We start from the raw sequence: 285,217 nt of genomic DNA on the forward strand, positions 1-285,217 counted from the left end.
GGCTGAGAAGGGACTAATATTCAATGAACACATATTATGTGCCAGTTATCTGTGTCAAGTAGTTTACATCAGTGATTCTCAATTGGCAGCTGTTCTGCCCCTGAGAGACAGGTGGCCACGTCTGGAGGCATGTTTGGATGTCACAGTTGGGAAGGGAGCGCTACTGGTCTCGTGTATGCTAAAGGTCCTACGTGTGGGATGATCTCCTACATGAATTATCTGACCCCAAATGTCAAGAAAATCTGCTTGACATACAATTTTCTTTTACAAAAATTCCCATTATACTGAGTGGCAACTGTGGCTCAGTGACGTGAATTGTCTCGGTCAAGGTCATCCAGACAGTTCAGCTGGGTTAGGGAAGACATGCAAGCCCGTTTCCTCCCACAGACATGCTGCCCCTCCTATCTCTACTCTGCTCTCCCCTTGTGATACATTTAAAGAAGAGGCAAAAGAGGCTCAGAGAGGTGTTGTGACTGGTCTAAGGTCACACAGCTGAGCTACCTCAGGAACTGTTACTGACAACCACAGGAACCTGTCATCTTTTGGACACAAATAGCTGCACTACTGAAACCTGGCAGGCTCACATATCCCACTCTTTTCTCTTCGCCCAGGGGAACCTCACTCACCCCAGGCCAAATGCCACCCTGCCCGTGATCCCCAAGGAACAGAGCTCCAAGAATGCAGAATCCACTTCCCTGTGTATTTAAACACTGGCAGTGTTTACCCAGAGGTCACCAACCTGGGTACTGGCAACAGATAACAGAAAAATAAGCAATAATGTTCCAGCCTAAAGGACGACTACAGTCTAGAGGGCAATATTGTACGAACCAGCCAATCCACTCAACAACGAAGACCTTCCTGGTTGCCCAGCTCTGTTCCAAGTATTTCCTGTGGATTAACACATAACCGTGTGCAGGACTCCAAGAACTAGGGACCATCATTATTCCCACTGTACTGATGAGAGCTCAGAGGCTCTTGAGGCAAGGAGCGCAGTCCAGGGCCACCCAGCCAGCAAGTGAGGGAGCTGGGATTTGAACCCTGGGCAGCTGACCCCGAAGTCTCAAACCTCCAGGTGTTGCCATACCTTCCTCTGAGGGCGATGAGGACATTTGTTAAGCAGTTAACTGACTATCAAGGTCACAGAGAGCAGCCTGGACCGAGAAGCTGGGGTTCCCCAAGGCCTTATCCTCAGTGGCGGGTGGCTGCCAGAGGGGTGCTGGCAGAGCAGCAGGCACCTGGTTAGAATCTGCAGGGCGGATAATAAGAGACAGACAGACAGAGAGACGGACAGCGAGCCGCGCGCGTCTTCCAAGGTCGTGGCAGCGCCCGAGGGCACCTAAAGGTTGGGCGCCCCAGAGGCGGCACAGCCCGGGACAGGGGCCGCCCCTCTGCCTCGGGGGGCCGGCGGGGGCGCGCGAGGCCGGGCGGGCCGGGTCCCGAGCGGCTTCGCCACGAGCCTCCCCGCCTGGTGTTTACTCGGCGGGGCCGGGCCGCGCGCGTGTGCCCGGCGCGGCGGGAGTCGCGCGTGGGGCGCCGGGGGCGCAGCCGCGGGGGGCGGGCGCCGGGCGGGTGCTCCGGCCCTCCGGGCGCGCCGAGCCCCCTCCCGAGGCTCCCGCCGGAGCGCCCCGGCCGCGTAGAGCCTCCGACGCCGCCTCCAGCGCGGCGGCGCCTCTCCCGGGGCCCCGAGCGCGCGCCGAGCGCCTCTGCGGCCGGGGCGCGGCGCGGCACTTGGCAGACGCTCCCTTGGCGCGGGGCGGCGGGGGGCGGTGGCGGGGGTGGGGGCGCCGTCTGGGAGCCCCGAGGGCCGCCCCGCCCGCCCCTCGTCCAGCCCCCGCGCGCTGCCTCCGCCCCCGGCGGGACGCCCGCCCCCAGGCCCGCCCGCCCGCGCGCCCGGGTCCACTGGCTGAGCGCGGCCGCCCGCGCGCCGGTCCGGGATGGGGAGCCTGGACGCCTGAGCCGCGCTCGGCGCGAGCTCCGCGCGGGGAAGGAGCCGGCGCGCGCGGCCCGTGGCGATGGAGGCACCCGGCGGCGGCGGCCGCGAGCCCGGCGGCGGCGGGGCGGGGGACAGCGCGCCCCCGGACCCCCGCGCGCCCGGCGCCGCGGCGCCCAGCTCCGGCCCCGGCCCCGGCCCCGGCCCGTGCGCGGCCGCCCGGGACTCGGAGCGCCAGCTGCGCCTCCGCCTCTGCGTCCTCAACGAGATCCTGGGCACCGAGCGGGACTACGTGGGCACCTTGCGCTTCCTGCAGTCGGTGAGTGCCCGGAGCCCGGCCGCGTCCTCGTCCCCGCGGCGGGGCGCAGGGGACTCCGCGCGCGGCGCACCCCAACCTGTGGCCGCAGCCGCCGGGGTCGCAGGAGTCGCCCTAGGGGTGCTCCGCGGGGCGCGCGGGCGCGGGGGGGACCCGGGCTCCCCCGGAGCCGTGCGGCCGCCTCCCCGGCCGGCCCGAGGGCCAGCGCGGACCCCGCGTCCCCCCGGCGCGCTGCCCTTTTGTCTCCCCCGCCCTCCCGGCCTTTCGGATAGTTTTAAAATTAGTTACATCCGCGAGCAGGAGCGCTGGTTCCCGGGGAGGCGCCGCCGTGCTCGCCTGGGTGCGCTCTGGGAACCCCGCGCCCCGCGCCCCAACACGCCGGCAGGAGTAGGAGAAACCCCAGAGCCGGAGGAAGGCAAAGGGGGACAGACCCCGGGGCGGAGCCTCTCCCCCGCGAACATGTTGGTGAAGCTTCAGGAAAATGACTTTTGAATTCATCGCTGCAGGGTCCAGCCGCGCCCCCGCGGGGGTTTCTCCGTGTCAGACTCTGGGGCCCCCCGCGAGCCCCCCTCGCGCCCGGCGCTTGCGTGTGTGGGGAAGGGTTCGCCTTCACGAGTGGCCCATGGATAGGGACGGATTTTTTTCCTTCGTTCTTTTGGAAGGTTGAGATTTGCTCCAGAGAGGTTGAGTAACTCGCCCAGAATCACACAGCGGGTCAGCGGGGGAGCCTGGCTTCGAACCAGCAGCGCGCTGTGCTCGCGGCCCTTCCCTCGGGGCCACATTTCTTTCTCCTTTTTTCTGGGAGAGGAAGGAGCCACTTCCCTACTCTCCTGGGAAGTGAGAAAAGCGGGGTGTGTGTATGTAAGCGGCTGGGTGTGCGTGTGCGTGTGAGTGTGCATGTGAGTGTGTGTGTGTGTGTGTGTGTGTGCAGGGGTGGGACTGGGGCCAAGCTTCGCCTGCAAGTTAGGAGACTCCCGGGGCTTTCATCTCCGTGCCTCCTGCTGGGACCTCATTTACTCCCTTCTTAGCGCTAGGAAGTCTTTTAATCCTGGTTCAGGAAGGGCTGGCGGGGCGGTGGGGGTTCCTTTAGAGACCCCAGAGGCGGGCTGTGCAGCTCTCAGTCTCTGGGGGATTGAGGAGGACTCTGGCATCCTCTGAGGCCTCTTGGCTTGGGGGTTTGGTGGAGGCTGTGTGAGGTCGGAGCCCCTGTGCCGAGTGCCCTGCGTGTGAGTGTGTGTGTGTGTGAGTGTGTGTGGGGTGGGGGGCGGGCAGAGGAGGGGGGTCCTGCAGAGGCATTGAAGCCATTTGGCTAAAGGTCCCTGCTAGAAAGACCTTTGAGACCTGGTTGCCGTTTCTTTCCCATCTCTTTCACAGTTTAAAAAAAAGGAATCTGCTCCATTTGAGGCCGGCGGTTTCTGAATTAAAGATGTAGACAGCTCTGGTTTTGTCAAATTCTAGGGAACTCCTCACTTCCCCTTCTGAGCCACTCCCTGCTCATCAGGCTGGAAGGGGAAGGGGAAAGACAAACTAATTTTTGTATTAATGGGAAGGAAAATCTTCTTCTTTCTCCCTTGGCCGTGGATGGTGTGGTTTCAGAACAGGTAGAGACTGTGTTTGCATTAACTGTGGTTTTAAATTGTCCGTGTGCCGAGCGCGAGGAGGCTGGAATAATGGAAATTGATTGGAATCAGCCATTCTTTTTAGTCAAGAAACTTGACTACTTCCTCATTATCTTTTTGACACTTTTAATTGGCTGAGTTCATAACAAATTTTGTTTTGGTTGACCTCTCGGTTCTGAGACGAGCTGGTTCTGATGCTGACATCTCAGATCAACCTTGCCACCTCTGTCTCGTCCTCTGTGTCTGTCCTGAGTCATCGTACTTGGTTTGGGAGCAGCAGGAGGGATGTCTCTCTCGTTGGGCTCTGTCAGTAGTGGCCCCTAATAACCCAAGGCTGCTGCTTCTTGAAAACCTGGGGCTGAGAGCTTTCGGAACTGCTAATTACTGAGGCTTTCCACAGCAGCGAGGCTGGCAGCCTGCAGGCTGTGATTCTCTGTCTTCCCTCACGGTCCTCCCAGGCTTTATACTTGCTAAGGGCTGTCCCCCTGCCTCCTGGCTGGAAGGAATGCTTGGTAATCCCTCCCTGCTTTTAATTCCATGTGGTGAGGTAGGCCTTGAAGGTTTGCCCTGGCCTCCTTGTGATCCTGATCTGAAGGTCCTGTTGCCCGTAGGAACGAAGACTTTGTTGTAGACTTCAGTGCTGTGGGACAGGCCAGAGAACCAGGTTCCTGCCCTCAAGGAGAGGACGTTTGAATTGAGGGTGGCAAAAATGGGTGTTTACAAGAATCCAAGTACAAGGTGGGCATGGAGTCAGACTGTTTGGGGTCAAGTCCTTGGGCTGTGTGACCTTAGGCAAGTGGCTTAGCTTCTCTGAGCCTCACTTTCCTCATCTATAAAATGGTTTACTTTATAGGGTTTTTTAAAAAAGTTTAAGTGAGTTATAACAATATCTATAAAGCACTTAGAACAGTGCCTGGCAGGTAGTAAGGTATTTAAATATCAGTATTGTCATTAATTATTACATTATCTGTTAGCTGAATAAGACTGATGATTAGGGTGATAGAATTCCAGCATCCAGTGAGGTGGTCGTGAAGGTCTGCCTGGAGCAAGTACTATCGGAGTCAGCATTGAAAAGACGATGGTCTCTGAATGAATTTCCTTCTGACCCTCCAAACTCCAGCCACAGGAACCAGTGGTTTGGTTTGGTTCCGGACCTGGGGCTCTGTGGTTCCTCCAGAATCGCCCCATCTCTCCTCACTGCCTTCAAGAACTAAATTGTATATCCCCACCGTCCACATCCAAGGGGGACTGATGACCTTGGTGTCTTTGTGTGGGTCTATTTAAGAGTCAAGGACGGCCCTCTACTAGAGATACTGGATCTTGCTTGGGGACAGCACTGAGGTTCCCCGGGATCCTTGGATTTCACCGGCTCACCTGTGTTGATAATGACTTTTATCCTCGGGGCTGACAATTATTCATCCTTTGCACTCCTGAGCACTTGGAATGCATCAGCTCAATTGATCCTTCCAACAGCATCCCTGTGAAGGGGGTGTGTTGTGACCCCCATTGAGAGATAAGAAAACTGAGGCAAAGATAGTTTCATTGAGCTGCCCTGAGTCATGTTGGCAGGCTTGCCAGCCTTCAGGCTGCTGACCCTAGAACTCAGGTCCCTGCCCACTTCAAAACTTTCTCTGGCGTATAAAGTATGGCTTATGCACATACTTTGTTAAGGTGGCAGAACTGGGTTTGGAACCCAGGTCAGCTGCACCGTGCTGCATTTCCTCTGGCCACTTCCCCTCTGGGGCTCCTGTTGTCTCCTCTGCAGACTGGGCAGACCTGCAGAAGGAGGGGAATGGCAGGCTGCCCAGCCCCTCGTCAGTGCCCCCTGTCTGTTCATGTTTTGAGGGTTGAGCGTGGGGTTCTGGAGCAAGGCTTTTGGTGTTCAAATCCTGACTTTACCCCATACTGACTGTAGACAGCGCTGGTCAGGTCACCAACTTACCCTGCCTGTTTCCCTGTTTGTACAATGGGAATAGTGTCACACGAAGCTCGGATGAACCTGCCGTTCAAGCTCTTTGGACTGTGCCAGGCACGTAGTAGGAGATCAGAATGCTATGCTCTGTGGGTGGACGTGCACCATTGGGAGGCAAATGAGGTTGTCTGTTTGGGGCTCAAAGGTGCCTCCCTTAAGGAGGAGGCACTTCTCTTAGGGAGAAGACTGAGTGAGCCTTGGGCCTACCTGCCTCTTGTTGGCTTGATTTGGGGTCCCTGCACATGAAGGCGAGAGCTGGGTGGGTGCCGTTGTGTGCCGTGATGGATGTGCCACTGAGCAGGGCGAGAAAAGATGGGAGGCCCAAGGGAGATGGGCACAGAGACCCCTGAAGGGGGTCATTCAGCAGTCCCAGGAGCTCCCCTTGGGGACAGAGACCTGTTACTTCAGGCACCGGAGGGCTGGAGTCCATGTGGATCAGGGGGTGTGGATCGTGAACTACGGAAGGATTTCTGTGGTTCTGCTTTTTGGTGGTGTAGGAGACGCAAAGCTTTACTGCTCATTGGACTCTGCTGCCAAAACAAGAAACTCTGGTTTTGTGTTGTCACTACTGTTTTTTTTTGGTGTATTTGTATATGTTTTTCAAGATTCTATACTCCTAGTCTCACACTAGGAAGAAAAGTCAGGGGGTGGAGGTGGGGGGGCTGTCGTTGAAACAGAATCTCCCACCACTCAGCGACTGGGGGGATTTTCATGAAGTCGTGTTGTCAGAAGTAGGATGCTGAGATGTGTATAACACAGTTACACTTTGGGGAGATCCGCGCTCCCCATATGACACGCGCATGTCTGTGGTGTGTGAGCCATTACAGGAACTGGGGGAAAGGCTGGGAAAAAAAGCCAGCAGGAAGATAAAAAAGGGAAAAAGTATACTACATATCCTTTTTATATAAAATTATGCGCATGTATCTTGAGTGCATTTTTAAGAGAACACTGACAGTTGTATTTTCAGCATAGTTATTAGTTGAATGCGCAGCAAAAGTAATAATAATAATAATAATAAAATAATAACTTACTGTAGTGCTATGTATTTTCATTCTGTTTATCAACTCAAAAGCTCCAGGTAGTGTTGGCTTTCTATTTTAGAAATATAACCGAGACCCAGAGAGGCCAAGTCAGTTTCCTAAGATCACACAATCTGATGGAGCTGGGGTTCAAATCCCAGTGGTCCGATTGGAGTCCACTGTATTATCATTATTATTTTTTTAGATTTATTTATTTATTTATACAAGCACTGGGTACAGTCAGAAGCGCGGGAGGGTGAGAGAATTCACCAGAGCCAGAGCAGGGAACAGAACATGCAGACCAACGAGGTACACTGCTGAGGGGAGCAGGGGGCATCAGGAGAGGTCTGTGCGCCATGTGGGACCCTCGCCCGGTGGCCGGGGATCGAACCGGCGCTGCAGAGGCTGCGGGCAGCTTCGCAACCCAGCCCTCAACGCTGCACCACCAGGGAGGCCCCACTGTATTATTTTTAATCAACATCCTGAACTGACCTGACATGATACTATATTTGCAACCAAACTTACTACCTTTCTGAGACCTTCTAAGCTGCCCAAGTGGATAAGAAGTAGAGAAAAGCTACAAATTTTCTAAGCTTTGGGGTGCCAGAGAGCCCGGACCAGGCCATATTGTATTGGGCTGAACATCATCAGGAAGTCAATGAAAATCTTTTGATGATAAAAACTTTAAGTGTCAGCAGGATTTAGATGGGGCCCATCTTTTGTGTAGGGCTGACAGAGCCACGGAAAGGTAAAACTATAAAAAAAAATGAGGCCGTTTCTCTCAGCAGGCAGGGTTCAGGGAACCCCCGCTGTAAGTCCAGGCAGGGCCCTAAGGCCAGATATGGTCCTTGTGTTTATGAGGAGGACCCCAAAAAGATACTAGAATGCATGTGTTTGTTTTTAAGTGGATTTTATTGAGGTAGCATTGGATTACATAAATTTTGATGTACAGCATTGTAATTGGACATCTGTGTTCACTACCCCCTGATCCCCACCAAAAGTCTCAGTTTCCATCCACCACCAGACAACTAGCCCCCTTTACCCATTGCACCGTGCACCCCAACTCTTTTCCTTTCTGGAGACTCTCAATCTGTAGAACTCATGCCTTTGAATGCTTGTGTTCCTTCTAATTAGCATCCAGGACACTCATTCACGATTACAGGATTCTGGTGTTTGCTCTTAGAACCATTTATCTGGCACAAGAAGAGATGGTTGGTGTTGGCTTCTCTGACTTTTGGAGGCTCCAGGGGGACCCTCTCTTAGAGAGTGTCCCCCTTTACCAGCTCCTGGACGGGATGCCACTCCCTCCGATGAGGAAAGCCACATCCTCTTGCCTCATAGCTCCCCACTCCGGGACTTTTGCAATAGTTAGGTCTTTGCAGCGGGCCACTCTGGCTGCAGAACTTGACCTCTGGGATTTCCGTGATGTCTTTTCTTTTTTTCCCCAATAGATACAGGCTCTTGGCTGGACCCCAGTGGGAGGTGGGTGATCAGAATGGGCTGATCCTTCAACTAGGATGTGGTGTCCCACCAGCCTTGTTCTCCAGGCACAAGTCAAGTCAGAGCTAATTCTTGCCCCAGAGTTTCTGAGACATAGAATCTTGGCGGCAGACCAGGGGGTCTGAATTTCCTTGCTTTGCAGGCAAGACCCCCAGAAAGACCCCCTGCAGAACTTGGGACCCTCAGAGGGAGGTGCGCTCTGGTCAAGCTTGGTGGCATCCCAAAATGTCACCAGGGTCGGCATGATGTCAACAGCGACATCCTGCTCTGTGTCGTGGGTGACTGTTCTGCGCATGTTAACACCGTCGCTGGGCTTTACTCATTAGATACCAGGAGCATTCCCTTCACGCCAGCTGAGACAACCAAAAATATCTCCAGACATTGCCACATGGACCTGGGGGACAACATTTCCCCTGGCTGAAACCCCCTGGGCTAAAACCTCCTTTGCCCATCAGAACTGCTTTTGGTCCATTTTGGGGCATTTATGTGCAATTGTCGATGCAGATGGAATCCGCGTGCATGGGTTATGGTTTGCTGTCTTCACCCAGAAGTGTGTCTTGGGGGCACTCTTTCTCATGGCTGATGTTGAAGAATGCGGCCTCTGGAGTCTGGACTTTGATCCTAGAGCCTTGCTTGGAACCCCTGCCCTGCCATGGCACCTCGGTGAGTCCCTTGGCCTCTTTGAGCCTTAGTCTCCCCATCAGCAAATGGAGATGAGGCTAACCTCACGGGGCCGCGTGGAGGAGCGAATGCTGTCACCCGGGTGGCTGTGCCCCTGAGGGCTGAGATGAGGTCAGGGCACCCCTCTACCTGCCACCCCTCTCCTGGCCCCCAGGAGGAAGCCCCAAGAAGGGCCGTGCTCCAACCTCTCAGCCCTGGGTGGATTTTTACGTTTATTTTTATTTTCTCAGCTCCTTGAGGACCAGAAGGGAACCTGCCTGCCCCTCTTTTGTCTTGTGGCTGGACACTCAATCTCTGTTTACCGGCCTGGTTCCTTCCCCAGGGTGGAACTGACAGATGATCCCTTGATTCGGGGCCAGGGGAGACAAGGCTATTTCAGGCTGGTGGAACTAGGGCCACAGAGCCTGGTGGAGGAAGGTGGCCTTTGCCATCAGAATCTGGGTCTTGAACTTTCTCCCTTGTGGGGGAAGGTGGGCAGCATCAGCAAGGAGCTACTCTTGGGAAGAGCCAACCAGGGTCAAATCGGGTATAGGAAGTAAGGCTTCCATTCAAGAATTCACTAATTCCTTCAGTAGGTGGACATTAAGCACCTACTATGTGCCAGACACTTGATTAGCTGCTAGTTTGTGTCTAGAACAAGATGGACAAGGTCCTTATGCTTGTGGAATCTTTAGGTAGTACCGAAAGAGGTTACTTGAGACAGTGACAAAAATCATAATAACATAATTCATGTGGCTCTACCATGTGCCGGGCACTGTGCTAAGTGCTTTGTATGGATTATCTCTTTAAGCCGTTGTAACTGAGATAGGGCTCATCTTTATATTTGTTGTGCAATTGAGGAAACTAAAGCTCAGAGAGGTTGACTAACTTGCTCAAGTCCACAAAATTGGGGAGTAGATGCACTGAAAAGGAAAGATATTTGGGCTTTGTTGGTGACAGGGATGATCAGGAAGCCCTCTCCAGGGTGGTGGTGTCTGGGTTGAGTCCTGTGGCAGGGAAGGAGCTAGCTATGGAAAGGGAGTGTGCTCCAGGTAATGGAAACAGCATGTGCAAAGGCCCTGAGGCATGATCATTCTGGGTCAGGATGGCTGGAGGGGAGAGTGGGGAGATGAGGTTGGCATGGGTGATGGGGCTCATATGTATGGGGAGCAGTTTGGGTTTTATTCTCATTGTGGTGAGGAGCCCCTGGAGGGTGTTCAGCAAGGGGGTGGCATCTTCAAATTGGTCATCTGAAAGTCAGGCCTGCACAGTGGTCTTCCCAGGTGCTCCGCAGCCACCTCCTGCCTCCATCCTGGACCCCCATCCCTCCCCAGGCAGAGCCATCACCTGCTCCCAGACTGCCACTTCTGTCTGGGTTGTGGCCTCCCTGGGGTGGTATGTCTGAGCGACCACACCCAGAGAGCAGTTGGGCCCCATTTGTGGCCTGAACCTGGCTAGACTGTGTAGGTGGCCACGGACTGGGAGGGGCGGGCTGTGTGATGGGTCCCAGCTTCCTGTGAGGGAGGAAGGCACCTTTTGTTTTTTGTTCAGGAAATTAATTTGCGTGTTTTTGTGGCACCTTTTACTCCACCCTCCACTCTCAGCCATCATAACAACACACGACCTCACCGGCTCTCTTCCCTCTGCCCTGTGGGGGGGGGGGGGCGTCTTTTTTCAGACCCATCTCACAGGTGAGGCACAGGAGGACGCACTGTCAGGAGAGGGCCAGTGCTGTGCTGCCAATGTCTGTTGTCCACACGCAGCCAGAGAGACCCGGCTAGGATTTCTTTCTTTTCTTTTCTTTTTTTCTTTTTTTTTGTGGGACCTTCACCGGCGGCCGGGGAACGAACTGGCACTGCAGAGGCTGCAGGCAGCCTCGCAGCCCAGCGCTCAACGGCTGCGCCACCAGGGGAGGCCCCCGGCTAGGATTTCTGCTACTGCTCTCCTTCTGTGGCTCCCATGCCCGAAGGTTCTGCATGATCTGCCCCTGTTGCTTCTTGTATCTCCTCTTCTTGTTTTTTTCTAATACACTTTTAAAAGTTGAGACAGGATCCACACACCTGTAGCCGCACTGTGCAGTGCCCAGTTCAGCGGCTTGGCTACTTTGGAGCAGGGCTGCCATCACTGCTCTCTCATCCCCAGCCTCCCTTCCAGCCATACCTGGACTTTGCAGGTACACCAGGCTTGGTCCCGCTTCAGTACCTTGTCACTTGTTCTTCCTGCCATGTTCTTCCTCAGTATCCCCCTGACTCACTCCATCAGCCTTAGGCCAAACCTCATGTCCTCAGTGAGCTTGTTTCTGAGCTCCTCTCACTCCAGATCCAAAATTGTACTCCACCCTCATCTACCTCTCCTGTTCTCCTTTCCCTTCCCTGTGTGATCTCTCTCCACTTGCTGACACTGTTTATTGTCTGTCTCCCTGATCAGAATGTCAGCTCTACCAGGATGGGGCATTTCTGTGTTTCATTTTTTGTCTTTCAGGCATCCTTGCAAAATCTGGCACATAGTAGGTACTCATTAAATATCTGTTGAATGAAAGAAAAACCCTGTGTTCTCCTCTGTGTATATGCTTCATTTTTTTTTTTTAACATATCACGGTTGTCTTGATTTATACAAACGCTGAATATTTTCATGCAAACGTTGGGAGACCTGGCGCCAAGATAATTGATGTTCTCTAGCATAACCCAAGGCATGTGGTGAGTGTGGGCTGGGATATTTTACAGGAGCATTTTCTGCAGTGTGACTTCATGCTCAGGTGCCCTGGGTCTGTCCTGGACCGTCTGGGTGTGAATTGTGTCTCTACCCCTCAGTGGCTGTGTGACCCTGGACAAGGAGCTTCCCTCTCTGCACCTTGGGTTCCTTATCTAAAACGGCACACAGTCAGGCTCTAGTCAGTGGTAATGGTTCTTTTGAAAAAGTTGTTATTATACTTTAGATTCTTGGTATTTCCCTACTTTTTGTACAAGGACAGTTAGAGGGTCTCATTTTGAGCAGATGGCTTCTGTTCCTTTGTGGGACTTGAGATAAGCAAGTAAATGTGTTTTAATCAAGAGTGCCCTGCTCCAGACTCTTGGTCTCTGCGCCCTGAAGGCAGTTGGGAACAAGGCCTCTCTGGAATGACTGTAATTTGCAGGCAGGAGATAGTCTCTACTTTCTTCCCAAGGAACCCATCCAAAATTGGGATAAAAAAAAGAAAGTTCTGTTTCTCCAGATCTGATTGCTGAACTGAGACTACCAGAGGGGGAGCTGCTTGCTAGGTGGAGAGAAAAGGAGGGCGGGTTCTTTTGAAAAAGTTGTTATATATTTTAAATTCTTGGTATTTCTCTACTTTTGTACAAGGACAGTTATAGGGTCTCATTTGGAGCAAACGGGCTGGGGGAGGCTGTTGGTGCTGTGGTGGTGGGCGTGGTTTGGTGACATACATTTGAAGACATGTGAGCCTATATCCCTGAAACATACAATGTAAACCAGCATGACTTCAATACAGTGATTAAAATAAAAAAAAAAAAAAAAAGGATTTGCATTTTGTGTATTAAAAAAAATAGGAAAAATAATGGTCAAGTTCTCAAAAATACCTTAAAACCCCTCATTCTCCCACTGTGAAATCCCCCCCTGGACCTGAAAAGGCACAAAACAAGCCACTCCCACTTGCTGGGCACAGTGCCATGCCCCACTTTTTTTGTATCCTCACGATTGGGCGGATGAGCAAACTGAGGCCCACTCACCTGCGATCACACGGAGATTACATATCATTTATCTGTGACAGCTTCCCAGGTCACCGCAGAGCTGTGGTCTAAAGGTCACCAGTTTCTTACAGGTGTTTCTCAGTGCGTGAGGCAGAATTCCGAGCATGAGGTAGCTGAGATCTCTGCTCAGGGTCTCGGTGGCTGTCCAGGTGCCGGGCTGGCTGCAATCCCATCTGAGACTCTGGGGCAGCTGCTTAAGGTCTTGGCTGAGTTTGGATCCTGGTGGTTATAGGACTGAGGTCCCCATTCCTTGCTGCCTCTTGGCTGGGATAATTTTCACCTCCAAAAGGCCCCTGTCTGGTTCTAACTACATGGCCTTCTTGAAACATGGCCCCGTAAGGTTCTCTGTGTCTTTGGGAAGGGTCCAGTTTCCCCTCCTCCCTTCTCTAGACCCTTTTTAAGAGCTCGCCTGTTTGGGTCTGGCCCACTCAGAGTGAACTGATGTGAGACCCGACATCTGTGAAACCCTCTGTTTTTGTGAAATGCCATAACCTCACTGCAGAAGTCAATTCATAGGCCCTGCCCAGCCCCTCACGAGGGGGTTGGATCCTCCAGGGTGGGTCAGGGTGTGGGGAGGACTCTTGGGGGCCATCACAGCATTCTCCTGTCCCTTGGAAGGTAGAAGATTTGAACACAGGATGGTCTGGAGCCCATACTGTATGTTACTTACTCCCTCCATGGTCCCTAAGCAAGGTGGGTTGATGGGCTGGTGCAGTCCCGTGGGCTCATTTGAGGTGGAGTACACCGGTGTGGTGATGGTACTTGGTCTCTAGAACTCAGACCCTGGCATGTCTGGGAGTGATTTGCTGATTGGGTTGTTGGACATGAGCCCTGGACCTCTACCCCCCTAATACCACCTCAGCCCCCTTGATCTGGCCTTGAGGCAGATGACTGATGACTTCCTTACTTAGGAAATATTTGTGTCAAATGTTGTTACCCCAGGGCGGGGGGGGGGGGCTGTGAGGAGGCCATCTTGGTTAGTATTGATTTCTACATATTGGGACTTTTCCAGATAACTTATTATTTAGTGATTTCTAATTTAATCCTCAGAGAATATACTCTAGGGGTTTCCAGCCCTTTGAAATGTACCGAGACTTGGTTTGTGACCTGGCATTTGGTTGGCCGTAGCGACCAGCCCTTGTGCATTGGAAGGGAATGTGTCTGTCATTGTTGCCAGTGGAATGTTCTACAAATGTCCTTTGGATCAAGATGGTTGAGTGTGTTGTTCAGAACTTCTGCATCCTTACTGATGCTCTGTGCATTTGTTCTGTCAGTTATTCAGAGAGGGCTGTAGAGTCTCCAGGGAGGAGTGGAGATAGGTGTATCTCTCCCTGGAGTCAGTGTTCACTTTGTGTATTTTAATATCCTTTTGCTGAACATGTGCAGTTATTATTGTCTTCACGAAGAATTGACTACTATTGTTATGAAATACACGTCTTTACCCCTGATAAACCTCTTTGTCTTGAAGTCTCACTAGTCTGAGCCACACTAGCCTCACTAGCCACACCAGCTCTCTGATGCTTGCTGTTTGGCATCTTTTTCCCTTTAACCTCTTTGTGTCCTTGTTTTTCAAGTGCATCTTTTATATGCATCCTATCTGGGTCTTTTTAAATCCAATCAGTCTTTGCCTTTTGATGAGACTTTTAACTCATGTACATTTAATGTAATTTTTGGCATGGGCAGATTTAGGTCCAACATCTTGCCCTTTTGTTCTGGTTTGTTTGGCGTGGTCCTAGCAGTCAACCGGTCTCCTTCCTCTCTCATCCCGCTTCTGTGCTAGCGGTACGGGGGAGCGGAGGATCTTGGTTAGTTGAGTACAAACTCCTTACCAGGATTTACCAGGCCTTATGTGATCCTCACAGTGCTTATAATCAACCTCATCTCCTTCTGTGTTCATTATGCCCTGGCCCCACTGGCCCCTCTCTGTTCTGGGCTGGTTCCAGCCTCTGAGCCTTTTCATTTGCTGTTCCTCTTGCCTGTAGCACCTTGAGCTCTGCCTTGAATCAGGGCCCCCCCCGGTCTTTGGGTGTCACTTCCTCGGGGAACCTGAGTGGCACTTCTCTATATCTCCTGTTTTATTCTTGGTACCTATCACTCCCTGAAATTATTTTGTCTGTTTACTTGTTTAGTGGCTGCCTCCCCTGTTAGAATACGAGCCACCCAGAGTCAGGGTCCTGGTCCTGGCATGTAACAGCATTGTTAGTTTGGTGGAAGGAGCGAGTGAGTGAGAGAAAGGGATTGGATGGGACACTCTCTGTGACCGAGGCCCTCCTGCTTCTGACACTATCTAAGTGGGTTGCCTGGACTTTGGGGAGCATGGGTCCCAGTGTGGGTAGCTGCTGTTTGGTGTCATTGGCCTCTTGCTCTTGGCCTCCTGGCCTCACCACACTGGAAGGGCAGAAGGAACGCTGTGTGGTCCCAGCCTCCAGCTGATGACCGGATTGTGTGGTGTCTCAAGTAATAAGTGTAGTGGGGGAGTGTGTATGAAAATCACTGTCCTTTCTTATCTGCTCATCAACCCAGTATGGCAAAATGATGTTTGTGGATGCACCTGCTGTACGTAGTATGGGTTCTAAGTATGTGTAGGGGTCTGGACTCAAGCCCCCTGCATGCTGTGCTTATGGGAAATGTAAAAATAGTAGGTATTTTCAAAGTTGATATTTTGGTAATGTTATTGTGACATTTCAAGAATGAATACCTGCACCCAGGTACACCAGTTGTTAGCTAGTTGCTATATTTGCTTTGTCAGTCCCCTCTCCCCCTCCGTGCAGGCATACACTATTATTGTTATTGTTATTTATTTTTTTGATTTATTTTTTATTTTTTTTATTTATTTATACAAGCACTGGGTACAGTCAGAAGCGCGGGAAGGTGAGAGAATTCACCAGAGCCAGAGCGGGGAGCAGAGCAGGCAGAAGGACCGAAGTACACTGCTGAGGGGAGCAGCGGGCGGCAGGAGAGGTCTGCGCGCCATGTGGGACCCTCCTCCGGTGGCTGGGGAGCAGCCGGGGATCGAACCGGCGCCGTGGAGGCCACGGGCAGCTTCGCAACCCAGCGCTCAACCGCTGCGCCACCGGGGAGGCCCCTGTTATTGTTATTTTGATCCATTTGAGAGTAATCGCAGACATGATGCCCTGAAATACTTCATGGTGATAGCGCACAGTGCAGTGAGCAAAGTCAGGAAATTTAACATTGATGCTAAATCGTACAATCCACAGCCCATATTCAGATTTCATTTATTTCCCCCCCAGTTGGCCTTTACACATGGCCTCCCCGCTTCATCCCCATCCCCTCTGGGGTCCTCACATCATGTCTCGTTGCCCTTTCTTTTGGATGATTCTGGTGATTTTGACAGTGTGATTTTTACACCTGATGCTGGTCCACCACTTACCCACTCTGTGGCCTTGGGCAGTTGACTTGTGGGTTTCAGTTTACTTAACGAGAAAAAGGGGGGGTTTCTGTTCGTACTTCATGGGATTGCTGTGTTTCCCACACATTTGCTCGCATGCCCACTGTGTGCCTGGTCCTGATGTAGGGAGAGGGCAGCCTCTGGGCTGGCAAACATCCGAGGCCTGGTTGCCTTCCGCCCTGGTGGCTGCTGAGGGGAGAGATTAGGTGAGTAAAGTTGTAACTGCCGGGCGCTCCCTGCTGGGCCCTGGCCTCGTTGCTGTCACTGCCCACGTAGGCCCCTTGGAAAATAAAGATGAGTACAAAGCTCTCACCCTTCCAGACAGCTGTTTCCCCTCCCGTGCGTTTCCTCCTTGTTCGTTGCGTGTTGTTTGAGCCCAGGTGTGATCACACAAGCTCTCCATCTGACTTCTGGCCCCTCTGTGGACTTCCCCCGTCACTGCCAAGAGGTCTGCATCACCAAGCCCAGATGGGCGGGCTCTGGGCCCCTGCTGTCCAGGCTGAATCCTGGCCACGTACCCCGGGGTGATGGTGGGCAAACTGCTTTGCCTGTGTGAGCCTCGGTTTCTTCTTGCTGAAAATAGCGCCTGCCTCTTAGACTGATGGGGGAGTGAAGTGAGTGAAAGTCTACAAAGCTCTCAGAGCAATGCCTGGCATGTGGGCCAGTTATAATTATAATAATTGTTATAATAATAACATAATAGAAAATATTAATAAAATGATAATTATTCTTACTTAGCCATTTCTCTTATATTGGGCATTTGCTGAGTTTTCAGAATTACGGACCACATGCATCTTTGCTTAAGCTGCCACTTCTATGGATTTAGTAACAGAGCTGAAGAAACCTTGGTTTAGGAACTTTGGGTCTTTGCTAGCTCAGATTAATCATTAGTGTCTTAGAGTCAGGTTGTCAGAGCTGGAAGAGACATCATCTGTCTCATTGTTTTTCCAGAAGGGGAATCTGAGGCCCACGGCAGTTCAGTGACTTGGCCCAGAGTTAGCAAGTGAGTTTGTGGCTGAGACAGAACCTGAGTGCAGATTGCCTCTCTCCCCTCTCAAGGTGGTTCTGTTTTTGTCCAACGCTGAGATGTTGGAAGACAGAGAGGGAGGTTTAAGTTTTCTCCAGATGAGTTGGAGGAACACGTGTGCCCAGAGAATGCCTGTGTCTCTGGAAAACTTCTTTTTCAGATTCTTTGACCTCAGTGACCCTGAGTGTGTGTGTGTGTGTGTGTGTATGTATGTGTGTGTGTGTATGTGTGTTATCGTCATTCATGGCTTATGGGTCTTTAGCACTGTGGCTTCCAAACACAGGGTCCTCAGATCAAATCAGGTTCATAAGTAGGTTTTGTCAAGCCTGTATAGGCAAAATATTAATTGCCAAATGAAAAATAAAGAAGTATCATGTATTTTTGCTTTCTTAACTAACCGGAAAGACTTATCTACACCAGGAATGCATTCCAATAGGTGAACACTTCGCTGGAGCTGAATAGCAGCTGTCCTCTTTAGACAGGACTTGCAGTCTTCATTTTGCCACAGTTGCCACGCTTCCCTAATGTCTCTGATGTTGGAACCAAATATTGGTTACTGTATTTTATATTGTGTTTGCTCTGTTGTTTTTTTTTCCTTCTTCTTTGAATAGCAAAGAGGACAATGGGTATTTCTTCTCACCCTTTCTAGCAAGTGGAAAACTGAAAGCCAGGGCCTCCCCTTGTGGCGCAGCGGTTGAGCGCTGGGCTGCGAAGCTGCCCGCAGCCTCTGCAGGGCCAGTTTGATCCCCGGCTGCTGGCGAGGGTCCCACAAAAAAAAAGAAAAGAAAAGAAAAAAGAAAACTGAAAGCCAGGCCAGAGTCATGTGTTCTAAGAAAAATAGGAGGCAGCAAGTTTCTCTTTGGAAGAAAACGTGATTAATAAGCAAAAATGTGTGTAATAAAAATGTGTCTAAGAAGCAAGAAAGTGTTTTTCCCTTTAAAGAACACATCTTTCATTGCTATTATAAAGGTTACCCAGTCAGCCATCCCCCCGCTGTTTACCTGCGTACCTGCATGGGTCCTGTAGGCGCTTGAGTTTGAGATGCACATTTCAGTTTGCGTGTGGTCCTTTGAGTTGTCTCAGGTGAGTGGGAGTGAAGGTGCTTCACCTGTTACCCCAACTTCCACTTTTGTGGCCTGCGGGTAATCAGCCTCTTTTCTTTTTTGCAACATCAGCTACTGAACTGGAGGTTTCCACATCGTCCTTCCTGCTTGTTGAATCCTGTTCTATACTTGTGCCCCTTTGGAAGACCTTGGAGTGCAGACCCTGAGAGGAACCAGTGTGTTCCCGCATGTATGTCAGGGGTCTCAGCTGCTGTCTGGGGTTGCCTCCGAATTTAGGACCCTAGTGCCATTCCAGTTTGACTTAGTGTCTTCCTGTGCTTGTTAGCCCAGTGCCCCCAGCCCCCACCTTGTTTCTCCCAAATCTAAAAAGCATTCCGATGATGATGATGACACCAGCAGCAGCAGCAGGAACAGTTAAATAGACTGTTGTTGTCAAGGTGAGCAAATGCTGGTTGTCAGGATTACTTGGTTGCAAGTGACAGAAAAATAGCTCAGGTTTCCCTTCAGCAAAATCAGGAGTTGCTGGGCTTGTGGGCTCTGGGGCTGACTGTTGCTCCGGGCTGGACTCCATTGGCCGCCTTGAGTCTCATACTTGCCCCTTGGTCAGTCACTGAGACTTTGGTCAGGTCCACACGGCAGTGGGGGATGATGGTTCCCTGAAAGAAGCCCCTAAGAAGTCACATTGGTGGCCTGCAGTGCCTCACGGCTCTCCAGCTCCTGCCTTCAAAGCTTTGTCCATGGGCTGCCTGCTCAGGAGACCTTCCCCGGCAACTCCAGCTTTCCCCACAGGTCTAATATTAACACCAGTTCCGCATGTGTGAGGACGTGTCCCAGGAACCTGATGGTGTTCCCCTGTTGTCTCCTCTGTAGATGAGGAAACAGAGGCTCCGAAAGGCTCACTAACCTGCCCAGGGCCACACAACGTCTCTCCTATTGGTGATTAAGCTTCTCTACGACCACACAGTCTGGGCTTTTCAGGAGGGACACCAGGGTGGCGGAGAGGCGTGAGGCAGGTGAGGGTGAGCTGGAAGTGACGTGGGGAGGGAACAGGTGTCAGGGAACTGGTGGGTGGGTTGTGCAGGGCTTTGATTTTAGTCTGAGGTGGGAGTCTGGGAACTTTGTGGCTGAGGGGGGATGGAATGTGACTTAGTTTTCACAGGATGCCTGTGACTGCTAGTGGAGAATGGACTGTCAGGTGGAAGGGTGGGGAGGCAGAGGGAGGAGGCTCCCATGGGAGCTGGGGTCTGGGGTCTCCTGCGGGAGATCTAGAGAGGTTACTTAATTGCTCCTCTTTTATGCTCTGGTGTTTATTGGCTGTGTGACCTTGGGTGTTAGCTTTATCTCCTTGCACCTCAGTTTTCTCATCTGTAAAATAAGGTTAATGGTGTTGTGTCTCTTATTGGTCTGTGGGGCTGACTTTCATGAGGTGATAGATATAAAGTGCTTTCTGGCATTCTGGACCCATTGTGAGCGCTCAGCAAATATTTGTGGAATGACCCAGCAAGTGGTGGTGGTGGTGGTGGGTTGGGATTTGAGGCTGCTCCAGTTCTGCCCAACGCATCTCTCCCTGAGGTCAGCCCCAGGGTGGGAAGCATCCTGTACCCCCTCCTTCCCCCTCCCCCCTCGAGGATTTCAATGAACAGAACCCAGAATGTTTTGGCAACAGTTGCTCTCTCTTTCCTAGTGACAAAGGCATCTTTGTAATGCCCGGGTGTGAAATCCATTCCAGAATCAAGGATGGTGCAGACTCAGGAGTCAGCTCGTGAGGATGGGGAGGGACTTGGGAGGCATTCATCTCAGGGCCCTGTAGCTAGATGGCTTGTTCTCCCATAATCCTCTGTCCCCATTTGGGTCCAGAATGCCCTGGGATTAGTAGTATTTTGTGGAGGGAGGACTATGTCCAGCCACATTTCTGCTGAGTAAGCTAAGGCAACATCACCTTCTATAGCATTACCTCTATCTCACACATGCTACAAAAAAGCAAAAATACCCACTGCTGGCATGGTTGCTGGGAAGTAGGCAGTCCCGAATGATGTTGGCGACAGTGTTAATGACTGTTTTTTAGGAAAAACAGTCAGGCAATGTTTAACAAAAAAATACTGTACCCCGTGATTCAGTGCTTTTGGGAAACTCGCATAGAACCAAAAAACTCCAAACTAACAAAAGAAAAACAAAAAACAAACTATATAAAGATGTAAGTTACAAAGATGTTTATTCTAGTTTCATTTACAATGGCAAAAAAAAAAAAAAAGGAAAGGAAAGGAAAAGACGTGGGTATTCATTAACAGAGAAAAGTCTAAGATTGTTGTCCATCCACACATTGGGATATCTGGCAGGTCTTTGAAAGAATGAACTTGATCTTTCTGGTGACGCGAAGGACTGTACATGCTGTACTGTTAGTAAGAAGGGCTAAGCTGCCAGTCATCTGTAGAGTGGAGTGTGGGATCCTGATTTTGTAAAAAACAACAGAAAGACTCTTGGTGAGTGTCTGTGAATGTTGAGAAGGGTGCTGTAGGATGTGCCCCAGGATATTAACGTTGGTCACCAATGAGATGGGGAAGGAGGTAGAGAAAGATATTTATTTAGCATTGTATTTTTTGGGCATCGCTTCACTAGTTATTAACACGTTTTTGAAATTAAGATAAATTAAGAGTTGGAAAAAACCCGACAACCCTGCTCACCCCCCCCCCCGCTGTGTAGATATACATAATGTTGGGTCCTGGGAGCCCTCCCTTTGAGAATCAGGATAGCGGGTGGTTGAGCATGATTCTGAAATCAGACCCCGTAGGTGAAATCCAGGCCCCGGTTTTGACAGATGGGCAAAGATCTCCGCCCCGATGGACGTGACATCCTGGGCAGCATAGGACTGTGCCTGGAATAGCGAGTCACAAACCAGGGCAGTTTTTGTCCCCAGGGGAGATTTGGCAAGGTCTGCAGACATTTTGGTTGCCCTCACTGGGGAGGGGCATGCTACTGGCATCTCGTGGGTAGAAGACAGGGGCGCTGCTAAATATCCTGCAGTGCCCAGGACAACTCCCACAACCAAGGATGATCTGGCCTCAGATGTCAGCGGTGCTGAGCCCGAGAGCCCTGAGCTCCGCTGGCATCTGGCACCTGGTAGCGAGGGCTCAGCATCGCTCAGCTGCTGTGATGAGACCATGATGGAGCTGCATCTGTATCTGCTTGTCTTACTGAGGAGGAAATTGAGGCTTGGAATGGTGGGAGCAGGCTGCCTGGCCTTGGGGGAGGGAGGTGGAGCTCTGGGCTCGGGGCTGGCCTGTTGGTTCCCTGATGACGCTGGGCTTCTCTGACACCCAGTCCTGAGCTTGTTGCTGGCTCCCCTCGGGGCTTCCCCAGCTTGGTGCCAGCACTGCGGGCCAGGACACATTCTCAGTCCCCTCCCTGTGTGTCAGGTCTTTTTCACATTCTGCATGTTGGCTGCCACAGAAGATGGGGTGGGGGGCCTCTAATTCCGCGCATGAGAGACTGAGTTTGGCAGCAGCGTGTTTTGTCTGCAGCCGGGGGCCTGGTTTGGGCACTGTCTGCTGAGTGGGCTTCGGGTTGCCTTGCCTCATTCCTCTCTGAGCCTCAGTTTCTCAGCTGGAAGACGGGGGGTGGGGAGTGTTGATTCCTGCTCCGCCTAGGTCTCTAGAGCAGCTGGCTGCAGAGCCAGTTATTCTAGAAGGTCATCCACAGCCAGTTATTCTAGAAGGTCATTGCTGTTCTTTATCATCCCATCTTTCCAGGCACATCGTCGGAAGGCTGGTGGGATTGGGGGCCGGGTGTCCTGTGAAATGATGCCTTCCATCATTTTAATATTGTTTTGCATGGAGCTCATCCCATTCAATCGCTTTAAATGCCATCCCTTTGCTGACATTCCCCAAATGTATGAGTCCTGCGCTGACCTCTGCCCTGACCTCCAGGCAGCTGAGCCCAGGTGCAGCTGGTCCCTGCACTTGGGTATCTGACGGGCATCACCGCCTAGCAAACCCCGCTCTCAGCCTCCTTCCGACTGGTTACAGACCTGTGCACCTCCCAGGTGCCACGTCCCGTGGCCTCTTCTAGCTCACTGTCCAGGCTATCAAGAACGCATGTTCTCTCCCTTCAGGAGCCAAACCTGGCCCTTCTTTGCCCCTCGTGGCTGCCAGTATGGCCTCAACCACCACGGTCTCCTGCTGGGTCTGTGGCAGTTGCCTCCTCCCAGGCCCTTGCTTCTGCCCTCTCTCCGGAGGGGTGGTCTCACGTACATCCTGTGCGAGCCAGCCATGTTCATTCTCTGCTCACACCTCCCACAGCATCTGCTGTGTATCCCGAAGCCGGGATTATGAGCTGGAAGGCCCTTCAATGTCTTGTCTTCCCGCTCCCCAGAGACCCTCTCTGACGTCTGGGTCATCTCCAAACATACCCCACGTGGTCCTGCCTCAGGGCCCTGTGCCTGCTGTCCAGCAGGTGTGGGCGCTGGGGGCTACACCCAGGGGTCCGTGCAGGTCTCTGCTCAGGTGTCTGTCAGGGTAGCCTCCCCGACCTCCCCTCTGAGAACCGCACCTCCTGCCCATGCTCCCTTCTCCCACTTTTTGTTGCATTTGTGTTTTGCTCACTTGTTTGATTGTCTACACTCCCCTCACTGGAATCTAAGCTTCTGGGGGACATGGGTTTTGTCTTTCATGTTCCGTGCAGCGTCCCCCTACCTGGAACAGTGCCTGGTATACTTGGGTGCTCAGTAAGGATCTGTAGAATGAGGGAAGGAGGAGCCATCCACTCATGGTCATGTAGCTCCTGAGACTGAGGCTGTGGCCGGGCTGTTTCTAGACACCAGGGACAGCGCTAAATCAGACAATGACATGTGTCCCCTAGGAGCTTCGGAGGGGAGAACGGGCACACAAGTAATGAAAATACAATGTGGCAAGTGTTTGAACAGATAATCCACACCTTGTGGGTTGTGGATGACAGAAATCTCAACTCAGAAGACTTTTAGGACCTTACTGGGTCCAAATGTAAAGGCTTCAGGCAGAGCTGGATCCAGATGCTCCTCAGCCTGACCCTTGGGTCAGATAACTATTCGCAAACCAAGTATTGCCCATCCACTGAGCCAGCCCAGAACTCTGACTGGCTGGGCCTGGGTCACATGGTCATCTCTGGAGCCCAGGTTGAGGTGTTAGCTTCTTCATAACCCCAGGTACCAAGAACACAAGTCAGGGCTTGACTTTCAGGAGGTCCTATCTTGGGAGCTGCAGCAAGAGGGGATTTAACATGGATTTCTGAGTTGTGTGGGGTCTTCCTTGTTGTAGGTGTTTGGGAGGCAAAGTGGGATGCTGCAGGTTTCCTGGTGACAGGCAGCTCCCCATTCTTTTCCCTCACACCTCCTCTTTGTCCCCCTGCCCCTTGCTTTATAACTACCCCCAGTTCCCCAGCTTCCCGCAGTCCCCCCTTCCCTGTATCACAAAGGGGCTCCAGATGGTGCGATTCTCCGGGAGTCTGCCATACAAATCTGTCGGGTTCATCTCCCCCTTCTCCCTCCCCTCCTGCATATGCTGGCTCCGGTCTCCTCAGATCCTATTTCAGGCCTGAGGGAGGAAGGATGTTTAGGGACCCTGGCTGGTCCTGGCCCTGCGGTGCTGAGAAGCCACTTTTACGGTAGAGTTCCCACAGGCCTGCCATAGGGGCCCCCTGAAGCTCTTTGATATGGGGTCTAAACCAGCATATCTCAAATTTTACTATATATTGGGATGTCCAGGGGATCTAATAATATGCAGATTCTGGATCACCAGGTCCGGGAGAGGGGGGGCGAGGCCTGAGATGCTGTGTTTCTGACAAAATCCCAGGAGATGAGATGCCCCAGACCATGTTCTGAGTGGTGAGGCTCTAAAGCACCTTCTCAGGAAAACCTTCCTTTGTGTCTGCCTTTGTCCCGGCTCCCCAGCCTGGGTCAGGACCCCCCACCCCGCACCTTTACAAGCTCTCAGAACTGCACCTGTCCCGAGGGAATGTTAGATACACTTTAAGCTCCAGGATCTTGTTTCCTGCTGTCTCTGTTGACGAAGGCCCTACTATGTGCCAGGCACTGGGGAAGCAGTGGTGGAAAAGACAGACCCGATCCCCACTCTCCTAAGTCTCACATTTGAATGGGGGGAGGCAGACCATAAACATGTGATAAATAAGAAAAACCCTGCAAGGCCAAGTGTGGGGAATACGACGTTTCAATCAGCAATGACCACCTGTGCCACGGAGGTCCCAGTGGCGTGTGAGGAGGTGTGCAGGAGGTTGTACCATCCAGGTCTGTATAATTATGCCCTGTGATATATGCACAGCGATGGCATTGCCACAAATTTCTCAGGGCATGGGTCGTTAAGTCACGCTTTGCTGGACAGGGGCGTGAATTAGAGAGTGTGGGTGCTGTTTGTTTTTTTTTTTTAAGATTTATTTATTTATTTATACAAGCACTGGATACAGTCAGAAGCGCGGGAGAGTGAGAGAATTCACCAGAGCCAGAGCGGGGAGCAGAACAGGCAGACTGATGAAATACACTGCTGAGGGGAGCAGCGGGAGGCAGGAGAGGTCTGCGCGCCATGAGGGACCCTCGCCCGGTAGCCGGGGATCAAACTGGTGCTGCAGAGGCTGCGGGCAGCTTCGCAACCCAGAGCACAAGCACTGCGCCACCGAGGAGGCCCTGTGGGTGCTGTTTTAGATCTGATGATCAGAGAAGGCCCATCTGATGAGGTAACTTTTGAACTGGGACCTGGATGCTGAGAAACTAGTCCTGAGAAGAAAGACAGGAAGGACTGTGTTCCAGGCTAGGGAACTGCTGTGCAAAGGCCATGAGGCAGGGGTGAGTTTGGGTAGTTTCCTGAATAAGCAAGGAGGTCAGGTGGCTGGAGTGGGTGCTTGAGGGCTGGGTGGATGGGAGAGGAGGCTGGAGCATTGTTGAGGAGGGGCAGGGCAGGGGTGGGGGCTGCAGCCAGGGAGTGACGGTGAATAAGTGTCTTTTTTTTTAATATTCTTTTTTTTTAAGATTTTTTTCTTTATGCGTAGAAGAACTGGGGTATAGGCCAGAGGTGTGGAGGGGTGAGAAGATTCACCAGAGACAGAGTGGGGAGCAGAACAGGCAGACTGAGTGAAATACACTGCGGAGGGGAGCAGCGGACGAGACAGGAGAGGTCTGCTGCACCATGAGGGCCGCCCTCCGGCCAGCCAGGGATCGAACACGTGCTGCAGAGGCCACAGATTGCTTCATAGTGTGGTGCTTAAACCCTTGCACCACCAGGGAGGCCCTGAATGAGTGTCTTGCAGAAGAGGCCCCTCCGCTGCTGTGGGGAAAACAGACTGGTGTGGGGGAAGGAGGAGAGAGGAGGGGCTGGGCTCAGGATGTGGGTGGGTTGCTGCACAAAAAGCCAGTTCCCACGGAGCAGGAGCTGTGGCCTTGGCACGCGCCTACTGCAGGAAGCTGCTCTGGCCAGAATGATCCCATTAAAGATGGTTTTAAGGACCTCTTGGGTGCTGTTGTGCACTGAGTCTGGACATGTGTCTGAGGAGATGGCTGATGCTGAGTGGGTGGGCGGGGGTCTCATCTCTTGGGGGCTTGTCACCGAGCAGGAGAGCCCAGCTGGCCACTTGGAATTAGCCCTTCATCGTCAGGCCTGGAGAATTCTGGAAAGAGGGGATGGTCCCTGCTTATAAGGTTTCCATAAAAGACTCCGCCGCCCATAAGAGCAGTAAATACTACTACCCGTACGACAGCCGTAGGAGCAACAGCTAACACTTGCTGAGAGTTCCTTTGAGGACCATGTTCTGCACTGTTGTTGCGTCACCTCATGGGATGCGCATGCTGATCCCAATGTGCTCTGACTGTCCCCATTTTGCAGACAAGGCAACTGAGGCCCAGGGAAGTGCAGGGATTCACCCAAAAGCCACCTAGCCAGTAAGCGGCAAATGTTAAACTTATGTATTTTTAGAGACCCTCTCACATTTGCAGCTACAGCAGTTTGGTCACGTGGCATGCCTGTTAAAGGGTTCATCTCAAAAGGCCAGGGTTCGAAGCCTGGGTCCCCAGGGGCCCTGTTTTGGCCCCATGTGAGAGACTGAGTACGTGGAGAGCCTGACGTTTCTGCCTGGGCTTCTCTTTATTCCCTGCTGACCAGGGACACATTCTGCAGTTCCCTTGGCCCTCATTGTCCTCATCTGCGAAATGGGAGATGGGAGGACAGAAGACACCACCTCACAGGCCTGGGGTGATGATTCAGCAAAAACCCTGCTGTCAGGGACATGTAAGTACCAGGTTGTTAGTTGCTATTATTATTTTACATATATGGATATTTTGGGGGCAACGATTATTTCATTTTTTTAAATGATTTATTTATTTATGCATACAAGAACTGGGTGGGGTACAGGTCAGAGGTGTAGGGGGTGAGAGGAGTCACCAGAGACAGTGGGGAACAGAACAGGTAGATTGACTGAAATACAGTGCTGAGGGGAGCAGTGGGTGAGTGAGGAGAGGTCTGCCACGCCATGTGGGTAGCTCCCTGGCTGGGGATCGAACGCATGCTTCAGTGGCTGTGGGTAGCTTTGTAGGTTGCATCTTAACCCCTTGCACCACCAGGGAGGCCCCGATTATATCATTCTTAAGGACCCCACTTCTGTGACTGTCGGGAAGCCAGTGTTGTGGCGATATCTGCACCCACCTGAGCTGTCTGCCCCTAACACTGTTTTCTCCACCTCAGCTGCAAGCCCAGACTCCCGAAGCCCTGTACCTGCCCTTCTCTTCCCAAAGGTGCCAAAGCCAACTACGTAGAAGGGTTTCAGAGGGAAGACCACTGTCTTCCCGTAAGACAAACCCTGTGCTTTTTGAGGCAGACAGCGGCCCCACAGCACGGACGTGTTGGGACCTGTGCAGACCTCTGTCACTACTATTATTGTCATTATTATTGTCTTTTTTCTCATTGGCAGGCAGAGTGACCAGCTGCCCTGGTTGGTTTGGGTCTGTCCATCGTGCCAGGGAGCTGCTCAACCCTGGGTCAGCCGGCTGGTCACTCTGTTGATCAAAGTGTTTTAAAATCTGCTTAGACCCTGGTGTCAGCTGAGCCTTGACTTGAATCCAGCTCTGCTGCTTCCCAGCTGTGTGACCTTGAGCAGGATACCTAGCCTCTCTGTGCCTCACCTGTAAAACAGGGAGTGATGGTAGGACCACTTCAGGGGGATTTTTGTGAGGTTTAAATGAGATGAGTATAAAGGGCTTGATGAAATACACTGTATTTCCTGGGGCCAAGTGGACAGGATAGAGGCTGAGACCGGCCAGGCCCTGTGCACCTCCCCTCCCCCACAGCTGATCAGACTTCTGAGTCAGCCTGGCTCCATCCTCCACCACATCAAAGCTCCCCCAGCCCCCTTTATGGCAGGGTCTGCGATTAGAGCAAGATCCTATCTGGATGGTTGTGTGTGAGTGTATGTGTGTATTTGGGGGATGTGGGCCTAGGCGAGGACCCTTGTTCCGGCAGTCGCTACCCCCTGCACAGCCCAGAGCCTGACGGATGCTATTTCTGGGGTTTTGACCCAGCCGGCCTCTCGCTGGTCCTCTGCCTCCCTCCCCCAGCCTGGCCAAGCTCTCTATGCCTCATTTTCCTCCCCTCTAAATGGGGCTGCTAGGGGACCTCCCCATGGGGTGCATGGGAGGCCCCTCTGTTTTAACAAGGTGCACGTAGAACACCACCAGGTCCTGGCTGGTGGTGTTTGCAATTCTGTACTTTGAACCAGCTAACAGCTTGGACACACGTGGGCTCTGGGCATTCAGCTCTGCTCTGGGAAGGGGTTCCGGGCGTGTGGCGCCGTGCTGCATTTTCAGGATGCTGTCACAGGTGCCTGGGTGGCCTTCCTGTCTCGGTCCTGTCTGTGCGACTTGTAGGGGGCATCTCACTTGGTTGTTGTCAGGGGGAGCACTTGCCATCCACAGCCAGAGAACAGGGGGTCTTGAGAATGAAATGGAAGAAAAGATCGGGGCCCTCGAGAAATGGTAGCTGCTAATTTTTTTTAAACTAAAAATTTATTTCTTTCTGTTCACAGATTTAAATCAGGGTATGGCACAGATCTGAAAGGACTCCAGTTTAATCCCAGTAGGAGACCAGGCACACAGCTCTCTGCAGTCTGGCTTAGTCAGATGAGAATAACTACAGGAGATGAGTATTGAGCACCTACTATGTGCAGGTGCCCTTTAGTTCCTGCTCTGACATGGGAACTTGGGCCCATATCTTTTTTTTTTCCAGACTGCTTTCTATTTATTTATTTTCTGGGCACTTCTTTTGTTGTTTTGTATTTTTTTTTAAGGATTTATTTATTGATACATGTAAGAAATGGGGTATAGGCCAGAAGTGTCAGGGGTGGATGGATGGGTGTGTGAGAGGATTCACCAGAGACAGAGCGGGGAACAGAACAGGCAGGCTGATGAAATACACTGCTGAGGGGAGCTGCGGGCGAGTCAGGAGAGGTCTGCTACACCTTGTGGGTTGCTCCCTGGCCGGGGATCGAACTCGTGCTGCAGAGGCTGCAGATTGCTTCATAGGTTGTGTCTTAACCCCTTGCGCCACCAGGGAGACCCTGTATTTTTTTTTTTTTAACGAAAGTGGTATTGCCTAATAGCATTATATAAGTCCCAGGTGTGCATCATTAAAAAACAACATGCGTATGGGCCTCCCCGGTGGCGCAGCAGTTGAGCGCTGGGTTGCGAAGCTGCCCGCAGCCTCTGCAGGGCCGGTTCGATCCCTGGCCACCGGCGAGGGTCCCACATGGGGCGCAGACCTCTCCTGCCCTGCCCGCTGCCCCCTCAGCAGTGTACTTCGTCATTCTGCCTGCTCTGCTCTCCGCTCTGGCTCTGGTGAATTTCTCACCCTCCCGCGCCTCTGACTGTACCCAGTGCTTGTATAAATAAATAAGTAAATCTTTAAAAAAAAAAACACGCATATATATGACATTAAGTTCACGAGTTGACGCCCACTTCTATCCTTCCCGTACAGTTCACTTCTCTGACCAATTTTCTCTCTTCCCTTTTGGCAACTACTGATTGACTTTCCAATAAGTACCAAGTCTTTATTGAGCACCCCCTGTGTGCCAGGTGCTGAGTGAGCAAAACGGAAGAAAGATCCCTGCCCCGTGGAGCTGATGTTCAGCCGAGGTCACTGGTGCCCAAGGAGCTCTACCGATTCGGGTCTTAGTGCACTTGGGGAAGCAAACAAAGTGGGGGTATTGGGGGTGATGGAGAGTGACGGGGGGTGGGCAGGAATAAGGGGGGGTCTACCTTCCCAGGAAAGCCCCAACTTGGGGGCAGAGCCATGAGTGACGTGCAGGAGCCAGGTCTGTGACAATGTGAGGGAGGAATGCAAAGGTTGGAAGGTGGGAAAGAAGTTGGTGAATTTGAGGTGCAGCAGACAGTGGAGGGAAGGCAAGGTGGTGAGGAAGATGAGGGGTAGAACCTGGCAGGTATAGGTGAGTAACAGGGCCCCCCAGCCCAAGCTGAGGGCAGCCATGGAGGGCTGCAAGCAGGCAGAAGGGGGTCTCACTTGTGTTTTAAAGGAGACTGCTCAGGGTTGGGATGTGAAGGCTGCACTTGGGAGCATCCTGATGGTGGGGTGACTGCTGTGGTGACTGGCAAAGGATGGCTTGATGCAGGTGGTGGCCCAGAGAGAAAACAATAAATTTAAGGTGGTGATAGAACTGGCTCAGGCCTGAATCGGTCTGAGGCTTTCCATTGGAGGGGAAGTTAGACCTTGACTGGTATAACCTGGAAGGCTTCCTGGAGGAGGTGGAGACTCAGGATAGGCGTGTAGTCTTGGGGACATTCCGTCAGTAGGAACTTCCCTGCTTCGCAAAAGTGAGTTCACGTGAAGGGCAGGAGCTTGGCTTTCGTCATATCTTTCCGACACTTAAAGGTCACGGATGAGCTCAGAGTTGTCCCTGGGGTTTGAAGCTAGAGATTAAGGGTCAAAGGTTTTGGCTGCTCCCTTGCACAGGGCACAGGAAGGCAGCTCAGGCACATTAGGACACCCAGGTAGAAGAATTTTGAGACTCAGCACTGGCCCTGGCTGGAGGCAACCTGCCCCTACCCTCCCTGGGCCTCAGTTTCCTCAGGCACCGAGTGGGGTTACAGTGAGGTACAAACAGAGTGAGCCAGCGGCTGGCAAGGGGGGAGCAGAGGGAGCCTTTCCAGGGCCTGCGGCCCCTGTGCTGGGGCCAAGAGCAGCTTGGTTTGCAAGGCGTTGCTTTCTGGGTGAGAACACAGTTGTTTGAGGAAGGTGACAAGGCGGGGGCATGGGGGACTCTCTCTTTTCTCCTTGGGGAGATCACTGAGAAAGAGTGGGCACACACAGAGGGGCAGTGAGCAGAGACAGTGCTGTGGGCCTTTTTTGGGGGGTGGGATGGGGAGAGGGAGCTAGGTCAGCTGTATGGGCCACTTAATACCCATGAACTTGCAATTAAATGCGGAAGTGGGAGACAAGAGGGGTGGTCAAAGGGGATATTGTTCCCAGCTCCAGAGAGGAGGGCGGCTGGGGCCCTGGGGAAATGGCCAGCCCCCAACATGAATGGGCTTCAGTGTCCTGGGGGGGCTGGGGGTGCGGGGGGGGGGGGCTGTCATTTGGCCCTTTGTCCTGCTCTGCTGGGCCCAGCCACAAAGGCCAGCTTGATTCCCATTCGGCTTCTTTCTGGGGGAGAAGGGGGGGACCTCAGTCCCAGCTTGGCTCCCTCCCAGGGGCCCCAGCAAAGAGCTCGTTCTGGGAATGTGGGGAATGAGAGAATTTGGGGGTTCTCTAGAAATTTCACCCCCTCCCATACTCTGAGTGAACCTATTTTTCATTAAGCATTTTTAAAAAACATTTATTTATTTATTTATTTATTTATTTATTTATTTATTTATTTATTTATTTATTTATACAAGCACTGGGTACAGTCAGAAGCGCGGGAGGGTGAGAGAATTCACCAGAGCCAGAGCGGGGAGCAGAGCAGGCAGACTGACGAAATACACTGCTGAGGGGAGCAGCAGGCATGGCAGGAGAGGTCTGCGCGCCATGTGGGACCCTCTCCAGCGCTGCGCCACAAGGGAGGCCCCATTAAGCATTTTTAATGTTAACTTTTTAAGGCATATCTGGCATGCAGAATACACAATGGTAAGTATTTTGCGTGATGAATTTTTACACATGATTGATCTGTGTAACTATGGCTCAGATCAGCTAGTAAATATTGCCAGCAGTCCAGACGGTGTCCCCTCCTGGGCAGTATCCCCCAAAGTACCCGCCCTTCCGATTTCTATCATCAGAGATGATTTTTGCCCACTTCCAAGCTTTATGTAACGTGGGACCATACAGCACATGCTCCTTAGTGTCTTTTAAGTGAACTAAAAAGTATTAGGACTGTACTTACATGTATGATGGTGTGTGTATGTATTAAATGCTGTATAGGTTAACATGTGTTTGCCACATATACGTGGTGTGTAATTATCCCCACGGCTCAAACTAAAAAGGGCATAAATGATGCAGAGTGAAAAGTCAACCTCCCCCAACTATGGAGACAGTGAAAAGATCAATGGTTGCTGGGGGCTGGGGGAGCTGGCTGGAGGGGGTGCGCAGGGGAGAAGAAGCAGCAGAGCACAGAGGATTCTGAGGGCCGGACAACTACTCTGTATGATACTATATTGCTGGAAACATGTCATAAAGCTTTTGTCCAAACCCACAGAATGTGTAACCCCAAGAGCGATCCCTCAGCTAAACTGTGACCTCTGGGTGATAATGACATGGCAACACAGGTTGTAACAGTACTGCCCTGCTGGGGGATGCTGGTAGTGGGGGATTTGGTGCATGTCCAGGGCCAGGGACTAGAGGGGAAGTCTCTGTCTGGGCCTCCCACTCAGTTTTGCTGTGATCCTAAAACTGCTCAAAAAAAAGTAGAAACTCTAAAAGTAAAAAGTCAGCCACCTGCTTGCCTCCCAAGGCCAGTGAGGCCCTGGTTCCACGAGTCCGTCTATAGTCTGATGTACATAGAATTGACTCACTTAAAGATGTGTCGAATTCCACTGCAAGGATGTACCACAGTTTGTTTTTTTCTGACCTAGTCTTCTCTTGATGGACATGGATGCTGTTCCCGTGTTCTCATTGTACAGATGAGATGGTGTGACTAAGACAGGCCTCTTCACACCTGTAGGTTTGTACACCTCTAGGATCTCTGCCCTTGTAAGATTTCACTCACCTTTAATTACATCGCAGACGTAAATGCTTTCTCTTTATTGAAATCAAGCCATCACCCACGATGTAACCATTCCTAGACCTGGTTGCCCCTGCTTCCAGCTGCTCTTCATACTAGTCTGCTGCGTAGCCTTCCAGATCTTTCTCTGTATGTCACGTCATCGACACATACACACACACACACGAGCCTGTGGGACAACAGGCTGTGCTTTCAGGGCTGTGCATTTAGTCAAATAAAAGGTATCAAGACCAGGCCATGGTGCAGGTGGGTCAGGTGCAGGCTCCCAGGTTGAACTCTCGCTGCCCCATACCTGCGGGTGACGTCAACTTGCTTGCCTTGAGTCCTGCACCTGGCCTTGTTCTCCAAAGGTGTCTGGGTGATCTCTTTCTGTTGTCTAACTTCTGCCAGCGGTTATACTAGGGTTCATCATCCACTCCTCTCTGCAGGGGCATCTCTGTGTTCTTTTTCTTCTGTGTGAGGTGTGTTCAACCTCAGCACTATCGACAGTTTGGGCCACATGGTTATTTGGTGTGGGGCCTGTCCTGGACATCGTGGGGATTTAGCAGCACCCCTGGCCTCCACCTACCAGGTATCAGTAGCATTCCTCCTGCCCAGTTGTGACAACTAGAAATATCACCAGATGGGCCCTGGGGGAGCCAAAGCGCCCCCCCCCTTTGAGAAGTGCTGCATGAGCAGCCTTCTCTGATCTCCTCTGTGGTCACCCCATGCCACAGGAAAAGGGATAGAGGCTCAGAGAGGTCGAGTTGCTTGCTTAAGGCCACACAGAGACTATGTGGCACAACCAGGATTCGAGCTCACTTTCTTCTTTGTTGGGCACCCACCAAATGCCAGGCACATATCTGGACGGAGCTGGGTGTCTAGTGGGTGACAGAATAGACCTGACACTCTGGCAGGAGCCTCAGACTGTAAGCCATTGGGCGGTGGTGGTGGGTGAGGGTGAGTGAGAATCCTGTCTCTGTGCCACCTGCCGACCTTCTGCAGTAATAACTGTCATGTGGGGAGGGTTTCAGTACGCCAGTTGCTGTTCTAAAGCGTTTCACATGATTAACCCACTGAGCACTCCCCACAAAATCCCCTATACGCAACCATTCTTGTTCCCATGTTGCTCTTGGGGTACTTGAGGCCCAGGGGGCCAAGTCCCTGGCTGGGAAGCAGCAGAGCCTGTAATAGCACCCAGCCTCTTCCCCCTCTGCAGCCCACCCTCCTGCCAACTCTAGTACCTGCTTCCTAGGTGGTCCAGAGGGTTGCTTGGGCTCAGGCAGCAGAGGAGATATGGGCAGAAACTGAAAGTAAGCATTTAAACTTTTATAGATATTTTGGCAGAGTAATTTTATGCCAGCTTAGTCCGACAGTAAAAAAGTTAAACTTTTTATGCTTTGTTTTTCTAATAATTCATTTTTACTGTATTTTTAAAAAGCATTCCTCTTTACCGGATTGGAGGGGGGGCGGGGGGAGTTTTCCCTGCTCATAGTTGGAGGAAAGCCAAGTTAGGACAGAGAAAGTTTGGAGAGCAGACCCTGCGCCGTAGCAAGTGTTCGGTCAGTGGGCGCTTTCTTTGGGACGTTTAGTTGTCCCCCACAAACTCCTTGCTGCTGGAGTGAGGACAAGCTGAGGGATCTGCTTCCCATTCAATGGATGAAGTCGCGGCCCCGGGACTTGGGGTTGGCCGGCAGGGTCTGGGTGCGGATCCTGCCTGGGTCATGCTTTTTCACTATCCCCTCCAGCCTAGGTAGCTGGATAGGCCCTGACCTGCAGGCCTCCCCATGGAGGTGTGGTGGACCAACAGCCTGGAGCCCTGGCGAAGCAGGTTCTGGGGAGAAGCTGGGCTTTCCTTGGGGCTGGAGTTGATGGGACCCCTCGTGGGCCTCTCCACAGCCCTCTCTTTGTCTCCGTGGCCATGGCAACCTGGCTGGACACTTGGCACTCCCAGGCCCAGCCCCCAGCTTCAACAGCTTTCTTCTTCCTCTGCTGAAGCTGCCCTGGCAGGCTCCTGCCTGGCTGGGAAGCCAACCCCCCACCACCCACTGATGGAGGCTCCTGGGCAGGGTTGATGCTGCCCTGGCTTCTGGAAGGGACCCCAAATGAAGGTGTTTACTGGGTCTCCTCTCTGCTTCCTGGCCTCTTCATCCTTGGCTTGGGGCACTCTTGTTTTTTATCCCACTTGCTCTTTCTTCCTTGCTCCAGCCTTCTTCTGGGGTTCTGTCAACTGTCTCTGTGCCTGTTTCTCTCCCTGTGTCTGGCTTCTCATGCATCATTTGCATCTGAGAATGGGGGTGCTCAGAGACCCCCACTCAGGGTTCCTGCGAGGACCCTTCCATGCTCTGAATAAGGGCCCTTTATGTAGGGGCTCATCTGTTGAAAAGCCCTAGTTAGCCCCAGCTTCCACCAGCCCTGTGAGGTCCTGCTGCCTCAGAATTGGGGTGTGTGTATCCACTGGGGGTCTTCCTGTGAGAACGGGGTCCTCTTGTTCCATTTGGGGCCTTCTGGTGAGGGAGGGGTATCCTCTCACCTTGTGAACAAGGGGCTTTTCTTGATGCAGGAGGAGCCCTCTAGGCTGGTGAGACAGGATCCTCCTGCCTAATGGGAACAGTCCTCCTGGCCAGATCCTCTTGGGAGGAGGTGGGCTGCGGAGCCCCCCTGCTTTGACATCTGAATCCTGAAGGGCTTAGACTTGGAAAACCCAGACTGTTTTCTTCCCATGCACCAGGGAGAAGACCAGTCCCCACTGTGGGTCATTAAAGTCATCTTTTATTAATGGTACAGCTGCCCCTATGGGTGTGACTGAGTCACGCTTCACCATACTACTCTAGACCTATAGCATCCTCGAGGGCCTTAGAGGGGTCTAGATAAGGTATCCCAGCCTGGCCCTCAACGGGAGCCCAGAGAGAGGCAAAGACTCGCCTGAGTGAGGCTTGCCAAGCCAAAGCTTGCATCTCTGAGCAGTAAGGCAGGTGGTGAAAGCAAAACACCTCCCCCCACCCCCATCTGCTCTTTCTCCACTTTCACCATAGACATGGATGCAGAGAAATACTTCTCCATCTCTAATCTCTCTGTGTCCTGGTTTTTTCATTAATTAAATGGAGAGACGACTATCTCAGATTTTTCTTTTCTTTTTCTTTCCCAAAGAGTTAAATTGAGATATACCTATATAATCCACTTACCATAAGTTCACCCTGTTAAAGTGTCCACTCCAGGGGCAGTTAGTATATTCACAGGGTCGTGCAACCATCACCAGTCTCTAATTCTAGTACATTGTCACCACCCCCAGAAGAAACCCCAAATCCATTAGCAATCCCTCCCCATCCTGCTCCTCTCCACCCCCCCCCCCTTAGTCTCCTTTCTGTCTCTGTAGATTGGAACTTTTCATGCATGTGGAACTTTTCATGCACGTCCTCTGTTGTGTCTGATTTATTTCACATAGCGTAATGTTTTCAGACTTCACCTAGACTGTGGCCTATGTCAGAATTGCATTCCTTTTTTATGGCCAAATAATATTCCAGTGTATGGCTCTACCACATTTGTTTACCCATTCATCAGTTGATGGACATTTGGGTTGTTTCCGTAGTTTGTGAAGAATAATGCTGCTATAAACATGTGTATTTTTCTGAGAATGTATGTTTGAATTTCTTTTGAGTGTACTGAGGGTCTCATAGGCTTCTTGGGAATGAATCCATCAAGGCCCATCTCTGCAGTGCCAGGTACATAGCAGGTGCTGGATGTGGGCCGGCTCCTGTTACACAAAACAAAAGCTCAGACCCTTGGCTTTGATGTTGGGGAGACAGCAATGCTGTTGGACATTGACTGAATGCATCAGTTCTGTGGGATGGCTACTCTTTTATAGTTGGGGAAACTGAGGAAGAGAATAATAAATTTGCTCAGGAGAGAGCTGACCTCAGGCACAAGTGAGCCCTGACAGCCTTAATCCAGAGCCCATGCTACTGACCTCCAAACCTTCTGGAGAACTGGAGAGTACATGTCTCAAGTTCTGTGTGCCCCTGTAAAGGGGGCACTTGCTTTTTGGCTCAGTATTGCCAGATTGCATGACTTTTTAAAGATGTTTTCCAATGACCGGAAATGTGGAGTTTGTGGTATGAAATCACTTGATTTTTAAAAGTTGGCAACTCAGTCACATTTGTAACAAACACTACATTGGCCAAACAAAACACAACTGTGGCCAAACCCGTGGGTTGCCAGTTTGCACACTCTGCCCCTAGGGCGACTTGTCAGAGGGGGAGGGGGCTCGCTGGGCATTGACCTTGGCACTGTGCCTTCCTGGACCATGTGCACCCACCTTTCCTGGGGGTGGGTCTGTCCCAGCCATGTTTAAATGTGGCCTCTCGGGGGCACAAGTGGGCTTGTTGGGGGCCCTGGTGGCATCCGGTAATTTTGGGGTCCCTCCTGCTCAGCCCCAGGGCCATGAACCCTGGCTTGCTCACATCGGTGCTCTCTGTACAACACTTGCCTTTACCAGGGAGTTAACTGCCTTCCCGGAGCTGGAAGCTGCCTCGCACACCAGATTCTGGAAGGCAGTCTCACCCCCAGCCCTGCCACTCAAAGTTGTGACCTTAGGTAAGTTATCTGGCCTGAGTTCTCGCATCTGTACTTCTGCAAAATGGGACTAATATATTATTCCAGGGACAGATAGGCCAAGTGTGATCATTGTGCATGCACTCCTGGCATCCTAGTCACCTAGCTGGGCTGTAACCAGTGTGAAATGGTCACCCAGGGCACAGGCTTGGGAACCTGGCTGAGTCCTAGCCTTGCCGCTCACCAGCAGTGTGATCTTGGGACAAGCGATGTGACCACCGTGCCTCAGTTCCTTACCTGTCAAGTCAGATAGCAATGATGCCTCCACCATGGAGTTGATGTAGCATGCCGGACAGTGCCTGGCATGTGGTAAGAACTCAGCCACACCAGCCATCATTATTACTACATGCAACAAACGCACAGACGCGCAAACACGTACGTGGCGAGTGCCAAGGCTCCGCCATCTGGCAGAAACAGCCCGAAGGTGACTGTTTCTTTCTGTGTGTGTGTCTGTGTGTTCACTGCAGGGAACGTGGTTAGTGCGTGTGCATGCATGAGCCAGCAAGCCAGGGTGCTCTTTTCTGCACACATATGTCCCTGCATCAGTAGCGTGTGTATATTATGCGCAAGTGTGTGCTTTCGGGCACCTTCCCAGACATAAGTACACGGTCGTGTTCTTGGGCCCTGGACCAGGCACCTGTGCCGCCAGTAATGCTGCAGTTGATTGGGGGGAGCTGATGGGGTGGGTGGGCCAGCGAGTGGGAGGGTTGAGGAGCCTGGTGGTTGTTGCTCTGCAGTCGGGGTGTGTCAGGGAAACTGGGTCCACAGGTGGGACTGGGCCTTGGGCCCCAGGTTCTCCCTGTTGGTGTTCAGCACCGGGAGGATGGAACAGACCCGGCGTCTTCTGGGACATCGAGCCTTCCTCTGCCTCTCTTCACCTTCCCTTTTCCTCCTCGGCATATTGCAGGCGCTAATTTAGGCAAAAGCTCCTTGCAGGCCAAGAAAAGCTGAAGCTCGCAGAATTAGCACAACAGAATTTAGCTCTCTGGAGAGGCAGCCTGGACGACTGAATTTATCCCCTCCCCCCATGTTCTTTTTTTTTCCTGTTAAACTTCTGAGATTGACTTGCAGCCCACCACCCCTCATATTCCTTTGAGCCTATGAGGAGGCTTTTGTTCCTTTTCCATGCCTGGAGAACTTCCTGGGGAGGCAGGGGACCTTCAGGCTGCTTCTGAGTGAGGTGTGAGGTCGGGTCTTTTTCCTGTTCTGGATGGACTCAGCAGTGCAGTCTTCCTACCGTTTGCTACTTGGGGTGCATTTTGCATTTGCATACATGACCTTACACAGTCCTCCCCACAGCCTGGAGGCCTTCTCTTTCTGTCTCACTCTGCAGATGAGGAAGCGGAGATGTGGAGAGGTTATGCCTCATGGGTGCTGGGGTGTGCGGGAGACAGAGAGCTGAAGTCCAGGCCACTTCTGACTGACGAGAGGAGACTGTCAGGCAGGGGTTGGGTTGGTGGCGTCAGCAGTGGGTCTGGATGGGGTGTGAGAGCTGGGAAGGCCTGGCCAGGAGGTGGCATGGTCATTGAGCCAGGGGATGGGGCAGCCACATCGAGTATTTGGAGTTGTTTGGGCAAAAGGAAAAGCAAGTTCAAAGATGCTGAGATGGGAGGCCTGTGTGAGCAGTAAATGAGTGAAGAGGTGGGTGGGTGAGGTGAGGAATTGGGGTATTTTACTATGTGGATGGGGGGCCTGGCAGGGGAGCAGGGGAGGAATGTGAAGGGATGCAGCTTGTAAAGGAGCCCTCCGAAGCTGCCCGGGTTGGGGCCAGAGGGGCAGCAGGAGGACCAGGGAAGAGGCTCTGCAGGAGTCCAGGTGGGAGATGACCTTGGCCTTGTTTAGGAGGTGGCAGGCAGGAGGTGGGGCCCACAGGATTTGCTTTTGGGGAGAGAGAGGAGTTGAGGGAAATTAGGGTGAGGCAAGGGAAGTGCTGCTCTCAGGGGCTGGCCCACACCTGAGGACCCTGAGGGTGAGCCCCTCCTTACCTGACTCCCTCCTGTCACCTGTAGCTGCCCTTGGACCACTGCAGCCTCGCTGGTGTGAGCGTCTGCGCTGGAGGGGGAGGAGCTTCCATCTGGAGCCCAGTGAGGGAGGTTTCCCAAAGTAAAGGGACCCCGGGACCTGGTATCCTCTGAGCTCTGCACAAGGTGTCTGGGTGGGGTGCCTCCCTCCATTCCTCTGTGGACTCATGTTGTGGCACTGTTTTCGCTTAAGGACAAGAGTTTTCTTACTATGTCTGACCCATGTGTGAGAGAGGCTGAGCTTGGGGTAGCCCAAAAAGGCTGTGGGAGACTGTTGAGCTATCTGTCCGTCCATCCGTCCACCTACCCACCTACCCACCCACCCATTCATCCATCCATCCTTCCACCCACCCATCCATCCATCCATCCATCCATCCATCCATCCATCCATCCACCCACCCACCCATCCATCCACTCATCCATCCATCCACCCACCCACCCATCCGTCCAAGCATCCATCCGTCCATCCATCCATCCATCCATCCATCCATCCATCCATCCATCCATCCATCCATCCATCCATGGATGCTTGAGCACCCGATTCTCTAGGTGCTTTGGTCTCATGGTGCCCTAATCATGAACAAGAGTTAATAGTCCCTACTCCCTCTCAGCCGGCATTCAGATTGGGGGACAGACAATAAATAAATAAACTAGTAAGTGCATGAAGCACTAGCTGCTGAGAAATGCTCAGAAGGAAAATAAGGCAGGGGCAGGGGAAGGCGGGCAGGTGGGAGGAGTTGCTCTTCCTAGACTGAACAGGGATGACTTTCCAGAGACATTGTGTTTGAACAGTTCAGGGTTAGTGGTGGAGCCATGTTAGCATCTGCGGGAGCCGTAAGTGCAAAGGTCCTGGGGTAGGGACTCATGCCAGTGTGGTAGAGGCCTGTGTGGCTAGAGCAGTTTGCCGGGAGAGTGAAAGGAGGAGGCAGCCTGTGGGCCATTCTTCTGCTCTTAGTGGGGTGCAAGCATTGCTGTGTGGCAGGTCAGCATTTGGAGTGGCTGGACAGGGGCTGACTGATAGCCACACACAGTTACCTGTGGGCAGATAACTTACCCCTTTGCAGCTCAGTCTCCTTATCTGTAACCTGAGGATAATACTAATACCGACCTCTGAGAGTATTGTGATGATTACGTGAGATACTGTGAAAGAGCTTAGCATAGGGTCTGCTGACCGCTCCTGGGCTCTCAGGAGGAGCTTACTGTTGGTATTTCCCTCCTCACACCCTTTCCCCTCAAAGCTCTGTGGCAAGGAATGTGGTCAAGGGCCAGAGACTCAAAAGGTTGTCCTGGCAGTACAAGTGTATGGAGACATGGAGGAAGCAGATGCCAGATTTCATCCAACCCGTGGGGTTGGGTGAAGCTGGGTGCCTTCAGTTGGCCCCCATCCTAAAGGTCTTGTTCCATTCTGAGTTTATGGTTATTTAGAAGGGGTGGACATGATTGGGCTTCTGAGTTCCTAGCTAAGGTCAAGTTCTTAGTTAATGCTGGGATGGTGGACTCTCTGCATAAGTGACTGAAATTTGAACCAAACTGATTTAAACAAGAGAGGAAATGTAATAATAGTTCATGAACTAGGGCATCAGCTTCAGGTACAGTTTGATCTAGGGGGCTCAGTGTCCATCTCTCAGTTCTGTTGCCCTTGCTATTGGTTTCATTCTTGTGTTAGTCAGGATTGGATGGATAACACCCTTCCAGCAGCATTGGGGTGCATTCCTAGAGATTGGGGAAAGGGAAGCTGGTGGCAAAAGGCAAACCTGAATTCTTCTCCAGGGGAAGAGCTTATCTGAGAGAGGAGAGATTCTTAGTTGATGTGGGAAGGTGGTGAGCCTTTGAGTCTATGCCCTGTGTTCTGCAACTGAGATTTTTTTTTTTCTTTTTCTCCCCTCTTCGTGTGTATTTTTTTTAAAGATTTATTTATTTATGCATACAAGAACCGCGGTACAGGTCAGAGGTGTGGGGTGGGGGGTGAGAGGATTTACCAGAGACAGAGTGGGGAACAGAACAGGCAGATTGACTGTAATACACTGCTGAGGGGCGCAGCGGGCGAGACAGGAGAGGTCTGCTGCACCATGTGGGTGGCTTCCTGGCTGGGAATCGAACTTGTGCTGCAGTGGCTGTGGATAGCTTCAAAGTTTGCATCTTAACCACTTGCGCCACCAGGGAGGCCCCTTTTTGCATGCATTAATATGCATTAATATTAATATTAAAATTTCTCTCCCTCCTCCCTCTTCATTTCAGTACCCTCATGGTATTTATTAATGTCTTGTGATTTTTGAAAGTATTTTACATTATCGAATTGTCCGCTATTTAAATGTCCAGCATTTGTTTTTACCTTTTCACTTGCTTTAATACACATAATTCTTTCAAACCCCCTCTATTTTGTTATAAATGGCTTTTAGTCACTCCTTCTCATGGCTGAATAGTATTCCGTAGTGTGGCTAGACCACATCTTCTTGATCCAGTTATCCATCCAAGGACATTTAGGTTGCTTCCATGTCCTAGACATTGTAAATCATGCTGCTGTGAACCTTGTGGAACTTCGGGGTTTTTTGGTTGATGGTTTCATGGTCTTTGGATAGATGCCCAAGAGTGGGATTGCTGGGTCATATATTTCCATTTGTAGATGCCTTTTCATAAAGGCTGTACCTGTTCACCTAGGACTCCTTTTTCTTTACATCCTCTCCAGCACTTGTTGTTGAAGGTCTTTTTATATGTGCCATTCTCAGGGCCATAAGGTGGTAGTTCATTGTGGTTTCACCCTCCATCTCTCAGCAGAAGCAATGATGAACACTTTTCATATGTCTGCTGGCCTTCTGGATGGCCTTTTGGGTGAGTTGTGTGCTCATATCTGCTACCCACTTATTAGATGCAACTGAGATTTCTCAAGGACATTTGAGGGCTGCATGCATGACTCACCCTTGGATGAGTCCACTTCACCCAGCTTACATCATCTCCCCAAACATCTGCCTTCCATCCTGCAAATGCCACTAGGACGCTGCCTGCCCATTCCTGGGGGAAGGTGGAGGGGTGAAGAACAGGGCTCCATGGTGGGTGCCGTCTGCCCAGGAAAATCTCTTTGGCTTGCAGAATGCTTCCCATGGGCCTTGTAAATACATCGAGTGAATTACAGGTTATGGATGGTGTGCACACACTTGGGCCCCCTACTCCAGCGCTGGATGTTTGGTTTCTGGGTGCGTTCAAAGCCTCTGGCAGCCCGCAAGCCCAGTGTACTCACCACATGGGCAGCTTTCCTTTCCCCGGGTATTTGTGACTTCCCTTATTTTTCGGTTTCTCCAAAACAAAGAAAATAAAACAAACCACAGTCATATTTCCAGACCCCAGCATCTGGCGGCCACTTGTAATTGGCAGTGTTTGGGGGAAAATAAAAAGTGTTTTGATCATTTTTCAAAATTAGACTTTAAAAATGTATCATTGGGTGTTTCTGCATTAAAAGTTGTCTTTCTTTTTCCTTTTAAAAACATTTTGCAACCAGGCTTTGTGAGGGATTTCCTGAGCCTGTCCCCATACTGTCTAGATGTGCTTATAAAATTCCTTCCAAAATGCATTTTTCTTTTTTTTTGCAAGAGGGATGTCTTTTTTTTTTTTTTTTTTTCTCTCCCGACCTTATACAAAACTACAGCATTGCGGGCAGCAGCAGGAGGAAATGCACTAGAAAGAGTTCGGAGCAGTCTCTTGCTGACCCTGTTTGGCTCCACCACGCCTCCACACACTTATTACGTGTGATGTTTTGAAATCAGCGTTTTTTTCTTTTTTGAAATAAAGGACCTTTAAGATGTCTTTTATCAGAACTCACTGGATAGCTGGAACCTGCTTTTCCCCGTGCTGAGCTGGGTCTGCACAGAGACAAGGTGTGGCCTTGTGACCTGGGCGAGCAGACTCTGGGGCAGTGTTTTGGGGCAAAGGAATGTTCCCCCACCCTCTGTAGGGATGAGGGACTGAGGGGGCACTGTCACCCACTGCCTGGGGGGGGCAGGCAGGCTCCCACATGGCCCTCCCCCTGGCTTGTGGACCAAGAGGTCCAGGGAGTAAGTCCTGAGAGGGAGACCGGCCTGCTGTGTTCAGGGGGCTTCTGCGAGGTTCTGAGTGTGTGTGTTGGGGGTTGCTGTGGGGCAGGGCCTGGGAGGGTCATGGGTCATGGAAGAGAGAGGCTTTCCAGTGACCTGGTGCCTTCCCGCCGCCCCTCACTTTTTTTCCTTTTTTTTAAAGAAATTAACATTTTTATTTTATTTTTTAAAAAGATTTATTTATTTATTTATACAAGCACTGGGTACAGTCAGAAGCGCGGGAGGGTGAGAGGATTCACCAGAGCCAGAGCAGGGAACAGAACAGGCAGACCGACGAAATATGCTGCTGAGGGGAGCGGCGGGTGCGGCAGGAGAGGTCTGTCGCGCCATGTGGGACCCTCGCCGGTGGCCGGGGTTCGAGCCGGCGTTGCAGAGGCCGCGGGCAGCTTCACAGCCCAGCGCTCAACCGCTGCGCCACCGGGGAGGCCCACTTCTTTTCCTTTTTTCCTTCTCTTGCTCACTCTCCTTCCCTCCCCCTTCCTCTCTGTACCTGCTCCCACTTTTCCTCCCCCAGCCCCCATCTTGGTGCTGGTGTCCGCACAGGGTGGAATCCAGAGGATCTTGTTCTCCTTTCTCTGACGACACGGGCTGTTGGTAGTCGCTGCTCCTCTGACCTCCGAAGGGGTCTTAATACTTGCCCCTCCATCTGCAACGTGGCCCAGGCCCTTTCACCAGGGAATTTTGCACACCCCTGGGTCTTTGGAGCCAGAGTTTAGTTCCCCGCAACCCCTCAATCTGGAAGCTACGCTGATCCCTTTGTGGTTCCGCAGACACCCCGGGCACAGATCTGCCTCTTCTTCAGCTTTGGGACACTTGCCCTTAGGCCCCTCCTGCCCTGCCCCATGAGGCCCGTCCTGGCCGCCCAGCCCAAGACTTCAGCCCCTTCCGTCCTCTTGTACCTGAGTGCTAGGCGGTGGTGTTGCCCTTTGTTCAAATCCGGGTCTGGGTTTCTCCTGTCCCCTGCGCCCTCGTCGCCGAGCCCGGGGCAGGGGCTCATGTGTATTGTGGAGCTACTGTGGGGTATGTGCTCTGCTGTTTCCCTCCTGTTGGGGCAGGAGGATTGACAGTACTGCGAGGGGGGGCTGAGGCTTACTGAGGAAAGAAGAGGGGCCCTGCCAGGGCCTGGATCAGGGGAGGCAAAACCTGGGGCGTGGGGGTAGTAAAAGCCCAGAGAGGCAGCCAGTCGGGATGAGATCTTGCCGCCGTGAAGGCTGAGACGCTCTTCCACGGTGGTATGAGAGCCCCCCCCAGAATTTTCCCATCAGCAGTGATTCCTGAGCTTGACACTGGCAGGGCCAGCAATGCCGCCCTGGAGCCCCCTGGAAGGGGTTTTGGGAGCTCTGGGTGGGGGGTGAGGGGAATCCTGAGGCCAGTTGCTTGGAGCAAAGCAGACAGCAGCCGGGCAGTATGTGCCAGCTGCTCTTAGTGTCCCATGCATCTTTTATGATGAGTGTTAATGGTACTTTCTGGCCTGCCGTGAGCCTCACCTATCACTGCTGGGGGCTGGGCAGCTGCTGTGCCTCCCCCTCGCTGGCTGTTAGAGGAGACCCAGGCAGAGTGCTCATACACAGAGCTACACCTCTTCAGAATGTGCACTTTATTGGGATGGGATGTACGTGTAATAGAGCCGACCCATTTAGCACCCTGGTGTGATTTCACGAGGGTGGGCTGGCTGGCTGATGCTGCTTCCCCGGGGCCGGGGGGTGGGGAGGGGCTGCTGTGAGGTTGGATGGGAGCTGGAGAGGCACCAGGCCATGCCCACCATGGACTTCATGCCCACCAGCCCGCTTGGCTTTGTCTTCTGCGGGTTTGTGGTTCCTGTGGGCAAACCAGCCTCTTGCCTGGGGAAAACTGGTTTCTCCAGGAGGGCAGGGCCACTTACAGGTCCAAGCAGGGCCCACCAATCGGCAGATCCAGCACGACCTCAGAACGGCTGACACCAGAAAGAGGCCTTGAAAATGGGCTTTAACTTCGCAATATTGTGCGTGTGTTTGTATGTGTACAGGACTAGATAAAGATTTCCTCTTGGAGAAGAAAACCAAAATCCTAAAAATAAGTTGAATTCCATCCTCTTGTTAGGACGCAGTATTTAGATACGGTAGCGACTTTGCAGAATTCTTTGAGTCAACAAAAGGAATCAAGTGTTGATTTTCTTCCCATGGGGGAAGCATAACCTCCTCACAGAATGACGTGATTGCGTGGTGTCAGGTCCTCCCCGCCAGGCTGCTCTGTACGGGTTGATGATAAAGAGTTATTTTGCAAAAGCCTTGGAGCCTTTTCCGGCTGTCACGTGTGCCTCTCAGAGGGCCAGCGCCTTGTTTCTTACTGGGTCGTCTTCTCTTTTGGTGAGAACTGGTCTGAGTGACAGGTGCTCAGGGGTCTGTCGCTTTGCCCGGTCAGCCCCCAGCTTTGTTTGCTGACATCACTTTGGTCAACATCACAAAATCCTGCAGCTCTCACCAGACTTGCAGTTCTTTGCACCCGATTTGCTTTTGTTTTGCCCCGAGGATGGCCGTGGCGTGTTCGGGAGTGCTGGAGCTGTGAGGACAGGTGTGTGTGTGTGTGTGTGTGTGTGTGTGTTCACAGGTGGGCTGAGTGGGGGGTACTTTCAGAGGTGGTCCGCTGTTTGGACCATTTGATATCTCCTCTCTTCTGGAGGACTTGCGTGATGGGTGGTGGTGTGGACCCGGCAGGAGCATTTCAGGATGTGTAGCTGTTGTGGAGAAGTTCAGAGTAATTGATGAGACCAGTCACACCCCTAAAACAAGCAGGGGCAGGTTATGGGGTGGTGGTGCCGGCATACGGTGGCTACTGGCCTTCCCCTGTGCCACCTGGACTCAACCACCTCGGCCCTCCTCCTTCTGGTCTCTGATTGTTGGGGACATCGGGCTCAGCCCAAAGGCAATCTTAGCTCTTCCCTAGATTTCGCACTCCTGTGGCCGCGGCCTCCTTGCTGTCTCCACGGGGAGATCTAGAGACATCTCAACTAAACATGTGCCCAACCGAATCCCTCCTCTTGTCCCTGAAACCAGCCCCTCTGGCTTCTAGACTGGCCTTCAAGTTATGCTGTTTTGCATTTTTTCAGGGTGCATTTTGATCTTCAGGGCTTATTTTGAAGAAGCCCAGTGTGGACGGGGTCATTCCTGTTTTGTAAATGGGGAAACCGAGTCCCTTGGCGGTTCTCTGACTTCTTGAAGCCGCAGGCTCTTCAGCAGAGCAGGGAACGCCCGCCCCTGCCCTGGCAGGCAGACCACCCCAATGGTGCTTATTTTCCCTGGGAGACTAAGCAGAGCAGACTTCCCCTTTTGATGCTAACCTCAAATTAGAAGGGTCCGGGGAGTTGGGGCCTCCTGGCAAGTGAAGGGAAGTGGGAATTTCTGGCACTGGAGGGTGGGAAGTAGGGGAGAGGAGGCTTCATGGACATATGGTTGGGTATGTGGGTGGCATAGTCCTGGCGAAGGCGGCAGGGTGATTCCCAGGACCTGCCCAGGAGGGGAGGGCTCTGCCATCACAGACAATGTTCCTTACCCTGGCGTGTCCATGAGAAACCAGTGGAGGGTCTGCCCGACTTGCAGACTCTTCTGTATAAGCTCAAGAGTTCCATCTCTGCCCTCCCTGAGGAACACTGTGGGTGTGTCAGACTGCTGTAACCAAACACCATGCACCGGGAGGCTTAAATGACTTGTTTTCTCACATTTGAAGTCTGGGATGTCCAAGCCATGGGGTGGGCTGCTGGGTTCTTGGTGTAGGCTCTCACGTGGAGGGCAAATCTCTGTGGGGCTCTTCATCTTCTAAGGGCACTAATCTGACCTCTAACCAAGTGCCCCACTTGTAGACACCATTGCGTGGGGGATTGGGACTTGAACATACTGATTACAGGGGTGGGGAGGTCACACAAACACTCAACCCGTAACAACTAGGATTATAAGCCTGTGGCCCTTGAGCCTGCGGCCTTGAGTTGAGTGGATGTGGGTTGTTTGGCCAGTAGATGATTTAGCTGGGTCAGCATAGAGCTTTTTTAACTTCCAATTTTGAGATAATTTTAGACTTACAGAAAAGTTGCAAATGTAGTGGAGTTCCTATAATCCTTCGCCCAACTTCCCCTTGTTTAAACATCCTAGATAGCCATAGTAGATCTCTGATCAAAACTAAGCAATTAAGGAATTAATCTTGATATGAAACTATTAATAAGGTGATATCATTTATTTGGATTGTGCTTGTTGACTTTTTCCTGTCCAGCATCCGGCCCAGGATACCTTGTTACCTTTAGATGCCGTTTCTTTCATCTTTGATAGTCTTCAGTCTTTCCTCCTCTCTTTTGACCTTGACATTTTTGAAGGGTTATCAGACTGATAGGTTATATAGATGGTGCCTCCTTTGGATTTGGATGTCATGTATTTTCTTTGGATTTCATGTATTATTGGAAGAGGTAGGTCAGGGCTGATACGTCCTTTACAGTACATGGTGCTTGTATTTTTTATGTGATGTTAACCTCATCACTTGGAATAGATGAGGAAAGCCAGGATTCTCCACAGTAAAGCTTTAAGATTTATTTTATTTATTTATGCATACCGGAACTGAGATGTAGGCCAGAGATGCAGGGGTGAGAGGATTCACCAGAGACAGAGTGGGGAGCAGAACAGGCAGACTGACTGAAATCCACTGCTGAGGGGAGCAGCGGGCGAGTCAGGAGAGGTCTGCTGTGCCATGTAGGGTCAGCCTCCTGGCTGGGGATCGAACTTATGCCGCAGTGGCTGGCGATAGCTTGATAGTGCTGAGACTTCAACCTTTGCACTAGGGAGGCCCCACTTTTGCACCTTTGTCAAGAATCAAAGGCCTTGTTTGTGTGGGTCTGTTTCTACACTCTGTATTCTGTTCCTTTGATCTGTGTGCCTGACCTTTTGCCATTGCCACCACATCTTGACTGTTGTTGACTTTGTAATGATTCTTAAAATCCAGTAGTATAAAGCTTCCAACATTGTTCTTTCTCAAAATTATTTTGGCTTGTTTCTTTTCCTTTCTAGTATAGAGTTTTAAAAGTTGTCACAAAATTCTGGATTTTCACTTGCTCTTGGAAAACAGAGTTTTAGCTGTATTTCTGCCTGGTGACAATTGATTGGAGCACCGGAGTGGATGGTTGCCCCTTTCTATGAATAGCTGCTCTCCAGTTTACCACAATCTCCACCCTTCCCTATTGCACCATACCTAGTGATCTTCATTCCTTCACCTGAATGGCTGAATGGCTTTTGTAGGCATTTGTGTTTGTAGCCTCTGGCAGAGGCTTCTTAGGCACCTCTGGCTGTGGGATCTGAAATACTGATAATCCTGATGATGATGATCATGAGGAGGACAGTGATGATGGAGCAACAACAGTTCCAGTCAGAGCTATGCTTTTGGCACTCTTCTTAGCCCCTGATAGGTGATCTCTCCACAGCTCTTTGCCATTGCAGGCACTTCTCCTCTTGAAGCAGGAAGTTACTAAGGGCTGCTGAACATCTTGCCCACAATGATGGTTGTGGTTATCATGACCCCCTTCTGGTGTTCTGAAAAGTTCCTGACAAATTCAAACTAGCGCAGCTTCCTCATATCCCACTCTGCCAGCTGTCACTCAAGCATAGAAAGGTTCCTCATACAAACTGTATAAAACCTCACCACTCCTGCTATTTGGGGCTCAGCCTGCTGGTGTGATGAATAAATCTCTCTCTCTCCACCTCTCTGTGCCTTCAGGTTTCTCTGAAAATTGCTGTAACACTCTCACTATGCCCACTGTGCAGATGAGAAAACTTAGTTTCAGAGAGACATGAAGCTGCTGGCTCCACGCCAGCAACTTGCATCATGGTGACCCCACGTCATGTATTATTGGAGTCTGTTGTGGGTGCTCTGGCTGCCTGGAAACTGAGGGCAGATACCCTGTCAGCATCTCAGGTCTCACCTCCCCCCCAGCTCTCCACTGTCACGCTTTGTCTCCAGATATTGGTGATGTGACATTAAGGAGTCATTTACTTCCTCAAAGGGTCTATTTATATCTACATAGAATTGTCTATGTACATGATTGTGCAGTTAAGAGGCCTGGAATGGAGGTCAGCCTCTCAGGGGCTGCCCTCCCTATTAACACGGGAGGCATAATCTTGCAGTATCTCAGTTTTCTCATCTGTGAAATGAAATCAGTAACCATACTGCCCTGCCTCGGGAAAATTAATGCGATAGTGGGTTATAAAATGCCTAGTACAGAGCCTGGCACAGTCAGCACTGAAATGCTTGCTGTTCTTACTCTACATTTCAAAGTTGAATTGTTGCCACATGGTAGCCACCCGCACCCCTTCTATGGAGGAGACTGAGCTCCTGGAGGGGCACAGTGGGCCACGCAGGGGACCTGGTCAGGGCAGGGGAGCGAGGCCTGGGCTGCTAGTCCTGTGAGCGGTGCCGCTGGATTTTCTGAGGGGCCGTGAGTCATGCTGCTTTAGAGGAGCCCAGGAGGCCCTTTCTCATGGACTCCCCCTCTGGAGCAGTGTCCGGCCTCCGGGCCCCCACTGTTGGTTGCCATGGAGTCCAGCCACCATTCCCCCCCACTGTTGCTAGGCAGGCATGTGGTTGCCAGGAGCTTCCTCCTCAGGCCCCTTGGCTCTCAGAGAGCCTATTTCAGACTGTTTGAGGGGGGCCAGGTCCTCGGGGGCCCAGGGGACACTGGGACCTGCGAGGTTCATCCTCAGGGGCAGAAGGGTCAGAGCAGCCTTGAAGCTGGGGTCCAGCCGCAGTGTGTCAGCATGTCCTCACTGGATCTCCCGGAGGCTGGGCAGGGCTCAAGGCTTGGCTTTACACATGGATCAGAGGCTCAGGGGGCTTGTGAGGTGAGGGTGAGGTGGGGGAGCGTAGGAGTTAGTGCTCCAGATCTTTCCCCTGCTTGTCAAAGGTGCCCTGCTTTATCAGGCCCACTGTGCTTAGCTTAATTCTGTCTCCTTTGAGCTACGTGCTCTGGCTCCTGTGTACCTTTCTATCTGGCGAAGCCCCTGCCTGCATCACCTTGCCTAGTCTGTCTGCTTACCTGTTTGCTCTGCTCCAGCCACAGCGCTCTCCTGGCTGTCCCTCAGACATACATGCAGACCCCGGCCTCAGGGCCTTTGCACTTGCTGTCTTCACCATCTGGACCGTGCTCTCCCCTGGTATCCCATGGCGCACTCCCTCATTTTGCCTAGATCAGAACTGCACGTCCCCTTGTCAGGGTCACCTCCCCTGGCCAGTGCATCCCCAAGGCCTAGAACAGTGCCGTGGGGCACCAGAACTAGGCACCAGCAATGTTATTTGCTAAGTAAGTGAATGAGCGACTGTTGTTGAGGATACAGAGACAGTGTGTGTGGGTGGTGGAAACAGTATGAACAGGAGTGTGGTGACTGGCTATAGCCAAGTCAGCCAGCAAAGCTAAGGAGAAATTGGGTTCTTGCTGCCCGCTGACCAGTCCACTCTTCCTCAAAGGGCAGTGGCCCCTGCTGCCCTGCCTAGTCACTTAAGACTAAATCCAGCCTTGCTGTGGAAAAACACCCTTGTCCTGGGGGCAGACTGGGAGGCTGCTCGTCTTCACAGAGTTCCTACTTTGAACCCATGGAAAATTCCAGCAGGGGTGGCCAGGCCAGCGGGGGCAGCTGGTTTTCCCAGCCTGTGGTTTTAGGCCTGTGGGTCTAGTCATTCTGCCCATCTTGTTCCAGCCTCCGTGAAAAAGCAGCTTTCACTGAGATGTGGGGGGAGCGGACCATGTTGGGGGAGGGAAGTGGCATCTCCCTCTGGATTTCAGGAGCCTTACACCACCTTGCAGAGTTGGTATAGTCGTCCCCTTTTGTCGATGAGGAAACTGAGGCATAGAGGCCTGAAGTCACCAGTGTGAGGCCACACAAGGAGATGGGGCGGGTCTGGGATTTGACCCTCCCTTTATCATGGTTGACCCAGCTCAACCATGGGAGCTAGGCAGGCTGCCTTCCGGACTCTGTCTCCTCCGCCCCTCCCCACCCAGGTTGTGCAGTGGACAGTGAGTGATGAAGAAACTGGAGAACACACTGGGATGGCAGCTCAGCCTCTGTTCTTAGCTCTGATGTGCTTCCTCCAGGCAGCCTTCCCTGAATGCCCCCATGCCTAGTCCTGCATCCTAGTGCTCAGCACAATGGCATTTTAATCCTCATTGTTCAGTGACTTGCTGATGATCTGACTCATGGCTTGCATGAGGGCAGAGACTTAGTGTCTCCCATACCCCTCTTCTCTCCCAGCCACAGTCTTTCCTGTGTCAGTGAAAGTGACCTCCATCCTGCCAGTGTTTCACGCCAGCCACCGAGGAGGTGGCGTCCATCCTTGCTCTCACCCTCCACACACTGCCCATCAGCAGCTCCTGTGGGATTAGCCTTCACAATATATCTCAGATCAGATATTTTCTCACAGCCCTCCTTCCCCCCACGGGCTCCCCTGGACCCCCGGTGCAGTCCACCATCATCTCCCACCTGGACTATAATGGAGCCTCCTCCTTGGCCTCCTCCTTTTCCACTTCCTCCCAACTGCAGTCCATTTCATGCACACAGTCACATTGTCCGCATCGTCTGCTCCCCCTCTTCATGTGGTGTCTGTCCCCGTGTTCCTTCCTCAGCAAACACTTGCTGAATGAGAGGACGGAGATTGTGTTCCAAGAAAGTCACTTCGCCACTAGGAACCTCACACACTGCTGATGCATTACATGGTTAGTGATCAGGGAAGGGGGTTCGTGAGGGCTCCTGCAAGGCCACTGGCCAGGGCTTCAGTCCCCCCAGAGGAGGCTTTGGCAGGATGTGGTAACCAGAGGCCAGGATGAACTTAATAATTGTCAAGTTCAATAATAATAATAATAGAACTTAATAATTGTTAGGGACATCCATGGCACACATGTTGTGTACTGGAGGACCGGTGCCAGCAAGTGCTGTATTTAACTCCTAGGAGTAGCCCTTGAGGGCAGCGACTGTCCTGCCCATTCTGTAAACGAGTAAAAGCAAGGCCAGTGGAGGTAGGGGCTTGCCCTGGATGCATAGTCGCTGAATCGCCTTGTTTGATTTTCCAGACTTCTCCACTGGCCTTGGCCCCCTGCCACGTGGACAGCCCAGACTGCACGGCTGCAGGCAGATAAGCCAGAGCCCAGCCCCTCTTCCTCTTTCCTCAGCAGACATGAAATGATTTGCGTTGTCGTCGCCATCCCTCCCCCTGGCTTTGCTAACTTCCTCTTTAGCCAACGTGGCGGAAAGTTCCGCAAAGAGAAAAAGGGAACTGGCCTGTTTGTGTGATTCTGAGTGCAGCATCGCAGGTCTGAACCTCCTGGCTGGTGGCCTGGCCAAGATTTGGGGTCCTGGGGTCCTGGGTGCCGTCATTTGTGGCCCCCTGATGTCTGTGGACTCATTCTGTTGTTAGTTCCTTGCCATGTTCCCTGGGGTGGGCTCTGGACCTTGGGTGTGGGCGTCTGGCTGCCTGGCAAAGCCCAGCAGTGCCCATGGACACATGTCCCCAGTGTCACAGGGAACCAGAGCTGGTCTCGTGGCCAGAAGCGACTCTGCCACAGGGTGTGGGGGGTGTGGGCACCCCGACGGGCCATTCATTCCTCTGCTGCCTGAGAAACTTGGTCCAGCTTTCTAGAACCCTGACTTTATTCAGTGATGTGGTTGGGCAAGTCATCTTTATAGGAAAATAAAGCAGGTAGAAATAACAACCACCGTGAAGGATGCTTATGAGCGCTCACCATATGTCAGTACTGGGTCCCACCGGCTCGCAGGGCATGGTGAGGATCCAGTGCCTTCGCCTTGCTTAAGCACAACAGTGGTACATGAAGAACATTCTCCACGAGCATCAGCCGAGACCTTTGCCGCCCCCTGGGCTTGGTTCCTTCTGTGCAGTGGTGCGGTTATACCTCTGAGAAAGCTCAGACTCCTTGCATTTGGCACTTAGGGCCAGTAAATGGGTGCAAACCCTTTGGCGAGACCTTGGCCAAGTGAGCAAGAGTCTCCCAGCACCAGGCTCCCTGGACGCCAGGATTCTAAGCATGCTTGACATATCAAGCTTTTCATCGAAGCACTGTGTTTGAGAACTCAACATTGGAAACAACCTGAAAGTCCCCCAAAGGGGAAATGGTTGGGTAAACCAGCCACACCCGCCTCTGCAGCCACGCAACCTAGGGAAAAGGTGACTGGCCAGCTGCTGTCCTGTTGTGCTGGCCCCTGCACCTTCAGGACTGTGCAGGAAAGCCACCGAGGGTGACACCAGGGTCTTGACAGCAGTGACGCTGGCGTGCGTGACTGCCAGTTGTCTTATTGGGATTTTGCTAAATTTCACCCTATGAGGCATCTGTATACACTCAAGGCAGATCAGATTCCCAACCCTCAGCCTGTCCCAGGATCTTGGGGGGCAGGGTGGGTATTAAAAATACAGATGCCCGGTATCTCCCCTCCCACTGAATTGGTGCCTCTGAGTAGTGGGGCTCAGAAACCTGCATCTTACTAGCTGCCCCAAGTGATTCCTTCCCTGCTGAAATCTGAGAGGGATGAGGCAATCTAAGGCTGCCAACCTGGGTCTCTTAACTCCCTGCCTTCCTCCTTTTTGTGTAGCCTGATCTTAACAGTTTATCAAGATCCTCCCTGTCCTCGTCCTCCTAGCAGCCCTCCTGGGCCACTCACCAATTCCCGAGTTCCCCATGCTCCCTGGAGCCCTGCAGTACTATCTGAAACTTCTCTAAAGGCACAAATTCCTGGCTTTCCCCAGACCTCAAATCAGATTAGAATTTCCTGGTGCACCTCCTGGGCAATTTTCATGCCCCACCCATTGACATCAGACCCACTGACTTGGGGATCACTGCATTTGACTTTGGAGATGGATTTCAGCAAAGCTCTTTAAATTGTGAAGATAACACACTCCCTGAACACAGAGAGCTGAAGTGATGCTGAAACTGTACGAAGGTCCATCGTGTGATAAGCCTCTGGTTTACCTTTTTGGACCCAACAGTAGTTTAGGAAGCACCTACTGTGTGCAGGCGCTGGGATGTAGTAACGCACAGGACTGACAAAAGCCCTCGCCCTGTTGAGTTTACACTGCAGAGTGACAATGAGGAGATTAAAAAAAAGTTTATGTTTTTTCCTGGTCCCTTATTTAGGTTTTCTAGATTCCTGCTATGAGTGAGACTATCCAGTATTTTTCTTTTTCTTTCTGGCTTATTTCGCTGAGCATGATCCCTTCCAGCTCCATCATGTTGCTGCAAATTGCATGAGTTTATCTTTTTTGAATGCTGAGTAATATTCCATGGTGTATATGGACCACATCTTCTTGATCCAGTCATCTCTCAAAATCAACAAGCAACTATAAACCAGAGACACACTACGGGGTGGGGTGGGGTGGGGGAGTAGGATCAAAACAAGGGGGGTAGGAATTGTATGGGGACTATAACCAAGATGAAAATGCATACATTGTGCAAAAATGAAAAATGATGTAAAAAATATATTAAAAAAAAGAAAAAAAGTTTATAGCATTAGTGGGTGATAAGTGCTATGGGGGAAAAATGAAGCCAGGTGAAGGGGGTGGTGTACTGGGGAGGTGTGGTCAGTCCCTGCAGGGTGGTCAGGGTGGGGCTCCCTGAAAAGGTGATATTTGAGCAAAGCCCTGAGGGAGGGAGAAAATGAATCACCTGGGGTCAGGTGTTCTAGGAAGAGGGGACAGCCAGTGCAAAGGCCCTGTGGCAGGAGCCTCCTGGGTGTATTTCTGGAATATCAAAGGGGCCAGTGTGGGGGGAGAAATGGGGGAGGGGAGTCTGAGGGGGTAGGAAGCAAAGTCCAGCAAGGCCTAGAAGGCGGAGGTAAGCGAAACACACACAGTGGCGTGTGGGGCACACCTGGGGCTGGGGATCCCGGAGAGGCCCCACTAGCAGTTGCAGAACAAACCTCTGTGGATGTCCCTGTGCCTGTGGTGGGTGGGGGCCACCCAGCAAGTTCGCTTTCCAGGGCACATCTCATTCAGTGGGGTGTCCCCTGCCCCGTCCGCCCCTGCACTCCCAGCCCTGAGCGTTTTGCTCAGAACATCAGAGCAGACAGTCTTCGTGTTCTCACATCATATAGGAACCTGGGCTGGGGGCGTTTATGGGGGGGCGGCTTGTTTCTTTGGCGACGGATTCCACAGGAGCCAAGGCTGTGGTGGTGGTGGTGAGGGGGCGGGGTGTTGGGGCTGCTGCAGCTTGAGGGATGTGTTGCCTGTTTGGGGCTGGGAGACCCAGTGTGGGCTGGTTGATGAACTGGCGCTGTGTGTGGGGGACGGGAATAGTCTCCTTTCCATCACTTTGCTGGAAAAAATGTTTTGGGATTTATTTTTATCACGGTAGAGTTACACCACAAAGCACACAAGTCTAAGTATTCATTTCCATGGCCTTTACCTGCACATCACCTGCAGGCAAGAGCTAGAGCATTTAACCGACCCCAGAGGTTGTCTTGGGTCCCATGCCGGTCAGTCCTTGGCCTGTTCTGACCCCTGCCATCAAAGAGGAGCTTTGTTGGTTTTTGAATTTCGTGGGAGTGGAACCCCCCGGGAGGCGTCCCTTTGTGCCCGGTGTCTCTTGCCCAGGTTATGTTTTTGGGGCACATTTGTGTCATTGTGTGTCAGCAGTTTTCTTGGGATTGCTGAGTTGTCTCCCATTGTGTGAACACGCCACGATTTGTTCTGCCATTCTGCTGATGGACAGGGGAGATTTTGGACAATGTGAGTTTTTAATGTGTTCCTTTCCCTGTGCTGAGCACTTTATGTTGCATGTGTTAGTTCCTTTAGTCCTCAAAAGAACGCGAGGAAATAGGGGCTTTTATTTATCCGAAATAGAGGCTCAGAGGCTTTTATAACGTCTCTCCTTTCTTTTCTTAACAAGTAATTTTGAGCAGCTTCCATCGGCCTCGCCCCGTCCTAAGTGCTGTGAATACAGCAGAATCAGAAACAGAAATCCCTGCCTCTGGGAGTTGGCACCCCATGGGGAGGGCAGCTAGTGAATGTGGAAAATGGCCTGTGGATTGTGGTGACTGCTTTGCAGGGATTAGACAGTGTGTGGAAGAGAGTGACCTGGCAGGGATGGGGGAGGCTGCCAGTATGGTCAGGTGAACTCTCTGAGGAGGTGACATTTGACCTGTCCTGTGCTGTCATGACCTGGGGGATGAGGCTTTGCAGGCTGGGGGACCAGCATGTGCAAAGGTCCTGAGGTAGGAACAAGTGTGGTGTGTTCTGGGAAAAGGCAGACTAGCCAGTGTGGCTGGAGTGGAGTATGACATGCAGTTCTGGGAAAACGTCAGGGAAATCCAGTGGGGTCTGCGTGTTGGGGGCAGGGTTTCTTTGATCACGGTGCACTGACAAATGAAAATAATATCAGTGATGGTAATTGAAATGCTGGCATTTCATGAGGCCTCATTCTGGCATGATGCTGAGCTGAGGTTTGCTCTCTGTTTCATCTTTTGAGATGGGTGTTTGAGTCTGCATTTACAGAAGAGGAAACTGAGGTGCAGCCACACCTGCACTAGAAGGTGGAGACTCGAACCAGGCTATGGAGCCACCTCCCACTCCAGTCTCTCCTCTCCACTCCCTCCGCAGAGTCCCTGGGCTTGGTCTTATGGCCCAGGGAAGGAACTGTCTGGAAGACTACTTGCAGAATCTCTGTGACCTGTCATATGGTGGGGCTGTTTGTTACTGGTGTGGCTGGAAGGTGGGGAGTGTGGGTAATGTGAGTGTGTAGGCCTGACACTCTCCCCCCAGCACCCATCCACCCCGCCCCACCCCGAGCCGGGGCCCTTGGGAAGCTTCTCATTTGACCCTCAGCACCACCTTTTCACAGAAGAGGGAGTAGAGGCTGGAGTGTGAGAGCAGCTGCCTAGTGAATCTTGGAGGGTGCATTTGGAAGCCAGACCAGCAGGTGCTGTGCAGTAGACCCTGTATTGTCTCTGTTGTGCAGAGGGGGAAACTGAGGCCCAGAAAGAAGGAGTCACACTCCCCAAATTACTGAGTTCGTGTGCATCACTTCTTAAAATCCTGATAGTAATCCTTGAAGTTGGCACAGTTGTTGATCCTAGTTGACAGATAAGGAAACTGAGCCCCAGAGAAAGTGACATTTCTTTTATTGATTCATTCATCTTAACCATTCATCAAAAAATATACTGAATGGCAAGCACTGTGGTGCTAAGTGCTGGGGCTGTAACTATGAATAAAACAGAGTGAATGAAACAGGAATAAAACAGTGACTAAGCAAGACCTCTGGGAATTCTCAGTCTAGTGAGGAAGACCGCCATTAATTGAATAATCTTGTAAATCAAAGTTAAGTCATAGCTGCGTGGCTCTCAGAAGGGTGTGCAGAGCTACTGAGCCTGTGCATGGACTTTGACCTCAATGGGCAGTTGGGAAAGGTGATTGATATTAAACTAGGTGAAAGAAGGTATAGGCCTGGTAGTGAACTGAACACCTGTCCAAAGGCCCCAGGCTCAGGAGAGAGAATGGTAGGTTTGTGAATCAGCCTGTGGAGCTTCAAGGCTGAGCTGGCTGCAACATAGTTGAGGGTGGTGGTGGAATGGTGAGGTCAAGTCCCTGCAGGGCCTTTGGGCTCTTAGAGTAGTGGGAGCCGCTGAGAAGTGTGGCAGGACAGTAGGCAGCCATATTTGCATTTTGTAGATTCCCTTGTGACTTAGATCCCTTAAATGACCTAGGCCTCCCAACTCCTGGTCATCCCCCTGGTCACACTACTTCCCCAGCCCCACCTAAATTCTCCCAACTTTCTAACTCAAGAGGCAATGTGGTCCCATGGGAAAGAGTCTTGACTCCAGAGACCCATGGGCCTGGCTCAGTCCTGGCCTGCCCACTCTCCCTGCATGACCTTGAACAAATGATTTGACTGCTTTGAGACTGATTTCCTTACTTGAAATGGGGACACGGTTGTCACTTCTTACAGCCTTGGTGTTGGCACACAGTAAGCACTTAATACTTGCTGCAGCTGGCTCTTGTGTCCACACTCCAGTGGAAACACAGGCATCCTGTAGTTCAGATAACGAGGTGCCCTGAGGTTTTCCTCGTCTGATCTCATTCAATGTCTTCCTACTTTCTCAACTCAGAAACTGACTAGATCTGGGTAGTTATGAGTCGTTTATATATTATATATGTTATATATAATAATTACTTTTATCAGACCATTGGTCTTCAGTTGATATTTGTTAATAGAGACCATTAAGCAAAGAGGAGACATTCCATAGCTTACTAATTAGAAGATTAACAAATATCCATATTACGTAGCCATGCTATATAATAACATCTCTCATGTATTCATACCAACAATAGCGGAGTCATGGAGGGGGGGTGTTCGACCGTGAGGGGTGCCGATTCGATGGAGGTTTATTTTTTTCTTTCATGGACATGTCTCAAAATAAGTGATTGTGTCAGTTTCCTTTTGCTGTCATAACAAATTGCCACAGACTTGATGGCTTGACACAACACAGGTTTATTATCGTAGAATTGTGGAGGGCAGATGTCACAAGTGGGATGGAAAGCACCCAAACCACGTTGTTGGCAGCAAGTGGAAGGGCCCCTTTACTTCCTAGTTTCTAAAGGCTGCCCCAATTCCTTGGTTCCTGGCACCCTCCTGCCTGCAAGGCCAGCAGGACCAGCACATCTTTCTCCTGCTGCCGCCCTCTGCTGCTCTCCCGCCTCCTGCTGTTCCGTTTCAGGGCCCTGTGATCACATTGGGCCCAATGGGGTAATCTGGGCTAATCTCGAAACCACCCACTTAATCACATCTGCAGAGGCCTTTTTGCCCAGCAGGTCACATATTTGCACGCCCAGGAGCAGTAGGATGTGGATTTCTCGGGGGCTGACCTCAGTGGTCATGGGATGTTTGGGCCTGTCTTAAGGCTCCTCTCCCTTCACTTCTGGGGCCTGGAAGACCAGACGCTGCTGGACCACAGGGACAAATGTGCCGCCCTTGTGGAGCCAGAGGAAGGCGACTTCCATGAAGTGGCCCCGTCATGAGGGGCCTGCAGCGGGCAGCTGGGCGGCTGGGAGCACTCTGCTAGGGCAGAGTGGATGCAGCGGAAGGTCAGTGTCTGGGTCTGATGGCCTGGAAGTCAGGTCTCAGCTCTGGGCAGGGAGCATGTGCTCGGGGCCGCTGCTTCACCCACAGAGAGTCCTGGCTTCCTTTTCTGGGCTGAGGCCGTGTGTGGGAAGCAGTGGGAACAGAGCAGGCCCTCCCTGACTCAGGACCCCCAACTGCATGTCCCGGCCCCGGGACTGACATTGCTGCCCCAGCCCCTCAGTGCTTCTGGGGCCTGAGCCAGGGCTGGGAAAACAAACTGGAGGAAGCCACCTCGTGGAGCTCCCTCCCTGGCTGGCCCAAGCGCCACTATTTTTACATTCTCTCACTTTTGTGCATTGTTTCCTGACTCTCTAAACACAATCCTTCATGGGTTGGGGGTGGGTGCTCCCTCTCGCCCCCAGGAACAATTGTTTGGGGAGATGAAAAAAAAGTTGGGCCGTGGTAAAAACAAAACCTCTTGAAAGTCATTGTCTTCAGATGTCAAGTGTCAGCCCCTGGGAGAGGAGACCACATTCCACCCATTGTCCTGCCTCAGACAGGCACGGGGACCCCAGGACGTCCAGCCACCCCGCCCTGCATCCTGGGGCCCAAGCGACTTCATTTGCTTTGTCTGGGACATTCCGGCGGGAAATGCCACCCAGAGTGGGGGCTGTTCCCAGCCACCGCCGTCGCGGTCACCGTGGGCCTTTTCCTTGCAGCCGCCCGCCTGGCCTTGTAGGCCCCTGTTCAGCCTGGGTAGATGCTGGTAATAAGGCAAAGACTCGTGGAGCGCTTATAATGCATTTTATCCTCACTCATCAGTGCCCACACTGGGTAGATAGCTTTCTTTATTCCTTGTATGGCAGCTTATTGAGATAGAATTTGCCTACCACAAAGTGTACCCACTCACCAGGGACAATTTGGTGTCCTCCTGTGTGTTTGCAGAATTGTGTATCCCTCACCAACTTTTAAATTAAGGGCCTTTCATCACCCACAAAGAACCCAGTAGCTGTCAGGTAGCATTTTTATACCACCATTTTTGATAGAGAAACACAGGAGCTGGCCAGCACTACTCAGTAAATGACAAGTCAGGATTTGCTCCCATAGTGCCAGCTCGAGGCATTTTCGTAATAACTCTGCTGTACCACAGCGGTTCTTAACGGGGGTTGGGGTTGGGGTTGGGGGGGTGGGGAAGAACCCCTCCCCCCCCCCCCCCCCCGCCAGGGATATTGGGCAATGTTCAGAGACATTTATGGTTTCACAACAGAGGACAAAGTTTGCTACTGGTATTTAGCGGGTCAAGAACAGGATGCTGTAAACATCCGACAGCGGCCAGGACAGCAGCACCACAGAGCATTATCTGTTCAAATTATCAGTGGCACCGAGATTGGGAAGACTTGTTATAATCCCACTCTGATGAGCCCATTCTTCGGGGAGAAAAAGCGGTAGGGCTCAAAGCAAAGGAGGAGAAGTTGAGGTTAGAATCAGAAGGATCTTAGACCACATGGATGTAGTTGACAGCAAAGGGAGAGAAATTCTGAATGGCTGAGAGAAGATACAGCAGGAAAGAGATCTCTGCTCCACTAGCGATATGTGCCTTGGGTGAAGGTGTGGGGAGAAGTGGTAGGTGGCACATTTGCTATATGTAGCAGCAGGTCCAGTGGTGGAAACAGTGCGGTGCCCACTCTGGGTAAACATGGCAGCTGCCTCTCTACTGCCAGCCAACTGTGGCCTGTGGGCATTTGAGACCTGTGGTCAGCCTTTTTTCAAAACAAACTGGGAACTGGGATTTTAATCAGAAACCTCATATTCAAACCTAGGCCTGAATTTTCTCAAAGCCCACTGCTGCTGAAGCTAAACATACCTGTTGGCCCCCAGTTTGAGACCCAAGAGTGAGTTATACTTGACGGCGGGTAGGCAGCACTGCATCAGCCTTTGCTGAGGGAATGGCAGTTTGCTGGTGTCAGGAGATTGCAGGCTGGGCCGTAGCCCCTGGCATCAGGTCTGTGTAGGGAAGAGTGTTGGCTTCCCCACTGTGACCCCCACTATTGCGTCAGTCCTGTTTACAAAAGATTATAAAAACTTGCTTTTAGCTTCAACTTCCTCCACGGTGGGGGCTGGGGTGGGGCTGGGTGGGGACTGGGCGTCATCTTTTCAGGACTTGGAAGCTTGGGTGGGGAGTAAGGAGACTCTTTTCCAGGTGATTGATTGGTTCAGCAGTCATACATACATACGTGGTTCACATATGTACCGGGGAGTTGCTCTGTGCCCAGCCCAAACCCAGATATCAGGGATATAACAGTGACCCAGACAGCAAACATTGTTGCCTTCCTGGAACTGACATTCTGGCAGGCCCAGTGGACAACAGACTGATGGACACACACAATGCTGTGGAGAAAACAGGGCAGGAGTCGGGACAGATACTTTAGTTAGGATGGTCTGGGAAGGATTGCATGTGCCTCAGGGCCTTTGCACAGATGATTCCCTCTGCTGGGGGCCCTCCCTCCTGACACCTGCCAAGCTGCATTCTCGCCTCAATCACGGCATATCTATCTGCTCAAATGCCATCTTCCCAGAGACTTGCCCTGAACAACTCTGTGACATCACCGTCATTCCTACCTCCCATTTTCTTTAAAGACCTGTTTATAGTCAGGCTTGCCACTGCAACAGGAGGGCAAGGGTCTGGGCCAGCTTGTTCATTTACAGATATGTCATTGGCTCTTGGCATAGTACCTAGCACTTAGTAGGTGTGCAGTTGAGTAAACAAAATGCAGGAACCAACGCATCCTGGACGTAGGGCCATGTCCTGTGTCTGTGTCGCCAGTGCCCTGTGCACGGTAGGCCTGAGGTGAAGGCCTCTTGGCGTGGCTAGGACACGGCGGTGGCTCCCCTCTTACAGTGTAGTCGTGAGCAGCTTCCTCTTTCCTTCTGTAGTCCAGTGCTCCTCTCTCCACCCATCCCAGTGCCACTTCTTCCAGGAAGCCTTTGCAGTTGCAAAGTTTTCACCTGCATCTTCCTGCTTAAACTCACTCAAACAGCTGCCTCTTTTTTTTTTTTTTCAGGATGAGGAAATAGAGAACCTCAGTGACTGGCTGAGATCATCAGATGGAACTGATGGGGAAGGACCAGGGGGACAGGGGTGTGCTAGCCTGGCAGCAAATGGCTTTATGTGGCGGTGGTGAGGATGTGGTGACATCATTTAGACACCTACAGTTTCTAAAGCCATCACCCTCTCATCTCCCCAAGTCTCCTGGGGACTTAGAGCCGCCAGTGAGTAAGACAACAGTTTTCAAGGCAGAGGCAACAAACAAGTGTATTAGGTAAAAATAAGCTAGAGTAAATGTCTGTCAGTGGGGTTGGTCCAATTCTAGAAGTTTCCTTCAGAAACCCAGTGGGTCCATGTCTGGCAGCCCAGGCCCCAGGCCCCTATAGACCCTGAACTCCAGGTGAGGCTGTGGGGATGACACTGCTGACCCTTAGCCCTGACCGTGGGCGCCACCCGTGCAGGTGCTTGCTAGATGTGTTAGCTTCTGTGATCCCCACGGTCACCCTGGGAACTCACTTTGTCCCCACTTTACAGAGGATGAAACTGAGCCGAGAGAGAAGTCATTTGCTCAAGGCCACACAGCTTGGAAGTGGCAGAGCTGGGATTTGCACTGACTTACTTAAGTGTGTTGCCTGCAGTACTTCATTTTAGCCTCACTGTGGCCTCGGGGGTCAGTCCTCTTACTCTGCCATCCATGTTAGAGATGAGACCCAGAGAGGCCCAGTCGCTTGTGAAGGTCGCACAGCAGGTGGTGGCAAGGCAGGCTCCGGACCAGCTGACCTGTGGCAACCTCTGAGTCTTGGCCACCGCCTCCTGAAGAGATGCGGGGCTTTCTAGTATTTGAGGACAGTTTCTAAGATGTTGAAAGAGTTGGGAAGCTGTTGGCACCTCTGGCACGGCAGGGGAGTGTGTGTGGGTTCTGTGGAGCCCACCGGCCATTCCTTGGCCACCTGCATGGACCCAGCCCCTGCACAGCTGGGGACTTTGCTAATCACAGCTCTTCTGGGGTGCCCTCCACCTCGGCGAGCCCTTTCTTTTGGAGGCTGTTTGGGCATCCTCGCCACCTCAGGGCACACCAGCTGGACTTCCCATTGGCAGCATCTACAGCCCTTTGTCTGATGGCTTTGGCCTGCTCGCAGGGCCAACTGGAAACTAACACCTCCCCAGATCCCCAACCTGCCCTCCCATCAGTGACAGGATTTTGTATGAAAGTCCCAGCTCCCTCAACCCCCAAGTAGCACCCAGAGGTGTGTGTTTGATATCCACCCCTGGGGGGCCTCCACGGGATAGAGCCTCCACTTGCCCACTTCCTTGATCTCATGTCTTATGCTGGCTGCCTCCCAGCCTGTGTGCTGAGGTCACCTCCCAAATCACCTCCTTGTGATCACAACCTTGTCTCAGGTCTGCTCCTGGGACCCCGGTCACAGTCATAGCCAACTGCTGACATGTGCGCACTGGCCACCCTTGCTACTCATAGGACTGATTGGCACTCGGCTTGTGGATGTAGGTTATGCTTTGTCGACACTTAAATCAAGACATTCATTTTGACAGTGCAATTTTCTTTTTGTATTTTGGAGCCAACACTTCTGATTTTAGTAGGTGTGAGGGTAGGTGCCTCTTACGTCCAGAGGCCACTTGGGAGGGGCAGCGTGGAACAGAGTGAGCTGCCCCTTCTGTGGTCACTGATGGAGCACCCCTAGGGCCCCTCCTGTGGGCCTGGCCCAAGCTGGATCCTGGAGGCTCCAAGGCGGGGGCGGTCAACGCTCCGCTCCGTGTCACACTGAGTCCTCCTGGCAGCACCCGGAAAAGTGAGGCCCTGACTGCAGAGTTCCGTGCTGTGACTCACATCCTGGTTGCCTCTTGCTTGCAGTGGGGACACTGAGGCCCACCTCATGGGATTATGACAAAGGAAAGACGAGCTGGTCACCCATTAAACCCACTTTTACGAGGGCACGAGAATCTGCCACTGTGTCTGGAGTGGAGATATTGTGTCTGTGTCTGATATTGCAGGGGGTGGATGGGCAACGCAAAGGAATAGATCTGTGCAAGTGGAGGTGAGTGCACTAGGGGAGACCAGGAGGGATAAGACGGGGGGATGGAAGCAGGGCTTCAGCTCTAAAAGGAGGTGGTGGCAGGAGGCCTCTGGGAAGAAGTAATATTTGATTCTGGTTGGGAATGAAAACGAGGGACCCTGTTTATTATCTTCTCTTTCAGGCAGAGGGAATAGCAAGTACAAATGTCCTGAGGTGGGACAGTGCCTGCTGTGTGCATGAAAGTGCGGAGGCCTCAGCTATAGCTTATTTTCAGTGTGTAGAGGCCGACTGTGCCAGGCTCTCTCTGCTGTTGCTCTTATTCTTTTATTATTGTGACTTGCACCCAAGGCCCCTGCTGTTCCAGGACGCTCTGCTTCCCTGGACCCCAGGCCACCCCAACCTCAGGGACAGTCTCCTCGGGGTACCCCTTCCCTCTGTCCTGCTGCGGTCTGGGTAGTCCTACCTTCCCTTATTTCTTGCCTGTCCCCTGACCCTCTCAGTTTTCGCCATCTGTCTGGTGAGGTCACCCCCTAAGGCAGGGATGTCCTTGGGGCAGCTGGGCCCCCTCCCCTCAGAGATCAGGTTGCCAGCATCAGTCTCAGAGATTGACTTCCACATCTCTTTCTGCCCTTTTTATCTCCAGGGAGAGCTTTATCCTCCCAAGGCTGTGGCTGCAGGTCCCAGACAGATGGCAGCTCCCAGGGGCACCCCCCGGGCAGCTGTTGTCTGTTTTATGCTTATGTGGTTGTTGTCTGCAATGACTCACTTGTGGTGTGTGTTGGGGGTGGGTACTCCTCACCAGGCCAGATGCCCTGGGTTTGAGGACCAGCTCCCCCAATTACAAGCTGTGTGCCTTTGGGTGAGTTCTCTGTGCTGGGCCTCCCTTCCCTCTTCTGTAAGGGGCACAGTCGTAATAGTACCTGTCTCCTGGGATTGTTTGAGTATTAAAACACTTAAAGCAGTACCTGGCACATAGTCAGACCAGCGATGTTAAGTATTCTTTAAAAAAAACTAGTCATGTTGTCTTCATCTCTTCCTCCTCCTCTTTCTCCCTCGCCTCTTCCACAGATGTCTCCAGACATTGTCAGTGCTGTTCTGGGGAGCATAGTCACCCCCAAATTGAGAACCACTGCTCTGAGGCCAGGTGGGGTAGGACAAGGCTGGCCTGACTCTGATCTGTATTTTATCATCAACTTTTTGGTCCTCAGACCAGTGTTTCTCCTACTCTCTGGGATCTTTGGCTAGGTAGGAGTTTGCTGGAGACCGCAAACACACAACCCGACTGCTGCTCTTATTCCGCAACCCTGGCAGACATCACTAATCAATCGCAGAGTGTCTTCCTGCTCAGCCTAGAACTCTGGGGACCATGGATACACCTTGGTCAGGCTCTCTGAGTGGCATCTCTGGTCGCCTCCTCCCAGCAGCAAGCAGGAGCCAGACAACCCTGGGCTCTCAGGCTTGACACTGTTGGTTTCTGCCCACGTGAATTCCATTAGGTTTCTTACCCTCTTGGCCTCAGTTTTTCTCATCTGTCAAATGGGGCCTGAAAGCTGATTGGTTGGCTTGGAAATGAATTTATGAGGGGTCTTTGCAGGTCTCAGCAAATGCTTGTTGCATGAAGGAAGGAGAACATGGGGTTTTGTCTGGCTGGGTAGAAAGAAATGGGAGCTCTCACCCACTGCTGGCTGGGTGGGCTTGTTGCCACTTGGCATCCACTCACCAAGTCGAACTTGTCTCTACTCTGTGGCCCACCTTTGCTCACCTAGGTGTGCATCTAGAGGGTCTCCCACACCTGGGCCCCAGTGCACCTGTTCTTTGTAGCATTGAAGCAGCTTAAATCCCATGACATGATTGTGGCTACATCCTGCTCATTTTGAGCACACAGCAATGAAATGTACACCTTGAGGTCCTAATGTTGGGCTTCCCCAAAGCAGATCCTGAGACTGAGTCAAGGGCAAGTTTATTTGGGAAGTCATCTAGAGGGCGGGGAGTCAGGCCAGGAAGGGAGGGCAGTCTAGAAAGGTATGTCATTCAGGCAGAGCACCTCTGGGCTCCGGAGCCTAATCCCTGGGACACTCAGGGAAGTGGCCTTGAGCATGTGCCTCAGTTTCCTTCTGACTTTCCAGCCTGCCCTGCATGTGACAGAGGGCGCTCAGGCTGAGACAAGGGTGCTGGTGGCTGGACGTGGTCCTGGTGTGCACCACAGCAGTGAGAATCAAAGGGGTCTGGATGGCAGGTGCTGGCAGATATACCTGTCGATGTGGATAAATGTGGAAGATGTGAGGCTAAGTGAGAAAAGTTGCTGAATGCACAACAATAACAGAAATATTATAAACATGCAAGACGGTATTTCTAACTTCTCGGTTCACATGCACGCGGTCTGCCGGCACAGGCGTGTGTGGGGATGAGGACCCTATATCCTGGGTGGCGGGTGCCTTGTGGGGTGTGTAGGTGCACACCTCTTGCCGTTATGCTTCCTTTCTCCCCCTTTCTGTGTGAGTCCTGATAGTCACGTGGCCACATGGGTTCATGAACTAACCTTAGGGGCACACCAGTGAGACTTTGTGTTTGCACTCACTGGGTAACCTCCGCTCAGATGGAGATGCGGAATGGTTCCGAGGCTCCCTGGTGCCCCTTCCCAGTCCACACCTCCCCTCCACTCGATGAATTCCTTCTTGGAAGTGGTTTAAAGCAAACTTGGCATGCTAAGAATTGCCGAAGCTGGCTGCGGATGCATTTGTGGGTGGGTGTTACATTTTTCTTGATCCTTTTCTGGCTCCTTGACGTATTTCATCATCATCATCATCATCATCATCAAAAGAAGCGGAGGACTTGGGCAGATGCCGGGGAAGTGGCCCGGCGGGGGTGCAGCCTGGACGTGGTGTGGACAAAGATTCTGAGCCAGGGGAGCGGCTCAGGCAGCCCTGGAAGTCCTGAGAACAGTCTTGTCTCCAAGGGAGATTTCCAAGATGAGAGCTGCTTTTGGCCGTGTGTTCCGAGCTGTCAAGGCCCGGACAGGGAGGGCCCCCGCCCCCTAGGGTCCCTTTAAGCAGCCCGTCTGTACAGAGGGCACTGGCGCCATAAAGCTGGTCGTGCCTTGGGCAGCAGGAGGCCTGGGCCCAGAGCCCCTGCCTGCCCATTCTTTCCTGGTCACGAGCTGCCCCTGGTGCCCCTCACACTGGCCTGTTTGCAGTTCCTCAGTGGGTGGCCCGAGCTCCCATTGTGCCCGCACAATAGTGGTGGCCTGGCTCGTGTGGGGTGCTCGGGACAGGAAGTCCTGATCTAGGCCAGCTGAGCTGTGCTCCCAGCTTCCTGCTGTCCCTGCTGAGGCTGCCTTTGCTGTCCCCGGACTGGGGAGGGGGCTGGAGGCTGGACTTTCTGGCAGGCCCTGCTGAACCATCCTCTAGGGACTCCTGTCCCTGGTCTCCTCCACCTGCCGTCCTTTCCTGCCGTGTGCCGGGTACCTTCCATCCCTTCCCTTGATTTTTGAGTACCTACTATGTGTCAGACACTACTCCAGGGCAAACAAATGGAGTGTCTGAGGAAGAGGGTGATCTAGGATGACTGGGCTGTGTGTGTAAGGCTGGTGCCCCGTGAAGGCAGAGGTGCCATTAAACAAGGCTGGGCAGAGCTTGGTGCTGCGGGTTGGGAGGGAGGATCAGGAACTAGGTTTGGGGCCAGTTAAGTTTGAGATGCCTCTTGGACTTTCAGGTGCAGATGTAGGGTGGGCCGATCACAGCCTGGATTTCAGGGGTGATGTCCAGGCTGTGGAGCACCAATGCGCCACCTCCTAGGAGACTTGTGTCTGGATCACTGGCTCCCGTGATGGCTGTGGATGTCCCTCTGTGTGATGGAAAAGGATATGACAGCCGTGCGTGGAGGACCAGCCTCCTCTCTGCCCGCCTGCCCCTGCGTCCCTCAATCCTCAGCTGCCCCCTCATCTCCCCGCCATTCGGAGATCTCCCCAGACAAGCGTGGTTGGATGAGACACACTCTTAATTAACTTGTGTCTGGCTTCTGTGACAGGGACAGCGTGTCCCCTCCCTCTCACACCCCTGTGCTGTAATCAGCCGTGGCAGGGACAGCCACTGACAGGCCACCACAGCTCATCGTGGCCCTGTGGCCGTGACAGTCTGTGAGGTCATTTTCGCGAAGATCTCCGCGTGGCTCTTGCTAGGTCAACCTGGGCTCATTTTCCTCCTTCTGCCCATCCCCAGGACCTTCTGGGGAGCTCTTCCCCTCCTTCTCGGTCTCTCCCACACCCACTGCCACCTTTCCAGTGGGCCCCTCACTTTTACACAGACCCCTCAAATGCAGTCCCCCACAAACTCAGAGTACCCTGTGGCCAACGCTTAAAAAAATGGAGACTTTGCTTTAAAAAAATCTCCATGTCAGGCTTCTCTTGAAAGACTCCCTGGAACATCTTGCATTGCTGGACCCGCCGCCCTCCCACCTGCACATGCGGGGGTGGGGGAGTGGGTGCGGGGGGGGGGGGGCGGGACCAGCAGCCGGCCCCCTCCATGGGCGAACTCCGCTCCCCCCTTTACTGGCTGTCACCGCATGGAGGAGAGAAGTGATTTCTTTGTTCTGAGCCCCTGGAAGAAGTGGCAGAACGATTGTGGCCCATCCATCTGGTTGGGCCCTGGCAGCCATGAAGAGGGTAGGACAGTGCTCCAGGGATGACGGCAGTGCTCACGCAGCCGCTGCTAGGAGGAGCAGGCGCAGGGCCCCTGTGTGCTGGTGTTGGTGTGTCTAAGGGGAAAATAGGAATATACGTATATATGTATATGTGTGTGTGTTTGTGTGTGTGTATCTTGGTGCGTGCTTATTTTGCACACAGCTTCTCTGGAAGGATATTCATTAGCTGGTAGCTGAGGTTCCCACGGGGGTGGGAGTGACCTGACAGGTGGGGGCCGGGGAATAGGCTTTTTGTATTTTTTTTAGCTTTTGAACATTGTGAACATGTTACCATCTAGAGGTCAGCGTTTTTAAAAGAAGAAAAGGGGAATGCGTGATATCTCAGGGCCCCGGGGGCACGGAGGCAGACGTGGGTCTGTCTCCCTTGCGCAGTGTCCTCCGCACAGGGCTGGCGTAGCAGACGCTCGGTCAACACTTGTTGGCTGAATGGCAGAGCAGGCGCTTCCCTGTTCCCTGCCTGTGCTCCTGGGCCGCGGCACCTCCCAGGTCCTAGTTGGCATTTGAATGTGAAACCCTATTTTTGGACCTTCCCCAGAGCTCACCGGCCTGGACACTCACCTCTGCCTGCTTCTCTCCTCTAGGCCTTCCTGCATCGTATCCGGCAGAATGTGACGGACTCGGTGGAGAAGGGCCTCACGGAGGAGAATGTCAAGGTATGGACCGTGAGTTGGCCCCTTGCCGGACTGTCTGGCCGCCTGTGTCCTGCTCTCCTTAGCCCGGACACACAGGGCGAGGGGTGGGGAAAGAATGGGGGGAGGGATGTAGGTGGCTGGTTTTGCCTCCCACAGCAGGCCTTGTGAACAGGTCCCAGGAACCAGCTGTGTTTGGTGGAGGAAGACTCAACCCAGGCTGCTGTGTTTCAGGAGGACTTAACCCAGGCTGCTCCCCCAACTCAGAGTTCTCTGTCTCCCTCCTTGCTCGGCGTGATCATTCTGTCTACCCTTGTCCTCCCCCAGGCCTTCTGGTTCAGAGCCAGTGGAAAAAATCCCTTCCCAAGAAGCCCTGGGAGCCTGGTACCTCCAGCAGCCCTCGTGGCAGCCCCGACCCCCACGCAGCACTGGGCATTGAGTGCAGGGCAGGGCCAATGAGTAATTGGGTGCAGGCTTCATCTCTGCTGTGGCTCTGGAGAATGTCACGAGGACATCAGTAGGCCTTCTGCATGCATGGCAGGAGCCACAGCGCTCCTCTGTCTGGCGCTCTAGTGTGACCTCTTCCTCCTAGAATACACCTTCCAGTTCTTGGGTCTCTGGGACTCAGGGCCGAGGCTGTTGGGATAGGTGGAACAGGGTGTCAGAGATAGCCAGCATGGACAGTGCACATGGACTTGGTCAAGCAGGACATCCCCTCTGCATGTCCTGGTTAATCTGGACAGGGGCCTTGCACAGTGACAAGTCTGAGGTTCGAACGAAAGCTAGAGACAGAGCTGTAAAGGGACCTGCGTGGGTCACTGTATGGCTGGCCCCAGGTAGTGCTGGGATCAAAGGTTTTGTTCCATGCACGTGTTCATTCATTCACTCGCTTATTCACTCAGCAGATATTTACTGAGCACTTACCTTTCACTGCACCTATTTATTACAATCTATTATAATTGAAAAATTATAATTTAAATCGTAATTTATTAGTTTCCCTTTTAATGAAGTAGAACCACACACAGTAAAGGGTGCAATCCTGAGTGCCAGTTACGAGTGTTTTCATGTGTGAACACACCTATGTATCTAGGACCCAAATGACAACAGAGAATATTTCCTGTCCCTAGTGGGAGCCCCTGTGCCCCCTCCCAAAGAACACCCCCCCCCAAAGGTAACCACTATCATCGATTAGTTTGGCTGGACTTGAACTTTATATGAGAGTGAGCTCTTTCGTGTCTGGGATTTTTGGCTCACTGCTGTGGCTGAGATTTTCCCATGTTGTGTGGATAATGGTGATTTATTCTTTTTCATTGCTGTACAGTATTACACAACCTGACTATATTATACTTTATTCATCCATTCTGTGGACAGATGTGTGGGTTGTTTCTAGTTCTTGGCTAAGAATGTGAGCATTCTCATCTATATCTTTTGGTGGAGATGGACTCTGGTTTCTTTTGGGTATAACCTCAGGAGAAGTGTTTATTCTAAAATTTTGCAGCCATTCCTTGAAGCATAGCAATAGGATCCATCATATGTTGGTTTTTTTTTTTTTTTTTTTTTTTTAGCATTAAGCAGATTCAACCATGTGAGGTGCATAAACATGAGAGAGAGGAAAAGAACCAAACTCTGTGGTCTTCGTGATGGGTGCCCCCTGGGGTGTGGCCGAGGAGGAAGTCTCCCTGGCCCTCCCAGACTGTAGCCACTGAGGGGTGGTCTCTGTCCCTCAGCCTTGCCCACCCACCCTCACGCCATCTCCCTCTGCAGACTGTCCGGTGCATGTGGCAGGTCCCTGGGTCAGTCTTCATTTCTTCAGGTCGTGCTGCAAATGTCATTTTCTCAGAGTAACTGTCTCTGAATCATTGGCAAACTTCTCCTCCTGCTCTCCCCTAGGGCTCCCTTCCTGTTTTATTTTTGTCTTTAACGCTTCCTTCCACCCAGCATACTCTATTGTATGTCCTCTTCCACTAGAATGTGGCCTCCGTGGGGGCACACACTTGTCTGTTTCCTGCTGTAGCCCCAGGACCTCCAACAGTGCCTGCACATAGTAGGTGTTCAGGCCATACTTCCTGAAAGGATGGACGTATAAAACACCCTGGTAATTCTGGTTGTAGGCCTGTGTGGATGGGGGATGGCCAGGAGAGGGTCTCCTCACTGTGTTCATCTTACTGTTCTGGTTTTTCAACCATGATTGTGCTTTCTTCAAAATTCAATGAAAAATGCCCTCTGCTTTATTTCCCCTAAAAAACAACCAAACAAAAAAAGCAAAAACAGAAAAAGGAATGTATGTACTTCAAAAGTACCCAAAGTAAATGAAAGTCTCCCCTTGTTTTCCTCCTCACGGCCCCTCCACCTGCCAGGTTGTGTCTTTGTCTGGCTTGTCTCTGCTTCTGCCGGCAAAGTGAGGACTGGCCTTTCCTGTGTTACTGTATACAAACCGACCCACACTGGCATCGTGTTCAGTAATGCTATGCTCCCTCCCAACTGCCTGAACAGTATAGATTGAGGGTCATTCCAGGATCCCATATGCACGTATACAAAACTGCAGATTGTTTTTACCACCTGCGTAGTATTCCAGCACATGGAATTTATTGAATTGCAACCAGTCCAGTATATTTAACTGCCGACCAGTTCCCATGAATAACTTTTGCTTCTGCAAATAAGACTGTCATCTATGTCCTTGTCCTTGGACACCACCAGGTTCTCCACCTTGGCGTTACTGACATAATTGGTCTGGATAATTCTTTGCTGTGGGTCCTGTCCTCTGCATTGTAGGATGCAGCATCCCTGGTCTCTACCTATGAGATGCCAGTAGCAACTGCCTCGCTCCCCTCCCCCGCAGCCAACCCCCACTCCAGTTTGTGACAACCACAAATGTTCCTCGGTCTTGGCAAATGCCCTCTGGCAGGCAAAATTGTCCCTGGTGAGAAACAACTGATTGAAACATAAAATTATAAAACGAGGGATGGCTGAATCTGATTATATGTGCAACCTATAGATTCACACGGGGTAACAGGTAGTCTTCTATCGTGTGTGAGAGTTCGATTTCTGCCTCGGGGAGTTATAGTGAGGATTAGCTGCATATAAAGTTCTTATCACAGGATTAGGCCCTAATCCTCTTTAGTAAACGTTGGTACTGTGTTTGTCCTCACTATGGCTGGTAAAGTGGCCCTGGTTCTGAGAGGACCCCCTTAGCCACACTCAGCTGCGTCAGGGAGTCCTTGTTGTTTTTCCTGCTTGAGCTCGCTCTCCCTCTTTACCTCTGTTAACACTCTCCTTGGGCCTCACTTGTCTTCCCAGGTCCTGTTCTCGAACATCGAAGACATCCTGGAGGTTCACAAGGACTTCCTGGCTGCCCTGGAGTATTGTTTACATCCGGAGCCTCAGTCTCAGCATGAACTTGGGAATGTTTTCTTAAAATTTGTGAGTACAATGGCCCAGCCCCTATCGGAGCCTGCAGCTTTGGGGAAGTGGGCTTCTCCCTGGGTCCCTCTCCGCTGACCCTTGGCCAGCTTCCTCTGTAGGCCTGTCTGGGGCATGGCGGGCAGGATGCAGTGGGCAGGCGGGCCCTGCCTCTGCTCCAGGAACAATGGACAGTGGGTCGGGGCCCACAGCTGGGGGAATTCTTAGTTGGCTTGCCCACCTCTTGGCGTCCCATGGAGCGCGGCTCCATTTCTCAGAGCCCCTTGCTGAATGGCTGTGTGGCTGTGTGCCCGGGACTCCCAGGACCCCTGGCCCTACCGGGCCCTTCTGCCCCAGAATGTCCAGTGGAGACCACCACTGGCCAAGAGGGTGGACTCAAGTCAGACCTGAGTGTGAATCCTGCCCCTGACCACCAGGAGTGTCTGCCTCTTGGGTGTCCACTTGGGCTCCTGGCCAGAGAGGCCTCTCTTTCCTCAGGATTCCCAAATCACTTAGAATTGTGGGGTGACAGCTAGAGGAAGGAGGGTGGGGTGCTCAGCCCACATGAAGCAACCCCTTTCCATTCCCCTCTGGGGCCCTTTTCTGGAAGTCTGCCCTTGTCCCTGGGCATGAGGCTTGGGGCAAGCTGTTGGCCCCTCGGAGCCTTACTTCCTCCTCTAACCAGACCCCTTCTTGGGCTGAGGAAAAGACTCATCGTGGTCGTTGTGCACATCACTGTCACTGACTCCCTTCTCCACGGATCCCAGGGTGGTGGACAGAGACTGGTGTGACAGCCTTGTGTGGCCCCGCCCTTGGGAGTTACAGCCCCCAGGACGTGACTGTCTGCTCTGGTGTTGGCAGGGCTGTCCCTTGCCAGTCGGTGGTACCCTCAACAACTTGTCCGTGCCTCAGTGTCCTCACCTGTAAAACGGGTAAAAGGCTGGATGTACCTGGTGATGCTGAGGGTTGAGCGAGATGTTGGACAGCTCCAGGCACAGTCAGTGCCCAGGCCGTGGTGCTGTCTCTGGCAGCTCTGATCAGGGAAGGCCTGGTGAGATGGGGTGAACGGGGGTGGGGGGTATTCTGATGGAGAGGATAGCTGGGGTGGAGACCCTGGAATGGAGCCAAGCAGGGAGACCCCTGTGGCTGGAGTGCAGTGAGTGAAGGAGGGAGTTCACGGGTGTCTTGGAGGGGGGCTGGATTCCCCAGGGTTTCTGTTCTACGACCTGTTTCTCTGGGAAGCAGCATGGTCCATGTTCTAACCCCTCCTCCCCCAGCTGTGTGATAGTTTGGGGAAACCTTTGCAGAAGTCAGACCTGAATGTCGTGCTCACCTCCCGACTGGGGGCGATGCCATCTGGCCAGCCCCTTCTTTTCTCTGAATCTCAGTCTTTCTGGGAATGAAGTAAGTGATTGGGAGCAGATGGTCTCCATGGACCCCCCCCCACCTTACTGTGGACAGCAGTCACCACCTCTGGGGCCCAGACCCTCTCCCCCAGGCGATGGCTGTCACCTTCTCTGTTACAGCCCAAGCCACAGCCACACGTTCCCCATCCACCGCATCTGTGCACGCACAACTGCTTGTCCGTTTCTTCCTGGCAAAACAAAACCCTGTGTGGGGCTCTTAGGAGGAAATGGAACACTTGGACTCCAGCTGTCACAGGCAGCAATTCCATATTTGCAGGGTCTGGGGCCTGAGAGTGGCTAGGGTTGGGTTCAATGAAAGGACCTGGGAGTGATGGAGTGGGCCATGGGTTTGAAGAAGGGGTGTTTTCATGTGCTAAATTTAACTTCTTTGAGCCCTGTTCATAGGCTGAAGGAAGAGAGTATCACAACACAGACTGTGTCAGAGGACTCAGGGTATGAGGAATAACAAGCCTGCAGCAATCTTATCACTGCCCTCACCTGCATCTAGGCAGGCATCACTAATCAGTCACAGAATTCTACCTCTGCTTCCCAAAGGGCTCCAGAATTCTTCCCAGTATAGCTGCCAGCACTAGTCATTGATTGGGGTTGACATGAGAATAAACAGATTTGTTTCTGGCCCACTCTGTCATAGACTGATTCACCAATAGGATAATGAATTTGCTGAAAAAATAGTGATGATGATAACAACAACATCAGTAACAGCAATAATCTAATATTTAATGAGCACATGCTGTATCCCAACTTTAAAGCTCTTGCTTGAATTCACTTGATAATCCTTACAAAAACTTTATGATGACAGAGGTCATCATTGTATAGTATTATTGATATAAAGTACCTATAATTTTGTAAATGAGAACACAGAGGTTCTGAATCATTAGGAGTTGGTGACTTGGGGGTTCAGGCTGTAAACCCAGGTGGTCTTGCTCAGAACCTCACATCATGGCTTGGAATCTTTTTTTTTTTAAAGTTTTATTTATTTTTAACAAGAGCTGGGGTAGAGGCCAGAAGCATGGGAGAGTGAGAGGACCCACCAGAGGCAGAGCGGGGAGCAGAACAGGCAGATGACAGAAATACACTGCTGAGGGGAGCAGCGGATGAGACAGGTGAGGTCTGCTTCACCATGTGAGACCCTTGCCGGCCAGCTGAGATCGAACTGGCACTGCAGAGGCTGCGGACAGCTTCATAGTGTGGTGCTCAACCTGCTGCACCACCAAGGGAGGCCCATGGCTTGGAATCTTATATCAGCCTTACAGGGTTGGTGCTAGTAGTGGTCATGGGGGCCTGGTGTGTTATCTGGGAGCAGTACTAATAATATCAGGGTCTGTAGGTCCAGGGAAAGCCCAGATTCTGGGTTGCAGAGAGAGCTCTCTGCAAATGGTTGGAATCTCTGACTGTCGTTCATGAGCCTGAATTCAGAGCCCAGCCTCCTCCTGAGCTCTGCAGCCATTCTCTGCAGGAGCAGACTCCCAGGCACAGGCCAGTTCTTGTCACCTACAAGAAAAGTCCTTTCCTTCTTCCCTGTAGCCTGCCTCGCTATGGCCTGCAGCTGAGACCCTGGCTCCATATGTATCTGTCAGCTTCCCTCTCATCTTTTTATTTGAGATGGGTGAGTCCTGGATGAGTTCTCACCCATCTCTAGTGCCTCAATGGTCCTATCTGCTCATTGGAGATAAATGGAAACAAAAAGGGTCTGCTTGGGCAATGTAGGGGAGGCTAGGGGTCAGTTCTCCCTCCCTGCCTCTGTGTGTGTGTTTATGTGTGTGTGCTCGTGTGTGCATGCATGTGTGTGACTCAATTGGCCGCAGGCAATGAGGAGACTGTAGTTGGTGACTGACTTTAGTGATGTTGTTTGGAGCATGTAGCTTGTGTGTTGTAATGCCTCAGGTTGTTTGTTGGTTCCTTGGAATATGTATCAGGGGTGTTTGTCCTTGGTGTGTGTATTGTGTGCACTCTTTGGAGTACTGTGACATTGTTTTGGTATTTTTCCCCATTGGTTCATGTGTGTTGATAGCTAATATTTTTGAAGTATTTTGAAATATTATATCACATTCACATGCACCAGTCATTGTTCTACTCATTTTACATATATGCTTATTAATCCTCCAGCAGCCCAAGGAAGATGGGTGGTCTGCTATCAGGTCTATTTTACAGATGAAGAGACTGAAGCAAAGGGAACAGGCGGTTTGCCCAGGGTCACCCACATCTTGGGGCATGTGGAACTGGGTTTTTAAACCTGGCGGACAGATTCTAGAGTCACTGTGCACGTTGTCATTGTCTGTGGTGCCCCTCGAAGTTCCCTGTATTTTTTTTTTCACCCATTCCCATCCCCATCCTATGCTGTGACTTTGAGCTGGACATCAGCATAGGGGCTAAGAGAGACTGAGTCTGGCTCTGCCACTTCACTAGGTGTGAGGACCTGGGCTTGTGCTCTGGGCTTCCCATGTATGAGTGGGTCCAATCCAGTAAGTACCATGTCAGGTTATTGCATCCAGAAGTGAATGAGCTGACCCTCATCCAAGAAGGTTCCCCATGTACTAAGTGTTCAGCACACATTCCTTGACTCTGAGTGCAGGTACTTTGTGCTCAGGACAAGGATGCTGCTCAGATGGTGCACATGGCACCCCCTAAGTGAGCTGGAGTTAGTTCGGGTGCTTACTGATTGTGAAACCCATTCTCCCTCCTCTTTGGTTTCCTCTTTCCTGCAGCCACACATCTGCAGGATACTGGGGGCTTGTTTAGAAACAGGACGGGCTGCTTGCTTTGCAGACCCACCTCTTCCTTCCTTAGCTTCTTGGTGTCTCCTGTCTCCCACCCCCAGACCAGCTCAGGGTCGAGACCCTACAGCCCTTCCTCCCCAGTGACTTTACCCAGGACATCCTTGTTTGGGGTTTGGCAGGGTAAGAGACAGCGAGCCGTTTGGAACTGAGAAGGCTCAGTGGAGAAGCTTCCTGCTAAGACTCCTATCCCTTCTAGTTCCGGAAACCCTGTTTGATAGTTATGAACCTGGTGACTCGCAGGTGACCTCTCGGCTGGAAAGAATCCATTTGTGGACTCAGGAACATCAGAAGGCCACTGCTATGTGGCAGTGACGAGAGATCTGCTTGTTTCCCCAAATTCCTGAGCCTTATCTAGACTCTTCTAGTATACATACACACACAGATATATTTCCAGAATTTTTATTCAAAATGTATGCTACCTTCACAGTGACTTCATCTTGCTTGGCTCACTTTCAGTGATATGTGTGTGTGTGTGTGTATGTGTGTATGTATGGCACTGCACATAGTAGCTATGTAAAGTTCATTCTTTGAACATGTATTCATGGGGGGCCCACTGTTGCCAGCACTGTGTTAGGATCTGGGAATACCTTAGTGGACAGGACGGATATGATTACTGCCTTCAGGGAACTGACTGCCAACTTGGAAACAGAAGATAAACAAATAATTGGGGTGATTCCAGATTGTGAGAACACTATAAAGAAAATGAAAACAGGTGAATGGATGATAGAGAACACCTGGTGGCTACTTTAGCTAGGATAGTAGGGGGCGGGAAGGGGAAGTGTGTTCCAGGTAACAGAGACAGCATGAGTAAAGTCCCTGAGGTAGGAACAAGCATGGCAAATTCAAGGTTTTCAGATGGAAGGCCAGTGAGATGAGTTCAGGGAAAGGCAGGGCCATATTACCTGGCTCTCGAAGGCTATCACAGTGATGTTGGTAGGGAAATAGAACACCATTGGAGCATTTTAAGCAGGGGAGTGACACAGTCTAACTTTTGTTTTTAGGCGAAAGATGGATATTTATTGAGCAGTTATGATAGGCTGAATATTGTATTTTAACGTATTCCTCATAGCAGCTCCATGAGTTAGGGACTGTTATTCACTCTCCCTTACAGATGAGGAAGCCGAGACAAGGAAAGTCAACTAACGCACCCAAGTTTATACCTGGAAATATAGAGCCAGGGTACAAGCCAGGCCTCTTGGCTTATGTCTGTGCACTTGACCCCAGGCCATCCTGCTTCCTGGAACGTTCCTCAGGCTGCTGGGTGCAGAACTGGGGCAAGAGGAGGCCCAAGAGGAGGCCCCGTAGTAGATGGGAGCCCCTGACCTAAAATCCCTTCAGCTGTCTCAGGGCCTGGGTGGTTCTTTCCTCCCTTGGGCCTTCTGGCCCAGTCGAGGCACACCTCAGAGAGTCTGCTTTCCTGCCGTGATGTCACAGCCTATGCCTTTGTCTTGCAGAAGGACAAGTTCTGTGTGTATGAGGAATATTGCAGCAATCACGAGAAGGCCCTGCGGCTGCTGGTGGAGCTGAACAAGATCCCCACTGTGCGCGCCTTCCTTTTGGTAAGTCTGCCCTCACTGCTACAGGCTTCGAATCTCCGGGCACAAGGGAGCTTCTGGCTACACCTGTGCTGCCCATCTGTGTTCAGCCAGGGGTAATCCATGGTAATCTACCAGACATTTTCTGTAAAGGGGCACAATGAATATTTTGCCTTTGTGTGTCATACAGTCCCTTTCACATGAATTGAACTTGGCTGTTGTAGCTTGAAAGCAGCCATAAGTAATATGTAAAGGAATGAGCATGGCTGTGTTCCAGTAAAACTTTATTTACAAAAACGGGCAGTGGACTGGATTGGTCAAGTGTGTTAATTCCTGTTCTGAAGTAATGATCCTAATAAGAGTAGTAGCAGCAGTAGTAATGATTGCATTATTAGGCTTACTTAATTATAAGTGTAAGAAAATCAAGTTAAAATTGATGTAAGCCAAAAGAAAACAAATTTACTGGTTTACTTTTCTGGGAAGTTTTAAGATCTGAGGGGACTTCAGGCATAGCAAAATCGGGGTGTTCAAATAAATGATGTCATCAGGAGTATGTTTCTTGGCTCTGCTTTTCTCTGCTTTGGCTCTATTCCCAGTGCTGGGCTCTCCCTTCAGTGCTGGGGCAACATGGCCTGGAGAGCTCCTGCCTCTATGCTTATACCTCTCATAGTCCAGCAACTCCAGTTAGAGGGAGCACCTCTCTCCCACTGGTAAAAGCAAGAATCCTGGGTCAGATGATCATTGGCTCAATTTGGCTTATGACCTTATCTCCGGACCAGTTTCTGGAGACAGAGGGATTGGCTGGTGCTCTGATTGGTCACTTCTAGAGCTGGGTGGTGGGCTCAACTCCCACCCATCCCACAGGGCTGGATCCTGAGGACAGTTGTGGGGCACTTGTAGAATTAAGCGGGGAATGGACGTTGGTCAGGTCAAGCTATAGACATCCATAATGGTCTTCCCTAAAATTACAGAGCTTCCCTTGTATATAAAATAGGTTCATTTGTGATCTCGGAGCCTTATCACTCATTATCTGTTGGGTATGACTTAAGATATTTGCCTGCTTTGCTGATGTCCCAAATAACGGTGCTTTAAACAAAGTAGACATTTATTTTGCTCTCATGTTAACAACATGGGTGTAGTCATTCCTGGGGCTGGCACAAGGGCTCCAGTGTTGGGGGCCAAGGCCCTTGGGTTTGTTTTAGACTTTGACATGGTTTAAGACAACCTCTCACCACTTCCACACTGCTGGCAGTGGGGTGCAGGGTGGGTGGGGAGGAGGAGCTGCCCTTCTCCTTTGAAGGGCACAACAGAAAGCTGCGCCCAGCTCTTCTGCTCACATCCTGTTGGTCAGATCTTAGCCACATGGCCACACTGAGCTCCAAGGGAGGCTGAGAAATACGGTTTTCTTTTGGGCAGCCATGTGCCCAGCTGAAGATTCTGTTGCTGTGGAAGAAGAATCTGTTTGCTTTTGCCATGGGTGATTCTGAAGACCCCAAAACAGTGAGTGACTTTCCAAGAGTACATATAGGATTCTCCCACTACCCAAAAGTAGAACATTCCTATTTGGTATGATTCACTTGGTTATTTTTTGGGTTTGGGAATGCTCAAAAAATGTTCCGTGTAAATCGGTGGTATAGCATTCATAGTCACAAAAAAATAACCTACCAAATCATATCAAACAGAAATTTTCTACATTTAGATAGTGAGCGAAACCTGTCCTTGAAAAGTAATTGAACATCTCATGGGATCCAATCCCGGCCTTTCACCCTTAAATTCCCCTGTTTGTTCAGTCACAGACCACCAGCACGCCCCTCCCCCATTTCATTTCCCGACAGCACATGCAAAATTCAGCACACAAAAGGAGAGCGAACTGTGCCTGGAGAGCTAAACTATGAAGTTCTTAATTATGCTCCTCCCTAATGTACCATCTCCAACAAAGTATTTCCAGAATTTTGATTCAAAATGTCTGCTTCCTTCGCAGCGAGTCCACGCTACTTGGCCCCCTTCCAGTGAGCATCTGAGGAAGGGCAGATTGGCTGACTGATTTCCACTTTTGTCTCAAGTGCCTTAAGCATTCGCAACTGATGCTTCTCATCACTGATATCTGCAGCGTTATATTTCCAGTCTTGCACTTACATTCATTAAATTGTCTGGGCAAAAGGCAGAGATGAAGTTGTTTAGTGCAAGAGCGCACGTGTTAGCGTCTGCCATCTGACTTTCGGCCACCATGGTCCCTGCTGGCCGGGCTCTGGGCCCCTGGGGGAGGGTCCCCATCTCTGGGGGTGTCTCCTTGGCGCAGCTGTATCTTTAAGCGAAGATGCCAGGAAGGTATTTGCAAGGGTGTGAGAAGGGAAGGGCTGCTTTTCCCTCTGTTCCCCCCTTCTCTCCTGCAGCCTGCCTGTGGGCCAAACTGCCATTTTCTTTGCAGCAGCTGGGCTGGCCCCGTTAGGCAGGGGAGGGGGGTGTGTGAGGCGCCAGCACACGTGCCATCTGTCTCCCTCCTTGCCATCTCCCAGCTTTTGGCCACCTGCAGAAGAGCCGTCTTGAGTTTATTATGGGATGTTGAGGCACTGGGAAGAGATCGGATCTGGCTTTCCATTCGTGACACAGTGCCCTCGCTGAGAATGGGACAGGGACTTCCTCTTTCTGTGCGTTGGCCTTCTGGTCTGTAAAATGGGGATGATTTATTCATTCATTCATCCAGCAGCTTCTTACTGAGCACCTTCCATGTGGTCGGGATCATATCAAGTACTGGGGCCACAGTAGTCACCAGGGCAAGGCAGCCTCTCTCCCTGGGGGAGGCCCTTCTCGTCAGCAGACTTAGTGCCATGTCACGTGGCATTGCTTTTCTGGAGGACATAAAGGAAGTCTGGCAGGATGTTTTGAGGAAGCGAGGGTGGCGGCCGCTATTTTAAATCAGTCTTTAGGAAAATTGTGCCCTAGGTGACCTGTCATCAGAGAGCTGGATAAAATAGGAGAGAGAAACGAAAGGTATCCGAGAGGAAGGCATTCCAGGTTGGAGGGACCGTAAATACAAAGGCCCTGAGGCAGGAGTCTGTCTGAGGAATAGCATGAAGTCCAAACCAAGTGAGATGCCATCTCACACCTGTGACAATAACCTGTGTCAAAAAGACTAGAAACAACAGGTGCTGGTGAGGGTGGAGAATAGGAACCCCCCTACATTGTTGGTGGGGATATAGACTGGTCCGGCCCTATGGAAAATAATGTGGAGCTTTCTCAAAATCTTAAAAATATTTGTTGGATCAGAATACCAGGTGATCCAACAATTCCACTCCTAGATAGTTACCTGAAGAATGCAAAAGCATTCATTTGAAGGAATATATGCCCCCCCTCCATGTTCACTGTGGCACTATTTACAATAGCCAAGTTATGGAAACTACCTAAGTGCCCAAAGTGAGAGGAGTGGATGCAGAAGATGTGTGCTATACACAACGGAATACTACTCAGCTATAAAAAAGATGAAATCTTGCCCCTTGCAACAACGTGAATAGAACCAGAGGGGAGGATGCTAAGTGAAATAAGCCAGAAGGAGAAATGGTGTTGCTTCTATGGTGTTGCTTCTATAGAGAATTAGAGAAACATAACAAAGGGTCAGGCAGAACCAAACTAACAACAAACCCTGGAAGTGTGGCTGTAGAATGAAGGCTACCAGAGAGGGAGAGGGAGGATGCGGGATAAGGGGGGCATGGACTCTGGAGGAGGTAGGGGGTGTGGTGTGGTGACATGCCTCTCAAGAGGTGGGGTCCCCTATCTCTGCATCATAGATGGTGCTGGTAACCACTGCTACCGCAATAAAACAAAACAAAACAAAACAAAACAAAAAAACAGGTGGTCAGATGCCTGCAATGGAAAGCAAGAGAGGAAAAGTGGAAGGAAATGCGATTAGAAAGATCGAGAGTCCAGATAAGGAAACAAAAGGATTTAGACAACGAGAAGGACCCGCGATTTATGAAAAGGCTTCTTTATTGATGCCCAGCATATGTGCCCGGCATGACGTGTGTTTACGCACGTGTCTACCCAGGTGACCAAGAATTAGAATGATTCCATTTCTCCGGAAGGTTCCCTTGTGCCCTGTGCTGGTCACCTCCCTGCAAATCCAGAGATAATCTTCATGCCAGTTTCTCTTACCAGACATTCCTTTTGCCTCTTCTGGAACTTTACATGATGGAACCATATGAGAGGCTTCCATGTCTGGCGTCTCCTGTGCCACACGCTGCCTGTCGGTTCCTCCATGTTGGAGCATGTGGTTCCTTTCAGCATTGCAGTGTTAGTCTGAGTGGGGTGGGAAGCCACGGGAGCATTTGGAGCAGCCAACAACTTGAACTAATCTGCATTTTCAAAAGCTCCCCTGGGCTGTGTGAGAAGCAGGGAGACCAGGAAGGGGCCAGTGCTAGTTCCTACAGTTCAGAAACATGCTGCAAACTGGGGGTTGGGGAGGTTTCAGACAACAGTTGATTCTCACAGTTCTGGGGCCACAAGCCTGCAGTCAAGGAAGCAGCAGGACCCTGCTCCCCAGAGGCTCTGGGGAAAGGTCCTGCCTTTCCTTTTCCAGCTCTGGTGGCTTCAGGGGTCCGTTGCTCCACCTCCTTCAAATCTCTTGACTTCTCTTCTTATAAGGGTGGCATCTGCAGGGACACTGAGCAGCCCTGGACAGGGCCAGCGCAGCAGACCAGGCAGGAGATGATGGTGGCTGAGGGTGGCGATGGGGAGGGATGGCAGGGTTTGAGCTGGGGTTTGAGAGTGCAGCTGGAGGGTTTGCCCTAGGGTTGGCTTTGGGGTATAAATGAACTTGTGTTGTCACAGATGACTCCAGCGTTTGGGGCCCAAACAACTGGGAGAATGGACTTGCACTTTCCCACGGGGGGTGGGGCGCGGGGGGAAGGCTGGGGTAGGAGCAGGTCTCAGAGATAGATACAGAAACTCCATTTTGACGTGTGAGGTTTACGAGGCCTGCTGGACCGCCAGGTGCGGGGTGGGCATGGAACCAGACTGTGTGTGGAGTTCAGGGAAGGGAAGGGCCAGGCTGGAGCTAGAAACCCCAGCCCTCTCTGCATGAAGATGGTGGCACAGTGGTCGGGGTGGGCGAGATCAGCCAGGGAACACGTGAGTGGAAAGGAAGACCCGGGGCCTCGCGGTAGCCAGGAGGCTGGGAAGATGATGAGGTCGACACCTCTCATGCCTGTGAGTTAGGAGGTTTAAAGAGCGAATTCTCAAAAGTTCTTCCCATAGTGACTGCAGTGTAATCCTACAGAACAGTGAATGGTAGCTCTGTGTGTGTCTGCATTTTCAGTGAAAAGAAAGTAGAAGAACAATCCGCCATGTTAGGGGAGAAGCGTAGGTGGTGGCTATGATAGATTTGGGGAAACTCCTTGATTCCCAGCAAAGAGAAGACCCTTCTCTTGCCAAGCCCTGGGGGCTTCTGGGAAGCACTCCCCGCCCCCAGGCTCCCTCTCTCTGCCCGGAGCTGACATCACCAGGGCAGCTTGTGGCAAGCGCTGGCTAGGAGGACAAAGACCCGAGTGTGAGCAGTGTGGGGCCTGGCATCTCCCAGCTGCCACAGCCCCGATCCCCCATCTGTGCCAGGGGTCGACACGGGGACAAGAGCCATGCAGCTCCTGCCAGAGCAGCACCCCGGGGTCGCCAGGATTCTGCTTCTGCAAGGAGAAGGCCTTTTGAGATCCCTGAGAGGCATTGGATGGATCTCTGAGATTTGGGCCAGTCCTGGTATCTTTCTGTGCCAGTTTCCCACCTGGAATGGGAGACAATGGTCCCTGTTTGTTCTCGGACTTGAAGATGAACTTGACTTATAGGAGAGGCATGAGGCACAGGGCCCAGTGCATGGTGAGCTCTTGCTTTCATTGGATTATAAGCAGGGAATTAGTCTGCTTTGTTGGGCTGTCCCCCGAGTACTTAGAATTGTGCCCACTGCACATAAGCTCACAAGTATATTTATAGAATGAGTGAACGAGTGAAGGAATGAATAAATGCTAGTATGGGGATTCTTTTCCCCTCGCATCCTGTTTCTTTTGCAGTCAACTGCCGTGGTGTTGAGGAAGGCTGAGATCCCTTGAAGGCTGGTAGCATTCATTTGCTCATTCATGCATTCATGCCAGGTCTGTGGAAGACACACCGGCATACCGCAGACATGTAACTCATGGTTCCTGGCATCCAAAAAAGGATCCCCTGGCCTCCAAAAGGGCTCCAAAGGAGAGGGCAGTACCTATAAATGATGCAAAGTCATATGAACTAATGGGAGTGCCAGGAGGGAGTCTTGGGTGTTGAAAGTGGTTGGGGAAGGCTTCCTGGAGGTGGTGTGGCTGAACCAACTTTGAGTAAAGGCAGCCTGGCCTTATACTTCCAAGACCAAACTCTTAATCAGCCTGCCTGGGGCTAGGTGCCACTTCTGTGGCTCACTTGTTCTGGGGTGACCTTCGGGGGAAAACACTGAATCTCTCCAGCCTGAACTGAGAAGTGAGAGTAATGATGGTTTTCAGTCCACAGGGAGAATGAGCCCTTGGGGGTCTGGTCTGCCTGGCACATCTTAGGTCTTGGTCAGCATCAGCGATGGATGATGATGATGGTATAATTGTTATTTTGGGGGGAAGAAAAAGCACTTAGGTAGGGTGGGGGCACAGAATGAGCACAGGAAAGGGAACTGGCATGAAGGATGTGCTGGATGGGCAGGTGCAGGTGGACCCTGAAACCATAGTGAGGCCAGGAGTGGTGTGGCCCGCGGGTGATGTTTTTGATTCTGACCGAGATTGGTTTTCAGCCTGCAAGTCCAGATAGAGATTTGTGTGATGATGATCGTATACCCACCTTCTAGGTAAAGAAATAAAATTTTCTGTAGAGGTTGAGGATTCCAAGTTTACTTTCCAAATCCGGTTACCCTCTCCCCACAGAGATACCCCCACTAGATTTCTGCCCCATGCATGTCTTTGTATTTTACAACATATGTGTTCTCCATAAATAAGGCCTGGTTTGGTTCTGGGTGTCTTTAAAAGCTTTATATAAGTAGGTTCATAATGTACACATTCTTCTGTTTCTCTTTTTTGCTCAAGAGTGTGATTTGAAGTTCATCCATGTTGTCTGGCATAGCTTTAGGTATCCTTAGTGTGCCATTATTATAGATCTACTACAAACATATTTTTCTGTGGGCGGGGTATTAAATTTGCTTCCCATTTTTGCTATTCTAAACAAGACGCTCTTGAATGTCCATGTTCCTGTCTCTGAGAGCATGTTTGTGGATCAGGATTTGGCAAGCTGTTCTGTAAAATGTCAGATAGTAAATATTTTAGGTTTTGTGACTCTATGGTCACCCCTCAGCTCTGCCACGATAGCTTGGAAGTAGCCACATGTAAACAAATGGATGTGAGTGGCTGGTAAAACTAATTGCCAAAGCGGGGAGTAGCAGTATTTGGTCCACAGGCCATCAGTTACCGCCCTGCTGCAGCCTTTGTGCTGGGTGGCAGAACAGTCATAGCCTATCTCTCTGGCTGTTGCTTTCAGAGTCTGTGGCTGCCTCTGGAATGTTTCCCTGGGTTGCTTGGGGGTAGACAGATCCCTTTGCCGTACTTGCTGAGTTTTCATGAAGGTTTTCCTGTCCCTTTGCAGAGCTGCATGCTTCTGGGAGGCCGGAAGACCACCGACATCCCTTTGGAGGGCTACCTGCTGTCTCCGATTCAGAGGATCTGCAAATACCCCCTCCTCCTCAAGGTGAGCCCTTCGCCTGACTCCTTTCCTGTCTTTGAGGTGACAGAAAACCCAGCTCTGATGGGCTTCATCACAAAAATCTGGTAGTGCAGGTAGCTGGGACATCGGGCAGGCTCGGCTTTGGACTGCATGCTCTAGGATCCGCCTCTTTCTCCCAGTTCAATTTTGCTTTCCACTCTTCTGCTTTCTTTCCAGTGTGACAGCAGGTGATCACAGTTACTCCCGCCTCACATCCTCTTGAGTTCAAGGGCGCTGGGAAAGAGTGAACATCTCTGCTAGTGGCTCTGACAGAGTGCTGAGAGTCACTCAGTCTGGCCAGGAGAATGTGGTCTGGACCCAAGTCAGGAGCTGTAACTGGAACCAGTGACATGAAGCCTTTGTGCCATTTATCTTTCTCCCATAGCCCTAGACTGGCCTTTCACCCTAAGCATTATGACCAGGGCAGTGCTGAGCTCTGATTGGCCGAGACATGGCAGTGACAGTGAGCAGCAGTGTTGCGCTCTGAGTGGGATCACAGTCAGGTGCTCTACCCCTCAACCCATCAGGGAGCAAGTGAACTCTGGCCTAGATTTGTGTCATGTGCTCCAGCCTCCAACCAATCTCTGGGTCCCACACCCCAAAAACTCTGTGAGGGGGATAGATGGACTCCTCCTTTGCAGGAATCTGGGCCATTTATGGAGCCGCCCAGAAGCAGGGAGGGCAAACTGTAACCATCTACCTTGGCTGGCCTTGGTCATGGCCACCAGGGGACGATTTGCTGCCTAGAGAGAATCAGGGGCCTGAGCACCTTGAATTTCAGCTTTAGAGTTGACTTCTGGGCAGATCCCCAGCTGGCGTGGCTCTGCCACCATCTGCTGTTCTCAGCGCTGGGTCCCTCAGAGGTGACGGCTGTCGGCCTGAGCCGGCCCTGCTCCGCCTGGAGGGCCCGTGTCTGGCCCCTGGTGTGCTTGCTGCTGGATTCATTTGGCTGGTGGTGCCTCATTCATGCACCTGCCCACTAGGGCCACACACATCCTGTTCCGTGAAGAGCGGGAGGAGAGAGGAGAGGGAAAGGGTGCGAGGGAATTCTTGAACTTGACTGCTGGCGAGGTGGGTGGCATCTGAGCCTTTGAGCTGGACCAGACCCTGGGCATCCACTCTGCCTGTGAACACAGGCTTTTTGGCGAGTAGCCATGGGTGGTGGACGTGACTGTCCCCTGCTTCCGCTGGCCTGCTGCTGCTTGTCCTCCCAGGGGTCTCAGAAGGACCTTCTGCAGCTTTTGCAGCTGCTTACATCCAGGGCAGATGCTGGAAATACCGTGGCAGTCAGTGCTGCGCCTTGGTGTGGAAGGGGCGGCAGGCGGGGCTTGTTAGGTAGCCTGTGCGCTGAATGGGCCCTGCAGGTCCGCTGCATTTGACCTTCGTGATGTGTCTTCCAAACTTGAATTCGTCGCCGGCGCTGAGGAGGTAGAATACTGCAGTGGTTTAGGGCAGGGGTTGGCGGAGCTGTGACGGGAGAGGCAGATCTGACCCAGGGCCTGTTTTTGTACAATCCGTGAGCGAGCGAAGAACAGTGTTTACGTTTTCTAAAGGGTTGGAAAAACAAAACAAAAGCAAACTGTAAAAACAAACAAAGAAGAATATGTGACAGAGACCGGATGTGGCCAGCTATCGGGCCCTTTCAGAAAAAGTTTGCCGGTCCCTGGGGTAGAGCCAGCCGCCACCGCCACAGGCTGCCTGGGCTTGAGCTGCTGTGCTGACACTTACCAGCGTCCTGCCCTGGGCTGGCTGCTTCCTTGTGCCTCAGTTTCTCACCTGTACTACAGAATATGTATTCATAGTCCTGATGGGGGTTGTTACGATGATTGAGCACTTATTTACGTGATTCTCACCGGACCGTAGGCAAGTGATTAGCCTCATTTTTGAGATGAGGCAGCTGAGGCACAGAGAAAGGGAGTGGCCTGCTGAAGACCATACACTACGCAAGCAGGAGGAGCTGTGAAGAAACCTGGAGAGCCTGACTCCAGAGTCCCGCCCCTAGGCATTAGGCCACACTGCCGGTGGGGAAGCCCTTTGGGTAATGAAGCTGCCAGGTGGTAGGGTATCTGGGAAGTGAGGGTCTGGGGTGCTCAGTGGCCTTGTGTTTTGTGGCTGAGTGCCTGGTCTGCTCCTCATTTCCTGGGTTTTAAAACCTTCAATATTGGACCCATTAGAGGAGCCACCAGCTCCAGCGCCAGGACCTAGCCGGGGCTCACCTAGATGTCAGTCCTTCGTTTTCTGTTTCTTGGAAATGTCTGGGGTGCCAGTGGGCACGAGGAATAGCACTTTTCATTGCATATTTTAATACTCAGTGAGGCTTGCCCCGTGTGTACAGGGACGTTCTCCAGGTGAGGCCCAGGCTTTCGTGATCCCACTCAGCCTGGGGCCTGGTGGAATTCTTGGGCTCTGGATTCCTGGGAGAGCAAAGAGCAACAGAACTGGCCGGCAACTGGTGGGGGAATAATTGTCCACGGGAAGCAATGGTGGAGCCAGGTTGTGGCTTTGCTCTCTGGACCAAATGGCTGTTTACTCGCCCGTTCCTTCAGTCTCCAGCTGTGTTTACAGGGAGGGTGGGAAGCTCAGAGAGCATTGGGGGACCAGCCAGCAGGACCTTAGGTTTTGTGGGGCATGCCATCTCCCCCCTGGCTTCCCCTCACCCCCACCTCCCTACAGAATTGTTCAGTGTGGGCACCCACAGCAGGAATGTTTGCATCAGCCAGCAAGCAGCTGGGACCGAGGGGGAACACTTCATCCTTCACCCCCCCCGCCCGAGTTCCTCCTTTCCGTCACATTTTCCAGTGGGTTTTAAAAACCAGTCCCAGATACTTGGGGCAGCTGAGGGCAAACCCTCATCCTCCCCTTCGACCCTTCCAGTTCTGACTGCCCTGCAGATGTCATGGGCCCTCTGCGTCCCATGGTAGAGCTGAACTCTGAATTGAGTAGGAGCTGGGGTCGAGGTACGGGCGGAAAGAAGGAAATGGCAAGAATGAAAGCCTCTTTGGGAACAGTCCCCGAAAAGCTGAAGTTGAACATTGCCTAAGAATAGCTGGAACATTCTATTTCAGCCTGAGCTCGGGACTGGGCTCGACAGTTGGCATTTTTAAGCTTTGTTGAGTTTTCCGTTGATGTTTCCAGGGAAATGATTCAGGTTTGGGGGGATGCCCCGAGGGCTCCAGTGGCAGGTGCCCCAGGGGAGACCGACTGTCTGAGAGTTTCCTGGTGATGGACAGATCTTGTGGGGGCACTGGCTGACCAGTAAGTGAGCAAAAGACCCAGGCCCAGGCCCTGCCCTTTGGAGCTGCCAGCCTGGCACTGGGCCCCCGGGGGGCGGGGTAGGGGCCAAGCTAGAGGCGCAGGTCTGACCAAAGGGGGCAGCTACTACTCCAGCCCACCCCCTCCTGTCGCCTTTGCCTCCTCTGCGGGCCCCTTCCCTTCCAGACCTCCAGCATTAGGTGCGTCCACGACTCTGTCCTTGGGCCTCCTCTCTGTCTAGACTTGCTCCCCATGTGGCCTCATCACTCGGTGACTCTTTTTTTTTATTAGTTTATTCACAGGTTGTGCAACCATCACCACAGTCATTTTAGAACATTTTCATCCCCCCAAGGAACTCCGGGCCCACGGGCAGTCACTTCCCTTCTGCCGCCTCCCCCTGGCAGCCCCTCATCCGCTTCCTGTCTCTGTGGATCTGGCCTGTCTGGACATTTCAGATCAAGGGGCTCGCAAGCCAGGCCGCCTCTGTGTCTGCTTCCCTTGTTTAACACGGGGTCTTCAAGGCTCACCTGCACTGTGGCCTGACGCAGCCTTGCTCCTGAAGCCTGTGTAGTCTGTGGAGGGGCTGGACCACATCCTGTTCTCACTCACCTGTCGGTGGCTGCTACTTTCTGTCCGCTGTGACGAATGCTGCTGGGAACATCCATGTGCAGGTTTCTGTGACGTCCCCATGGCTTTAACCCCGGACTGTGCCCGTGGTGTGCAACCGGGCCCTCTTCCCTCCGCGCCAGGCCTGCTCTCTTGCCCCCTCAGCTGCTCTGCGTGGATCCAGCAGGGATCTCCCACCTGCATGTCCCAAGCCAAATGCCTGGCTACCCCATACCCACCCTACCTCACTCCCCCATAGCTGGCCCCTCCATATTCCTGGTTGATCAGGCCAAGTCTTGGGGTTATTGTTGGCTCACCCCACTTCCAGTCTATTAGGAAGCCCGGTTGGCTCTACCATCAGGATCTATCCAGAGTCCAGCCCTTCACAGTTACTCTTCTGCCTTCTCTTGGCCGCAGCTCCCGGTGGCTCTGCCTGCCTCTGCTCCTGTCCTCCACAGACTGTTCTTGACTCAGCTGTGAAACCCAAGTTGGCTCACATCACTCTTCCCTGCAGCTACTGGGTCACCCAGGATAAAATCCAAATTCCTCACCATTGCCACCTACAAGGCACTACATGATCTAGTCCATGTTTCCTCTGCCTTCTCCTCCTCTCTCCCTCCTCCCTGCTGCTCCTCTCACACTTACTTCCCTGCTGTTCCTTAAACACAACAAATAGGTCCCTGCCCCAGGACCTTTGCGTCTGCTATCCCCTCTGTCTGGAATATCATTATCTTAGATGTCCTGAGGCTCACTCTGTAATCTTGTCAGGCCTCTGTTGCTCTGATGTCCCCTCCCCGGAAAGGCCTTCCCCAGAGCCCAGGATGGTGCCTGGTGCTCAGTAGGTGGTCCCCCAGTTACTCACTGAATGAATGTGGAGATGCCATCCCCGGGTGCCATTTGTTTCCATGGTTGGGCAAAGACAGAAGCTGAGGCATAGGGGGTCATGACCTCTGGCTTCTTGGGCATTCTCAGCAAGATGGTGACAATACCAGATCCCCGGCAAAGGAGGCGCCTATTGTGAAAGCCCCCAATTTCCAGACGTCATCTTGATCCAAAACTTGACAAACATCCCAGGCCAAATGGGGCACGTCTCGGGAGCTGTCTGTCTGGGACAGCTGCTGCAGGGGGGTTGTCAGTGCTGCTCAGGGGAATAGCCTTGGGTTGCAGGATCTCTGGTATCTCTGCATCTTCCTCATCTGTGGCTGATGCAGTGGTCCCCCACACTCAGCATGAATACCTTGCTATTCATTACCTCTGCCTCCTTGGCTGTCAGAAGTATGGCACCCGGGGAATGGGTCAAGCCCATTGCTAGGTGTTCACATCAACTCCTGGTGCAGGGGGTGGCTGGGAGTGGTGTGTTTCCCAGAGTGTAGGACATGCACTGAGGATTTTAGGTAGCACATGAGATACTCTGTGTGAAGTGGTAGGGGGCGGGAGGGTAACACTAAAACACAGAGTCAGACAGTGAGATGTTGCCTTCTTAGCAAATCCTTCCTAGTCTTCTAAGCAACTACCAGCAGTGAGCCATGGTTGGTACTGCAGTGTCTGGGTCTTTGAAGCCATTCACTCAATCATTCGTTCATTCGTTCATTCACCAACTATTTTTTAGGGTAACTGTTTCAATCACATACTTTATAGTTGGTGCTGGAGATATGAATGAATAGAAAATGAATTCCATGGAAAGAATGGATCTAGCTGCACAGGGCTAGTAAGGGCCAGGGATGATGGAATGAGCAGTTGACATTTGTGCAAAATCCTGAAGAAGGCGAGGAGGGGGATGTATGGGTACCTGGAAGAAAAGTTTTCCAGACAGAGGCAACTGTCAGTGCAAAGACCCTGAGGTAGGAGTGTGTCTGAGGAAAGTACAAAGGCCACTGTGATCAGAGAGGAGGTTGTAAGGGAGAGAGTGGGGGTGGGATGGGATTAGAGAGGTGATGTGGCCAGATTATGCAGGCTTTGTGGACTGCTGGGGACAGGGGTTGTCTTCTCTGAGTGAGGTAGACACTGTGGGAAGGTTTGAGCAGAGGAGGGACAGGATCTGCCTTGCTTCTAAGTATCCCTCCCCCTGACTGTGTGCAGAGAATGGACTATGTGCTGAGGGGTGTGGGTGTGGGGATAGGGAACCAGGAGACTTGACCAGTGGCCCAAAGAACAGGTGGCTGGATGAGGGTGGTGGTGGCAGAGGTGAGTGCATTTTATTGGAATTGCCTGATCACATCATTTCCCCGTTTTCTATTGGACTGTTGTCTTTTGTAGTGAGTTGCTGAGTCCTTTCTAGATTATTCTGGATATGTTGCGTCATCTCTTTGGCATTCTGGCCTGATGTTATAAAATAGGCTGCTTCTCTGCTGGGACCTGGCATTGTGACATTTTGCTGAGAAGACCCAGGAAGTCAGAGGTCTGTCTCTTCGTGGTGGCCCTTTGTACCCCAGTTTCTATCCTTGCCCAACCACACTGCCTACCCTCCATCCTGCCTCCCCAGTAAGGCTCTTGACACCTCGCCCACAGATGCTTCAGCACTCCAACCTACACCAGCAACCTTGAAGCTCTTTCCTGTATGGTGAGCAACAATAACCCCAGGAAGTTCGAGGAACAAAGCTCCTCACCTGCAGGCTGTGTATGTGGGGGGCTTTTCCTGGCAAAGCTTTGTTCTGATGTCTGTTCTATCAAAGGGCCTTCCCAGATCTCCCTTCCTGGGAGTCCTGCCTGCCTTCTGCTTTCTGCCAGTCTGGGTGTGGTTTTAGCTCCACCTTATCTTAGCTGTGTGACCAAGGGCAGGTTGCTGAACCTCTCGTCTGTGTCTCCATTTGCAAAATGGGGGTGGTAGTTGCCACCCATGTTTGCTACAAAGATTAGATGGAACAATTTATGAGAAAATGCCTGAGGACACTTTGCATATATACTAGGTAGATAGTCATGTTTGGTAAATGTTAGCTGCTCTAATATGGTAATGATTTTTCAGTTCCTGTACTTATTTGTGTTACTTCTTGGAGAAGTGATGTAAGCTCTGTGCCTCAGTTTCCTTCTCTGTCAAATAGTGCCTCAGGTATGGGTTGTTGTGAAGATTAAATGAAATAATGTCTATAAAAGTTACAGATGCTTAGTAAGTAGTAAATGTTTTTATTGCCCCAAAGTCTATTTTGTCCAATATTAATAAAACTATATTGGGTGTCTTGATTAGTACTTTCATGATCTGTCTTGTTTCATCCTGTTATCGTCAACTATTCTCTATCTTTAGATGTTAGGTGCTTTTGTAAATAGCATAAAATTAAAAAATTAAAATCTCATCTGACAATCTCTGTCTTCTAACAGAAGAATTAACTCACTTGCAGTTATTGTGTTTATTGTTAATTTGAACTGATTTCTACCATCTTTTAAATTTTTTTTGGTGTTCCTTTTTATCCTTTTCCTTTATTTTGGATAATTTTAAATTTTTATTAATTTTTTGCCTTTTTTTCCCCCACTCCTTTCTTTTGCTTCCACTGCCACCACCACCAGTGTCATCATCTCTCATAATTTTACCCTCTTCTGTGAAGAAATGTCCCTGTAGAGCCTGGAATTGGGAGTGCTTTTAGTATGAGGTGTCATGCTAGGGCCTCCATTGGAAGTGAAGCCATTGAAAGTTGGAGCCCCCTCATGGGAGTAGACACCCACCAATCCAAGGTCTCAAACATGGGTGCCTGAAGGGCAGGTGCAAGAAGTAAGTGCACTGGCTATAACTCACTGGGGTGGGGTGGGGTTCTGGCACACTGTGCAGCTCGTAACCCATCTCTGGAATGGCCACACTCAGTCAGGTGGACCTGCAGGCTCAGGGTGGCCAGTGCTTCTGCTTTGATGAGAGGCTGGCAATCGCACTTGATCTGTGGGTCCAGCATGTGTCCTGGACATTGGTCTAGTCCCTGCTCCACAGAGCTAGAACAGCTAGGCTCAGAGAGTGGAGGCGGCTTGCTTAAGCTCAAATAGTTTGACCTAATCTAGGTCAAATGTGAGCTCTCTCACCACATTTGTCTTCTTACCTCTCAGAGTGGCAGGAAGGCATTTTTAAGACCTGTGAGTATTATTTCTTTTCTACCATTAATCCCTAATCTGTGGGATACATTTTTCCCAGACCTGCAGCAGGGGTGGAAATTGTTAAAAACTGAAAATAGATTTGCATGAAATGTGCATGTAGTTTGCATGCCTGAAGGTTTTCTTGCCATGCTGACCAGCTTTTCAGTTCTGGGTTTTCTTGGACTACCAGATGTTTCTTGCTTCTTGTTTTCTTCTTCCTTAACTGACCCTGAGGCTTGTCAGTACCTCTTCATTTGCATCCTGCTGTCACCCTAGATGTGTCACTGAGGGACCCCAGCACTACAAGTCCAGGAAAGCGCTTGCCAGAGAGACCACAGCTGGGCCTCTGGAGCTTAGATGTGGTGCCCTGGGCAGAGGTCTGTGGGCAGAACCAACAGCTGGGTGCAGGATCAGCCCCTTCCGGAGCTGGCTGAAGTGGCCTCAGAGAGTGGGTGTGTGCCATCTGATCCAACCACCATTGCTGACACCCTGCCTCTGTCGGGGGCGACCTTTGTTCCTTGTGGAGAGCACAGTGTGGCTTTCCACCTCTCCGTCCCCACCAGCCTCAAGTCACAGTGGGTTGCTGCTTTTGCCATTTCTTCCAGTGACAAAGCCAGCTTGGTTTTACACTCTGGCTTTATGGGTCCGTCTTCAGGCGGCATCCAGAAGCTCAAATGATGCCGTTGGACTCGGACACTTCCTGCCTCCTGGCCTGCTTGTCTCTCTGGCTTTATTCTCAGGAGCCTCCCTTCTCAGGGGGCTTTGTAGGGTGTTCAGGCCTGTGTCTGACTAGTGGTCCAGGGACGAGAGACCGTGTCTTTCCCAGTGACCATCTCACTGACAGTCTCCGGCCCAAGCTCGTGGGGCAGCTCGGGGCACGTACGCTCCTTGAGCCGGTGGCTGTGGGGGGAGCCGGGCAGGAAGGTGCAGGCTTCGTGCTGACATGGCACCGGGAGCTGGGTGGGAGCCGGCCCCTCTAGCACTTGGACCCTAGGAAGGGCAGTGAGGATGGCAGGTGTCTGCCGTGCCACCTTCCTCACACCCCTCATTGCTCCTTCCCCTCTTCCTCCAAGGATGAGCAGAGAAGCAGCGCTTGGCTTCAGCCATATTACTTTGTTGCCTGGTTTGGCCTGGAGTTTGGGGCCCACGTCCCAGACTGCCCCCTCATCATCTCTCTGTGGGCAGGGACCACACCCTGGGGGCTGCTGGCTGCCGGGAGTGGGGCTATAACGTGATTGGAGCCGGAAAGGAGGTGAGGCGTCTCGGAAACACCGGGGACCCCAGCACTGCTCTTGGCATCCTCTCTTCTAGGAAGTTCTCACCACAGGCCCACCTGCCAAGCCACACGGGGCCCAGACTCGTGGGGCGGGACGTTGGGGAAAGGTCACCCAGCCTGGTTCTGGAGGGGCTTCTGCTGTCCATGTGGAGGGGGCTCTGGACAAACCCTCCCTTTGTTGCTTCTGGTTGTCTAAGGACGCGATCCCCAGGACTGGCCACTGCTCAGGCACTCTTCCCACAACCTACTTTCGGGGCGTGTATGTGTGTATTCACCTCTGCTGTTTCTGCAGGAGCCTGTAGCTGTGGGTGAGCATCCACCAAGCCCCGAGTTCTAGCTCCGTGATCTTGGACACAGGCTTCACCTCCCTGAGCCTTAGTTTCCTCATGTATAGTGTGAAGGTCATTGTACCTCCCTCACTGGGGGGAATTTGTGGATTAAATGACTCAGTGTATATAAGTTGAGGGCAGGGCGGGGCATGGAGTTGGTTCTCAAATGCAGCTACTATGACTTCTACTTTTGTGATGACTGTTACTACATAGAAATAATAATAAAAATGAGATGTTGTTATTATTATGGAACTACTGATGGTCTGAACATTGTACCCTCACTGTGCACCAAGAAGCTCACATCCATCATTCCCTTTGGTCCTCCAAACAATGTTAAGCGGTGACTGTGAGTCCCATCTCATAGATGGGCACACTTGACCTCAGAGAGGTGAGGCCGCCTGCGCAAGGTCACACAGTTGGGAAGTGGTGAGGATGGGGCTCCAACCATGCCTTTCTCTTTGTGTGGCTGCTTTTGACCACAACGCCTTCACACGCTGATACACTATTCAAGTTAGGATAAAGCATGAGTAGTCCTGAATCTAGTGATGGAGAACTCACCACCTTAATAAGGCAGCCCCATGGACGTTCATACAGCAGTCCCTTTACGGATGTGGGGGTTTTCTGCACCGTAGTCTACCACTTGTGAATATGACTCTGTTCTCATTTGAGCCAGTATGTTCAGGGTTGCATTGGGCAGGAGCTTCCTCACCTTCCTCTTGTTGCATGTGAGACCTCTGTTAATATGGCTCAAACTCCCATTAACTCTGAAGATACCCACATTTTTATGCTCATTTTGGACTGATGAGGACATTTTCGGGATTCCAAGCCCTTGTAGTCTCTGGGACTGTGAAGTAGAAATATAAGGGATGGAAAAACCAGTTCAAACAGGCTTATTAAAAAAAGGTACATGTTTATGGGTGCACACAATTGAAAAGTACATGGATAAGTTTCAGGTTTGTCTAGATCCAGGTGTCACCAAGGAATTGTGTGCAGCGGAGCTGGGATTTGGCTCTCCATGGTGACCTACATGCCATGTTCGTCCCTGCTGAGTGGATGGCTCTCATTCCTGTCCCCACTTCTCCCCTAGGAGCTGGCCAAGAGGACCCCCGGCAAGCACCCAGACCACCCTGCGATCCAGAGCGCGCTGCAGGCCATGAAGACCGTGTGCTCCAACATCAATGAGACCAAGAGGCAGATGGAGAAGCTGGAGGCGCTGGAGCAGCTGCAGTCGCATATTGAAGGCTGGGAGGTGTGTCTGCGGCCCGAGGGCCTTCTGGGTTGGAGGCAGGCCCAGGAGGGGCACAACAGCAGACACGGACTGTGGCCTGGGCGCCAGATTTGGCCTGCAGCATATTCTGTTTGCCTGTGTGGTGTTTTGGTTTTGAAGAAATTGTTTAATTATTTTCCAATTAAGTCCATACAAAAATCTAGTTTTTGAGTTTCTCATGAAAAATCAGTAACACCATACTCCCATATTCCAGGGCAACAACCTCTGAAGCCTCTAGTTTTCCTCAGTCCCTACCATTCCCCATTGCTCCCCAATTATTCTCCCTCACCTGTTGCCTTATCTACCTGGTATCCCTTGGTCTTTGAACTTTCGATATCAAGGGCAGGGCAGAATTCTGGCTTTCGCACTCCCTTGCTTGGTGACTTTAGGCAAATGTCTTAACTTCTCTGAACTTCAGTTTCCTCATCTATACTTGGCATGTTGTAGATACTCAATAAATGGGAGGTATTGGTGTTACTTACCATCACCGTGATTACTAGGGGATGGAATTCATAAGGTCTTCTGGGTGTGTAATTTATTTGTTCACATCCCCACATCTTCCTTAGATTATTAGAGATTTCCTACAAAGCTGTAGAAAGAGATGGGAAATTCTGAATAAATTAAAAAAAATCCATATTAGAGTCAATACAGCTGGAAAAGAGGTTGAGATCAAAGATGAAAGACTCATGGACACAGATTGTTCTCTGAATCATCTGCCTTTGACCCTTTGGATTTTCTGGCACTTGCTTTGTTTGGGATTTTTTACTTCTTTCCCTATCTTGGGGAATCCTAAATGTGCCTGGATTGCTATGAGGTTGAGGATTTGGCACAGAGAGGAGAGGGTCTTTTTGGGGGAGGTGGGGGTTGTGGATTAGTGTTTGCCACTCTTTTGATGGCCCTTCCTGGCCAAGGCTGGAGAACAAAGAGCTGCATTTCTTAGACCCTTTTGTAGCTCAGATTTGTGATATGATTGGCCAAGATCAGATCCAGCTGCTGGAAATTTAGAAGGCTGGGATGACATGGAGCCACCCTTTGTGCTGTTTTTTTGTTTTTTTTGTTTTTTTTAAAGTGCTCATGATTTTTTTTTTTCTTCTTCTTCTTCTTTTTTTTTGAGATTTATTTATTTATGCATACAAGAACTTCGGTCCAGGCCAGAGGTATGGGGGGGGGGTGTGAAAGGATTCACCAGAGACAGAGTGGGGAACAGAACAGGCGGATCGACAGAAATACACTGCTGAGGGGAGTAGGGGGCAAGCCAGGAGAGATCTGCTGCACCATGTGGGTCAGCTCCCTGGCTGAGGATCGAACTAGCGCTACAGTGGCTGCAGATAGCTTCATAGTACTGCACTTAACCCCTTGTGCCACCAGGAAGGCCAACTTTTGTGTTTTTTTGCAGCAAAGCACAAAAACAGCTTTCGGTGGCAGCATGAGCAGAGCACTCAGGTGCTAGCTTCTTGGGTGTCAAGAGGCAGGGCATGGGCTGTCCATCTTGGTGGTGGTGGTATATATCTTGCAGGCACAGGATGGCTTTGTAGCTGACAGTTGAGGCAGCAGCTCCTGAGAGCCAGCATGCAGCCTGGATAGTGTTTTCCTGCAGTGCCAGCATGAATGGCTGCTGTTCTGAATCTCCCAGCTGTGACAGAGGCAGTGATTCCCCCGGAGGGCCAGTTCTGAGGTGTTCCTGATTTGTCGGGAGCCCTGGCCTGGTTTCCTGGGAACCCTGTCCTGGACTCCTGGCTTTTCTGGCCCTTCTAAGGGTTGAGTAAACCCCTCATTTGCTTTTGTTTAAAATGCATGGTTTTGTTTCTGTTTCCTCCAGCTAAGCAGTGCCTGACTCTCAGGTGTGTCTGTTGGGACGCATTCTCTGAGGGCTTTTTTTTCAGCCCCATGATGCCAGAGCTCCAATTTGCTCTTGGCCTTACCCTCAGGGTTCCATGATGGCAACTCATGTCCTACAAAGCAGGGGGAAATAGGCGCATGGCTGGGGTAATGAGTGGGACCTTCCCCCCAGTGTAGGGAAACTTTTCCTGGAAGCCCCAGAGAGACACCCTTTCATCTTATTGGCCAGAGGTGGGGCATATGGCCATGTTCAACAAATGTATGAACCTAAAGAACAAGTAGTGTTGATGCATTTAAGCATCTTTTTGGACTTTGAGCTTCCTGGTAGCCAAAGTGAAAAAGGCATAGGTTACTTAACATTCCATGTCAAAAAAGGGAAGAAATGAAGCAGTTCTTATAAGGGATGGAGAGTTTCCTGGCAACCAGCTGGAGAAGAATTTTTTCACATGGGCCTCTGTGGAGAGGGTATTGAGCAAACAATTTGGCAGCTAGAGTAGAAGTGATTTCCAGATGTTTTCTTCTGATAAGGGCCTAGGGAAGTAGGGTCTTTAGATAATGTTTTGATCCTGAAAAATATACTGTTTGAGAATTGCCCTAATTTTGGTAACTGTCTAGGTGCAGCAGGAAAAAAAGTGACTCAGAATAAGAATTGCTGGCAGTAAGTGAGTACCTCTCATGTGCTTCCCTCACTAGAGGGGAGGTAATTTTGTTAGCCCTACTTTACAGGTGGGGAAACTGAGGCACAAAGCCTTGGTTTTGAGACCCAGCCCTATAATTTGCAGCCTGCCCCACCAAAGGCAAGTCTGTCCTGCTTTCTTGGCCTCATTTCCCCCTAGTTGTCTAATTTTACCAAGACTAGCTCTAGTATCTCCTAGTGCCATTTTGAGGCTATGAACATTCTTTGGAAAATATGAAATGGTTTTCCATGCAGACGTTTAATCTTCAAGGCGATGTGGAAAGTCACATGTTCTAACTAGAAGAGATAATTTTAACAGCAGAGAGACTTGCAACGGCCTCATGTATCAGTAGTCACGACCTCAGGGATGGGGTGACTTAGGGTGTCACTGTAGCCCATGGTGCACGATGTGGTTGCAAATCCTCATTTCCGATACACTCTTCTGATCATTTCTGATCTTCTGTGTGACCTCTTGCTGGGCTGATTAGAGGATTGTCAGCTCCCTCTTGGAATTCTACAGGCTTGGGACTTGTGTTTGGTAGAGAGTCTTGGCCGCTTTCTTGCTGTGTGCTTGGGTTTGCATCATTTCATTGACCTCCAGTCTGATCCATGTTTTTTTGGGGCCTGATCCTTTGTAAGCCACTTGCCCTGTACAGTGGAGAAACTGGTTTGGTTAAAGCCAGATAAGTTAATACATAAATCCAGTTTACGGAGCACAAGGAAACAGCAGTGTGTGGCAACGCTGCTGGAGGGGTGAAGAAGTGAGCCTATGTGAAGGGGTCCGGAGCCTCAGTTTCCTTACCTGACGGTAGTCCTCTCCTCGTGAGTCACATAGGATTTGGGATGCAGAGGCAGACGGGCACCCAGATCATTCTTCAGGGGCTCAGAACGCGCTGAAACGTCAGGAGGGGCTGGGCAGCCTAGCCGAATTGCTCCCTTGCATTTTTTAGATCAAACGCAGCTTTGGCTAGGGCGCACCCCAGGGACACTGCAGGGGACACTTCAACTTCTGCAGGGGACACTTCAACTTCTGCAGGGGACACTTCAACTGCGAGCCCCACAGCCTTTGACGTGAAGCTCAGCATCATAAAAGGAAATGTGTACTTCTCCTGAGCGAGGACCAGGGTGCCCTCCTGCTGCAGCCTCTGGAGGCTGTGGCTTAAGACACCGTCAGCTGGATCCTCACACCCCCACATCCTCGCATCTCTGCCTGCACCCCAGCTCTTGTATGCATAAATAAATCTTAAAAAAAAAAAAAAAGACACTGCTCACTCACCCTCAAGGGGTCAGAAGGAGATAGGAGCGAGGGAGCAAAATTGCTGTTAAAAAAGACCATAACTGAAAGTTCTCATATGCAATTCCCACCCCCCTGGGATGTCTTGTGCTCCCTGGGGTTGTGGTCTCTCCCCTTAGCAGACCCCTGCTCTAGCCCAACAACTGCATAAAACCTTTTGGCTATTTTAAGAGGCTGCCCTGGGCTAGTAGAGGTCAGCGGGGAGGAGATGGGGCCTGCCTGTCTGGGTTCAAATCCCATACTTGCTGCCTCGTGGGGACACTCACTTACTAACCATGTGACTTTGAACAAGTCCCTTTACTGCTCTGTGCCTCAGTTTGCTCATCTGTAAGATGAGTTCCTCCTACGAGGAACTGATTTTTACAATTGGCGTGTGCAGAGGTAAGCCCTGTGCACATGTTAGCTTTTCTCATCTTCTCTTGATGTTGCCTATTTGCTTTGATGCCATGTGTGCTGTCTGCAGGGGGACTCCAGCCCAGGCTGGTGGATACCTTGGTGCTTAGCTCTTCCCGGGGAATCTGATCCTCAGCACTGCGTCTGACCTTGGTTTCAAGGACTCCTGGGGGACTGTGGCCTGCTGGGCTTCTCAGTAAGGCTGGGCAGGAAAGGCATTGTCTACAGCATCCTTGGCCTCTCACATGTAGTCTGCTGGGGTGGGGAACGAAGACCCTGAGGCGGCCTTCCAGGCTGGGTACCCTTCTCCTCCGAGGTCCCCTGACCATGCCTGAGGGGCCAGGTGACCCCATGACCTAGGCCTGCATGACCTCAGGACTCCAGACCCTGCAGCCTGGCCTGGTGCCAGATTCCTATAGCTGCAGCTAAAATCCCCCTTTGGAGGCTGGAAGGGCTGGTGGGTGGGCGAGAGTCGGTGAGGGGAGGAGAGGGGGGTGTTGTGCTTTGGAGGAACTGCTATCTCACTGAGCTGGTGCCTCTTCGCCTGGGGAGTCACACTTGTCCTATGTGTGCTGGCACTGGGGCCCGATGGGTTCTTGGTCATGGAAGCCTGGTCTAGTGCAGCAGACTCACTGCCTCGTGGGGTCACTCTGCCGTGGGAACTGGGTATCCGCGAGTCTGCTGTGGTTTCTGTTAATGGGCGCACCCTCCTAGCCTCACTGCAAGCTCCTGACCACCATGAAGAAGCAGGTAGCCTGGGACCCCTGGCAGGCCCCCAGAGGACCCTGGCACTGGTGGGTGGATGGGCTTGCCACACCCTGGGGGCGGAGGGGTGGTGCGCCTGGAGTCAGCCAGCTCTCCCAGCAGCTCCGGGGCTGCTGTGGGCAGTTAGCACAGCCTGACTTCTGAGTTGCAAAACCAGTTTCCCATATTGCATTTTTTTTTGGGGGGGGGGGGGAATAGCTGAATCAGCAAATCTCACTGGGAAGGGAATTCTGTGAACAGTTCTCCCTCTCGCCTCCCAAGTTCATTTTCAGGCGGAAATAGCATCGGGTCTGTGTTTCCCCCTTCACTGAAATTTGCAGGTCTGTCAAATGAATTTCCCCTAAAATACTACTTTTGTATGATACTCTCAGGCTCAAATGACAGAGCCCCACCCCACCTACTGATGGAGCCTGTCTCTTCATCCTGATGTGTTTGAGTACATGGTAGGCTGCTGGAAGGAGAGACGGGCTTGCATGAGGTGAAAGCATATTTCCCAGCAGCGGGGCAGGCTGGGCTGGGCGGCTCTGCTCCATTCAGACCTAGGTCCTGCCCACCTCCTCGCTCCACTGTCTGCTAGTGTGTCCCAGCCTTCCAGATGTGGTGGGAGGGACGGGAGCCACGGAAATGATGTGGAAGTGGGTGCACCGGCCATAATTTAGTCACATGACAGTACCTGTACTTAAACCAATCCATGCGTTTAAGGGATGTGCAAGGGATACTGAGAAATGGAGTCTGGTTGGGCAGCCATGCACCCCCTGACATTCCTTGAGACAGAAGAGGAGCATGGATTCAGGGCATGGCCTGGGGCTGCCTTAGCTAACATTCCATGTCCCCCAACATCTCTTTCTAGCTTCTCTCTTAGCACATTAGGATGTCTCTGCCCTGGCCTTGGTCCTGAGCCCTCATCTCCCCAGCCCCCTCCCCTGCCCCAGAATTCCAGACCGTTCCATGTTGTTCCTGGCTCTGAGGACTCCTCCCAGCAGGGGCCTTCACTCACCCCCACCCTCAGCCTCTTTATCTTCACCGTCCTCCTGATACCCTTCCTGGCCACACGGCTCTGACCCTCATGGAGCCGCAGCGAGCTCCAGGCACACAGCTTTTTCGGCACTCCCTGTCCCTTAGCTACCCCGCGCCTTGACCAAGTAGAATGCTCTCAAAATCCCGCCCTTGGCAATGTTCACATTGTGTTCCTCACCTGTTCTATAAGTGTTTATTGAGCACCTACTATGTGCCAGAGTGTGGTGGGTGTGGAATACAGTGGCAGATTTTGACAGATGCTTGACAGTGACATTCTTGGTGGGGGGTGGGCTGGACAGAATAACAAATCAAGACAGAAATAAATAAGGGAGAAACATTAGGCAAGAACAAAACCCAACCCCCAAAACCAAAACCCCCCACCAAACCCAAAACAAGAACCAAATCAAACCAAACCAGATACTGATCAGGCTGGGGGAGCTGGGGAAGTCCTCTCACCAAACTGAGCCCCAGTCCCAAGCTTGCGAAGTTGTCATCCTTTATGGTCTTCCCAGCTTTGCCCTGACCCGCTCAGCAGAGAGGTGCTGATGACCAGACTGTATTGATTTCCTGTCTGCTGACAGATTTGCGTCCAGCTGTGCATTTAGATGTGGAGTTGTGAGGGAGGCAGGGGTAGGTTCTGCTTCTGGGAAGGGAGGTGGTACCTCCAGAACTCGCCTGGATTGGCCAGCACATTCACTGTCCCTGCTCTGTCCTCCCAGGGCTCCAACCTCACAGACATCTGCACCCAGCTCCTCCTGCAAGGAACTCTGTTGAAAATCTCTGCAGGCAACATCCAGGAGAGGGCCTTCTTCCTCTTCGACAACCTCCTTGTCTACTGCAAGCGGAAATCCAGGTGAGTGGCTGGGTGTGGGAGGGGGCTGGAGTGGGGAGGCTGGGATGGGGCTGCCCAGCTGGACCAGGGGGTGCAACCCTGACAGTTCCTTGAAGTGACACGTTGGTCTTATCACTGCCCTCTCTGGGCCTCCTTTTCTCTTCTGAGTTGAGGGGTTTTTCTCGATTGGCGCTGTGCAATGGAAATACAATGCAAGCCACACATGATATTTAAAATTTTTGTGGCTACTTTGAAATAAGCAAAAAGAAACCTGACAGATGCATTCAAATAGTATATTATCTTGTCCCAGTATAGCCCTTGAAGATTGTCGTTTCAACTGAGGTGAAATAAAAATGTATTGAAGAGATATTTTGCCCTCTTTTTTTTACACCAACTCTTTGAGGTTTGCTGTGTATCTTACACTTCTAGCACATGTCAGTTGGTCTCAACATGTTGTAAGCCTCAGTAGCCACCTGTGGCTTGTGGCTGCCTTATTAGACAGAGCAGGGTAGATGGCCTTTGAGGACACCTGGGTTTTGGTGAGGCTAGCATCCTGTCTGTCTAAGGTCCAAAGGTAGAGGGTTTGAGGAATGGAGGCTTGTCTATTGTTAAGCTTTTGGAGAGAGCGGTAATATCTCCATCATCTTTGTGTCTTTTTCTGGAGCTTCTTGCACTCTGTGGTCTGGATTGAATGGTTGGGTGAGTGAGGGGTCGAGGATGCAGGTGTCTGCATGGCTGGGAGTGTGCGTGATGGGGTGTGTGGATAAATGGGGAGAGGCTGGAAGGATCGTGGAGGTTTAGGATCCTGAATGGAAGGCGGGAGCATGGGGGGAGCAGTTGTGGATGGGAGTGTGGATTTGTGGGTGGAGGAATGAGTGGCCGAAGGGCTGGAGGTTTCGGAGATGGCTAGGCAGAGAGTTGGGGGAAGGTGTGGATGTTTGGATAGTTGGAGAAATGGATGTGCAGCTACAGTGAACTGGCCGAGATTTGTTTAGGTAAATGATGAGTTGGGGCCTGACCGTAAGGTTTGTTGAGTGAAGGGCACATGGAAGGTTGCTTGGATGGTCAGGTAATTGGAAGGCTGGAAGTTTGGTGATAAATGGAGCAGTGGATAGATATTAATTGGATAGGTGTATTGATACTGAGTGGATGCTTGGTTGATACTTGCTGGTTGGACTCTGGCATGGAAGGTTGATAATGAGATGATTGCATGGCTAGGTGGGTGGCTGGTGGCTGGGTGCTTAGAGGAGGGAAAGTTAGGAGCGTGGGGGCAGGTGGTGGGAGGAGTGGGGGCACAGTGGACCCCCATTGGATGGGTGGGCAGGTGGGTACTGGTGCACTGGGAAATGCCTGTTTTTTGGTTTTCTTGCTCTGAAAGTAGAGGATGTCTCAACTTACCAACACGACCCATTTTGAATTCTCCTTCCTGTTACTTTGTCTTAGGAATGAAATAGTGACTTTCCAAAGACTTCTTTACTCCTTTGTCTAGCAAAACCTAGGGCCGAAGTGGGGCCCAGACCCTGGGCCCTGCTGTCATCATTATCTCCACTTTGCTGTGCTCTGGGCAGGCCGCATGTCCCTAAGCCCATTCCCCATGTCTGTTTCGGCTGATCTTTTAAGACTGTGGTGAGGAGCCTGGCCACGGGTGAAGGATGGGGTGTCGGGTGTGAGTATGGGCTTCTCACTTCCTCCTCTAGCAGGCCTCTTCTGTGAAGTAGGGACGTTCACTGTTCCTGTGGTCGTGCTCGGTTCAGAGCCAAGCCCTTCCAGTCGAGTCCCGGGCAGCCTCTCCTCCCGCTCTCGTGATTTACTTGCCTCCTCTGCGTCGGTTTCCTCACCTGCAGACTAGGGTGAATCACCAGAAGGTGCCTCACAGAGCCATTGTGAAGACCGAGTGTGAGCAGTGTGCCTGTCACAGAGTCACTGCACAGGTTAAGGGTCCCTGCTATTGTGAACTAACCTCCACGTGTGCTGGGTTCCGCTTCATTGCTACCGTGTGGGTGCAGCCAGCACATAGTAGGTGCTTCAACCATAGCCCTCTCCTCCCTGCCTTTTCCCTCCTGTTCTGGGGCTTGATCCTTCTGAAAGGCTTCGGTCTCCCTCCTTAACCATCTACTGTGTTCGGCGTGTCACTTTCTTATTTGATATTTTATACCTGCCCACTCCATTAGGTTTGTCTTGTGTCCTCCTGTCCCCCCACTGCTGACCCCTTTTCCATCCCCCTTGCTTCCTGAGAGTCCACCCTTTGGCGGTGCCCAACCCACTGCCAACATCCACCTCAGCCCTTCCCGCCTCCTGCCCCAGGCTGTCTGAAGCAGGCACTTTTCCCAGAACACTGGGGCTTAGAAAACAGAATGTCCCTTCAGGCTTCTGTGACCTGCTCCCATCTCTGGGCAAAGTTGCTCAATCTTTGGCTACCCAGGCATGGCTCTTCCTTCTGGGGCATGGGCGCACCTGTTGGAGCCATAACAGTGGACTCTGACCACCCAGGATCCAAGTGGGCTTAGCAGGGCCTGCCTGGGGCCGCCACAGCTCCTTTCAGACCATCCCCTGACTTGGTTCTGCATGTGAGCCTGGCTGGCTGGAGGAAGAGGACACATCTGTCTCCTGAGTGAACCGAGTGGGAGGCTGGCATTCCTGTCCTTGCCTTGGGAGCCAGAGGGATTGGGCAGTGGTGGATTGGTCCCCTGTAGGAAATGCCTGACGCAGCAGGACGTGGGGCAGGGGAGGTTCTTGGAGTGCTGCTGGTCTCATCCCCAAGTCGAGGCTCCATGGAGTCAGAAGTGGAGGGCAGAGTTTAAACAACTCACCTCCCTTTCCTTAGAAGGGGAAACTGAGAGCTAAGACTCCTCTATCTCAACCGCTCACTCAGCATCTTAGAGGCGCACAGCTTGGTCAGTTAAGGACACAAGGCTGTGTCCTTTACCTGCCGTGTGACCTTGGGCAGGGTCCTTGGGCAAGTATTACAGCTTCTTGTACCCCTATTTCCCGTCTGTTAAACAGGGTAGATGTCATGGGGTCGTTTTTCTAGATTAAGATAGGACGTGTAGAGTGGGTAGAATAATGTCCGGCCCATAATACATAAAGTAGAAGAAATGATTCTGAATCTCTGCTGGGGTGTTTTAGATCTTAATCAGGTCTGAAACAAGACTCCCCTTTCATCCCAGCTCCCTCTGCAAGCCTTTTCCTCCTCCTGCCTTCCTCATTCCCAACCAGTGGCACCACCATCGAATCCACCCAGGCCAGATCTGAGTTGTCTTTGGTCTGATCTCCCTCGTCCTACACCCCTTCAGCAGCAGGTTCTTTTGTCATCAGACTTAGGCCAGAAGCACAAAGCAATTCCAAAGCAAATTCCAGGAGGGAGGTTGTATGTGCGTGTATGTAAATGATTGTAAGATTTACATGCAAACACAAAGAGACAAAAATAACCAAGACAATTTTGATGAAGGACAAAGCCAAAGGACTCCTACAACTGATACCAAGGCTTATTATAAAGCTTACGTGGGATCAGGGTGAAAGCAGACAAGTAGATGATCAGAATAGAACAGGCAGTCCAGAAGTAGACCCACATGTAAGCCGGTTGTTGGTCATTTGATTTTCAGCCAGTGCGCTTCAGTCAGTGGCACTGGGTCAGTCTGAAAGGCAGTGGGGAAAAAGTTGAGTCTTGACCCTTAGCTCACACGGTACACAAAAGTCAACTTCAGATAAATTGTGGACAGAAATGTACATGGTGAAACAATAAAGCTTCTAAGACATAAAGATAGGAAAGGAGATTGTATGAGCTGGGGGATAAGCCAAAATTTCTTAGTAGGCAAAAAGTAAAATAATGAAGGAGGAGGAGATATACCAGACTACATTAAGAGCTGTTCATCAGGGCCTCCCCGGCGGCACAGGCGGTTGAGTGCAGTGATGTGAAGCTGTCCGCAGGCTCTGCAGCATGGGTTCAATCCCTGCTAGCCGTCAAAAATCCCACATGGTGCGGCAGACCTTTCCTTTCTCGCCCGCTGCTCTGCTCAGCAGTGTGTTTCAGTCGGTCTGCCTGTTCTGTTCCCCACTCTGTCTCTGGTGACTCCTCTCATCCTACCGTGCATCTGGCCTGTACCCTGGTTCTTGTATGCATGGATAAATAAATCTTAAAAAAAAAAAAAAGAGCTGTTCATCAAAAGACACCATGAGTAGAGTGAAAAGACAAGCCACCAACTAGGAGATTTTTGAGATAATTGGGAAGGGTGTCACATCCAGAGTATATAAAAAAGTCCTCTAAGCTACGTTGGGCCCTCTGCCTATTTTTATAAATAAAGTTTTATCAGCACACAGATGTGCTCATTCATCTATATTGTCTGTGGCTGCTTTCCTGCCACCAGGACAGAGTTGAGTAATTGGAACTGAGACCATATGGCCCTCAAAACCAAAAATATTTACTATTTGTCCCTTTCCAGAAAAAGTTTGCCAACTCCTACTATAAGTCATTAAGAAAAAGACAGACAACCCAGTAGAAATGTGGTCAAAGGAAGGTCATTTCACAAAAGAAGACCCCAGATGGCCAATAAACATGAAATGAAATGTTTAATGAGTCACCACCATTTGCCCACCAGAATGGCCCAAATGGAAATTAAATGCCAGTGGCAGAGGATGTGGAGCGAATGGAATGTGCCGACACTGCTGGGGAAGTTGGTACAAGTGTTTTGGAAAACTGCTCGGCAGTCTCCAGGAAAGCCGACCGCCTGTTTCCCTTATGACTCAGCAGTTCTTCTCCCAGGTAGATAACCCAAGGACAGGTGCACACATTCTAAATAAGGCACAGTCCCAGCGGCACCAAGCTGGAAGCAGCCCAAATGCCCAGCAGCCTCAGTCTAGTGATTCCATTTATGTGACGTTCAGTAACAGGCAAAGCAAATCCACAGGCTTAGACTTCAAGGTGGGGGCTGGTGACCAGAAGGGAGTGTGCTGGGGGGCTCTGGAGTGCTAAAATGTTTATACAGGTGTTCACTTTGTCAAAGCGAATCGAGCTGTGTACTTCATTGGGCATGTTGTTTGATACAGATTTTATTTTTTTATTTTTTATTTTTAAAGATTTATTTATTTTATTTATACAAGCACTGGGTAGTCAGAAGCGCGGGAGGGTGAGAGAATTCACCAGAGCCAGGGTGGGGAGCAGAACAGGCAGAAGGACCGAAGTACACTGCTGAGGGGAGCAGCGGGCGGCAGGAGAGGTCTGCGCGCCATATGGGACCTTCCTCCGGTGGCCGGAGATTGAACTGGCGCTGCAGAGGCTGCGGGCAGCTTTGCAACCCAGCGTTCAACTGCTGCGCCACCAGGGGAGGCCCGATACAGATTTTATACTTGAACACAAAGTTTATGACAGTGCGTGTATACAGGTGTGTAAGATACATGCACACAAACCATTGCCCCCTCCTGAGCCTCCTTGGCTCTCCCTGCTGTCCACTGTCCCCACCTATAGGCTGTTCTCCACAGGCAGCCAGTGGTAGTTTTTAAAACACATCCAGGCCTCCCTGGCTCTCATCACACACACTAGAAACCTGTCTCCTCTGTGGTCCCCAGAACCCCGCAGGACCCTGTGGCCATGCTGGCCCCTCCTGCCACATCCTCCCTAGTGTTGGTCCAGCCGCACGGTGTCGGGACAGCCAGGGCGCCCTCCTGCCCTTGCAGTGGGTGTCCCCAGTAACCCCCTAGTTTCCTCCCTCACCTTGCATAGTCTTTGCCCGTTCTCCTCAGTAAGGTCTTCTGTGATCCCTCCCCCCTTTCCTGCCCCAGTTAAAATCACAAGCCCCCATCCACCTTTCACTTTATTATTCTCTTTTACAAACCTTCCGTGTTTTATGTGCACCAAAAACATGCATGTCGCATTCATTAAACATTCTTTTCACATGGAGCTGAGGCCTCTTCTTCGAGGATGTGTTCACTCAACACAAAAGCAACTCACTTTTATTGTCTTTCCAAAACATTCAACTTGATTTGTGGAGAGACAACTCGAATCCCACACTCATGTCAGTCAGCTTAGATAATATTTAATTACAGTACCAGGTGCACATCAGGCAAGTGGGTCTGGGAACAAACACAGCTGGCTGCTGGGAGCCGCACCCACCTGGAGGAGCAGAGGCCTGCACAGGTCACGAGATGGCCTCTGGGCTCTGAGAATCCTGCCCTCATGCCCTGAACTCCCAGAAGATGTGTTCTCAGTCTCTGTCTTGTTCACTGCAGTAGCTGTAGCACCCAGTGGTGCCTGGCACCAAACAGGTGCCCTCACGGTGCTTGCTGAATGCATGGGGGAGAGACTCCCCTGGGTCCCAAGTAGCCTTTGCGTAGGAAGCTCCACTGAGGTGTTTGTTGAGTGACTGAGTGAATGATAGGATTCTGGGTGAGTGAAGGAGTGACAAGTAGAAGGGGGGCTAGATGGATGGACAGATGGATGTATGGACAGAGGGACAGATGGACTGCCTACTCTAAGCTCAGTTCTTTTTTCAGAAAGTACCTGCTTGTTACACTCTTTGGGTTTCTACCCATTTTCTAAGGAGAATGGGTTTCTTTTGCTTCCTGTTGGGCTCTCACCAACATCTCCTGTTGGCCGACATTATCTCCATTAGGCCAGGAAGGCTCTACCCATTTTCCAGATGAGTGGAGAAGTGACTCCCGCAGGTCACCCAGCCACCAACCTAAAGCCCTTGAAAGCAAGGCATGGGGACCACGGACTTCCCACTGTCTTTCAGAGTCACCGGGGGCAAGAAGTCCAGCAAGAGGACGAAATCCATCAATGGCTCCCTCTACATCTTCAGGGGTCGGATCAACACTGAGGTCATGGAGGTGGAGAATGTGGAAGACGGGACAGGTAAGCCCCCGCCCCAGGCCCTCCCTGAGCCCCCTGCTCCACACACTGTCCCTGTTTTGGTTCATCTCCTTTTACTGTGAAGCATCACCACCTACAGCGAAGGGCCTGAAACATAGAGCATTAGGTGAACAGCTGGGTAGTCATCATTCAAGTAAAACTTTATTTGTCATCAACAAGTAAAACTCTGCCCGCACCCCAGAAGCTCCACGTGCCTCTCCCTGCTCACAGCACCTCCCCCCACCCCCAGATGTAACCATTCTCAGAATTGTCTGATGATCATTTTCTTGCTTTTTAAAAATATATTCCCTCCTAAGTATGTGTCAAACATTTTAATTATAATTTTTCTGCTTTTGAACCTTAAATGGTTATAGGATGTGCTCCATTTAGAGGGTCATATGATATTTTCTTCTGCAGCCCTGCATTGGAGAGATCCATTTTCGCTCATAGCTCTTAGTAGCTCGCTGATTCCAGGGCTGTCTGTATTCCCTTGCATAACAGTTCCCTCTTTCCCTGCCTTTGGTGATGGACCTTTGGGTGGTTTCTCTGCTCCCTAGGAAGCCCAGCGGTGCTATGAGTGTCCCCGGCGTCTGTGCCCTCAGCTTGTTTAGACTAGGGGCTCTTGATTGATTTTGGTCACAGACCCTTTGAAGTCTCATGAAGCCTGTGGGTCAGCCTCAGATTCCGGGTGTGGCTGGTGTCAAATTCCCTGGATAATGCCAGCCAGTTTCAAAGAGGTTTGCCAACCTGAATCGCAGCCAGCAGTGCCCAGGGCTCATGACTTGGCATGGTTGGGATTGTGCTAAGGCTTTTATTTTTATTTTTTTATTTTATACAAGAACTGGTGTACAGGCCAGATGTGTGTGGCAGGGAGGTGGGGGAGGAGACAGAGACAGAGCGGGGAACAAGAACAGGCAGATTGACTGAAACACACTGCTGAGGGGAGCAGCGGGCGAGACAGGAGAGGTCTGCCGCTCCATGTGGGTTGCTCCGCGGCCAGAGGGGATCAAACCAGCACTGCAGAGGCTGCGGACAGCTTCACAGTGCTGCGCTCAACCACCTGTGCTACCAGGGAGGCCCTGTGCTAAGGCTTTAAGTAGCCCAAAAGCCCGGATGAGACAAATGAGGAGGCTGGGAAGCTGGTGTCCCCCTGGAGTCACTCATGCTTTGGTGCCCAGATGGGGATCCTGAAGTCCCCCATGAGGGATTGGTGGGTCTTTCTTGGCCAGACTTCCTTGCACACCAGAAAATGGGCAAGAGAGAGGGAGTGAGCATTTGAAAGCTTGCAGGTTCAACTCTTGCCCCTGGGTCCCATGGGTGCCAAGGGCTTGTCTGTCTTCCTGGAGCAGGAGGGTCTGGTCCTGTGACCTCACCTGCAGGTGTGTATTGGGGAATGTACTGAATGGTGGGGCTGAGTCGGTGTTGACCCACCTTTGCCTCCCTCCCCTGCCAGCGGATTACCACAGCAATGGCTACACGGTCACCAACGGCTGGAAGATCCACAACACGGCCAAGAACAAGTGGTTCGTGTGCATGGCCAAGACGGCGGAGGAGAAGCAGAAGTGGCTGGACGCCATCATCCGCGAGCGGGAGCAGCGCGAGAGTGAGTGCGCCTCCTCTTGCCCGGGAGAGTGGGCTGCGGGCAGCCTCCCCGGCTGGCCACTGCTGCAGAGCGAGAACAGTGGCTTGGGAGGGGACTTTGGGTCCTCCTAGAAAGGCCAGAGCTACAAGAAGCAGGTCTTTGAAGGGGCGGGGAGCTCGGATCTGTGCTATGACCTGGGGATTTCTTGGCTCACCCGAGGTCTTCTGGTTCAGCACACTCGGCAGTTAGTTAACCGAGGCCCAGTGGGAGGGACTCGCCTGAGATTGTGTGATTTTTGGATGTGGATTCTTGGCCCTTCACCCTTGTGGGTTGGTAGCTGGGATGCTCCCTTCATGCCTGTCCCTTTGTGGTTCTGGGGATCTTTCTGTTTGAGATTCTCTGAGTCTGCACTTGGGAGCAGGGTCCTTGGGGGCTCCCGTGAGAGTGGTCATGACTCTGGCTTCGCCCAAGCTCCTTGGCAGCCACTGGCACAACGAAGAGTATATGTGAGAAGTGGGGTGCGGTTGGGGGCGGGTAATGACCTTGTGCAAACCACCAGGTTGGGGAGAGGGATCTTGGGGGCAACTAATATCAGCTTCCCTGACCTCAGTTGTGTTGTCTAATAAGTGGGGCTAAAGGCCCCTGCTGCAGAGGCGGCCATGCTGTGGGCTGAGGCCGGTATCCAGCCACGCGGGAAAATTGGATTCATCCTCCCACTTCCTGACCCCCAGGTTATAGGGACCCCCCAACCTGTGTCCTAGCCACTGGGAGTCCCCATGTGGGTGTCATGCCATCACCCACTTGCCGTGTGTCATTAGCACTCTGAGTTTCTGCCCCAAACCTGTTCCTTCCCTCTCCTAATTTCAGTAAATGCTTCCTCCTTCTCCTGGGAGCTGAGTCCAAATGTTGGGGTCACTGCTAATTTTCTCCCTCTCCCCAAACTCACCTGCCACATTGATGACCCACCCATCAATGTCTCTTCTCTCCTGGCTCCCACCAGGGAACGAGCTGTCAGCTCTCAGGAAATACAGGCCCAGAAGAGTGAGATCAAGTGATTAAGTCCCTTTATTTTTTTAAAGTGCACATCTGGATTTTAAAAGGATGCCTCAAAATGCTTTAAAATTCTACTAGGCCAAATAAATACCTGCATCTGCCCCAACTTGGGAAGTGTGTAATTTCTCAAACTGATTAGGGTGGGGGTGGGGTTCAGGGAGTGGTCTGGCCTGGGTTTGGTGACAAGTATCTCTGTGGTCAAAAGCTATGGTGGTGCTGGACAGTGGGGTGCGGCTCAACGGCCCGCGTCCTTAGAATCAGGGTATTGTCCAAACCCTGACCCCTGGAAGGGTGTAAGGATGCCTGCTGTGGTCAGAGTCAGGTCCTGGACCAGACCTCCTGGGTCCAAATCCTGCCTCCAGTGCTTCTAGCACTTACCTTCTCTGACCTGTTTCTTCATCTGTCAAATGGGATAACGATTCTTGCCTTGAGCATTAAGTGGCAGGTGGGAGGTGCTGTAGGAGCATTTGCTGTTATTATTTGTCTTCCTAGTGTTTTCATAATTGCCCAGGGTCCAAGCTGGGGCCGGGATCTGCGTGCAGTGCTAGAGAAGGGGGCGAATCCACCTCGGCTGCACAGCACAGCTCAGCAGGCTTTCTGATAGCCTCTGGGTTTGGAGACCTTCCTCAGGGTGAAGGCTCCACTGCCTTTTACTCTGGTCTTCACTTTTCTGGGTGCCCCCAGTTTGCCATCTGTACACTGGGGAAGACATGCCACTCTTCCCTACAAGGTTCTGTAAGGAGTTGCTGGCAGTACCTACAGCTTTAAGTGTTGTGCCCTGTAGATAGATGCCCGCCTGTGGAGGGCAGCTGGGGGCAGGCTTTCAGGCTGTAGGCCTGTCCCTGCTGCCCCCCACCCCAGGGTGCTGCTGCCCTTCCCAGTGCTAACTGTGCCCCTCTGTAGGCCTGAAGCTGGGCATGGAGAGGGACGCCTACGTCATGATTTCGGAGAAGGGGGAGAAGCTTTACCACATGATGATGAACAAGAAGGTGAACCTGATCAAGGACCGCCGGAGGAAGCTGAGCACCGTCCCCAAGTGCTTCTTTGGCAAGTGAGTGGCCCCACCTTGGCCTCCCCTGGGCCCCTGAGTCTCTGCTGGAGGCCGAGGAGGAGGAGGCACCCCTGCCCAGACCTCCCTGTGCCCTAGGAGCCCCCTGGGCAGAGTTGCTGAGGCACCCTGAATCCTGTGGACTGGTCCTCAGAGGTCAAGGATGGTGGGGTTCCCGTTTGAGGTCCTTCAAATGGTTTTGACCACACCTCACTAAACAGAGGCTTTCCGCTGTGACCTGGCTCATACATCACATCATCGAGACCTGAAGCCAGAGGCTCAGGAGGCTTCCTGGCTCGGTGTGCTCAGCAGTGTACCTCTGTGCCTCTGTTCCTGTTTCTGTGCTCACCTGCCCAGCCTCGCCTCGCGTCTTCATTCATTTCAAAAACAGTGCAGTGCGGGCTCCTCTGATTCCACTGACTCCTCCTGGGCTCCCCGACATGGACTGAGAGACACTGCTCTAGCCAACCCTCAAGGGAAGAGCAGCGACTGAGGTATTTCGGGCAGAGACATGTTTCACGCAGGGAGTCAGTGACAAAGGTGTTGAAGGCCCGGAAGCTCCAACGTGGGCCAGCGGTCGTAGAGCAGGTTTGCAAGAAAAGACTCTGCTGCTTGAGCAGAAGTTCCTGTGCCATTTATTGAAAGCAGACAGGCTAGTAAAAGCTGGTCATGTGACAGTGGCATGATGAACAAAGTCCAGAGGGTGGGTTTGGAGTAGGGGACAAAGTTTTACAAGGAACAGAGAAGGGGACATTGTGACCATACATCAAGAGACATTTGTGTCAGCAAAGCATTTGATGTTATCACAGGCAGAGTTATCCCGAGACCACCGTGGAGATAGTCACATAATCAGGTCAACCGCGGCCTAGGCGTCCCCAGACCTGCCTCGTGATAACGGCTACACTCCCAGGTGGTCAAGGAATGCGCTGCTGTGATTTGCAGATAGCAAAGATCACAGTTGCCCATGAGTGGCCAGCTAGTAGCCAGCTCATAGGAACCCACGGGACTCCAGTTCTTCTGTTTGGAAAAGACATTCTTTCTCCTGCTCCCCATTTTTCGACCAAGGAGCAAAGTAGCCAGAGGCTGGGTGCTGCAGTTGCATCTTTGACCCAGATTTAAAGCTCTTTACCTGGGGTCGGGGTTGGAGTGGGCTGGGTGTAGGGGAGGCAGGAGGAACAGTCCTTGTGAAATTGTTAAGCTGCTTCTAGTCCCTGCTGTGTGCAAGACACGGGGGTGGCCTCTCCAGAGAGGGTGGACAAAGGCCAAGGGCTCCTGCCCTCCCCAAACTTGTGGTGCAGCTGGGGAGAGAAGCTGGCCTGTAAGGCCGGGACTTGACTTGGAATTTGCCTTGTACCTTCCTTCCCAAAAGAAGATGCTTCAGTGAAGTCTACTGCGTTCTTCTGTTGCCATAGATCAAGGGAGTGCTGGTGTGGCTTGGGGTGGCCCCACTGGAGATGGGGGAGCACTGCATTCTCATCAGGTGGGAAGTGGCAGCATTTGCCCATGGGGTGAGAAAAAAGGGAGTTAAGGAGTGTGAGCCCTGAAGGCTGGAGTGGTGGCTGGCTTGGAAGGAGAGGGACAGGGGAGGCCTCTGGGGTGGGGTCCAGGGTCTCCATGCGGACAGGTAACATTGAGATGATCAGGCCCTGGAATGGGCATGTGGACTTGTCTGTTGCACATACAGTCTTGACGTGGGGAGCTCAGTGTAGGATGTGGCAGTGTTGATTTGGTCTTGGATGCCACAAGACTGAGTGGAGTCTGCAAGGGGATGTGTGGAGAGACGAGGCTGGGGCTGGGCCCTGAGCCTGCAGCACTTGGAGGAGAAATCATGGTATCTGAGAGCAGCAGGCAGGAAGGTGGGAAGCCCTTGGTCGGTGTGGAAACTAGGTGAAGAAAGACCTGAGACAGCCAGGGAGCAGTTACCTGGGTCTGGATGCTGTAAAGTTGAGATACCAGGTAGACATTTGAGTATTAACACTGGACAGGCTTTGGGGAGCGATGGTAGAGCAGGGGAGAGCTGAGGATTGTGGCCTGAGGTTTGAGGTTGGAGGGGCTGCAGGCAGAACATTTGGGGGTGGCTAGGATGCTTCAGACTTGGGCTCTTAGCCTCGGGGGTCAGCAACCTTAGTTCTAAACTACATGGGAGGGTTTGTGGAGGGGGATGTGTGGACCCCTGACCCCTGGACTTGCAGGCTATGTGGAGGGGCAGCTGGCTGATCTCCCTGAGCTAACCCTTAATCCCTGGGCAGAAAGGAGGTTTTTTCTCTCGGGAGGACCCTGTTTCCGGCCCTGCCCCAGCAACCCCCCCACCCCCACCCCTCAGCCACTGTAGAGAACCTTCTTGTCTCCTGCCAGCCCCCTTGGAGAGCTTAGTCCAGCCGGATGGGATAACCTGTCTGTGATTAGAGTGTCAGCGGAGTTTTCTGTCTCCTCAGGAAGGATTAGGGGAGATTTCTTTTACTGCCCATTGAAACAGGGCCAGAATTGAGGCTTGTTTTGTAATCACAGGGCCTTAAGGAACAGACTTCCTGCTTCTAATAAATAATCTAATAAGTTCTAGTAAAACTCTTCTCCCTGCACGACTTTGCTCTGCGCTCTGCCCAGGGCTCTCGATTCCCCTCTGACCCACCAGGCCCAACTCTGAGCCTTCTCCAGCCACGCCCTGGCCCCTCAGGTGGAAGCATTGGTGGCCACAGAGATACTTACTGGCCTTTCTTTACCCTGGGCACTGGCTGGAGGCCCGCACAACACCGTGAGGTAGACTTGTCTCATTTAAGGGTGAGGGACAAGGCCCTGCTCAAGTTCACACGGCCCCCATGGGGGGCTGGGATGTGAACCCAGGCCTCCCACCACGCTCTGCTGCATTTACCCGTTTTTATCTCTAGTCAGCATATTTCAGTTTTCTTTAGTAGTAACTTTCTTCTTATCTCTACTCCACGGGGAACTCCATGGGTGCAGCAAGTGTCTGATTTATCTTTATAGCCCCAGGGCCTGCGCTTGGAGTCATACATACTTGGACTCCAGTGCTGGCTCCCCCACATTCTCGCTGTGGGACTTTGGGCAAGTTTCTTAACCTCTCTGAGCCTGAGTAAACAGTCCATTAATGTGCTAATAAGATGAGCCTCGTGGGGTTGTCGAAGGACACGGTGAGACTACACTGCACGCGACACAGTAAGAATGCACTGCACGCAACGTGCTCCGCGCGAGCTGCCAAGAGCGGGCTGCTTCTTCCCTGCTTAGAGTCGGGTCTGTCTGGTCACTGAAAGATAAGGACGAATGCCGTTTGTGTAGGATTGGGAAGGCTCTCAGGGGAGCAAGGCGTTTGCCCTCTGGGATCCTCAGGTTAGTTGGGGAGCCGCAGCCTGCTCACCCATCCACTCATGCTCTGTTAACAGAGCCCTTGCTCTTTGCCAGCGTGAATGGGACAGACGGACTCCTGCCCTCACGGGGATTCCCCCAGAGTCAAAGTAGACAAGGAGACAAATAGAAATAAAGAGGGAATTCCAGTGAGTTGGTGACTGCTGTAAGGAAATAAGTAGGTTGGTGGAAGGGAGTGAAGAAGCGAGGTGCTAGTGCCGTCAGGCAGTCAGGAAGGGGCTCTCAAGGAGGCGTCACTTTTTTTTTAAATTTGTTTTCTTACATCGTCGGTCATCTTTGTACAGTTAATGTTCCCCTTTGGTGTGGCCCTCCCACCAATATTCCACCCACGAACCGCCACCCGCCCTCGTGTCTTCTTCCCCCGCTGCGGTCAGTCCACGCCTCCCTCGCTGCACATGCTAGATCGAGGGTCTTGTCCTGTTCCTGGAACCTTGTCCCTTCCTGGGTGAGGACCTGCGCTCTGGACCGCAGCAGGCCGGGCCGTCAGACCCCAGGAGCAGCCGCGAGGCAGGTAGCCAGGCCGAGCCTGGCAGGTGCCTCTTGAGGACAGGCATGGGGAGTATCTCCGGACTCCTTGATTTTGGGACTTCCTGTGGTGTAGGAGACCGTCCTGTTTTCTCCAGTGCGGTCTCTGGGTTCTGTGCCTCCTGATTCACACTGGTTGTCCCATCCATAGGGAGGTGTCATTTAACCGAGACCTGGATGACAAGGCAGCCAGCCACGAGAGGCTCTGGGAAGTGACAGTCCTGGCTGATGCAGGTGCAACAGCCCTGAGCCGAACCAGCCTGAGGAAGTAGTTGAGAACAGTGAGGAGGCCAGTGTGGCTGGTGGGAGGGGTGGGAGTCGAGGCCTCGGGCTTGGCAGGGGTCAGGTCAGGTCCAGGCTCTGATTTCATTCTGGGTGCTGTGGGGAGACCCTGGGAGAGCACAGGCAGGAGAGTGGGATAAAGACGTTCTATTGCACAGGCCTGAAGGGGGCGCTGTCAGGGCTCAGGGGCAAGGTGTGACAGCATCTGGCAGGGGCAGCCAGGGAAGGTTTCCTGGAAGCAGAAGGCCTTTGGTTTCACCGTGGACAGGGCTAGATGTCGTTGGCTGCCTGCGTGTACAGGTGCAGCTGTTAGATGACCAGGAATGACATGTCAGCCACGGCCATGGCCATCGTCAGGAAGCCCCTTCAGCAGTGCCGGTACTGGGAGGAATGTCACACTTCCAAGTCCTGCCCTCATGTAGCTCAAGGCAAGCTCAGGCAGGAGAAGGGGACTGTACTGGGTGGTGGGTAGAAGGATGGGGGCTCTCTAAGGTAGGCTGTGTAGACACGCCCATGTGTCCTGCCGGACCTGGGCTTGACACTGGGAGGCTTGACACTGGGAAGCTAGACACGTGCTTGCTGGGTAAATGATTCTGGGGTGCAGGAAGGAAGGAGGACTGAAAGCTGACATGTGCCGATTCTCAGCCCGGACCCTGAGTCTCAGACTCGCAGCAGAGTGAACTGACACCCCCTCCCCCAACACCCACCCTCCCACCCCACATCCCCCATTCTCCAGCTCAGCCTGCACTGGTCCCTGCATGTCTTTTTGGAGACTGGGCCTTGCTTCCTGCCACGGGCAGGTCACTGGTTTCCTGACCCTGCTTCTCTCCTCGGCCCTTGTATATGCTGAAACCGTGTCGAGAACACCCTTCCCTGTTCCTCGTGGTGGCAGATGACACCCCACTGACCTGGTGTAGTTCACAGATGTGTTTGCAGTGGGTCACGTGGTGCTTTCAGAAAATTTTGGACTCGACACCAGCTTTTAGCAGTTGGGAGATTTCACAGGAAATGCCGGATTTCCGACTTCTCTCGTGTAGTCTTCCCGTGCAGCCACGGCCCCGCCTCAGGGGTGCGGGCTGGCGCGGCAGTCTCCACCTGGCCCTCTCCCCCCTTACTGGGTCCTCGTTTTAGAGATGATTTTTATCTGCTTTTGCATGCTGGATCCCGGCTTAAGACTTCACGTGATCAGAGTGTGAGCCTGCTAAACCCAGAAGGCCCGGGGTGAACCTCTTGCCAGTAGCCCCCAGAGAGGAGCAGCCACTTGTCCGAGTTTATCCAGCTCATTGGCAGCCCTGCTTGGTCCTCTGAAAAGGGCCAGACTCAGCTCAGGGGTCAAAACAGGGGTCACAGTTGTTGTCCTCTGGGCTGGCTTCTTCTACTCTAACAGCTGCTGTGGGGACACTTCCTGTCCCCCCGCCCTGGCCATGGGGCTGCTGGCCAGAGGCAGCCCCCGGTGGGACAGCTGGTGGGCAGCTGGATGTCGAGTGTCCAGCATCTGAGAGTGGGCACTCAACATCTGTTTGCCTCTCTCAGTGGCCGGCAACCTTCTCACTGAGTTTTGGGACTTTGAGAGTGGAGGGGGGGGTGAGTAAGACCCAGAACAATCTCTTCCCCACCTGGGGTCCCACTCCACACAATCCTCCATTCCTCCTGTGCCCCGTGGCACTGTTGGGGCTCCTTGAATGCTGCAGCACACATCACATCACGACCTACACACAAGGCAGGTCTTTGCTCCGACAAACACTGCACAGCTAAAAATAGCTCTGCCCCCTCTGGCCCTGTAATTGGAGGCGGGACAGCTGGTTTCGATAAGCGGGGAGCTGTGTCCTGGCCAGCTGCCACCTGCTTTCATTGAACACAGATTGCCTCGGAAGGAGCCCCATTCCCGGCTCTCCCTTTTCCTGCTGACTTCGAGGGGGCTGAGCTCTGCATGGAGCTGAGCCTGTTGTCGAGAGCTGGGGCCTTGGGCCTCTGCTGGGTAGTCATGTTGGCTTCGCCTGACTTCCGTTGGCCTCTGAGCACTGCTTCTCCTGAGACCTTGCTGCTGTCCCCAGAACATTCCTCCATTTGATCAGTAAATGATGATGGAACCTCCTGTGCTTAAACTCCTCTCCCAGGGGTTGTGGGGAGAGCTGAGAAGAAAGACAAAATTTCCCTGTCAGCATGGAGATTACATTCTGGGTAGAGGAGGTGGCCAATAAGTATATAAATAATATGTGTAACTTCAGACAGTGATAAGTGCTAAAAAGCAAGGGAACAACTTTTGACAAGATGATCAGGGAGGTACCATTTGAGCTGAGACTGAAGGATGAAAAGGGCTACATGAAGAGCTGGGGATGGTTGTTTCCCGGCAGTGGGAACAGCACATGCAAGGGCCCTGAGGCAGGAGGGAGTCTGACATTTTTTAAAGGGAAAGATAGTGATGTGGCAAAACCATGATAGGATAAAGGCGATGAGGTCAATGAAGATGGGGGAGGGGAGTTCAGGGAAGACACTGTCATCCCGCAGACAGAGTTCAGATTTTCCTTTGAGAGTAAGGGGAAGCCTGCTGGAGGGTTTTAAGTAGGGGCATTTCACGACTGGCTCTCTGCAATCTTCCTTAGCCCTGATTTCTTCCTGTCTGTTCATTCCTTCTGTTCATCCATCTACCTACCCACCCATGTACCTACCCATCTAACCACTCATCATTCATTTCCCCCGCTCATCTATCCAGTCTTCTATCCACTGAACTATCTATCCACTCTTGCATGCTCACCTCCACCCACGTACCCCTTCGTCTTTCCAGCCATCATGTCACCTGTCTGTCAAGATATCCGTTCATCCATTTACCTACTCTTTCCATTCACTTACCTGTCCATTCATGTGTCTATTTTCCATCCATTCACTATCCATTCACTATCCATCCATCCTCCATCCACCCATCCACCCACTCATCCGTCTATCCATGCATCTGTCCACACACTCATCTACCACCATCCAGCTGTGTAGTGATCTGCCTAGTCATTCACCTTTAGCCTAGTAGTCATCCATCTATGTTTCTGCATTCATCCGCCCCTTCCTCCTTTCTTCCCTATACCAATACACACCCACCCCTGTCGGTCCATCCATCCATCTGTCCGTCCGTCCATCCATCCATCCATTCAAACATCCATCCATCCATCCATCCATCCATCCATCCATCCATCCACCTATCCACCCATCCATCCACCCATCCACCCATCCACCTATCCATCCATCCATCCATCCATCCATCCATCCATCCATCCATCCATCCATCCAGTGACCCTGAGGAAGGGCCTGGGTTCTGGTCACACATATCTCTCTGCCATTGGCTTCGGGGAAGCACAACTCCCAGGACAGTGGAAAGCTAATCTTTACTTCCCTGTGGGAGGGGCCTCGGTGGGGCTAGACCAGCTTTGTGCTGCTCTCTGTGGTCCCAGTACCGGGCAGTCCTCCAACTGATGTTTTGTTCCTGGCAGTGAGTTTGTTGCCTGGCTTCTGGAAATTGGTGAAATCAGCAAGACTGAAGAAGGAGTCAACTTGGGCCAAGCGCTGCTGGAGAACGGTATTATCCACCATGGTAAGTGGGGCTGGGCTTGGGTGGGACAAGGGGTAGGACCAGGCCAGACCTGTTACAATAGGGCTGTAATTCGGAGGCTACTTCTGCATTTGGAGGTAGCCACCCTGCATGGCCCTGGGCACATGGATGCTCTTATAAATCTGCTCTCAGGGCTGAAACCTAGCATTCACCTGGGTACCAGCCATGCAAGGACCCCTGGAGTAGTTGGGGCCAGAAAAGGCCAGAACTTTTCTCAGACATTCAGCAAACATTTATTGGGTGCCTGTTACGTGCCAGGTGCTGCATGCACAGCAGAGTTGTCCTCATGGAGTGACCTTCTAGGGGCAGGAGGACAATCAGTGTGGGAAGTGGCGATGACTACAAGGTGGGTGGAGGAGGCCAGGGGCTCACTTTGAGGAAGGGCGGTGGGCAGCCCTCACTGAGATGATGGTGGAAAAGACCCAAGAGGGAGGGAGGGAGTCCGGGTGGAGGGGAGTCCAAGCAGAGGGAACCACCAATGCCAAGTCCCCAGGCAGGAGTCTGAGCAGTTTGTTCAGGGAGCAGCAAGGAGGCCAGTATGGCTGCTTCCAAGTGGACAGGGGAGAGAAAGGAGGTGATGTCAGGACCACAGGCCCAGGGGCATGTTTGTGGGTGGAGGCCCAAATCTGTGTAGGAGTTTGTGGAGTGTTTGGCTTTTACTCTCAAGTGAGGTGGGAAGCCACTGCTGTGCTCTGAGTAGAGAAAACACACCGAGGCTCAGATTCTCACAGGAGCCCTCTGGCTGCTGGGCAGAGTGGCCTGTTGTGCCATGGGGGTGGCAGAGTGCCCAGCAGGGAGGAAGCTGAGGTGGCCTAAGGAAAGGATGAAGGTGGTACTGACCAGAGTGGGCTGTGGAGGCCGATTGTAAATGTTTTGAAGGAAGAGCTGTAGGATTTGCTAGTAGGTCCAAAATGAGAAGCACCAGAGAGGCCCAACTGTTGTGTAGATGGTTCTAAAAGGCCCAACAGTATGGGCTAAGGCCCTGGCATGCTCTGGCCCCACGTGTCCTTTGGTGAGCTAGCTCCAAGGAGTTGGTGGGCCACATGGCCCCCTTGCAGGCCCGAGACCTGGAGCTGCGCAGCCCCTTTGATGGGTCTCAGCAGGGCCTGCTTGTCACGTGGGGAGACTGTGTTACCTCATCGGAGTGTGTGTCGGGAGTCAGTGAAGCAGACCCTCTGCACAGGGCCTGGCCGAGTGGAACAATGATGGGAGGCTTGGGTAGGGAGGGGCTGGGGGCATGCCAGGCCTTACCTGCCTGCTGGGTCCCTCCAGTCTCTGACAAGCACCAGTTCAAGAACGAGCAGGTGATGTATCGCTTCCGCTACGACGATGGCACCTACAAGGCCCGCAGTGAGCTGGAGGACATCATGTCCAAGGTAGGCCCCCCCGGCCCCTGACCATGACCGCGCGGTCACTGAAGACCAGATCTGGGGCCTCTACTGCCCCATGGTCCCCACCTTCCCCGACTCTGTCCTGGGAGCCCTCTCTACCAGCAGCCTGGATTTGGAGACCCCCTGAAGGATGTGGCCTGATCCCAGACTTACCCTTTTTTTCTTGCAGGGTGTGAGGCTATACTGCCGTCTTCACAGCCTCTACACCCCCATGATCAAGTAAGTTACTCTCTCCACGCTCCAGTTTCACCTCTGCCTCTTCTTGGCTATGTGGCCTTGGGCTGATAGCTTAACCTCTCTGAGCCTCAATTCCCTTCTCCATCAAATGGGGAAAAAAAAAATTGTGTCTACCCTGGAGTTTTGTCATAAGGTTAGGTGAATTAATTCGTGGGAAACATTGTTGTCTCCTGATGCCTCAGTTTTTTCCTCTATGCCATAAGGATGATAGCAGAATCCACCTCATGGTCTTTGCACTTGCTGTTCCCTCTGCCTGGAATGCTCTTCCCCTATGTATTTGCATATTTGTTCTCTCCCTTCCTTCAGATGTCTCCCAATCAGAGCGACCTCCCCTGACTGCCTTGCTACACACTAACCTCCTACTTCACTTTTCTTGAAACTTGTCTGTAGTTGACATAGTGTATATTTATTTGTTTACCTATGTCTTCTTTCTTCCCCACCGAGTAGTTAAACTCACCAGGGGTGGGGAATTTGCTCACTGCTGTGTCTGCCGTGTCCCTACACCTAGAACAGCTCCTAGCACAGTGCCCACCAGTGGACCTTTCAGCCCTGATAGAAATGCCCCGTAGCTGCACTGTCCAGTACAGTGGCCACTAGTCACACATGACTGTCGAGCCCTTGAAACTCAGGAATGGAATTTAAAATTTGATTGCATACTAATTGCTAGAAGAAACCACCAAATATTGGAGAGTGTGGGCTTCGGCCAAAGTAGCACTCTTAAAGGTGTGTTGATTGAATGTTGAAAGGTAATGAAGCTCCTTTATCTTTGTTTCTGCATCTGTGAAATGGCACAAATAGCTCACACTTGTGAGGTTTTCACGAGCATGACATGTGAGTGGAGCCTGGTGGCAGTGAGCGCTCTGGAAATGCAGCTGGTCAGAGGTTTTCTTTCCTGGGAAGTGAGGTTTGTTGTTTCGTTGTGGGTGGAGGGACGGTGAAGGCTGACCCCATTCTTCCTCAGCTGGAGAGTCCTCTGCTGCACCCCCTCTCCTCTGTCAGCTCTTATCACCTCTCAGAGGAGTAGAGAGGAGGGGCCTCCTCTTCCTGGCATTTGCTGGCCCTGTTCCTTGGAGGTCGGGCTTGGGAACTATTTTCATCTCTAGACCAGCACCCTGCCCCCTCCCCCAGCGCCTCCCACTGCTCTTGTGTGAGTTGCAGAAAGCAGGCTGGAGTCGCTCAGTTCAGCCTCGGCCCATGCAGGAAATATCCCTCTGTCAACCCCAGAGAAGAGTGTCGGGGCAGGCAGTGGGCTTCCACAGGTGGCCTGCCTGCTCCCCAATTCTGGGCCAGATCAGCCACCGCACAGGCTGGCCACATGACCCTGGTTTTCAGGCTTCCCAGCCAAGGAGTGGCTGCAGGGTGGCCCCTGAGACTCAGCGGGAAGGTGGATGCTGCATAGGGCAGGACCCTCTGCTCAGCCTGACTCCCCACGCCACATGCTATGGTTTTTGTTCTCTTTAAACACACAAATGTCAAGAACAGGACAAAAGAAAAAGGGAAGAATCGAGATTTCTCCTCAGTACTCCTGTGACTCAGGTCTCCGCAGCCTTGGCGCTGTTGGCATTTGGGCGGGATAATTCACTGCTGCAGGATGCTTAGTGGCATCCTCAATCTCTACCTGCTAGATGCTGGTGGTGCTGCTCCCTCTGCCACCCCCAGCCTGGTCACGATTGTTAAAAATGTCTCCAGACACAGCCAAATGTTTTGGGGGGGGGCTGCATGAGAACCCCCTGGGCTGGAGAGAAGAGTTTCTAGAGGTTGAGGGCCATCTCTCCGGCCCCCTCCCTCACACGGGAGGGTGGGGTTGGGCCAGACCTGCGAGCTCAGGCTGCAATGTGGAATCGGGGCTGGGATTCCTGCCCAGGGATCTCCCCATTACCCGCCTCCAGCCCTCACGCGCCCAGACGCCCTTGGGTCCTGAGAGTGCTGCAGGGACATGGGGACCATCCTCACCTGCAAGTGCATGTTCTCAGCCATGCTCCCTGTTCCCCGCAGAGACCGCGATTACCACCTGAAGACCTACAAGTCCGTGCTGCCTGCGAGCAAGCTGGTGGACTGGCTGCTGGCTCAGGTGAGCACCCCTAACTGGCGTCACACGCCTCTCGCTCGCCCAGGACTGAGCGGCTGGCCTGGGTCGTGCCTTTTAGTTCTGATTTTTGAAAAAATTTCTATTAGTTTTCAATTGCTGTAACAAATACTCAGAACATGACATTAACCTGCTTAGACCTATTTGTAAATGTACAGTTCGGGACACTGAATACACCCCCACATTAGTGTGCAACAATGACCACCATCTATCTCCAGGATTCTTCATCTTGCAAAAGTGGGACTGTGTCCCCATTAAGCCATAACTCCCCAGCCGCTGGCCCCCACCCTCCCACTTTCTGTCACTGTGAATTGATCATAGAAGTGGAATCACAGAGCATCTGTCCTGTGATGGCTTCATTCACTTAGTACAGTGTCTTTAAAAGGAAGTTCCTTCCTTTTCAAGGCTAAATAGTATTCCATTGTCAGTATGTACCATGTTTTATTGATCCATCAAAGAAACACATGGGTTGCTCCACCTTAGGGCTTCCAGTTTTATTTTTTTATTTTTTTTTTTTAAGATTTATTTATTTATTTATTTATTTATACAAGCACTGGGTACAGTCAGAAGCGCGGGAGGGCGAGAGAATTCACCAGAGCCAGAGCGGGGAGCAGAGCAGGCAGAAGGACTGAAGTACACTGCTGAGGGGAGCAGCGGGCGGCAGGAGAGGTCTGCGCGCCATGCGGGACCCTCCTCCGGTGGCCGGGGAGCAGCCGGGGATCGAACCGGCGCTGCAGAGGCTGCGGGCAGCTTCGCAACCCAGCGCTCAACCGCTGCGCCACAGGGGAGAGGGCTTCCAGTTTTAAAACTGGGACAGTCTGGGGCAAACTGGGGATGCTAATATCGTCTTGACACCAAACTGGAGGCTGTATACAGAGCTTGTGAAGTTACTTCTCTCCAATAAGATCCCAGTAGGCAGGCTCAGGGTGGAGGCTTAGAAAATTATGTGTCAGTTTTGCTGGCCATTGTCTATCGAGGTGTCATAGCATCTCCCACCTGCCTGAGGCTTTACCTGTATGGGTCCTGTGCCCAAGGCATTTACCGGGGCCAGGGCTGGCAGGGCTTGTGCAGGCTCTCCTTGAGTCCTCCAACCCCTTTAAAGAGTGGGAACTAGGGCCTAGAGAGGCTGGACGTCTGCTCCAGGAGTACACGGCCTCACAGCAGCCAAGCTGGACTCAGACAGGCCTGTCTTGCCCTCTTGAGCCTCAGTTCTGAAAACTCCAGGGAGCCTGCAAGAACGCTCATTTGTCGTCTTGCAAAGAATGTACTGGTTGCAAAGATGAGGAGACAACTGTGAATTCAAAATGGATAAATGTTTAAACATTTACAGAGTGTAGCTTTATGTCCGCCTCATTAATTGTTAAATTTAGCATTCATAAAAACCTCATTCCATTTGAAAACAATTTGCTGGCTGGATTTTCTCACGTTGCCAAATTCCCGATGACTGCCTGGAAATCACAGCCAGTTTGTAAAATAAATGATTCTTGGTGCCAAATAACATCAAAAGCAAGCTTAGAAAAATTCTTGAAAAAAAAGTTCTTCAAACCCAGAAAGCCTACTTACTGTGGGATACGGGTGCATTTTAATATGTTTGCTCTGCTGTGGAACCCTAAGGCCTGGGAGGTCTTGAAACGACCCTGGATTTGAATTGAGATTTACATGCCTGGGAAGCCCTGTGCTTCTAACCACTGCACAACCCTGCCCCCTCCTTGGGATCCTTTTAGACTGGCCCAGAGCATGTGCTTTATTTATAGTCAGGGAGACCTGGGTTGAATCCCAGCTCTGCTACTTCCTAGCTGAGTGATGTAGGGCAAGCTGCTTAACCTCTCTGTGCCTCAGTTTCTATACCTGTAAAATGAAGCTAAAAAGAATATTTTCTCTTTTGAGGCTTCAGTGAGTTCATGACATCCGTGCTTAGAATGGGATCTGGCACAGAGCAATGTTCAGTGAACGTAACTTACTTTAACTCCTTCGCAAGGACTCAGCGAGGCTCAAAATTCTATGCGGTGGAAGGCTGACCAAATTGTGGAGGGATTTGGGGGTACAGGGACAGTAAGACCAGGAAGCTAACCTCTGGGGGTGTGGCGGGGAGGAGGGGTACAGTTGCTTCCAGGACCCGCCTTCTGAGTGTGCTGCTGCAGCGTAGGGCAGCGGTGGGGGTGGGGGGCTTTCTTTCTGTGGTTTAGGTCCTTTGGTTGGAACCCAAACACGCCTGGATTCAGGGTGCTTCCAACACCTCGACCCTTCCCATGGCCTCCGTCCCCCGACTCCATCAGTACCTGTGGCTGTCTGTTGGCTTCCAAGCCTGATGCGGACTTTGCCCCAAGTGGCAAATCCCGGCATGACCTGGGCAGCAGAGCAGATCATGGAGATGGTGAGAATTGGGGATCTGAGAAATGTTTGCAGATGGAACCCACAGGGTGCACTGCCCGGTGTGGGGTGAGAGTCCAGGATGGGTCCTGGGGTTTGGGCACAGTGAGAGATGGGGGAGCAGTCCCCAGAGGGAACAATGAGAGCTCTCCTGGGCTGAGGGAAGGTGCTGCCATTGGGGGGCCCTTGTGGGTGGGTGGAAGAGGGGGCAGCTTTGCACACCTGGGGCTCAGGTGGTGTCACGTTCCTCGTTGGCTTTGGGTGGCATTTCAGCGCTGGCAGGGAGGAAGGACCAGCTGAAGCACCCGCAGCACTGGCTTCTCTGGTGATTGGCATTGGCCTTGGTGGAGGCTGGCTCGTCCCCGGTGTGGTTCTGAGTCCTTGTCAGTTGGTCCTGAGGACCCCACCCTGCCTGACACCAGCGTCCTGTTGCAAGTGGAGGCAGAGGGAGGACGGTGGTGGGAAGGTTGCAGCTGACCATGAATGTGCCTGTCCACTTCAGCAGACCTCCCGTGGCTCAGCCCGGCCAGGGCACACAAGGAAGCTAATCGGAGCTGACACAGGAGCGTGGCTTCTACGAGACCCACCGAAAGGCAGCTGGCAGCTGGCTCAGCTCAGGGAAAGGCATGTTGAGTTCTCTCTGTGGGGGGTGAAGTCTGGTTTCAGCAAGTCTTGATTTTAAGAGTTGTCCCCCTTTAAGCCTTAGCAGGAAAGTTAAGAGGAAAACACACATTTGCAGAATTAGGAGGGTGATTTCACTTTGAGCACATACCTGTCGGTCATGCTGCTCCTTGAGCCAAAATGTTGATTGAAACCTACGGTGTCATCTAGAAATGCTCCTGGCTATGCATAATAGGAAATCTGACTTACACAATCAAGATATTTTCCTCTCACATAATGGGAAGCTTAAATTACACTGAAGACAGTTCTCGCTCACGTAACTAGGTGTTCGGAGCCCAGGGTCTTAGATCTCCACAACGCCATTTATACCCAGGCCCCTCCGGCTCTGTGTGCTCCCATCCTCGAGCCAGTCGCCTCATTGTCATAAGATGGCTGCCGCAGCTCCGGGCACAACATCTGTGTTGATCTATGGCTCCAGGGAACAGCAGGGGCACTTGGAGAGCGCTTTCCCCCTCCGTTTATTAGGGGAGGAAACATCCCTTCCTGCCTCCGTGGTCTTCCTGGAGGCCTCCTTGGCCAGATGGTTCCCACCCGTTCTCCTGAACCGCCCCCTGGCAGGGAGCAGGGATTGCTGAGAGTGGCTGGGAGTTCCTCGGGATTCGTTCCTTAAGCTTGGGGAGGGGCTCCACCCCTCTGCCTGGACAAGTCAGGATTCTTTTAACCCAGGGGATAAGGTGAGCGTTAGTGCTTGGACAGATAAGCGCGGCTGTGCCAGCGCTGATCTCTGTGCATTATCTCAGCCCTCAGGACAGTCAGGGGAGGACACAGTTATCACCCTCATTTTAATGATGAGAAAACTGAGGCTCAGGGCACATCTCTTGCCTCAGGGCACAAAGTCGTGGGGTTCTCCTGTAAGACTGTGTGTGTGTGGGGGGGTTTCTGTTGTGATGTCTTGGTCATAGTAGTAGCAATAGTAATTATAGTCCTTTGGGCGTCTGAGTGGGGAGCACTACTCAGGGGTGGCAGGGGCTTGGAAAATTAAGGGCAAATGGGAGAATTAAAGAAACACAATCGAGGAAGGGGAGCTGGGAGAGGTTAAGTGATTGCCCAGGTTCATAGCCAGGGCCGTGTGGGGTTTGGAACCGGGGATCCCACCCCACTGCTCTCTGCATCTCATCTCTCTCCACTATGAGTTTTGCTTGGTCTCTGTCCCCTGGGCCCAGGATGTCTAGGCTGTGGCTGTCAAAAGGAGGACGGGGTGAGTGGGTGGGTGGGAACCAGCAGGGTCGGGCCAGGAGCCAGGTGCGGAGTGGGGGCACAGATCTGCCAGCTCCCGTGCTGGCTCTGCAGAAACGTGCCAGGAGTGCCTGCCATGCTGACCCCACCATCAGGCAGCTGGCAGGTGCTGACTGTGCAGGTTCCCAGCACGAGGTGGTGTCAGAGGTCAGGGTGGGAGGCTGGCAGCCTGAGGCACCAGCATAGGCAACGAGGATCAAAAGGACAGGACGAACCCTGGCTACAGCCCTGGAGCCTCGGTTTCCCTGCCGTGAGCTGGTGGTGGGAGGGTCTGGCTCTGAAAGGATTCCATTCTCAAGGTATAACCGTGGGCAAGCTGCCAAGCCTGTCTGTACCTCAGTTTCCTCATCTGTCAAAGGGGACCGTGAGACTGGTTGTCCTTTGAGATCTGGGAGATTGTGCAGTGGGTGGGGTGTCAGGTTTCTGCGAAAGTTCCCTCTCCTGCGCCCTCCCCCAGCCCTGCTTTGCCTCCATCACTGTCATTCCTAGTTGATTCTCTCTAATGAGAAATAACTAAGAATAGCTGATCACATCTGTCAGATGCCGGCGTTGGGCCAGAGCCTCGCCCGTGCCTCCCACTTCTCTTCCTAGTCCTCGAGAAAGCCGGGTGATGCGTGGACATGGTCGCTTCCCTCCATTTCAGAGTCTTGGAGACTGAGTTAGGGAGGTGAGGTCAAAATCAGTTTCCCCTCCCTCCCTGCCTCCCTCCTACCCTTCCACCCATGCAACAGGTATCTTAGGTGCCCCACCAAGTGCTGGGCACTGTGTTTTTTGGCAGGGAGATGGGGTGACCGTGGTGGGCACTGTTGCCGCCCACAGGAGCTGACCCACTAATGAGAGACAGACCTTAAGCCACATAGCTGGCTTAAGTTCAACCTGAGCTCAGTTCAGGTTGTGATGAGTGCAGCACAGATACTATCTGAGGTAATGAGGGCGTGACTGGGGGAATCTTCGTGGGGAAGGCGTGGGGAGGTGCTGGGGGCTCCTTTAAGTCACTTAGGGAAAGACCTCTCCAGGGGGAGATGTGCAGATCTGGGGGAGGGCATTCTGGGTGGAGGAAAGAGCAGGTGCAAAGGCCCTGAGGTGAGGCCACGTGTCAGGAGCAGTAAGGAGACCAGCAGGGGTGGAGTGTGGCGGGTGAGCAGGTGAGCAGGTGAGCGGGGCAGGTGAGGCTTGCACAGAGCACCAAGCCCGTTTCCTCTGTGAAGGAGAAAGTGTGACTGTGGTTTCTCCACCGCTGGCTGGAGGTGGGATGGGGGTTTCTTCCCCAGGATGCATCCAGGGTCCCTGCATTTCACCGTTAACCTGAGTACCCAGGGGCTGTGCTAATTTAGGAACCCCCCTGCTGTCCTCCTAGGGCCCTTTGGGTGAGGGGCTGAGGATGGACTGGGAGTGCCTCTGAAAGCCAGGTGGGCTGCAGATGCTGGGCCTCCCACACTGCGGAACGGGGCCTGCCCACCACCTGGACCCTGGCTGTCCCTCCCCCGCTGGCCCCTCGCAGCTGGGGTGGCTGCTCAGGATGTGCCTCTCTCGTGGCCACCTCCCTGGCAAGGCTCTGAGCACACTTGCCCTCCAACCACTTGCCTGGGGTCCCACAGGAGAGAGTTTTCTTCATCCAGTCAGCCCTGGTGGCCAGTGTGGCAAAATGCCAAGGCCAGCCCTCCACCCCAACCCCTGCCCCACCCTCTGCTCTGGGCAGGCTGAGTCCTTCAGCCTCAGCCCTGGCTGTGTCCAGCAGTGCCTCTCAGTTCCTCACTTGGGAGTTCTTTAATGCAAGGCTGCCCTGCTCTCCTTGTCTGGCTGAACCTGCTTGAGGGTGTGTAGTCAGCTCATTGACCTGACTGCATTCTCCTGCAGGGTTTGGCTCCAGCTGACAATATCTTTATTCAATCAACAAACCCTTACTGAGCATCTGCTATATGGCAGGCCCTGCTCTGTGTGCTTAGGGTGCAACAGGGAACCAGCAGATGAAAGTCCTTGTCCCCGAGGAGCTGACCTCACTCATGGTCTCCTTGCCAGCTGTGCGCCTCGTGGCTCCTTGTGCAATCCAAGCTTTTCCCTACTTCCAGGTCATTGCCCTGTGCCCTCTGCTTCCCCCAACCCCGCCCACAGCCCACAAATACAACTCACACACTTTGCCTGAATGTCACTGGGGTTGCAAGAAACAGAAACAGATTCTGACTAATTTAAGGAAAGAAAGATGAGTTACTGGAAGGCCCTGGAGCACCCACAGAGTCAGGGGACCTAGGAGCCGGACTGTAGAAAGCACTGGCACTGGGAAACCCCCCTGGCTTCAGCCGAGGGGCACCATCCTCAGAATCAGCACTGACTGTCCCTGTCCTGGGGTTTCCCACTCGGGTATTGTGTTCCTGGGGCAGGGGGCGTCTCATGGACCGCAAGCCCCCGACCTGGCCTGGGAGGGTGGCAGACCTTGGAGGACAGCCCCACAGGTTATATTAGCCTGGGAGAGTTGGCCCCAGAGACGGGTCCGGGGCACTGGGCCCTGTCTGTTCATTCTTCAGTTTGAGTGTGATGTCACTTCTGTACATGAGTCAGATTCCTCTGATTTAAATGTTAGAGGTGTTTTCAGTTGCAATGACAGAAAACTAGACAGTGGCTTACACAGATCATCATGCCACCAGTGCAGAACCTTTTGTGCTTCCCTCAGCATCCTCAATCTTGTTAGTCATCGGAGAGCCCCTCAGCCCCCTGAGTCCCTTCCTCACACCACTTTTTCCCAGGCTGGGAGGGAGGTGCTGCTTTTCTTTGTCATCAGGAAGGAAGGTATTTTCCAGCACCCACTGGTAGCTTTCCCCAGATGTCTCACTGGCTCGAGCTAGGAGTTGAGCTTGATTTCTAGTACCAGAGCTCCAGCCATTGAGGAGGAAACAAGCCAGGGCTTAGTCTTTCTTTAGTATGAGGAAGCCTGGAGGCTGTTGGCCACTGCAGCTAAGGCAGCCTCCTTGGGGGATGGCTCTGCCCTCCTTAGCATCTTTCTATGTTGAGGTTACACTGTGGGCTGGGATGACTGCAGGGGCTCCAGCCATCACATCTTTGTTCCAGGGACAAAGAGGGTTTTCCCAGAATTCCCCACCGTGGTTTCTCCTTGGCCAGCTATAGCTGCAGGAGAGGCTGGGGTCCATAGTTGTCTGGCTGGATGCACAGCTGTCAACAACCACGAGGGTTTCCGTACCAGGGCAGGATCAGACAGGGTTGTTGCTAGGCAACCAGCAATGTCTGCCATTGCATGTCTCCACCTCTCCTTTGTGGTGTCAATCACACAACACATAACATATTTATCAAAAATGCAATTGAATAGTTTTCTTGTTTGAGACTTACTAACAACATTCCTGAAGATGCCTTGGGGTTACTGCAGCAAACACACACAAATCTGTGCCCTTGTGGATCCTTCAACCTAGGGCTGGTGGTGGACTTTTTACCAGCCTCGTTCAGCCCCCGGGTTTCTGTCCACCTAACCACCTCCCCTTCTTTTTCTATTCCAGGGCGACTGCCAGACACGGGAGGAGGCGGTGGCACTCGGCGTGGGCCTGTGTAACAACGGCTTCATGCACCACGGTAATCCACCCCTGCCCCTCTGCCCAGCCTCCTGAGGCCTCGTTTCCTGGGGTGTCTGTCCTGGAACAGAAGGGCTAGCAGGGACCCTGGCCCCTGGTGCATTTCACAGGGAGGGGAATCTGAGGCCTGGAGAGACAGATGGTGGGCTGAGTCTGCCCAAGGTGCAGGTGGGTGAGCCCAGTCTGGATGCCAGGTCTGTGGCCCTATAAGCCACTAGGTGTTTAGAGTGGCTCACAGGCCCCTCCACAGCCTCTCTGCTTTCCTGTGTCCTGTGCTGATTGAGGGGTGTCTAGTGGGGAATAAGAAAAGCTCGGCTGGAAAGACAGGAACTAGATTCCAGGTCAAATCTAGGAGCTTCTGGTGCCCTTATCCCTGGAGGGAATGTGACCTGCCAGGTTGGGCAGCCAGGCCAAAGCGTAGGCCTCTGGGCTTTCACAGGGAGAGGAGAGGCGTCTCCTGGGAACAGAGGACAGGTGGGTAGTAAGTGTGATGGGAAGGAAGCCAGGCAGGGCCACTTTCCTTGCCTCACCCCCAGATCAGTCTCTCCTGTTCCCATGGGGATAAGTCAGTGAGAGGAGTAGAGACCCTCCTGAGCTGAGGGTCCCCCTGGGTGCCTGTGGAGTATGCCTGTGAGGGGAGGGCAGAGCAGGGGACCTGGGATGAGGGGACTCTGATGGTCCAGTGATCTGGGGAAGGGCAGTGTGGTGACCGAGGGGAGAGACCCTCAGGGTCTCTTGTCTCCTCCGCTTCTGCCTGGTGCTCATCATGTGGCAAACTCTCTGCAAAAGGCCAGTCGGTAATGTAGGCTTTGCGGGCCCCATGTCTGTCATGGCTTGCTGCTGCTGTTGAGCACAGAAGCAGCCACAGACACTGTGAACAAGTGGGTGTGACTTGCCAATAAAACTTTATTAGAAAACAGGTGAAGGGCCTTCATTTCCCCGTTCCTGGCCTACCTGCTGTGCCTGCTGTCCCTTCAACAGGAGACAATATGCCGGGGAGCAGAACGATCACAAATGCCTTGTAGCCAGAGGCCGGTTCTAGGTTGGGCTCAGTAAGCCCATGCCCTTCTCTTTAATCCTTGGGCCTCAGTTTTCCAACCTTTCTGCTGTCCTCGCTCCTCTCAGCATGCCACAGTTTTGTGGGGTTCGGGCTTGCTCTCTTGCAGCCCGTTTTCCCAGCTAACACAGGCAGGTTGTGCCCAGTCATGGCAGCCTGGCCTTCCCATTGATCCACACAGTCTCACTAGAGTCCCTCGTTCCCAGAAACCGCTGCTCCCTGTGGGGCCCTCTGACAGCTCCATCCCTCCTGCCTTCAGATGGGCAGAACCTCTCATTTGTGGGGTAGAGTAATTAGGGGTCCGCCCCAGCTGCTATTCCGGGAAGGCTGCTGGCTGTGGGCATTCTGCAGGGGGTGACTCCCAGGCAGTACCGACACCCTCGGGGCCCCTCAGGGAGGGGAAATTGCAGGGCGGGTCCCCTGTTCCTTTGCTCCCTGCCACGAACTCAAAAATAGCCTAAAATAGGAAAGAGCCAAATCCTAGGGTTGTGGCTGCAGCAAAATGCAGGTTAGGGCACGGAGCAGAGGGGGGGCTGTGGCCCGCGTGGCCCCTCCCGCGGCTTTGGACCTGAGCTTGGTCAAGGGGCCTACGGTGTCCTCACGGATGGCCCTGAGAGGCTGGAGGTCCTGCTCTCTCACTTTGGGCACATCTGGGGAAACTGAGGCTCATGATTTAATCCTTGCAGCCATCCTAGGAAGTTGATACTATTATGAGCCCCACAGATGGGGAAACTGAGGCTCAGAGAGGCTACAAGATCATGAAGTTAGAAAGGCGCTGAGCAGGAATTTGAACCTGGACCTGTGCCCATCTCACAAGTCTGGCCTGTGGCCTGGACTGAAGGCTGGGCCTCACCTGGCTGAGTGCTGGGCTTCTAGCAGGCTCCAGGGGACACAGAATGTGGAAACTCCCCCCCCCATCACCCCCAGGCCTGAGTCTTTCAGGCTAATGTATACAGTGGACATGATGCCAGCCAGTCTCCCTTGGCCTGGCTCCCCAGCTCTGGGAAAGCAGCAATTTGTGTGTCTGTTTTATCCAAAGAAGTAGGTAATAGGGGTGTCTTGAGAACAAGGCTCATAAACAGCCAGATGTCCTGGGGAGCGAGAGGGGGAGAAAGGAACTGCTGCTTTTGATTTAGTCACAACTCGGCAGAAAGCCTCCATCTTGAGATGACAGGGAAGTCTGGAAGCCGAGGCGACTGGTTATCCCACTGACTCCAGAATAGGGCCTTTCTCAAGGCAGGCCAGCCAGCAAAAACACAGATGTAGCCAGTTCTGCACCTGCTTGACCTGTGACCTTGGACAGTTATTTAGCTTCTCTGGGTCCTAGTCTCCCCGTCTGTAAAAGGGGTGTAGCAGATCCTCCATGGACCTTCGCCTCTACCCACAGTGTACCTGGCACTAGTAGGTGCTTAGTTTAATTATAATCCATGGGGACCTGTTACTGGTTGTTTTCATTCATTTTTCCTGTCTGTCTTAGAACAGAGGTAAATGGTAACTATTTTAGGTTTGGAACCATATAGTCTCAGTTGCAATTATTTAACTTTTGTTGTAATGTGAAAGCAATCCCAGGTAATAGGTAAACAAGAGGGTGTGGCTGTCTTCCCTTAAAACTTTATGTATAAGGACAGGTCTTGGGCCGGATGCAGCCCACAGGGCCCTTGTCTAGGAGTCTCGTTGTGGATTATTTCTGATTCCTGGTGAGATTGAGTTCCTTTTCATATACTTGTTGCCCATGTGGGTCTTCCCATCTGTTAATTGCCCATTCATATACTTTGCCCTTTTGTCTGCAAGTCTGCCTTCTTTCTCTACTGGATTTGTTGGAGTTCCTTGTGTGTTGAAGATATTTATTCCTACAGTTACCTTTAAATGTGCTCTCTGCCTACGACCTTATTACTGAATGAAAGTCCTTACTTTTATTTTAGTGTGTTTTGGGGGATCTTGTACATGGGCATCTTTTTTTTAACCCTAGGGCAGAGATCCTGTCCTACATTTTTTGGGGGTGAGCTTTAGTTTTACTGTTCATATTTGGGTCAGATCCATCATTTTACAATCATATATGGTGTGAGGAAGGGATCCAGCTTTATTTCCCCTTCCCCCCAAGTCAGTTTTCCCTGGAGCATGTGGGGGATGGTCTGCATGGCACTGCTCATCCACTATATACTGAGTTCCCGTAAACATAGAATTTTATGTATGTGGAATTTCTGTTCTCTTCATGGGCTCTTTATCCATCTCTGGAGTTCAGTAGTTCAACACTGCTTTTATTACATGGCTTTGCAATATGTCTTTACAACAGGTGGGACAAGTTCACATTTTTCTAGAAAAGTCAGAAAGTCTGGTTTTTATGGGAAATAACGTAATATGTTAGTGTTGTCACATGATTTCATTTAATAAAACTCTGTGCTGGCCAAACCTAACTTGTACGGGGGCTGGTTCCGGCCCACGGCTGCCAGTTGGAAGTGCTGCTGAAACCTTCCCCCGGGAGCCTGACCATGCATGTGTGTGCTGGGTTTGCAGTGCTGGAGAAGAGCGAATTCAAGGATGAGTCCCAGTACTTCCGCTTCCATGCAGACGAGGAGATGGAGGGCACCAGCAGCAAGAACAAACAGCTTCGCAATGACTTCAAGCTGGTGGAGAATATTCTGGCCAAGCGCTTGCTGGTAGGAGTAGGGCTGAGCAGCTGCAGCTGCTTTCCCAGACCCCCCTGCAAGCCTGGGAGCTGGGCGGCCTTCACATTATGGCTAGAGAAGGGTTCTCACCTTTGGGCACCAGAATATGGGGCATTCTGATTATACTTCCAAGAGGCCACTTCACTGGCCGAGACTCCCCACTTCACAGAAGAGATTGCACTTGCTGGGCTCCTTTATTTTCCCTTTCCTTTCCTCTTGTCTATCCACTCCCCTGCCTAGCCTTGTGCAGAGAGGTGAGGCTCCTGAAATCACTCTTCCCGTGTGTTCTATGCCTTCAGTGCTCTAGGCTGGCCCCCTGTCCATGTTCAGTTGCCATAAATATCCTGGCAGTTAAGGTAGAGCATTTGTTAGCCTGTTCAGGTTTTTTACCAGCCTGAACCACCAAATCCTGTTTCTCTGCCCCCTGAAGAGCTGCATGCAGCCTCCATCTAAAAGCCTGGCCCACTGTGGGCAATTGGGAGAGGCACAGAAAGTTGATTTTTCAACACAACCAAGATTGGAGCTGAAGTCTCAATAATACTTCACTGCCCCTGTTGTACTTGTGGGAGCTGCTGTCTCTTCCGATTGCTCCGACTATGAAGTCCTCTCATGCTCCCCTTCACACTTAGAATATAGTCCAGTCTCTTACCATGGATCACAAGACTCTTCCAGCCTCTTGGCTTCATCTCCTGTGCTTTCCCTTTGTTCATTCCTTGCCAGCCACTCTGCTCTCCTTTCTTATCCTCCAGCAAGCACCACAGGGCCTTTGCACATGCTGTGCCCACTGTCTGGAGCATGTGCTTCACTCTATAAAGTTTTGTCCCTCATTTCATTCAGCTCAGATATCACCTCCTCTGCTGTCCCTTCCTGCCATGCCACTCCCTCCCTGCAGCACATTTAGTTATTTGTAGTCTGTTTGCCCTATTAGACAATCACATGTGGGCAGGAATTGTCTCATTCAGTATTGTACTCAGCACCCAGGAGAGTAACTGACCCATATAATAGGCAGTACAGTAGCTCAGCACGTACCTGTTGAATAAGTAAGTTCAATGTCTCTCTGCCACTGAACCCCAAAATCTTCCAACCTAGAGAGACGGCTCCTCCCTAAACTCCTTTCCTATCTCTGAGTTCTTGGTGGCAGGACAATTTTGAATCTGTTTTATCCATTAGCCAGTACATTGAGCCAGCATGTGGGGCAGGAGGGGGTGCAGTGGTGCATGAGAGAGGTGACTGTTCTCAGGTTGGAAGGAGAGGGGGAGGCAGGCAAGAAGAGTGAGCATGTGAGCAGCGGCAGCCAAAGTGCCACCGGGTGGTGTCTTCACTTGAAATCTGTGGATTGAGCCCCTACTGTGTTCCAGACCCTTTGTACCTTACTCCATCCTGCTGGCCTGGAGCTAGCCATGTCCCTGCATGTCCCTCTCCCTGCACCCCTGCCCCTTGCAGACCTGGGGTGTGAGGAGCTGGCAGGATTGCAGCTGCATCCTGTGGGGACTGTAGGCCCACGGCACTGCCTCACTGGGCCTGTCCTGTCTCGGGCCCTCAGATCCTGCCCCAGGAGGAGGACTATGGCTTCGACATCGAGGAGAAGAACAAGGCCGTGGTGGTGAAGTCAGTTCAGAGGGGCTCAATGGCCGAGGTGAGGCCTCTCAGAAGGGCGGCCCTGACAGGGGCCGAGAGAGGGGTTGCTCTCTCACGTTCCTTGAGGCAAATCCAGGGATCTCTGGTTCCTCCTTGCTCGTGCTGTTGTGGGGAAACTGAGTCCAGGACTATTTGAGTGAACTTGCTGGGGAAACTGAGTGAGGCCTCAGGCCTGGGGCTGTCCTCCCTATGTGTGCCACCGGCTCCCTCTCCTGGTCCTGTGGGGTGGCGCGAAGAGAGAGCAGATTTCTGTCTCAGCTGTGGTCATGAAAAAATCCAGTGATCTGGGCTTGAATAAGACATTTGTGGCTCTGGGGGAGGGGAAAATCCAGTCTGTGGCCGAGCATGAATATAGTCCCAGGTCCTCCCAGCTGCTCCTTGGGGTGTAGAGACAGGTTGGAGGTGGGGTGCGCACCTGCCACATGGCCCAGGCACTTGCTTGCCACCTCCTAGTGACTAGGGGTGCTTTTGGCTGCAGGTTGCCATAGGCTCGCCTCATGGCTGCTGGGGTCATCAGCCTCCAGTTTTATGATGATCTAAGTGGAGGGAGGTGGTTGAGCATCCAAGTTCAGAGTTGGCGTTGTCCCTGTTTTCCTAGCCAAGTCCTCACTCACAAGGCAGCTGCTCCAGTTAATGGGAAGCAGGGACAGGCTGTGGGGAGTTTCCCCCAAGGAAAACACCTTCCTGTTAGCCCCTCCGGCAGGCTTCCCGGCACAGCTCTTTGGCCAGGACAGGTCTCGGGAGCCCCGCGGTGCTGACTCCAGGGGGATGTGAGGTTCCCCTGATGGGCTCGCTCTGGCCAAGCTTGGCCTCTGGGGCTGGTGCTGTGCTGCCTGGGGGCATCTAGACTCCTTAGTGGGGGAGCAAGAGGCCAGTAACCCATGTGCTTGTCTTCCCTGCCCACCTTCAAGATGGCCGGCCTGCAGGTGGGGAGGAAGATCTACTCCATCAATGAGGACCTGGTGTTCCTGCGGCCCTTCTCTGAGGTGGAGTCCATCCTCAACCAGTCTTTCTGCTCCCGCCGCCCCCTGCGCCTTCTCGTAGCCACCAAGGCCAAAGAGTGAGTGTCTCCAAGGGCAGGGGGCCTGGCTGACCTGCCTCTTAGGAGTTGCAGGTGTGCTGGTGGTCGGCCTGCCCAGTTGCCCATTGGTGGGAGTGAAGGAAAGTTTTAACTACAATTATATCTGTAAAAAACACAAGCTGATTTAGGAAGAGTGATTGATGGTTCGGTTGCTATGTGGAAGTGACAGAAATCACCGAGGTGGCATGCGGCATGTGTCTGCTTAACATTCTGCAAACATCTGGGGATTGAGAACAGGCTCCCAGGTTGAGTTTATCTGGCAGGTGGGGATGGGACAGGCCACTCTCTGTGCATTGGGTGTAGGACACAGTGCTACTGCCCTCATTTGTCCAACAGATGCTCACTGAGGGCCCACTGTGTGCCAACTGGTGCTCTGGGACCTGAGGATCCAGCCATGCCTGATGGGCCAGCTCTACTCTTCATACACCTTAGTTTAGTCAGGGGATAGAGCAGCAGACAGATGCCATGACACACAGCACAGAGATTTGAGAGATGCGCTGAACAGTGGCAGCCAGCATGGGGCAGACCTACAAAGCTGGGAAGGAGCTGCTGGGTAGAGGGATGGGCTCACAGAGATACCACTGAGGATTAAGGTGAAAACCTGAAGGAGATAAAGGAGGGGGTCAAGTTCTGGAGGAAGAGTATTCTAAGTGCTGGAGACAGCCAGTGCAAAGGCCCTGAGGTAGAACTGTGGCTGCAGAACAGCCACAGTTTTGCAGAACAGTGAGGAAGCTGATGGGACTGGAACAGAGTGAGAAGAGAGGGAGGGGTGGCTTGTCAGCCAGACAAGTTGGGCCAGGCCCTCTCAGACTTTGTGCCCCCATGAGGACTGTGTAGCCACTGAAATTTCTGAGCGGAAGTGTGACCTGTGTTCTGGCAGAATCCCTCTGGCTGCAGATGGAGAGTGGGTTGTCAGGGGCAGAGGTGCAAGCGGGGGTGGGGGGGGGGGCATGGTGAGGAGGCTGCTGGCCGGGCCAGCGTGGCAGAGGTGCAGGCGGTGAGAAGAATTTGGAGACCACATATAGGCATAGGGGGAAGCGTTTTCTATTTTTAAAACTGTGCATTTGGTTGTCACTTCTTCTATTTAAGGCAAACACCCAGTTGCCTATTGGTGGGAGTGAAGGAAAGTTTTAACTACAATTATATCTGTAAAAAGGCAAGCTGATTTAGGAAGAGTGATTGATGGTTTGGTTGCTATGTGGAAATGACAGAAATCACCAAGGTGGCATGTGGCATGTGTCTGCTTAACATTCTGCAAACACCTGGGGATTGAGAACAGGCTCCCAGGTTGAGTTTATCTGGCAGGTGGGGATGGGACAGGCTACCCCATGGCCCCAGGGTGGGGTGCGGGGTGGACACAAGCTAGACAGGGAAGCCAAGGGCTACAGTCAAACACTGGACAAGCAGCCCCCATGCAGGACCCTGTCCTCCCTGCTCTGGGGCCCACCCACAGCATCAGCACTGCCTCGGCTCCCCAGTTGTGCTCTGCCGGGGACACTGCAGGCATTTCCCAAGAATCAGCACCAGGTTGAGCTGGGTCACTGCTCACTCTCCCATCTGTGACTGTGGACCAGGATATTCACTGGATGACATGTCAGTCTGGCCACCAAAAGTCCTCAGGACAGGCTGATGGAGAAGCTGGGGGAGGGACTGGCTCTCCAAGGGCCGGCCAGATGGTCCTGACTATTCGGAGGCCTTGGTGGCCTGGGCTCTGGTTAAAGGAGCATTCCCTCTGTAGTTGGGGGCTGGAAAGGCTGACACTGCTACTATTTGGGGCTGGATTTCCTAAACAATCTGTAAGGTGGGGTCTGCTGGACTACTGGGAATGAGTCTGTTTTTCCTTATGTGTGCTTTTCCTGGTATAGGATCGTCAAAGTCCCTGACCATCCAGAGGCTTTGTGCTTCCAGATCCGTGGAGCCGCTCCACCATATGTCTATGCTGTGGGGAGAGGTGAGTGAGAGTCTGAGAAGGGAGTCGTGGGAGAAGGGTTTGTCTTTGGAACTGACATTCAGAACTGCCCAAACCATTACCCCAGGTCTGTGCCTTACAGTGCCCCATTTTTGTCAGTTACTTTATTGCTTGAAGGCAAGGCTTGCATACACAAATGCCAATGAGGGTCAAATAGTAACAGATGGATAGCAGAGAAAGACAATAGGAAGTAGTGAAGACTATGGCCAGGTTAAAAAATATACACTCTAAAAGAGTGCATTTGCATTATTATCGTGCAAAAATGTGGGTCCACGCTAGTCAGATTTGACTTTTTAAGAGAAGCCAGAAGTGTGAATTTGGCCACAATTTTGAGACTGGATCTGGTCCATGGGCCCCAGTCTGAGACCTGTACTTCTGTGTTACCTTTTACTTGCATGCTGTTTAAGTGGTCATTTTGTTTTAGAGAGAAACCAGATAGATCTGAAAATATTGAACTATTGGCCCTCTTGCATCTGAGGATTCCCCTTACAAAGTTTAAATAGGAATGGTCCACTTTCTTAGTCAGAGTTATAAAGTAAGTTGTGTCTCATGTAGAAAGCTGCTGAGAACTTGTTAATTTTTTGAAGTAGGTGGTTAAAGCAGTGGTTCTCAACTGGGGGCTCTTAGCCATACAGAGCATGTCTGGCAGTGTCTGGCAATCAATTTCTGATTGTTACAAGTGGAGGTGGGGTTGCTATTGGCTTCTCATGGGTAGAAATAAGACATGTGGCTAAGCATCCTTCAATGCACAGGACAAGCCCCCACGATAAAGAATTATTTGGCTCCAAATGTCAGTAATGCTGGGGTGAGAATTCCTGCCTTAGAGCAGCTATAGAGAATAGGAGTTTGTAGGTAAAACAGGCAAAAATAGTAAAACAGCTGGTATTTCTTGAGTATTTCTTGAGTATTAAGAACTGGGTATGGGGCTAAGTGCTTTACATATTTAATTACCGATTCTCTGAAGAACTGTGAGTGGGTATTATTGGTGTTCCCATTTAGTCAAGACCCAGAGAGGTTAAGGTCACGCAGTTGGTTGGTCATTGGAAGAGCCAGGTTTGAGGTCAAGCCCCTGGGGTCCATACCACATAGGCCTGATACTCTCCCATGTCCAGACCAGCTCAGCATCCTTTTGCATTTGTAGTCCTTCATATTAACCAAGCAAAGCCTGATTTCAAGGCTTGCAGTCTGGGGATTATGGTTTAGCTGAGAAAACATGCAGCTGGAGTCTGGTGGACCTGGATTTGAATCCTGATTTTGTCTAGCCTTGTGACCTTGAGAGAGTCATTTTGCCTCTCTGCCCTCTGTTTCCCTCTCTGCAAACCTCTGTTTCCCTCTCTGCAAAATGGGCTAATTCTGGTCCCGGAAAGCTCTAGGGTGAAGCTGTGTGACCTTAGGCTAGCTGCTACTTCTCTGAGCCTTGATTCTTCTGCAAAATGCGAATGCCAGTCCCTGTCTTGCCCATGGGTGTGGGGTGGGGGGTGGCTCCAGGGTGGAAGGGATGGAGGTGGAGGGTTTGGGGATTGGGTTGGTGGGTCGGCTGGGGTCAGTGTCCCTCTCCACGTGGCCTTCAACCTCAAGCATTTGCTCCCCCCCCACCCCCTTAGGCTCAGAGGCAGCGGCTGCAGGGCTCTGTGCTGGCCAGTGCATCCTGAAGGTCAGCGGCAACAACACAGTGAATGGTGGTGCCCCAGAGGTCCTGGAGCATTTCCAGGCATTCCGGAGCCACCGAGAAGAGGCCCTGGTAAGCCTCCTAGCTGCCAAGGGGGGCAGGGAGGCCTCCTTAGTGGGATAGAGGGCTGAGGGCCACCCTCTCTTCTCTGGGACAACCTAGTGTTTTGGGTGGGATGGGGCTGCCTACCTGGCAGGACTGAGCTTGACCTGACCTCTGTCTGCCCAAACCCGAGTTGCTGGGCTCTGATTCCCTGTGACCTTGATTTCCACAGCTATGAAATGGGTGTGATAAGAACCTCTTTTCTCATACCACACAGGCATTTTGGTACAGGCACTGGTAGTAGACACTGGTGTTTTCCTTGGGATGAGGACTGGGGTCTGTGGAGATGATACTTGTCCTTTGGTTCATTCTATAGGTGTTCACTGAGCACGTAACATGTGCCTGGCACATTTCTAGGCCCCGGGGACATCAGAGTCAAGGTTTCTGCTCCCATGAGTCTGACTGCCCTCCTTCTCTTGGCTTCTGTGCCATATCCTGGAGAGGCTGAGGGCTGACAATGACTTGAGGTCTCTCAGGATGAGTTGAGGTCTCTCAGGAAGGTTCCAGGGGAAAATCTTGAAGGCTTCTCCAAGGATGTCACCAGTGGGCTAACAAGCATGAACCTTGAAGTTGGGGAACTCTCTGCCCCTTGGCCCTGCCCCCTTACTCTCTTCCCCTCATAGGGCCTGTACCAGTGGGTCTACCATACCCATGAGGATGCCCAGGAGGCCCGAGCCAGCCAGGAAGCTCCCGGAGAGGACCCCAGTGGCGAGGGAGCCCGGGAGGAAGACCAGCCTGATGCAGGTACTGGGCAGATGGGTGGTGTGACAGACTCAGGGGGCCCAGGTCCTCCTGGGTCCACACTCCTCTGGGTCCTCATCTAGTCCCTCTCGATACCATCAGCTCTGTATTAGTTTCTAATGGCGACGTAACTAGGAGCCACAAACACTGAGTATCTCACAATTCTGGAGGTCAGAAGTCTGAAATGAGTCTCAATGGCCCAAATCAAAGTGTCACCAGGCTGCATTTCCTCTTGGGCTCTGTGGGAGAATTCATTTACTTTCCTGTTTCAGCTTCTAGAAGCCACTTGCTTCCCTTGACTCATGGCCCCTTCCTCAAAGTCAGCAACGTTGGCCTGAGTTCTCACACAGCATCTCCAAGTTCTAACTCTTCTGCCTCCATCTTCCCCATGGGAGGACCCTGGGATTAATTGACTTCTCTGGATAATCCAGCATAATCACCTTCAAGCCGGTGATTAGCAACCGTAATGCCACACGCCTCCAGAATTCCCCCTTGCCCTGTAACAAGACATACTTCCTGAAAGATGTGGGGCAACCAGGGTGGGGCCAAGGTTGGGTTGGAGATACAAATGTGTGGGAGCTCGCAATGGCCCCCCCAGATGCCTGACATGCATCACAGCCTTCGCAGGGCCAAAATTGAACTCCTGTTCTCCCCGCTAGACCTGTGACCCCACCCCCTCGGGGGTCCTGTCTCTATCCTTCCAGATTCCGGCGCCTTAGAATCCAGTTGAAAAAGAGAATATCTCGTTTTCTTTGTAGACTCAACATAAGTCCCAGACTTGACTCTCTTTGGCCCAGCTTGGGTCACACGCTGGTTCCTAAACCAATTACTGTGAACAGGGGAAGCTGAATATACAGATTAACCAGGTTTCCCCTCTCAGGGAGGATACAGGAGGGCCCCCCTTTCTGAGTAACGTGAACTGAGACTGGGGCAAGAGAGGGGGTTGATTCCTAGAAGGACATCCTCTAGGATGAGGGGTAAATGATAGTGGCCCAGGAAAAGCAAACAGAGCTGCATACAATGCAGGCTTTTGTCTTCTCATGGGAGACAAAGCTGTCCATGGTACTGGGGCGGGGGGCAGGTGAATGGGGTGGTGCCCCTCCTCAGGGTTGCCTGTCTCTTTGGCTTTCAGCCTTCCCCCTACTGTCCCTGGGTCCCCAGCTGAGCCTGCATGAAGACAGCCCCACAGTCAGCCTGACCGTAGACAACGTGCACCTGGAACATGGCGTTGTGTACGAATATGTGAGCACGGCGGGCGTCAAGTGCCACGTGCTGGAGAAGATCGTGGAGCCACGTGGCTGCTTCGGCCTTACTGCCAAGGTCTTGCTGGGCACTGCCTGCCCTGCCTGTGGGGGTGGGGCCACCTGATTCCTGGTTTCCCAGAGTTAGGAACTCTGAATTCTAGTCCCTGCCCCACCACTTGGTAGCCATGGGACTTAGGAGAGTGACTTGTTATCCCTTTAGTCTCAGTTTGCTCATCTGTAATATGGGCCACTAATAGACCTGACCTCACAGGGGTATCAGGAGAGATACAGGAGCCACTGTGGATGAGCCTCCCTAGCACACAGCGAGTGATCAGTAGCTGTTAATGTTTTTGCAGATACTTGAGGCCTTTGCTGTCAACGACAGTGTCTTTGTGCAGAACTGTGGGCGGCTCATGGCGCTGAGCAACAACATCAAGACCATGTCCCACTACGAGTTCCGCACCACTTGTGACATCAAGCTGGAAAGCATTGGCCAGAGGATTGCCTGCTACCAGAAGGTGCCTGCCTGGCATGTTTTCAGTTGTCAGTGTCAAAACCCAACTTGGTTTAGCTTAAGCACATGGAGAATTTAATTGGTTTGTATTACAGAAGAGTCTAGAGGTAAACTTCAGGCATGGTTGTATCCAGGTGCTCAGACAGATAGCGCACTATCACAGGATTGTGGCCTCTCTCCTCTTTTTGACTTTGCTTTCCTTTGTGTTGACTTCACTCTCAGATAGACCCTTGTATATGGCAACAAAGTAACCTCCAGTAGCTCTATTCTTAGTGACCTCAATAGAAAAGGAAGGACCTGGATGACAGCTCTTACTGGCTTGACTTGGTCCCTTGTCTAGCCCAGTGCCCATCACTGCAGAGATGGGGAGGCAGCCTTCCTGAATTTCATGCGCTGTGGGTCAGGAAGAGATGGTTCCTCAGGGGCAACTCAGGTGCAGATGAAATGGAGAAATGGAGGTGGTAGGCACCTGAAGGTCTGATTTCTCCAGGTCTTCTCTGAAACATGGATCCAATGAGAGGCAGTGTAGGGGAATCTAGTTTTATGTTTGGAGCTACTGGCGTTTTATCCAGTTTTGGATTGTTGGTGTAGGTCAGGTTAAAGTGGGTATGGGGGTGGATCAGAATTCCCAGACCCCTAAATTGTGACCCCATATTCCCCCACCTTTCTCAGTTTGCAGCCCAGCTGAAGAGCAGGGTCAGCCCACCCTTCAAACAAGCTTCCCTGGAACCCCATCCACTGTGTGGCCTGGACTTCTGCCCCACCAATTGCCACATCAACCTCATGGAAGTATCCTACCCCAAGACCACTCCCTCGGTTGGCAGATCATTCAGCATCCGCTTCGGTCGCAAACCCTCCCTCATCGGCCTTGACCCAGAGCAAGGTACCTGAGTGTGTCCATTAGAAGTTATGCTTGGATCTCACACCGCAGATACTTAAACAGAATCATGCTTAGAAGTGGGCAGTCCGGGGCTAGAGTGGCAGCTCCGCAGTCATCAGGGATCTAGGCTTCTTTCTTTCTGCATCATCCTCTTGATGTAGTTTCCATCTTGAAGATGCCTCATGGTATAGAATGACTGCTGGAGTACCAACCATCATGTCTACATTCCAGGCAGGGCAAAGATCACAGTGGTTTAAAGCACCAAATCGAATCTTCTTGAAGTTATCTAGTGAATTAAAAGAGTACCTAGAAGAAAAACATCCTCATTCATTGAGATCCTTGAAATATGTGTGCATGTCTTTATCCTAAGGGCTTGTGGGTATGTGGGGCTGTTTCAGAGGGAGCTCTCTTTCCCTCCACTGTAGGCCACCTGAACCCCATGTCCTATACTCAACACTGCATCACCACCATGGCTGCCCCTTCATGGAAGTGCCTGCCTGCTGTGGATTGTGACACCCTATGCCAGGGTTCCAACAACAGCAGCTCTGGGCCAGCCAATGGAGCCCTGGGCCAGGAGGACCGGGGCCTGAGCTTCCTACTCAAGCAGGAGGACCGTGAGATCCAGGATGCCTACCTGCAGCTCTTCACCAAACTGGATGTGGCCCTAAAGGAGATGAAGCAGTACGTCACCCAGATCAACAGGTGAGCCGCAGCCCCGGGGGGGACAGGAAGTGAGGAGTCAGGATTGCTCAGCTCAGCGCTGTGGACATTTTGAGTAGACCAGTTCTTTGTCGTGGGGTGCTGATCGCACGATGGGCGTATCTCATTTTATCATGCTTTGCTCTATCATGAATCTCGGATACTGTGTTTCTTACGCGCTGTATGCTGTGGCTTCTCTGTATCAAGCCAGCCTGTCTGAGCCATTTCTGCAACAGAATGTGTTTACTTTGTGTCTCTACCACATTTTCAGTAGTGTAGTATTTTTAAATTATGATATATACTTTAGACATAGTGCTGCCATACACTTAAGAGTATACAGTGTAGTGTAAACATGACTTTCATATGAATGGGGAAGCCAGAAAATGTGTGTGACTCGCTTTATTGCTGCATCTGGACCTCACCCCCCACTATCTTGGAGGTGCGTCTGCATATTACAGACTGTTGAGTGGTATTCCTGGTCTCTCATTGCAGTTCTGACAACCGACAATGTCTTGAAACATTGCCAAATGCCCCCTGGGGACAGCATCTTCTCTGGTTGGGAAGCATTATCTAGTGAAATGATGGAGGAGACAGCTGCCATCAGTGGAGACGGAATTCCTCAGGGGAGGAGCTTGGGGGACATTTATGATCTTAGCGTTACAGGGGGAGAGGCAGCTGGACACGATGTCCCTATGGGTGCAGTGCACCAGGACGCACAGACACTACCTGCAAAGACTAGCCCTCCTTTGATCAAAGTATCAGGTCTTGTTGCTTGGGCTGTAGGATCTGGAAGATTGAGGATGGAGATGTGGCACCTGGGGGACACGCTGGCCAAACCCAGGGCATAGATTCTACGTGAAAAGGTGGTGCAGGTGTGGGAAGGAAGATGGGGGGGCTGGGAGAGATCAAAGAGACTTAGGAGTTGAGGCTACCAGAGGTGAGGGTGGCTGAGGAATGGAGGGCCCATGGACTTTGGTAGAGGACTGTGGGTGCCTTGATGGTGGGCAAGGTGTGGTGGACCTCTAAGTCATGTGCAGTGGTGTAAACCAACGCTATGCCGATAAAAAAATAATACAATAGAAAACCATAAACAGAGACTGAAGAGACAGCCCCAGCAGGTGCAGCATCTGGACCGGGTTAGTGTCCTCTTTCTAACACACCAGCTGTGCGAAGACATTTTTGAGACAGTCAAGGACATTTGAACATGGACTGGGTACTAGATGATATTAAGGAATTAGTTAATAATTAAGGAGTTAGTAATTTTATATATGGTTAGAGCAGTTGGGTTCTATTTAAAGCAGTGTTTCTTAGTCCTGGCACCATTGATGTTTGGGGCTGGATAATGCTGTGTTGGGGGCGGGGCATTCTGTTCATCTCCAGCACCCCCCCCCCCCCCCACCAAATGACCCTCCTTCCATAGTGGCTGCTGAATATGTCTCTGGACATGGCTCTTCCAGTTGAGAACTACTATTAAAAAAAAAGTCCTTATGTATTAGAGACAGCCCGTTGCCTGTTTTATTTTATTTTCAGTTTTATTGCAACATAGTCGTGCCCATTTGTTTACATATCATCTGTAGTACTTTCATGCCACAGCAGCAGGCCTAGTTGTTATGAGGGAGACTGTAAAGCTTATGATACGGAGAACACTTGCTCTCTGGACTTTACGAAGTTTCCCAATGCTGTTCTGTGTCCTTGAGCCTGTGTCACTTCGGTGGTGCAGTCAGCACCCTTCCTGTCTCCCGCCCCCTACAGGAGGGACAGTGTATGCGCCTCTGCAAGGCTGCTGGTGGGGATTTCAGGGAAGGGACACAAAGCATTTTGGCTTCTTCAGCTTAGGGTCAAAGCCGAGGTCCGAGGTCAGCGCCTTGCCCTGAATGTCCATGGAGGCCAGTGAAGCCGCCATCTTGCAAGTCCAGTTCCAACTCTGCTCTTGCAGGCTGCTGTCCACCATCACGGAGCCAACCTCAGGGGGGTCTTGTGATCCGCCTTCAGCCGAGGACGCCTCATCCTCCCCATTGGTCAGTGAGGAGAGCGAGATGGACAGGACTGACCACGGGGGTATCAAGAAGGTGTGCTTCAAGGTGTCCGAGGAAGATCAGGAGGACTCAGGCCACGACACCATGAGCTACCGCGACTCCTACAGGTGGGCTTGGTGGGGGTGGCTGGCGGGACCATGGCGGCCACTGACTACCAGGAGATCAGGGCCAGTGGGGCATTTGCCAGGAAGCAGTGGGGTGAATCCCTGTTGCTAAGCCTCATGCTTCTGGGGGATTCTCTGAGCCCTTGAAAGCACACCCTAAGCCCTGCCAGCTCTTGTGCCCCGGGGCTGAGGCTTTGGGGCCTGCCCTCTTGTGGGTGCCACCCACCCACTCTGCTTCCTTTCCATGCTGCTCACACTGGCTGAACGTGGGCCAGGAAAGTCAGGGTCTGATGTGTGTAAAGCTCAGCATTTCTGCAGCAAGCACTGATTTTCCTGGATCCAAGGAGGAAGACCATGTTTACCCTTCCTAGCTCTGAGAGGATCTGAATTGTCTTTCTGCTTGTAGTTTTAGAACAAGATCAGCAAAATCCCAATGAGTCTGTTAATTAGGCTGAAAACTCAGTATCCTGTAGTAAGCCGTACAGAGGTAAATGGAATTCCTCACACCAAGGAAAAGCAAGCACAGTGGCCTCCAGGGAAAGGTTGTGTAGCACTCGGCCATGTGGCTAAAGTGGCATTGTAGAGGGGGCACCTCAGGTCTTTGAGGAAAAAATCCAGAACTGAGTGAATCTGGTAAGAAAGACCCCTGTCCTGGCCCTCCAGCGACTCGCGGGATCTGTGGGCCGACGCTTCGGGCTTTCTTGGAGTCTTTGTTGTGGGTTCTCTGGTGAACTGGGCACTGTGTTCTTTGAGCCTTGTGCCTACCAATCCAGGATTTCTCCAAATATCTGGTTTTCTCATCCTTATAATTTTGAGTCCTTAGATTTTTTCCTTTAATTGTCAAAAAGGCAAAGCAAAGAATTTCAGGATTATGGTTTTTTGACTCCCTGTACCTTCTGGGCTCCCAAGCATTGTCCCGCCCCCCTGGGGTTCCAGCCAGGCTGCGCGATAGCAGAGCCATGTGGTTGACTGTGGGGTGGGCGGTGTGTCCAGGGACAAGGCTGTGTGACAGGAGTGACTCCCGAGGGGAACTCATTCACTCTCCTATTTCTTCGTACCTGTGCCTGGAAGGCTGCACTCCATCAGAGGCAGAAACCCACCAGGTCCACCTGCCTGTCCCTGGCTCTGCTGGTTGACCGAGGCCGGTTGTCCACCAGAGGACCTGAAGTTGTGTCTGGACCCCAGAATGCGGATTCCGGGCACTGGGAGCAGAGCGTGAGAGCTGGAGGGTGACTCACCCCGTACTCTCTGCCCCTTTGCAGCGAGTGTAACAGTAACCGGGACTCGGTCCTTTCCTACACCAGCGTGAGAAGTAACAGCTCCTACCTGGGCAGCGACGAGATGGGGTCCGGTGAGTGCAAGGGCTTGTGCCCCAGGAGCGGGAGACCCCACCCTCTTTTCTTTTCTTCTTCTCTTATTCTGTGTCATCGTGTTTTCCCTCACGTTGCAAGGCCTGGCGGTGCGTTTCCTTTCATTCCCTCCATCAGCAAATACACGCTGAGCAGTTCACATGTGCAGGGAGCACTGCCGAGTAGGCGCCAGACGTGAGTCCTGGCTCATGGAGCTGATGCTGTCGTGGCTGTCAAGGGCACAGAACACGACACCTACATGATGTAGTTACAGTGTGATGAGCCTCTGACGCCACTACAACAGGGGACCTGGGGTAAAAACGACGGGTTAGGCTCAAATCCGAACAACACGGAAAAATTCAGCAGAAGTCCATGGAAATCATCCAGCTGTCCTACCCCCCCCCAAACCCCAGAACTGATCGTAACTGATACTTAGATCAGTGGTGACTCAGACTTTGTACAGATGGACACGTGGTGGATGGAGGGGCGTCTGGATGGACAGGTAGACATGAATGACATTTCATAAATGAGGTCATACTGGACCTGCAGCTCTTACGGGCAGCCTGAAATTTGTTTTGTTTCTTATTTTAGCGTTGTTGATTTCAGCATTAAAAAATTTGACTTTGTGACTAGGTCACTTCCACACGGTTCTTGATTCTAAAGGCACGAGCGGTGGGTGGTGACAAGCCTCCCTCCCCCCTCCCCCCAGCCCTGTTGTCACGCTCCTGCTGTCACTGCTGTCCTGTCTGCCCTTCGAGAGGGAGTCTGCACATAAAAATGTAATTTTAATTATGCTTTGATTTAACAGAAGAATAAAAGCTCAAGTAAAATCAAAGATAACGCTGAATGTTAGATAAATATTTCATCATATGAGATACTCAGCCACAAAAACTGTCCCTGGGGAGGTTTTGGGAAGGAGCTTACACGTGGCAGCTGATTTAAGTGAAACAGCTGGGGGATGAATCAGGCGACTTGGGCTCCTGCCCCTGCTCTCTGCTTCCGAGTCTCCTCACTGGCAGACGGGAAGGGATCGCAGGGGCTTGCGGTGGCGGAATGCTCGAGTGCCGGTTGCCTGTGCTGCAGAGGAAGAAACTAAGGCGCAGAGAGCTTAAGTGGCTTGCCCAGTGACACACAGCCAGGCCCCATGTCAGTTAGACTCCTCACCCCGGAGCGCTCCTTGCCTTCTTGGGAAGGAGGTTGGGGAGGTGTGAGAGGAGGCAGGAGTCTACGGCCCTGCCTCCCTGAGCGTGTCCCACCTCGTCTGCTCTCAGACTGAGGGGGGATTGGTGATGGCTGTGGCCTCGGCTTCCCTCTAGGAGATGAGCTGCCGTGTGACATGCGGATCCCATCCGACAAGCAGGACAAGCTCCATGGCTGCCTGGAGCATCTCTTTAACCAGGTGGGCCCTCGCTCCACCTCTGGCTTTACTTTGGCCTCCTCCCGCTCTGGGGAGAACCTCTGAACCAGGCTCTGGGGCAGGGACTGGGGGTCACGGCTCCCTGTGACCTGGAGGGCAACAAGGATCCAGCTAACCCGGAGCTTCCTGCCATCCAGGTGGATTCCATCCACACGCTCCTCAAGGGGCCGGTCATGAGCAGGGCCTTCGAAGAGACCAAGCATTTCCCCATGGACCACAGCCTGCAAGGTGAGCAGAAACGCGTCCCCAGGTGCGGCTAGGCGCGACACCGGCGTGCAGCCAGGGCACGGCCTGATGGCAGGCGCGTGCTGGGTGGGGCGGGGCACCCTGGTGACACACGCAGCTTCACCCCTCTCCTTCCTGGTGGTGATGGGTCATCCAAAGTCAGCAAGTTCAACCCGCAAATCCAGTCAGTTTTGTACAGACAGTGAGCGGAGAACTGTGTGGTCATCCCTAAAGCACCGTGGAAACCAAGACCGAATTTATGACAGAAGCTGTGTGTCCTGTGAAGCCTGAAGCAGCTCTGCCCTGACCCCTCACACCCCTGGGTGGGCCCCCGGGCCTTTCTGGGCCTCTCTCTTCCCATTTGTAATATGAGGGAGACTGGAGCGCAGTGTGCCAAGATTCAGTCACCCACATTCCCCTTCATCATTTGAGCCACTTCACAGAATCTCCTTACAGCTCAAATTGTTTTTAACTGTATTCATTTGCTATCTGTATTATTATTATTGATGTAACTTGTTTGAAAAGGTCTCCTTAAAGTTTAATTCTGAAGGGAACATGTGAAACCCCCCATTTATAGAAAGCCTGTGTAACATGCAATAAGCGAACAGAAAGCCAGTGGGAACATAACCCAAAAAGTCATCCTACTGTGGCTACTGTTGCCCCCCAACACCCCCCCCACCCCCGGGCTCTTTGTTCTTTTGTCATGAAAGAGGTGAGTGAGTTAAACGGTGTTAAGGACTTACCCATATCACATCGAGATTTTCTTCTTCAATATCTGAGAAAAAAACGAATCAGCATTACTTAGTTCCTCGCCCATCTTCCTCCTGTTCACCCATCTACCGACCTATCCATCCATCCGTCTGTCCACCCATCCAACCACCCAGCCAATCATTTATCCTTCCTTCTCACCACCTGTCCATGCATGCATCCACCCATCCACCCACCTGTCTACCCATCTATGCACACATGTATGCATGCGTACCTACCTACATACATACATTCATCTACCACTCACTCTCGTCCACCCGTCTTCCTTCCTGCCATCCATCCAATCATCCAACCAACCCTCTGTCCAACCATTCACTCACCTGCCCTCCCATCCATGCATCTGCCTGCCTGCCCCATCCATCCATCCATCCATCCATCCATCCATCCATCCATCCATCCTCCAGTAAATAGTTTCTAAGAACTAGCTTAAGCCAGTCTTCTGCTGGGCCCTGGGGACCCTGAGATAAATCTGACACTGCCCTGATCTCAAGGGGCTCTCAGTTGGGTGTAGCACATGGGAAAAGAACAAAACAGCTGCTTCTAAGTGAGGGTAGGAAGTGATGAAGAGTTGGGCTCACCTAGCTCAGCTACCCCTCCCGCTATCCAGGGTCATCTCTCCAGGGATGGACTCAGAAAGCAGAAACTTAAAACCCAGAGGAACCAACACCACAAATGTGTCAGAAACCTGGGGTCTTGCAGCAGGGAACCTAAGGGCCCGTGTGTGCCTTGCCTTTGAATGGTCCTGCTGGGGCCAGGTTCAAGTCCAATTCTGTCACTGCCCACCTGTGTGACTTTAGGCAAGTCATGTTCCCACTCTGTGCCTGGGATTCTTCCTCAAGGTACAGGAAGGCTAGACTGGCTTGTAACTCGTGTGCCAGCTCGATTGGTTATAGCTATGAGGAGGCCAGTGCCTGAGATTCCTTCCTAGGTTACATTCCTGCTTTGGAGAAAAGAATGTGGTGATTGACTTGTGATGTCTGCACTGGATTGGTTGCAGCTGTGAGAAGTGAGTCCTCAGCAGGAAGGAGCGCTGAGATCAGTTACCAATGTCTGTCTTGGTACAGTGAATCAGCAGCACACTTACCTGTACCAGGTGGTACCCAAGAGTCCTGCCAGCAACCTTGACCTAACATCATGAGCTTGGCATCTGGCGATGGGACCTAGGCCTTTGTCCACCATTCTCCAAAGCTACCACTGTCCCTCCCCTGGCCCTCATGTCATTTTCCTGCCCCAGAGTTCAAGCAGAAAGAAGAGTGCACAATCCGTGGCCGGAACTTGATCCAGATCAGCATCCAGGAGGACCCCTGGAACCTCCCCAACTCCATCAAGACCCTGGTGGACAACATCCAGAGATATGTGGAAGGTCAGTTTCACAAGAAAGGCTTCACGTGTGTGGGAGGGGGAGTGGCTCGTGGCCTCTCGGTGTCACTGTGTTTGGATTGGAACTGGTCTGTGCCATGTCCCTTTGCCCAGGGAGAGGGTGAGAGGAGTGGGCTCCTCTTTTTCCGCTGAGTGTCTTGTCCTGGGCAGGGCCCTGGACTGTACATACTTGATCAAGGAACTGCTGATTGGGGTGCCCGGTGCTTCCTGGCAGAGTGAGGAGGCTGAGGAGACTGAACTTGCTTCTTTCCCGTTTCTGAAATTGTGAATTTAGTTGCTTATTATCAAGCTGCTCACTCCACCCTTAGGTCCACAGAGAGGTTTTGATGCTGCAGCACTAAAAAATGGGCATTTTATGCCAGTGTTTAAATCTAAAATCTCACATAAAAATCTAGATTTCTGACTGCTTTTGAGCACTCAGAAGGCCTGGCAGTCATAGGTCTGGAGGTGACTGGTGGAGACTGCCTTCCCGTCCGCTCCTGCAGTCTGCTGTCTGCTTCATGGGTCTTACCCTGCCTGGCCCTGGGCAGCTTTGAGTCTGGACTCCTGGTTAGAAGGACCCGAGGCCGGGACATTGGACAGGGACAGAAGTAGGTGCAATGCCTCAGGCAGGCCCCCAAGAAGAGGAACTTTAACTTCTGAGGTTAAAGTCTGTGTGACCCTGAGCTCCCTGCTCTCCAGCACTTAACTGGTCAGGAACACAGTCTCCAGAGGCAGATGCTGGTGCCTGGACCCCCTGCCTGTCACTTACTGGCTGTGTCTTATTGGCAGCTTCCTAGACTTCCCTGTGCCTCAGTTTCTTCGTGTGTAACATGGGCTCATGGTGCTCCCTCCCTCACACGGGGTTGGGATGATTAAACGAATCAATGCAAACAAAGCACTTAGTTTACAGCACTAAGTACCTGGCATACAGTAGGTCCTCAGGAAGGGTAGGGTGTTCTTACTCCCATGCCCAGCCCTGCATCTTCCGGCCTCTCCAGGACAGAGAGAGCTGTCACGCGACACTTGACAGCGTTTCTGTCACTGGTGGTTCCCAGCAGGCTGTGGATCAGCCTGGGTGCACAGGAGGGGGGTCATCTGCATCTGTGTAATTACCCTCGGGACGTTCGCAACACAAAGTTGCCCAGTGATGCACTTTTCATGCCGTGTCTCCCTGCTGGCAACACATGACTGTCTCAAAAGGCCAAATCCAGTAGCCTTTCAGATTTTTTCTAAGCCCTTTTGGGGACCAAGAGCCTCTTTTTGAAGGGAAGAGACCAGGATGTCAGCCCTGGCTCCAGAGGGTCTGAGCTTTGTCACGCTGTACGGGTCCCTGACAGCACAGGACGTGCACAGGGACCTGAGAAGGTGTGAGTGTTGGTGTGTCTGAGCATGCACACAAGTGTGTGTCCGTGTGTGCCCATGCACGTGTGCAAGGAAAGGGCTGGAGGGGCTGGTTTCAGTCTCTGTTGGTGGGTACATGTAAACAGACACAGCTAACAGTTGGGGTTCCATCCCCTGGAGATCTGGGAGTTTTTTATTCAACATTTAATCACAGCTCCTTCAGCCCAACTATGCGGGCCCAACTGCGTGGGCTCCCTACCGAGGGGTCAGAGCACTTGGGCCACGGAGGGCCCCGCTCTGCTGCTACCCTTGGCTCACCCTGCTTTCTCTCTCCTTCCTTCCCCCTCCAGATGGGAAGAACCAGCTGCTCTTGGCCCTGCTGAAATGCACAGGTGAGGGCTGTGATCCACATACACATGGGGGGCCATTCTGGCAGGGGTGCTCATGGCTGTACCCCAGGAAGATGAGGTTGCTCCCCTGTGGTCTCAGGGCTGCTTGGTGGGGGTGAAGAGACAGTGTGGCCACCAGCACCTTCAAGAATCACTTAGATCTCTCTTGCTCCTCATGTGTTGAGGGGACGAGCCTCGTCCCTGGAGCCAGGAGCCCCGTGTCTTGCCACCTCCCAAGCCTGAACGGATCTTGACAAGCACGCGGGACAAAGGATAGAGGACCAGGAACAGTCCTCTCTTTGCCAGCAGAGTGCCGGCCCCAGCTTGGGGCTCCTGCACAACACCAGTGGGGGACAGGAAGGGTGGATGGTGGGCCAGGGGACGCTGGAGCTGCTCTCTGTCCCTCCCTTTCCCCAGAAAGTCTCAGCCAGGGAGCAGCTAGAATAGGAGCGAGGTCATCAGTGGCCACGAAAAACCAGTAGGCAAAGGCCAGTCACCCCAAGTCACCCCTTCCAGAAGATTGGAAGCCTGGATGACCAATTGCCGGGAAGTGGCCAGTTGTGCAAACTGTCATGAGCAGAGACGAGAACAGGGGTGGGGGAAGGCAGGGAGAAGAGGCGAGAAGATTTGCTTCCCCAAAATAGAGAAAATGGTCAGCTGCATTTCTTAAAACATGGAGCTTGGCAGAAATAGGCGTCCAGGCAATCAGGGGAAAGCCCCAGGGAAGTCACATTTTTTTTAAAAAAATAGGCACAAGGGTCATTGAGAGAATTGAGGTTTATTGTAGCAAATTGTCTTCCTTTTGGAGATTCGGTTTTGGTGGAGTTGGCTATCAGGGGCTAGCATGCCGGGAGCCCCAGATGGGTGGTCTGCTGGGGTTGGCTCTGGGCCCGGGCCCTGCCTTCTGCCCGGGACCGCGCACCCGGTGACCCCCGCCCTCTGCCCCAGACACGGAGCTGCAGCTGCGGAGGGACGCCATCTTCTGCCAGGCGCTGGTGGCCGCTGTGTGCACCTTCTCCGAGCAGCTCCTGGCGGCCCTCAGCTACCGCTACAACAACAACGGCGAGTACGAGGAGAGCAGCCGGGACGCCAGCCGCAAGTGGCTGGAGCAGGTGGCGGCCACGGGCGTCCTCCTGCACTGCCAGTCGCTGCTGTCCCCCGCTGCTGTGGTGAGTGAGGGGGTAAGGTGGGGAGCACCTTGCTTTGTCCCCGAGTGCCCTGTCCATCCACTCTCTGGGGTCAGAATCGGGCAGCCCTGGGGAGGCAGAGCCAACACCTCAGCATTTGGGGAGCTTTTCAACAGAGCTGACGTCCCCGAGATGCAGCTTGCAGTGGCATTTGCTCTGTGCTGTTTCTTCCTCCATCCACGCTGTGTGCCCAGGCCAGACTGCCCACATCTCTGCAGCCCTGGGCCTCCTAGACCTTGTCCTAGGCTGGTCTGGAAGCAAAGTCTGTTGGCCCACGGGAGAAGCATGGCCTTGCTGCGCCCCCTGCTGGCTGATGTTGCCCGTAGGTGCCAGCTGGGTAAAGTCGAGCCAACGTGGGGATCAAAAGGATTTATGGGGTTGGTTAGGTTGATATGATGAAGTTAGATTGGTGGGGTGGTCCAGGCAGGAGGACCATCCAGCACATTAGACCATAGATATGTCCGACTCTGAGAGATACAAGACGAGCCCAGAGCAAACACAGTTCCACTCACTGCCTGGAGTGCCCAGCTTGGGACTAGTGTTTTGGAGTGAAACCCTGGGGCAGAGCTGGTATCTGAGAGTCCTCCACCCTGTCCTCCCCTGCAGAAGGAGGAGCGCACCATGCTGGAGGACATCTCGGCGACCCTGTCGGAGCTGGACAATGTCACCTTCTCCTTTAAGCAGCTGGATGAGAACTGCGTGGCCAGTGAGTGATTCCTCTCCCCCACTGTGAGATTTGGGGGTTCTAGGGTGGTGGGGGATGCTCTGGGACCTTCCTGTCTTTCGCCCTGTCACCAGGCCAACTGCTCATGCTCCAATGTGAGCCTCAAAGCTGAACCTTAGGGTTCCCATAGATAAAGAAATGTTTCTTCTTATACAAGCCAGCCACCCCACAACTCACTAAGGGAGCCACAGCCAGCGCCCAGCTCCTCCTGACTTCCACGCTAGAGACGTCCTTTTCTTTAGTGAAGACTCGTTATAATTTCCTTAGGGCTGATAGCATAATTAAGCTCCTTCCTTCCCTGCTTCCACCCACCTTCCACCTGCCCACACTCTCATCCATTTGTCCTTCCGGCCATCGACCCACCACCCATCTACTCATCCATTCACCCACCTGCCCATACCCACCCTCCCACCCACTCATCCTTCCACCTGCTGCACCCACCCACCCACCCACCTACCCAACTGTTGACCCATCTGTCCTTCCATGCTCCCACCCATCCAGCCGGCCACCCACACATTAGCATTTATGGGCCTGCAGCCTGTATCAGGCATAGTTTTAGGCTCTGTGCTGCAGTGGAAAGAAATATGGCCAAGGTTCCTGCCCTCTTGGAGCTTACTGTCTAGCCCAGTAGGTCTCAGCCCTGCTTGCACTGGGATCATCCAAGGAACTTTTCAAAGATACTGATGCTCCAGTCCTAGTCTTGAACCTAGGTGATTCAAATTGAGTTTGTGGGGGTGGATCCTGGGCCCTGGGATTCTAGAAAGGCTTTCCAGGAGACTTGGATATACAGCCAGGACAGAACCACAGGGCTTGTTCTAGAGCTGGTTCTCTGAGTGTGATCCCTGGACCAGCAGCACCTGGGAGCTTGCTAGGAAGGTAAATTCCCAGGCTTCCAACTCCCTGAATCCACAGCTCTGGTGGTGGACCCAGAGATCTGTGTTCACAGGCCCTCCAGGTGATTCTGAAGCAGACTGGTTTGAGAACCACTGCTCTGGGTCACTGTTACTCAGTGTGCTTTTATCATCATCCCCAGAGGAGCCTTTTCATATTTTTTTTTCCTAATTGCTACACCCCCATCACCAGTATATGATGTTTTCATGCTGTTTGTATATCTGTGCTTTATACATAAGAAGAGTAAGATTTTTTGCCCCCCTCCCCACCCCCAAGAACCAATTTTTTGAACCTCATTGGGAGTGTATTATCTTCTTCAGAATGTGTAGATTAGAGTTAGATGGACGAAGAGATTTGTTTCTGGTACAAGTTGGAACTGGTTAGCAGTGACTGTCAAGCTGAGCTGGGCTCAGGAGGAATTGCTGATTGACTAGTGATGTCTGCCAGGGTACAGGATGATTATGAATGCCACGATCTTGCCAACCCTGCCATAGCTCTTCCTTGTGGGTGTGAGTAAGATGCAGGGGCAGCTGAGGCCAGATAGAGGCCCTGGGCTACCGGGGAGGGCTGTGGGAACACCGGTGAGGCTCTAAGACAAACACTGGTCCTGCCCCAGCTGAGCAGAATCAATGCCTAAGAATTAAACAGTAGACACTTGAACTGTTGAAGGAACCAAGAAGGGGAGGTCAGGGCCTGCTCTCCTGAGTGTAGGAGGATGGGGTGACTAGGGTTCCCCTAGAAGGCAGAGGGCAAGGAGGTCTGCAGCTGTCCTCTGGGGTGGGCAGATGCCAGCCCATAGGTCTGAAGCTGCTCTCGAGAAGAGGTGGAGCCCCCCTCTGCCTCAGTGGTGAGTGCCTCACCCCACATGTCCCCCCACAGACACCAACGTCTTCTATCACATTGAGGGCAGCCGGCAGGCACTGAAGGTCGTCTTCTACCTCGACAGCTACCACTTCTCCAAGCTGCCCTCACGCCTGGAGGGCGGGGCCAGCCTGAGGCTGCACACTGTGCTCTTCACCAAAGGTGAGTTTCGGGGTGCTGGGACAGCCAGGGTGCCGAACACAGCGGGGTCCAACCATCTTCCTCCCTTTCCTTCCTTCACAGCTCTGGAGAACGTGGAGGGGCCACCTCCTCCAGGCAGCCAGGTGGCAGAAGATTTGCAGCAGGAGATCAACACCCAGTCCCTGGAGAAGGTTCAGCAGTATTACCGCAAGCTCAGGTAGCTGCCTGGGTGCCACATGGGGGAGAGGAGTCCGCACGGCACCTGAGGGTGTGGGCATTAGCAAGTAAGGCGCCAGGCAGGCCCCCTGTGTGGGAGTGGGCCAAATGCCCCCCTCTTGCCCACCTACTATGTGCCAGGCCATCAGCCTCCAGGAGCTCACCAGTCTCACAGCAGTCGGGGTCACCTTTCTAATGCACTTTGCAGATGTGGGGACAGGTTGGAGAGCAAGCCCAGCTACCAGGTCACATGGCTGGACAGTGGCTGGGCTGGGGTTTGAATCGGGTCTATTTACATCCAACAAAGAGGAGCTGCTCACTCCAAGTGGGGTGGAAGGTGGAATAGAGACCCTTTGGTTCTTGAGCCTGTGAGGAAGGGGTGTGGCTCCTGCGCAGAGGGGAACCTCAGAGAGATGTGGAGAGCAGGGACTGAATCCATGAGGCAGAACTTTAGCCCAGGGAAGCAGCTTCCTTGCTCCTTCCTATCATCCTTGCTCCTTCCTACCTTGGACCTTATTGTCTCCAGATGCCTTGTGATAAAAGTATGCTGAGAACTAGGAGACAGACGAGCGTTTGTGTAAAGCCTTCACTGTATTGGGGCCCAGCTTTACCATTTGGAATTGGGAGCGTGATGGTTCCATTCATTTCTTCAGGAAAAACATTGGTTATTTTATTAAAACTGGCATCTCTTTGGATTGATAGGCACCACCCATCTGGCCTGTTTGTTGAATATTTTAAATATTACTTGCGAGGTTCCTTCATCCCTTCCCTTCATGTACCATGTTAATCTAGACTTCCGTGGGCCACACTGTGCTCTGGGTCCTTGCTTGGGCTTCAGCAGTGCCCAGATGAAAGCCTTTCTTCATGGAACATATTCTAGAGCAGGGCTGGCTGGCCCACGCCCTGGTTTGTCAATAAAGCTTTATTAGCACACAGCCATGTTTATTTGTGTGCATGTTTTCCGTGGCTGCTTTTGCACTCCACCAGCAGAGCTGAATGCAGTTTTAGTAGATATTGTCAGATCTGCACAGCCTGAATAGAAGAAGCCTGCTGCTCCTGTTCTAGATGGGGAGGTAAACCTGAAGCCAGTAAATAGAGTGGTGTAAGGTGTCAGTGGGGAGAAGAATCTGCAAGGAGCGAGGCAGGGTGCCTGGGGTGGGGTGGGATGAGACCGTTGGGTGCTATTTCAGAGGACAACAGGTACAGGTGGATTCGAGGGGTGTTTCCTATGACCACTGGAGGAAGTGGAGCTGTGTGCTGCTGTGTGGGGCTCTCAGCAGTTTTATTCTGCCCCGGGGAAGTGAAAGGGAGCATTGGCTGCCCTGGACAGGGGTTAGAAGGACAGCGGGGTAGTGGCCCCACCCTCACCCTATCTTTCCCTCTCAGGGCATTTTACCTGGAACGGTCTAACCTGCCCACGGATGCCAGCACTACAGCGGTGAAGATAGATCAGGTGTGTCCACCTTCCCCCCTCGCTGTGGAGCAAGCACAGGGCTGGAGGTCCCGGTCAAGACTCAGTGGAGCAGGTTCAGGTGGCCTTCATACCAGAATCTGCTGGAGAAGCCCCTGAGGCCTCTGTGGTTCCTCCTCCAGGAAGTCTCCTAGGATCACTCCCTCCCCATTCTGGGAATTCCAGCGGCTTCTCCGCACCTTGGCATTTCTTAGATGGTGACCTCCACAGTCACCACTCTCTCTGCCTCCCAGCCTCACTGGGTCACAGCAGCATTGTGCTGAGGCCGGAGCCAGGCAGGTCAAGGTAGTGAGTTCCAAGTCCCACGCCTGATGCACAACAGTGTTCTTTTATTTCAAATTGGTTGCCAATATTGAAAAATGAAGACTTCCCATAAAATAGAGGTTTTGAGATTTTCTTGAGGAGATCTGGCTGTCTGACGCCCACATTCCCTTGTGCCTACTGTCACATGCTGGGTTGAGGCAGGCCTTGGATTTGACCACGGTTCTAGGGTACTGACCTTGGGGTTCTGGGGTGAGGTGAGTGGCCACTGTGAACCTTCATGTGTGATGGAGGGACCCTGGGGCGTTAGAAGGCTGTTCCTGGGGTGGCCCTCAAGCTGGTCATGAGGGTCAGAAGACAAGGCACCCCTGAGCCTAGGCAGGTGGGCGGGTGTAGAGAATTACACTGCAAGGATAGGTCTGAAATAGGTCGGGAACACTGCTGTCCACCAGCAGGCAGGGGGAGCCACAGGTGGTCCTTGAGCAGGGATCATGGAAGGTTCCTTGGACTGTAAGCCCCTCCCCCTGGTGAGGTGAGTGGGAGGAGAGGATGGTTGCAGTCAGGGGGCTGGACCAGAGGGAGACGGGGGGCCTCCTTTGACTGCCTGGTTCTGTGCCTCTCAGCTGATCCGCCCCATCAACGCCCTGGACGAGCTCTGCCGCCTCATGAAGTCCTTCGTCCACCCCAAGCCTGGCAGCAGCAGCCTGGGCGCTGGCCTCATCCCCATCTCCTCCGAGCTCTGCTACCGCCTGGGCGCCTGCCAGATCGCCATGTGCGGCACGGGCATGCAGAGGTGGGTGCCGGACCCCTGCCAGGGGGTCAGCTTGGGGGCCCGGGCGGGCCAGCTGTGTGTCCTGGTGCTGGCCCCACCTGTTGAGCACAGACAAGGCCTTGCCATGCTCCAGACCTCAGCTTGTCCATCTGTGAAGTGGCGGCGGGAGCGGGCAGACTTGGGAGTGCTGTGGGACCGGCTGGGGCCCCAGCTCTGAGGTCCCCATGAATGGCCATCTGTGCGGCCTGGTTCTGTCTGGACATGAAGGATGATGATCGCTCATCTTTTGGGGGCAGACCTGACCTCCATGCCTGGTGGACACTTTCCGCCTTTTGTCCCCACCACACATCCCAGTTCTCTGCTCTGGCAGGAGCTCACCTGGGTGTAGGACCCGAGGCCCAGGGCCTGCTGGGCCATGATGGTCTGGGTGGTAATGGTGGGTTCTGGATCATATAGGGTCTTGGAGACCATTTGGGGGCCAGGGCCCCCCCAAAACTCCTCCCCTGCCTCACCACCCTCCCCCATCCCTCCGGCAGGAGCACCCTGAGCGTCTCCCTGGAGCAGGCAGCCGTGTTGGCGAGGAGCCATGGTCTGCTGCCCAAATGCATCATGCAGGCCACCGACATCATGCGGAAGCAGGTGAGGGCGCCATCCTCAGGGCCACCAGGTGTCGCCGCCCAGGCCTGGGCATCGTGGGCTGAGGCATGTGTGCTCCCCCTGGGTGGGCCTGTGGGGGATGGGGAGAAAGAGGGTCCGTTGGCCCCAGATTTGGACTTTCTCCCTCAGTGGAGGGGTCTAGATTTCAGCTTCTGGGGTCTCCCATCCCCCCCAATCCCATTCCACCCCCAGGCGCCCTGATCTCTGTGCAGAGGCAGCCCTGGGCCTCACAGTTGTTCCTTCCAGGGTCCCAGGGTGGAGATTCTGGCCAAAAACCTCAGAGTTAAGGATCAGATGCCCCAGGGCGCACCTCGGTGAGTGTCTGTCTCTCCCTCCCTCCTTCCCCTTCCTCTTGTCCAGTCCTAGAAGGCCAGGGCCCTGGCTTGGCACCAATTCCCCCTGCTCAAGCCAGGTGGACCCCCCTGGCGTTCACTTCTCATTTGGGAGACCTTCCTTTGGGGAGCGGCAAGTATAACTCAGTCTGTTACTTCCCGGGAGACCCATCCTCACTCTGCTTCCTGTTCTCAGACCAATGCACAGCAGCTCCTATGTCTCCCTCTCCACCCAAGCCCTCAGGCCTATCTTCTCCCTCCATCCACCCTTGAAATGGTTTGACTCACAAGTAGTTGCAGAAGCAGTTCAGCGTTTCCCCGGCGCAGTGTCTGACGGAACTGCGGACTCAGGCGTGGCCTTGGTGTCTGGCTGGTGGCACCTACAGGCCACGTTTGAGTCTTACCTTTTTCTACCCCTGCTCTCTTAGCCTCATTTCTTTTCAATACTTTTACTCCGGGCACTTTCCCAAACTCTTGACCTCCCAATGTCTCCTTTAAGAAAAGCAAAGCCGTTCTGTGCGGGCTGCAGACTAAGTGAAAACTCCAGGGCCAAACGCTGTGTCTGGGTCACCATCATTAACGTGGAGAACACACACACTCTCCACGTGTCTAACACACAAACACACCAGCACATCCATATTTGTGGACACCTGGCCGGTCTGGATGGGGCAGATGCTGCCCCTGAGGGGACCCAGGGTGGCGGGGGGGACATGGAGGCTACTGAGTATTACTCACTTGGCCTCATTACATGTTCATGTAAGGTTGGAACTAGTAATCTCCCCAGCCTGCCCGGCCATCCCTCATCCTCTCTGCCTCCGCCCATTAGGCTCTACCGCCTCTGCCAGCCACCTGTGGACGGAGACCTCTGACCACCAGCTTTTTGGTGCTCGGCTGCATCCTCGGAACTGGGATTTGGGAGGACGCGAGGACCACACCAGCCTTCTCCAGAGCTGGCCCAGGCCTCTGCTCCCGCCTGCTCGGGATGAGTCTGACCTGCGCCTCCTTCTGAGGACAAGCGGTGCCCCCACCCTTGGACCAGCTGCTGATCAGCCGAGACTGACATGTTCGCCACACTTCTGTCAGAAGCCCAAAGGGTGTTGGGGACCCACAGAGCTGATGGGTGCAGCAGGTCCCAGGGACACAGGGGAGAAGTTCTGGGCTCTGCTGATGGAGGCCCGTAGGCCCAGCTGCCCAGGGATGGCTCAACTGCACTTTGAAGCCCTGGTTTCCTCCTCAGTCCACATTCCAGGCGACCACACGTCTCTTCCTCTGCCAGCTTCCAGACTCACCCCTAACCTTGTACTAACCTGCTCGGTGAACTCGGTAAAGCCAGGCCTCTGTCAGGAAGGGCAGAGGGACAGGGCTCACCCCCGTCTCCGCGAGGACGCTCGAAGCCACAGCAGCTTCCAACACCGCCATTGGAACCTGGTCTTGACCCTGGGCTCGAGATTTGCTCCGATTTAATTTATATGTGTGAACTCTCTGGTTTATTTTGGGATTTTATGTTGTTGGCATTGTTGACATTTTTTGGGGGGGCCTGTGTGATTATATATTTGACATTTTAAATTTCAAAGAAAGGTATATTGTCTAACGGGACCAATATAAAGCAGTAGTGACACCTTTTCCCAGTACTACTAAAAAAAACTAAATTATTGAAAATTTTTTAAATGTCAATATTTCATCTTTTTTTAACATTAGCTCAGAGTGTCACAGGTATGACTACCACATCTTCTGCCACCCTCAGTGCTGTGGGAGTCGGTCAGTATTAGATGAATTTGCTCTTTTCGAAGACCTGGGTGCAGGGGTTAGAGGTGGTCGGGTTTGGACCACCCACCCGAGCTGCTGTCTCAGCAGGTGTCTGTCTCACAGGTAGGGGTGAGGCTGGGAGACACTGAGCAGGAGCTTCTGTAATTATTTTGGTGTTAGCTCAGTGCGGGGCATTCAGGACTTCTCAGCCAGCCGGAGAGGCAGGAAGCCACCACCCTGGCCACCTTCTGGTTTTCTGCTGCCCCTGAGGCTTCAAGCCCCACCTGCATCTTGGCCACCCTCCTCCTCCTGCCCCTCCATGCACTGGGTGGCAGGAGGCGGGCTTGTCCCTGGACACAGGTGAAGTGCATATAAAAGAGAACTGGCTTCCGCTGGTGGTGAGAACGGAGCGCGGACCTGAGGACCAGGGAGGTCCACGGGTTTACTTTAAAATGTACAGATTCTTCTCATTAAGGTCATGATAGAGTTTTTTTATTATTAAAAGTCAGTTTATAATACAAAGATCCTGAGTCGTGGTGGGTTCCTTTGGGGTTGACCCTGGTGGTTGGCGCCGCGGCGTGGGCATAATGGCCGGTGAACTGGAGCTTTGAGGATCGCCCAGTGGAGGCTTCTGGTTTCTAGTCAGGGGTGAAACCACTCTGAGCTCTGAGTGGGCACAGGACGGTCTTCCCTTGCAGGAGGGATGGTGAGGCCTCCTGAGATCACGTGGGGGTCTGCACTCGGGTGCACCATGAAAAGGGTGGCCTCACTGCCTTGACCTTGATTTTGGATTCTATTAGTACTGCCCATTTGACCGCGATGTCGGAAAGATGTACCCTTGGCATTCCTCACCCTGCCCTGGGTGTCAAGTCAGGGTTTGGGGTCTTAGCTGTGCTCAGGGGTTCGTGATGGACTCAAGGACCTTCGCTGAGCCTGTCTTCCGCCCCTACTTGCCCTGCAGGGCCCCTTGGAGCTGGGATTTGGGTTGGAGACTTAAAAACGTGTGTGACACAGGTTGGGCTGGCTCAGAACCCAAGTTGGCTGCACACAGACCAATCCAAGCAGACGCCGGTGCAACGCCTGTCCCTGTCTAGTTCGTAGGCCACGAGTGGGTTCCCCCCTGTCCTGTCCGAGCCCCTTGAGGAAGCTGTCAGGGTCCAGTCTCGGCCACAGAAACCTGTGCCTGCTCCCTCCACCCCTTCCTTCTCACCTCCCTCTTTCTGCTCCTCCATCCCTACAAGCAGAGTTGATCCCTCTGTCCCTCTGCCCCTCCCTTTTGGATCCTGCTTCCCTTTGGACTGCGGTGGTGGGAAGTTGTGACCCAGGCATCCCCGCTGCCCCCAACACACCTCTTCCCTCCACGCCTCCCTCCCCTTGTTCTGCCTCCTTCCCTTCCCCACACTTCCTCACACTTTGGAAACACCAAGGTCTCTTTTGGGGTGACCCCTGAAGGGCTCCCACGGGTCACGGCCACCCTGGGTCCCGCTGAGCCTTGCTGCCCCACCCGCCCCTTCTCTGTCACCTCCTTTCTCTCCACACTCACCTGCCCCCGCCACGTTCTCTCAAGGCCCAGACGGAGCCCACTGCTGTGAGGCTGCCCGTGTCCTTCAAGCCCTGGGTTCAGGGGTCTGGAGCCCCCTGAGCCTCAGTTTCCTCCAGTGGAATGGACTTGGATCTGGTCTCTTAGTTTGGTTTGTCAGGAGCTGCTCCGGAAAGCGGAGGTGGGGCGAGGGGTATGGCTGCTTTATGGTTGATCTAAATCTAACTGTTTATGTATTTATCCTCTTTTCCCCCTCATCCTCCCCTGTCTCCCGTATGAGCACCCCGAAAGCAGGAGCCTTGTTCATCCTGTCTGCTGTGTCTCCCACGTCCAGCCTGTGCTGGCCGCCAGCAAACCTGGCTTAATAATGGAAAGATCCTAGTGAGCAGAGGTGGGACCACACCTGCCTGCCTCCAGAGCTCTCGCACGCTTTGGGCTGAATTGTTCAGGGCTGCGACCTTTCCAGGCAGACGCCCTCTCAGGTCCCCTGGACCTGGCAGGACCTGTAGGGCTGAGTGTCTACCTCTCTGGAAGCCGCCATCTGTCCCAGAGCCTCAGTTTCCTACTCTGGGGAATGAGGACAGTTACACGCACCTGGCCTGTTGCTGGGGGGCGGACAGCCCCTGGGGTCCCCCAGTTTAACTTTCAGGGGACAATGTGGTGACCTGTGTGTCCAGCAGGTGGCGCCAGGGACCGCATGGTACCCAGAAGCTGTGGCTCTAGTCCGGCTGGTGCCTGCCTACCGGCTCCCCACCCCAGGCCGGCCCGGGGAGCCCATATTTGGGACAGAGGCAGCCTGGAGGCAGGGGTGGGACTGTCTGGGTGATGGACGCTGGTCTCTGCCCTTCTGGGGTCATGTGGTGTGGGTATCTTCAGCCTGATTTGGCACGGATATCTTCCATTCCTCTCTGTCTCTCTGGGTCTCTCTATCTCTGTGACGTTCTCTGTCTCTCACAGATGTTTATCTCGCCCCTCCATTTTCTTTCTGCATAGCTACTCTGCTTTTTCTTTGCCCCATAGCCTATGTGTATGAGCTCGATTCTGTTTTTATATACGCTTGTGCATTTCCTTCTCTCCTTGCCTTTCCCCCTTGAAACCGGACGTTTGAGAGGGATGGAAAAGACCATTATACACTGTCAAGCAAGGGGCTCCTCATGGCTGTGACCAGGAGCCACCAGGAGCCCACAATTTCTGTGCGCCTCGGCCCGCGTGGAAGGGGTGACCACCAGGTAGCGCTGTGGACCCGGCTGTGGGGCTGAGCCCTGGGCCTCCCCGTGTTCTAAGTCTCCAGAACTTTGGGGCTGCGCTGGGAGGTGAGGCTGAGCGCCTGGCTGCATGGGCCTCCCTGGGCACTGGGAACACCCCTGGGGAGGTCGAGGGGGGCGGTGGTCAGTCAGGAGAGGACTTTAGAAATGCGCCTGACCGGGCAGCTGATCCCAATTTAGAGTCTCATGAGATGACGCGCTTCAGAACCACAGGTGTGGCGCGTTTAGGATCTACCGGCTTGTTGCTGGGCGGCTCCATGGCCCCATTTTACAGAGGAGGAAACGGGCTCCGGTAATTTAAGTGACTTTCCCCATGGCTGTGAGACTCAGAAATACTGGTCCCTGGTGCGCGTCTGGGGCTGTGCTGGCGGCATGACTTGCAGCAAGTGGGAAAAGCAGTGTCATTGGATTTCATGGGGTCTCCACCAGGTGCACCCTGGGAAAGTCAGGCTTTGACTTGGGCCTGGAGAAGTGGGGGTGGGGACCGGGCGAAGAGGTCACCCTACAAACCTGAGGACCACAGGCAGTTATGGGATAATAGAGGGGTGCCTGGGGTGCTGCCTCGGGGCCTTTGGAGGTTGTTTCATGGCCTGGAGCAATCTTCCCCAGAGGGCCTCATTATATTCAGGTCTGCTCAAAGGTCCCCACATCCACCACTCACTCTTGTCACCTCCCCACATCCACCACTCACTCTTGTCAGCTCTCCCTTGCATTTACCACCAGCTGACAGAATCCCGTGTTCATTGTCTTTCTCTGCCAACCTGAGTTAGTTCCACGAGGGCAGAGGTTCTTGTCTGTCTCATTCGCTAGTGACCCCCAGATCACCAGAGGGTTGGTGGGAAGGGCCCTGACAGTCTCCCCTCTGGATATGGAGGCTAAACTGATGGGGTGGGGGTGGGGAGCTAAGGAGTGACAGGTCTGCGCCCTCCAGGTGTCCTGAATGACGTACCTGTTGCCAATATTTGTTGTAGGAGCTGAATCAATACCTGTTGACGTTAGTGGAGGGGATCCATGCGTGAGTGGCCCTGGCAGGGAGGACAGCTCCTACCTGCTGATGAGGATCCTGGCCACTATCCTCACTAGTTCTCACCGTGACCGTGAGAGGAAGCCACCATTATTAGTTCCTTTTTGTAGATGAGTAAACAGAGCCATGGCAGCTGGAGGTCACGTGGCTGTGGGGTTTGAACCCCAGGCATCTGACCACAACATCCCAGTTGTTTCAACACCAGCATGACCTCCGGGATGAGCCCAACAGCCAGAGGGGATCTGGACTTCCATGTCTTACCTCTCATGCCCTGCCTTGATTGGCTCACCGCCCTTCAGCTTCTAGGAACTTCTTTGTGTTTCTCAAGCTCTCCAACTTCATTTCTTGTTTCTACTTGGCATCTTTGCACTTGCTGTTTTCTCTGCTTGAGTGTCACCTCCTCCGAGAGGCCTTCCCGATTGAGTAAAGATAGTGCCACCTACTGAATCTAACCCAGCAGGCTGTTTCCTTCTCCCATGGCACAGGTCCAGTCTTTATTGAATTTACTTTGCCTTTTTTTAAAAAAAGATTTATTTTCATTTATTCGTGCATACAAGAACTGGGGTATAGGTGAGGGTTGCCGGGGGAGGGGGTGAGAGGATTCACCAGAGACAGAGTGGGGAGCAGAACAGGCAGATCTACTGAAACACTGCTGAGGGGGGCAGCGGGTGAGACAAGAGGTCTGCTGCGCCCTCTGGGTCAATTCCTTGGCCGGGGATCGAACTTATGCCAGCGATAGCTTGATAATGCTGAAACTTTAACCCCTGCGCCACCAGGGAGGCCCTTTACTTTGCTTTTGTTAACTCACATGTTGTGGGTCTGCTTCAATCAGATGGCAGGTTTGGGCAGGAGCCAAATCCACCTTGTGCCTCACACACGGTGGTGGGTGCAGGGCCTTTCTTCGATCAGTTCTGGTTAACTTGGTGGGATGACTCAGGGAGTGAGTGGCCATGGCAGGGAGGATTCTAGTTGTGAAATGAGTGCCCCCTCATGCAAGGGGTTTAATCTTTAAGTTTTAGAAAGTCCACACGTGTCCCCCTGCCTTTTCTGGAAGTGGCAGTGCCAGATCTACCAACCTCTCTTGAAATCTGTCTGGTTTTTCTGTTCTCATGGGCAATTCATGGCTGAGTGCCACCCGCCCGGGAAGCCAGGATGGAGCAGAATGTCCCCAAGAGAGTGCTCTTCCATCTGGCTGGGTCTGAGTCACTGGCTGCTGGGTCTGATCAGACTGGAAGGCACAGCGGATGTTGTTAGGGCCAACTGGGGCTGTGGGACCCCCCCCCTTTTCCAGAATGTGTCCTCATTGCAATGTGCAGAGACCTATGTGTGATTCTGTATCTGGTGAGCAGCCCACCTGGGCCCACCTCTTGCCTCATTGGCATTGTTTCACAAATATTTATTGAGAGCCTGCTGCGTGCCAGGTCCTGTTCAAGGTCAAATCAGTAAAGTACTTGTGGAATTTATTTTCTGCTGGATGGAGACAAAAAAACCCAATAATCATATGGGTACAAAATATATCAGATGGCATCAATGCCAATAACAAATCCCACAGGTGGAGGACAAGGACAGATGTGCCAGTGGTTTTACCAAATGGCCATGATCCTAACAAGTGTTGACAATGTGACGGAGGGAACTCTCACACTCTTGGTGGGAATGTAAACTGCTATGGCCACTTTGGAAAGTGGTCTGGATCTTTCTTAAAATGCTAAAAATGGGAATACCATCCAATTCAGCAGTCAGTCCCACTTCTTGGTATCTATCCAAAAGAATACAAAACCATCAACTTGAAGAATTAGATGTGCCACAATTGTTACTGCAGCATTATCTCCATTAGCTAGGATTTGGAAGCAATCTAAGCACCCACTGATTAGAGGACTGGATCAAGAAGATGGGGTGTATCCACACCATGGGATACTCTTCAGTTATAAGGAAAGATGAGCTGTGAACAGCAAAATGGAAGAAACTCGAGGTAAGTATGTGAGATGAAATTAACCAGAAAGATAAAGACAAATGCTGGCTGATATCATACATATGAGTAATCTAAGGAAACAAAGCAGATAAATTGACAAAACAAAATAAAAATAAACTAGTGGACAATGATGACTGGACTCAGGTTGCTGGAGGTGAAGAGGGTGGTGGTGGGAGAAACCGTGAGGGAAGCGTAAGGAATGAGGGAAACAAAAATAGAGATAATAAATAAATGGTCAAGAATGGTTTCTCGGGGCAGGCTCTTGGATGGAGACCAGTAGAGAATGAATACAAAATCATCCATTCAAAGAATTAGATGTGGGCCTCCCCATTGGCGCTGCGGTTGAGCACTGGGTTGCGAAGCTGCCCACAGCCTCTGCGGCGCCGGTTCGATCCCTGGCTGCTCCCCGGCCACCGGAGGAGGGTCCCACATGGCGCGCAGACCTCTCCTGCCGCCCGCTGCTCCCCTCAGCAGTGTACTTCGGTCCTTCTGCCTGCTCTGCTCCCCGCTCTGGCTCTGGTGAATTCTCTCACCCTCCCGCGATTCTGACTGTACCCAGTGCTTGTATAAATAAATGAATACATCTAAAAAAAAAAAAAACAAAGAATTAGATGTGCCACAATTTTTATTGCAGTGTTATATCCAAAGCTAGGATTTGGAAACAGTGGAAGAAATGGCACATGCAAAGGTCCTGTGGTGGGCACTGTCCTGGCGAGTCAGAGGAGCAGAGAGGAGTCCTCTGGAGCTGGAGCAGGGAGGGAGAGGGTGCAGACTGTGTGATGTCAAATGGGTCAGGGGCCAGGAGACTGGCCGGCTTTGGAATTTGTGCTGAAGCCACCGGCAGGTGGCTTCTGAGCAAAGGACAGTTGTCTCAGCTACAAAATGGCAGCCATCAGATCTCCCTACTGCCAGGCCTGCCATCTGAGTGCTTTCAAAAATAAGCTGAGAGTACTCTCCAGAGTGAAAGTGGTATTATAACATTTTATTTCTGCAATATGTTGTACTTTTCCTATTGTGTTTTATGAAATGTGTAGCATTAGGATGACATATAATTATATTTCTGTCTATTTTCCACAGCTGCCTCTTTGATGAACTCCAAAGCAGGGCTTCAGAGATCTTCTGGAGACTACGGGGGGTGCTGGTAGGGGAAAGAAAATCTCCTGGAGTCTTGGGGGCTGTAACTGTGTGACACCAATATGCTGGGCAAGAGAGAGGGAGCTCCTTCCTAGAGGCAACCACATAATAAGGACACTGTTCTAAGCCCTTTACGCTCATTGCCTGAACCTTCCCACTGGCTCTCTGAGCCATAATCCCCATTTTAGGGACCAGCATAGCCAGGCCCTGGTCACCTCCCACTGCCACCTCATCCTGTCTGCCTCTGGCCTGTCCGGATGGACACATGCATAGCCCAGGGGTTGGATCACGAGGCTGGTTCTACATGTGTGTGACCTGAGCAGTCACACAGGCTCCTGTGCTCAGAAGGGCCCTGTGATTCACTTGAGGCTCTGCTGCTGCAGTCTTGAACTCCTTAATGATTTTTGAGCAAGGGGCTACATTTGATTTTGCACTGGAGAGGCACAGATGCAGGCCTGGGCTTCCTGATGAAGTGCATGAGCTTTGTGGCTGAGGGTCAAATCCTTCGACAAGTCTGTTGGCTTTTCTATGCCACACAGCAGTGTGCTCCTTGCAGGCAGGCCTGGGTCAAAGCAGAGCGCTGGTAAAGCCCCTGGCCAGCGCTGGCCCAGAGCTGCTGGGGGTGGGCTGGGGCTACCAGATGGTTTTCTGGCTTCTCTTCTCCTGCAGCCCCATTTGGAGATAACTCCCAAACTCTGACACTGGGGCCTTTGTGAAGGTGAGGCCCAGAGCCCCAAGGCTGAATTGCATGCATTTATTTTACAAAGAGGCGTGTTTATCTGCATTTTCCACCTCGATGCTCTAGGGAAACATTTGTGAGGATGCTACTCCCCAAATGACCTGTGGTTTCATTTGAGGAGCTAATTAGGCAGAATCAATGCTGTTTACTCAAAAGAGGGGTCCCTTCCAGACAAAGAGGGGTGGAGGCTAGAGGATGAGGAGTCCTGGGCTGAAGGGGAAGTGGGTGAAGGGCTCTGCTGACCAGACAACCCCTCTGCCCTCGAGCGCCCACTCACCTGCACCCCTGGACCCGAGGGGCACTCGCAGGGGCACACTCAGGCTTGGGCTGGGTGGAGGATGGAGGGTCTTAGCTAACCTCTACCTGGGGGCCTTTCTCAGGTAGCCCCAGTCTTCTGTGGGGTCCTTTTCTATCCCATCAGGCTGTAGTTCCTTCCGGGGCTCTATCAAGCCTATGGTCATTCTACATGAGAATATGGATGTCTCCACTGGGAGGGCAGCTCCGGGAGGCGGGCATGACTGCCCGGGTGGAGACTCCAGGACACAGCACAGCTCCCAGCACAGAGGGGCAGCCCTGGGTCCTCAGGGAGTGCGTGAATGAGTGGATGGATGCTCACCCAGCTGCCAGGAGCACGCTTGGGTTGAGATTCTCCTGTCCGTGTCCCTTTTCTCTCAAAGCCTGTGACATCTGAGAACTAATGAAGAACTTACTTGAGCAAATGAATATGTATTAGTCCTTTCAAGATGAGAGACGCATATTTTAATAAGAAACATCTAGAGACTCAGGCTTTTAATCCAAGGAAGTTACCCCAATAATGAGGCTATAAAGTGAGGGTGTTGAGGGGCACGTGGCCGTTCAGGCATGGAGACCTGTAAGAGGCATCAAACTGCAGAACTGAGACAGCCTGGGGCAAGCAGGGGTGGCTCAGCAGGGGTGGACACAGCCGTGTCCCAGCTCAGCCTCTGCCTGTGCGCCTGACTTTGAGCAAATAAGTCACTTTTCCTCCTTGGCCTCAACATTCCACTTCTACTACTTGTAAATGGGGATGATTTGGACTGAATATTGAGCTCCCCCAATACACTTGTTGGGACCCCTTCCCCAGCGTCATGGTATTTGGAGGTGGGGGTCTTTGGAATGAGACTGGTGCCCTTAAAAAAAGGCTGCAGGGAGATCCCGGCCTCTTTCCTGATGTGGGGACACATCAAAGGCACTGGCTGGGAGCCAGGCAGTCCTCGCCAGACCCCAACCGGCGGCTCTGCCCTTAGGCTCTCCAGCCTCCAGAAATGTGAGAAACACGTTTCTGTTGTGCAGAAGCCCCCGGTCTGCAGTATTTTGTGGCAGCAGCCTGAATGGATGAAAATCGGGGATCCTAACCCACACCTCGAAGACTCAGATGTAGCTGGGGTGCTTTATAAATTACAGGCTCTGCTCAACCACTAGAAGGGATTATGGTGGTGGGCATGAGTGGCTCTACCTGGCACAGATGGGAAGGGACAGAAATGCCACAACAAGCAGCTAAACAAAAGGGACAATTTATTACTTCAGAACCAGGGATGCAGGCGGGTTCCAGGCAGCGCTGGGCTCGTGGCCCGGCGGCTCGTCCAGGACCTATGTGCCTTCCCGGCCCCGCTGTGCTGCCTCCCGGATGCCTTGGTTCTCAGGCAGCCTTGCGGGAAGGTTCCACAGTTGCAGGTAACAGATTCCCCTGCAACAACGCCCCGAGGCAGAAAGAGAAGGAATGTGTGTGTTCCTTCCTATTGCTTTCGGAGAAGTCCCAGGAATCCTTTCGTAGAAGCCCAGGATATTCTCTCATAGCCTGACTTTGGCCAAAACTACATCCAGACTCATTCCCCGCTGCTTGCGGGCACAGGGACTAGACTGGACGTGCTGGGCACATGGTTGTGCCCCAGCGCGTCCACTTCCTGGGAACATGCTGGAACCGGAGGGTGGGTTGGCTTGCTTGTCTCAAGGAGCCGTGAGCTTGCCGGCCTTCAAGGGCATGAGACTGGGAACGCTGGATGGCCCGCAACGTGTAGAACCGTCCTGCAGGCAAAGTGGTGGTTCGTGTGTGTAAAAAGCGATTTTAATCATCTTTGCCAAGGACCTCTGTCCACTTTATATCAAAGCAAAATATTTTTGCATTTTTTAATGTATACTGCCTAGACCACTCATAATCAAGTCTCACTGTTCTGCCCCTGTGTTGTAGGGCAACCCCCGATTTTCCTTCTCTTGCATCCAGCATTATGCTCCAGTTGGGAAGGACCCAGCTATTCACCACCCCCGCCCTTAGTGGGTCTGTGCCTGCTCATTGAAATATTGAAATGTGATTTATTTTATCACAGATTATTTTCCTTTTATTTCTTTTTTATAACCCACTTAGAGCATTATAATGGGTTTTTAAGTACCTGTGACATTATAGGTTAATTATTTATGACTTTCATTCCAGGGGATTGGAGAGGTCATTGAGCACATTTCTTCCTGGGAGAGGTCATCAGCTGTGCCAGGATGGAGCAGGACCGGCTGCCATCCATCAGGACTTTACCTCCGGGGGCCGGGACCTGCCCCCGTGGCTTCCTGTGACCTGAACCACCTCGGAGTTGAGTTGAGATTGAAGACCGGGAGTAGCTCTTGATGGGGTAGCCACGGTGTTGAACTCGGGACCCAAACACGGCTCTTACCTGCCACTGAGTCATGGTGGGTTCTGGGAAGAAGCTCCACGGAGCGTCACAGAGAGGCAGCCACAAGGGCCACTGAGGCAAGGGTGGGAGGAGGCCATTGGCCCTCGGCCCTGAGCCCTGACAGTGTAACCCCCACACTCGAGGCGTGCCAGCTGGTGGTTACTAGAATGAAATCAATTTACAATCAGGAAAGAATTTGCTGGTGGCGTGAAAAATTGGCTTATGTCTTCAAGCACATCCCAGACAAGATGAAGGGTGGGTGAGGCGTAACTGATACCAGAAACGGATGGTTCTGGAAGAGGCCTCCGTAGGCAATCCCCCACATTCATCCGTTCAGTGATGTGGCTAATATTCATGGAGCATTTACTGGTTACAAAGAATCATGTCCCCAGATGTGAAGTTTTGGGAGGGATCAGTTCTGAGCTCTCCCTCTAGGGGGTTCCCTTTTAGCCAGATATATGACTTAGGAGGAGCTGGGGTCTGTTGAAATGAGGTTTCACTTGAGGAAAGAAGCCAAGTTTTGAGAGTTGTATTGTTATGGAAAATTAAATAGAATTTCAAATATTGGGCCCTCACCCTTATAATATTCTAATTAATCCATCCACAAAAAAAATGTTTACTGTATATCTACTAAGTGCCTGCCCTTACACTGGGCAATAGAAGCCAGACAAATATTGGGAAAAAAAGAACAGGAACGAACCAAGTAGAAGTGTGTGGAACCAGCCTGCCTCCCAGGTCTCCCTGCAAGGTTCTTACAAAGTTTCCTTGCAGGTAGCTACCGCTTCTCAATTCCCAGCCCAACCGCCTTTGTTGCTAATAAACTAGGCTCAGACGTCAGCATGGTTGACTTCAGTCCTCACCCTCAACACAGGACACAGCACACGCATGGCCGGTGGCTCGGAGGCTGATCTCTGTGCATGTGGCTCCGTCACCTCTGCCAGCACGTGGGAGGGTTGTCCTCACCCACCTCACTGTCCGTATTGGGTAAGTTGCTGTCCCTCTGTCTGACTCACCCAGGCAACACGCTTCTTCCCTTGACTGTGCTTGCTCAGGTCCTTGTCCATCTCAGTCTCCACAACTTCCCTGGGGCACGGACAGGGCCCAGCACGCGGAAGGTGCCCAGCGAGGACCCCATCATCCAGAACTGCACTTTGTCCTCAACTGCCCGGTTTGGAAGCTTTTGTTGTCTGCAACACGAGGTGAAGCTACTGAAGATCAGAGGGGTAAGTAGCCTGCCTCATGGCACAAGGAAGTGAGCGCGCGCGGCTGGCCTCAAGGCCAGGCTCTCACTGTGCTCTTGCTGCAAGGCCAAGCATTCTGCTTTCTTGTCTCACCTTCCCGGGAACCTTTCTGAGACTAGTCTGCCCCAGTTCACAGCGAGCCAGTTCCATACAGCACAGGCATGTGCTCCTGCCTTCCGCCCTCTTCTCTTTGATAATTGAACAAAGACATAAATCCAGCAATATGTGTGTGATCGGCCGCCCCATTTTCTTTTCTTAGGAAACAAATTGATGGGGTATCCATGCTCAGGGGTGGCTATTTCCCAATGGTTTATGGTATCAAGGCTCCTTTATTTCCCCCTGATAAATCAAATCCATATGGCCCGGCATTCAGGCAATGCCTTTCCTGGCGTCAGCTCGTGAATCATCCACTGTGCTCTCAGAAACGTGGGATTAAGGTTTTGCATAATGCAAATGGGGAGAGAAGATGTTTGCTCTGTCTCACCGTGGATGCAATTAGAGCAATGAACACCCAGAGAAATTCATTTTCCAGGGACAGAGAAAGGTCTGTTTGGTATGCAAAAGAGCACAGTTATTTGCAACACAGGAGCCCTGAACGTGGTTAGCAAAGCACCCAGTGACTGTTTGATTTGCAGCTTTAAAGAATTTAAGGATGAATAAAACATTGAATAAATTTTCAAAGGATCCTTGTCAGACAGCATAAGATCTGAGCATCTGAGGGGGAACAAAAAGCAAGGCTGTACCTGTGATCTCCCAGTTCCAAGCCCTAGGTATGGGACCGCATTTAGTTTTGAATCCTTTGTCCCACCTGGAATTTTCTCCCACCAGCTTTATGTCTCTCCTCATCTCATCAGTTCTAATTTAAGCCCCTTCTGCCAGGAAGTCTTCTCTGCCTACCCCAGCCCACTCACCCCAGCTCTTCTGATCTCTATTCATTCATTCATTCTGCCCTACCATGCACCAGGTATTCGGAGCATGCGATAGATCACCAGAAAAAAAAAAGACAAAAGTCCTCATGAGTGCATGTTTCAGTAGATGGACGGTAAGCAAAATAGAGAAGTTATTATATCAGAAGATGCTGAGTGCTATGGAGGATAGATCAGGTAGTAGCAGGAGGAGAGGAAGTCCCAGGAGCTGGGGACGGTTTGCAATGCTGGACAGGTGGCCAGAGGGGGCCTGGCATGGTGCTGGTGCAGACCCCTGATGGAGGTTCTGGGGGGAATGTGAGTGGATCTGGGGGAGAACATTCCAGGAGGAGGAAAAACAAGTATTCCTGGCAGTCCTTTGTCAGGAGTAGTGAGGGGGATTGTGGTTTGGGGAGAGTGGCTTGTGATGAACCCAGATAAGGAGTAGGACCCAGGTCATGTGACATTCATTCATTCATTCATTCATTCATCTACCTAATGTCTTCATTTATTCATTCATTCATTTATTCATTCAACGAGCACTTTGTAGCTTGGCCCCCTACATGCTGTTCTCAAGGCTGGAAATGCAGAGTAGATGTAGTAGGCAAGGTCCCTGCTTTCATTTTGGCAGGAAAATAGACACTAATTTAAAAAATAATGTGATTTTGGAGAGTGATAAGGAGAAGGTGGGCAGGCAAACCCCGGCACCGCTGGCTTCCAGGCCCCATCCTGGTCATTCCCATTCAGCAGATGATGGAACTAAGTCTCCTTTAGGGGCAGGGATCTTGGCTTCCGCTTTGTGGCCTTTCTCCTTTGAATCTGGGGACTTGGGGAGTAGAATGAACTCCCTTCTTCTCACAGACCAGTATGGTGTTGGGGGAGGATGTGAGACAAGGAAGACCCCACTATACCTCCCACCCCGGAGGGCCCAGGCCTTCCCCTGCCACATACTGCTGTACCTCAAGAAGCAACAGATGCTGGGAGGGGAGAACCCCAATCAGAAGGGGAAACCCACCTCATACTGCAGGACACTCTGGGGCGAGGGGCTGGATGGCATTCTGGGACCCGAGGCCAGGCCTCCTCTCTTGGCTCAAGGGCCTGGTGGAGGTACTGTGAGTAGGTTTAGGCCCAGCTGCAGAGTGGGGGGCATGGCAGCCCTGCCTGGACTCTGTACCCCAACATTTGCACACTTCTGCAAGTGCATCCTGGGGCTCCTGTTTGTCCCCTCCAGGCCCAGTTCCATTCTCCACATAAAGAGAGGGGTCCCTTTCGAACCCAAATGTGATCTTGCTCCCAACCACAGTCTGGAGCCCCACCCAGGGTACCAGGGAGAGCCCAGGCCTGGCAGGACACCCTGGTGAATGTGCCTTTTGAGCTGGGTGCTCCCAGCACCTCTCATTTAGTCTCCAACTCTCTTTGAGGGGAATATTATCACCCCCACCTCATGATGGGGGAGCCCCCAGAGCATTTCTTGAAGGAGGAAGGAGAATGAACAGAGGGCTAACAGCCCCCGTCTCTGCTGCCCGAGGCCTTGGAGGACACAGTGGAGACCTCACGTCCTCCTCGGGTGGGTGGGGGCCCCCTCCACACCCCAGGGGCCCTTTCTCCTTGGTCCCAGCAGCAAAGCCCACTCTGCTCTTCCCCATGTGGGTCTGGGGTCACGTTAAATGAAGTCTGGACTCTGGCGGGGAACTCGGGGTCCGTGGTGGTGACACACGTCTGAAGAGGGGGACCCTCTGCCTCTGCATCACAGACGGTGTTGTGAGCCACCGCGACCTCAGTAAAAGAGAAGAAAGACAGCGAAGGCCCAGCTCACGCTCCCAGCCTGGACAGCGTGGCCTGCCGGGTCTGCCCGTCCCTGCAGGGGGGTAGGGGGGAGCGAGCAGATGGGCCTTTCACGGGGAAGGGGTGGCCGGCTCGGGGCACGCAGGCCACAGGCGGGAGAGGCACCGGCCAGGGGCCATTTGTCCAGCGGCCACGCCAGGCACCTTGTGGCCTGGCTCACCGGCAACTGCCCGGCCCGCCGCCTGGGGGACATCTGTCTGCTGCTCCCCGTTGTCATGGGAAAGGCGGGCGGACGTGACGCGGGACGGGCCGCCATCTGCTCCGGGGCACATTGTGCTGAGAGCCGCGTCCACCCCAGGGGCCAGGGTCAAGGAGAGGGACACCGGCAGAAGGCGCTTTCGGGGCGGCTCCGCAGAGGGTGGGCCCGATGGGCAGGCGGTGCTGGGCTGTGCCACCATCTGTGCCCGTCCCTTCCCTGGCAGTTCTGGGCTCGGCCCAGCCCGTCCCGCCGGGTCCGGGCTCTCCCAGGCAGAGGGCGCTCGGCCCCGCTCAGCTGCTGCCCGGAGCTGACAGGTTTTGAGCTGTTTCAGGGGTAGGAAGGGGGCCTGCTGGGAACCAAGGTTGTGTGACCTGCTGCTGTGGGATCAGAGCCCAGGGAAGCCCTGTGGGGGCTCGACTGAGGACCTGGGCACCGGGAAGCGGACCCCCGGCCCGTGGGCACCCCTGGTCCCTGACCACAGCCTCCAGATGCCGCACAGGCGGGACGGCTGGCGCTGGAGCCCAGCAGGCGGCTGTGTAGACTGACTTTCTGGGGTCCGAATGGGGTGCCAGGCCGCCCCTTCCTGCGAAGCCTCTTCATTTTCCTCCCTCCACCCGCCCGAGCTCACTCAGAGGGAATGCACAGATATTCTGTTTGTAATTAAAAAGTAATTTAATTATCTGCTGAAAATGAGCTTCCAGAATTAATATTGAAACGAATCCTGGCCGCGCAGTGTGATGTCTTTTCTCCCTGCTTGTTAGAAGGTCGGGAGGGTCGAGGGAGAGAAGCCCTAGGGGAGGCCTGAAGGATACTCACCTGGCAGCTGCCAGGCCACCCCAGAGTGCAGGGGGAGATGCCAGGATACCCAGACCCAGAGCACCTGGAGGCAATTGCTGAACACATGAATGGGGAGAAAAGACTAGGTGGGGCAGCAGGGGGCTGAGGGGCAGCACTGGCCAACACTCCTAGGGAGCCTGCTACGTTTGGCCGTGGCTCTGCCCACTCTGTGAGCCATTCACCCATTTGTGACTTTACCCCAGCATGTCTTTACTGAGCACCTACTATGTGCCAGCAACTGTTGCAGGCTCTGGGAGCAAAGCAATGAACAGAAGTCCCCTCCTCTGGGACGTTTCTGTGCTGGAAGCCAGACAAGGAGCGGGAGGGTGAAGGGCAGTGGTGGTGTCCCCCTGAGTGGGGGGCCGGGGCAAGTGGGAGCAGAAGTGGCAGGGGCTGAGTTGGGACGCTCAGTAGGGTGGCCAGAGCTGCCTTACTCGGAGGTGAGTCCAGACCTCAGGGAGGTTGCTGAACCTTCCAACAACTGAATGAGGGAGAGGCCACAGCCATCTTTATTTGTGAGGACAGTGAGGCTCAGAGGGCCTCAGTAACTTGCCCGGGGCCACACAGCTGCTGCGTGGAAGAGCCAGTGCTCTCCCCCATGGGGAGCTAGGGGAGATGAGGCCAGAGGGACAAGGAGGGGGGTCGTATAGGGCCTCCAATCATTTGCAAGTCACAGAGTAGATTGCTGCTCCTGTTGACAACTTACCGTAAAGATGGAAAGGTTAAGAATGCCAACTTTGGGGGTCAAGATGGTGGCAGAGCAGGACCCTAGCCTTGACCCCCCCCTTCTTAGTGTGCCCCACTGTCAAACACCTGCCCCTGCCTCCTGGGTGCTCTGCTCAGCCCTAGGAGGACAGGCTGCAGGTGCCGGGTCACAGAGCTCTTGCAGGAAGAAGCCTGCGTGTTCAAGGCTTCCATCCACCAGTGCTCCCATCGCGACCCCTCTGCTGAGGCTTCCTGGCAGGACACTGCTTCCCAGAACCGGGCTCTTAGGACAAGGGTCACGATAAGCAGGGCTGGCCTCCTGGATGCCCGGGCTGGTAGGTGGGCATGGGCCTCTGAAAGTGGCTCCGACAAGGACATCATCAGTCACAGCCTGAGGGTCCCAGGATCTGCGGGCAAATGTTGGCAGGACTGGAGTGTGTGTTCCACAGTAGGCGCAGATGCAGTGGGCACCTGCCCAGCAGAGCCACTTATTTAAGACTGTCATGGTTGTCATCGGTTGGTTGTTGGATGTGATGAACACCCTCCACCCCCTACACATACTTTTCATCTATATTTCACCCCAGGATGCCCAGCTGTGAACGCTACAGTGGATAAATATATCTGTTGATTTGGTCATAGAAGCTGAGCTTGGGGAGGCCTGCCCCGGGGCTCCATGGGCCTTAATATCTGCAAAGAGGGGCCTTTCCAGGGCCTCCGGTGCTTTCTAATTGCTTGTCTTTTCCTTCTTACACTGCCCCTCCTTCCTCCCCCTCTGATCAGACACAAATGACACTTGAGCCCCCAAAGGTCAGGGATGATGGGGTCTGGGCAGACATAGGCCCACGGCTGAGGAATTACCCAGCAGCTGCTGGGCCCCAGGCTGTTGGGGGTTGCTCCAGCTCCCAGACTTTGGGGGGGGTGCAGCCTGCAGCCCCCTCTCTGGAATGTGGCCCACAGAGGCAGCTTGTGTTCACCCTGGCCAGTGACGTGCTGGGTGCCGGGAAGCTGACATGACCCCACTATGGAGACCCCTGTTTAGCTTAAGTCAGATTTGGACTGAATCTGGCCACATGCTGAGGTGAACAGGGAAGAGTAGTGGGGGGGGGGTCTATCCTGCCCCTCTCCTCTTCTCAATTTAATTTCTTATTTCAAGCCACTTTCCCATTGCAGACAAGAGAGTTTCAATATAGCTTTCTATTTTATATTTAGATCTATCAATTTGAGTTAATTTTTGTGCCAAATAAGGTCCATTTTGTCTCCATAGAGTTGACCAGTTGCTCAACATCATTTATTGAAAAAACAACCTTTTCTCCTCTGACTTACTTTGTCCTTTATCAAAAATCATTTGGCCATATTTGTGAGCCCTGTTTTTTGACTCTATTTCTTTCATTGATTTATGTGTCCATTCCAAGATGGAAACTCACTGTCTTGATTATTGTTTTGCTTAAGGCTCTTTAAAAATATGTTTACTGTCATGAGTAGCTGAATTTACTGCTAATCCTTTCTCTCTCTCTCTCTCTCTCTCTCTCTCTCTCTCACACACACACACACACACACATACCCTCTAGCCATCTTCCCTACTGGAAACCCTAGAAAGATCCAGAACCTTTGGAGGGAGCTGCATACTGATTTTGTTCTGTAGTTAGTGCCCACCCACAAACCCACTGACAGCCACATAGCCAGAGCAAGATATTTTATTTGGACTCTCTCTGCTCAGGTTGCAAAGGATTGTCAAACCTCTGTGGATTTATTCTCTGTTCTTCTCATTTTTCTCCCCTAAGAATGCCTGGTGAAGATTTATAGAAGAAACAACAGACAAAAACCTGAACTACTTATAGTGTGGGGACAACCACAGCATTTTCTGAGGAAAGGAAGCTTTTCCAAGATGGCAGCCATCACTTGGATAACTAAGTCCTATGGCTTCCCTTGGAAAGCTCTGTTTCCAGCTCCCAAGGTCCCACCTGCCCCTCAAAGCTCAACTCAGTTTGATCTCTTCCCAGAGGTATCCTCTGCAGCCACTGGTTCTTCTTGAGCCCCAGGGCAGCCCTGCCTGCTCTCTCACTGGGGATTTATTCACTTAAATGTCCTTCCCAGGCCCCGTCCTGGGTTGCCACCTCCTCCCAGGTCATCACAATCTGCTCGCATCCCCCAAAAGTCTAGCAGCCTTCATAGGGTTGTTTCCGAACCAAGCTCTCAACATCAGACAAGTCAAAGATGCCACAAAAGCAAAGCTACAACTTTAAGCCTCTGTAAATATTGAAAAGTAATGAAATTATGCTCCAAGTCTTATAAAGATGACCATAAATCTACAGTCCATGTTGATTATATGTGGGTCCTCCAATGTAATAAAAATGTACACATCATACATTATAAATGTACCTCTCCAGGCCCATAAATTTGATGTAAAACTAACATATGAGCTATAACAGGCATTAAACATTTCATTAACACTAGCTTTGCTTGTCTTCTTAGAATTTAGGATGTCTATTTTGGAATAATTTGGGTGGTCCAAGACTGTAATAAAAAACTGACGGGGTAGGGTGTGTGTGTTTAGCAACCAGGGAAAGTATATTCCTGTTGTTGACCTTGGAATATCATTGATTTGAAAAAACAAATTTTGGTTCTTTCCTTTTCTTCTTGCTGGCAAGAAGCATGTGTTCACTTGGGATATGGGAGGTGTGTAAGCAATATGGAGGACCTACTGTGTGTTGTATTCTCATATATGTATATGAAGCCATTTGTCCATAAGAAACACAAAGGTTGACACTCTCTTTAGAATGTATTAAACAGAAGTTTTTTTTTTTAAATGCAAAGGATATAAGCCCAATTCAAACTGATTCCCTATTCAGAATAGGGAATCATTGGCCTACCAATGGGAAAATCCTGGGATTTCAGCAGGGGCTGTATTTAGGAACTTGAATATCACTCAAGTGTGTCTCTAGCTGTCATTTTTTATTTCCCTATGTTGCCTTCATCCTCTGGAAGACCCTTCCCTCACAGATAGAAATGGCCTTCACTAACTGGCACCTGCTTTTCTGCCAGGTTCAGCAGCACCAGATGAAAGATACTCTTTCCTTTGTGAGAGTTCCAACAATATCCCAGGCTGATTCTCAGTGGACTGAATTGAGAACCACTTACTGTGGTTAACGGATGGACTGCTTCGATGCTTCGATTGGTCTGGCTTGGGTCACAATTCCACCCTAGAATAGGGGGTGTGGGCCATGACTCCCAAGATATGTGGCGATGACACCCAAAATACATGGACCACGCATGGGAGTGAGCTATCCATTCAGTTTCCTTGGTTTCCAGCAACAGAAACGGAATCTGACCAACAGAGGTAAAATGAGAATTTATTGGATGCAAAAAGAAGGTTAAGATGATCAGAGAAGGCTGAGAAATAAGACAGGGTGGGTAGCAGGAGAGTTCTAGAATGACCCTGCAGCAGAAATTGCCTAAGTGGGTGATCTGGAGGCCAACGCGCAATAGAATGAACCCAGAAAATATTTTTGGTTGAATGAATGAATAATGCAAAGGAGAGGGAAACTGCTCAGGGAAAACCACAGATATCCATTATACCTTTTCTCCCCAAATATCTCCTCCACCTCTTATTCTGGACTGTTCTGCAGGATCCAAACCTGGTAGTATGCTCCAACTTCCCAATTCCCATTACTCTCTTGGCTTCCATGGTCCTCATATCTGGATTTTCCTCCTTCTCTCATTGCCTTTGCTGTTTCCCTCTCCCGGTCCCCGACTTCATTTTTTCAGAATTCTGCCTCCCACCCACTGTGCCCACAGCTTCAAGAAGCACCTCATTTCTGGTTCCAACATCTCTCTCAGTGTTCCCAAGTCTAAGATTCAGATCCCCTTTCTGCTGAGTTATATACTGAGCCCTTTGCTAAACACAAACCATGTCTTCTTTAATCCCAGTGACAATTGGAGAAGATGCCAATTCTTGTGCCCATTTTACAGATGGTGCAACAAGACCTGGAGAGGTGAAGGTGTCTTGTGGTCACAGATCCAGGTGTCAACCTCTAAAGCCTATTGTCTTAGCCCTGCATAAGTATCTCCAAATATGCCAGCTGAACTTAATTTTTCATCCATCTTCCTTAAGATAACCACTTCATCCTTTTAGATGCTAGGATCAAAATTTAGTTACCTTCCCAATTGCTGTCTTTCCTCCACCATTTCCAAGCAAACACCCAGTTCTACAGCATCAATGTTTAGCAGCCTGTTCTTAAATAAATGCATGAAAATTATGTTTTATGACTGTCTTGGCATAAGAGAAGAATATACTCCAGCAGGGATTATATTCATTTTTTATTTATGATTTCTGAAGAAATTAAAATCTTATTAATTTCATTTTGTTTATGGTCTAACTGTATCATGAAGCCTGGGCCCTATGCCCACTGTGTCTGAGTGAGAAGTCGGCCCTGCCTTGTTTATCTCTCCGCTGGGAAAGAGCTGCCCTCTCACTCACAGCCCACCCTCAGCACACTGGCAGAGCCCACCTGCAGTAGTCATCAGATATAGACACCCCTCAAGCATCATCTGGCCTCTGACTTCTGGTCTCGGTCACTGGAGCTTCTTTTTTTTTTTTAAAAAAAAAAGATTTATTTTATTTATGCGCACAAGAACTGGGGTATAGGCCAGAGGTATGGGGAGGGTGGTGGATGAGAGGATTCACCAGAGACAGAGTGGGAACAGAATAGGCAGATCTACTGAAATACCCTGCTGAGGGGAACAGCGGGTGAGACAGGAGAGGTCTGCTGCGCCATGTGGGTAGCTCCCTGGCTGGGGATCGAACTTGTGCTACAGTGGCTGTGGATAGCTTCATAGGTTGCATCTTAACCCCTTGTGAATCCCCTCCTCCAAGCCTACCCTGGCTCAGTGGGAGAGCATGGGACTGAGGTCCCGTCAGTTAGGGTGGGAGAGGACAGGGCTAATGAGGTCCAGCCAATCAGAGCGTTGCACTCCCCACCCCCTTCAGCGGTTGGTTCTGGAGTTGTCGCTCCTGGTCTTGCTGCAAAAAGGCACTGCCTTGCATTGAGGCCGCTGAGAGGGTATGAGGGAGACTGAGAGCCTCCAGTGGCACTGCTCAGGGTGGGCCTGTGGGGAATAAAAGCAGTGGAGAGGAAAGTACAGCCAAGGGAAGGGAGTGGGAGGAAAGGGAGGAGGCAGAGCAAAAGGAAGAGGAGGAAGCCAGACAAGAAGAGGAAGACCAGATTTGATGGCATTTTTGGAATTGCTGGATCCAGCCATGCCTGAAGCAGTACTATTTTGGGACTCCAGTTCCATAAGCCAAAAAATGTATCCTTTTTTATTTGGGTTTCTGTGGCTTATAACTGAGTAAAACGTAATTCCTCACCCACGGTTCCCCACACTCTAGCCCTCCCCCTTCATTTAGACCCTATTCTGACCCCACACATTATAAAGGTCAACCCCCAAGTTCCCATCTAGGGTTCCTCACAATCAGGCTCATCCTCCTTCACCTCAGACAGAGCTTCAAAATCCAGTGAAATAGAAACAGCCAGATGACTTCCTCCAGGTGAGTGGTAAAGTGAACTCTAGTTCACCCAGAACTTGGAATGTGATACTGCAATAAAATAGAGTAAAATTATCGATATGTACAACAACCCCGATGTTTCTCAAGGACATTATGCAGAGGGAAAAAAGAGACTCTCAAAAGGTTACATGTGGTGCGATTCTATTACATAACATCTTGAATGGACGAAACTGTCAAGGTGGAGAGTAGATTAGTGGTTCCCAGGCACGGGGAAGTCGTGTGGGATCAGGAGTAGAGTCAGTATGAATATAAGGGAACAGAATGAGGAGGTTCCCATATGATGATGGGACAGTCCTTTAATGGCTATGGCAGTTACAGGAACATAAACATGAGAATAAAATAATTTAGGACTATATGGATGGGTGCTTGTGTGTGTGTGTGTGTGTGCATGCATGCACACAGGAGTGCACATAAATAAGGAATAAATGGAGCAAGGGCTGTAGTCTAGTTGAGAGTATTGTACCAAGGTCAATTTCCTAGCTCTGATATGGAATTATAGCTGCACAAGCTGTCCTGTAGGGGAGAATGGGACTGGGTAACAGACCCATGTGATTCTACGTAATATTAGTTGCAGCTTTCTGTGATTCTATTATCATTTCAGAATTAAAAGTTCAAAATTCCAACAACTACTTCTCACTCCTCGAGCATTCCCTTTCCTTTATAAGATTCTTGTCCCTATTTATGGGTATTCACCTCCTGGAAATAGCTCACCAGTGGCTTCTAGGCTTTCCGCAAAGAGGACATGTAACTGTGGGGTGCAAAGCATGAGCTTTGGATAGATGAAACATAGTCCCTCTTTGTCTGAGATGCAAGGGGTGTCCAGAAAGTGAAACTTTAGTTTTCAAACTGGGGCAGTCGCAGGCAAAAAGGGATAAATTAATCACCCTTGTCTTGGGTAAGTCAGAGTGGACCTGGCTGGTTGTGAGTCCCAACTCTGGAACTTAGAAGCTGTGTGACTTTGGAAAAAACACTGACCCCTAATAATAGGACTTTCCTGCATGGAGTTGTCCTGAGGATTCAGTGAAATGAATGAGTGACCATGAACGGGTGACACGGGACCTGGCCTCTAGGAAGCGCTCATGAAATCAGAAGCCCGCACTGTTGCTGAGCTGCATATCAACCCTTCCCTCTGTCCCTTCCCCCACCACCTTCACCCCTTCCCACAGGAGTACCCTCAGTGACCCAGATTCTTTTGACATCTTGGCCAGAGATTCTACATGACGCCTCCACCAACAGTTGACACAATGAACATTTTCATTGAGACTTAATAAAACATTGATTACACAATGGGCCCTGCTGTAATAAAACATGTACACACAGCACTTTAAAATACAACTCTCTCTGGTCCATAAATTTGACCTACAACTTGCACATGAGCCAGAGAGTCATCGAACATTTCATTAATGCTTGTTTGTCTGCCCTTAGAGTTTAGAGGAAGACCTGGGGACACCTGTCACTTTCTACAAAGTGAGCCAGTTCCCTGTAGACCTATATGTGCCCCCCCCCTTTTTATCCTTGATTCTGTAATTTGGCATTTACCCTAGTCTCCTGTGCTGTCAACCCTGACAAGTGCTTTCTATCTGCTCAGGACTCAGAGGATTCTTGCATTTGATGAATGTTTCTGGGGCTCCTGTGACTAACTGCCCTTAGACTGCTGTTGCCTTCCTGGACCTGAGAAGGAAGAAACCCTCTCCATTCAAGTCCTCACATTCCTTTCTTTCCTATAGAACCTCATTCACTCATATAACCTCATTGAAGAGATGGTTTCTTTAGAGGGCTGCTTGATGTTCTCTTGTGGGGGTACCCCATGTTCATAAAGGGCCTCCTTTGGGGAAACAACCTTATGGTGCACAGTCTGGCTTTCTGAGCTTCAGTGATATAACAGGTTGATGACAATGGGAAGTTTGGATTTTATTCTAAGAGTAATTGGGAGCCAGTGAAGTTTTTAGAGCAGAGGGTGACAACATTTGATTTACATTTTGTAAAGCTCATTCTGATGACATTATGTTTTGAATGAATGTGGGTTTAGATTGAAGGGAGCCAGTGTGAAGCTGGAAGCCAAGGAGGAGACTGTTGTAATTATCTGGGAGGACCAAGGTGGATGATGTGGTGAGCTCAGGGTGGCAGTGGCAGCGGAGAAATGTAGATGGACTCGGGACATGCTTTGGAGATAGATTTGGCATTCCAGTTTGACTGAGCTGACATTTGGGAACAGGGAGGTGTGACTTTGATTCCTGAACATATTTTCCTCGGAACCTCATGGGGAAGGGGTGAATGATATGCAATTCTAATAGTATCCCAACCCATCACTCCCTCCTAGGGCCTCCAGGGAATCTTATTCTTTGGACTTCCCACTGGCTTTCGGGGTTCGAAGGTCATTCTTCATCACCGGTTTACAAGAAGCTCATGTTTATTTTTGCTAATTGATATAAATGACTTGCCTTTCACTGCCGCACATCAGCGCTGTGTACTTTCACATTAATTGGGTTGGAGAAGGAAAATTAAGTGCTTCAATTTGCCATCTTTCCAGATGACAAAATGGGAAAGAAGCAAATTACTCTCCTAAAGAGAGGAGCTATGAGTATCTCTAACCCCCTTTGGAGAATGGGCAGAGGCTGCCCTGAGGAAGGGTATGGACTCCTGGGGGAGGAAGACATAGGAGGGATGGCATCGAGGTCCGAGGCTTCCAGCACGTCCAGTAGCCTTCACATGTATAGTGTTTAAAAACGATGAAGTGCTTTTCAAGGGCAGGATCTCATTTAATTACAAAGCTTCCTTAGGTTATCATCACACTTCCTCCAGGGTCAGACAGGGGTATGGCAGCTGTTAGTGACAGAAAACCCAGCATCAATGGGACTGATCGCAGAGAAATGAAAAGTCCTGAGGGTGAATCCAGCTTCAGGTAGGGAAGGATCCAGGGTCTCTAGTTAGTTAACCCAGCCTTGCATCACTGTCTTCCTCTTCCCTCACTGAAGGGGAGATGCAATCTGCTTGTGCAGCAACCCCAGAGAAAAGAACTCTACCTGATGGCACCTGCAGATTTCCCAGAATTCATCTGAGTTGACCAACATAACCAAATGCCCATCTCTGACCCAAACACTGGTGTCAAGGTGGTGGGATTTGCTTGTGGCCAGGTCAATCCCTCAAGGTGATTTGATGTCAGTTAGAAAGAGTACCTTTTTCTCCCTAGAGAAGTAGGCATGTGCCAGGACATAGGCGTGGTTAGCAGGAATTTAAGCCCCTCAGTTTGGTTCCCGTGTGCTGGGCATAACCTGCCAAGGTGTGCTGGATAGTCCTGGGTATGCTGATTGCCAGACCTGGATTGTGCCCCTTGCATGGAGCTGGGTGTGGGATCCAGCTCATCCACAATAAAGAAACTGAGAGTGGAGGACACGGGTACCTCAAAGGACCATCAGGAAGGAGGGGGAGGCTGCAGGAGCTCTGCCAGGGCCCGGCCATCCCCTCCATCATGCCTGGGTGCAGACTGCCACCTCGCCCCTATGTGTGCATGTGTGGCTGCCCACACTTACTCCCACAGGACACTGTTAAATACCCACATGGGTTCACTTACCCACATGCCTGGGCATAGCCTATTTATAGCACACCCATGTGTTCACATGCCCTGTGAATACACTCTAGAGTGCCATGTACACATGTCTCCATGCATACATGTATCCGGTGTCTCCATGCATACATGTGTCTACGCGTGCCCACGTACAATGCATCCTTCCATATGTGTCCCCATGCACACATGTGCCCACGAGCACCATACACATGTCCCCCCTTCTCCCCATGCACACACAAATCTCTCCTCTCCCTAGTAGGGCCAGCTCCTCCAGTCTCTCCCTCTTCATTCCACAGCCCTGCAGGTCTGAGATGCTCCAGGTGTCCCTGCTGAGGAGATCACTGTCTCTGAAAGTCTCCTGTCAGCCCTCAGCCCACCTTCAGTCACAGTTTGTCCTGGGAAGACTTTACCCATGTGCCAAGAGAACCACTGCTGAGTGCTCAAAATAGAGAAACACTGGAATAGAACTAAATATCCCTCAACAGGAGATCAGCTAAATAAATATGTTTTTCTCCAAACAAGAGAATATTGTATGGTTATTTAACAGAAGGTCCAGGTCTTTATTACTATCAGGGAAATGTCTTTAAGACGTGGGGCTGAGAGAAAAGTTGGAGAATGATAACACAGATTGATACTACTCATATGAAAGAAGATCAAAGTTCTGTCTTTATGATGGACCCATAGGTATATAGGAAAACAGAGAAAAAAAGAATCTAGAAGGTTGCACCCAGAAATCACTAGGGCGGCACCAAGATTGGATAAAAGAGATATTTGTCCTAAAGAATCAACAAAATAACCAACAGGGAGTAATAAGTGAGTTAGAAAGATTGCAAGGTAGAAGATCAATAGACAACATCAATTTAAATCCTATATACAGGCAATGAACAACTGGGAAATGAAATTTAAAAATGCTACTTGCAATAGCATCAAAAATCTTTCAAATACTCAGGGATATCATTAGCTAAATCTGTACAAGACATATATATATATATATATATATATATATATATATATATAATTAAAACATTACTTACAGGAATTAAACCCCCCAATGCACGGAGGCTGTATCAGGCTCCAGGAGCAGAAGACTCAATATTATCAAGAAGCTGGCAGTTCTCCCAAAACTGATTTGTTGATTCAATGTAATCCCAACTAAAATTCCAGGAGGCATTTAAAATATTTATGAACTGGATTATAGATTTACATGAAAATGCAAAGAACCTAGAATAATCAAAAACATTTTTAAGTAACAAAGTTGGAGGACTTACATTATCTGATCTTGGGACTTACTACGAAGCCGCAGCGATCAAGATCAGGTAGTGCTGGCTTAAGGGAAGATGCCTAGCTCAGGGGAATCAGCAGTGGGGCTCGTCCGCTTGTCACTCACAAGCCAAACACAGAGACAGGAGCTGGGGTTAGGAAAGTTATTTATTCAAGGAACTGGTGTCCTGGGATGGCCAGACAAGCGTTGTTCCTTCTCATTTCCCTCCCCCACCAAAAATCTCAAAATCTGAGGACTTAGGGCAAGGTTTTTAGAAGGGAGTCTGGAGTTAGAAGGGGGCATGATAGTCCAGGCCCCTGTTGTCAGCCTCACCTTGATGGCACCATCCTCATGGCCTTGTGGTTTTATCTCAGCAGCTTAACTGCCAGCAGAAACTCAGCGGGAATGTGACTGTGTCCTTTGCTTAAGTCTTTATGGAAGTTAATGTGTCAGGCTTTGGAAGGCATTGTGTTCATGTGCTGCACTTTCCACGGTACTAGCTTCCCTCTGATGCTAATCCTCCTGGCCCTGTCATCCCTTCCCGGCTCCCTTAACCTAAGGTCTTCTTGTAGACACCCCTCCTTTACATCCTTCATCTCCCTCTTGAGACTTGCCAGCTCTTTCTTGTAGTGGGGGGCTGCCTGGGGCAGAGGCCGTTGGGGTTGCTGGTGTGAAAGCTGGAGAGCCAACCACAGGGGAGGCAGCAGTGGGGAGTTCAGCTTCATACAGAGTGAGGGTCACAGGGAAGGGTTGCTCCTGGAATCATTGCCCCTCACACCCAACTGGGGTGAATCAATCAAGTGGGGTGGGGTCAATCTCCCACAGAGAGTCAGTTAGGCCTTTCTCAATGTGTCTAGAATAGGCCTCTTGTTACCTTGATATGGGAGGCCCCAGGAGCCTGGAGAGGTCTATCGCTATTCCATAAAGAAGGCAGATTATTCTGTCTTGCCCAAGTCCTTCCTTAATGGAGGAAGTGCCAATCACGCCCTGAGTTTTTCCCTTTCCCCAATTAAAGAAGCAATCACTCTCCTCTGCTTTTGTGACCTAAAAGAATGTAACTTGGCAGGGTGGTGGGGGCGGGGGTGGGGGTTGGGTGTCAAATCCAGTTGTAGGTTTATCAGCGAGCATGTCCTCTCTGTCTCAGAATGAGGATGGGGTACCCTCCTCCTTATCTGTCACGTGAATTCTCCCGCTCCCTCCTTCTCTTCTTAAGACCCAAAGTCCCTAAACGCAGGGTAAATATTCCCAGCCCGTCCCATTATTGTTTAGAATTTACAACCATGTAAGTCCTTTAAACATGTGTTAGTAAATGGATTGCTTTTCTTTGCTACCCTCTCTGATGCTGTTCTGATGACTCGTCCAGCCGGAGGAGACCTCACAAGGGCGGGGGGTTTTCCCTGTGCCCCAACAACACTAAGAAACCTCATATAACCAGAGCAGGCAGAAATGGGGGAGTCTCCCTCATTTGGGTGTCTTTAGGTCACCCCTATGTGTCCCAAGTATGTTAGAACAAGAATTCCCAGGATTTGTTCTGTCTTCTATTTCAAGGGGAGAAGTCTAGTCCTTGAACTAAGTCACAGGACGGTGTGTCCCTATCAAGGGCTTATCCCAGGTCTAGGCGGACAACTTGTATGGTAACTGGCAGTTCTTCTATCTACCCTGCAGCTGCCATGCTGCATCTTGGGTGACTTCCATTTATTCAGCCGTAGAGAGAGTCTCACTTAGAGAATCAAAGTGAGTTTTTCCAAAGTGAAATCAAAGCCTTCAATCCTCATGACAGTTTCTGACATGTCAAAACACCAGGATTTTACTTACTGGCTATCTTGTCCTTTCTCTCTTTCTGCTCATGTGTTAACATCTGTGATGCAGTCAGAATCAAACTCATTCATTTTGGAAATGCAGGGCGGAATACAGATGTGTCTAGGCGGCGGGCCTCTTCAGAGCCCTTAATGTGGTTATTCCGCCTTCTTCCTTCCCAAGAGGAAGTTAGAGGGCGCAGCGTCCCCCAGACCCCGGGAACATGGGCTGTTTCTGTAGCAGCTTTGTTCATGGTCAGAACCCCACAAGGAACAGCCCTGGGAACAGGCTGACGAAGCCAGTTCAGTCATTGCACAGATGCGGGAACGGAGGCTCAGAACAAGACTTGCAAACCTCACTTTGAGTCAGTGTCCCACTAGGACTTGAAACCCAGCTTCATGGCGCTGAATAAAGCAAGGGGGCCAGTGAGGACAAGGAGTGGCTCCTTCCCTTTTCTTATCTTTGGAGTCTCAGCTTCATCACTTGTCAAATGGGGGCACTAACCTGATCTAGTCCTGACAGTTTTGGTGCCAAGTGATGGGAAATCCAGCTGACACTGGTTTAAGCCCAAAGGGAATTTATTGACTTAAAAACCTCAGTTTAATCCCCACCGTGAGAATGTTGTCTAAAGTCTTTTCCATCTCCACAGTGGCTTTATTGTAAGGCTGCGGAACCATTTCTTCATTTGACTGGACATAAAACCAGGGCCCTGAGTGCTGATGTTTCCTTTACTAATTTCAGAGGCAATTAGCTGTTGGGCACTCTTGTCTATAAGCCCCTTTGCAGCCAGGGAGTGTTGTATCTCCACTCAAGACCCTCATTTTCTTGGGCATGTCAGGTGCTGGCCCCATAGTAGGTGCTTTATGAATATTTATTGCTCACTTTTTAATCTCCAAAGTGGCTTTACTGTAAGGCAGACCTCCCCCTGGGGGTGGCTGGGGTGAACTCCAGCAGCTCTGGACTGACATCCTCCTAGCTCAGCCACCCCAGCAGATGGAGGTCACCTCTTTTCCAACATCACTGAAAATTCCAGGGGTTAGTAACTGGAACAATTTGGAAACAATCTAGGCCAATCACCAAAGGCAGGAGAATGGAATGCTCTGATTGGCCAGATCTTGATCACATGATAACCTGGCCCCACCCTCATTACAAACAAGGAGGTTGCTTAGCAACCAGCTCCTGTCTCCTTTCTGTCCTCCAAGACTGGCAAAGCCCTGCCTGCCAGGGTCCTGAATATTGAATTTTTGGGCTCAGTGTCTGGTTTTTAAGGCACAGAAGCTCCTTGGAAGGAGAGGCAAGGTGGCAGAATGTTTAAAACAAAGACTGTGAATTTCAACAAACTATAGTTCAAATTCTAACAGCGCTCTTCACTCACTGGGTTAAGTTACTTAACCTCTAGGTGATTCAATTTCCTTGCCTCTAAAATAGGCCTAGTAATGCTGTGCACCTCTTGACTTGTGAGGGTGAAGTAGTGATTTGTAGAGATAGATGGCTTATAACCACATCTACTGTGTGGGGGGTTGCTCAGTAAAAATGGGCTAAAAGTTAGCTACTGCTTGGAGGAGGGGGTGCTCATGACACCCCCCAGACCAACCTTGTCATCTCCACTCTACCCTTCCATCTCCCAGGGACCACCCTGCAGCCAGGGAGTGTTGTATCTCTACTCAAGACCCTCATTGTCTTGGTCATATCAGGTGCTGGCCACATAGTAGGTGCTTTATGAATATTTATTGCTCACTGAATAATGGATATTTATTGACTGCAGGATCCAGGCCCTGCAGGCAGAATCAACCCTCTGCCTGCTCTTCAAAACTGTGAAGAAGCAGTTCATCCTGAGAACCTATCCTCTCTGGTCTCTGCTTGCTTTAGAAGCAAAAAGGAACAAAAGTGGCTGCCCACTGAGCTGTCAGCCCCTTCTTCCCGAACGCTGGGGAAGCTGCCACCTGGGAATAGTTCACCTGCGTCAGCGGTGTCTCCAAATGCTGTGTTGGCAAAAAGCAGGCAGCCTGCGGAACCATTTCTTCATTTTACTGGACATAAAACCAGGGCCCTGAGTGCTGATGTTTCCTTTACTAATTTCAGAGGCAATTAGCTGTTGGGCACTCTTGTCTATAAGCCCCTTTGCATAGCTACTCGTTAGAGGCTCTCATCCCTGCCCAAATCATTGAGTCAAAGATTTATGTCAACTCGCTATTAAAGTACAATTTTAACAATCCTTTTAAATGACAGCAGCATCGATGCATACGTAGTGTTACATGTTTAGCCTCCCTTGGGGATGGTAACCTGCTTCATTAAAACGGCCATCATGAAAAGACTCTATAAATCAGCACCTCTATAAATCAGCACCTTTTTCCCCAAAACATCTGATCCAGACTCTTCCGCAGCCCTGGCCAGCCGCAGGCCAATTGCTCTGACAGAGGCACAAGCCAGGAGGCATCTCCATGGAGGGCAAAAGAAGGCAGATTTAAATATTTTAAGGGAAGCCAGGCCAGCCAACCGAAGCTTGTTTTCTCCAACATGAGCCTGGGGACATGTGGAGAAAAACAAGCCTAGTTTCTTTCCACAACCAAACCTTCCCACCCAACTAGGGGCTGGGGTGAGGTCACCCTGACACCTCTCTGTGAAACTTGAAGGGGCTGGAAGTGGGGCTTCCCAGGACTGATGGGACTTAAATTCCAGTGCCAGTAACTTGGCATTTCCCAAGTTGCCCCCAGTTGCACCCCCACCTCACGACTGTTGTTTGTGCAGCCTCTATTGAATATTCTGTAAGCAGACTCAGTCGTGTAAATGAGACCTCAGCTCATCTGTGAAATCATGGAGCTCATGCCCAGCTTTGAATTTGCTGCATGTTTTTATTTGTGAACCTGCTTCTCTGCCCACTCCGTCAGAGAGCAGGGACAGGGTGTCTTAGTCACTGCCAGAGCCCCTGCTCTGCCTATTGCTGGGCAGAGGGAGAACTCATGAGATATTTGTTGGAAATATTAGCTGCTCTTAACATCTGTCTCTTTAGGCCTTGAGGAAATCTAAGGACAATCGTACATTAGAAAAGGAAAATTTATCCTTGTGAATCCAACTGCAATTTCATGTCTTGATCTAAATCCATTCTCCTGCCTACATGGCGATCACAGGCCTGCTGCTCTGGAGCTGAGGCCTGGCCCCATAATTCAGGTAGAAGCATCCTCAGAAATGTGCGGGGCAATATTTTACTAAAAGTATGTCTGCCTTCCTTTCTTCCTTCTTTCCTCCTTCCCTCCTCAATTTAAATTAGGGATAGTCTGTATGTTTATTTGTTAAATCTGACTACACTATATATATAACCCATCCTGGGCCAAAAAGGCATAAGGGGACGCCTGAGGGGGTATGGTGGGCAAGTGGCAGCTGGGTTTCATGAGGGGCTTTCCTCTCTGCTTAAGAGAGTGAGACAGTAAACAGTCCTGCCATCTTTTTCTACCCTGTGTGAGGATGTGATGTCTGGAACTGTGCAGCCATTTTGAGGCCATCAGGCATTAAGTTGGAGGACATGATGAGGATGTTGGAACAGAAGGACAAAGATTCTGACCCCTTAATTATCTCATGGTACTTCCAAACTTGTCTTGGGAAGGGCCCTATGTATTTATTATGTCAGGTAATTAAATGTCTCTTTTGCTAAGCCAGTAATTCTCAAACTTGGCTGCACCTTAGAGGACTTGGGAGAGATTTTAAAATATGCCAATGCCAAGGTCACACTCTGTACCAGTTGAATCAGAATTTCTGATAGGACTCAGTCATTGGTGGGTTTTAAAGATCTTCAGGTGATTTCAACGTGCAGCCTCTTGCTTCTGAAACGGTGGTCCCTGGACCAGAAGCACAAGCCTCACCTGGGAGCTAGTTCTAGACCTCAGCCTAGAGCTAATGAATGAGGTGCTGCTAAGAAACACTGGTGATTTGCATGCACAAGTCTAGGAAGCTCTTACTCCTTGCATTAGATTTGCATTCAAATAGTCAGGACTCCAAGGTGCTAAGAATCCCGCCACAGGTTTCCTGGTGTCTGAAATAGCCAGATAAGTTGCATTTAGAAGTTGGGGGGTCACCTGGACCTTGTCCATCTCTAAAGCAGGCCACGTGCAGTTTTGGGGTGATTTGATTTTCACCAGAGCCTGAGCCTCCCCTGAACTTTTCTGTGCACAATTAGATTTCTCAACCTTTTAGCTTAAAAGCTCTCCTCCTATGGCCACTAAGGCCACACCTGGATCCCTGGCTGAGCACCATAATAAAGGCCACACTCTCCCCTGATACATCTGGCTTCCACCTGGCCAAATGCTTCTGGGTGTGTAGGGGGTGTAGGTGTCATGGTCCCAGGAGATGGCCCTGCCATCTATTCACACATGTGAGATCTGCTCATAAAATGACTCTGGGCAGGGATGGAACTTAGCTAAATCTCAAGCAGATATGGAGGGCACAGAACTATGGGCCACATTTTCCACAAGATGATTCTATGAGTCAGATGCCAGGGCCAAGGGTGAAGTGAACTCAGGTTTCGAAGTTCCACTAAGAGCATGAAGCGGTCAGAACGAGGGTTTCTGGTTGGAGAGAGTCTCCCACCACTCAGGGAGGTGCTGTATCAGAACAGGTCATGTCCCCTGTGGGACAGGAGGGCTGGGCATAATCACCCAACCAGTCTCAATAGAGGGACTGGACACCATCCCTGCCCTGTAGGCCTCAACCCTGAAATTCACCGATTCCAGGCCAATGGAGCGAAATCTCCCCCCAGTAGAGGTGAAGGAACTCCAAACAGCAGTGGGTGTCTCTGTATGGATTTGCCTTTGTAAACACATGACCTGAATCTTCAGGATCGTTGACTGTGAGCCAGGTGGTGGGCAGCCAGACAGAGACACACATGGACAAGCACTCACCATGTGTGAATGCACACACACACACACACACGCACGCACACACACAGTCACCCCCAAGTCAAGCTCTTTATAGTTAACTGATCACTCCAGCAGTAAGTTTAGAAACTTCACATGTTATTAATGTTTCCAGAGAAAGGAAAACAAAATCACAAATACCCTCCAAACTTAAATCCGACACCCACCCCTCAGCAGTGACTTGCACATAAACTTGGATGGAGGGAGGTGAGTTTTGGTCTTAACATCTTGCCAAAGGGCCCACGGGCCACCTCCGAGCCGCCACCATTGCCCTTGAAGCTGCTGAACAGGACACTGCCTCACATCCGCATGAGCCTCTTCTCCTTTGCAAGAAAAAGGATAAGCAAGAGGGCCAGGGGTCTTCCAGTCAACCCCTTTTGATAGTTAATGAATGACTCTGATTTAATTGAGACCCTCTGGTGGTTCTGTAATAGCAGGTGGAGCTGTAGTCAGAAATCCCCATCGCTGTTAATTAGAAGATGAACAAATCCGGGGAGAGACCAGGGAGTCCTCCAGGGGAAGCCCACCCTACCTGCCTCTCTCGGGTCCAGAGAACCCTCTGGAGAGCAGGCTCCCGGCTCTGGCCCAGAGGAAGGGCGGGCGGCACTGTGGGAAAGAGGCAGGGGACAGATGGAGGGGCAGAGGGCGGGTGTCCCGACATGCACAGATGTGCAAATACCCAGATTCAAGCGCCAGCTGAATCTGATGAGCAAACTGCACTTAGAGAAAGTCTTGTCCAAGGTCATACGATCACAGGTATGGTTTGTGAGCAATTGGAGTTTGGACCTCGGCAAAGCTGGGCGTGGCTTTGGGACTCTTAACACTTTCCTCGTCGTCATCGTCAGCAGCAAATTTTCTAACTAGGTCCCCCAGAGTCCCTGGAGGTGCCTCAGGGGACTGGGGCCTGGAACTGGAGGCCAGAGGTAGGATTTCACTTTTACTGATGGGGTCCCAGTTCAGATTTCATTGACAATGTGCTGGTGTGTGGGGAAGGCGTGGGTTGCCAGATAAAATATGGGATTTCAAGTTTGTAAGGGCAGAACTGGAGCACAGTGCAGGTTTTCTGATCCCATGCAGACCGGGTAAAGGAGGAGTCAGAGTCCTCAGTGGTTTTTTTGCAGGTCTTTTATTGGGATTCACCAGGCTGACAGGCCTCCCAGCCCCCAGCAAATCCTCACTCTATCTGGGCTCTCTGGCGTTCTCTGCTTCTGCTTCTGCTTCTCTCTCGGCTTCTCTTTTGGCTTCTGCTGCTGCTGGCGTCCCCGTGACGCCGCCCTTAAAAGCCCAGTCTCAGCCCAGGTGAATCCCATCTACCTATGCCCACACCCTCCTCCAGGTGCCCGCCATCAGGCATGCATTCAGGACCGCAAGGATCCATCATCTATCCTGATGGCAGGAGGGCAGGAAAGCCTGACATTTTTCCTTACCCTACAAAGTTAAATTTGAATTTCAGATAAACAGATAATTTTTTAGCATAACTGTGTCTTGAAATATTTAGAACACACACTGAAGAAGTACTCGTTGTTTATCTGAAATACATTTTTTTTTTTTTGATCTCGCAAACCCACGCATCTGTGCTTTGGCAGTCCCTGCACTGGCACTACCTGCCGTCCTCAGCCCTTGAGTCCCCCAGGCCTCCGCGCCCCAGACTGGACCTTCCTGTTTTCTGCTTCACTCCTTTCTCTCCCATCAAGGAGGCACAAGGGGGGCGAGGGCCGTGCTGAGTGGTGCCACTTAATTACCTGATTTTTCTTCCATTGTTCAAAGCCCAAGTGCGGTCATGTCTGTGTTTGGCCACTTACCCTTTGCTAAGGAAGAGCAGACATCGTTGGTGAGTGCCTTTGTGCGTGTGCCTGTGTGTGCCGTGTGCACAGGCCACTGTGTGTGTGCGCACATGTGCGTGAGCTCACTGAAGGAGGTGATGGGGGTCAGGCTTCAGCTCAGGTGTTAACTCACCCGTGCACACACTCACAGAGTCTGAGGACTCACGAAACACTTGTTTCCCACAATTCCCAACAAAATCCTTAGTCCGGCTGGCTCCATTCGGGGGTTTAGTATCTGCTTGGGCTTTAGGGGCCTGCGCAGTCCTCAGACACAACTCAGCCCCCGCTGCCTGGGGTCTCAGCTGGATTCTCAGGACCCGTTGGGACCCACTGGTTCTCCAGCCTCTGCCCTGCCCACCCAAACGGTCTGGGCCAGCCTTTGTTGTGTCCCTCCCACCCCGATTGCATCTTGTGGGGATCTACCCGGCTGGATCACCGGGTCCTCAGGCTACTCCTTCCCTCCTCCCACTTATTGGTATAACCCCCAGGGACCCATCTCTTGACACCTATGTGCCTGGTTTCCTCCGTCTGCGTCTTTCTTAGAGCCTTCTGTGAAGAATCCTTCACTTACACCCCGGGACAAGTCCGGCTGCGGCTGTGTGTATCTATCCTTCAAGACCTAAAATATAATCCGAACCGTGTTTGTCTGAGAACTTTCAGGCTGGGCTGAGGCTGGAGCTGAGAGCAGATGGGATTTTATGATAGTTGTAAAAGTCAAGCTTTTAATGTGTCTCAAACAAATCAAAGTGTGAAGGAGAAATGTTAAAAGTAGGGGAAATGACCACGGCCTGGGATGTGTTTGGAAGGCTCTGAGCACAAGGGCGTCGATCTGGGACACAGCTGGTTTTAATGGCTCACAAAATTGGACTGAAACTTGTTTCCAGAACAGTCGGAGAGGCTGCAGGGTCTCCCTCGGCGGGCTGTGATCACACGCCTGCCTCTGTTCCCAAGTGGGGACGCTTTTGCTCACATTTTATAACGAAGTTCCAGCAGCCTCTATCTAGTGCACTCTCGTGGTTCATTCTGCCTGAGTTTTCACTTTAAACCCAAGCTGTCTCGTTGGGTAGAAACGCAATTACATTAGAGAAAAACTGTTTATATGTCTTGAGATATTATGATTATGAAAAACAGCAACATAAACTCCCATTAAGTCAGAAGAAAGTTAATTGTGTTTCATGCTGCCTCTCTGGGCCAGCGTGCTAGCACAGACACGATTTACTTCAGCAAAACAGGGCTAATCTCTGCAGCACAGTACCCATTCCCCCCCTTAATTACAAATAATTGTATAGTGTAATTTATACGAATGCCGGATGCCGAAAAGTGCATATTCAGGGATAAAGGGTTAGTCTGGGAGATGGGAAAATTATAAACAGGTGTAATTGCAGTCTCCTGAGTGCTGCCTGCTTGTAACCTTGGAGACCAATGAGATTTAATCAGGCTTCTTATCAGTCCGGCCGCCTCCAGTTAAGACACTGTGCTAAGAACAGAGATTGCAGTGACAATCTGTCGGTAGCTTAACAATCCTCCCAGTGTTCACTTTCAGAGTAGTGGGCAAGAGGATGAAGTATGTGAGTTTCATATAATTTGTAGGTGATGAAACAGGCACCGTGTAGCATCAGCGCCGTCCCTGTGTAATTGAGCAGTAAGATGAGTCACGCGGCCTGGCTGTGGACAAGATAGAGCTCGTGGGTCTTGGCGGATGGCAGTTTTCTAAAGGGTGAAAGCAGCGTCTGTTGGACCGTAGTGCAATTCAGTTTGGGTCTCTTTTGATAGCACCTCTTAAAACGATCACCTTCCAGCAAATCCACTCAGGAGCTGATAAATTGTTAGTGATTTAGTAAAAGTCAAGCAGCAGCCCCAGGACTGAGGTTCTGATGTACCTGGGCTCTGCCCCACTGACTGGCGACTCCTTAACTGACCTCGCTGGCCTCAGCTGCCTCCTCTTTAAAAGGGGGATAATTCTATTGAGGACATTTGGGGCTGTCAAGTGGATTAAGAGAGAGTAATGAGATTAAAACGCATGTAAGATACTTGGCTCATGGAAGATACATGGTGGGTGCTGAGATTCTTGTATTATCTGCAAAACTCACTGTGAAAATCCAGGGCATCTCATGTCTGCACCCACCTTCTGAAAGTTTTCCCTGTGGATAAAGGTCTGTCTGCAGGTTCCTAAAGCATCGGAACCCAGGCCACACGGGCTCTCAGCTAGGAGTTCTGTTTAGACAATAAATGGGCAGATGGCTTCTTTCTAGGCCTTGAACAGGGACCCGTGGGGCAGTTAAGGGCATCAGTGGGGATCTTTGGCCACTGCTGTCGGCCTTACAGCAGCAGCGAGAACTCAAACAGGGCTGGTGTGGGTTACCCACGGACTGAGTTCTGACCCTGCGGTGCCCTGCAGAGCAGGAAGCCAGCCCCCCTGGCAGGAGACATGGTGGCAGTGGGGGGAACCATGGAAACTGCTTTGGGGGGAGTGGGCACTGCTGATCGGGTGGGGAAGGAGAGGGCTTGTGTCTTGAGCTGCCGGTGTGCACCCAGAGGTGCTTGGATTAGGTCGTCAGAGCCCAGGGCTCCTTTGCACAGCCTTGGCCAGATGCTTCTTTACTCAACAAATGTTTAAGTTGTAAATTACCAGGTCATGGCAAATGCTGAGCTAGGGTACGATTTCCAGCCTGCCCCAAGGTCTCCTCCTTTTTCTCTCAGGCATAATGGTCACCTGTGGTTCTGAAAAACCCTTAAGCAAAGAGGTGCAGACACAGGCGGTTGTCAGCATGAAGGAACGAGGGGTCTGGGTAGAGGAGTAAGTCGGCCACAAGAGCGGGCTGTGGCTGCGCGTGGGCCCCCTTCCCTCGCGTGGAGAAGAATCCTGAGGAAGTCAGTCTTTTTTGACTTTTCTTCCCCTTAAGAAGAAAAGTCTCAGTGTCATGCTGATGTGACTAACACCCGATCACCTCCCTTTTTAACACAGAGAAAGCAGACTTGGGCTCTGTGTCCCCAGTAAATAGCACTCAAGGAATTTATAACATTCATTTATTTCCTTTTTTTTTTTTCAGTTTATTTTCCAATTAAGTCAAGTATGTCGGGTTTGCAGCTAAAGTAAATCTACCTAATTAAGGTACCTGATCTGAACGGACGTCAGGTGAGCACAGTCAGGTGAGCACAGACTGTGGCATGAGCCAGGCAAGGGGGCTGCAGCCAGGGGAACCGGCCAAGGGGTGAGTCCACCCTCGGGCCGGGGGTGCCTCCTCCTCGTCTCCTGGTCCCAGCCCCTTCTCTGGATCTGATTCGCATTTCCCACCCATCTCTCCACCCCCCCAGAATCTTCTCTCTCCCACCTCGTACTTTCTTGTCTTGTCTCCGCTGCTGTCCAAGCTCTTCCCACCACCTGCAGCCCCTTCCTCCGTCCCTCTCTCCAGGATGCCACCCCCCACCGCCCCCCGCTGGGTCCCTCCCTCCAGCCCCCAATTTCCCTGTTGGAGCTGAGAGCTGCCTGCCACCCCTGCCCCAGGACTGTTTCATCCCATTGTGTGTGTGTGTGTGGGGGGGCTACGATGCTGCGCCCCCACTGTCTGGGTGTCTTAGGAGAACAGGTCTCTGGCCCCTGCAGCCCAGCGCTGTCACTGTAGAGGGAGCTGAGTGGGCAGTGGGGTGGGGAGGCCGTGACGACCTGGGCCTCCGGTCCTCTCTGCGCAGGAGCGAGTCCCAGCAGGTTCCCCTGGCAGGCGAGTCCTGGCAGAGGCCTGGGTGGCTCCCGAGCGGGGTGTGCGGGCAGGAGGGCGCCCTGGAGGGGGGCTCCGAGTCGGCTGGGGTTCAGCCCCTCAGAGGACCCATGTGTGGTTGAGTGTACATGTGAGTGTACATGAGTGAGAGGGTACGTGTGTGTGCATCTATGAGTGTGGACACCTTTGCATGCACCTGTGAGCATGTGCACACCTGTGAGTGTGCATGTGAGTGTGCACACCTACAAGAGTGTGTCTGTGAGAGGGAGTGTGCACACAAGCAGGCGTGTGTGCGGGAGTCTGGAGGAGCTGGTGGTGGGCGAGAGGAGCAGCGTGAAGAGGTGGCCTCGGCGGGGAGAGGTGTCCGGAGAAGAGCCTGGAGACGTGGCCCGGGTGGCGTGTGCAGGGGAGCGGAGGGGTCAGGACGATCCTCGGGTTCTGAGCCCACGTAGTTTGTGGGAACTGGAACTCGAGGCGGCAGCTGCTGCCCTGAGCACCCCCAAGCGTTTGTGTGTTTGTGTTTCCCATACCCAGCAGGGCTTGCTCCGGGGACGCCCAGCTCTGTTTTCTGAAACAGAAACATCTCAACGCACAACCGTTCCAAGCCCGGAGTCAACAGACGGTTTCATCCGGGCCAGGACCCTGTGCGGCCGCAGCCGTCGTCCTGCTTGCAGACGGGCAGTGACCGCCGGGGCCCGGGGCCTGGCTGGAGGGCGGCGGCCGCCAGGCTCCCCCCGGAGGGCGCCTGGGTGTCGTCAGCTCATAAAAGCCCCGGGTCAATTATGCTTATTACCCATTTCACAGATGGGAAAATGGAGACACGCGGGGTTAGCAACGTCTCGGTTGAAGGTGGCCGGGCCAGGACCAGCCCAGGCCGCAGGCTCAGGTCCCGCTGGAGCCGCCTGGCCATGGGCCCGTGGTAATGAGCCCTTTGAAGACAGGTGAGTCACCCACCTTGGCCGTGCCTCAGTTTCCTCATTTACCAAGTGGGCTCTTGCCACCTGCCCTATGGACTCCCAAGGAGCGTGAGAGAAGGGATCGGGGCCAAGGCTCCCAGAAGCTTCCAGCAGGAAGGCAGCCGGCGGGAGGAAGCCGGTGCTGGGGTTTCTGCCCTGAGGCCCTTGTCTGACTCAGTTTCCTCCCTGGAGCGAGGCTGACTGAGGGGAGGTCTCAGGTTGTTCAGGATCCTCAGTGTCTGTGGTGACCTTGGGGAGAGTTTGGGTGCTGGACACCCAGGGGGGATGGCCACCCGCCTGAGCCCCATTCTAGGACAGCACTCCAGGGCCCTGCTGGGCCTGCCTGTCATGACCCCCATGGTCAGACAGCTGCCCCTGTGTGTGGTGCCGAGAAGACCCAGCCGAGGGATGGGCTCTCAGAGCTCCCAAGGGACGTGACAAGGCCCCAGCCTGGGGCCGGGTGCTCTGCCTGTCTCCCCGAGCTCTCTTTGAGGCGGCCCCTCACCAGAGCCTGTCCCTCGCTCACGCAGTTCATTCTTCCAGCAGCTCCTTGCAGAGACACCCATGCACCAGACTCCACTCTGGGCCCCGGGACACGCTGTGCTGTTCCTGTGGAGGGGGAGGGATGGGGAACTTTAAGGCACCCAACACGCAACCATGTGGGCAATCATGTGTGCACACGCACATGTGAAAGTGTGTATGCACACGCCTATACACATACACGTGTGCTATTTTTGGTCATAATAGATGCTACGAAAATCAAGCAACTCAGCTGAGTGTTGGGATAAGGAGCTCTGGGGCTGCTTTAGCCTGGGGGGATGTGGAGGTCCTCTCTGAGGCCTGCCATTTGCCTGGATTCCTGAGTGAAGCAAAGGGAGTCCCCCATGTGCTTATCTGGGGGAAGGACTTTCCAGATAGAGGGAACAGCATGTGCAAAGATCCTGTGCTGGGGCCTCTGTTCTGTACCAAAAGAATCAAGAATTCCAGCGTGCCCACTCGGGAGGTGCGCCCAAGGTGGAGAGGAGCCAGTCACAGAGGGTCACTCCCGCTGGAGGCACCTGATGTGGGACAAGCACGAGGGATGCAGAACATGGCAATGGTGGGCAGGGTGGCAGTGTGAGGGGAGGGTGGCCGAGGTGGGATCAGAGAGGAGGCAGGTCCTGGTGGGTCAGCCTCATGACTGCAAAGAGGTGCGCGACTGAATCCAGGCATTGAAAGGTCTCTCATTGTGCTGCATGGCCGGGGGTGGGGGGGCTGCCTTGAGCAGGAGGGGGACAGGGAGACCAGGAAGACAATGATGCTGATCAGCTGATGCTGGGATGATGAATGAGATTGTCCTTGTTCTGCCAACTGTAGGGTGCTGTGCACCAGGCCATGGGCTGCAGATCCTCTCCTGGTTGGCCCGCTGCTCACGGGTCACCTCCTGCCAGCAATTTCCCCGACAGACAGGCCTGGTTCCCCGGAGCCTCAGGGATAGTCATCTCCGATCTGCCCCAGTGCTAAATTCAGCAGGATTTCCCCAAACTCTCCTGCACCCTGGAGATGAGCACACCAGACAGCCTAATTTCAGCAGGTGACAGACTGCCCAGGGCTGTAATTAGCACCTCGCTCAGGGTGGGGTTTCCTGCCCCATCAGAGATGACAGCCCGGCCCCCTCACAGCCTCTGTATCTGGTGTCTGGGTGGGAAGGAGCTGGCTGACGGAAAAGATTGGGGTTCCACAGGAGTTCCTGGGGAGGGGGTGAAGGTCTTGGTGGGTATGGTGGTCCCCACTGGCTCACTGCCTTTCCCCTCTGCCTGCCCCTGTATCCAGAGAGAGGGAACAGCATGCGGTTCCCTGATCTTGCTCAGACCCCAGGGAGGAGTCCTGGCCAGGCCCGTGTGACAGAGACGCCCTTCACATTGGTGTCGGGCTGGCAGGTCACTGTCCCTGTGGCTGTCTCCGGTGGGGCAGGGGCTGCTGAGCTGGGGCAGAGACTCTGCACCTCCCACATCCCTCTCGTGTGTCTCTGCAAGACCTGGTCACCTAGAATAGAGGCTACATTTCCCAGAATCCCTTGTGGCCCTAAGTGGCCAATGAGGAGTGAGACCATCTCCTCTTCCCATTGACTGGGAGCGGGCAGGGTCGGACAGATGTGCAGGGGTGTGGGTAGAGCTGCTGGGACATCTGAGCAGGGAAGTGGGGGATCCAGAGCAGCAGTGGGGGGGTGAATGCAGGACTCATGGGACAAGGAACAGGGAATGTGGCCTCTGCACTGGCTCCTGAGAGCCCTAGGGGGCTTCTGGGAACCCTGCTGAGCTGTACCTGCAGGTAGGGGTCAGCTGGGGCTCTGGGGCAGGCGAGGGTGACTGCTCAAGCTAAACTGTGTCAGAGAAATTCCTTCTGCAACTTGAGAAAATGAGCCATCTCAGCTCCCTTCATGATGGTTCTTCCCCTCCCTTTCCTTCGGTTCTTTGTCTTTCTTGCACTTGCTTACTTTCTCCATATTTTTGTATTTACACACATTTACACTTAAAAAAACACATATTTTGATGATCTTTTATTTCTGGCAACCACTTCCTTGTCCTCCCCTGTGAAGAGCCATGCCAAGAATTAATTTAGATTTTCTGCGATGTCAGGACCTCTCTCATGAAATTACTCCCAGGGTCTCCTGGAAGCCCTGGTAACCTAGTTTAATCATCTCCTGCTCCTTCCATCCTTGACAAATGCCTGCATGTCTTCTGGCATCGGGCGATCTTGATCCTATTGGTTGCTTTAATGTGCCTGTGGTTGCCCTGCATGCAAGACCTCACCCCTGGCCCACTCGCATCCTTGGGGCTGTGAGGGGTCTCCACCTTCTAGCTGCCCTCCCAACCCTGCATCTCTTGATCCACCTGCATCTCCTTACTCACTGGCATGCCATGGTTTCTAGTCTTAGTAGAGGTCTTATTTTACCCAGTCTTGCATTTTTAAAGTGAAATAAAAAGATTGTATGGCCTTATCAAGAACCTTTACTTGAAGCTTTATATGGGGAGTGGTGAGGTCTGTGGGGTCCACTGTAGGTAGAAGGATGGGCAGGAAAGAGATGTTTTCTCCTTATTGTGAGAGCTCAGGTAAGTGTGATGGAAATGACAATATATATATACACCCCCTCTCAGGCTGGCAAATCACACAGAAGGAAGAAGCTGACATGATTTCACAACTGGGAGAGATGCTCTGTGCACAAGGCCACAGATCAAGTCACGGGAATGCTGCGGGTGAAACCCCTGTGGCTCTTTCTCACACGCCTTTCCATTTCTTTCCTGAGTCTTCAGCTCTCGTGTCTCCAAGCCTGCAGGGAAGCTGACCAGCCACAGTGCTGTGTCTGGAGGAGGGCAAAGCTGCAGGGACCTTGGAAACCAGCTCTGAAAACCCCCCACCTCAGTCAGGTGGGGGAGAAGATGGAGTCATCGTGAAGGACTCGGGGGGACGGGGAGTCGGACCCTCCAGGAAGGCGTCAGGGCTCCATCATGGGCTCAGCCATGGCTCAGGGTGCTTAGTGCCAGGGTGAGGCCCTAAGGAATGGGAGCATGAAGGGAGGGCTGGATACCATCTCTTCATCTGAGAACTTTTCCATGAGCTGCTACCCTGAGCCAAGCCTCGGCAGGCAACAGGGAAGCAAAGAGAATTCCTTGCCCTCAGAGAGCCTACACCCTAGAAGAGGTAAGGAATTCCTTATGTATCTTGTCAATTCAGACATTTTCAATTCTGACTTTATTGTCTAAAACCAGACTGCGTCCTATATGTGATGTGTGACAACCACAAGTCAGTGGCGCGTGGTCTGTCATTCCCAGCTGTCTGTCAGCTGGCTGTCAGCTGGCTGTGTCTCATGACTGGCCCCATCTTAGATTTGATGATGTTCTCTAGTGCTTCAGTAACTGTGAGGAAGAGATAAAACAGCTCAGTGTATCAGCAGGGGACAAGGCAGGGGAAAAAATGGCTGACTCCCCATGTGCTGCCCTTGGGAACATCTAAGGGAAACAAGGAGGGGTGACAGTCTCGAAAAGGGGGTGAAACCTTATAAGGAGGGTCAGAATCCATGGAAGGTTTTATTTTATTTTATTTTTTTCCAAAGATTTATTTATTTATGCATACAAGAACTGGGATACAGGCCAGAGGTGTCGGGGATGAGAGAATTCACCAGAGACAGAGTGGGGAACAGAACAGGCAAATTGACCAAAGTACACTGCTGAGGGGAGCAGCGGGTGAGGCAGGAAAGGTCTGTTGCGCCATGTGGGTAGCTCCCTGGCCGGTCGGGAATCCAACTCATGCTGCAGTGGCTGCGGATAGCTTCATAGGTTGTGTCTTAACCCTTGAGCCACCAGGGAGGCCCCAGGGAAGGTTTTAACAGGACCCCTGTGGCTGCCATGTGTCAAATGTCCTGTGGGGCATGAAGGGGAATGGGAGGCAGGGATTATCCAGGTGAGGGATGATGGCGCCTGGTCCAGGGTGGGAGGTGGGAGAAGTGCTGGGATTCAGGGTATATTTTGAATGTAGATTGAGGAAGATTTGCTGATCAATTGAAAATGATGTGTGAAGGGGACAGAGTCAAGAACAAAGCCAAGGTCATTCTTCCTAGTTCCTATGGAGATGTGCTCCAAAGGCTGGAATTTGTATCCGAGAGCAGCTGGCAGGCACTCCATGCTCCCAGGCAGCTCTAGACTGTCCTAAGAGTGGGAAACAAGGCTCAGAGCATGGCCCACCCCTTAGGGCCACCCACCCAGGGCCCAGAAAATGTGAGTTTTCGTATCCAACGTGAATCATTCAAGTTGTCTGTGGCTATTGTGTGCTGGGAAATAATTAAACGATTTGATGCAAACCTGGAGACTGTTGTATCAAGGAGAAGCAGGAGGTCAGTATAGGAAGGAGGACTGTCCAGCCCCCATCAACAGGGGTAGAAGTCTTTTCCACCCCCAAACTCTTGCTTGAGCTAAGGAACATCTCATGCTGAGCTTTAACTTGTGGCTATTAGCAGGGAGCTGCCAGGTGGGGTGGGACCTGGAGGAGGGAGGCAAGACCACTGGGTTTCCCCCTGGCCAGTTGTACCCTGGCCCCTCCTTAGATCTTGGACTGAAAAAGACCCCTGTTGGGGAGGGTTGGTGGCCAGCACTGTGCACACTCCAGTGACTGCAGGTCAGGGGTGTGCCCGAGTGAACAGGGCCTGGTACCCCGGACAACAGAGCTCCAGCCAAGTGAGTGTGTGGTGAAGGTGATGGGCCGGCAGCCCGCCCCCAGCCCACCTGCCACAGGCTTGCGGGGCTGCTGAGGTCTGAAAGCTAAGGCCAGCTCTTTACACGCTCCTGGGGATGGTAGAGGTGAGTGGGGTGGCCCCCTGCTGCAATCGCTGCTAATGGTTGGGTTATTAGGATGACAGAAAGTTCTGAAAGTATGTCCTAGATTCTGCAGTCTTAAAATAAACTTCCACCCCAGATTCTAGGGCGAGTACATTGGTGTGTTCTGAATGAAGTGAAAACTGAGTTGCTTTATGTCAGGAGCACGTAAAGTGTGGAGGTGACCGAGCATGCCGGGGCCACCTACTCACCTCCGGGGGCCGGAGTGTGACTCCTAAGTGAGTGAGTCCTGGGTCAGGGACGCCCCTCTTCCCTGCCTCCCGCCCAAAGACCTTCCAGGGCGAGGGCCGCTGGGTGCCTGGGTGGATGAGCTGGACAGGGGAGCAGGGCACCCCGGAGCACGCCTCGCCCCCGGGAGGAGGCAGGCCTGTCTCTCGCTGCCCTTTCCAGCTTACCGCAGCGGGTTCTTTCTCTCAGTCCGTGGAAGATGGATGATTTCATTATTTGTGGCGCTGGGCAATAAATCTGGGAGTTTGGGCGAAACGAGCACTTTCCCCAGGTTGCGGCTTCCGCTCGCTGCTCTTCATCATGTTTAATCACCGCGTCCCCCCGCGGGCGGGGGCCGGAGGGAAGGTGGGGCAGGGCTGGCCTCAGGGGTCCTGAGAGGGCACCAGGTGGCGTGGCGGGAGAACCCCCGGGCCCAAGACACCTCCCCTGGACGAGAGGGAAGCGCTGACAAGAGCAGAGAAGAGACTGGCGAGGGGCGCCTGCCCGGGCCGAGCCGGAGACTCTGATTCAGGATGAAATGTGTCCTGGTTTGTTACAAGCCGTTTTCCTCCCCAATGAGGGCTTTTGTCTCTCACCAGCGCTTCAATAGCGGCCGATCTGCCCCGCGTCATTAAGGGAGCGTGGGCCTCCTGAGCTGGCGGCCGGGCTGTTTGTGTTAACATGTTGGGGAAGCAAACACGGCTTGGATGGGTTCCTGCGTCTAAGAGGGAGCAAACACAAAGAATGGAGGAAAGCCCCTCCAAACAGCCTGGCTCCCGCGGGGGTGATGTCATCCGGGAAGTGTGAGCAGGTGGGCCCTGAATGAAGGGGACTTGGGGACCCTGCTCTGGTTGGGGGAGCTGTGAAGAGGAGGGCAGAGACTGCACCCAGAAAGTGCATGAACCAGGTGTGACTCCAGCACCTGCGGAGGGTCAGGTAGGAGGTGTATGTGAGGGAAGTGAGTGGAGTGTATTTTTTCCAATGAATAAAATTGCATTTTTTTTAAAAAAGCTTTATTTATGCATACAAGAGCTGGGGTGCAGGCCAGAGGTGCGGGGGAGGGGTAAGAGGATTCATCAGAGACACAGTGGGGAACAGAATAGGCAGGTGTACTGAAATACACTGCTGAGGGGAGCAGTGGGCGAGACAGGAGAGGTCTGCTCACCATGGGGGTAGCTCCCTGGCCGGGGATGGAACTCGCGCTGCAGTGGCTGCGGACAGCTTCATAGTGCTGACACTTAACCCCTTGCACCACCAGGGAGGCCCTACCATTGCATTGTTTTCCCCACAGACTGTGTGCAGTGAATTCACTGCCACAAAGAAATGCTCTTGTTGTCTGTGAAACCTGTGACTATCTTGTTCTGCCTTTTCTTGTTTTTCATGAGAAATAGAGAGATTGATTTTCACTATGGAGGGCAGAAGGCCAGCCATGTGGGAGAGAATGAGCTGTGATGACTCAGTCTCTTCCCCGAGGTCCAGCAGGGAGAGCCGGAGGGCAGCAGTTTTGCTCCTGCCCCGTCCCGGGAGGGCAGCCATGACTTGCTCTTTTTCTGAGTTGCTCGATGGAAGCTTCATCCAGTTTGTCACATCTTTGGTTTCTCAGAGGAAGCTGGAAATGCAGGTTTTTATGTGAAATCTCCTTTTTCAGTTTGAGATATAAATGGCCAATAGATGGTGAGATATTTGAAGTGTAGAATATGCTGATTTATTTGATCTCCGTATACATGGTGGAATCTTCTCATTTTTGATATGGAAACCAGCTGTACCGACCTGCGCGTTGAGGCTGCTCACAGCCCATCCTCTGTCTGGCCACGGCCTGCCTTCAGCCTGCCACTTGCTGCCCACCTGGGGCCGTGGGCAGACCGCTGACCTACATACCTAAGTAGCAAACTGCCTTCTAGCTTTGGTGAATGACTGTTTTGTCTGTCTAGGATCCAATTTCTCCATCCACAAAATCAGCCCCTTCTGTTTCTGCCATGATTTATGTGGAGACTCTAAAACCTACCTACTTATCCTCCCCTAAGTTTGGTTTATGTGGATAATGTCTGGACAGGCCTGGTCTTGACAGCCCAGATCAGAGGGTCTGTATGTTTTTATCCAGGGCCTGTAGGTTCAGCTTTGGCTGCTGTGCGTGAGACAACTGTGGTCTACATGAGCCAGAAGCTTTACTCCCCCTTGGGTTAGAAGCAGAGCTGTGTGGCCGCTCAGCAGAGGCCCAGCTCTGTGAGGGATGCAGAAACCATTGCCCTGATCCTGGGTTTCTATTAGTCACAGGGTTCTATTAGTCAAGGAGGAAGGCTTGTATGGATAGTGCTGTCAGGTAATCACTGAAAGCAGATAAGGAGGTCAACTTGGAGTAAAAGAAACACAAAATCCCAATATCCCATTTAGGACTTTACTTCTGATGATAGAGCTTTCTTGGGTCTTGACCTCTTCAGCAAATTTCAAAGCAAGAGTTTTCAAATTAATGGACAATATTGTGTTCCAAACCTCAGTAATGTCTGTTTTTCCTTCATAATTTCGGCCACAATGTGTGCAACAGTGAAATTATTATTTGCTTTGTATTTTATTCTAAATGGATTCTGCATTTTTTCCAAATAAATTAAAAATGAAATTTTGATAAAACCCAACATTGAAATTTAAGGGATACAGTTAAAGCAGTGCAAAGAGGAAATGCGTATGTTAAAAATGATGAAAGATCAATGAGTTATGATTCTACCTTAAGGTACTAGCAAAAAAAGATCAGTGTGCATCCCTGCTACGTAGAATAAATAAAAGAGAAATAAGTGAAGTCAATGCAATAGAAAATAAAAGTTAATAGATAAAACCAATAAAGTTAAAATTTCTTTTAAAAGATCAACAGACTCAGTAAGTCCATGACTATCATTTTTTAATCATTCAATTCCTTGTGTGAAACACTTTCCACAAAGAATTCAAATCATCTTGTGTAGTTCTAAATTGAAGTGAGTCTTTACAGTGGCTGTGCGATATTCTACAGAGTGACTGTACAGGTGCATCTCATTTCCGTGGGCTTCTCAGACACTGCTTTGTGCAGACAGGAGGTCTGCGGCCACCTACACCCAGCAATTCAGCATGTGCTCACTTTCTGTCTCTTTCACATTTAATTAAGCCACTTAAACTGTTTATTTAGAAATAACGCAATTGTGCACTTAATAGATGACAGGGGAGTGCAAGCACAACTTTGATATGCACTGGAATACCAAAAACCGGTGTTCCTTTTTCTTATCAGTTTGTAAGAGTTCTTTGCAAATTACAGAAATGAACTCTGTCTATTGCTGACTTACAAATGCTTTCATACATCTATATACTTTGTTTATGTCATTATTTTATATCCCCAAATTCCAATTTTTAAAATTTCCAATGTCTTTCTTTTCCTTTTATACCTTCAGGATTATCCCTCTTGGTTTGTAAAGTCTCCCCAGCCCTTCTAGATTGTAATTGTGATGTCCCAGATTTTCTTGCAAAATATATGTATAAGGCAGAAGATAGCTCCTTCAGAGTCTGTCTGAGCTGCAGAAGCCTCGTCCTTGGCCATGACCTTCTTGGGAGAGCCCGCTCCTGGGACTGAGTGAGGCCCTGACTTGGGCTGACCACGTGGCAGTGCTTGGTCTCCACAGGTTTTGCAGAGGTTGTCAGGCCTGTGCCACAGATCATCTGTTCCCTCCACCTGTCCTCTTCCCTCACTTCCCTTTGCAAGTGTTGACCCCTCTAAAATATTGTGAACTGAGACAGAACTCCAGTTCAGTCTCTGGAGACACCCCCCTTCTCCTCTCATGCCCACCATCTGCTCGCTCGGCTTACCTGAAAGAAAGCACTCAGTTGGGCCTGTGTGTTAGATGACTGGACCGTATCAGCATTCTCCGTTGTGGGTGTGAAAGTGGCATTGGGATGGTACACGATATGTCTTTTGATGAGATAATGCAGTGCTTAGCAAAGAAATATCATGCCCTCTGAATCATTGTCTCAAATAATTTGGCCAGAAAAAGAAAACAACACACACACCACACACACACACACACACACAACCCACATGTGCCTGGTGGATCTAGGTGAAAGCACAGCCACTGCATTACTCTGAAATTTTCCATTGGTGTGACATTTAAAAAAAAAATAAGAGGTTGAGAGAAATAAAATAAAAGAAGGTAAAAACTATCAGAAGAGAGGGGAATTGTTGGGACCATGCAGCTGGCCTCTCTGCAGGTCCTCAGAAAACATGAGTCCCTTGGCTGCTATGGCTGCAGTGACTAAGGAAATAGCCAACTTTTTTTTTTTTTTAATATCCTTCGAAAGATATGATCTAGACAGATTTGCAGAACAATTGTCTCTCATTTAAAAGGAAGAGCTAATGGAGAAAAGAGGCAGGCAGGGAGGGAAAAGCTGAAGGCAGGAATTTGCTCATCAAATGTCTCAGCCTGCTTCAGGCATGTCCTCTATGCTATTTATCTAATCCCAACAACAACCACTAAAAGACAGGACAGCCAAGGTTTTAATAAGTCACAGACCTAGACCTAGTAAAAATCTGTCATCTCAGACAAAAAAGATCAGTAAAAAAATATGATTAAAGCAATTAGCCATGAGGAGAGCGGGTCAAATGCTCCCTGACGTATAGATTTAAAAGATCCTGGGCCTCCCCGGTGGCACAGCGGTTGAGCGCTGGGTTGCGAAGCTGCCCGCAGCCTCTGCAGCGCTGGTTCGATTCCCGGCTGCTCCCCGGCCACCGGAGGAGGGTCCCACATGGCGCACAGACTCTCCTGCCGCCCGCTGCTCCCCTCAGCAGTGTACTTCGTCAGTCTGCTTGCTCTGCTCCCCGCTCTGGCTCTGGTGAATTCTCTCACCCTCCTGTGCTTCTGACTGTACCCAGTGCTTGTATAAATAAATAAATAAATAAATAAATCTTAAAAAAAAAAAAAAAAGATCCTGATCACAGTTTATCTGCTGTTCAGTGAAAGCCTTGTAGCAGGACAGGAAAGGTGATGTCCTTTGGGCTGAAAGTTTGGTCAAGACTCCTGGATCTCTCACCTGAGCTGAACCTTGGCCCAGAGGGTGCGTCTGGGAAAGCAGGCAACATCCCCTTTGCTCTGCACACATTTGGGAGGAAGCCGCCCTGGTGGGACCCTTCTCCATCAACTGCAACCCTTTGCTCCACTGTGGGAAAGGAGACTCCTGGGGACCTCATCTGCTGGGCGAGCCATGGGGGGAACAGAGGGGGATGGGAGGAGGCTGGTCTGATGACTTCCAGACCCCCCAGCCAGTGCTCCACAGGATTCAAACCTCAAGAACATAAACTAAGGGGCTTCCTCCTCAATTTGAAATGCTCCAAAGACTCTTACTTTGGAGACATGCAAACCTTACGAGTCTCTACTGTATTAGTGTAGACTGGCTGACGTGTGAAGATGAGGGTATTTTATTTAGGGTGAGTGGGTGGGAATATATTCCAGCCTTCCCCAGTCCTGCCCCCTCCATGCCACCTGCAGCTGTGGAAGGAAAGGCCATTGTCACTAACTTATGAAGACACTTCCTAATTGCACTCCAGTAGAGATATAAGCAAATTAGCCAATTAAGGCAGCTCCACTAAATACATTCCACATTCAGGCAATTTGCTATTTACTTCCCCCAAGGACAAAGGAAGTTATAAAAGGAACCAAATCAACATCCCAGAAAAAAATATCTTTGATGAATGAATTAAAATGAAAGATGTCTTGATTATTGAAAACATGTTAAATGATTCTCACTCCGAGGTTGAAAGTTAACAACCCCTTCCCAAAACAAAGTTTCTATCATTACTTCAGGAATATATTTATTAGGGTCTATGACATGAAAAAAAGTGGGGGGAAGTAGAGATAAGGAGGATATTAATCAGAGAGTAAGCAGATATAGCTGATCTGTCCTCTGCCCACATCTGGAAGCTGGTATCTCTTGAGATCCAGGTAACAGACACATGGGTGTGAAGCAATATGAGTTGGCAGAGTGGATTTGTGGGCAATTGAAGCCTCATGAGTAACTGGGTCCCCTTGTATTTTAGATGCTCCTTTCTGAGGGTCTCCTGTCTTCCCCTCCTCTCCTCTTCAGTCCTGGGCTGGAGTGACTGACCACAGGTGACAGTGAGGACCAGAAGAGACAGGGCCTCTAGAGTGGGGGGAACAGTCCAGGGAACTGGTGTGTGTATTTTGGGAGTTGAGAACTGGAGACTGGGAGTGAGGGATGAATGGAAGACAGGGTCTCACCAGTCTCCACGCTGACTGAGGTGTGGTCACATGGCTCCCCCTGGGAAGTATATTTTGCTAGAGTCAGATGTCTGGGGTCAGTGCAGTACCCAGTCTCTGTGTGCCCTAAAGACAAATCACTTCAGCACCCAGGACAGCTCCCCACACATAGCAAGTGCTCAATAAAATCTCTGTTAAGACTGAATTTATGTCCTAGAACAAGGCCGAAAGACATTGTTAATGGACAGATGAAGTGGAATGGTCATAGCACAGGGATTCTGGGCTCAGGATCCCTGTCTAATGAAGTGGATATAAAGAGAAAGTGGGGGTCTAGACACAAGAGGTACTGGGATGGGGCTCCAAATTTGATAACAGGGCTTCTTCTGAAAAGTTAGTATTGTGCATGGGATGTGACTGCAGTGGTGTGTTGGTAAGCTAGTCCCCTGCGGGAAAAGGGAAGCCCTGGTTAGAATTCCTGTGGTGTAAATTCTTATACCACTACCGATTCTAAGCTACCAGTTAGTAAAATTCATGAACAATCATCTCTCAGAGCTGTCCTCCACTCTCCACAGGGTGTGAGAGACTAGGCTGACTCCCATGAGGGGGCCTCTCAGCAGATGTGGTGGTGGGGGCAGCATGGGCTGTCATGAGCTTGTACAACTCGCCACACAACAAAGAATTTTATCTGAACTCACAAAGTCACAGGCCATGAGGATCTGGCAGATCCATAATAATTAACACTGGAGAAGAGAAACCAGCAGGGATGAGGATAAGATAGGACCTTCAAGAGAGGATAAGGACTATGGAAGGATTAGACCAGACCCCTGGGAAGACTCTAGATTTTGAGGCTTTGGAAAATGACTCTCCTTTGATCAGCCTGCAAAAGTCAAAGGAGGGAGGGGTGTTGACTGTGCTACCATTTTATCAGAAAAATGCAAAAATTTACATTCGATTCATTTTTTGATTGCTCTAAAAATTAGGGCAAATTCGCTACCATAACCTAAAAGAATTTAAATATCAGTAAAAACTTATTTTTTCACTAAATTTAGTTTCATTTTTGTGGATAAAGCCTTTTGTTCAGAAGAGGTGGCTGAGAATAGGAGCTCTAGTGGCAAAGACTAGCTAGGCAACCTACTTGTGACTCGGTGTCCTCACCTAAAAGATGGGGGTCATAAGAGTAACTAAAGCCTGGAGGACTAAGAGAATTAGTTTAAGTAGAGTACTGAGGACAGTGTCTGGTCTACAGTAAATCCCAGAAAAATATTTGTGAAGTAAATCACAGAACCAGGAAAGCAAAAGATCACCAGATTTCTTAACTGACACTGGCACAGTGTGCTTCCACCAAATTTTACAATGAAAACAAGCCAACAGACAAGCCAGCTCACACACAGTGGGTGGGGGGGGGAGTCCTCCTGTCGATGGGGAATGAGGCATGCACATAGAGAGGGGGAGGGGATTGTTATAAGCATAATGCACGATAGGGTTATCATACAGCTGGACTCTGGACTGTCTGCTTTTCTGCATGGATTTCTGACCTTGGCCAAGATGATGCGCAGTGTTGTTTACATAATGATATATGGGTCTAACTTGCCTACAGTTTTTTTTTTAATATTTATTTTATTTATGCATACAATAGCTGGGGTGCAGGCCAGAGGTGTGGGGGGGGGTTGGTAAGAGGATTCACTAGAGACACAGTGGGGAGCAGAATAGGCAGACTGACTGAAATACACTGCTGAGGGGAGCAGCGGGGGAGACAGGAGAGGTCTGCTGTGTCATGTGTGTCACCTCCCTGGACCGGGATCGAACTTGTGCTGCAGTAGTTGTGATAGCTTCATAGTGCTGAGACTTAACTCCTTGTACCACCAGGAGGCCCTGCTTACAGTTTTTAGGAAGAACTATAGGTGCACCTATATGACCAGAGACTGTGAGAGACCCCGCTGAAAACTTTTGCTCCAGATATCCTGAAAGCAAGATTCCTCACCTTATCTCTGTTCATATTCCAGAAGAAAAGTACAACCTGTGTGACCAAGAAAGGAGCCTGGTGAGCTGCCCCTGGACATTTCTAGGGCCTCTGATGCTTGCTGTGTTCTCTTTCTCTTTCTTTACCATAACAATCATTTTTATTAAAATCTTGAATTAGTATAAAAACAAATCAGAACAGCAGTGTGAAGCTTTGGTAGCCAATTTAATTGGATTGACCTTGAATGGCCTTTTCTATCTGGCTCATCCTCAGATAATAAGGACCTTGTGTTATTGCATGTGATCCTTGCTGGGAAGAAATGACACCATGGTGTCATGAGAGGGGAGGCCTGACCTGGGCCCTGGGGCAAGGCAGGGAGATGCTACGAAACACAAAATCCTCACCCAAGGAGGTAACATTTCATTTGAGAAATGACAGGTGAGCTGCAGTGGGGAGGAACCATTCCAGGAGGAGGCAACATCATGTGCAAAGGTCCTGAGGTACCAGAGCGTCTGTTGTGTCCAAAGCCAGGGGAGAGGCCAGCATGACTGGGCCAGATGGCCACAGAGATGAGTGAGGCGGTAGGACTGGTGAGGAAGAGGGACCTGTCGCGGTTTGGGCTCCATCCTAAGGGTCAGGGGTGCCCTCTGGGAGGTTTGAAGCAGGGGGGTGACTGGGACATTCCCCCTGGGGTGTTTTCCTGTCAAGGGATGTTCTTTTCATCCTCATTCCCCATCCCAGCCTGTTTCATCCATAAGAACCCGGGTGGGGTGGGCGACCACTGCTGTAGGTGGTCACATCTCAGGAGAAAAGCTGAGCCCACGGTCAGGAACTATTCAGCAAGGAACTGAGCACGGCTAGCAGGGCCTGAGGGCCAGTCAGCAGCGGCATCTTGTTCCGGGGGCAGAGCCCGAGACTGGGCTATAGGAGCACCTTGGGACACCTCTGGAGTCATGGGATGGGTGGAGGGACCAGCCAGCGATGGGGTCAGAAAGCAAGTCCTGGCTCTGGGAGCCTGGAAGGCCAGCACCAGCCAGCGGGGAGTTCAGATTGCGCCCGGGGCTGCTGCTTTGTGTGGGGAACCGGAGAAGTGAGTGAGTGAGGGCGTCTCCCCCAAATAACCTCAGTGCCAGTGGGCTACACCCTGCAAAGTGTTAAAGTGATTAACACTCCTGGAGGGGATAAGGCCAAGTCTCTGTTTCCTCTGTGTTGATGGTGGAATGAATTAACTATGTCATTAAGTAGCACTGGGAGCGAAAAAAATAGAGTTCACCAAAAAGAGGGAAGCAGCGAGTCCCCTGACAGGGACGTTGATGAATAATTAAGGGGCCGACCTGATGCACGGGGGCATTGTGGTAGGCCTCGTCCTCAGCCTGTTGCTTTTCCCTGCTTGGCACAGGCGAGAGTTTGTTGTCTAGCATGAAACATCTCCTCATTAAGTAGTGTTTGTCAGAGAAGCGGGATGTCTTTGTGTTTCTGCAGGTGCCTGTTGCTCTAAAGTTTGCAGTGTTTTCTCTGAAAAATGCTCCTTTTCTGCGCAAAAGAGCTGGATGGTTGCCTTTTCCCTCCTCCACGTTCCTTGTCAGCTAATCCATTACCCTCCTTACAGGATCCCTGAAGTCATCATGTGGAAATCACAGCTTCTGGAAGGGAACAAAACGTCCAGTCCGGCACATTGTCACGCGTCAGAGCGAGGTTCCCTCCCTGAAGAGTCGCGCGGCCTGTCGGCGGCCCGTGGCGCTGACCTCTGGTCCGGGCTCATCACTTCTGCCTGTCACTCCTGGGGCTTCTCGGTGGACACCGCGTCCCTTTGAACTTCCCCGAAGCCTGGTGATGGCGCTGCAATTAGTGATGCGGACCCTCTTCCTCCCACTCGCTCCAATTGCTCTAATGTTGGTCTCTTGACAATACTCACGCCGTGCATGTCCTCTGGACCTCTGTGTGGAGTCGGAAGGTCTCGAGTTCAAGGTCCCTGGCAGGGAACCCACACAATTTCAAGTTCACGGACATCCTCCGCCATCAGCATCAACTACCCCATCAAGAAAACAAGACCTTGGTATTGTCGGTGAGGAGCAGATAATTTATGAGCTTGTCAGCACGATCCACGGTCCCTGATCTGTATCAATAAGAGATAAGAAACCATTTTAGGTGTCAGGAAAACATGGCCTGCCCCCCTGCCCCTGCCTTGCCATTTGACATCAACTCGTTCATGTATGAAATTGAGTCTTTGTGATGGTGAAGTATTCAAGATCCCGCGCTGTCAAATTAGTATCATGGACCCAGAGAGTGGAAACCGGTTATTAAATGTCCCCTCGTTTGCCCCCCTTCCAACAGGCAGAAGAAAACAAACAGAAGGCTTCGTTGCGGCTGTGAATTCATGTCCAAGAGCTCGTGGGAACCTGCACAGCCTGAGGAGGGACAGCGGCGGGTCACACACCGAGGTGACTGTGACACTCACAGGGGGCATGATAGTCGTCGGGCACCGCAGAGATTCTGCCGTAGCTTATCCCTGCTGTCTCCTTCTGAACACACTCGGGGCTCATGCCGACGTGGAACAGCGGTGAGGTTACAATGCCCGCTTGACTTGTGACCTGTGTAAACCCCAGCGCCCCCAGCACCCTGCCCTCCTGGAGCAGAAACCACAGCACTCTGGTGTCAAACCCGAGAAGGATCCCCCTTGGAAACTGCAATCAGCGCAGGAGAGAAAAATTCAGGACCGTTTAAAGAGGTGGATGGACTCTTTGGGGACGAGCTTGCCAGGACAGCTCATGCTTTCATGGGGAGAGTCTCTTTTCACGATCGAAATTGATTCATAATAGTCATCAGAGACCATTAATTTTACTTTGTGGGAGGGCGGCACCTAGACCAACCTCCAGAACAACTTCTCTTTCACAAGTCAATCAAATTACATGCAATTTGAGCAAGAGTCCTCGCAGGCAGCACGCCTGGCCACCTTCAATAACGTAAGCTTTCCGAGCTTCCCCAGAAGTCACTCTGTGCTTAAGACTTGACATGGGAGGCGACACAACACACGGGGCTGGCTACTCCACACACGGACTAGCTGTGATGTTTTTCATCTTAATTTTACTTAGAAATTTGGGGGCTATTAAATGAGGAATCTCAATTCAAATTGGCCGCCACAAATATAAACCAACGAAGACTATAAGGGCTCACGTGACTCAGGAGCGCAGAAATAAACTGACTTCAGGCATTACTGTGTCCCGTGCTTGAAAAATGTCATTAGGACTCAGTTTCTCTGTCGTCCCCAGGTCCACCTGCCTTGCTGCTGTCTTCAATTTCAGGCAGGAGCCCGGTGTCCCAGCCACAGTTTAGCTATGCCCCTGGCAAGGGAGCATCCCTACCCCCATTATATTTGCATACTTCTGCGCCTCCTTGAACCAGATGCAGAGGTCAGGGAGAAGCACACAGATGAGCCAGCCTGGGTCATGTCCGCTCGAACCCCAGAGACTGAAAGTTGGAGAGGGGCGGCTTTTCCAAAGTGAATCCAAAACTCAAAGGAGTGAGCAAGCCACGCTCGCCCTCCAACCCAGTCCCCCCGGCCCTCTTGTCACTCACTGGACACCTGTCTCTGGCGCCTTCTCTTGCCCTGAGGACTCAGTATTCATCCTCTGCTGTTACTGGCATAAGTCCCCCCTCTGGGCGCCCTCCCCTCGTTATGGAGAATGAGGTGCTGGAGAGGAGTAATATGTCTCCTGACCTTGCAGGTGCCCCTTCTCTGAGCTCCCCATGATGGGGCAGCCCCTTGCCCTCTGCACCATGATGCACTTCACTCTTCCTGACCGTTTTTCTGGGAAAAACACATTAGGGTCGTTGAGACCCAGGGAAAGGTGACAATGTGTCTGGAATGAAGACGAACTTCTGGACTAGGTCACCCCTGCAGATGCTTGGTGATTGAGGGGGTCTTCAGGGAGCATAGGGAGTCAGACCTGCTGGTTCCAGCCCCAGCTCTGCCACTTCCAGCTCTGTGATCCTGGCCAAACCGCCTAAGTCCTGACTCAGTCTCTTCCTCTGTGAAATGGGTCTGATAATATGGACCTCAGAGAGTGGCTGTGCAGGTGAAACTGCCCTGTGCCCTCTGTGTGTCACCCACCTCTAATGCTTAATGCACATTTCTTCCTGAGATAGTTGAGATTTACATCCTTGTTAAAGATCATGACCCTGTAACACAGCGGCCATTCAGTTTCTCTGGATTTCTCTGACCAGCAGCTCCGTTTACGCTGTCTCTAAATCACCGGTATTAGGAATGAAGGGGGACTGGCCTTGAATGCCCCCCTCAGAGGCTCTTGACAGCAGCTCTCAGCCCAGCGAGGAGAGCAGAGAAGGGCCAGGTGAGCAGAGGTGTCCCTCCACCTGTACAATTCCCTTCCCTGTCCTGTCCACCTGTGAGGAGGTATCACCGCCATTCTATGCATGAGGAAACTCAAGTTAAATCATTGAGTTAAGCAATTTGCCAAGGTCACGCAGGAAGTGGCAGAGCTGGGATTGGAATCCACGGCAGTCGGATGCCAAAGCCCATGTAGTTAACTCGACCCCAGCTCTTCTCAGAGGAACGAGAGAGAAACCAAGGACACTCTTCACCTCTTGGGTGGATGATGGGCCCCTGGATGATCAAACGGTGCCCATATTTTTATTAAGAATCTCATTTAAAAAGAACATTTGTAAGGCATCATTTCTTTTAATCAGTGTTTTGCAGTAAAGTTGGGGAGTATGTTTGATGAATTGGCAACACGAGTCTACTCTAGGTGACTCAAGGAGGACCAGGGCTGGGCCAGACCCAAACCCGCAGACAGGAGGCCCTGCCCGGGCTGACTGTGGGGGAGCAGGAAGAGCTGTGGCAGATCGTGGTGCTTGAAAGCAGAGGTGCCCCAGCAGGGGCAGATCTGTCACCAGGGAGCCTTTTGGCTTTGTCCCCCCTCCCCCATGTTGGGAGGTGGCATTTCTCAAAGGGGGGGGTGTCCTTCAGTCAGACACCTCTGTGCTGGCTAATGACCAGGTCAGAAATAGTCCCGAATCCCCAGGCTGTTCCTAGGCTTTCATCTCACCCTCCCCCCACTAACCCCTGAGAAGCCAGGGTGTTTTAACTCTCATGGCCTCAGGGCAGGAGGACCCATGGGAAACTGATTAGACAGGTGACAGGGCCTCCTCCTGACAGCTGAAGGGAGAACCCAGGGGCCTGAAATGCAGACTCCAGAGTGGGGGTTGGGAGGCTGAGACCCTGACACACTCCCACACCCTGCCAACTGGTGATTGCAGGGCCCTCATGCTGGTGGGGGGGCAGCCCCTCCGTGTCTCCAGCAGACTTTATCCAGCACCACTCCTCTCCCGACCCTCCAGGGACATCAGAGTACCAGGGACATCAGAGTTAAGAAGGTCAAACCCAGTAGGAACCCCAGGGCCTTCCACGAAGCCCTCAGCTTCTAGGTGACAGCCCCAGGGCCCAGGCTGTGCTGTGGCTGAGCCAGACCAGGACCTCCGGTCATGACTCCAGACTCCTGCATGGTCCCCCCAAGGTGGTGGTGAGGGGAAGTTCACTACTGAACCAAGTACTTAAAAGACCATATTGTAAGCCCCAGAGGAAAAAAAACCAAACAATTGCTATATTGCATTTTTACAGCCGGCTTCAGTGCAGGCAGATTCAGAAGAGATATGTTCTATTTTTATGGAAATATAGAAAAACCTGAGGAGTCTGGGGAAGCTAATTGGGCCACCCTCCTGTCTTCATAACTATTTTCACGTCAGGCAAGAGCTAACCCGCCAGAGATGACAGCAAGCGCCGCTTGCAAGTGCTTTAAGGAACGAAAATTCCCAATATTATTTTACAAGCCCCCAAAGCATTCAGGCAATGGGTTTCCTCTAACCACTGATTTCACAAATGTTTCCTGAGCACCTACTGTGGGCTGGACCTTGAGGTCAGCAGAGGACAGACGGCAAGGCCCCTCTCACCAGCCGAGCTCCTCATTGGCGCTGGCGGAGAAAAGGCAAGTAAATAAATGGGTGAATTGAAAAATTCCAGAGAGTGGCTTTGGCTTTGTCCCCCCTCCCCCATGTTGGGAGGTGGCATTTCTGCAATAAACCATGGAAGCGTGATGGAGGGAAGGGGTGTCATGTCTCCTCCTGGGGTCGTGGGGGGCTCTCTGAGGAGGTGGCATTTGGACTGAGATCCAGATAATAAGGAGTTGCCCGGGGAAGGTCTATGAGGAGGCGACCCCAGGCAGAGGGGCAATTGCAAGCAAGATGCTCCCACAAAGTTAAGTTAACAGCTGGTGTCCTGGGCAGACATGGATTTCTGGAATGTTCTTTCTTTCCTTGCTCATGTCTCTGTCCCTTTCCACAGAGGATGTCACTGTGGCAGCCAGTTTGCTCCCAATTCAAACACTGGCAGGAGACTGATCCACTTGGCGGTTTGTTTTTTTTTCACTTTTCTCCTCAGCAAATAGAAGGATGGAGATTCTAGAACTCCATTTTTAATTTTTTTTTTCATTTTTTTAAAGATTTATTTATTTATGCATACAAGAACTGGGGCATAGGCCAGAGGTACGGGGGGTGAGAGGATTCACCAGAGACAGAGTGGGGAACAGAACAGGCAGGCTGACTGAAATACACTGCTGAGGGGAGCAGTGGTGAGACAGGAGAGGTCTGCTGTGCCGTGTGGGTAGCTCCTTGGCCAGGGCTCGAACTCGTGCTGCAGTGGCTGCGAATAGCTTCGTAGTGTTGTGCTTAACCCCTTGCACCACCAGGGAGGCCCCTAGAACTCCATTTTTTTAAATAAACAAGTTCTCTCAGTTCCTAGAGGTTTATCAATCAATTATGGTAGCACCTACACTCACTCCATAAATATTTATGAAGCATTTGCTATGTGTTTGGTGCTCTTCTAGGTTCTGGGAACAGAACAGAAAGAGCCCTGTTCTTGGGGGCACGTATCCTAATGTAGAGAGACCAAGGCTGACACATGAATCAGCAGAGGGTACGAGTGTCAGGTCCTGGTCACTGTTTGGTAGGAAATGAAGTTGGTGTGGAGGATGAGGTGCAGGTGTGATTGTAAACATGGCGTCAGGGAGACCTTCCTGAAAAAGCAGCGGGGGGGCAGCTTTGAGATTCTGAGGGAGGAGCTTTCCTAGCAGAGGGAATGGTCGTGCAAAGGCCCTGTTGTGGGCCTGAACTGGAATTGTCAGGCATGGCCAGGGAGGCAGTGTGGCAGGAGAGGAGAGAGGGAGGCTAGAGGGGTTCAGAGCAGTGAGGGCCTGCTCTCCCAGGCCACTGTAAGGACTTTTAATAGATTATTGGAAGGAGAGAGACAGGGACCAGATTGGAAGGTCCCTGGTCAACCACAGGGAAGAGCCTGGATGATGTTCGTGCTGCAAATCGGAACCACAGGAGAGACACACCAGCAGCCTGATTAGCGGTCTTGCCTTAATCCCTGCTAATTATTTCATTTATTGAATTATTCAGTGATGATTACTTAAGTATTAACTATATTAGCTGTCTGCTACCGAGTAACAGATGATCACAGATTTAGTTTCAGCTCCACTTATTCATTATTTCAGAGTTTCTGTGCATCAGGAATGTGGGTGCGGCTTTTCTAGGTCCAATCAAGGTGTCAGCCAGGGCCTCAGCTGAGGGTTTGACAAGCTCACTCACCTGCTTACTGGGAGGATTTGGCTTCTGTGACTTGTTTAAGGAGGATTTCAGTTCTTCGCTAACTGTTGGTTGAAAGCTACCTCAGTTCCTTGCCAGCGTGGTCTTTACTTGCCTCAGTGAATCAAGCAAAGGAGAAACTCTTCTAGCAAGTGGGAAGTTGCTGTCATATAACCTGATCATGGGCTGACATGTCATCAGCATGGAGGTGTTCTGTTGGTTAAAAGCAAGTTGCCAAAGGGAGGGAATTCACAAGCATGTGAATACTAGGAGATGGGGGTCTTTGGGGCAATCTCAGATGGTGCCTACCACAGCGGACTGGGGAGGAAACCTCTCAGATGACTCCCTGTTCTTGGGGGCGCGTATCCTAATGTAGAGAGACCAAGGCTGACACATGAATCAGCAGAGGGTACGAGTGTCAGGTCCTGGTCACTGTTTGGTAGGAAATGAAGCTGATGTGGAGGATGGGGTGCAGGTGTGATTGTAAACATGGCCCCCTCTCCTGGTATTCATGCTCTTGGGTCGTACCTCCTCTAGAGGATTGGTGGGACTTCTGACTTGATTCAAAGCATTAAAATCAGGCAACGTAGCAGGCTGTTACCTTGGGACAGCGGTCTCTCCAGACAGCAGAAGCTTCATCCGCAGAGAACTGGCTGGTGAGGAGGGAAAGCTTCCCCCACTGTGGGAAGAACTCTGGGTACACATCAGTGATTGGTGGCCCCCCAGAAGCAGTGGGGGGCTCTTGTCTAGGTCGTTAGGCTCCTCCTCCTCAGTCCCCACTGAGGGAGGACAATCATCCACCCTGTCCCGTCTGAAGGCAGCCATTTAGGAGGGAAGCCAAGCTGCTCAGTGTCAGGCAGACTTGAATGCATGTTCCACTTCCTGCCATGCCAGTGACCCTGAACCTCTGTTTTCTCATCTGTTAAGTGGGTCTGATATCAGCAGCTATGCTGATTGCCTGCTCCTGCCAGCCCCTTCTTATGCATCTTCAATTCCTAGTTGGCAGCGGCTTTTCTATTCTTGTTTACAGCTGAGAAACCAGAGGCACAGAGAGATTAAGTTACTGACCTGAAGTCAGACAGCTGTTATCCATGGAGTTAGACTCCATACTAGCAAGGATCTAATGGAGTCCTCAGCACTGTGCTGGGTGTCTGGCTACGTCGTGGGTGTGAGGATGTCAGGTGTTGCTCACAGTTGCTCACAAGCCTCTGCTTTGGCTTCTGCCTCCTCAGTGGCCGGGGACCCACAGCCATGCCAAGGGCCTGCTCCCAGGTGAGCTTGGGGTGAGTGGCTAAGGCTAGGGATCTGACATCTGGTTTGTGCTTCAGGGACGATGCCTGCCCCCAATACCAGGTATTTGGAGGAGGGCACAGCTCTCCTCCCCCACTGATGGGGGGGACACGACCCCTCACCCAAGATAGACGGCATCTGCTGCAACATAACCTCAGCTGGTGCTTCCTGGCGCAGAGTTCATCGGCTCACAGGTGTGATGCATTAGTGGGCCTAGAAATCCATGTAGAAGGTCAAGCCCAGCGCTTTAACTCTGCAGTGGCCAGAGGAGAACAATGAGGAAGTTCCAGAGTGTGGCTTAAGAGGAAGGAAAAGTTTGGGGAAACCTCTGTTTTGTTTCACATAAATAAGGAGAGCATGTGTGTGTGCGGGTCACAGTGTGAAATGTCTTCCTTAATAGAGGTTGCATTAAAAAACTGTTTCATTGCCTCAGAGTCACAGGACTAGATTCCCCCCCACCCCAGGGGCCCCAGGAGGTCTGGACTCTGTTGATTTGGGGGCAGAGATGATAAAGCCTGGAGAATAAAGAGAGAAAGGTGCGTGCCCCCACCTGGCTTCCTGCTGCAGCCCCCATGTCTCAAATTAATGTGGCAGGGGGCAAGTTGGGGTAACACTTGGCTCTCTTGGCCCAGGGATAGGATAAACTCTGCAGTAAGACCAGGCTGTCTTGCCATGTTGGTGACTTGCTGGAGGTGGGCGTGGCTCAGGCCCAGGAAGCTCAGGCCCGGCGTTGGCTAGAGGGCCGGCCTCGACCCGCAGCCATGTCCCAGGGTAACAAACAGAATGTTCACTGGTTCCATTGTCCTGCCGCACACCCCACCCCGTATCGTTTGTGATCGCCCCCCAGACACATCTCTCAAACTGGACACCTTGCCTCAAGGTCAGCTTCTGGGGAAACTAAAACTAAGACTGGGTGGAGGGTTTGATCTGGTCTGTGTTTGCACTCTGTACATAGTGAGTATGTGCACGTGTCCGTGCATGTATTTCCTCTGAGTTGGGTGGATTGGCAGCATAAATAAATGGTTGGAAATCTGTGTCCAGGGCTTTATAGCAAGGCAGCAAGATGTGGTTCTCCCTGTCCATATTTCTCAGAGGGGCAGGGGACATGCAGGAGGGAGAAGAACCCAGTGAGGGAACAGAGGGAGGGAGGGGAGAGGCAGGAGGGGGAGAGAGAGGGAAGCAGGAAGGAGAGACGGGGGTGGGTGAGTGTGAAAGGGAGGCAGGTGGGTGCTGGTGGGGCTGGGGCAGCTTCCTCGAGGCTGAATCAGTAGCTGTTGGACTCAGAAACTCAGATTGTCCACTCAGTGACCCTCCAGCATGAGGGACCTGTTTGAAAATGAAAAGTGTCCACTGGATCTATGAGGCCGTTTTGCTTTCATTCCACACATGTTGGGCCTGGACATATGTGCTTGCACACACGCACACTTGTGCGCTGAGACAGCGAGTTGGGCATCATTGAAATGCCAGGCCATGCCTCTGCCTCCGCGCAGAGCCGTGTGACCCGCTAATCAGGGGAGGGCACCGGTCCTGAGGGTGAGCCCTGGCATCGGGCCACCTACTCTCCATGGCAACCCAGCCTGATACCTGTTCGTAAGTTTCAAAGCTCAGGGCTTCCACCATCTCTCATGTTAATCATGCAGATCAACGGCTCGCTATTCAGTCCTCCTACTGTTATGTGAAGCAGCGAGGCACAAAATTGGCATCTGCTGTGTGCGCACGCGTGTGTGTTGTGTGTGTGTGTGAGTGTGTGTGTGAGTGTGTGTGTGTGTGCGCATGTCGAGTTCAGGACATGGTAAGGATGAGATTGGGTTGAAATAGCTTGAAAAACACAGCCAACAGTAATTGGATTATAGTTGTTGATTGCTCTCAGAGTATTTAACGTGATATATCAATCCCAAAGATTTATTACAGCTGGTGAATTCTAAAGCGTCTTGCTGATAGAGTGTGGGTGAGAGAAGACAGCACACCCTGGCGAGTTTGGTGAACTTTCTCGTGCAGTCCTGACGGTGCGGGTGGAGGGCGGGATTAACATGCAGCAGGGTGTGTGGGGGAGTCCCCGAACATGTCCACACTGGGGGCTGCAGTGACAGGGGAGTCAGGACGATAGGAGACCTGGACCATGAGGCAGGACTCCAGGCTCTGCATTCCTTGTGCTCTGGGTGTGGACACAGTGGGTGCTGGGCCGGAGAGAGGTGGAGATGAGCAAGGTGGAGAGAAAAGGCCAAATTTGGATCTTCCATCTAGAGCAGGGCCTCAAACCCAAATGCCTAAATGGGACTGACAATTAACATCAGGAATGAGAAAGGCTGGACCCAACCAGCCCACGGCCGGCACGTCCTAAGGGATTGCCCCTGTCAGGCACACCTAAGCAGATTCTGGATGTTGACTCAGCAAGTCCCCCAACCCTGCAGGCCTGCTTTTATTACTTATGATTCCATCCAGGAAGGGGAAACACCCAGAGAGGGAGGCAAAGGAGCTTGTCCAGGTCACAGGCAGCAAATGGAATAAGGACAAGACAGCACAGGAATTTGGGTGGCAGATCCTAGGCCTCTGTGGTGGGAGACAATAGGGAAGGGTGGAGACTTTGGCAACTGCTGAGCACAAGCCCGGCAAAGGGGTAGCCAGAACTTTGGACCAACAACTGCAACTCTGAGAGGATGTGGTTCAGGGTGGCCCCATCTGAGCTCTCAAGAGAATCAGGAAATTGGATTCTCAAGTGAAATATAAAATTTTCACACATTGATATTGGATTCACATTTTTCAAAAAAACCCAAGAGGGATGGATACACAAGCGATGTCTGCTAGGTGTTTTTGGGCCACAAGTCCACAATGTGATCCTGACCCACACTGGAGAGAAAGAACCACTCTAGCATGTTGTGGGAAGCCAGAGTGTGTGGCCTGGACTGGGTGGTGTGGGGTCACACACACAGAGATGAGGGTGTTTCCCCCGGAACTCAGACCCACTCAGCAGGTCTGTTCAGCGTGACTGTCTACAGAGCTGATGCTGTCCTGGCTGCAGAGTTTAGGGGGGCAACTGCTTCATTCCCCAGAGGCCTAGGAGGGCTCTTTGGGGTTCAGGATGGGAGGGGACAAGGCGCTTCCTGATGCAGCTGTCTGTCCTGGAGTGGACAGTGACATCCATCCCTGGGGTTGCCCTGGCTGCTGGAAGGTCAGGCCCCACTGGCCATATTTCTACGTGGTTTCCATTGCCTGGACATAGGGCTGGTCCCAGGGCCCAAAAATCCCCCAACCCAGTCCCTGGGAGAGTCCCCTGAGCTCCAGGCTGATAGGCATTTGCATCTGTCCCCCTCCCTCCTAGGTACCCCCAGCCCCACTGGGCCAGGGCAGGTTCAGGATCTTGTGCTCCTGCCCCCATGTGAGCAGAGCTGACCCCCCCCAGGGCCCCACCTGGGCTGTTTCTCTCACTATGGGTTTCTTCTTAGTGTCCCTTCCAGAGAATGCCAGGTGGCAGGTGCCAGATTTTGGCATCTGATGCCCTCCCACAAGCTCCCTGGGACCACAGCCGTCGTCTTTTGTAAGCCCTGCTGGGGAACAACTGGCCGCTGTCCTTTCACCAGGAGGGGACAAGCTAAGCTGTGGCCTCCCGCAGGGCCCACAACCGTCCATGAAATTTGGCCTGTGTGCTGTGGCTCCTGGCAGAAGGCGAGGGGCCACTGAGGCTAAGGGGGAGCCCCAGGCCCGATCCTGGCTCTGGAGTCCCAGAACATCCCCCCAGAGAAAACGCCCATCAGCAGGGATTCCTGGCAGCTGCCCAGTCAGGCAAATTATTCCTGGCAAATTGTTTCTTAAGACTGAAATCCGGGCAGGACTCCACAGGTTCCGGCGTCTATTATCTGCTGGAGCTCAGGTCTGGTCTGAGGGCAGCAGCTCACCTGCTGGCAGGAGAGATTTGGGAAACTGAGGCTGCCCTGAGAGGCAGAGGTCTCTGTTCCCTGTCTCTGCTGCCAAGGAGAGGAGTCGGCTGTGCCTGGAAGACGCCGCGCCAGACCCAGTGGCTGCATCATCAGGGCCGGGTGTTAGGTGGCGGAGGGGTTCAGTCCCATGTCCTGGGTGCTGACCTGGGGGCACAGACAGCACCAGGGTGCTCTGCATCCTGGGGTGCCTTGAGGCCAAGCAGGGACCCAGGGCAGGGGGCAGATGTAAAAGGTGGGACTGGGGGTGCAGGTCAGGGCGCTGGGAGCGGGGGTGCAGATGGAGACCTGGGTGTCTCCCCAAGTCATGCAAACAGGAGAGAGGGAGAGGCGAACCCCGCTGGGGGCTGAGATGAGGGCCCCAGGCGGGGACTTGCAGGGCCCAGCCAGCCCTGAAGGGGTCACAATGAGCTGCTTTTTGCCTTCCGCTTCCCCGGACCCACCCACTGCCCAGCAGCCTTCCAGGAGCAGCCCCACGGTTTTGTCTCGTCTCCGCTTGGTGGCTGCAGAGACAGATGCTCAGCAGCCCCGATGGCGGGTCTTGCTGCTCATTGCCTTCTCCCTGCGCAGCCCGGTGCGCTTTTCTCTGCGTCACGTTCTCGGTGTCCATGTGCCAGTGACAGCCCAGGCTGGCTCTCAGGGTTGCTGTCCGCCCCTCACAGAAAACCCACCCCACAGGGTCCTGGATGGAGCTGGGGCAGGTGGAGGAGGGGGGTGCATTTTCCATTCCGCCTCTGGGTTTAGCTCTCAGAGCCTCCGCCTACATCCCGATGACTCTGGAAAACCTTGGCGACACCCCACCCTGGATACGCACCACTTCAGCCAGGCCACCAAGGCCACCATGTCCTGCTCAGCTCTGCTGCCTCTGCAGCTCCCCCCCCATCACTCTTCTCCCTCCCTTTCCAGGAAGCCACGTCAGGCTGAACAACACACCCCCACTTCCAGGCAGACCCCCGCCTAGTCTGTTTCCTTCTCTTGCCCCTTCTGCGCCCCACTCTTCATGGGCTTATTTATGCAGACAACCCCACTGGGCCAGGCGGAGGGGCTGGGCTAAGGCTGAGCAGCCCTGTGTGCTGTGAGGCTGCAGCCCCTTGAGCATGGCGGGCAGTCCCAGGACCCTCCCAAGGGGCAGCTTGGGGATGGGAGAGGGCAAGTTAGCCGGGGAACACAGGAGAGCGGCAAGTAGCAGTGATTAATTTTTCTGGAAGGTTTATTATGCTGTCATTAATTCTGTGTTGCGTGTAAAAATGTAGGCACGGGCTCAATTACAAGTGATGCTCTCGTGCCAGCCAGGCTTGCCTTTAATCACACCCTTTGCATATTGATTTTGACATCTCAGTTTAATCACAGTCTACTGCGCTGCTGTGTTGGAATCCTGGTGCAGTTGGTGGGGCCTTCCTCCATCACCTGGAGATTTCCAGCGGCACCAAAGACAGCTGGGGGTGGGTTGCTGGGGCAGCCTCCTGCAACGGTGGGGTTTCAGTCTGGAAGAACGTGAGGATCCCCTAAGAGTGTGGGTGTCTAAGGGACACAGGGAAAGAAGGTAGTTCAAGGTTTGCAGAGGAGCTGCCACTGGGATGTCGGGGATGAGGAACTAGCAGGACAGGCATGGGGGTTCACAGTGAAGGGGGGCTGCGAGAAAGCAAGCCGGCTGGGCCAGTCCCTGCAGCCAGGGGGTGGAGAGGGGCTGGCAACAGGGATGAGCATCAGCAAAGCTCAGCAGCCCTGGAACTCACACAGATGCTCCTTCTCAGCTGTGGGCCGTGGAGGGGCCTCCGGGTCTTCGTGATCACCGGGTCTCCCTCTGCTACTTCTGAGGTTCTGTCTGCACACCTGACAGCGTTGAAGGTTTCAGGCCACCCTCATCCTGGGTGATGGCAACAGGTTAACGAAGACAACTCGCATGATATGCATTAAATGATTACACGGATGGGTGGATTGAGGGGATTTGTTCCTGAAACCACTCTATTATCCCCATTTTGCAGATGAGGAAACTGAGGCTTAGCCAGCTTAGGAAACTTGCTCAAGGTCACACATGGGTTAGTGTGGAGTTGGGTCTGGCTGCAGCGCCCTGACGTAGGACCACAAGCACAGTCCCCCAGGCCCTTCCCGTTCTCAAGGTCTGTGGTTCGAGGGCCCCCTCCCCAATTTATGGTAATGTTGCTCCTAGCATCCCCAGCGATGACCAGCCTGGCCATTGCTGTCTCCTGTCTATGGGCTATCCCTGGTGTTCTGGAAGGTCATTTGGGGTCAAGGCAGAATACAGAATCTTGCAAGTCTGAGCTCTCATGTTAGGGATCGTTCTGGAAGATGCCCCACAGGTCCTCTTTGAATGCAGGTTGTTTTAAAAGAGTCTGTGGTGACTTCCAGGAGCATCTGCTGCCTCGGTGTCCACCACTCCACCCCCACCCGCTGTGCTGGCCTGACATGCCCGGTGAGGATGTTCGTTTAATCCTCACAACAGCGCCGCTATCACTGGCCCGGGTTCTAAATAGGGAAGCAGGTACAGAACAGCAATTAAGTTAATTAGAGAGTGATGGAGCTGAGATTTGAACCCAGACAGCCTGGTGCCAGGTCCATGCTCTTAACCACTGTTGTAGAGCCCCTCGTGTAACCCCGGGCAGCAAATTGCAGGGACTTTCACCTGGAGGCAGGGAGCAGGGCCGACTTTTCCCCAGGCCCACTGGGAAGGGCGGGCTTGGCTGTAACTCAGGTCCTGCTTTGCTGCTGTATCGGCCGACCCCTCCGACCTTCTCCTCAGGACTCCGGTGAGATGTCCCTTCTCATTCCCTGTCCCCTGCCGCGACACCACCCATGCCTGTAACTGTCCCTTCAACCTGCTCAGCGCCTCTCACCCTCTGAAGCTCGCGAGCGAGGCTTGGATTTCCTGCTCACTGTCTTCTGCCCCGGGTGCAGGGTCTGGGGGGCAGAATGGGGGTGACGGCTGCGTCCAGAGCCTGGTCCAGGGCCTGGCAGGGCACGTGCTCTCGGGCCTGCTGGAGGGACAGCCTGGGCTGGGAGCACTCGCCAATTCGCCCTGTCCAACCTGCTCACTTGAGGGGAAGTGGGGGCCCCGAAGTCGTGCCTCTGCCCCCCCCCCCAGCTGCACGGCCGCGGGGCACACGGGCCGGGCGTCCTCGCAGCCTGCTGACCCTCCAGCGAGAGGGAATCCGGCTGCGCCCCATGCGCAGCTCAGCCTCAGAGCCCGTCCCGCGTGGACGCCCCAACTCAACACTGCGGCCGCCCAGACCGACAGTGGAGGGGGTGACGGTGTGGAAAGGGCCCCCCCACGCCCCTGTCTGGGAGGGGGCGCTGCTCTCCCACCCCCAGCCGGGTGGCGCTTCTCCCATTTCCCTGGACTTTCCTGGTGGCAATCCCGACGTTCCATCTCTTTCTTGGCTCTGTAGCCTGAGGAGTGATGGCCACAGGCTGTGGGGGAATAAAACTTGCAAGATTTGCTTCCCTTGTCACATCCTGAGCTGCAGGCGGGTCTTTAGGAGCTGACAGTTGGTGGTGTTAAAGGAAGTGTCTCCTGGCAGCGGGAAGCTCCCCCGGGAGGGGGCGTGGGCGTGAGGCTGAGATCCTGGGGGGATGTCACTTTCCTAGACCCGCACTGAGTCCCCACACCGACCTGTTGCAGCCAGTGCAGGGCGGGGCCGGGCACCAGGGGGCTCAGGGTGAGGCTTCCTTCCCAGGGCAGCAGGTGGGCGGGATCCTGCCCCAGGGCTGTGGGTTGGGGCCTGGGGCTCAGGCCTCTCAGCTGCGTGCTGGGGCCTTGCTAAGTCTCCATTTCCTTATTTTTTTCTTGAACGGTTTTATTTGCACAAGGAGTTTAATATTCAATTACCTGGATCATCCTGTTAAGATTTAATGGAGCTCTTGAGTGATTTGGGGAAAAAAAAGATAATATAGAAGTTGCCTTTCAGTGATCAAAACAGAGATATATTTTGCATTGTAAATGCACAGGTTCCTGCCTTTGTCATATATAAAAATAAGTTAATGCAAAATCATCCATTTCCCCCATTTTTTGCTCTACAAAGACAGAACCTGACCTGTCGCCTCCCAAGGTCCTTGGAATCTAGACAGATATGGCATGTGGGGTTGCTGGTTATTCTGAAACCTGAGGGTGAGTTTTCAACTTGTGACACATTTTTATACCTGTTTAAAGACCAACTGTTACACAAGCAGGCCTTACATTGTAGCTTCCTGCCTGGTGTTTCTAAGCTTTTTGTCCATGATCCACACCACGAAGTATATTTTCATCAGAAGCCAATATGCACTAATATTTATATAAATAAAATATGAATACTGCCACAAAATACGGAGCATACTTTTCCTCTCGGACGGCACTGCCTTGCCTTGCATTCCCTTCCACCTTCAAACCACTGCACCGAGTGGGCATCAGGACCCACCCAGAGCACCCCATCTGCACGTTTAAAAACACCACCTTGTCTTGGGCTCTGCCCTGTGATTGTCACCGCCCGGGTGATTTTTCCCTGTGGACCCAACCGTGAGTGCCTAGAGTTCAGGCAGTGTCTTTATTCTTGTATCGCCTGCTGGCACTGCCTGGCACAGAGTAGGAGCGCCAGGAGCTCCTGCTACCTGGGCAACACGAGTCCCTCTTGCCCTCTCTCACATTTTGTTGTAACTGTCTAATTTTAGGAGTCTGAATGCTTGGTAAATAGCATCCCTTTCTCTTTGCAGAAATGGGAGGTTTAAAAGGTCCTTTGACAGGCACCAGGGCTCAGAAATAAATGGTTTGGGGGTCTCTCTGGTGGCGCAGGTGATTGAATGCCACGCTGTGAAGCTGTCCACAGCCTTTGCAGCAGGGGTTTGATCCCAGCCGGCCAGCAAGAATCCCACATGATGCAGCAGACCTCTCCTGCCTCGCCCGCTGCTCCCCTCAGCCGTGTATTTCATCAGTCTTCCTGTTCTGTTCCCTGCTCTGTCTCTGGTGAATCCTCTCACCCTCTTACACATCTGGCTGGTACCCCGGTTCTTATATAAATAATTTTTTTTTTTTTTAAAGAAGTAAATGGCTTGGCAGACTGTAAAGGCTATCCACTCCCTCCCCCAGGACAGGAATGCCCCATGGCCTATTTCCCTCTCCCCTGCCCCTGCTAGGCGCTACTGTCTGAGAGGCACTGTATAGATGCATTTGGGGCATCAGATTTGCATGCAAACCTGAGTGAACAGAAATGACCTCTGGTTTGTCACAGTGGCTAGGGAAGGGGTGATCTAACCACCCCTCTAGTGCATGAGCCAAGGATAGAAATTGCTGCATAATGCCAGGCACCAATTGTCCCACATGCCCACACAATGAGTCTCTCTACACAAAATGCCAATAGCACCACCATTGAGAGCTTCTGAGTGAGGCTCCGAGTTTTAAAGTTAACCATGAAATAGAGTAGGTCACAGGAGAATTTATTTCATCTCCTCACCCCTATTTTCTTTTATTGCAAATATCAGAGTCTAAAGGTTAGGCCCTGAAAGGCTGGGCCTGGGACAACTGGTGGGCACCTTAAAGAACCTAGCCCTGAGCCCTGAGCCTGCCAGGTCAGGTTTCAGGTGGGACGGGTGCAGACAGATCTGAGCTCCCCAGGCCCTGGGTGCATGGAATGTGCTGCAGGCCTGATAATCATGGTGAGAGGAGACACAAGCCTTTTGTAGTAAATTGACTATAGCTGCACCCCAACACACCTTTCTAATCCCTGTCCCAGCAAAGGAACGTGCCCTCTCCCTGCACACAGGTTTGGGACTCCGGGCTTCTGGGACGGGTCCCCTGGAAAAGGGGAGCTAAAAAGTCTGAGTCTGTCCCCCACCTTGGGCTGGGCTCTGAGCGCAGGTGAGCTGGCTCCTCTTAGGGTCTTCTGAGCCATCAGTGCTTACCCCCCAAACTTCCGGCCAAAGCCTCAGCATCTCTTTGATTCCTGTTTCTTTCCATTTAACTCCTTGTTGAGTTTTTTGGTGACCCCTGTCCTAGCGTGCTGGGAATTGGTGGGTTCTGGGACATGGAACTTTTATTACGAAAGCCAGGAAGTCTGGGACAAACCAGGACAGGCTGGTCACCCTCTTCTGAAGAAAAGGCCGTGAACTGGAATGTGGCTGGAGTGGGTTGACCCAGGTGGAGATGGCCACCCTAGTAAAGAGTTTCCTTTTTTTAAGAGTTATTTATTTATGCAAGAACTGGGGTACAGGTCAGAGGCATGGGAGGGTGAGAGGATCCATTAGAGACAGAGCGGGGAGCAGAACAGGCAGACTGACTAAAATACACTGCTGAGGGGAGCTGGGGATGAGACAGGAGAGGTCTGCCACGCCATGTGGGAATCTCCCGGGCCGGCTGGGAATCGAACCGGCACTGCAGAGGCTGTGGACAGCTTCACAGGGCTGCGCTCAACCCGCTGCGCCACCGGGGAGGCCCGAGAGTTTCCTTCTTGATGTGCTGGGGAGACCCTGCGGAGACATGAGTGGGGATCAAACCTGATCATGTGTGTATATAATATGGTTTCTTAAACTGTCCCTGACATTGGTGGTGACAAATGCATTTGTCCAGGTAAACAAGGCCAGTGCCCCCCTCAGGTGTTCTTACTCAGTGCTTGATGAGGGGACTGAGGCACCAGCGCAGGTGCAAGTTTGCAGGAGAGCAATGCGAGACAAAACTGAAGCTCACCTCTGCCCCTAACAAGGATGGATTGAGCCTGGGTGCTTACAGTGGAAAGCTGGAGTTCAGGGGCTCTCTACTTGGGGCACATTTCCCCCCAGGAGCCAGCGGCAACACCTGGAGATATTTTTGGTTATAAGAGCTAGGGTTGGGAGGAAAATGCTATGGACATCTAGTGGGTAGAGTTCAGGGACATTGGTAAATATTTTACAAGGCACAGGATCGTCCCCATGACAAAGAATTATCCGGCACAAAGTATTAATAGCTGAAGCTGAGAAACTCTCTGTCTTTAAGAAGCTGATACCCTCTGGGAGGTCACCGTGTCACTAGAGATCGTGATACATACAAAGAAATGGCACATCCATATGCAGAGCCACATACCCCCAAAGGTACAAGAACGCCACTACTTTCCTTTGTGAAGTAATAAATTTCTTTAACAGGTAGATTACTAAAATGCCTATTTTACACCACCTACTAGGCTGAGCTCTAGGTTGCATATGAGATGGATGAGGTTCCCCTCTTTCCAGTTTCAGCCTGCTGCGGGCTCATGGGCACTTTACAAACACACATAATTTCAGTTTGTGAAAAATGCCATAAAGGAAACAGATTGCCTGATGAATGAAGAAGGACCCGGATGGGGCTACTCATTTTGGGTGGCCTGGGAGAGCCTCTCTGAGGAGGTGACGCATGGGCTGGGTCCCGAAGCTTGAGAATGGACCACGATGGGGAAGTCAGAGGGAACAGTGTGCTGGGCAGAGGGAACAGCAAATGCAAAGGCCCAAGAATAGGCCTGGGAAGTTGAAGGAGCAGAAAGAACGCCACTGTTTGTTGTTGAGTGTGTGGCTTAGGGAGTAGGCAGAGTGGAGGATATGAGGACATAGAGATACATTACAAGCTATCGATTGGGACAGAAGGAGAAAGGGGTAGTACCGCTGATTCCTGCAGCCAAGGAGGGCTCTTGGTTCACAATTCTTTCTCTGCTTGTTTGGCCCATTCTTATTATTAGGGGCTAGGAGAGTTTCCACATCACCCGTATTCTCCTGTAACTTTCCACCGCTATCAAAGCCCATCCTCTTTAGCCAGGAGCTTACCGCCTGTGACATTATTCTTTTGTTCAACAGAGGCTAGGAGCAGACACAGCAAAATATGTCAACCAAGCCACAACAGACCAAAGAGCTAGGGAAAGAATTACAACAAAGCAACCAGTGATCCTCACTACACGAAAATGTACATTCTTTCTCTGGCTAAGGAATTAAGGCCCCACACTGCAAGTTAATTTTTAACAACAGGTAAATAAAACTTTATCCCTCTATAGACACTGGGGATCCTGAGGGAAATATGGCTAAATTGCCTTTGGTTTGTACAATATATCATACTTTACACATATTTGTTTGCCCCTTTTCCTTCATTTCTAAATATTTGCAAATTACTTATCATTACAATTCTTCTCTCAACCAAACAGCAAGAACAACAAAATGCCCACAAATACCCAGAGCTCATAAATGCATCCTTCCCTGCCAGCAATTTCATTTTCTTATTCACCAGTGTGTGTTGGGGAGAGCTGTTGTTTTTATCTTCCCAGCATCTGATTCTTCTGGAAGTACAGTCCGATTTTCCTTTTGATGATCTATTTCTCTTCTACTTCTTGTCCCCACTAGCTTCCAGGAGGACAAGATACAGGCTCACAGACCAGGCCTAGCCAATTATTTTCTACTATTCCTTCCAAACCAGGAAAGAGAACCCATGGCATGCTTTTTCAGGATGTAAAATTAGGAGCCGAGTCATGGAGATCCGAAAACATGGCTAGAGCTACTGGATCCAGCCATGCCTGAAGCTTCAGTACCCCTGCTTTCTTCCCAAAGAGAACTACACCTTTGGGAAGCAGTAGTAGTTACTAAAAATACCTTTAAACTGTCTATGGTGATTGGCTCTATTTTCATTTTAGGGGCGTCAGTTAGGGAGAGAAGCACCAGGTGAACTGTGGTTAAAGGACAAATGAATTGATCAAGTAGGCAGTCAGGGAAGGACAAGATCAAGAGTCGCTGTCATGCTTAGGGAAGACTTCCCGGAGGCAGAGACTAGAGAGATGTGCCCATGGCCTCTGCAAGTGACAGCTACTGGAAGCAGCAGTGTCACGGAGGGGGTTCCCTGGTGTGGCTGGAGGGGGCTTGGTCCTACTCGCATCTTGAATCTGGATGTCTGGCCTCTAGCTCTGTCTCCTGCAGGGAGATATTTCTGTTGTTTGAAGCCACCAAGTTTGTGGTGATTTGTATCACTAGCTCCTGGAAACTAATGAAAATGTCCCATCTTCCTTCAGGGTCATCACATCCTGAGCACTGAGAGAATTGTACCAAGATTTGGAATTTAAGATGAATTGGATTAGTGTCCTGCTATTAGATGCATCTCTAATAGCATCTGTGGCATGAGCCGACTTAGAGGAGAGACACGTGGTGTGGTTGTCTCTCTCCAGACCCCACTCACATTCTCTCATCTGCAGAGTCAACTCATCTGCGCCAAGTCACCGATGGAAACACCACCAAGTCAGCCCACAACAGAAGCAATCAAACCCTAACCCCAAACACAAATCTGCCTCGGGTTTATAAATCTGGCCACCAAAATTCTTGCAGATTCACCTGTTTGGAGGGATGCAAAACCCATCCATCAATGTCAATGGTTCAGTCAAGTCAGATTCAACCCCTCTGTCCCAAAGGATACCCCACCCCCAGTCTGGCAAGTCCTAGAAGAATATTTCTGAAGTCTGCAAAACCCATAGAAGAAAAATCATTTTATGATCTGAAGGGAGATGAAAAGCATATTTTAACAGTGCATTTCAAATGCATCCCTGCTCATCACAGAAGCATCCAAAGTACCTACATTATTTAGAAAGCGGCAGGAGAGGGACTAATGAAGGCAGAAGATGCCAAAGATTTATTTGATTTTAAAAAATGCAATGCAACTAGAGGAAGCTTTGTAAAATATCTTAAGACAAAATAAAATTTCTGCTATTTGTTAAAAGTAAAAGATGATTAAGCAAAAGCAAACCCAATACTTAACCTGAAAGAAATCGAGCATTTTAATTTTTAAAAGGTGGCAAAAAAATTGCCATCAAAGAGTGTCTGAAGGTTAAGGAAACTGTTATGAAAATGAGATTATGTGCTCTGGGCTGTTCACAGCTCTGTCCCTGGAGTGTGAAATTAGTGACTGAAGGCAGATTTCACAGGCACTTTGGCGGAGCGTGTTGGTGCCGCAGCGGATTTGCGATGGCGCCTGGTCGCCAAGTCCTGCCCACTTGCAAGCTGCTGTCGTTACTCATGCAAAGCACCGATCATCGTGAGTGTCTGGAACATTTTGCATTTATACCCAACCCAGTCCTTCCTTCCTATCGGAGCAAGGCTAGTGCTGCATGTTTAGGGAGCGACCTGGAGGAAGTGAGTCAGGTGTTCTCACCGACGTCCTTAAAAAACCTGCATGGATCACACTGGGAATTATTTGGGGAAATCGATAGGACACAGAAATATTTTTTTTAGAATGTTCAACACACAGGGGACTGTGGTGATGGTGCACGGCTGCATTGGTGAAGGAAATTCTGAGGGGGTGGGGAGAAGCAAATATTGTTTAAAAATGAATAATGATGTAAAAAATAATCTTTTTAAAAAATGTTCAACATTAAAATCATCCTAAGGGATTTCCTTGATCTACGTGTCAGGACAAGACAACTGACGGCTTCTTCATGTCCCCCTCATGCCGCCATACCTGGGAGGGGACCGTCACAGGAGATTGAACAGATTAAACGTAATTGGGAGATGGAGAATTTGGAGACATGAGACGCACTTTTTTCATCCTGTCTCTCGGCATCTCCCTTGCACTCTCACGTGGGGCAGACACAAGGAACAACCTTCTAGAAAGTGTGGGTACAGCTGTTGCCATTTCACACTGTCATTACCGATCACCGTCAGCTGCAGGGACATGACAATTTCCCTGGAAAAAGAGAATTTTAAGTAGCTGCCCATGGCGCCAGAGAAAGCTCTGGTCTTAGGAGAAAAAACAACTTATTTGGTTTATCATCTTAGGAAACACCTGTGATCATTTTTATGCATGAATTTTTAACAGCATTATATTTTCAAAATCCACCCACTCTTGATCATTAAAGAACCACCTTTCTTGGGTGATTCTCTCCCTTCCTGACATCCCTGGTGATAGATATCAGGTAACTTTCAAACCTGGTCCTGGTTGTTTTTGGGAAAAGTAGAGATTTAAAAACAAACAAATGATGATAATCACAATAAAACACGCAGCTTCCAGCTCTCCATCACACACTGTACTTTCAGTATGAATCAAGGTGATTTGGCCCAAGTTCTACCCCCGCAGTTCAGGGCCAGCTCACCTGTTGGCTCTTATCAGTGGAAGGGGACGGGCAGGTGGCTGCAGGAGCAGGTGATTCAGCACCTTGGAGGTGTCCTTGGGGATCCAGTTCTTTCCATCTATCTCTTTCCTGTCTGGCCTTTTTGGACCTGTCCAGCAGGAGAAACAGGGTCACTTCCGGATGCTCTCCCAGAAAAGCAAGGAGGGCATTGCTGCCAACCCCCAGCCACCATCTCCTGGATTGTCCCCAGCTTCATGGGTGACATGTCACGGGCAGAGAAGGCAGGAATATTCTTAGAGCAGCTCTGAAGCTGCAGTGCAGTCAGCCTTCATCCCCACGTCCCCACCCCCAGTCCCAAGGATGCAATGAGATGTTCCTGATCAGATCATGGAAGTCTTGATAACAAGGACAGACGCCCTGTCCTCCCTGCGTGATCTTGGAGGTGTCCTGATCACCTCGGATGGTAGTCCAAGCACGGTTAAGGTGTGTGCCAGGTTGAACTGGCTAGAATTCCAAATGAATTTACCATAATGTTGAGTGGGTCTTTCCTCCTCCAAAACAGAGTTCCCCCAAGGATATGCAATGAATGAAAACCACGAATGAGTTCTCATGGACATCTGTGGTCCGAAGGAATCAGTTTATGTCCTTGAGACGAAGCTTTCCTTCTCTTTCTCTCTTTCCACAGGGCGCTGTGTCTGTCTATTCACTTGGCCTCCGTTCCCTGACCCCCACCCCCCTCCAGACACACACACTTTGCCTGGGGTCCAGGTTCACTAGGTTTCCAGCAGACATGCTGGGCATGTGAGGGTGAAATGAGGCCAAGTCTAGTTTCAAAGGTTTGCAGACCCTCACTGACATTACCTCTGGGGCTGGCATGGCAGAGGCTCCTGGTGCCTGCTCCCTGTGGTTTCCTCTCACAGCCCTGCAATGGGGTACCATGCTCATCCCCTGAATGGGTTGTCTGGAAGGGCCAGGTGGTCCTCACCCTGGGGTACATGCTCGGCAAGCGAGACAGGAGTTGGTGGGCAAATAGCCCAGCTCTTCCAGAGGCTCCCAGCAGAAGTAAACCCTAGCCGCCCATACCAGCTTCTGTCATGTGCTCCCTCAATCAGTTTCCTTCCTTTGTCTGCCTCAGTCCCCTGGGGTCACCTCCCAAATTAATCCGTTGAATCCTTGTCTAGGCATGCTTCTGGGATATCTGGACTAAGATCATCAGTGGAGAATTTTCCCATATTAAAGTGTGGGAGTGGAATGCAGGTATGGCTAGATCCAGGCATTCTAATGTCATTAGCCTTAGGTTTCTCCTTGGATCTCAGAAACTGGGAACTCCAGTCTCTCCCCATAGGCTTGAATGAGTGGCCTTATGATTAACTTGGCACTCCCCCCATTTTTTTTCTGATATTTTTCATAAAAGTTTTTAAAGTCACCCTTTTGGAACCAGCTTGGATAGTGTGATGATCATTGACATAGTCACTGTGGTTGGAGAGTCTGACACAAGCTTGGACCTGCGACACCTTCATCTCTAGGGTTGGGGAAGATGCCCCTCCGGATCATGTGGTTTGGGAAGTGTGCAGAGAAGGAGCCCCAAGTTGGAAGAGAGGGGAACGGATCTGAGCAAGCAAACACATCGTGTCCACAACAATGTATTTGCAGATGTTGGTGGAGGATGCTGAGCTGTGTGAGTGTGACTCAGTCTCTCTCAAGGGACCAAGGGAGGAGGCTCAGAGGAGGTGTTATGTGGACAGAGGCCAAGGAGGGGCGCTGAAGGGTGTGGAGGTGAAGTGGTCACGTGGTGGTTTCCACCTGGACCGCTGCATTTCTTTTTGCACACGGTTCTATTTATAATCTGAATTCAATCATATTTTCATGTTTTTGCTGCATCAAGGATGATGACATTTAAAAAGATGATAAAATAGGAAGAAATAAATGAAACCTCAGATGAGGCCAACTGGGATGATTGCATTGGTTCCATATATTGAGATGCGGACAACAAAGCTCTCTGGGTCTCCAGATGCAGGCTGTTTTCTTGTTTCATTTTGTGGCTTTTCTGTGTATTTGGCATCTCTTATGATTTATGGGAAAGAAATTAAAATTGAAGTATCAGGAGGATTACACTCTGCTGTGAGTGACCCAAGCCCCAGATATGGGAAGCTTAAGCACGATGTAAATTTTCTTTGTGTAGGGTAAAGAAAATGTCAGGCTTTTCTGCCCTTCCGCCATCAGGATAGATGATGGATCCTTGTCCTGAATGCATGCCTGATCGTGGGCACCTGGAATAGGGTGTGGGCATAGGTAGATGGGATTCTGCTGAGCTGAGACTGTGCTTTTAAGGGCGGCGTCACAGGGATGCCAGCAGCAGCAGCAGCAGCAGCACCAGTAGCAGCAGTAGCAGCAGAAGCAGAAGTCAAAAGAGAAGCTGAGAAGCAGCAGAACCAACGCTAGAGAGTCCAGATAGAGTGAAGACTTGCTGGGGGCTGGGAGGCCTGCCAGCCTCCCAGCCCCCCTGCCAGCACCCCTGCCTGCCATATGCCTGGTGAACCCCAAATAAAAAACCTGCAAAACTACTGAGGACTCTGACTCCTTTACCCGGTCTGCATGGGATCAGAAAACCTGCACTGTGCCCAGTCCGGCCTTTACACTTTGTCTTATGTAACAGGTTGGGGTGGGCAGGCTGTGGCTGGGCATTGGGGGTGAGCCCTCCTGAGCTCAGAGGAGCTGCATTTCTTCATTTTTTTTCTTTTGCTATGAGTGACCTCCATTCCTGGGGTTACCTCAGAGTCCAAGATGGTAGCTCCAGCTCCAGTCATTACACCCACTGCCCAGCCAGCAGCAAACTTTCTCTGATGGATTCAACGTTTTCAACGTTTCTCTGATAGATTCAATTGATCTATGAATGTCATAATATGACCATCTTATTAATAGTTACTACTTAGCTAGTGATTACTATGTGCTGGGTATACTTGCAACTACTCACACACTTAATCCTTGGACTCTCTTGGGGTCACTGAATCATGTCTTCCTAAAGAGGTCAGTGTCCTAACCCCAGAACCTTGAAAATGCTATTTCACGTGGGGAATGATACTTTGCAGGTGTGATTAACTTGAGGGTCTCTAGTCAGAGAGGTCAGAGAAAAGAGAAGATTCTATGCTGCTGGCTTTGAAGATGGAGGAAGATCCTTGAGCCAAGAAGATAGTCAGTGTCTAAAAGTTGGAAAGGTAGGAAAACTGATTCTCCCGAGAACCTCTAGAAGAAAACAGTTCTCTGGATTAATGTCACGCCTCTGACCTTCAGAACTGCAAGAAAATAAGTGTGTGTTGTTAAACCCACCAAATTGGCAGCAGCTATAGGAAACTAAAACCCCATCCTGTAGATACCATCATTATCCCCATTCACAAGGAGGAAACTGAAGCACAGAGAGGGTAAGGAACTTGTCCAGAGGCACACAGCTTGCTACAAGGGAAAGTCTGGGTCCGAACCCATACCGTCCCACTCTGGAGCCAACCCTACAACCACCCTCCCCACATTAAACACATAGACTCTCTGTTTGGAGTTTGCTTTCATTTTGTTTATAATGATTTTATGCAGGTGAGGGTAGGAGGGAGTAGAGATGGGGTGGAGATTTCCAGATTACAATCTGCTTTCTGCTTCCTGAAAGGAGTTTAGGTACCCCACAGAAGTCTTGCTATGTGACAGTTGCATCTTGGGTACCAATGGATGGAACATGATCTGGGAGCACAGGCTCGGTGGCCTCACCCATGTCCTCCTGGGGGTGCTCACCCTGAGTTTCTGTAGGTGCTGGTATGGCCAGGTGCTAGGGGGTCTCATGCTGCTTTCCTTTCAGTGCAGAGACAGATAAACTTATACTTATTCTGCTTGTACACAGCCAGGTCTGTGTCTTTATTTAAACAAACCTGGATTTTTTTTTTTTTTGCCTATGCCACCAGAAAGAAAAACAACACCCCAGGGGCGACACACTTCGGCATTTATGGGAAGGGAATTACATCTTGTGTAATTCCAATCTTCTCAGCCACGGTTGTTTCTTTGGTGTCGTGGGGGTATTTTTAAGCAAGAAAAGGAAAAATGAAGGAGAAAATCCAGAGAGACCACCCCCAAAGTCTGAAATCCTGTTAAACCTCAAACAAAACCGAGCCCAACAGGGCTTGACGGAATAAGCTCATACACTTGGGAGACCGAGGTCTTAGCGGTGAGATTCTGCGGGTCCTTTGAGTCCAGCTCCTTCCATCCGGCCAGCAGGGGGGAGGGCTCCTCATTTCCCAGGTATTCCAGTCAGGCTTCTTGGAACAGAGGGCACCATCCTTTGATCATTGGATTTTGTTCTGTTTGTTCCTTACAAATGAAATGTATTATTTTTAATAACCTTGGTCCCTTTACCAGGGAGGGCAGAGATGGCGGTAGCCCTGGAAATAGGGTTGGGAATATTCTATTCACTGTTGCTTGAAGTGAGCGCGGTGACAAATCAGGGCTTGCCTGTCAGGGCTGAGACCTGAACGTGAGGGAAGGCAGGTGTGCGAAGAGCAGAGGGCACAGCACGTCAAAGGTGGTGGGGGAGGGCTGGGGACAGCCAGGTGGGCCAGCGAGCTGTGGAATGAGGGGGCCAGTGAGGTGGGAGAGGTGGGCAGGGCCCCAAAGGCCCTGGCAGGTCCTGGGGGAGCCGGGCCTGTCCCTGCTGGGAATGCTGTGGGCTGAGCCTTCTTCAGCTCACTGCCGGGAGGCGCCCATTCTTTCTCTTACTGGGAACTTCTGACCTGAAGAAAGCGCCCTCCATCTTTAATTGAATGTGGACCCGGGAGGCCCGTCACCTGCCCACCCCCAGGCCTGTGGGGCCTCCTCTCTCCGGCTCTCAGGCTCCTGCCTCTACCTCATCTGAAGATGTGGTGACAACTCACCCTAGACACCGTGTCCCTGAGCCACCCAGTGTCCTGGGCATTATTAGGTGCTTAAAACAAAGGGCTGTGCCCCCGCTGTCCCAGTTGTTGGTCTGAACAGGAAAGGAGCAGGCAGGGCAAGAAGAGGATGGAGTCCCGGGAGGTTGGATGGCACCAGCCCGGCACCGGGGAGGGCGGCCGAGTGCCCGGCGGGCGTGTGACAGTCACGGGGCGCAGGGACCAACGACTCCAGTGTGGCCCTGGCTCCTCGAGGGCTCTGGGTCCGAGGGCGTCGGGGAGTCCGCTGATGCCCGGGGCGAGAGTGACGTCAGCCAGCATTTCTGGAGCACAGGCCGGGCCTCAGGGTGTCCTCACTCAATCCTCACCACGGTCCTCGCAGAGGGGAGCGCTGCGCTGGGCCCGCTCACAGGTGAGGAAGCTGCAGGGGCAGCGCTGGCTTATAATCACTTTCAGGTGGGCCTGGGGTAGCTGTATCCTGACACCCACCAATTTGGTGCTTGATTATCTGCTTCATTCCGCCAGCCTCAAACACCAGGTGGCCCCACTCTACAGGGTCAGGGTTCGAGGAGAGGCTGTTCTTCTTTCCTGGGGCGGGGCCAAGGGCAGGAGGCCCGAGCTGGCTGGAATGGCCTTGGACCGCTGCCTCCTCCTGGGCAGGGGCGAGAGCTGGCCGGGAAAGAGCTTCTGCTGGAGGAACTTCGATGGGACCACAGTGGGTTTCAGCCTTTGGGATGTGTGTGCTCATCATGGGGGTGACCCCTGGGAAGCTGCCCCCTCAGAGGTGCCTTCAGTGGCACAGTGATGGGCTGTGTGCTGTTGGTGGTCAGTGGGTGGGAACTAGGGATACCTGGTGAGCTCACGGCATGGGCAGTCCTCTCCCTGCTGGCTGTCTCCCCTCTGACACCCTCTTCGATCCCTGGCCATGAGGTAAGTAAATCCTATTTACAATGGGCTGGACCCCAAACAGAAAGTCCATTTCACATGGAAACAATTGCGATGCTTTTTGTGGTGGTGCAATAATCTCAGAGATGACTGGGTCAGTCTCCCGCAAAGGGGCAGGGAGACTTTTCTCAGTGGGCCCAGAGTTGGCTTCTTGTCCCCTTGGTATGAGAACTGGGGCTCAATCAAGATGCTGTGAGCCTGGGAGTCCAGTACCATCCCTTAAATAAAGCAGATTGTTTTGGGTTTTGAGCAGCAAGGGCCCTGAAGGCTAGAAGCTTCTGTCCTACCCCAAGCCCTTAGCTCTTGCCCAAGATCATGTCCCAGGCCTCTGTCTTTTTCCTAATCAAAGAAGCCGTCACTGCTCCCCCTTCTGTGACCTAGAGGAATGCAGTTTCGGGAAAGCTCATCTGGTTGTAGGTTTATTGATGAGCATGTCCTCTCTAGGGAAGAATCTCATCTTTACTCAGAGTGGGGATGGGGTCACCCCCCTCTTGCCTATCATGTGAAGCCTTCCCCTTTCTCTCCCCGACACCTCAGGTCCCTAAGGACAGAATAAATGTCCACAGTCCGTTCCATTATTCTTCAGAATTTACAACCACGGGAGTTCTTGCACGCGTATTGTTCAATTGATTATCTTCCTCTGCTGACTCTTCTGATGCTGTTTTGATGACTCACCCAGCCTGAGGAAGTCTCAGAGGGGTGAGGAAATGTCCCAGAGACACGTGTATTTGTTTTGTTCAGAGTTGCTGATGGTGCTTCATAATGTGAACTATCACATCACTGGCACCAGCATGCCCTGTGGCACTTAAGATGCCAACTTAACACGGATTTGCATTCACAACCTGCTCAGGTCTAGTGTGGTCATGCCAGTGCATTTGCATGTCAAATTATGCATTATTTTATTACAAATGACCAAACACACATTACTTTTCTTATATTTCTTGTTGTGTAGTTAGGGCATAAAATTGAATTTTGTTTAAAAAAGATACATGGGTAGGTTATATTCTATGAATTTCATTTTTTTCTATTTCTTTTTTGCTATTTTTCTTTTTTTAATTTATTCTATATTTATTTTTTATATATTTTTACATCATTTTTCATTTTTGCACAATGTATGCATTTCCATCCCGGCTATAGTCCCCATACAATTCCCACCCACCTTATTTTGACCCTAATCCCTCCCCTCTGGCCCCCGCCCCGCCCCCCGTGTCTCTGGTTTATAGTTGCTTGTTTATTTTGATTTTTACTTTATTATAATTAGTCTTTTTCCTGGTTCCCTATTTAGGTTTTCTAAATTCCTGCTATGAGTGAGACCATCTGGTATTTTTCTTTTTCTTTCTGGCTTATTCTGCTGAGCATGATCCCTTCCAGCTCCATCCATGTTGCTGCAAATGGCATGAGTTTATCTTTTTGATTGCTGAGTAATATTCCATGGTGTATATGTACCACATCTTCTTGATCCAGTCATCTATTTTTGGGCATTTGGGTTGTTTCCAAAGCTTAGCTATTGTAAACAGTGTGGCTATAAACATAGGGGTGCAGGTGCCCTTTGGAATTGATGTTTCTGTGTCCTTTGGGTAAATACCTAGGAGTGGAATTGCTGGATCATATGGAAGCTCTATCTTTAGTAGGTTGAGGAATCTCCACACAGCTCTCCATAGTGGTTGGACCAGTTTGCACTCCCACCAACAGTGCAGGAGAGTTCCTTTTTCTCCACATCCTCGCCAACATTTGTTGTAGCTAGTTTTTTAATATGTGCCATTCTCACTGGTGTAAGATGGTATCTCATTGTAGTTTTGATGTGCATTTTCCTGATTACAAGTGATGCTGAACATTTTTTCATATGCCTGTTGGCCATTTGCATTTCCTCTTTGGAGAAGTTCCTTTTTAGCTCATCTGCCCATTTTTTGACTGGATTGTTTATTTTGTTTTTGTTGAGTCTCTTCAGCTCTTTGTAGATTTTTGTGATTAGTGTTGGGTGCAAAAATTTTCTCCCAGTCAGTGGGGTGTCTCTTTGTTTTGGTTTCTGTCTCTTTTGCTATACAGAAACTCTTTAACTTGATGTAGTCCCAGCTGTTTATATTTGACTTTGCTATCACTGCTTTGGGTGATGTGTCTGTAAAGATGTCTTTGATGTGCAAATCATGTAGTGTTTCGCCTATATTTCCTTCTATATATTTTATGGTTTCAGGTCTTATGTCTAGTTCTTTAATCCATTTTGAGTTGGTTTTTGTGCATGGTGTGAGGTAGTAGTCAAGCTTCATTCTTTTGCATATAGCAACCCAGTTTTCCCAGCATCATTTATTGGACAAACTTTCTTTGCTCCATTTATATTCTTTTTTTTTTTTTTGTGGGACCCTCGCTAGTGGCCGGGGATCAAACTGGTACTGCAGAGGCCACAGGCAGTCTTGCAACCCAGCGCTCAACCGCTGTGCCACCAGGGCAGGCCCCACTGCATATTCTTTGCTCCTTTGTCAAAGATTAGTGGGCTATAAATCTGTAGGTTTATCTCTGGATTTTCTATTTGGTTCCATTGGTCTGTGTGTCTGTTTTGTTCCAGTACCATGCAGTTTTGATTATTATGGCTTTGTAGTATAGTTTGAAATCTGGGAGTGTGATGCCCCCATTCCTTTCTTCTTTTTTTTTTTTCAGGAGACCTCTGGCTATTTGGGGTTTTTGGTGGCTCCATATAAATTTCATCAATATTTTTTCTATTTTTTTTTATAGAGGTATGTTTTATTTATTTATTTGTTTGTTTGTTTGTTTTTGTTTATACATGCACTGGGTACAGTCAGAAGCGTGGGAGGGTGAGAGAATTCACCAGAGCCAGAGTGGGGAGCAGAGCAGGCAGAAGGACCAAAGTACACTGCTGAGGGGAGCAGCGGGCGGCAGGAGAGGTCTGTGCGCCATGTGGGACCCTCCTCCGGTGGCCGGGGAGCAGCCGGGGATCGAACCGGCGCCGCAGAGGCCACGGGCAGCGTCGCAACCCAGCGCTCAACCGCTGCGCCACCGGGGAGGCCCAATATTTTTTCTATTTATTTGAAGAATGTCATTGAAATTTTTATTGGAATAACATTGAATCTGTAAATTGCTTTTGGTAGGATGGCCATTTTGATCATGTTAATTCTTCCAATCCATGAGCAGGAGATGTCTTTCCATTTCTTTGTGTCTTCTTCTATTTATTTTAACAGTGTTTTATAGTTGTCTCTGTATAGGTCCTTTACCTCTTTTGTTAGGTTTATTCCCAAGTATTTGATTTTTTTTGTTTCAATAATAAAAGGGATGGTTTTCTTTCTTCTTCTTCAGATTTATTGTTTGTGTATAGGAAGGCTACTGATTTTTGTGTGTTGATTTTGTATCCTGCTACTTTACTAAATTGATTAGTTTTTCGGTGCAGTTTTTGAGGTTCTCTATGTATATTATCATATCATCTGCCAATAGTGATAGTTTGACTTCTTCCTTCCCTATTTGGATTTCTTGTCTGTCTTTCTCTTGTCTTATTGCTCTGGCTAGGACTTCTAGTATTATATTGAAAAGCAGTGGTGAGGACATCCTTGTCTTGTTCCAGATCTTAATGGAAATGCTTTCAGCTTTTCACCATTGAGAATGATATTGGCTATGGGCTTGTCATATATGGCCTTTATGATGTTGAGGTATCTTCCTTGCATCCCGAGGATTTCAAGGGCCTTTATCATAAATGGGTGTTGTAATTTGTCGAAAGCTTTCTCAGCATCTGTTGATATTATCATATGGTTTTTATTATTTTTTGTTGTTGTTGTTGATGTGTTGGATTACATTGATTGATTTTCAGATGTTGAGCCATCCTTGTGTCCCCGGAATAAATCCTACTTGGTCATGGTGAATTATCTTATGGAGACATTGTTGGATTCTGATAGCTAAAATTTTATGGAGGATTTTGGCATCAGTGATCATTAGAGAGATTGGCCTGTAGTTTTCTTTTTTGTGTGTTGTCCTTGTTTGGTTTTGGCATTAGTGTAATGTTGGCTTCATAGAACGTGTTTGGTATCAGCCCTTTCTTTCCAATTTTTTGAAAGAGTTTATGAAGAATAGGCACTAATTCGTTTCTGAATGTTTGGTAGATTTCATTTGTACATCCATCTTGTCCTGGGCTTTTGTTTTGGGGAAGGGTTTTGATTACCATTTCAATTTCACTGCTTGTAATTGGTCTGTTTAGGTGTTCTATTTCTTCTTTATCTAGCTTTGGGTGATTGTAGAGTTGTAGGAATTTGTCCATCTCTTGTAGATTGTTGAGCTTGTTTGCATATAACTGTTCATAGTAGTTTCTGATTATTCTTTTGATTTCTGCTGTGTCTGTTGTGATTTCTCCTCTTTCATTTGTGATCCTATTTACTTGTGCTTTCTTCTGTTTTTCCTTTGTGAGCCTGGCTAGGGGTTTGTCTGTTTTATTTATTTTTTCGAAGAACCAACTTTTGGTTTCATTGATCTTTTGGATTGTATTTTTTAGTTTCTATTTCATTTATTTCTGCTTCAATTTTTTTTTTATTATTTCTTTTCTTCTACGGCTTTAGGGTTTTTTTTTGTTGTTCTTTTTCTAGTTCTTTAAGATGTGAGATTAGGTTGTTTCTCTGAGTTCTTTCTTGTTTCTTGATATGAGCCTGTATTGCTATATATTTTCCTCTTATTACTGCTTTTGCTGCATCCCATACATTTAGGAAAATGGTGTCCTCCTTGTCATTCAACTCAAAGTATTTTTAAATTTCTTTGATCTCCTCATTAGTCCAGTGGTCTTCCAGTAGTGTGGGTTTCAATCTCCATGAGGTAGGAGGGTTCCTTGCCTTCTTTTTAATGGTTTATTTCTAGTTTAATGCCTTCATGGTCAGAGAAGATGGTTGGTAAGATTTCAATCTTGGTGTATCTGTTGATGTTTGTCTTGTGTCCCAGTATGAGATTGATCCTGGCGAATGATCCATGTGTGCTTGAGAAAAATGCATACTCAGATTTTTTTGGGCTTAGTGTTATATAGATGTCTGTTAAACCATGAGGTCTAGATCCTTAGATCCTTAGAGCTTTAGTGTCCTTATTTTTTTTATCTCGTTGATCTATCCATTGTTGATAGTGGTGGATTGAAGTCTCCTACTACATGTGTTTTCTCTGATGTCTGTTTTCAGAGATGACAATAGTTGTCTGATATATTTTGGTGCTCCTTCACTTGGTGAGTATATGTTAATGAGAATTATTTCTTCTTGAAGTATTGTCCCCTTGATTATAATGTAGTGACCGTATGGGTCTCTTTTTACCATTTTGAGTTTGATATCTCTTTCATCTGATGTAAGTATAGCTGTTTCTGCCTTCTTTTTTGGTCCATTTTCTTATAGGATTGTTTCCCATCCTTATACTTTCAGTCTATTTTTATCTTTTGTAGTTAAATGTGAAAGTTTCCTGTAGACAGCAAAAGTTTGCTTAAAAACTTTTGCTTTTAATCCAGCCTGCAACTTTGTGTCTTTTTATTGAAAAGTTTAGTCAGTTTACATTTAGAGTTAATATTGATATGTTAGCATCAGTATTTGCCATTTTGTTTGTCTTTTCTCTGGTTTATTTATTTATTTATTTTTGTCTTGTTTAATTTTTATTCATCCCTCTGTTGTTTCTAGTTTTAGGACTCCTTGTAGTATTTTTTGGAGTGGGGGTTTAGTCGTAATGAAATTACGGAGTTTCTGTTTGTCTGGGAAGGTCCTTATTCTTTCTTCAGAGGAAGGAAAGCTTTGCAGGATAGAGTATTCTTGGATGGTATTTGTTGTCTTGGAGTTGGCTGTCTATGTCCCTCCACTCTCTCCTTGCCTGTAGTGTTTCTTTGGAGAAGTCTGATGTCAGCCTGATTGGTTTTCCTTTGTATGTTATCTGTTTCTTCCCTCTTGTCAGCTTCATTGTTTTTTCATTTTTCATTTTCATTGTTTTTTCCTTGTCTTGGATTCTTGGGAATCTTACTATTATGTGTCTTGCTGTATTTTTCATCATGGAAGTTTGGTGTTCTTCTTCTTATATGTCTATTTTCAGCTCCTTCTTCATGTTTGGGAAGTTCTCTTCAATTGTTTCCTTGAATATTTTCTCTGTTCCTATGTCCCTCTCCTGTCCTTCTGGGATTCCTATAACTCTTATATCTCCTTTCCTCATGGAGTCAGATAGTTCCCGAAATTTTCTTCATTCTTTTTCCTTTGTACTTCTCTTTCTTTTTCTGCTTTAGTTCTTTTTATTTCTGTGTCTTTGAGAGTGCTTATTCGTTCTTCCATTTATCTATTCTGCTTTCTCCAGAGTTCTTTAGCTCCTCCATTAATCCTTTGATCTCCTGCATTTCTTTTGCTTCCCTTTTCAGGAACTCAATTTCATCTGATCATTGATTATTTTTTCCTTATCATTGTTTTCTTTTATGACCTCTTTCAGTTTTTTAATCATGGCAACTTTAAATTCTCTATCTGGAAGGCTCAAAAGTTCTTCCAAGTCACTGTTGTTGCAATCTGGTGGGTGATTTTCTTTTTGTGATGTGTCTTTTCCTTGAGGACTTGCTTGGTAGTTTTTCTTCTCCCTGCTGCCTGTTTTCTAATTTGTCCTATGTGTTGGGACACTGTGTCACTGCTACTGGCCGGCATCTTTTTGGTGTGCTCTTTCTGGGATGTCAGAAACTGGTGGTCCAATCAAGTCAAAAACTGTTATGTCCGAAGTCCAGCAGGGCAGTGGTACTTTGAATATGTTAGTGGTTGCTGTCACAGAAAATCTCCTCCTTCTGTATTTGTTTAATTCTAGAGGTGGGTACTGCGGTCCCACAGACAGCCCTGGCCTTGGCTGGATTGCCCACTGGGCTCCAAATCACTGGATTCCCCTGTTGGGCTCGACCCACTACCAGGAGGGGCCTGGTTTGTGGGGGCCTTCAGCTCACCTCTGGCTGTGGGGACAGCCCTTTCCCAGTTCCACAATCTCGGTGGGTTCTGGATGCAAAGATCCTTGTTCTAAAATGGTGAGTCATGAGGGCACTTTCCTGCACCCACGGTCTGCCCCAATGGTGGCTGGATCCCCCTCTGGGCTCCAACTGGTGGCCAGACAGGTCCTGGCTTGTGGGGGCTTTTCAGCTCACCTCTGGCTGTGCCCTGGCTCCATCCACTGGCGGGGGGGAGCGGGGGGTGTCTCTGCACAACATCGGACACTTTCAAGTTCAATTAAGGTGCACTGCCTCCCCTCACTGATATGAAGATTCAAAATCAGCTGTGCTGGCAAATCAAATGTTTTCTGGTGATATAGATTCTAGACAGTAAGGAAGTTCTTTTCAACTCCACTCCCTGATATAGACCCATGTCTCTTCCAATTGTCTCCTTCCACGTTCCCCAAGTCCCCTGGTACAAGTCCAAAGCAAGTACAGCTTCTTTCATGTCCCTCTGCTCCGTGTGCTTCTTCCAAATCTTTTCTGAATTTCATTTTAAGATACGAAAGTGGAGATGACAAAATATTTGTTTAAAAAATGGTGGCATTGAATCTGATAGATTTGAGAACCATATTTTTAAAAATCAGCAATGTCTTTCTTCTTTTACCCCTGGGAAACTGTACCCTCATTTAGAGACTCTTGATCTTTTTTTTTTCAATTTAGTTAGATGTTTTAAACACAAAGGAGGATCTTTTCTCTCCTTCTGATACATCAAGGCCTCCTGTGCCAAGATCTCCCTTAAGCGTCTGCTGGAGACCAACATGATTCTGATGCCTCGTCCCTTGTCCTGTGGCCTGTCAAATCCCCAACTAGGCTCTCCTTGGGGGAGCTTGGCCTCTACTCCTATGCTATCTGCACAACTGAGGCTTCTGTCAAATTTAGGCCACAGACAGGTGGGCAAAAATTTGTCCCCCCACAGGAGACAGATCAATAATCTACAAACACATTGGAAAAAAAGAAAAGCAGAAAGCTTAGTCATGCAAATCAGGGTGGAGGAGAGGGGTGGAGAAAAGAGCCTCATTCACATTCTGTAGCATCAGCAGGGCCCTGGCCCCTCCACCGATTTCTATGAAAACAGCCCGCCTGGAACAGCCAACAGCCTGGCCTGGAATGCTCATTAATGAAGGTTTGTCCCAACCCGAGTAAACACCACCCGTTCCCAGGACTCCGAGAGGCAGAGAGCTCAGCAGAGGTGAGCTGGGTCGTTGGCTGTGGCACAATGTGGGTCGCTGGAGATGTAATTGAGTCCCTGGCAGGGGCAGGCTCCCAGAGAGCCACCGGCTCGCGCAGCGGGGACAGTGACTTAGCAGCAACTGAGGTCTCTTGGATACCAGGCCTGGCCAGCTCCTGATCCATGGGGCCTCTGTGACATGCTGTCTGAGGGCACAGGAGGGGCCAGTGACAGAGTGGCTGTTGGGGCGTGCCCACAAGTGGACAGATGCACAGGCCACAGGATTGGATGTGTCTTGGTAGATAACATGTTCTTCAACGGCCTGAGTATTTGGGAGGTTGCAAGGATAGCATCAAACCAATCCAAGTGTAGCGATCACGCATTGTGCATATGTCCTGCCTTCACATCTTATTTGGAAAGTGTAAAAACCAAACAGAGAAAAGGCTGCCCAAACAGCCAAGCTTCAGGTGGGCAGGACCAGAAGGGGAAGAAGGGAGGGAGGCCCCGCATCAGCCTGGCACAGGGAAGCCCATCTTGGGGCTCAAATTCAACAGAGACTTTCCAAGCCTCCACCCTCCTCGGGGTGCACAGACCCGCTCTCTGCAGCGGCTGTTCGTGCTCTTCTGTGGCCGGTGCCGATCACCCCAACTGCCGGTGTCCTCGGTGGGCAGGGCCCCGCTGTCCTCCCTCTGAGACAAGTCACCAAGGTATTTAAAACCTCCTCGCTGGCCAGGGAGCCTGGGATTGTCCTCCAACAGCTCCAGCCTGGACGCGAACCCAGAGATAAATCATATCTCCTTAAAAAGCCACAGCGGCCCATTATTTCTGCTTGAAAACACCCCTGGATCCTGACCGGGGAGCCGTTGACAGGCCCTGGCTGTCGTGCTCAGCTCTGCGTAACACTGCAGTCAGTGGGTCGACTTGTGGAATGAGCAAGCTGGTGGCTGCAGAGGGAGGGTGAATAATGTGCCCCTCCCACCCCCGGCATCCCGGGTCCAGGTGAGGCATCAGAGTCCTGCCTGCAGAAGAAGCGGAAGCAGCTAGTCTGGGGGTCTGGCCTGTGTGGGTTGCTCTGTGGACCTGGGGAGGAGCCAGTGTGACACAATGGCCTTAGCGTTTTTGCAATAACCTGCAATGCAAATTGAAATGTTTAGAATAGAAAAGATATCTTTATTCCATGTGATAGACCCAGCTATTTTCTTACCTACTTCACACTAATTGTTCAAATGGTGATTCTTCCCACTCATCTAATTAGTTATATGATCCACTTTTATGTCATAAAGGGCAGATAAGCTCTAGGTTGATTCCCAAAGTCGGGGTATCTTTTTGAAAACCCCATGACTTCCGTGGCTTCTCTCTGCGTCCTCCCTCCTTGTTTTCTACATGCCCCAAGTTGTACCATAACCGCAGGTAAGAGGACATCATCGCCGTCAGCGTCATAACAAGCCTCTCTTCCACAAAAATCTGAATCTTGGAGAAGCTGAGAGAGTTGCCGAAGTGGTAACACATGCCCTGTTTATAAAAGAAGACACCACCAGAAAGGATGTTTCGTGACTCATGATAAAACGCACCCTAGCATGCAGGAAGGCTGAACTGCTTCCGTAAACTTGCTTATCCGTAGCTCAAGACACACTCCTCCACTTAACAACAGGCACCCGAACATTGTCAGCCTGGATAATCCTGCAGGAAACAGATCCTCAGATCAGCAAGATTCCAAGGAGAGGAACCTCCCTCCCTGCAGCACTGTGACAAATCTCCTCGGGCAGAGCTTACTTGACCCCCCTCTGCTCCTCATTCCTCACAGGGGCCAGAGGAATCTCCACAAGCACAGGTCCCTCAAAGGCCACTCCCAGGGCCCCCTCCACTCCTCCCTCCACTGCCCCTCCTCATCCAGCAGCCCAGCTCTGCCGGGGAGACTCCCCGGCATGGACCCTTCTCCCCTCCTCCACCCTGACACCTGGCTCAGGCCACCCTCACCTCCACCTGGCTTTCTCCTGGCCGCTCACCCCCAACCTGTTCTCAGCAGATGATCCTGTCAAAACATCACCAGATGGAATCCCGGTGGCCCTCACTGCCCAGTGGCCCACACCCCTGAGGTGACCTGTCACCTTCTGCCATCACCTGTCACCTCTCTGTCCTCTCTCTGCACCCCCCCCCCCATGTTCTTCTGTCCCCTTGACTCCTTCACGTTGGTCTCCTGGCTGTTCCTCAAACGCATCCCCAAGTCCCCTTCCAGGACGTGGCCCTGTGGTTCTCTCTGCAGCCACACCCTGCTCCCAGCCCCAGGGACTCTGTCCCCTCCTTGTGCTTCAGTCCAATGTCAGCTCATCTGGAGGCAACCCTGGCCCCTTGGTCACCAGGCACCCCACCCAGGCGCCCCCCATTGTTCTGCGTCATTGGTCTCCATAGCACCGTCTGCGTAGGGTGGTCTCTGTTCACGCTTCGGTCTGTCCCTGTCCTCGACATGCCAGTGTCAGCTCCAGGGGACCTGGGCCACCTGCTCCGCTCTGGCGGCGGCCCCAGAGCCCGGAGTCGCCACCGGGTGTAGACTTGGGGCAGGGCTGAGTGGACCGAGGGAGGAAACGTGCCTCCAGCAGGGCGGCGCTGTCCAGGAGTGGGGGTTCAGGGGTACGGGGGGAGCTTCCCCCGGCGTGCGAAAGCCCAGATGCGCGGACAGTCCAGGAGGCGTTGTCGGGGTGTCTGATCCTAAGACGCCCCGAGGGGCAGTTGGGAACAGCAAGGCCCCCGAGAAGCGCTGACCCAGGGGGATGTGCCCCGAGGCTGGGCGGTGACGAGGTCGGTCGGTGCAGCCTGGAGACGCCTCGGCGCTGCCCGCGGCGGAGAAGGGGCGCCTCCGTCGTGGGGAGACGGTTTTTCCCGTCGGGGGACACGCTGACCAAGGATGCTATTATTTTCCTGAAGCCCCTAATTTTCTCATCTGTGGCTCCCCAGCGCCCCCGGGGCCCTTCGCGGGTCCAGGCTCGGGGGACGCTGGGCGGGTCCGTCCAGCGCGCCGGGTCCCCGCGGGCTGCGCCCCCCGCCGCGGCGCCCTCCAGGCGGGGGTCACCCCGCTGTCCAAGGCTCGTGTGTCTCCCCAGCCTGGCAGCTCTTGGCGGGTGTTTCCTGGCGCCCAGAGCTCCTTCCAAGACAAGGGGAGCCCGGAATGTCCGCGGAGGGGCGAGTGGGGGAGGAGCAGCGAGGAGGGGGCCCCCTCCAGTCCTGTGCCACCCTCAGGTGGTGACCTGACCCCAGCCGGCAGGGCTCCCCGGTGGGGGACTTTAGGAGGGGCTTTCACCCCTCCCTTCAGGGAAAGGCAGAGGCCCCAGGAGGGGCTACAGTGCCCAGAGGGCTCCCTGAGGGCCCCCCCAGAGCCTAGGTCCTACCCCCACCAGCTCCCCCAGCTTGCCCATGTGGGGTCCCAGGACAGCTGACTAATGTGGGAGAATTTCAAGTCGAGCCAAAACGAAGGTGGAAGTCAGCGCCTCCCCGGAAACTTCCCTTGCTCCCCAGAAGGCGCTAGACTCGCTGGGTAAAGACCCGTGTCCCCCAAAGCTTGGGGAGAAGGTGGGGGCTTAATACAAAGGACCGTTTCACACCCTGGTTCTGAGAGGTGGGGTTCTCCCCTCCCCACCTGGGGCACCTGCCCCTTCCTGCCCCTGCGGCTCTGAGGGGCCAGGACCTGTGGGCAGCTGGTGTCCCCAGGAATTCAGACGCTCCCGAGCCCCAGGCACGGCAGCGGATGCCCGGGGTGACCTCTGACCCAAATGGCCAGTGGGGTGGGGAGCCGAGGGCCCGTGCAGGTCTGCGTGTGATCCTGGGGGACAATGGGCCCTTTGTGACGAGCTGGGGGGTGGGGGCAGGAGCCAGGGGCTTCGTTGTAGGCTCAGGGCCACAGGCCTTAGGAGCAGGTTCAGAAAGCTCCCCGGAGGCCAGGCCCAGCCCAGCAAAGCGGCGCTGAAGTCAGTCTCTGGAGATGGCGGGACGGAAGGGCGGGTGGGGGCAGGTTCAGCCTCCAGCAGAGAGGGGGTGCAGGAGCCGCCCTGGGTGGGGGCTCGCGCTGAGTCCCCGTGGGCGGCAGGAGGGGCAGGGCGGCTTCAGAGGCTTCAGGCTTCCTGGCTCCTTGGTTTGTTTGCTGGCGTTTCCCCGAGAGGAAGTCTGTGCATCTGACCTCTGACCCCACGAGCTTTAGTGCTCTGAGGTCCCTGATGTGGCCTTCCCCATGTGGGTGCGGGGGACAAGGGACAGGCGTCCACGAGCCACGAAAGGGGACTCGGGTCCCACCCGCACGGCCTTTCCTGGATCTGGATGGGGTATAAGGACTAGCAGGCCCATGGGCCTTTCCTTCCGGAGGGAGATGTGGCTGCGACGCTGTATTTGTTCCCTTAGATGCACAGTCAAGCCCGAGAGCTCTTTCTTGTGGGGAAAGACTCCTAGGAAGAGTCCTTCATGGGTGACACGGAAAGGGACCATTTGTATCCAGCTCTCGGGCTGAAAGACTGAGCTTTTACATTAAATCAACACGAGCTTCAACCCCCTTGAGCTGGTGTCTTAGGGCAAAGAGCCGGGGTGACATCTCATTCCACGTCCAACAGTCCATCTTCCTTCCGCCCGCTGCAAGGAGGTGGGAGAGAGAAGCGCCCAGGGTGCCCCAGCTGATGAGGCACCTCCCTCGCCCTCCGCCCTCTCCCCTGCAGAGGAAGGACAGGGGCTGCTTTCTGCCTCCGTGGGGCTCAGAGCCCCAGGCACCTGCCCGGAACAGACACTTTCTTACGTTGACCTAGAATAAGGAGAGAAACGCTTAGAAGACACTATTTTTAAGAACTAATTTGCACCCGATTATTTAGAATCCCGGTGGGCTAGCGGGGTTCCTGGGGCTGGAAGGTGGCCCTGCTGGTGCCCCCACCCTGGCCTGGGCTGTGCTTGAGAAGGGGGCGTTGGGCGGTGGTTCTGGGGGAGGGCCTCTCCCCTTGCAGCCAGGGGGTGGCTCCTGGGCCCCACGCGTCGTCGAGGCATCTTCATCTCTGCAAACGGAGCCCCGAGAGCATCTAGAATTTGCCTCCAGCTTTGGCTCAGGGTTCTGCTCTTCCCTGTTCCGAACCGAAACTGTCAAGAGTGAAGATCTGACCTATGGCTGTCCAAGCACAGCTGCTTACACAACCACAGAGGCAAAGGCCAGAGAGAAGCCCCCGCGTCGCAGTAGAGGAGTCAGTGAGCCCGGATGGGAGGGAGTCTCTTGTAGCTGTGAATAGTTAATGCTTCTGCAGCCCCCTTGGGCTCCGGAGCCTTGTCCTGGCCACGCTGAGACGTGGGGAAAATCCCGGTAGAATCGGAAGCTCCTTCTTCAAACTAAAATCTAATGTGTAAACCAAGGCCCTCTTGACACGCGCATGAGAAACAGAGCAGTGGGGTTGCGCTTTTTTGTTTTCTGGGAATATTAAAAACCTTTCTACTACCTTTCAGATCAGGAAATAAGCGCAGACCGTGACAAATAAGAATCTAACAAAGGCAAAGCTCATCCTCGGCCCTGACACGTAACCGTCTTCTCAGATGGAGTCTTTGTAGCCTCAGAGCCCCCTTCTCCCCTGGGCGCCCCGGGGCGGGGACCCCGTCCTCCTGTCACGGTGGCGCCAGGAACACAATCAGGGCTCAATACATAATTGATCATCGCCAAGACCCCAAAAGGCGCCCATTCCCTGCCGCGGCCCGCGAGCCCCTCCAGGCTGCTCTTAAGTGCATTTCCTTTGCTTTTATTTTTTCTGCAACACAAATGGATGGAAATGAGAGCCGGGGCGGCCGGGAGCTTGCTGAGAGTTGGGAAGAGCGAGGGGCGTGAGAGCGGCTGCCACGGGCCCGCCTGGAGCCTGCACGGGCCCCGCAGTCCCGACGCCCCTTCCCAGGCCGGGGCCTTTCCTGCTCCGCCAGCGCTGGGGCCGGCCGCCTGCCGGGGCTTGGGGAAACCCGGTTTTTGCCCAGTGGTGCTGGCGCTCTGTGATCTCCGAGTCGGTAAAGAAGGTGGATGAGGTACGAAAATCCGTTCAAAATCAACGCTCAAAAGAGGGCCCAGATCAGGGGACAGTCTCTGCCTGGCCGTCCCACGGGGCCGGGGCGTTCTGGGCTCCGGGCGCGGGCGGGACGGGGAACAGAGAAAGTCGCTGCCCTCTCGGGCCCAGGAGGAGCGAATAACCGCCGAAGGCTGTGGAGGGGTGGTCGCTGCGCTCCATGGTGGCGCTCTGCAGGGGCAGTTTGAGGGAATTTGTACCGGGGAGATAACTCTGGAGGACAGTCAGCTGCTGAGATGTCTGCGGAGGTGGTGAGCGCACTGAGCAGAGGAAGAGCAGGTGCAAGGCCCTGAGGCAGATGAGCCCTTGGTGAGGAGCAGGAGGGAGCAGCAGGAGGCAGAAGTGGGAGTGTTGAGGTCAGAGCAGGGGCCACCAGCTCCACCCCTGCTGAAGGACACCGCAGGCTGAGGGTGCCGGGCGGAAGCCACATGACCTCGTGGTCCTCATCCAGGAGAATCAGCTTTAGTTGTTCCGGGGTCAGTTCTCGATGGGCAGCAGAGCCTCCCTGGAGGCCTGTTAAAAATGCCCCTTCTTAAGCCCTGCCTCTGACCGGCTGCAAGGGCACCTGCGGTTGGGTCCTCTGTCGGGCTGAACAAGCTCTCCAGGCGCGTCTTCTGCTTGCTAGAGTTTGAGCACTTCGAGTACCAAGAGGCCCTGCTTAGCAGGCCTGAAACGCAGGGGCCCGAGGGTCACGCATCAGGAGGAGCTTCCCAGGAAAGCAGTCGTGTGGGGAAGGGCGGCTGCTCTCCTGGAAATCTGCTTTAGGGGTGTCTTGGGTGGGAAGGGGTTCTCAAGGTGGAAGGGGTTCTTGGGGCGGGGTGGGGGAGAAATGGATGAGGAAGGATTTGCAGGCAGATGTGGCCTGTTGAGGCTTCTTATGGGTAGAAAGGTGGAAACAGAGTGAGTTTGGGGCTACATCTGCATGCAAATAGAGGCCCTGGGGACCTGAGCCCCCTGTGCACTGCAGTCACCTGTTGCCACTGTCACCTCTGTGCTCAGTCTGCTGCTCTGCTCACATGCACTGCAGCCTTGGCAACAAACCTGGGGTGAGCGCCAGTGGCTAGACTGAGGCACAGGGCATGTCAATACCCTGGGCACAGTCAGAGGAATAGGGGGTGGCTGTGTCCTGAGGGCTGGGCTCCCAGAGCAGTGCTGTCACCTTGACCCTGACGGGACAACATGGCTTCCTTGAGAGGCAGCGTCTCATGCAGCGCGTTACCTGCGGGACGTGAAGGCATTCCCACCTCCTGGGGCCAGTGCTGACTCACCTCCTATTTAGCATGAAGCCTTTATTAAATCAGAGCACCAATTAGCGGGCGCCCCGCTTTCCCCATCACCCCTGCAGCGGTCAGGTCTGTTCTGCTCTCCACTGTGTCTCGGAATCTAGCAGAACCCTTGATACGAGGCAGGAACTTGTCATTATTCGCCCGTTTCATGGAATCATATTGTGTTTCTTTGCAGACTCCATCACACTGAAAGGGTTTTGCTACAGCAGTTGCTGTATGATTATATGAGTAACAAATTACTTACTTTTCAATTGAACAGTTACTTTTGTTCTTACAAATAAATAAAATAAAATGATTAGAAAAGTGTTTTTATTTCTGCACATCAATTATCCCTATTAAATGCTCTTCTAAGTTTCAGAGAGAAAAATGATGGTTCTTTTGATTTTAAGCTCAATTCTTTTCAGGTGTGGTATACATGCAGCTTTGGAAATCTGTGAAACTTGTTATGTGGCTGATGGGACCACATGCTTGTGGCATTATTATTTTTAATTCTTAAGAAGATTTGTATGCTTTAGAAATGATGGCATGCTCCATAGTGGCGCTCTGCAGAGTCAGTCTGAGGGAATTTGTATTGGGGAGATAACTGGAGAGCTGCAAGCTGAGGGACCAGCTTGGCCATGACACCCCGAGAGACCAGACTCTCGGTGATGGATGGAGCCGAGCTTGGCCAGTGCCGAGCTCCAGTCCCACAGGGGCTGCCCATTTTCTGACAATTGGCAAGTCTATCTGCTAGCTAAGAATGGGTTTGGGATGAGGAGGAAAATTGTCTTGTGCCCGCAGAGAATACGGCGATTGTCCTTCCGTATTATCCTGCTTCGAGTAACCTTCCAGAGTTTATCCTTGGGGAGAGACTTGGGTACCTGGTCACAGGCCTCCGTGAGCTGAAATGAGGACTCTATGAAAAATAGAGCTGGGAGTTAAGAGAAGGGGGATCAATTTCCCCCCTGAGCACATTCTCCAAATGCGATGCCTTTGTCAACATGTTTTGAAGGTAATGAGTTGGTGTGCGCGGGAGCTGAGCCGGGAAGATGAGGCAATACACGCCTGGGTGTGAAATTCATCTGCAACATCTCGCTCAAGCCCAGGGGCAGCTTCCTGTGTGCAGCCCCCCAGTCTCCAAAGAGGCAACCTCTGCCCCTCCTCATCCCAGCCCGCCTGGCCAGGGTTGGAAACAGCCTGTGCCATGAATCTGATACCAGCAGGAGGGAGAAAGGAGAGAATTTGCAGAGGAGGAAGGTTTAGGGCGTGAGAGCGGCAGACTCTCTCCCTATGTCTTAGGGACCGTGTGGTTGTCACCCCACCCCCTGCCGTGACTTCCAGAGCCTAAGCTCGACCTCTGTCCCTTCGTCAGAAGGTCTCTTCCAGGTCTGCCAGTCCCCTCCCTGTGGGGCGTGGCACAGCTGCGTGTCACCTTAGCAGAGCCGAGAGGATGAGCGGACCTCCTGCTGCCACATGCCCTGTGAGAGCAAAGCGAACCTGCTGGGCCAGGGCACAGCTCCTGGCTCTGTGCCCACCTGGCCACTGGGCCAGTTCTTCTCCCCATCTTCGGGGAAGGCCCTGAGAGGCTGAGAAGACGCCTGCCCGAGTCCAGCAGGTAGAGGGGCAGCCGCTGCGTGGAGCCTGGATTCCGTTCCCGCGTGGCAGCAGGAGAGAAATCAATGCCCTCGCCCCTGGTCTGCAGCTCCCAGCCTTCTTCTGAGCAGGCCTTGGGCCTGGCTGCCTTGGGCGCCTCCCTCTGCTTCTCTGCCGGGGCGGCCTCCCCAGGGCCCACTTCAGGAGGACACGCCGCCCCTTTGCTCGTCAGCAGGAAAGAAGCATCCTGGGTGGATGGTGCAGTTTCCTCGGGACCTGAGCCCATGGGCTGTGGCTCGGGATCCCTCGGTCTCTGCCCAGCATGGCAGCCCCTTCCCCGCCCTCCGGCGCCTCTCTCTGGGCCCAGGTCCAGCGCTGATTGTGTGTTTACTGTCAACACAGCCACTGCAGCGGGCCCAGACAGGGGGTCCCTGTGCTGACTGTGAGCTGGGGGCCTGGGGCGCCCCGAGAACAGCACTCCCAGCTCTCTTCCCCAAGCTCATGGGCCAGCTGGGGAGACAGAGAGAAATGACCCCTCCATTCCCTCAGCAAGCTTCTGCTGGGCCCCCTGCGAGTGTCTGTCTGGGCCACTTTGCTTGTGGGAACTGGGTGACCAGCATCGGCGCTTCCAGAAGGGTTTGTGGGTTTGGGCAACAGGTAGGAGGAGCCTCACCCAGCAAAGGCTCTGGGGGAGAGGGTGTATGCATGTATGTATTCTAGGGGTTGTTTGTGAGTTTCTGTGTGTGTGTCTGTGTGTGTGTCTGTGTTTGGGGTTGTGTGTGTGATAGTGGGTGTGTATGTGTGTGTTAGGGCATGTGTGAGTGTGTTAGGGATTTTGTGACTGTGTTTGTGTGCGTGTGTGCACGCGTGTTGTGGTGTGTGTGTGTGTGTGTGTGTGTGTGTGTGTGTGTGTTGGAGACAGGCCTCTCCTTGCAGCTGCCTCTGCCCGGCACAGCCTGAGAGCTGCTCCGGTTTACATTCCGGTCACTTTCAGCTTTGACATGAAACACACATCGTGTTTCACTCCCGGGCGGCCTGCCCGAAAGCAATGTCAGCTTCTGAGAAAATATGACCCCGGTGCAGGCAACACTACAATTCCTTACAAAATGAAGACTTTTCCTCCTTTTAACGTGTCCCAGCCCGCATCGAGATCTGTCTTCTCAGGCTTTCTAGAGTCATTAATTAAGCTTTCGGCCAGAACTGACTGAGGGCTTCTTATTCTCGAGTTCCGGAGGGTGGATGCTGTTAGGACAATCACAAACCAGACTGCGAATTCAGAGCATCTACAGTTTAGCCAGGGAAGCAAGAATTCAATCACCACCACCCAACCCCCTCCCCCGCATCTGTAGTTTTGCTCTGTGCGGTGTCAGTTACCATGGTCTGAATAAACCATGTACAATAAGATATTTTGAGAGAGAGAGAGAGGGAGAGACCACCACATCCACTTTACTTTTATTTCCATACGCTGTTATAATTGTTCTATTTTATCAATTATTGTTCATCTCCCAATTTAGAAATTAAACTTTATCATGGGCATGTGCGGCTAGGAAAAATTTATCTACATTTAAGTTTCGGAGCAACTATCCATGGTTTCAGGCATCCACGGGGGGTCTTAGAACATAGTCCCTGCAGATAAGGGGGGGCATGGTACTTCATGAAGCCCCACAATGTAAGTGGAAGTATTTTTCTGTCATTGGGGCTCAGGGAATCTGAGCATATTCTAGCATATTCTATGCTAGCACTTCTAGCATATTCCTCTGACAGGGTGACAACACACACATCTTTCTTGTGTCTTTTAAAATCTGTCTATCTAAATCTTGGAGGTTCCCTGGAGAGAGCAATTTCTCCTTGTGTTGTCTTTCCTCTCCCCTAAAATATTCCGGGGTCACTTATTTATATTTCTTGGTTCGTTGAGATTCTGACAGGTGACTCACAAGCCTCTCCTTAACCTGTGAGCAGGAACAGCGGTGGAAGGAACATTATTCTGGAGAGAGGTGCGACTGTGTTTAGTGAGTGGGGTTTGTTTGTTTCCATCTCTTAAAGGATATGCTGAGTGTGGCCTTTCCGCTGCTTACAGCCCCATGTCTCTGCCGACATAATGCTGAAAATGAGGCCATTCCTGCCCCAGTGACTCAGCACGAACGGAGCCATCAACCTCAGGTTTAAAATTAACTGCAAAATGCAAAAGAGACAAATCAGCAGGGGAAGATAAGCAGTAAGCACATTTTGCAGTATATATATATAAAAAAAAAATCTGGAATGGAAATCTGGAAACTGGAAGCAAGAGCTGCCAAATCGGAGTAGAAAATGTTAGGAAGCTTAAACCCCTTTAGGAATATTTTATCAAAAGATCCATTCCTATGATGTTATTTTGGGGATCTCTTTTATAACCAGCTGACACCCTTCCATTTAACATTTCATGGACCTGAAAATCACAGCAATCTAATTACAGTCTCTAACAAAAAAAAGAAGCAAGTCTGGGAGCAGCGCCTAATCGATACCTTCATTGCTGTAGTCATCTCTGTGTTGTCTCAGATGCAGGGTGAAAATGTTTATGAGTTATTTATTTTAGGAGCAACGAGTAGGAAGAGGGACGGGCTGTGGGTGGGAGGGGGGTGCTGAGAGCTTCCTCTTTCTTCTTCATTGCCTTTCTCCTGGGTTATCCAGAGAAGGGACAGGTCACTGGACACTGCCTGGCTCAAGGGAGAAGGCTGTGAACTTGGCTGACCTGCCTTGAGGCGGAAGGATTGGGAAAACCAAGAACTGTGGTTTTTCCTGTTGATGGTAAGAGCAGAACCCCGCCAGCGTGCCCACCACCCAGTGCTTTTGTCCATTTGTGCTACCAGGGAGTTCTCTGGAAGAGTTTTCAGGAAGGGCAGAGCAAGTGAGAGAGGCCCATATTTCAGCTAGGAAGTTTATGACTCAGTTTTAACCACTGCAGTGATGTGCAATGTACTAGCTCAAAATACAAAACTTACAACAAGGACATTCATCTTCATACTCATGTTCACACCACTCTGAAATATGGACTGTGGTTTGGATGAACCTCACTGATCTTGTCTGGTCACTTGTGGGTCGACCTGCAGACCAGCTTCCTATAGGTAATAGGATATGCTCATCTTGGCTTTTCAGGCCAAATACTCTGGGGCCCTGGCTGGAAGAGGGCCCTGCATATGGGGACAGGTGAGTGTAGAACCTCTGGCCAGTTGTGGTCTACTCCAAGTCTGCTCACCTGTGCCAAGGAGGTGACGTGGCTAAGGCGAAAGTAAATAGGGCAGGCACGTCCACTCTGCCTGGGTGGGAGGGCACTGCAGAGGGACATAGCAAAAAGTGACAGTGTGTATGTAATGCTATTAGAGACAAAAATTAGGACCAAATATTGGATATACCGTAAGTACCTAAGCTCACTGTGTCTATTACTAGGGATTCCTCTCTCCAAATAACTTCATACAGATTCACCTTCCTGCTGAGAACCCGGATGACTCTCTTTGAGGCAATAGATTCTATTGGAGACCTCAACGGCAACCAGTCCTCAGAGACACCATTAAGGAGAACCTAACTTGGGAAGTGGCCGCTTTATTGGTTTTTTAGGGTTCATCTGAGTTCAGGTATTTCTGGTTGCTTAGTTTCTCAAATTAAGATTGTAAGTGATTATTCAAGAATAACTCAACAGAATGGAATGTTTTGTACCCTACAGTAAAAATTAATGCATCTAATTTCCTTATTTCAACCAATATTTCTTAATGGGCATTACCTATCCACTGTGGCATGGGTGATGACTTTAGGTATTATTTGGATAGTTTTATTAAGCTATGTATTTAACCTTCTGGTTTCCTTCAATTTATAGCAAGGGACAAAGGTCTCACCTTTAGGGTCATGACCAAGTTTTCTGTTTGAATACATTTATTTATCTAAATATTGAGTCAAATTCAAGGGAAAAAAAACAAAACCAATCCTTATATAGGCAGAGTATGATAAGGCGAAATCTTTGAGGAAGTTTTTAAGACACCTGCCTATTCACCTGATCCCATATCCAGGGTGCTGGCACTTGTTTTTTTTTTTTCTCCAAAACTAATCACATAATTTAAGCAGTTTCAGCTTTCCTCTCGACCCTCTTTACAGTCTCTGTGGTGACCACGTGAGGCCCCCCCCAGGCCACACTCACCACTATGTCCCTGGTACTTCTGGCTGGCCAGGTGTGGGTCATGTTCTCGGCACTGGTGACCCACTTGCTTGTCTGTCTCCATCAGCATGCCCCTCGTTCTTGCTAACAGAATCTCAGGTCACTGGATAAAATTCAGAGCCATACAGTATTGGAACATACTGACTAGAAAACTATCCATAGCTTAAAATGGGCCAACGCCTGCCCTTTCATGTACTGACCACCCTCACTGGGCACGGAGCCCCTCCTGATGTACCTGGACAGCCCTGGAGCACCCCTGTTTCCAGCTCTGGAGTTGGCATTCTGGGTTTCTTGAGGCTATACCTCCTGCCAGTTAGTTACATGGGTGCTCTGGGTGTCGATTTTCTCACCTTGTGCTTAAAGTAGATGATAACGGTACCTTCTTCTGGAAGGGACTCGAAGGCTCTGGAGGGACTAGAAAGGTTACTACCTGAAAGGCACTTAGAAGAGTTTCTGAGTAAACTGTGCACTGAGCAAACATTCAACACGCTATTGTTGATAACTCTCCAGAAGTACAGCATCAACCTACGGTGACATTTAGTGGCTGTAGGAAATGCTCTATCTTGTGCCTCACCTGTTCACCTGGTAAGCTTTGGGGGTGCTTGTGTTCTGGAGGTATCCTTACACTAGCAACTTACCAAAACCTATTTTTTTTAAGATTTATTTATTTATTTATTTATTTATTTATTTATTTATTTATTTATTTATTTATTTATACAAGCACTGGGTACTTCTGGCTGTACCCAGTGCTTGTATAAATAAATAAATACCAGAGCCAGAGTGGGGAGCAGAGCAGGCAGAAGGACCGAAGTACACTGCTGAGGGGAGCAGGGGGTGGCAGGAGAGGTCTGCGCGCCATGGGGGACCCTCGCTGGTGGCTGGGGAGCAGCCGGGGATGGAACCAGCGCTGCAGAAGCTGCGGGCAGCTTCGCAACCCAGCGCTCAACCGCTGCGCCACCGGGGAGGCCCCCAAAACCTATTTTTAAAAAGATCTTCGCCTCAGTAAGATAATGCAGATCAATTAGAGGGTGTCTTTGAAATCACTTCTGAATCTGAGCATTTCAGCTTGCTAACTGCCGTTCGTGCTGAAAGATTGCGTGCTGCACTTTTAGGAAAGGGAGGGAAAATGGAACCTGAGACCAGCCCCCAGCAAATGGGGAATTCTTTGACACAAACCAGCGTTGTGTTTGACCTCTGGCTCTGAACTTCCTGTGTCCGCGGTAGAGGGAGCAAAGTGAATCAACAGCAGGCACAGCAGACTCAACTCCCAGCAGATTTCTGCTTTATGGGGCCACTCAGACGTGGTGTAGCTTGAGACAAACCAGATCCTGTCACCCTGGAACGAAAGGCTTATGAAGTCAAATGAAAAAGAGGGAGCAATTTTTCACCTCCCTTTTATACATGCTGAAGCATCAGAAAATTGAGAACAGAATGAAAAGATAATTTAAAAGTTCTTCCAATAATGCAAGGCTCAGGGACCGCAGGCAGCCAGAGAAGGGAGAGCTCTAAAAAGTGGAAAATAAAGCAGCTTTGTGAAAGAAAGGGAATGTGTTTATGTAGAAATTTCCTCCTGCGCGAGTTTCCTTTTCTCCCAGAGACACATATTCTGACTGAAGCAGGTTTACTGTAGAACCAACCCAGTAACATCTAAATGAAACTTGGAACTTTGTATGCTTAGCCTGAAGGGTCTCCAACTTGCTTGAGGTGGAAGCTATGGCCAATTCCTTGGCGTGGATTCCCCCCGGAGCAGAGCTGCAGACAAAGGCTTGTAGGAAGGCAGGTTATTTAAGGAGTGATCTGGGCGCTGGAAAGCAGGCAATGGGACAGGATGAGAAGCCAATCTTAAGATGTGTTTTGAGCTGATTACCGTGGATGGTAGTTTTATAAAAGTGTTGCAGGTGTTTAGACACTTCTCTCAAGAGAGAGAGGTCTCCTCACCTCTCCTTGAATCTGAGCAAACTTGTTTCCCAAGTTACACACATGATTGAGTATTAAAGGCCAAATAGTACTGGTGAGTTAGCTCTCCTTCCTCCTGCAGATAGCTCTTCTAAACCACGAAGTCTTGCTTCAAAAGTTGGTATCTGGATTATTTCTCTGCAATAGCAGTGAGCTTGAGACATCAGAGTATTCCAGTTCCTTGGAGATTGATTCTGGGACTTCTGTGTTGAAATTGTAGGACAGAAAAGTCATTTTTCTACCATGGTTATGGATAGGTGCCAGGACAGAAGAGCCTGATGATCATGGGATCCAGAGGGCAAAGCAAAACCAAAAGGTGGAAGGGGGGGTTACTTCTGGATAACATCATTTTAGTTCCTGGATACAGCCATGCCTGAAGCTGTACTTTGTACTATTTATTTATTTTTTTAAGATTTACTTTGTACATTTTAATGGCATGAACTTATAACTTCTATTTGCTCTTATTTTTAGTAATTTTTACTTGGAATCTGCCAGCTGCAATCAGGAAAGTCTGACTAATACAAAGACCAATTAGAAAAATATCTGAGGTGTGCTGATAAAGACTAACCCACTGGTTGGAGAATTTAATTATGAGACCCCACAGAGAACATCCTTTCTGGTCAGAACAAAATGTCGCTGTTTAATCAGAACTGGAGGTAGGCTTTCCTCTTAACAGTCTTCTTGCCTCTGCAGAACTCAGTTTGGGTCACAGGGGGCTGGATGGACCCCAGTACTGAAGAAATCTCACAGAGGATTCCTGTGGACATAGAGACTGTAAGACTGAACCCAGCCTGAAGTTCATCACCTCTTTCTCATTGATTTTTTTCTTATAAGACAAAGAAAAAGAAACGTGGTGTACATAATTACTAATGTTCAGCAGAAAAAGATATTTACAATGAAACTAAAAACTTTATGTTCATCTTTTTTGAAACTTCAAATTGAGTATTGTTTTGTCTGGACGTCTTTCCCATAGTCCAAATGTTTTCAATTCTACCATTATGTGATCAAAAATTAATTCTAGTTTAGCTTTTTGTTCCTTTTCATATTCCAATATTGGCTTTAACTCCCTGTTGGTCCCGTGTCTACTAAAGACAGTTGAATATGATGCTTTCAAAGTTAGAACAATGCTTCAAATATTTTCTTAAAACTATTTTCGTTTTGGCAAGATTCAGAATCTATAAACACACTCTGTTATACATACTCTTACTGTTTACATATTTCCTTAAAAGCAGCAATTTTCCTTCTGTTTTGCAGTTCTGTTTATGCCCTGTTTTATTCACCCCATCATTTTCTGCCACAAACAAAATCTGTTCAAAAAAAAAAAACAAAACCACAATTAATTCCTATGTCCTTCCTCAATAACCTCTCATAAATCTGCTATTACATTATGAAATCTCTTTTCTCAAGGGAATAAAATGAACCTTGAAAATACGTATTGTTCTATGCGCATCAGAGGGGAGGACAGGCTTTGGAGGATCCTTATCATTGCATCCAGGGCTGTTAGAGGCATAATAGTAAGAACCAGGGCTGCAATCTTCCCATGGGAAAAAGATGCCACAAGGCAAGGTCTTAGAAAAGAGCACATAAACAGCTTCGTCCCGCAGTGGACATGAAGACACATGGCTTCATGTAACTGTGAACTTGTCCTCCTACAAGACATGGGGGTAGGACGTGGGGTGTTTTTTGTTTGTTTTAATGATCATGGGGGGAACCTACCAGCCCCCACAGATAGGAAACCTGAGATTCTTGTGCACAGGTTGAGTTTTGCTCTTATATATTGTTGGGGTGTATCTTGAGGGCCTCCTGGCTGTGATAAAGGAGGCCCTTCCCATGCAGGATGGACCCACTGTCTCTCTGACTGTGCGGGTGGCAGCTGTGCGCTCAGAAGCGGCACCAGACGGTCAGCACACAGGTGGGTCTCAGCTGCCAGGCAAGGTGGAGTGTCCCATGCCAGGTTCCCGCTCCGGCTGCCCCAGAAGTTGGACTCATCCAAGAAAGCCAGTCCCGCCCTCCTGGACAGCCTGTCATTCACACCCAGGTCAGCTCCTCCAAAGGCCACGGTCAGCTCTGAACAAATCATCTAGTTGCCCAGAACAGGAAAGAGCAGCTCACTCGGGCTGCCTCCCTGCACGAAGAGGGGCTGGTGGGCAGGAGGCGCCCGGGTGCTGCCCCTTCTCCCCAGGCCACTCCCTGACCCAGGGGGATCTCCGCGTGGCTGTGCCTCCTCTCCCAGCTGGGAGGCCCCCCCTGGCTGCCCTGTGTGGGGCATTTCACACGGGCACCCGGTAGGGCTGCTGAGTCCTAGTCGCTGTTCAGCGGGTGATGGTCAGCGGGTGAGTCAGGTGCCCATTTGAGAAAGATGCCAACGTCCCTAAGGGGAGGCGTCCGCCGAGCTGGGCCCGCAGGATGGAGCTCGTTTACACCACAGCCGCGCAGCTGGCGAGTGTCCGTGCCAGGCCCAGCATCTGCGGGGGGGGGGGGGGGGGGGGGGGGGGGCGCTGGAGGAGCTCTCCCTGCTCACCCGAGGCAGGAGCCCCTCACTCTCCCACCTCCTCTGTCCCCCGCCCTGCCCACCCCTATCCCCCCTCTTTCTTACACTGTTGTTCCTTTCTTTTCACTTTAGCTATTTCTCTTCCCCTTTCACCCTCTCCCTTCCACCCGCCCACTTTTTCTTTCCTTCCTTCTTCCCTATTGTTCTTTAATCTTTGCCTCCTTCTCCTATTTTCAATCTCTCTTTTGCTTACTTTTTTTCTTCCCTCTCCCTCCTCCTTCCCCCTTCTGTCTGTCTCTTTTTCTTTCAAATTGCCCTTAAAAAGGCCGCTGTCTAATGAGGCCCCAAGTCTTCTGAGTAGAACAGTTGAACTAATGAAAAATGTGTCCTTGATTAAGCCAAGGATCTGGAATCTTGACATTTTTCTGCCGTGAAATTTATTTCCCAGCTTCTAGGGTTCCTGGAGGAGGCTGGGGCTGAGAGGCAGCAGCACCCACAACCGAGGGCTCCTCCTGTGTTTGGGGGTCCTGAGGGTTGGGGGGCGCTGTTCTCTGAAGGATTGCTGGGCCCCTCAGTTCTCTCCAAGGATCTCAGGCGTGGCTCTGCCCAGGGGCCACCAGCCTGGGCTGCTCGGTGCTGCCTCCCGGCCTGGACGGGGGTTGGGGGTGTGGGGGGTGTGGGGGGTGTGAGTCCTCAGGCGGGCCTGGTGCCTGGGGACCCGCCTTAGGCAAGACGGGGGTGGGGTAAATTGCTGGAGAAAGTGATTCATGGGCTGAAACACACACTGGGTCCGATCACAGCCAGAAGGTCTTTCCATGAAGATCAGATCCCGTGTTCCCTGCCTGGAACCTTCTGAAACCTGAGCATGAATAAGGGCGCCACGGACAGGCCTAGCCGAGGAGTGACCTGTCTGAGCTTATTTCAGTGGACCCTGGAGACAGAGTGGGGCCGAGGGCAGAGCAGCTGGAGCCATGAGGAGCCCACGGGGCGGGGCAGGGTGGTCCAGTGCAGTGTCTCCAGTGCCCAACTTGGGCATCTGCGCGTGAGGGGCTGAGGGGCTCTCTGGTGGCTGGAGGAGAGGTGGTGAGGCCACAGCACCCGCACACCAAGGGCTCCAAGCAGCTGGGGGAGGGAGTGGAGGTGCTGAGCTGTGCGAGGTCCCGGGAGTGCAGAGGGTGGGCTGGGAGGGGCTGGGACCACGGAGGGGCCTCCTGTGGGGCCTGAGAGCCTCAGCTGACTGGGTCCAAGCTCAGGAGCTTCTCCTTAGTGGCAGAAATGGCCTTCCAGCTCCATTCATGTTGGGGCAAATAGCATGTGTTTATCTTTTTTGAATGCTGAGTAATATTCCATGGTGTATATGTACCACATCTTCTTGATCCAGTCATCTATTTTTGGGCATTTGGGTTGTTTCCATAGCTTAGCTATTGTAAACAGTGCTGCTATAAACATAGGGGTGCAGGTGTTCTTTGGAATTGATGTTTCTGTGTCCTTTGGGTAAATACCTAGGAGTGGAATTGCTGGATCATGTGGAAGCTCTATGTTTAGTAGGTCCAGAAATCTCCACACAGCTCTCCATAGTGGTTGGACCAGTTTGCACTCCCACCAACAGTGCAGAAGAGTTCCTTTTTCTCCACACCCTCGCCAACATTTGTTGTTGCTCGTTTTTTTAATATGTGCCATTCTCACTGGTGTAAGATGGTATCTCATGGTAGTTTTGATTTGCATTTCCCTGATTACAATACCAGATGGTCTCACTCATAGTAGGAATTTAGAAAACCTAAATAAGAGACCAGGAAAAAGACTAATTATAATAAAGTAAAAATCAAAATCAACAAGCAACTATAAATCAGAAACACACTGCAGGGTAGTGGGGAGGAGGGATTAGGGTCAAAATAAGGGGGGTGGGAATTGTATGGGGACTATAACCAAGATAAAAATGCTTACATTGTGCAAAAATGAAAATGATGTAAAAATATATATAAAATTAAAAAAAAGGAAAGAAACAGCCACCTGTGTTGGCACGGAGCTGGCGGGGCCGGGGGCTCTGCAACGCGTCTCCCTCTGAGGGACAAAGGTCAGTGTCCCAGCTGCCTGCTCTGATGCTGCCTTCCAGCCAAGACCCTTAATATTCAATGAGAAATCTGCACTGATGAAATTTTCATTAAAGAAACATTATCCCTTTTCCTCCCCTCGTTCTTGTGGCTTTGAGTATCCTGCTAATTTGGGTTTGATTACCCCATGATCTGAAGATTGGAGCATTATTAAAAATTTAGATGAACAATGGTGTGTCTGGGCCTCCCTCGCCTGTCTCCGCCGGAGCGCAGGGGCCCTGCTGATGATCACAAGGAATTCGGGGCCCACACGGCAATTAGAGTATTATCTACAGTTTGAGGGTGCTTCGACCCCTCTGCCTTCAGCAAACATCAGTCGCTTGGCTTCAGGGCTCGCAGATTTAAATGATAAAATGCATCAAAAGGAAACTCCAGCTCTGGACCCCGTTTCAGGACTAGGGAGCTGTCTTGTGCCCGAGCGGGCCCCCTCCCCTGCCTGAGCCCCAATGTGCCCCCATGTGGGGAGTAAGGAGCTGGGACCCAGCAGATGCTTAAACACGGTGGCCGTGGGCTGAAATCCGCTTGAAGAGGGAATCTGTCCTGCAAACGGTTTTGTTTATTTGTATAATGAGCATTTTCCTAGACTTCTGGCCTTGGGTCTACGTGTTTCATGTATTAACTTGATTCTCCCAAGGTCCCGTGAGATATTCTTCTTCCCAGACCACCTGTTGGGCAGGAGCAGCACAGGATTTGAACCCAGGGCATCTGACTACCAAATCCAGGCTTTAGTATTTTCAAAGTAATTTGTTACCAGATTTAAAACATTTGTATTTTTTCTGCAGTAATAGAACTTATGTATTAAAAACTGGGTTACTCTGATTTTTGCTTTCTAATAATGTCTGTTTCTGGAATGAACATTATCATTTTGAATGAGGCATTAATTACTGACGTGGTTTATCCTCTGTAAGTAGAGATGGAAACTTTTGAAAAGAGAGTATTTTTCTTTTTTTATTAAAAATTTTTAATTATTTGTTAAATTTTCTTATATCATTGTTCATTTTTGGAATACTACTCAGGGATCAAAAAAGACAAGCTCATGCCATTTGCAGCAACATGAAAGGGATTGTGCTAGCCAGGAGGAAAGTGATACATATATCAGATGGCCTCACTTGTATAGAGAAACTGAACAAAAGGTCAGGTTTGCCAGTTTGTAAGTGGAGTGGGGTTACAGGAATTGAGTGCTTTTCAGGGAGATTTGGAGCTGGGGAGATAAAACTTGAAGTTCATGGCTATGGAGGAAAACAGGGTGGCGGGTTCAAGGTCTCAGAGAAAATGCAGCCCCTGGAGGGGGGGGGTCTTGTTTTTTAAAATTATTTTTTAATTTTATATATTTTTTGCATCATTTTTCATTTTTGCACAATGTATGCATTTTCATCTTGGTGTTAGTCCCCATACAATCCCCCCCCCTTGTTTTGATCCTACTCCCTTCCCCCCAACCCCAGTGTGTCTCTGGTTATAGTTGCTTGTTGATGTTGATTTTCACTTTACTATAATTAATCTTTGCAGGGCTTTCCCGTTGCAGCTTTTCCTCACCCTGAACTGCAGTCAAGAGGCTCAGAGCACATGCAGGAAGCAGGGACTGAGGGTCTTAAAAGCCAAGCAAGGTTTTCACCAATACCATGATGCCATCCAGCAGAGCATGGAGGTTCCTGAAGGACTTGTTCTACAAAATGAGGACAAACCCACAGACACCAGGTCTCATAAAAATGGTGACTCTGCTTTGAATCATTACAGTCCTGGGAATCTGCCCTCACCGTAGTGGCTGCCAGAAAAAACAAGTAACTCTGAATTCTCTGGGAAAGTTTAATATCAACCACAGCCACTACCATATTTCAAACAAAATGTCCAGCCGTTGGTCCTAAAAATCTCACCAGATATATCACGAAGAGGACCAAACAACGAAAACCCAAGAGAAAAAAATGACAGGCTATAAGAAAAAACTCACAGATGGTTGGTGAATAAGGCTATTAGGGATACTGAAAGGGGATGACTAAAACAGAATCACAGAACAGTTGTTTTATTATTTAATTTTTAAATTTATTTTGCGTGGAATAAGTGGGATGTAGGCCAGAGGTGCGGGGATGGGGGTGTTGTGAGAGGATTCACCAAAAACAGAGAGGGAAACAGAACAGGCAGATCGACTGAAATACACTGCTGAGGGGAGCAGCAGGCGAGACAGGAGAGGTCTGCTGTGTCATATGGGTCTGCTCCCTGGCTGGGGATCCAACTCGGGCCAAAATCATGATAGCCCCTAGGCCACCAGGAAGTGCCGCCTTCACCTCCCCCCCACCCAAAATAGTTGTTAACTAGCGAACGCAATAAGTGAAATTTTAAAATGTAGTAGACATAAGTGCAGACTAAACCAAGGTTTAGATGGGCTTGTTGGAACGCCCATTTTGAAGCCAGCAGATCAAAAAGGACTAAGCACACACAAAAGGACCTTTGGCCAGATTGAGCAGGCAGGGAGGTGCAACTCAGCTCAATCCTAAAAGAGAGGAAAGAGACACTCAGATGTGGTGGGTGAAGTGATATAAACAAAGGATCCTTCAAGTTGCTAAGAGATACTAAGTCACAGACTCAAGAACCCCTAGCCTGCAAAATAGAACGAAATACAGGCCTGAAAGAAAATACCTGTCTTGTAGTTTTCTATGATCTCTGGCTGGCCCCAGACCCGTTCCAGGAATTGCTCTTCCTCATCTTTCCATTATCCTTACAGCTGCTTATGATTTCTGCCCAGTGTGGTTTGCCTCGGTAGGTACTACTTAGTCTCCAGTTCTTCCATCACCTGTGAAACTGATGCTTGATATTTGCTTTTCAGATTAGCGTGGCTTCTATGCTCCTGTCTAGACCTTGATTTACACAAAAAGTGTGAGCGTTCTTATTTTAATTTGATTACTACTGCCAAGTTGCCCACCAGGATGTCTGCTTCTATTTAGTTAGGCCAATAGGAGTTTCTGTTAACCCACAGCCTTGCAAGCTTTACCTTGCCAATCTGATACGTGAAAAAAGGATATCTAATTGTCATTTTCATCTACCTAATGAAAGCTTAAATTCTCATTTTTTTCATTTTTATTGGCCATTTATGCATTTCTCTTCTGTATTTCATATCCTTTATCATTTTTCTATTGAATTATTTATATTTTTCTTATTGCTTTACAGGAGCATATTAAATTCCTTGCCTTTGTTTATGCAATCTTTTGTTATGCAAAAGTTATATATTCTGATGTATTCAATGGTGATCAAAGCCTAACCCTAAGAAAGTAACAAAAAGAAAATGTATTGGCACATATAATTGAATAGCTCAGAGATAAGGCTTCAGGTGCACATGGATCCAGGGGCTTTAGCATTATCATCAGGGCACTGTTCCAGCTCTGCTGTTCCTCATGATAGAGTCATTTCAGGAATCAATAAACAGCCACCTGACTCCCAGTAGCTCCGTTTATAAGACTGAATATAAGAATCAAAATCTTGGTCTAACAGTGTTTATGATAAAGTCCACCAGCCCCTCCAATAGCCTGAATGCAGTTAACTCTGAGAGCAATGCAGTAACTCAAAGTATAAAGGCCGAGTGATTTCCTTTTTATCGTTATGATGGAAAATGGCTACCATGCTTCTAAGCTTTGTGTACTGGTACAACATCATTGAAGGAAGGAGGAAAGGAAACCTCTTCTCAAGCACATCTCCTTTTTATCAGATCGACCAGTCTTTCCTAGGAACTAACTCGCCTCCCAGCCCAGGACTCACTGCCAAGGAGCACGGAGAGCAGGCACCACACTCTCAACCTCCAGACTGAGGTGGGCTCCGCTGGCAGGAACATGGGGTGGACACCCTGCAGCCTCCACCCCGGGAGACTCGCTCCCAGTCACTCCTGCTCCAGAGAAAGGATTCACTCTGCTGCCTGGACCAGCTCTTGTCACGTGGGTCGGAACTACTTCTGCTGGGGGGATTTGCAGCTGATTGGGCAGGACAGGATGGGCCAGATGCTCTATCTTTAGTCCCAAGCTCATCCTGAACCCCATGGACAGAGAGCGGGAGAGTGATTGTTTATTGATCAGAGTTGGTTATTGATCACAGTTGGGAAGGGACATGTGTGCTGGATACTCGGAGTAGGGAGCTTATATTAAGAGTAACCACAGAAACACGCAATAATAATTACTGTGGAATGTTTATTTCCGTAAGTGAATTTCTTGGCTAAATGCCAGGAAAACACTAGTTTTCATGCACTTCTCATCCCTCTGGTCAGTGGGATTGCATGTGCCTTCCCATCTTGCAGTCATGCCCGTAATCACCCCTTGGGAAATAATTGCCTTTTCAGTGAGAATTTGGGGATCCCTAGCCCTGACCAGGCTTACACTGGCCATATTTCATGCCCAGAGAAAACAGATATCTTTAAAGAGCTTGTTTCCCAGCTACTGGAGGTACAGGTGTCATGGTGAAGGTTAATGATGATTTCTCATCTGTTCAAACTTCCACTTCTGCCATCCTAAATGAAAGCTTCCCAGCCTCCCTGCCTTTCCCTGTCCCCATTACCAGCTTCTGCAGAATCCAAGCTACACAAAGGCTCAAAATTGCTATGTTCACTGATAGACTCAGCTCAGGAGCAATTTGAATGTTCACAGCTTTAAAATGACTTGGCAGTCTGTCTATAACACGTCCCTTGGCCTGAAAGGGGATGAAAACACGCCTGCCTGTGTTAGTGATTAATTGATCTGCTGATGGAGTTCAGTTAACCTTTGTGATCAAATTGAGTGAATGGCTCAGACCTGAGCAATCAAAGCAGCTATTAACAATCCTGCCTGTCCCAGGCTGCTCCACAGCAGGGCTCCCGGGGAGAAAAATGAAAAGGGGTTTTAGCCATAAAAGTGGGGAACGGGCAGACAGGCTGCACAAAGGTGGCTGGTTGAGGACTTTCATGCACTGGGGTTTGTGACCTTCCCTACCCCCTCAAGGGCTAAATACAGGGAGCGAAGTGCACAGTGACTTTGGGCTCTGACCCCGAGATGCCCTGCAGACCGTCCTGCTGTTTCCTGTGGCTGCAGATGGAAACGCAGCAGAAGTGCAGGTCCATGGTCAAGTGTGGGAGCAGGCTTGCGTCCCCCCTCTCCTGAGTGAGGGGATCTTGTGCAGGTGAGCTGCTCAGGCCAAGTATGAGAACTCCCAGCTCCAAGCCTCCCACTGAGAACCTGCTGAACTCAACAGAGGGAGGGTCCCAGGAGAATGGAACATCCTAGAGCTTGATGCTAATTGGGAGGGAGGGGCTTGTGTGTTTAACCTCAGGCATTTCCGAAGGTGTGAGTGATATTTTCTTTGGCAGAATGTTCATTTTCACCCTTAAAAGAGAAAGCAATTTTTAAGGATATATCCTTTGTTTAAAAATCTCAATCTGAGAAACACCCACAGGTAGTAGCGAGACGCGGGGAAGGATATCCAGTGAAGTGCCGTTTGTTTTATAACAACACCAGGAGGCATCCAATTTCCTATGAATGCTGTGATGAATCACCGCCAGCCTAGTGTTCTAAGTCACACCGGACAGCCGTGGAGGTCAGAGAACTAAAATAGAGTGGAGGGGATGGCGGGCAGGGGTTGGGGGGAGAGGAAGTCTTGGAGAGAATCCATTTCCTTGCCTGTTTCGCCTTCCAGAAGCTCCCAGCCTTCTTAAATCCAGAAGTAAAGCATCTTCCAGTCTCTCTTCTTCTGTTCATACATCACCCTTTATGATTCTGATCCTCTCCCTCCATCACCAATAAGAACCCTTGAGAGATGACATTAGGCCTCTCTGAATAACCCAAGCTGGTCTTCCTATCTCAGGATCCTTAATCCCATCTGTAAGGAAACATAGCCACAGGTTCTGGGGGTGAGGATGTGGATGACTTTGGGGGCCATCATTATGTCGATTGCAGAAGAATCTGTATATCTGGGGAGAGAGTGTAGTGCAGGCAGAGGGAATAGCAAGTGCACAGGGCCTGTGGCAAGGGCATGTTTGAGCAGTGGTGTGACCAGTGTGGCCACAGCCAAGTGACAGAGGGAAGTGAGTGTAAAAGGTCAGAGAGGTAAGGAAACCAGACCCCGTTGGGCCTCACAGTCATTGGGAGGATTTGGATTTTTTTCCGAGCGAGGGGGAAGGCTTTGGGGATTTCTGAGCAGAGGAGAGATGCCCCCTGGCTGGTAACTGAAAGGACAGTTCTGACCATTTGTGAAGGATGGACTAGGAGAAGGGACAAGGGTGAGGGCAGGCGCAGAGCCCAGGGGACCTTGAGAAGAGGGTCTTCATAGCAGCTGGATCAAAGTGGTAGCAGCGGGGGTGAAAGAATTAGTTGGTGCCACGTGTATTTTACAAAAGCCAACAGTAAAAACCAAAGCAATGCAAGCCTCAGGATTTGCCCAGAATTGTTGGTCTGAGTAACTTGAATTGTGAGCTGCGAGAGTCTGCTATGAGTTTATCCAGAAATGTACAGATTTCCCAAGATTGAGCTTTATGTTTAAGGAAGTAAAGGTAGAAACCTTCTCGTTTTGTGGTTTCTTTATAAAAAAAGAAATCACAGTACATTATTTCTGCCAGATGGATACTTGTTTTCCCCCAGGGGTTCCAAATTGTCATTTTTCATTTAAAACAACATGAGCAAGAGTATGAGATCTTCAATATCATCAGAGAGGTTTTTTTTTTTAGTTATCGGTTTCCAGAAAAAAACAAAACCAAACCAAAAACAAACATACAAAAAACTCAGGTACAGGAAAATCAGCCACAATAATTTGCAAAAGGAACACAAATGGGCCAGGCATCGGCTTGCCTAATAGACTTCAACTTGCATTATGTGTAAGACTGATGAGTCAAACCAGGCCTGTTATGCAGCACAAAGAATTGCAGCGTCAGATGGAGCCATAAAGGTGCAGAAATTGAGCAGAAACATATGTTCCACAGACATGAGCTGTTAGGTACGTGCCTTTCTCTTGTTGATGTTCTCAGTATGAAATCCAATATTATCCCAGGGAAAGGAAACTCAGCCTTAACTGTCGGATAGCGAGGCCCATTATGCTCCCCTCGGTCACCCGACACACGCCCGCACCGCTCTGGAAGACCAGAGAAAGTGTTCTCTTTCCCTCAAGTGGCAAGTTCTGTAAGAGAAGGCAGTGGCACGTTCAGTGACACTGTGTGCACGACATGCTGGTCCAGCACACGATCTGTGCTTAACCCCAAAGCAACAACAGCAAAAACGTAAGCATAAGCAAACCCTAAGAGGCAGGCACAGCTCCAGCGCCCCTCCCGTACCCAAAGGTGAACGTAGATGAAGACTGAGTCACATGGGCAGTCATGGACCCCTGGCTGCCTTGGGGACCGCTGTATGGCTCCCCAGCAAGGACGGCACCAGGCAGGGTGTGACAGTGATACCCAGTGGGGTGATTGGACTTGTGAACCCCTGGATGGCTTTTGTATACAGATGGCTTTGATCATAACACATTAGATGGCTATGCCATATATCACTTGTCTTATGGGCACAAATCCAAACGTTTGACAACATTCCAAGTTGCTGAAACTGTGGGGAAACAGACTTCCCCAAGCACGGCGAGGGGGGCGAAGCAGCGCTGCCCTTTGGAGGACGTTTTGGCAAGCTCTAGAAAATTGACAAATGCAGTTCTTTTTGAGCCAGCCCATGCCACTCCTGGGGTTTTTTATATTGCAGGTCTTTGCATAGAAATGCCTACAATCAAGGTTAAATATCACA

At 51.4% G+C, this 285,217-nt stretch overlaps 1 protein-coding gene across 1 annotated transcript; it reads left to right on the forward strand.

Moving 5' to 3' along the window:
* Positions 1 to 2,012: 2,012 nt before the first annotated feature.
* Positions 2,013 to 165,658, forward strand: PREX1 (phosphatidylinositol-3,4,5-trisphosphate dependent Rac exchange factor 1; the record flags this gene model as incomplete). The annotated part of the gene is made up of 40 exons (XM_084247009.1): positions 2,013 to 2,249; positions 69,606 to 69,677; positions 72,951 to 73,073; positions 78,711 to 78,815; positions 86,427 to 86,528; positions 97,144 to 97,305; positions 104,027 to 104,160; positions 110,868 to 110,986; positions 112,437 to 112,586; positions 114,522 to 114,669; positions 122,331 to 122,431; positions 123,722 to 123,825; positions 124,010 to 124,059; positions 126,073 to 126,148; positions 133,954 to 134,026; positions 137,597 to 137,739; positions 139,292 to 139,384; positions 140,298 to 140,446; positions 142,333 to 142,418; positions 144,041 to 144,177; positions 144,831 to 144,951; positions 146,081 to 146,268; positions 146,549 to 146,710; positions 147,379 to 147,589; positions 148,012 to 148,288; positions 150,222 to 150,428; positions 151,688 to 151,776; positions 153,091 to 153,173; positions 153,329 to 153,419; positions 155,419 to 155,547; positions 157,238 to 157,279; positions 158,225 to 158,445; positions 159,070 to 159,169; positions 160,958 to 161,101; positions 161,183 to 161,297; positions 162,683 to 162,749; positions 163,652 to 163,821; positions 164,337 to 164,439; positions 164,704 to 164,771; positions 165,616 to 165,658. 40 exons carry the CDS (start codon positions 2,013 to 2,015, stop codon positions 165,656 to 165,658), a joined length of 4,995 nt encoding a protein of 1,664 aa, XP_084103135.1.
* Positions 165,659 to 285,217: the final 119,559 nt, after the last annotated feature.

Source organism: Talpa europaea (assembly GCF_964194135.1).
Source record: "Talpa europaea genome assembly, chromosome: 11".
In the NCBI taxonomy this organism is placed as follows: Eukaryota; Metazoa; Chordata; class Mammalia; order Eulipotyphla; family Talpidae; genus Talpa; species Talpa europaea.